The sequence below is a fragment of the Schistocerca serialis genome, chromosome 1 (assembly GCF_023864345.2).
Source record: "Schistocerca serialis cubense isolate TAMUIC-IGC-003099 chromosome 1, iqSchSeri2.2, whole genome shotgun sequence".
Lineage (NCBI taxonomy): Eukaryota > Metazoa > Arthropoda > Insecta > Orthoptera > Acrididae > Schistocerca > Schistocerca serialis.
Window position 1 is genome coordinate 795,213,010 of NC_064638.1, and position 288,358 is coordinate 795,501,367.

Below are 288,358 nucleotides of genomic sequence, written 5' to 3' on the forward strand. Positions count from 1 at the left end.
TGGATAAGCATGGAATTAGATTTTCCCATGTGCGAAGAAACGTCAAGGACACCAGACATCCCACCCACTACCGACATAAATCGTCTGGGTTTCCCTTGCAACTCACGAATAATTCGCGGAGGTATGTAATTTAGAGCAACTGAGGGAACGACGAAAAACAGATAAAAATGACGATCACAAATAATTGATCATAGCGCCCGTCACCACAGCCGCATGATCGATTTAGGATCGCTCCTTCGATATGTATCATTTGGGCCCCGCGACTTCGATACGCAATCATTCTTGGAAATTATCTTTTGTTCTAATCGTTATATAGCTGCCATGTCTAATATGGTTGCAAACTGTGATCGAAGTGCAAATAAAACTACATACAACAAATACGTCTCTTCCTCGTTATATATTTGATTGTCATCTTATTATCTTTGAATCTTCAACTACATAATGCACATGTTATGTAGTTTAATCTTTGATCTTTACATTATTTACATCTTTGCAGGCCGGGTTCTAGCAGTGTTGTTTCATGTTTGCATGTGTGTATGTATCTTGGGAGAGTGTTAAGTGTGAACATGGTTTTTGGAATGACATCAAGTTATATATGCTCAAGTCCTTGTAAAATTTTGTTCTGCTTGGTTGTGACTGCTGTGTTTGGACCTTCTTCATGTCTTTATGAAGATCAGATTGGAAAGTTCGACTGGTAAATAAATTACATAACCAAACCTGGACAGGTGGATGTATTGTTTGACTCATATTACTCAACATGCATAGTGCTTTTCGGCCGAATTTTCCTCGTATAATATTGCATAAAGCTTATTAAACAAGATGAAGTTCCCGAATATAGAATAAAAGCTCACAGCACTATTGACAGCTCTGTTTCAGACGACTTCTTCAATAGTAACATTACATTTTAGTTACTAGTAATGTGGAGCTAGGCTAACTCACGAATTTTGCCTTTTGATGTGTTTTATGTGGTAATTGTGTGACGGTTGTCGTATTCTTGTACGCTGAAGACATGCAATTCACTATGTAGGGAGTGGGACAAAACACCTTATCATGCCGTTATAGTAGGTTATTTCAGTTGCTCTATTATTGCATGTAATGTGGAATCACAGATAGTTTTATATTACCGCTTAATTTGTAGTAAATGGCCATATATTTGGTAACGTACGTGTAAAAACCTATACTTAATATTTTAAATCTTTCTTAAGCGTTTGTGTATCGTACTTTACAAAACATTTGTGTGGTAATGTATACAGTTCCGCTGTATTTTTTAATGTACAATCCATCAACAGTGCGCGCAGTCTTTGTCTGCGCATCTCTAGTGTTACCTGTGAACACCATATTTAAGACATACTATGTTTGTATAGTCATTATGCAAGACAAATTGGCACTTACGCGGTTTTGGGGGTACATGCGCTGATTACAAGAAAAGTACCTAATTTTGAAGGAAACGCGTATTTCTGAAGATATAAGCACATATATGCACGGAATGCCAAAAAAGTACTTATTTTCATATGGATGAAAAAAAATAAAAACTGCCTGCTTCCACCAACTTATTCATGTTGTTCTGCCAATATGCTGCAGACACCTTAATATATTTTTTCACAGGGTCATTCCATCTCAAATCAACTAACAGTCTGAACCTTGATATATCAGATTTGGATGAATTCTTTTTTCAGGTAATGTACCCACTAACACTAGTTTAAAGTTGAGATCTCAAATTTTTCTGACCTTTGGTTTTTGAGTTTCGAGGGTTTAAAAATAAAAATAAAAATAAAAAAAAAAAAAAAACTCCGTTCTTGATCAATCGATGATTGTTTTAAAATGCTTTAGCTCAAAAACTATACAAGCTAAAGAGCTCAAACTTGCACCGTTGTTTTCCTCTATAAATTCCCTTCAATTTGATATGTAAAGTGACTATGCTACCTAAATTTGAAAATTTTAAACTATTCCAGAAAAACGATTTTTGAGATTTCCAAAATACATACCTTCGGATTTCTTTATAAAAATAGTGTGTTGTCCAGTCTGACTGACTGCACGCATGCAAAATTTCAAGATGGGATCTCAATGGGTTCTTGTATAAAATAATATTTTACTACTGCAATACAGGCTAGTGAGGTGAAAAGCAGACTATTTCTAAGCTACGAATACTAAGGTAGGCCTATGTAATTCTAACAAACTTAAATTATTATGTTAGCCTTTTTATCACGTGAGGCAATACTGACCTTGCGACTTATCTTAGAAGAAAGATTAAGGAAAGGCAAACCTATGTTTCTAGCATTTGTAGACTTTGATAAAGCTTTTGACAGTGTTGACTGGAATACTCTTTCAAATTCTAAAGGTGGCAGGGGTAAAATACAGGGTGCGAAAGGCTATTTACAATTTGTACAGAAACCAGATGGCAGTTATAAGAGTCGAGGGGCGTGAAAGGGAAACAGTGGTTGGGAAGGGAGTGAGACAGGGTTGTAGCCTCTCCCCGGTGTTATTCAATCTGTATATTGAGCAAGCAGTAAAGGAAACAAAAGAAAAATTTGGAGCAGGTATTAAAGTCCAGGGAAAAGAAATAAAAACTTTGAGGTTCGCCGATGACATTGTAATTCTGTCAGAGACAGCAAAGGACTTGGATGAGCAGTTGAACGGAATGGACAGTGTCTTGAAAGGAGGATATAAGATGAACATCAACAAAAGTAAAACAAGGATAATGAAATGTAGTCAAATTAAGTTGGGTGATGCTGAGGGAATTAGATTAGGAAATGAGACAAAGTAGTAAAGAGTTTTGCTATTTGGGGAGCAAAATAACTGATGATGGTCGAAGTAGAGAGGATATAAAATGTAGACTGGCAATTGCAAGGAAAGCGTTTCTGAAGAAGAGAAATTTGTTAACATCGAGTATAGATTTAAGTGTCAGGAAGTCGTTTCTGAAAGTATTTGTTTGGAGTGTAGACATGTATGGAAGTGAAACATGGATGATAAATCATTTGGACAAGAAGAGAATAGAAGCTTTCGAAACGTGGTGCTACAGAAGAATGTTGAAGATTAGATGGGTAGATCACGTAACTTATGAGAAGGTATTGAATAGGATTGGGGAGAAGAGAAGTTTGTGGCACAACTTGACTAGAAGGAGGGATTGGTTGGTAGGACATGTCCTGAGGCATCATGGGATCACAAATTTAGCATTTGAGGGCAGCGTGGAGGGTACAAATTGTAGAGAGAGACCAAGAGATGAATACACTAAGCAGATTCAGAAGGATGTAGGTTGCAGTAGGTACTGGGAGGTGAAGGAGCTTGCACAGGATAGATTAGCATGGAGAGCTGCATCAAACCAGTCTCAGAACTGAAGACCACAACAACAACAACAGCCTTTTTATGCAACATTACCTTCTTATTGTTTGTTAATTCACTAAATGATATTTTAATGAGAGAATAAAATATTTAAAAAAATAATAACTTAAGACTCTTACAATTTTGTATGACATTCACTTTTTATTATAAAAAAACGTGAGATTTTCATATAGGGTCAAGGCTCTAGTTTTGGCCACTACCCCACTTATGGCCACCTTGATGTAATGGGGAAGCTACACTGCATCCTTTCATCATATATTATAAATGGGAGGGAAAACTAAAATATCTGCAGTATGTCTTCATATCAGATTGCCTAAAACATAATGCAGTCGCTTTCTAAGTATTCCAGAAAAAACTGCTAGAAATCATAAATCAAAACTTGCCTGCTGCACTTAAAAAGATTACTTACTTTTCTGATGGCAGCGCTGCACAATATAAAAATAAGAAAAACTTCCTTAATATGTGTTTGCATAAAACTGATTTTGGAGTTGAGGCAGAGTGGCAAGAGTGCATGCGATGGCCTTGGCGGAACTGTTAAGCGGCTAGCTGCTAATGCCAGCTTACAAAACCCATGTGACCAACAAATCTTAACACCCAACTCACTTCATGTATTTGCCATGGAAAACATAATAAACTTTGACTTTGAACATTGCACAACAGAGGACTATGAACTGACCAAAGAATACTTACTTTCTCGGTTCAGTGACTCAAAAGCGATTGTGGGAACACAGAAGTTTTATTCATATAAACCCTGCACAGAGAGTCAAATTACTGTCAAGCTTTATCATTTTAGTCTTGATGAATCGCTTGTATATGTGACAACACTGAACCAAATATCACCCTCACATGTGGAAAATATTACTGATGGTGGCTAGGATGCTATGAAGAAAAATACAATGATATGTACCGAATAAATTTTTTACACCCAAAGGGTCCAGCCCAGTCTTTTTACTATCCACAACCAAGAGATATATTAGATGTCCCAGCAAATACTCTTTTACAAACAGCGAATCCAACAACAGCTATGGGAAGAACCTACACTTTAAGTGCTAAAGAAATGAAATTGTCTTCTCTTGCTTTGGAAAAATATCTTAAAAGATCATAAAAGAAGCACGTTTAAATTATGTTACACCTACCCTCACTAAACACTAAGTTCTATAGATACCATGTGTATTAACTTTGTAAATACCAATTGGTATTAGAAATACAGTTCTATCCATGCAGATATCTACAAGTTAATCTTTTTCCCAAGTGAAATTACTTATATGCCAATTTCTAATATAAGGAACTTGTTGTAAATGATTACAAATAACACTGGAAAACCAAGCAAAAGATTTACAACTAAGGATGAAGGTGAGTGGCTTTATTCAAAATTTTAACTTCCTTCTGATGCATAGTTAAAAGAATCATGAACATGAAATTAAAACAACACTATATCATTTAATGAATTAACAAACAATAAGACGGTAATGTTGCATAAAAAGGCTAACAAAATAATTTAAGTTTGTTAGAATTACATAGGCCTACCTTAGTATTCGTAGCCTAGAAATAGTCTGCTTTTCACCTCACTAGTGTGTATTGCAGTAGTGAAATATTATTTTATACAAGAACCCATTGAGATCCCATCTTGAAATTTTGCATGCATGTAGTCATTTAGACTGCACAACACATATAATTTTTATAAAGAAATCTGAGGGTACGTATTTTGGAAATTTCAACACTTTTTTTTCAGATTTAGGTAGCATGCTCATGTTACATACCAAACTGAATGGAATTTTTAGAGGAAAACAATGGTGCAATTTTGAGCTCTCTAGGTTGTATAGTATTTGAGGTACAGCATTTTAAAACAATCATCAATTGATCAAAAACAGAGGTTTTTTTTATTTTTAAACCCTTGAAACTCAAAAACCAAAGATCAGAAAAATTTGAAATCTCAAATTTAAACTAGTGTTAGTAGGTACATTACCTGAAAAAAAATATTCTTCCAAATCTGAGAGGTCATGGTTCAAATCATGTGGTACAATTGGTTGATTGGACATGGAATGACCCCACAGTGTTCTTTATCCATAGGTAATGCTTACAGTTTCATACATCTTAACCATGATAGCTATTGTTGGCTTTGCATATTGTTGCTCACAGTTATGTATCTTGATCAGTGCGCTCAATGACCTATATTTTTCTGTTGAGGCTGTCTGTTTTGAAGTATCGTATATTACCGAGTGTGCCAAAATGCCGAGAAATATTCCAGATTTGAGTGACTTTGTAATGGAAGATTTATACCATGTTACGGAGAACACCCAAAGCTCTATGCAGTGGGCTAGGCAACAAGGTCTTTTGAAGAACGATCTGGTGTGTGAAAATGGGAATTGTGTTGGATACAACAAAATGAAGCCGGAGAAAATGTCATTTTTTGCTGGCAGTCATTTAGACATTTCTAAAATTTTGCGACTGTGGGCTTTCGGACTCAATAAGCAAAAGTTTTTAATGAGGGAGCTCAAAATTGGCAGTGAGTACCTTGTGGTCGATTGGTGCCAATTTTGTAGGGATATCTGCCAATAGTTTTGGGCGGCCCTGGCCATACTGTTGAAATGGACGAGAGCTGCTTCGTCAGGAGAAAGTACCATCGAGGTCATACAGTGCGGGAGCAATGGGTCTTTGGTGGCTATGACATTGAGACAAAGCAAAGTGTTATGGTTGCTGTGCCAGAACGTGATGCAACCCATTTGCTGCCAATTTTGCAACAGTATGTTTTGCCTTGAACCACAGTAGTTTCTGATTTGTGGCAAGCTTACACCACCATAGGTAACTTGCGCTACAATCATCTGACTGTTAATCATTCGCTTTATTTTGTCGATCCCTTTATAAACGCAACCACAAATCACGTGGAATCAGTCTGGCAAAATGCTAAAGGAAAAAAAATAAAAGGCGTTTTGGAACTCACCGTGCTATACTGAATTACTACCTGGCGGAATTTCTCCGGCATCAACGTTTTGGGGAAAATCCGTTCCACAATTTCATTGAGCATATTCAAAAAATCTATCCTAATACTACAAATTAACTTGATGTAGCTGTTTTTATCTAATCTGTGATTCGAGCTTTAATGTATATCTGTGCCAAATAAACAAATATGGTTTTTGAGAAAATTTTGTTAATAATTCCATCTTTTTTGTAAAAAAAAATAGTTTTTAAAATTCTTTGCATACATATGCAATACATCATTTTTGATAAAAAAAATTTTGAGGCAGTTAATTCATCTTTTTTTCATCCATATGAAAATAAGTACTTTTTTGGTGACGGGCACATCAGATATGACTGTAACACACAATTTTTGAAATAAATTTTTTTTTTTTTTTTTTTTTTGGTATTCCGAGCATATATGTGCTTATATCTTCAGAAATACATGTTTCCTTCAAAAATAGGTACTTTTCTCGTGATTAGCCCATGTACCCTCTAAACTGCATAAGTGCCGACAAATTAAGCATTTAAAAAGTCATTGTGACTAATTATCATTATAATGAATGCCTGCTGTGTGTATATCATTTTTTCTGTGTTGCTTTACTATTCTAGGGAACTATAGAAATCAAGCACAAATACAAATGTTTTATTCCACCTTTAAGCATATTTAAATGCAATTGGTGTCATCAGTGTTAAAACAATAATAATAACAATATCAGTAGTGTGGTGTAATTTAGTACCCTTTATTTTACTGTCATACCTTGTCTTGGTGTTGCTTTTAATGCTAAGCTTTCTGCATTTCTTTTGTTCAGTGCTTTGACAATAGGTAGCACCATATATAACATGTATCGGGTCGACAGAAGCGTCCGATCCCACGCGTCGACTTTGACCCGTGACGTAAGGGTGTTGTCGTGTGTGACGTCATGACGGCGCGGAGTTTGGTTTGAGTGTGGCTGTCTCCAGTTCTGTTTTATCTTATTTTATTTACTTTTCTGATCTGTTCGTTCTATCTCGTGAGGGTTTTTTTTTTAAAACACTTATTACTTATTTTAATTATCTGTTTCCTCGAATTTCTGTTTTAGTTTATTATATTTATCTTTCTGATCTGTTCGTTCTATCCCGTGAGATTTTTTTTTTTTTAAAGACAAAAAACACTAATCAGCTACTGAATCATCTTTATCTTCTATGGGTTGCAGGGGTTACGACCCCTGGGGAGGTGGGTGGGTATTCATGCATGGCTGTCTTCACTTACACGTTGTAGCTACACAAGGCGTCTAAATTTGTTTATATTTAGTTTGCCCCCCCACCCAAAACACCCCATTTCCCGCGCTTGTCCCGTTAGTGTCATTAGGCTTCTTGTGGAAAGTGTGTGTGTTTGTTTTTGTTTCCGCCATATTTGTGACGTCATGGGTCAGAGCAGACGGGTGGGATCGGACGCTTCCGTATTTCCCATGTATCTACCAAAGATGAGTTTGAATAGTTCTTGGGATACTTCAGCATACATTTTTATATGCTTGCTACTATCTACAGTTTAATGTTTTGAATGTACGTAATACATAAATGGCCTGTACCTTACGTATTTTTAAAACTTTCTTTATCTAGCAGTGCAGTAGTAATTAGTGATCGTAAGTATTGTTCACACAGCCAGATGCAATTCAACCAGTCTTAGGTTTGTAATTTGGTTCTAATTTGTTAAGTGCTGATGTTAAAGTGCTCTTTCTTAAACCATTTAAGAGAACTGAATTAGAATTTATCTCCTTTGTAAGAGTATCCACATTTCTTGTTTGTTGATATGCGATATCAGCAGATTGCTAGTCTTATCCTATAATTATAAGGATAATAAGACAAATTGCAACAGTCTCTGCAGCAGGAGAACTGAAGATGCTTGTGGTTTCCTATTTGATCCACAAAATATTCATCATAAGTTCTTATGCTATATTGTCCCAAAGACAAAAATTGTTAATTAAATTGCATACAGCTGCCTGTTAAGAACTTTCAAGTAATGAAAGTGGTGACTTCAGGAGGGCCAGTTGTATGTAATATCCTATGTTGATACGGTGTTACTGTTGCCAAGTTTTGTATTACTTTTGGCTTTACTGGGTGTACTGATTTAGTACGCATTGAGAAATAGATCTGTCCAGTGACCTAAAACTTGTCCATTCTTTCTAGCTACCAAAGCTCAATTTTGCATGGAATGCACCAGAGATACATTTGGAGAAGTGGTGTGTTGCAAAAGACACAGATGGTCTCCTTGCTGATCAGGACAGTGGACTCCGCTCAGTCTCAGGCATTATTTTCATGCACTCATTTGGGCAATATTCCTGTTCCTTTTACATCCCATACAAGTTTAAGCTGTTGTGCCTTCCACTTGTACATACCACCATCTACATGCTGCTTTAAGGACCTTCATTTCAAACATGTGTCCTCGGAGTTTTTGTGTGGCAGTGTGATTGGATAAAACCTTCTCATTTTTTAAGCCATTTCAATTTCAATAAAATTCTCGACCTTTCGATGTCTAGCTCTGCCATCATCATCATCATCATCATCATCATCATCATCAGGAGTAAAACTACTGGCTGCCGGGGCTGGCATTATTTCCCACTTATATACCTAAGGCCGCTGGCACCAATCAGAGAGGGCCAAAACGACACTGCACGGAAGGCGAGTTGGGTAACTCACAGCAGCTACGGCACACCGCTGGACCGAGTGACGTCAAGTGGCGCAAGGGGTCGACGCCACGTTTGAATCTGATGCTCCCATCTCCCTACAAGCATGACGCATCCGCTATTGCTTCCTTTTGATGTCGAAAGTCCGCCTCTGCACCCTACGCATTAGGTAGTCCTGGTCTGTTGAAATTGTTGCTGTTCTTTCTAATCTCTGCTGCTTCTTTTATAATGGAGTCCAAGTATGTTGACACATGAGCCAAGACTCTTGTATTGAAAATACAGTCTGAGAACACAAGGGTCTTGGCTCATGCGTCAACATACTGGGAATCCGTTATAAAAGAGGCGGCTGAGATTAGAATGAACGGCAACAATTTCAACAGAGACCAGGGCTACACACTGAGTAAGGCATAGAAGCAGCCTTTGGATATCAAAAGGAAGCAACAGCAGATGCTTAACGCTTGGCAGGAGCAGCAGTTTCAAATGTGTTGCAGTCACCTCGCGCCACCTGCCATCACTCGGTCTTGCTGTGGGCCGGAGCTGCTGTGAGATGCCCAACTCGCCTTTTGCACACGAGTCATGTTGGCCCTCTGTGGGTGGTACCAGTGACCAAGCCCATAGATATATAAGCGGGAAATAGTGCCAAACAGCAGTCATTAGTTTTACTCCTGACAACGATGGCGGAGCTAGCCATCAAAAGCTCGAGAATTTTATTGGATATGACCCAGCTTTAAAACAGAGAAGATTTTATTCATATGTCGTATTGATGTCCCAGTGAACTCACCTGTCTGTGTACTCAATACGGTGAACAACTGATATCTGTCCCATAACTTGCATCAGTTGTCAGGACCAGCATGTCTATAGCTCACCACTGTGTCTCATTTACAAGAAGCAAAGGACAATTGAAGACCTATGATTGTAGTGCTGTGATGTTGCAAAGAAATAGGAATGCCTTTACAGTGCTATTATGGTGACCAGTTTCTTGACAACTGTGGGAGAACCCTTCCGCACCTCCAGATGGCTTTAATCCCTTGTCACACTGCAATGAAACCCCCTTGATCTGATGCAGAGTCAACCCTTTTATAATCCTTTCTCTTGCCAGAAAGAGAGATCCCTAACCACCATTTTTGACTGGAGAGGTATTTGTCTGCCCAGCATCTCAGTACACATACCTCCCCTGGGGAACCCTTTTCTCAGAACTGTGTGGACTTGCAGCTCAACACTGGTAATGAACCGCATGCCATTGGACTGCTCATTTTTCTGTTCCCAGTCTTAAGTGGGCAAATCTTTGCACTCTCAAAAAGTTTAAAAGATGAAATCCAAAACAGTAGTGGTAATGGCAGCTTCCATCCTTCCAGATTACACCATAGTGATTAAACGGTGGAATTGTAATGGATGTAACTGCCACCTTCTTGAATTATGACAGCTGCTGTAATTTTATCCTGTGATGTGTACCAGCCTGCAACAAACACAGCTTTGTAATAATCACTATTCTAACCTTAAATTATACTGCAGTTACTGTTGGAACCTTGCCAACCCTGAGAAGTCATCCAGTTGTCCATTTCTATTGGGAAAGTGTTCCCCTTCAAACACTGTTCGATGTAGTGGCTTTACAGATTCCATTGACATTTGATGTTACTTTTTGGAACATTTACCTGTCGCCAGAGAGCAAAACATGGTATCCTAAGGTGTTTAACCTGGTACAGTAACTCCCATCACCTTCCCTCCTGGGGAATTTTAATGTGCATAACCCATTGTGATGGGAGTTCTTGACAGTCTAGTAGCACTTTCCTTATCGAAAAGTTGATTGATGATTTTCAGTTTCGCTGATGGATCCCATACCCATGTCAGTACAGCATGTGTCGAATTCAACTTATTACAATGTGACAGTGACCAACTCCCAGTGAACCTGTTGTTCCCATTCCATGCCCCCTCCAAACCAACCAGCCTGTTGGTCATTCCAGTGGACAAACTGGCAGACCTACATTTCTGACGTCACTTTGCTGTATTCACATCTGAACCTACTGTCAAGATGTAACAGCTGTAATTGAGGAGGAGGGGATGTAGCAGTTCCATTATCCAGGAATCCTTGTCACTAATGACCAGTCTTGAGAGGGAACAAGGAAAAGTATTGTCAGACCATGGCAAGCCTTCAATGATTCAAATTACTCCCCCAACTGACAGTCTCATAATCTTCAAATAGCTGTAAGCAAGAGCCCGTTATTTAATGAAACACCAAAAGAAAGAATTGAAATTGGACTGGAAATCTCTGTAGAGGTTTACTATCTACCCATTTAACTGTACTCATCAAATCACTTCCTGTACTATTTTTCTACTGGAGGAATTGAGTGTCTTCACAGCAGATCAGGTTGCTGTTGCCATGACAAGTTTCTAATATCCAGTGAACAATCTGCAGACTATTAGTCTATACTACCGTCATGACCCAACGGAGTTCTTTTACACAATTTTAGCTACACTGGCTACCCATGGGCCTCACATCATACAGAGAAACCACAGGAGTGACAAGACTGATTACCTAGCGAGCAATGTGACAGCAAAATTGATTTGGGGAATGGCACTCACTAAAATTGACATTTTTAATATAAGAGTTAATCAGTTTTGAGGCACGTTATGTTATAAGAACTAAATTTTATACGTGACACTAAAGACTTATTATAATCCAAAAAATTAATGTTCATCTACTCAGTATATGAATAAAAACTCTACTCCATTTTCTGTTTCTGGGAGGACAGGGTGCAGGGTGGCAAGTGCTCCCACCCTTCCCATCTGCCCTCTTCTGCAGATGCCTGTGATCTCAAGTTGCTGGACAGTCAAAAGGTGCTCATTGACCAGCCCAAGGTGTGTGGGCCTGGGCTGGTGAACCACTGATCCAAACACAGCAGTACCTCTTCATGGCAAGCCAAGCTAGGAAGTACTAGCATTGCTATAATCACTACGATGTAATCTGCTCTCAACCTCAGATTATGGGCATGTGTTCAGAAATCACTGTTGTACAACCAAGCCTTTTGAAATCTTTTCTAAGGAATGTTTTGTAGAAACTGTATCTATCAGACCTCAAGATAATGATCAAGGAATTGAATAAACTGTTGCTGTGAATACTTCAGAGGCACAGAGTGATTTGAAACTTACTAGGGAACAAGAAATCTTTTGTTCCAGGCTAGGTTTTTAGGTATTCTTTTTCTTCAACTTGAAGAGTGCTGCTGTACCCTCCAGTGACTCAGCCACCAGTCCTACAGTCATGTACTGTGGGTTGCCAAAACTCCAGCCCGCTAATGTGGCTACTTCCAGCGACCAAATGAAAACAATATTACATCAACTAAAATAAACAGGTTGTTTCCAACCAAACCTCCAGCAGCGACCACAGTACTTTGTTATGCCAGCCTTACCACCAGAGGCATAAGCATCGCTGCAAATGGTGTTCTGCCAGACAGGTATTCAGGTTGCTGCCGAACCACTGTGCAGCCAGTTCACACTCCAGGATTATGCCCGCTGCTCCTAGCAGCTCAACATTTGGGAGTTCACATCGCTGAGCCAGAGAGGAGTATCTCGCCAAAGTGTTCGCACACTTCATCCATCCTTAAGTCCTTAAGACTGCCAACTTCAACCACAGAGGCTTCGGCCTACATCCATTATTGAGCACTGCCAACTCCAACCTTAAGCAATTTTCCCATACTTGAGCCCACTACTAGTACATCTGATCATGGCCTCTTGGACTTCACCTATCCTCATGCACCTACTGCACACTGCCAGCCACAGCCTCTCATATGTTGTCTATGTAAGAACATTCTGGCATACCCTTAGTGATTGGCTTTTCAGCATGAACGAGTTAGTGCCAACTCGTGTCCCAAGGAACTGTGCTATTGTAATATGTTCATTAAACTTAATAAATTTTAGTTGTTCCTAGCTACTTGTGTACTGAAATTTGTAATGTGTTGTTCCTCTTGCTCACGGACAGGCAGGTGTTGCACAATTTTATTGTTTTGTATGGTAATTAGCGTAAACAGGTTGATATCCTCAGCTAATCCACAATTCTTCCTGACTATCTCTTCAGATATTACTTTTCTGAATAACTAGCTAACTGTCAAAAAAATACACAGTCATTAATGCACCAGAATGGGCGAGACAACGTTTTAGTAGAAAACTTCTTATCTGCTTTGGCTCTCCCCATATCCTGAGAGTAATCCTGCAGATTTACATAATGTGAAAAAATTGTTCACAATTTGGCAGATACAATACAACAGATATAAACTCAAGATGACATTTTGCTTTGCAGTGGAGTACACAATGCAGCAGATGAAGCAGCCAATATGTCTAAGGAGAAATAGATGTTATGTGAGCTTCAGCACATTGTCGAGTAAAAGGATCATGTGATTTTACAAGAGATTAGAAGTAGCAAACTAGAAGCTGTGGGTAGTCAAATCAATAACCTGACCATGATTAATCTCTCGTCAATTACTCAAATGGAAGAAACTGTTGCTTATAAGGTTAAGAATATACATACCATTTTTGAGAAAACATGTTTTAATCAACTGTTTATATTTCATTTCACAACCACTATGAACTTATTATAGTTTCCTCTGGGGCTGAAACTATAAACTTTTGTCTAAAAATAAAATAATCACTATATCATAATCTGATCGGACTCTATTGTGGAACTGTCAATGTACCTGAGTACCATATAAGAAGAACCTGGATTCAATTTCTGATACTGCCAGGGATTATTTCTTATTGGGAGGACTGGGATGGGGTATACTCAGCCTCTTGAGACCAATCTGGGATCTATTCAAATTATAAGTAGTTTCTCCAAGGTGTGGAAAACAGACAACAGCTGGGAGAGCCACCTCCTTACTTGGCATCGAGATGACACCATATGGCAGATGATGACATGTCTTTCCTGCACAACTGACCATTTTTTACTTCGAAGACAAATTTAAAATTATGCTGATACATCAGTCATCTTAATAATAGCAAGGTTGAAACAGGGGATTGGTGTCTCCTCATGAATTGTCTTTTAAAATTCACTGTTTTTCCTATCACTGTGAACAGCGTGATACCTATGATTACGGTAGCCAGTTCTGACCTGTGTGTTCGTGGATGGCCTTGGTGGATGCTACTACTCCAACAGGAACACACAAGGTGCAGCTGATGAAGTTGGAGGGGTGGATGGTATTTTTGGTTTCAAATTTTCACTAGAAGGAAACATATTGTTTAATTTTCAATGTTTAAGGGACACTTATATTTCATCAACACTAGCTTTGACAATTGTGAATAACTTAGTGAGGTTTTTGACAATTACATTGGGTGAGCTGTGTTTGTTACCTCATTTGAGTGAAGGAAGACAAAGATTGCTCGAGGCCTGTGCTATCTGAAAGTGTGTCAGTCACAAATCTTGGACAGCAGAGAGAGCTTATTTGCTCTAATATTATTTAACATTCAAAAAGTCCCTTCTGAAATGTGGTATAAAGTGTACAGATCATGATACCTTATACACCTGAATATGACTGATACAAACAATCCACTGTGGGGGTATTAGGGCTAGCAACAAGTGTGGAACCAAGAGGAAATGCAAAGAATGGAAGACCAAGAGAAAAGAGTGTAAAGCAAGAATGAAGTCTCTCTTCTTCTGTTCAGCCCATGTATCAAAGAAGCAATGAAGGAAACTAAAGGAAGGTTTGGAAGTTGGGTTAATATTCAGGGTTGAAAGATTCACTGATGACATTGCTGTCTGCTCTGCGAGTGAAGAATTACTGGTCTTGGGAGTTAAAATAAACAAACTACTGAGCACAAAATATGGTTGAGAGTGAGCCAAAGAAAGATGAAAGCAATGAGAAGTAACAGAAATGAGATTAGTGATAAACTTAACATCAGTATTGGAGACCAAGTATATGGAGTGAAGGAGTTTATTATTTTTTAAACAACATGCCAGACAGAGCAAGGTAGACATCAAAAGCAGACTATCACATATAAAGAGAGCAGACTATCACGTGTAAAGAGAGCACTTCTGGCCAAAAGAAGTCTACTAGTATCAAACATAGGCCTCAGCCCTGATATAGGAAATTCTGGGAGAGAAGAGAATTGAGGCATTTGAGATGTGGCACTACAGAAGGATATTGAAAATTAAGTGGAGTTGTAAGGTAAGAAATAAGGTGGTTTCCTGGAGAATTGAGGAGGAGAGGAACATGGGGAAAACAGAGAACAAGATGAAGGGACAGGATCATATGGTGTATTAAGACATCAGGGAATATCTTCAGTGGTGTTAAGAGTGGCTGCAGAACCATTCCAAAATATGTCCTTTATGTTGAGATTGCTAAGTCCCCACGTCTCAATGAGTGAAGTGATTACAAACCATCAAGTGCTACGAAGTCTCTGGCATTCCATCATGGATCTATTCCAGTATGGAAATGACTTTCATAAATTGCCCACATGCTACCACGTGGCTTATAAGCTGGATGAAGCATGATGTTACAGCTCTTGATGTGAACCGAATTTCAGGCCTTACCCAAAGATGGAGGTACAGTGGGAAATACTATCTACTATGTGCTATACAGTGTAAATGTTGGTGTAGGCTGAGCAGATCATCACCTCGAATGAAATTTTCACTCTACAGCGGAGTGTGCGCTGATATGAAACTTCCTGGCAGATTAAAACTGTGTGCCAGACCGAGACGCGAACTCAGGACCTTTGCCTTTCGCGGGCAAGTGCTCTACCGAGACGAGGTACTGGCGGAATTAGAGCTGTGAGGACGGGGCGTGAGTGGTGCTTGGGTTGCTCAGTCGGTAGAGCACTTGCCTGCGAAAGGCAAAGGTCCCGAGTTTGAGTCTCGGTCCGGCACACAGTTTTAATCTGCCAGGAAGTTTCAGATCATCACCTGTTAGACTCTCAGAGCTGTATTGATCCTGTGGGTTAGAAGAGGAACCATATATTGCATTATTAAAGATAATTTTGTGCAATAAATGCTAGCAATTCATGTTGTAACTTAATAGCCGGTAAAGACATTAGAGGTTTCTAGAATGAGGAGAAGGCTACTTACAGGAATTTTCAGTGCTTTTAACTCAGAAGAAAACAGTGTTCATTTTGAAGCATTTGGTAATATTTTTATTGTGTGGTTGATACAACCAACTCATTTGCCATTTTGGAAAAAGCATTTTAAGAGAAAAATATGTGGGATTTTCTCTCTTCCCACAAGCCATCCAATTTTTTCCATTTCCCCTTTCAGAATCTCCTCTTCTTATATAATTGTCATTTTTGTTGTTACAAAACATATTCCTATTATGAGTCTGGCCCCAGACACCTACTGTCATCAGGAGAGAGCCGGGTGGGATTCAGTGATGAGGACCTAGCTATGGTCAAGAGCATCAGGAAAACATAATTGGCAACACCACATTTATTAAGCAATAATACAGTATTGTCTTTCAAAGCACCACGTCACAGCCGGGCCGGCAGAGCAGCGCCCTCATCAGCAAAAGAGGGTCAGTATGCACTCAGCTTGCAGTTCTGCCCATACAGCGAAGCATTGGGTGGCAGCTGTTATGTTATGTAGCAGCCGTCAACCCGTGGACACCAGTGGCCTCCGGCTCTGTGTACTGATTCCAAAGTGCTCTCATTGACTTCGAAGATTTGCACTCAGGAGTCATGCCTCCAGATCTGCATGAAGTGCTCACTGGCTTGTAGGGATCAGCTTCAGCCCCCATTTAGGAGACAGGAGTTGGCAGCATCAGTGTCAGCGTCAAAAACAGAATGAGCAGCACCAGCATACCTGCAGGGTTATGGCAGCCTCCACGCTCCATCAATGTCGCCTTGGAAGTTGGCCCTGCAGCAGGCAGCAACCTTTCAGCTGGACTCGTGGCTCCATAGATGATCGAAGGCAGCTAGTTGTGCTGAGAGTCAACCCCCATAGCCCCCCTTATCACTGGATAGCTGCAACTTACTCAAGGGGTGAGAATACACTCTGAGCAGTCTGCAATTAGCACTCAGTAATTGGACATTTGTTAAGGAGGGTGGCGTATTTTTGCTGGCACTTTCTGTGCACCCTACGGAGGTGAGGATGGGTATGACATCATGTCATGATTTTCTTTCTCTGTCAGCTCTCCTAGTGACTTCAGACTTTCCCAACTTCACCTTTCACACACTCTTTTCTAATGGTTTGGCACATGAACAGTTATTGTTGCATTGTATCTATGTCTTCTTACAACACTCTAGTGGGACGGTATATCTCGGCTTCAATCATGTCTTTATGACCGAGCGAGGTGGCGCAGTGGTTAGCACACTGGACTCGCTTTCGGGAGGACGACGGTTCTATCCCGTCTCCGGCCATCCTGATTTAGGTTTTCCGTGATTTTCGTAAATCGCTTCAGGCAAATGCCGGGATGGTTCCTTTGAAAGGGCACGGCCGATTTCCTTCCCCATCCTTCCCTCACCCGAGCTTGCGCTCCGTCTCTAATGACCTCGTTGTCGACGGGATGTTAAACACTAATGCCTCCTCCTCCATGTCTTTATGTCTACCGTAAATCGCTCAGCATTTCTGTCTAGCTGGCAGTCTAAAGCTCACAGGTGGTTTGGCTTCCAGGAGCTGTGAAGGTAGAACTTGGACAAATTTTTAGTGTCCTTTGGGGATACTACCCTGGGGTAAAACTTACTACCAACCTGCCAAGTGCCCAACAGTATTGACACAAGTTTGTTCTTTTTAATGCCAAGAATTCTGATCTTATTGCTGAAACGTGTGATTTCAATAAAAGGCGTTAAATCTTTCTGCATAAGTGTGGAAATAAACCTTGAAAGCTGTTGTTTTAATCAGCCGAGCAATACAAGAGCTTTGTCTCAAAAGATTCATCTTTAGCACTTGTCTGTTAATGTTCAATTTGGGTAATAAAAAATTGCTCTAAGGAGAGCCTTGGAATTCACAATTTTTCATCACCTTTGGCACTGAAGCCAGTGATTTTTATTTTGAGTATATTACAAAATTATTGTTGAACTTACAGTAGAAATTAGCTTTCTGGCAAGATTCAAAGATATAAATATGTGATGAAGTGACACACAACATTAAATAAGCACTTTTACCTCTCAGATGATGAGTTACTTTTCTCTATGCCTCTTCTTTAAGAAAACGTTCCTGTAATTGGAAGAATATTAATTAATAGTGAAAAAAGTATAGTTTGCCAGGAATTATCTTTGCCTAAATTTCATGCAGTACGTGTTCCACCAATGTATCGATGGTTTCTGTGTGGATCCAACAGCTTTTCTGAAAATTATCTGAGCTGTTAGTGTCTTGACCTCTTAGGAACTAGCTTCATTGTAATTCAGATTAGTTTTTTTGCTAGTGGCACAGTTTCAGAATTTGTTTGCTTGGAGGCTGAAATTGTAAAAGAAATAAGAGGGAATGGGCTGAAGTGTGAATCAAAGACATTGTTGAACATTTATCTAGATGAAACAATAAATAACTATCTTTAAAATGAAGGGAGAATATCAACAGATGGTTTTCTGATGATAGAGCATTTTTATCTGAAGGTGAGAAGAGAATTGGTACCAGTAGGAAGGAATTGAAGAACAGCCGTGAACAATGTGTTATGAAAATGAATGTAAAAAAGCCAAGAACAATTGTAACTGAGAAAATAAGTGTTTTAATTTGGAGGTAAAATGTGTAGGAGGACAACAAGTGTAAGTATTAGAGTGCAAAATAAATAGTTCCGAGACGTGAAGATGATTTGGATGGACAGTCATCTTCAGATATAGAAGTAATTTCGGGCATGCACCAGGGAAGCGCATTGGGACCCTTGCTGTTCATGCATATTAATGAGCTTGCAGACAATATTAATAGTAAAACCAGGCTTTCTGCACATGATATAGTTATCTATAATGAAGTACTATCTGAAAGAAGCTGCATAAATATTCAGTGAGATCTTGAGAAGATTTCAAAGTAGTGCAGATATTGGAAACTCAGTCTAAATGTTCAGAAATGCAAAACTTTGCACCTCACAAAATGTAAAAACATAGCATTGTATGACTACAATATCAATGAGTCACTGTTGTAATCGGCCAATTGGTACAAATATCGGCATGTAACACTTGGTAGGGGTATGAAATTGAATGATCACATAGGCTCTGTCATAGTAAAGCAAGTGGTAAACTTCAGTTTATTGGTAGAATACTGGAGAAGTGCAATCGACCTACAAAGGAGATTGCGTACAAATTACTCATGCAACCACTTTTAGAATATTGCTCAAGTGTGCAGAGCCCATGCCAGATAGGAGTAACAGGATTTTGAACTATACAGAGAAGGGCTGCACGAATGGTCAGAGGTTTGCTTAATCTGTGGGAGAGAGTCATAGCTCTACTGAATGAACTGACCTGGCAGACTCTTGAAGACAGAGATAAACTATCCTGAGATAAAGTTGCAGGAACCAGCTTTAAATGATAATTCCAGGAATATACTACAATGTCCTCTATATCACTCACATAGAGATCATGAGGATGAGATCAGAATAATTACTGCATGCCCATAGGCATTCAGGCAGCAAAACGTGAAAACCGGAATAGTAGTTGTAAATTTTTCTATGTACAAAATAAATTTTGTGAGTTTTTGGATGAAATGAAATGGGCATGTGGCTATGGCCTCCCATCGGGGATGCTGGTCATCTGGTGCAAGTGTTTTTAGTTAAAGCCACTTGGGCAACATATGTTTGAATGAAGATGAAGTGATGATGAAGACAATGCAACACCCAGTCCCCAAGAGGAGAAAATCCCTGACCATGCCGTGATTTGAATCTGGGTCCATCACTTGGCATTCTGGCGTGCTGATCACTCAGCTTTAGAGGTGGTCAGTTTTTGGATAAGAAGGTAAGAAAGATATCACGGCTCACCATCGACGCTGCATAGAGCAGCATTCAGAAACCCTCAAATGTGGCTCCAGAGGAAGATATACAAGTATATGTGGACCAGACTGGAAACACAAGGAATAGAAAGGTATAAAAAATGGAAAAAATGAGAAAAGCTAGTAATTAAGGACAGTCATGAGTAATAAAAGAAATAGTCTGAGTCATTTGATGGTTATGGTCTGCATAATGAATTATGCTTCAGAATCAATAACGACTGGATGTAAGGTCAAGTGTTTGAGAAGAACTATTAGACAACATCAGCAGAAACTCATCATACAGAAAAAAATGTTGGAGAAAGGCAAGGAATGGAAAGTGCTGCAGCTTGCATTAATAGGTCTGCGTGTGTGAGAGAAAAAGTAGTGATTGTGATACATTCCAAATTCTTAGTGTTTCTCCCTAAAGATTAGTTGTACCAGTATTGAATGTTGTGTATTATTTGACTATTTTTCTTTTCCTTCAGTATCTTTGAGGTAATTGGGCATGGTTCAGAGATTTTAGTTGTCATGTCCCTTACACAGCACTCCCGTTGTAGGTACATTAGTCTTAGCTATAGAAGGTTTTTCGCTTGTGTCAAGGATAAGACTTGGCAGTCACTAATTATTTAGACAGTAAGCTTCGGTTGAAATAACATTATTAATTGATGATGATTCAGTTAGGTATTTTACACCTTCAGGCTGATTAAGAGGCAGTGTGCTATGTCATTCAACTAATTGTATGTTGCAGGAAACAGTCATACGTTGGAAAGCTGAAGTTTGCAGAATTTGATGTGAATTTGTCTCTTAGGAGAATATTTGTAGCTACAGAGGAAAATGTTGTTGCTGCATTGAACTCAAAATCAGGTTTGTTCACTTACGTGTGTCATGATAAACTATAATCAGTGGTAAATGTGCTTTTTAGTACATTAATATGCATTGGTCCTCTTTTTTAGGTCAAATTTTATGGCGACAAGTTCTGGAGAAGGGTGGACAAGGTGATATCCACTTTTTGGGTGTGGATGGGTCTGCTGTGGTGACAGTAAGTGGAGACAAGGTTTTGACTTTAAGAGGCTGGGATCAAAATGCTGGTTACCTCCTGTGGGAATGGCCATTACCTTTGCAACTCTCTCTGGACAGGTAGTGACAATTTCTACTGTGGGCACTATTTGTAATGAAAATATTTTGTTAGTGTTGTTGTTCACGTCATATCACATCTTAAGCTGCATAACCATTAAAATGGAAAACTTGGATTTGATGGAGGTCATGTGACAAATGATAAAGGTGAACATTATCATCGTCAGTACTGAAAAAAAATTGATGTGATTTCTTTCTAGTATTTATTGTTAATGGATGATACGGGTTCTATCTTATCTGTCAGTTGTTCAGTTACATAATAATGAAAATGAAGACACTGTGTGCATGTTAAACATAGTAGTATGTTTCGTCTTATTATTATTATGTTTGGAAGGATTGGGGTGTGTCACTAACAAAACTGCTGCGCTTCTCAAGAATAAAAGGGGGGGGGGGGGCAAATAGAGCTGCTGAAGTTAAAATAAATATTCTAAATGTTGGTCACCATTAAGTGATTTATGCAATCACACTATAGTACTTAATGAAATATTACAAGTTTATGGTGGACAATATTAAACTATTTGCTCTTCCCATCTCAGCAGCTGAATTCTTGTTGTTAAACAGAAATTTTACTGCCATGACTTGAATGGAGGATCATCACACATCTCCATTGCTTTGCCACCTTGAGCAGTCCACCTTGGAAGCAAAATGTAGAGTATGAAGCCTATGAGCATGTGTTATAATGTAGACTAATAAAGTAGACAACACACACACACACGACCACTATCTCTGTCTGCCAAAGCTGGACCATGAGCCACTGTGCTTGATGATAGGAAAAGCATTCTGGGTGGTGGTGTAAGGAAGAGGGTGGGTCAGGGAGGGGGAAGGATAGCGGTGGAGAACAAGAGAGTCCTGCTTGTGAGAGCGTACAGGGACTGGTGGGAACAGGGCAGGGCAGCTAGGTCCAGTCGCAGTTGGGAGGCACCTAGCTGCCTTACCTTGTCCCCACCATGTCCCTGTATGCTTCCACAAGCAGCACTTTACTGTCCCCAACCCCTACCCTCCTATCCCCCTCCCTTCCCCAGCTGCCTCCTTACCCCCACCATCCAGAATGCTTTTCCCATCAAGCACAGTAGTTGCTCGTGGTCCAGCTTTGGCAGCCAGAGACTGTGTGTGTGTGTGTGTGTGTGGGAGGGGGGGGGGGGGGCACGCTGTCTACTTTAGAAGAAGCCCTTTTCGCCAAAAGCCCACTTGCTTAGCTGTCTTTTTGTTCTGCCTGTCTGTGACTTAACCTCTCCACTATAAGGTGAATAGCAATCTATCCATTTCGTAATATTGTGTCATTATTCTGTCCTGGATTTTCCATTGTTTAATTTTATCTTAACACGCACTTATGAGGTGTGATCAAAAAGTAATGGGATCTTTTTTATTTTGTAGGCTTTATACATCTGATTTTAATTTTTTTTATCTTGCTGGTACATGTGCCGCAGTTATATATTTACATTTTCAGATGCTTGGACTATTTAGTTTATTGTTGACAGTTGAAAAGATTGTGTGTGTTTTCAAGTGCTCAACGAAATTTTACTTTTGAAAAAGATGGATCAAAGAATTCACATTAAATTTTGTTTGAAGAATTTAATAAAGTGCAGCACCACATTGTAAATGTTGACTATAGCTTTTGGCAGATCTAAAAGAGTTTACATTGAGAAGACATTGAAGATGATGACCATCCTGGATGTCCTAGCACATCAATTATTGTCAACAGTGTGGAAAAATAAAGAAAATGGTTCTGGAAACCACAGAATCTCCGTCAGAGAGACTGATGATGTCGGCATATCCTTTGGCTCATGACAAGCAAATTATTATTATTATTATTTTGCATGAAATGTGTAGCAGCAAAGTTTGTTCCAAATAGTTGAATTTTGACCAAAAATTATGTCACTTAGAAATCACACAGGAATTGCTGGATGAAGTCAACAATAATCCAGAACATTCTTTAGAATGTTATAGCAGGTGACAATTTATGGCTTTGACATCAAAACCAAGGCCAAATGGAAACTGCCAGAAGAGCCAAGACTGAAAACTTCAACAAGTTCGGTCACATGTGAAGGTTCTCCTCACAGTTTTCTTCGATTACAATGGCATAGTGCGTCATGAGTTTCTACCTTATTGGTGTATAGTCAATAAGGAATGCTCCGTGGAATTTATGTACCATTTGTGTAAAGCAATCTGAAGAAAATGACAAGAATTGAGACAAAACTGCTCATGAAAATTGCATCACACCTCAATGCTTGTTCATGATTTTTTAGCAAAAAGCAAAACTGTTATGTTGCCTCAGCCACTGTATTCGCCAGACCCTGCAACTTCTTTCTATTCCTGAGACTGAAGAGAGCCATGAATATATGTTGTTTTTCCACCATTGATGAGATAAAAACAGAATCACTGAAGGAGCTGTACACCATAATGAAAAGCGAGTTCCAGAAGTGCTTCGAAGAGTTGAAAAAGCTTTGGAACAAGTGTATTAAATCTGATGGGGTTACTTTGAAGCGGACAAAATTGATGCTGATGAAAAAATAAAGAATCTTTAAGAAAAAGAAATATTCACGTTACTTTTTGATCACACTTCGTATTGTTGTAAACGCTACTATTGACTCATTGTCTTTTTTTCTGTATAAGTTATTTTACAAACATTTTTTATCCCAAAAGTAACTGTCACATCCTATCCATTTTCTTTGTGGTCGAAGAATACAATTCTCAGTTGTTGGTTGTGCACCTATGATCATTGTTTTAGTGTATACACATTTTAGTGTATACACATATGAACTTATAAACTGCTCAGCATATTTGTTTGTTTCATTAATTATCATTGTTAACAACCTGTTATCAAAAAATGATGTGAAAATGCCAGTGATTTGGAAGACATGAAAAATGAATTCTTACACATGATCTCTGACTTGTTGAACAGTTGTCAGCACCTCCTTTGCCTCTTGATGTTTCTGTATCACTGTCATTAAAGTCCTGATGATCACCGTCTTCTCCAAACAACAGACACACCAGCAATATCTGTTAGATGATGCTTACAGCAGGCAGTGTGACTCTTGCAGCTGATATAAAACTTTAAATACATTTTGTAGATCCTTCCAAATGTTGCCAAGTGTGGGAGCAAGCACAGTTTGGAGAATGCGCAATGCAGTGCCACCAGACAGCGTGGACACAATTTTGAGAGCACACGGTGGGTAGGCAACAGGCCTGCCGGAGTCCACTTCATAGAGCATGGTCTAGGGGCTAATATTCTGGTTTTGAATTTAAATTCGGCTTTCATTTTTAAAATATTGAGAAACTTGGGGTATTAATCCAAAGTTTGTGATTAACATATAAACATTCATCAGCGACTGTTATTTGTTTGTAAGAAGACCATCTGTTGTATAGTTGATAATTAGCACAAACAATCTGTACAAATATGCCAGTTTTGTTACATAAAATGAAGTCGGTTAATTTTCTCCAGATTTTTGATCAAACGGCCTATATGTGGTGGAACACTGACTTGCAATAACACAGTGGCCTTTCAGCTTCATGTTCTTTGTTGAACTACACTTGCAGCTCAGTTTTTTTTATGGCATCTTGATCAGGATGCATTTATATTTGACATTCATGTCTCCAAAAATTAACATCTGTCTCTATGTATAATTTCGTGGGAAAGAAATGTTATACTATTTGCTTCCTTAAGGAGGGTAGGATATCAAATGGGCCGAGTTGGAGCAGGATAGGCACCACAGGACATTTTAATTTCCACTGTCTATACTTTTACAAGTAAATTCATAAAACTTTGTCAGCATGACCAGGAAGGATTCAGGATTCACACTCGTAGCAGCGGAAGTTCAAAAACATAAATAAATAATTTTTTTTACGCGTGAAATTTTATCATTTTTTCACTTACTATTGGCTGCATTTGTTTCTATAGGTATACTTTTCTTCATAAGTAAGAGAGACTGTTCAATGAATTTTGTACAGCATACAAACCATACTTACAGGTGTCTGAAACTCTAGAATCAATTTATGAAAAAATGAATGAGCTGTTACGTTTTAAACTTTATATTTAGAAAAAAATCAAATTTTGTAGTTAATTATCTCAATTTTTACCACAGTTTTTAATAGATTTGGAAAATTTTATAATTTCATACACCTGTAAGTATGGTTTGTATGCTGTGCAAAATTCATCAAAGAAGCTCTCTTACTTGTGAAGAAAAATGTACCTATAGCAACAAACTCAGCCAACAGTAAGTGAAAAAATGATGAAATTTCGTATCTAAAAAAAATTTATTTTGTTATGTTTTTGCACTTCCACTGCTATGAGTGTGAATCCTGAATCCTTCCTGGTCATGCCAACAAAGTTTTATGACTTTATTTGTAAAAGTATATACGTAGAAAATAAAATGTCCTGTGGTGCCTCTCCTGCTCCAAGTTGGCCCGTTTGACATCCTACCCCCCTTAAAAAAGCTTTCTCAGGCCCTTTGTCAACTTGATCTTGACAGTAAAACCCTCTTTTCTTCATTGACAAGGAAGGGATTGCAGAATACTAAGCATTTGTTAAAGCAGTTCCTAAGAGGAACTAACCCTCTTCATAAAACTCAAATAGTTGAATTTTTAGTGTTGTTGAAGTGCAGCTTTCTCCTTATTGACTCATTCATAATTAAACTGTAATCTAGTCTTTGTTTTCTGTTTCTTGTTTTGTATTTATTTCTACCATTTCCCCCTGTTTGTTCTTTAGATAATTTATGTCTTCTTTTTTTTCTACGTTTTCAAGACCCCTTTGAAATGTTTTCTCCGGTGCCCTTATTTATTTATTTACATAGTTTACACCCACATTAGAGCACTAAAATGAAACTTTATGTAACAGTGTCTATGGTGAACAAGTTAAAATCTTGGCAGTCAACAATTTTTTCCTTTCCCAAAACTTTTTCATTTGGAGTGATCTGGCAGCTTGTTCTTCTGCAGATATGACAGTCTATACTTCTTTAAACCAATGCTGCTGTTGTATTATTTTTGTAGAAGCACAGATAATTTTTATATTAGAAGATGATTTATTTCAATATTCATATAAAATTTCTTGTTTTCTGCTAATCTTTTTAGGATATTTGATTTTCCTCAGACTGTTATTCTCCCCCCTGACCTCTCCACATCCTACCATGATCTCCAGTAATGTTTCATGTTGAGTGGGTTTCATTTGGGGGCATACAGTCTTTGTAGTTCATAGCAGTAGATGAGTTTTACATTATTTGAAGTGCAATTTTTGTTGTAGATATTTTATATAATTGATAAACTGTTCCCAACTCTCTTTCCCTTTTCTGTAATGCTATTTATTACTGGTGGCCGTGTTGTAATTTATTCCCTTTGTACAGTGCAGACACTGTAATGTGGCAGTCACCATGATAGTAAACAAACAAGAATGTGTACCACAGTGAGGAGAGAAGAGGTGCAGGGAAACAAGTTCAGCCTTGTTCCCTCAGAACTGGCTGTTTACACTCAAGTTTTGTTGTTCTGCTAAAGCAGAACTGTCATTATGGTCATAGAGAATGCCGATCCTTTCTTGTGTTATGATTCATGCTCAAATCCTATGATAGACCAAGTCTCTTCAGTCACTTCAAAATAAGAAAAGATAACAACAGGCAACGCACAATTCAAAGCAATGCGTAGTACTCAAAGCATTCATTTACAGCTACCACACAGTTTCCACCTGATGTTGACACTGTCGTAGATGAGGTAGTATATGCCAGGTCACTGCTGGTTTCTTATGCAACCACAGTCCAAAAAACCCCACCCAGTATGGCCACATTAAAGTGTCTGCAGTATATTTAAATTTCTACACTGTTAATTGTTATTTATTTGTTTTTTGCAGACTGTGTTGTTGTGCTTCGTTTCATATCAACAATTCTGTCTCTTCATATGTTCTGTATAATTCTACTTTTTTAATAGTCTAAAAGTTTTTCCAGCTTTGCCACAGCTGCCGGCATTTGTATAGCATTAGCGAATGCCAGTCAGTCAGTTTAACTGAGCTTGTGATGTTTGTTGAATAGTGGTACTTTTATCATTACCAAAATGACAACATTATTTCAGAAATATATTTTTGATGGTTTCAGATTAAAAGTAATATATTTTTGATGGTTTCAGATTAAAAGTTAGCAAATGGTTTGTAAACTCTGGGAATCTATACCATGTGGAACCAGAGGCTCAAAAACAAGTAACGGTAACAGTGTTCAAACTTGTAACAGGGGCAAAGTTTGGTGGTAGTAAACTTCAATCACCATGGCTTGGGGACGACTCTAGGTAAGAATAATGTATATAAACCATTTTTCTTGTTCAGATGCAACATATTTTTCATTTGATTACTGTAAAATACACCCTTTTGTTCCAGCACATTTCTTGGCAATTTTAATACCTAATATATTGGAATGTAAATAATTCTAGGAGTAGAGGCAGTGAGTCATTGATAGGCACAAAAACCAAGACAGAATGCTTCTATCATTTTGAAAAATACTTTGACAGGGCTATAGAGCACTTGCATTTGCGCTCTCTCTCTCTCTCTCTCTCTCTCTCACTCCCTCACTCACACACACACACACACACACACACACACACACACACACACACACACACACACACACACACACACCTGTATGGCTACATTGTTAAGTCTGACAACATTTTGTCGATTTAGGGGGCACTTTGACTGGTGTGAGGGGTTGTATTGAGTGAAGTGCATAAATGGAGGAGGTGGGGAGTAGAGTGATAGTTGGGGAAAGCACAGGTGAGCTCATTCAGGCTGCTGGCAAAGGACGTTGTGCACAGCACATCATGAAGTGGAGAAGTGGGCTGGGAGGGTGAGGGAGAACAGAGGAAGAGGTAAGAAGGTATGGATGCAGGATGAAATGAAGTTCAGGTCCTGGACCACAGGTGGAAGTCACTATTGGGCTATTGGAGATTCCTGCCAGGAGTATTACTTGATTAAAGTCTGTGTTGTAATGACAACTCCCCTCTATCTGATTCATAGAAGCTGGTGTTGTGGGAAGGATCCATATGGCACAGGTTGTGAAGCAGCTGTTAATCAAACATTTTGTGCTCTGCAGCGTGTTCTGCCACGGGGTGATCAATTCTGTTCTTGGGCACAGTTTGCTGGTGGCCATTCATTCAAGTGAACAGCTGGTTGATGGTGATGCCTGTCATGAACCAACCAGCAAAACACCACCATAAAGAGGATGAGGATTAACAGTTGCCTAGTAAGTTCAATAAAGTTCTCTCTTTGCAGTGGCAAGTCTGATACAATTAAATGGCAGCTAGCATTGACCAGCAAAAAAATGTCTGAAGTAATGGAAATGCTCTGCTTACAAATAAGCACCCAGCCAGCCAGTATGACAATGGCCATTTTGTAAGTCTTTATGGAGAGGCTAGATCAAAAATAGCTGATGGACTGATTAAAAATATCAACCAGTAAACCAGAAAAATCATACATGCACTGTATCAATTTTCATTAGGCCTACTATAGTCACTAAAGATGATGATGATGATGATGATGATGATGATGATAAAACCCTCAGAGCTATGAAAAATTCTTATTCGATTCCCATTGATGGAGTTCTGGCAACTGTTGTCAGGAACTGAACACACACTCTTGCTGAACCACAAACTCACCTCTGTGACTGTTCTTTCCAGGCAGTTATACTCCCAGAGTCACTGAAAATGTTGAAAGTAATTCCTATTTTCAAAAAAGCAGATAGTAAAGACATGAACAACTCTATGCTTATCACAATTTCATCCTCTTTCTCTACAGTATTTGAAAAAAATATGTAAAAAGTTATACAAAAACTGATTCTAAAATGTAGACTTTCACGGCCGGAAATATCATGTCCATTATAATTATCCTGGCTGTTATGCCGTGGTCAGTTGATGAATTTTGTCTCAATTCCCAACGTTTCGTCTCCGACTGCGGGAGACATCTTCAAGGGGGTCCGTTGGTCGATGGAAGGTCCAACATACCCACTGGCTCGCTACTACACATCAGATATGTGATATTGTGGGGAAATTCTACAGCTGCCCTTGACAAGAGCCACGAGGCTCGTTAATGGAAGGTAAACTAGAGACTCTTGAAGACCCATTTTCAGAAAGCTGTAAATCCTAACACTGCCTTGCTTATATGTTCTTGATACTTTAAAATTCTTAAGGAAAGAAAAATAAATGCGTAATGTCAATCAAATGCTGACCTAAGAAGAACAGTGATTTACAAACATAATACTAGAAGAAACTCAAACCTGCATACTAAAACAACTCTTGTCAAAAGGGAGCATTCCGCATTGGCCTCCAGCTATTCAATAAGCTCCCATCAAATCTAAAATCTATGGAAGGCAGTACACAATTTTGTAAAGCCTTGAACTAATATTTGCTGTGTCGTCATTTTTACTCTATAAAATAATATGTAAGCTAGTAAATTTGCTGTTTATGTGCAAGGGTAATGCTTGAACTATTCAGTGAAGTAAACCTTATACAGTGGAACCTCACTTAAAGAGTACCACCCATAATGAGCAAATCCCATAACGAGCAAAACAAATTGTAAAAAAATGACTCACTTAACGAGCGATGTTTCGCATAATGAGTGACGATGATTTAATGTGACGTCACCAGTCATTTGTGTGCGGGGGGGGGGGGGGATGTTCTACTATATGAACACCTTTCATTATTGGTAGCGGCATATTTAGTATGTTCTGCAGTCTGTGATTAGCACTCTTTCTGCTACCATCTTAGTGCAGCTTGTGATCACACCTTTTTTTTTTTTTTTTAACCTGTGATCTCTCAGTTTTTTTGTGTGAAGATTTTAATAACCTTCGTTGCTGATTTAGCATGCACATACAATTGGTCTACATCAAATATTTGCACTAGCCTCAAGAACATGGACAATATTAAGGAGATAGACGCTTCAAAGGGAGTGGCAATAGTATCTAAACAACTGTTTCGTATTCTGGACGATGTCGAAGGTTGCTCCTTATATGGACAAACAGGGTGTATACGACCTGGGAAAAACCCAGAAATTTTTCGGAATTCGGGAATTTTTCCTTGTTTTAGTTTTCAGTTAAACTTTTATAATTTTGACTGGTGAGAACTGATACTCTAGCAAAGGTTGTTACTGTATCCTGCTACTTGAGAATAATACTGCAGCAGTAAAACATAAACAAGGGAAAACAATCTTTCGTTGGAAAGGAAATGTGCCATTTACAACAACAAAACATCGTGCTTGCACAAGCATTTGCAAACAGCAAAAATATGTCAAAGGCCTTAGGGCAAAGACTATGCAGTACTTTGTAACAATAAACTGCTCTCTACGAGCATGACGTCACAGCTGTTTTCATTAGGTTCGATTGAGCGATTGCAAGCAGGCTCATGGCATGCGCAGTTGACTCACGTATGAGCTGTACCTTCGCCTGCTTCTGGCTAGTTGAATGTGGCTACTAGCAGTAGCAGCAAGCGGCCAGGTGCTAATGAGAAAAATTTGTCTCATGCACCCTAGCTGCCAGATCCAGCATGATACCTGTTTCCTACACAAAATGATCCATATGGGCACCTGGAAGTATGAAGTCAATGGAGTAGTCAACCAGATTGACCATATTTTAGCGATTGCATGCCACTCCATGTCAGTTATGGGTGTACGGAGCTCCAGAGGACCAAACTGTAATTCAGACCACTTTGTGATAAAATCAGTCTTGAGAGAGGAACTCTCACTTACAAATGGCAACAGAATAGGAAAGATGATGAAATGGAACCCAGATAAACTGAAAATTCCTGATGAAGTAAAAAAATACCAAGTAACACTAAGCAGAAAGTTGAGCAATGAATAGACTGCAGTAGGAGTAGATGAAAGGTGGAACAGGATTGAAAAAGCCATTAAAGATGCTGCAGAGGAAATAATAGGCATAAGAAGGAACAGAAGAGCCCAGGAATGGTTTGATGAAGATTGCAGGTAAGAAATAGAGGAAAAGAACAGGGCAAGGACAAAAGTTCTATAGAGAGAAATCAGAAATAAAATGTAATGATGTAGAGGATTCAGGAGAAGAGCTAACAGACTGTGCAAGAGAAAGAAAAGAGAGTGGACTAAGAAGAAATGTCAAGAACTAGAAGAGTTAAAGGAACAGAGTGAAGTAAGAAAGTTCTGTCATGCTGTAGGCAAATTGAAAAATATATTCCAGCTAAAAACAGTGGCCTCTTCCAGTGAAGATAGGAAAATGATAAGGGATGAAGAAAAGTTAGTGGGAAGATGGGTAAAGTATTTCAAAGATACACTAAGCACCAGCCTAGAAGATGAAGAGACAGCTGTGCAGGAGGAAAGAGTGGAGCTGGAAGTAGATGATGATACCAATGAGGCAAGAAAGACAACACTACTAGAGGTTTCCCAGGCTGTGCACAAGTCAAAAAACAATCGAGCCCTTGGGGAAGGCAGCATAATCCCTGAATTAATAAAAACTGGTGGTGACGCTGTAATAAAGGAACTGCACACATTAATATCAAATATTCGGGAAACAGAAACTATGCCAGACAATTGGAAAACTGAAATAATAAACCCCATTTATAAGAAGGGGACAGAACAGCCAGTAAAAATTATAGGGTTATAACACTCCTAAGCACAATTTATAAGATTTTCTCAATTACATTAAACAAAAGGATACAGAATTGTGCAGAAGGCATACTAGGGGAATATCAGTGTGGCTTTCGACCAGACAGAGGAACAACTGATCAAATATTTGTGATATAACAAAGGATGGAAAAGTTCTATGAATATGATATAGAGCTTACTTTGCAAACATGCAACTTTTCAGAAGTAGCCTTGTTACAAGAAAAACAAAACTGCTAATATATAATTCCCTAGGCTGCCCAGTTATCACTTAAGGGTCAGAGGTATGGACATTGACAGAACATGATAAAAATGCACTAAGAACCTTTGAGCGGAAAATACTACGCAAAATCTATGGGCCAATAAGGGAGGAGGAAGGTTGGAGAATACGCTACAGTGCCGAATTACAAGAGTTAATACAAGGTAGGGACATAGTAAAATTTGTAAAATCACAGCAAATGTGATGGCTAGGACACTTGGAGGGAATGGCAGGGGACAGAATTCCAAAGAAAATGATGAAAGGTGTGATCGATCCATTCAGAAAGGCAAAAAGGGAGGCCTAGAAGAAGATGGATTGTCAACGTAATAGTGGATCTCACCAGTATGCGAGTCCAGAGGTGGAAAAGAGCAGCAAATAACCAAGAAGTGTGGAGGAAGATCGTTGAAGAAACCAAGGCTCACCAAGGGCTGTAGTGCTACTGAAGAAGAAGAAGAAGAAGAAGAAGAAGAAGGGGGTAGTCTCCACATGACCCATATTTACGTTAAGGGATTTTACTGTTTCCTCTTCATTTACAGCTCCCACGTCAAACGAAAACAAAATGGATTTCTGTGGCCGGGAGCTATCAAGTGAATTAAAATGCATTCACATGATTATGGAAGCCAAAAATATATTATTATGATTTTATTTTATTTCCACATTTTTGGCAGTCAAGCTAAATCGCCTTGCAGTACAATGAAGCTTTTTGCTTTGTTGAAGAAATTCAGCTTTATTAATCTTTTCTGCTGAGGCAATCAATTTATTTGAAATGAAGTGTTTCATTCCAATTATTTGCTGAATTTCAAGTGCACGTTTTCATCTTCTACCATGAATGGCATTATGCAGTAATAAAGAACCAAACATGAGATAGTACATTACTGGTACTCCAAGAAAATTTACAGCCCGAAAACCACACTGGAAAGCTTAATATCAGGTGGGGCCTACTTCATTGTGAATCTGGACAAACCAATGTGCACGTCAAGCTGAATTATACATTTTTGTGTGGTTTCGAAATTCTGCTGCTCTTGGAGTATCCTCCGATGTCCTGTTTCTTTTATGGCGTAATGTAAGATCTCTTAATGCTTTGTACATACGAACTTGCAGGCTTCCTATATCACCGTAGCTGCACTTGCGAAATAATGCCTGTTTTCTGGCACTCCCTGGCAACTGACAAAACAAACATATTTCTAACAGTCTCGGAGAAAGGGTTGTGAATACTGGTTTGAAAAGTGTTAATTTCAAAGTAAATTTCCTTTTATGCAAAATGAATTATGTGTGAGAATGTAGGATGAATTTATTCTTAGAAGAATTTCAGAGTCAGAAGACCAGACATTTATGTCATTATTTTAAGTTTACTGGAAAATTTGTGTGATGATATGTCTTAAAGAGTATAACACATGCAAAAAAAAGACCAATATTACATGTAAAAGCTTAGCTTTTCTTGTAGCTACACTGTGTATATTAATGTCAACCATTAACTATTCCTCTTTGTGTGTTCGCGCTACTTAACAGTGATCTTGCTATTGGCTGACTACAACACGTGTCCTATGCTCTGAATACCTGCTGTTATCAGCTGGCGAGATCACGTGGCATGAGATATGATTGGTTTACAAAAGGGCATTGCAATCTTGATTTTTAACTCTCTGGAAACTAACGTGTTGTGTTTGGTGGAATTCGAATTTATACTTTCATAATACAAAAATATGCAGCGTATATGTTTCTGCACATCAAAGATCTTTCCAAAACTTTGCTCCCTATCGAAAACTTACCGTCACTTAGCATGGATAAAGTGTATTTTTGCTTGGGAAAAAGTATATTTTTTAATCGGAATATCCGGGAAAACTCTCCGGGAATTTTTTTCCCTTGCCTGCGTATACTCCCTGACAAATGAAAATCAATTGCAAAGCGACACTGTTAATGAGATCATCATTTGTGAGGAGGTGAGAATTATTTTTGCTGACCTCTTTAAGATGACATCGGGATCATCAGCGTCCAAAGAAGTGTTTAAGGCAAGCCGTGGGTGGTTCAAGAAGTTTAAGAGAAGAACCAACACAAAGGGAGCAGACAACTTCATCAGCAACTTCAAGATGTTCATAGATTCTGGTGATGGTTATCTGCCACAACAGATTTTCAGTTTCAGTGAGATGTGCCTATTCTGGATAAAGGTGTCGAAGCATACCTTTATAGGCTTGAGTGACACGTGATCTTTTTTGTGATTGAATCAATGAAGTTTTTGGTCATTTGGTGAAAAATATTTGTTTGAGATGAATCTGCCACTCCATGTCCTGCTTTCAATGGCCTTTGCTCCTGTCCATTCTCCAGCCCTACAAAACCACCCCCTAGAAGAACTTCAATTCGTCAAGATCCAATTTCTGCCCCCCGACCATTCTGTTACTCCAGCGTATGGACCAGCAGATTATTTCTAACTTTAAGATGATCTGCTCTGAAGCACTCTTCAAACTTTGCTTTGAGTTGACTGAAGCTGCCAATCTCACTCTCATAGAGTTTTGGAAATATCATTTCAACATCATTGTGTGTGTCAAGATGATATAAAAAGGCATGGGAAGGGGTTACCAAGAGAACTCTTACATATGGCTCGATGAAGCTTTGGTTGGAGTGCATTGTTGAATGTGGCTCTGAGGCACTTAAGTCAGTACCTGTGGATCCCATAGTCAACGAGATTGTGTCTTGGGCCAAGAGCATGGGACTAAAAGTGGATAACAGTGATATCAATGAACTTTTGGAAGATCACACCCAAGAAATTATCACCAAAGATCTTATGGATTTAGAGTGTGTTTCACAGCAGGCAGTTGTGGAGAGGAGTTATTCAGAGGAGGAGGAGTAATCTTCTGGTGCAATAGAAGAAATGCTGAAAGTGTGGGAATCAGTTGCCTCATACAGTGATAATCATAACCCCATAAAAGCAGTGGCTATGTGCACTACAAATTTATTTGACAATAATTCTATGTTGCATTTCTGTCAAGTGTTGAAAGGTTGTCAGAAACAAATGACTAAATACAGGGTGTGATCAATAAATAGTAGGACTGAATTTCTGTAGTGTGAATGGAGTGGTGGTGGGAGCTTGGACCACCTGGTCATGAAAGTGGGGAGCCTTTCGGAGAGTCAGATATTTTTTACAGTCACCTGCAGGGAAACGGAGAGTGAGTATGTCAATTTTTGTGGTCTTCTGTTCGGTAGTGCGGTCATGTTTCAATACGTAGAAAAATCTTGAGCAGCACTATGCTATTAAATTCTGCGTGAAACTCACGAAAACCATGATGGAGCCCCTCGGAATGATTAAGGATGCCTACAGGATGCTGCCCTGAGCCTCTCAACAGTGTTGGAGTGGCACAAGGTGTTCAGAGAGGAGCAGGCGCTGGTTGAAGATGACCAGCACGCAGGTCACTAATCAACTTCAAGGATTGATGAAAATGTGGCCAAAGTGAAGGCACTTCTGGACTCTGATCGGTGCTTAAACATTCGTCTGATGGTTGACGAATTGGGGATTTTGTATGGTACCATCCAAGAAATAGTTACTGAGGATTTGATCATGCGAAAGGTGTGCGCCAAGCTTGTTCAAAAAATCCTGAGTGAGAAACAAAAACTGAATCATGTGCAAATTTCCCAGGAAATTCTGAACTGTGTCCAAGAAAACTCAAATTTTCTTCAGTGTGATTACCAGTGACTAATCGTGGTGTTCTGAGTATGCCCTGAAGACCAAATGCCAAAGCGTTGAGTGGCACACTGCCAATTCCCCGCATCAGTAGGAAGCCAAAATGAGCAAGCCAAGGGTCAAAACCATACTCATCTGCATTTTGACCATTGTGGTGTGGTTCACCAGGAGTTTGTGCTCCCTGGACAAACTCTCAATTCTAAATTTTACATGGAAGTGCTTGAAAGATTGCACAAATGAATCCTCCAAGTGCGGCCAGATGTCGCTGCTTGTTGGCAGTCGCACCATGAGAACGTGCTGTGCCACTGTGCCCTGCGGGTGTTGGAATACCTGGCCAATCATAGGTTTGCTGGCCAAGCATAGGGTTGCCACATTACCTCCGACTCCATACAGTCCAGATCTGTTACTGGCAGACTACTTCTTTTTCCCCAGTTCAAGCGGGACCTCAAGGGTCACTGATTCAACTCTGTAGATGTCCAAAACACCATGATGGTGTCTCTAAAGAGGATCAAGGAAAGCAAGTTCCAGAAGGCGTACGTGCAGTGGGAATCGTGTTATACACGTTGTGTTGAAGCAGAAGGGCACCACTTCAAGTAATACTAAGGATTTGTAGTTCAATAAAAAAGTTTAAAAGACCTACTACTTATTGATGACACCTTCTAGCTTCCTAGTGAAAAAGAATTAGTACATAACATTGCATGTATAATTTTCGTTGAATAAAAGTTGTGCATAAAATAAAACTTTCAGTACTTTTTCTGCATGGAATGCATATTGTATTTTACATTAATTTATAAGGGATAAATTATTTCACTTAATGAGTGTTCCGCACTATGAGTAAGATTCTGGATTGAATTATGCTCACTATGCAAGGTTCCACTGTACAGTGCAATCCATATAAATGTGAACTCTTTTAATGAGTCGCAACATGTGAACCAGTTATGGGACACATTTGCAATTTTGGTAGATGATGGTACACATTTAGGACACGACATACATACATACATACATACATACATACATACATACATACAGAGATACAGAGTCCTCATTGGAAATGGTGAAAGCACCCTCCACCAGCATGCACAACTGTACCCATTTTACCGTGTTCCGTGACATTCTGTGAAGTGTGTCCTCACCAATGTTGCTTACTTTGTGTGTTGGCCTCATTCAGTTCTGCAGCTGTCCTTAGTCTGTTCTTGTACACTCGGCTTTCGGGGTATCTCCACTAGTGAAAAGCCATGCCAGGTGGGGGGGGGGGGGCATAGATCAGGTGGTTGGATACCCACAAAATTTTTGAAGTTATTCTATCACAAAAGAAACTGGTTTCAAGTTGCATGGAAGTGTTAGATGTGTGACATGTTGCTCCATCTTGTTGGAAATAACCTTCTGTACGTTCGACGTCATCCAGCTGCTCTACAAATGTATTGAAGATGAAGATGCTCGTATTAACTGTAATGTCTACAGTTGTATCAAAGAAAATGGGGCCAACAATCAAGCAAGCTGACACTGTGTTCCACACTCCATCCTTTTCATCATGCAGTGGTGTTTAATGGATGATATGGTGGCTTACAACAGCCTAGTATCTGCTGTTTTGTGTGTTGATGTTACCTGACAGATGGAACCATGCGTCATTTCTAAACCAAGTCATGGAGAGAATGGCTGGATGTTAAATTAGAAATCTCTGAAACCATCGACAATAACACATTCTTTTCACTTGGTCTGTTTCTTACAGTGCTTGCATCTTACGCACTCTGTATGGTCCCAGTGCCAAATTTTTTGCAGCTCTCTGGCATGTGCCATATGAAAGGCCTGTCTTCTGCCTCAGTCGATGCTATAGTTTCTTCTGAATTTATCAGTAACCTCTGCCCTCATTGGTGGACTTTGTTTACCACTGTCACTGTTTAGTACGCCAGTTCCTTAAGATTGGTAACATTGTTGCCTTTGTTGGAACATCGTGCGCATTGAATTGTCTCTGTAATGCCCATTGTGCTATAACCAATGAGTCTCTCTTCCACTATGGCTCCACAACAAAAACCCAATCCCGAAGTGTGTATTGCATGTTTCTGCCAACTAAGGACTGTGAAAAAATGACTAATTTACTTGTTCTTGTCACGCCGCCTGAACTACACACACTCAGACTCCACAAACCGCGGCCAACAAGGCTGCGAATGAACTAACACAAGCCAAGCAATGTGGCATTATGCTGGGAAAAGGACGTCATGCACAGAAACAACAAGCAACTTGCCAACAACAGACAGTACTTCTGATTATTCGCAGAGCTACTGAGATCAATGAATTAATTTAGTGTATGGTTGGGCAAGAAAAAGGATGTTGGTAGATGTCCTAAATGATGTTGGTAGATGTCCTAAACTCATATGATCAGATGCAGATTGTGTTTTTTCCAACTAGGGTGCAGGGGAACAGTAGCACAGCTGTAGACAATATTGTTATTCATTCTTCATTACTAGATGGGCCTTCATTACTAGAGTGGCCTTTCAGACCATGAAGTACAAGTTTTAACACTAAAAGGCTTTTGTACTCAAACAAGTGTCACATATAATTACAAACTATGTAGGAAAGCTAATCCAATGGCAATAGAGAGTTTTTTAAATCTCGTTAAGGAACAAGAGTGATAGATTGTTTATAGTTCCGATCACATAGATGGCCAATATAATGCTTTCCTTAACATATTTCTCATGCTCTTTGAGAGTTGCATTCCATTAGAATGTTGTAAACAGGATATTAGCAGTAAAAGGCAACCTAGGTGGCTGATTAGTGGGATAAGGATATCATGTAGAACAAAGTTGTAATTATATCAAAATGTTAGGAGTAGTCACAGTCAGCCTACAGTAGCTCATTACAAACACTATTGTGAGATGCTTAAAAATGTTATTAAGAAGGCAAAGAGTATGTGGTACGCAAATAGAATAGCTAATTCACAGGATAAAATTAAAACCATATGGTCAGTTGTGAAGGAAGTGTCTGCCCAGAAGCACAAGGTCGACAATATAAAGTCAGTTCGCAGTAAAGATATTTCTGTTACTGATAAATCAGATATACATACAGTATTTAACAATCTTTTCTGAGCATTGCTGGTGAATTAAATAAAAATTTAGTTTGTACAGGGAATCTTATAACTCTCTTGGCAAGTGCCTTTCTGAGATTGATGTCCGAAATACTTCTCCGTGATACTGACAAGGGGGAGATCGAGTCAATAATTAAATCACTGAAGACAAAGGACTCTCATGGATATGATGGAGTGCCTAGCAGAATATTAAAATACTGTGCTGCACAGGTTAGCCCTGTATTTAGCCGTATTTCTAATTTTTCCTTTAGGAATGGTCAGTTTCCTGAACGATTAAAGTACTCAGCTGCTTTGTAAAAAGGAATAATGTAGACAATTTTAGACCTGTTTCTATGCCATTAGTGTTTGCAAAAGTTATTGAAAAGGTTATGTAAGGATAATTGATCATTTTATATCACACAATTTGCTATCAGATGTACTGTTCGGCTTTAGAAGTCGTTTAACAACTGAAAATGCTATATCCTCTTTTCTCTGTGAGGTACTGGATGGATTAAACTAAAGGCTTTGAATGCTAAGGATACTTTTTGATTTAACTAAGGCGTTTGATTGTGTTGATCACAAAATATTGCTCCAGTTGTTGGACCATTATGGAATACGGGGAGTAGCTCACAATTGGTTCACCTCGTACTATAACAACAGATGGCAAAAGGTCATTATTCACAGTGTTGAGAATGGCTGTGATGTGGGTTCTGAGTGGGATACAGTCAAGTGGGGGGTGCCTCAGTGATCAGTGTTGGGACCATTCTTTCCTTACTTATATAAATGACATACCCTCTAATATTATGGGTATCTCTAAAATACTTATGTTTGCTGATGACACTAGCTACGTAGTAAAGGATGTGGTGTGCAGCATTGGCTCGGTTTCAGATAGTCCAGTTCACAACATAAGTGCATGGCTTGTAGAAAATAAACTAACACTAAATCAAAGTAAGACTCAGTTTTTACTGTTTCTAACACACAATTTTCAAAAACCCTATGTTTTAATTTCAAAAAATGGGCATATGATTAGTGAAACTAAACAGTTCAAATTTCTGGGTGTTCAGATAGATAGTAAACTGTCTTGGAAAGCCCATGTTCAGGATGGAAAGCCCATGTTCAGGATCTTGTTCAAAGACTTAATGCTGCCATTTTTACTATTTGAACAGTATGTGAAGTAAGAAATCGTTCGACACAAAAATTAGTCCACTTCGCTTATATCATATGGTGTAACTCTTTTCATTCTAAAAGGAATTTTTGGCCCAGAAACGGGCAGTAAGTGGTGTAAATTCACTAACCTCTTGTTGACCCCTCTTCACTAGTCTGGGCATTTTGACATTGGTCTCTCAATGTATATAATCTTTACTGTCATTTCTTGTTAACAATATCAGCTTATTCCCCAAAATTAGCAGCTTTCTCTTAGTTGATACTGGGCAGAAATCCCATTTCCTTTACTCTTGTGCAGAATGGTGTGCAGTATACTGCTGCATCCATTTTCAATAAGCTACCACAATAATTCAAAAATCTTAGCAGTAATCCATGCACTTTCAAATCAAAACTGAAGAGTTTCCTCATAGCTCACTCCTTCTACTCTGTTAAGGAGTTCCTTGAAAAATTAAGCTGATTGTTGTGTTATATTGTTGATTGCATTCACTTAAAATTATGGCTTGACTTTTTTGGGTCTATAAACATTTTATTTTTATCTGTTATTACTTTTATGTTGTAATTTCATGTACTGACCCGTTCCATGACCTTGGAGATTTGCTCCTCAATTTGTTCCTATAGAACTAGACATGCAAATAAATAAATAAATCATTAAAACAACTTACCCATTTCTGTGAGCTTCTGGAGGGAAATTATAGCCCATTGAAGTAGTTCAGGTTTATATGTATCACCCTGTGCAAACCTGTTGCAATATATTGTTGGTAAATCATAATCTGCTCATTGTGTATATTAATGTATTCTGCTCGAGGGCTGTAGCACACTGTGTAATATCAGATCACATGGACCAAATAAATAAATAATCAGCAAGTCACAGCTAACACCACAAACCAAAAAAATAAATCAGACAGCATGATAGTATCACAGGAAATAATATTTTGAACAGTTTGACTCCAGGAAGACCCAAAATTAAGGACACTGCAGTTCCAAATGCCCTGATTAGTATTGAAGTAATGACTTGAAATAACCTAGAAGCATACATACCCGTGTCTTTATAATGAATCAAGCGATGATTCGTAATGTTGAGACATCTGTGCCAGAGTATAAATACCGTGCTCTGGATCTTTGCCTGTAGTGTCGACCTTTTTAAATCTCCTCCTGGTATGAATGGGCTTGAAAGAAAATACACAATGCTGCAGGAAATTATTTTCTGTTTTTTCCTGTTTATATTCCCTTTCTGATGATCAGCTTTGTAATAGACAGGAGTCTCAATGTTTGAAGCAATCAGTAAGTTGCATTAATTAACTAACATTCACTAATGACACTCATGGCTGACTTAAATATTCATTTACATGACTTCAACATATTGGTTTCATATTTTAGCAGCTTGGCAGTAACTGACTGAGAAATGCATAATGTCTGCAAGTTCACTAGTAGACCCAGATTACATAATACAGTCTGAACTAACAATTTATGTAATGAGATCTAACTCATAAGTACATGATCTACCAAAATCCTACCCACATCGTCCAAAGATGTGTTCTGCTTGTAGTGTTTTTGGATATTTGTAAACATCCCCACACACCACTGGAAAACTGTCGACAAGAGATGCTTTTGAGTAAGTTGAATAAGGATAAATGTAGTAGGAAAGGGAAACTGTGTTCTCCTTTCTTGTATGCAGTGAATGTGGAGCAGTGGTGGAGCCAGCGAGGAGACCAGTAAAAATGGTATTATAACCACCGATCGTCCAGGTGTCATTTGTGCCATGGTGCAGCAAGTACCTGAATTCGAGAGCCATGGAGTAAACAACGAACCAACAAGGGCGTAATGAACAATTGAAGAGTGGTAGTTGTTTGTGTATTTTTCTCTCAAATCCTACAGTATGCATATCTAAACGTTTTGAATTTACTCAAGAGAGTGCTATTACTGTAGCAATTGTTAATTGTGTTGTTAAAAGTAATAGTGAAAATAGTGGGCAAAATATACCCCAGTTTGTGAGAAGTGTGGCTATTTATTTAGTAGCACAGTCGAGAGAACTTGCAGAAGGATCCAGACCACCAAAAAACTACTCTGAGAATAGAGGATAAAGGTTATACTACTTTCATCTGGCAGTGTATTGGGGGTCGGCAAAATATTGCCCTGTTATATCGGTCAGGGATGCAACTTCCTGCTGATGCTGGTATGAGACCCACCACAAATCTTACAAAATAAACAGACAAGGTCGATAGTAATCCTAAGGATTGCATAACTGCAAGTAACACAGAAATCGAAAGAGAAGTAAATCCTTTGGATTCCAATCACTTAGCAATCAATACTTGCTGGGAGATTAAAAATGTGTCTTTGGGCTTGAACTTGGGACCTTCACCTGGCATGGCACACAGGTTTAATCTTCCAGGGAGCTTCAAATTGGTGCACACCCTGCTGCAGAGTGAAAATCCATTCTGGGAACACTTGCCAATATTCTTTACTTTTCTTGACAATATGGAAGACTCATTCTGATAACCTATTACACAGAGGGAAGATGAAGAAAAGTGATTGGAAAAGTATTTTGACGCATTAAAAGTGAGCTGCTCTCAAATGGAGACATCTATCCAGTCTCCAATCAATCCAAACCAAGTTGCAGTACTGTGTTAGTGAGACCACCGCAGAAACAATTGTGCAACAACAGTCTGCTTCAAAAATAGTAGTAGTTGTGTATGATGGAATAGTGGGTGTTGGAGTGTTTTCAGTGAACGAAGGAAACTGTGAGGAACTATAAGCAACATAGCACCCAGCAAAATTACAACTTGCTAGAAATATTTTTGAATACTAACAGAATGTCAGGTGAATACAGGGTAATGTCAGGTGAATACAGGGTTATAAACACAAAATCGAATAGGGGTAATGCAGGAGTAGGTTTAATAATGAATAGGAAAATAGGAATGCGGGTAAGCTACTACAAACAGCATAGTGAACACGTTATTGTGGCCAAGATAGATCCAAAGCCCACGCCTACCACAGTAGTACAAGTTTATATGCCAACTAGCTCCGCAGATGATGAAGAAATTGAAGAAATGTATGATGAAATAACAGAAATTATTCAGATAGTGAAGGGAGATGAAAATTTAATAGTCATGGGTGACTGGAATTCGTCAGTAGGAAAAGGGAGAGAAGGAAACATACTAGGTGAAAATGGATTGGGGGTAAGAAACGAAAGAGGAAGCTGCCTGGTAGAATTTTGCACAGAGCACAACCTAATCATAGCTAACACTTGGTTCAAGAATCATAAAAGAAGATTGTATACATGGAAGAAGCCTGGAGATACTGACAGGTTTTAGATAGTTTATATAATGGTAAGACAGAGATTTAGGAAGACATTTCCTGGGGCAGATGAGGACTCTGACCACAATCTATTGGTTATGAACTGTAGATTAAAACTGAAGAAGCTGCAAAAAGGTGGGAATTTAAGGAGATGGGACCTGGATAAACTGAAAGAACCAGAGGTTGTACAGTGTTTCAGGGAGAGCGTAAGGGAACAATTGACAGGAATGGGGGAAAGAAATACAGTAGAAGAAGAATGGGTAACTTTGAGGGATTAAGTGGTGAAGGCAGCAGAGGAGCAAGTAGGTAAAAAGACGAAGCCTAGTGGAAATCCTTGGGTAACAGAAGAAATATTGAATTTAATTGATGAAAGGAGAAAATATAAAAATGCAGTAAATGAAGCAGGCAAAAAGGAATGCAAATCTCTCAAAAATGAGATCGACAGGAAGTGCAAAATGGCTAAGCAGGGATGGCTAGAGGACAAATGTATGGATGCAGAGGCTTATCTCACTAGGGGTAAGATAGATACTGCCTACAGGAAAATTAAAGAGTCCTTTGGAGATAAGAGAACGACTTGTATGAATATCAAGAGCTCAGATGGAAACCCAGTTCTAAGCAAAGAAGGGAAAGCAGAAAGGTGGAAGAAGTATATAGAGGGTCTATACAAGGGCGATGTTCTTGAGGACAATATTATGGAAATGGAGGAGGATGTAGATGAACATGAAATGGGAGATATGATACTGCGTGAAGAGTTTGACAGAGCACTGAAAGACCTGAGTCGCAACAAAGCTCCAGTAGAAGACAACATTCCATTAGAACTACTGACAGCCTTGGGAGAGCCAGTCCTGACAAAACTCTACCATCTGGTGAGCAAGCTGTATGAGACAGGCGAAATACCCTCCGACTTCAAGAAGAATATAATAATTCCAATCCCAAAGAAAGCAGGTGTTGACAGATGTGACAATTACCGAACTATCAGTTTAATAAGTCACAGCTGCAAAATACTAACACAAATTCTTTACAGACGAATGGAAAAACTAGTGGAAGCCGACCTCGGGGAAGATCAGTTTGGATTCCGTAGAAATATTGGAACACGTGAGGCAATACTGACCCTATGACTTATCTTAGAAGGAAGATTAAGGAAAGGCAAACCTACATTCCTAGCATTTGTAGACTTAGAGAAAGCTTTTGACAATGTTGACTGGAATACTCTCTTTCAAATTCTGAAGGTGGCAGAGGTAAAATACAGGGAGCGAAAAGCTATTTACAATTTGTACAGAAACCAGATGGCAGTTATAAGAGTCGAGGGACATGAAAGGGAAGCAGTGGTTGGGAAGGGAGTGAGACAGAGTTGTAGCCTATCCCCAATGTTGTTCAATCTGTATATTGAGCAAGCAGTAAAGGAAACAAAAGAAAAATTCGGAGTATGTATTAAAATCCATGGAGAAGAAATAAAAACTTTAAGGTTCACCGATGACATTGTAATTCTGTCAGAGACAGCAAAGGACTTGGAAGAGCAGTTGAAAGGAGTGGATAGTGTCTTGAAAGGAAGATATAAGGTGAACATCAACAAAAGCAAAACAAGGATAATGGAATGTAGTCGAATCAAGTCAGGTGATGCTGAGGGAATTAGATTAGGAAATGAGACACTTAAAGTAGTAAAGGAGTTCTGCTATTTGGGGAGCAAAATAACTGATGATTGTCGAAGTAGAGAGGATATAAAATGTAGACTGGCAATGGCAAGGAAAGCATTTCTGAAGAAGAGAAATTTGTTAACATCGAGTATAGGTTTAAGTGTCAGGAAGTCGTTTCTGAAAGTATTTGTATGGGGTGTAGCCATGTATGGAAGTGAAACATGGACGATAAATAGTTTGGACAAGAAAAGAATAGAAGGTTTCGAAATGTGGTGCTACAGAAGAATGCTGAAGAATAGATGGGTAGATCACATAACTAATGAGGAAGCATTGAATAGGATTGGGGAGAAGAGAAGTTTGTGGCACAACTTGACTAGAAGAAGGGATCGGTTCGTAGGACATGTTCTGAGGCATCAAGGGATCACCAGTTTAGTATTGGAGGGCAGCGTGGAGCGTAAAAATCGTAGAGGGAGAACAGAGATGAATACACTAAGCAGATTCAGAAGGATGTAGGTTGCAGTAGGTACTGGGAGATGAAGAAGCTTGCACAGGATAGAGTAGCATGGAGAGCTGCATCAAACCAATCTCAGGACTGAAGACCACAACAACAACTAAGAGACTGCATAAGGATGAGGAGGAGGAAAAAACAACATGTTGGCAGATTTTTCTGTGTACTACTAATATCCATTACCTATAATTTTCAGTACTGAACAGATGTTAGAGAAGCAGACACCACCCACAGTCAAAAATCCTACAAGCACAGACATTCCGACAAGAGTCATCCAAACTTTGTGGCAGATTGAAACTGGGTGCTCGTCCAGGACCTCAGCTTTACTTCCACCGGCACCTCATATCCTACCTTCTAAACGTCACGGAAGTTGTTTTGTATACCTTGCAGAACTGACACTCCAAGGAGAAAGAATATTGCAGAGTTATGATTTAGCCACATTTCTGGGGGATTGTTCCCTGGAAAAATTTTCGCCCTGCAGCTGAGTGTGCACTGATTTGAAACTTCTTGGCAGCTTAAAACTGTGTGGCGGACCAGGAATCGAACCTGGGGACCTTTGCCTTTTGAGGCAAACACTCTTTGTGGCAGATTGTGAGTCATACTTGGACGCCTTGTTCAGTAGAGCACTTGCCCGCAAAAGGTAGAGGTTGTGAGTTCGAGTCTCCATCTGGCACAGAGTTTTAATCTGCCAGGAAGTGATCAAGTTGTAGAGCACTCTCAACTTTGATATAATACTCCACCTGATCCAGAAAGTGTCCACTACAATTTGGTTTTGGTTTTATCGTGTGAAGGATAGCAATATGTTCTAGATGTTTATAGTAGCACATGAAGTAAACATAATAACATTATGCTTCAGAAAATGGGCAGGAAGGGGGGAAGAATTGATCTGATGTCATTGTACTGTCCAGTAATACTACTAAAATGTGTTTACAGAATGTAGGAGCAGATGATCAAATGCTAGTTAGAATAGTATTTTGAATATTCTGATCTTTTCCCAAGTAATCAGATGTGTTTTCAAAATGGGAAAGATACTGAAGAAACTCTCATCAATCAGGTCAGGAACTTAAATCTATTTTAGCAGAAATGTGCACCTTCTAGTGGTGCACACAATACCCCTGCCTCCTGGCATTAGTCTTGAAAATAAAGGAACAAAACATAACATTCAGTTATGCAGAACAATTGTTATTTTTATCTTTGATCAACTGCTGTTTTGTTATAGAGAAATGATTTCAGTTTTAGCACCCCTACTCTACAACATTTACACTAACACATAGCAGTGTACAATATTTTCAAAGGAGGTAGAAGTTCTGCATTGTTCAGATGATCAACATATATGTTTAGAGTATCAACACATCTATTTACAGTATGCCTTTAGAAGGCTGTGTGGTGCATTTGATGTAAAAGAAATGGCTTGGAAATATCCGTAGCTTTATCATCTTCATTCATGTTTTATTGTGCATGAAGTGTCAAAGGTAATTGTGCTACTTCCCCATCAAGACAATTGTGATACTTCCCCATCAAGACAGTTTGAGCTCCTCATTGGGGGAGGGGGGGGGGGGAGAATGCACATGAAATATTTAGCAGAAATGTGAGATGACTATCAGCATAACCTCAGCGATGATGGGAATTAGTTGGAAATTGAGTATCCACTTTGTTCTAACAGAGAAAGTGATCCAGGATCTTCAGGCTGTGATCAAATACTGTCTGAGGCACGGAACGCCTTAGGGAATGATGCCATAACTAGAATCACATATCTGATCAATAGAATATATGACTCAGGTGTCTTGCTTGAAGATCTCCTTAAGACCATAATTGTTCCCTTACCAAAGAAATGCACTATCAATCTACATAAATTTTATAGGGGAATTGGTTTTATATGCTGTGTTACCAAGGCAGTGACCATAATAATGCAGAGAAGAATAAAAAGAAAAATATAGGATATCAGTTCGGATTTTGAAAAGAAAGAGAAATCAGATATGCAATTGGATGTCTGAGGATGATGTGAGAAAGATTTTTGTAAGTGAATAAAGGCATTTGTGCTTGTTCTGTCACTTTGATAAAAGCATTTGACAGAATTGACTGGTACATGCTGCTGAATATTCTGAAAAATGTTGGTACAGATGGTTAAATTAGTTGCAAAACATGTCACAGTCATGAATGGCCAACAAGCTGCAGATTATAAATGACTAGCGATGATTTGGGTGAACGGAAGGTACCAGGCCATGGCAAACTTTAATTTAAAAAAAGTCAAAATCTTTACTTCTATTTTTAATTAGCAAACTTCACAAGTCATAGCAAAGATCATTAACCATTTGCACAAGTTGAACCAGTTTGACCAAGCTGTCTTGAAAACATGAAATCAATAAGGGCATTAATTTGAGTTGTTGCACGATGTTGAATTTAACAATTACAAAAGACTTTCATAATAGCAGTTCGGAAGCCAGTTCAGCTTACGCCTCCACAACTGTTCAAATGTTTACATACAGGTTGATAATACAACTAAAGCAGGGAAAAGTTTACACTGTTAAATAGTCACAAGATACAACTTATTAGTGCAAATGAACATGGAGCAAAAATATCCTGACGCTAAATTAATCAGTGAAAATCGGTATGATTACCCAAGTACAGAGGTGATTTCATTTTTATGTACCTCCTCTGATCAGCTTGTGAATAAGCATAAACCAGTAACTTAAAACATTAAAATAATTCTAGACATGTAGCAGAAATGTTAAATGCATTTATCTTATTATAATAAGAGTAGTAAAACTTTAACTGACTGGCTAATGCAAATAGTTCAGCGCACATAACTGTTTTCTAAATCTTGTCTTGTTTTAATAGCACAGTGGAGAGTGCAACAGATAGTGTCAAAGCTAGTGACTATACAGTACAATATTTACATAAAATTGTGATTTCTTACAATCACTTGCAAGAGAAACCGTGATAATATGACTGAAGATATAAATAAAAAAACTAAATAGTTTTATCTAGTAGAATCTGGTTCAGCTAAAGAATTAACCTTTAGTTGTACTATTAATATGCCAATGCATCAAACATGTGCAACGTTCACCTTTATAAATGCAGCTGAGTGTTTTCTCCAAGCTTTAATTAGTACCAAAACCTGTCCCAATCATTAACAGGCACATTCTGCAGATTCTAAATGGCATCAAATCTCTGCACACAGTCAGGTACACCCCGTGCTGGCTGGAACTTGCTTCACTCCACTACACTTCAGTTGTATCATATTAATCATCAAATGATGCTGGATGTGCGGATCTGTAGAACAGATTAACCCTCTAAAGGTCGAAGTCTGCAGAACTCGACCACAATATCTGACAGGCTTGTGGCAATTCAGATCAGAATTATCACTGCAGAACTTGCAGAAATGCGATTTAACTGCACCAGCACTAAGCACACGATTATATTCAGCATGTCAGTCTTAAGTCACTGGGGCTTAGGTAGCTAACTGCCAGCCAAAACTGCGAGAGAGCCCCACACCGCCGCCAGCACAGAATCTATCTTCGTAGTGCCACTGCTACGCCACGTAGATGGGCACTACAATACATGTGTTCACTCTCAATAATGTCCAGGGATGATTACAATCACTCTGTCGCACTCGAGGCATTACCAGTCTGGCTCAGCTAAAACAACTTTTTATGGCACAGGAAGTATTGTTTAGAGCAGAAGAAGATGGAACTGAAGAGGTGGGTATTGAAAGAAGTGTGATACAGGGTTGCTGTATGTCACCAGCGCTTTTCACTACATACGCTGAAAAGCTAATCAATAAGACCTTGGAAAAATCCAAAGGACTTGAAGTGGGGCTAGAAGAAAAAAACCATCAAGCACACTGATGATAGGACTGTGCTAGCAGAAATGGGGGAAGAGCTCCAGGTAATGGTGGAGAATATTAGTGTGGGTAAAGAGTTTGGAATGAAACTGAACATTGGCAAGACCACAGTGATGAGGAACCAGAGCAGATGACGACATGATTAATTTATCACTAGTTGGAATGGTAGGAGAACAGGTGTAGTCATTCCAGTATTTGGGAAGCTTGATAACTTCCAGCGGAAGCTGTACGTAGGAAGTGAGATGCAGAATCTCGGGGGGAAAGAGACATTTGGGGAGAGTGAAAGCTTTGCTGACAGCCAGAAGGATCTCCATCACACTTGGGAAGATATTTGCCAAATATTTAGTGTGGAGTGTGGTGTCTTATGGTTTTGCACTGTGAGCAATCAGGCAGAAGGAATAAAAATATTTCAAAACTTTTGAAATGTGTTTGTGTAGAAGAATGGAGAAAGTGAAATGGATCAACACAATGAGAAATGAAGAGATACTGAGCAGAATATTTGAGGAGAGGAACTTCACAAGGATGATACAGAAGAGGAAAACATCTTGGATGGGACACAAATTACGTAAGAATTGTCTACTACTGATAAACATAGAGGGAAAAGTAGAAGGTGAAAAAGAAGGAAGTTGGAAATACTAATAGATATGAGGAGAGGAAGAAGTTCTCAAGCAAATGGAGTAGGATGCTCAAGACAGAGAGATGTAAAGGAAGGCCAGTTGATACCTGTCTGAGGACAGATTTATTGAAAGAAAATTGTTCTAATATTATGCTTTGTGATGGCATGCTCAGTCATTGATGGAAATGGTTGTTATGGATCTGGCAGTGACAGCTTACATAGTTACTCTCCTGGCCCCACAAACCACACTCAGTTTATGGCCTCATCAGATAGCCTTCTCCATGGTGTTCTGACCTTGGCATCTTCTTCCTTTGCTCCAAGTAGCTAAGATCCTTGGCCAACTGGTCTGTCCATTTTTACTTTTTTCTGCCTAAATATCTTTTATAGTTTTTGACATTGTCCATTGTGGACAAATCGTAGTTCCTTTTATTCTGAAGAAGGTTGCGTTATCCCAACTGAAATCTAGGTAAATCTAGTTAAACATTGCAACTGAGGCTGTTGTTAATTTAAAATTTGTATCAAATTCCTTATAGTAGTTCCTGAGATTAGCCTACACATACAGACAGAAAAACTCAACATCAGACTTTCTTCATCTACATCTGAAAATTACCATGAAGTGGTTATATAGTGTTATCAGTAGAGGTGAGTATCATGACAGCGGAACTTGTTGCATATTAGAAGCACTACACCTATGGCCATAGGTAAAAATTACGTAATAAATTACAGTGAATGACTACTTGATCTAACAATTCTGAAGAATTAACACATCAGTGAGATGAATAAATCTGTATGTCATATAAGAAAAGACATCTGGAAACATTAATAACTAAACTCAAACAAAAGCACAAGTGATTTTGCAAACATCTGCTAACTGAGGCGGTAATGTTCTTTAGTTGTGAATGATAAGATGATACAGACAATCTGGGTAACCCAGGTTAAGATGTTTCCTGCCCACATTGTTCATTTATTTGTAACATTTATTTACCACAATTTATTTTGCGATCAGGAACACATATTTGTTCACACAATTATTAGGTGGATAGGAGAATACCCATCAGATATGAGAGGTACTGAGGAAATGAAATACTCAAGTTGGACCAAAAGCAGCACTGCTGCCTTGTGGCAGGTAGAGGAATTTTCAAATACTAATGGAGGGAGACTCCTACAGAAAAAGACCGAGTCCTCCAGGGTGGGTTTTATATGCTGGGGTAATAACACAGCTGCAGAAAAACTTAAAGATAACAAATACCTCAAATATGTCTCAGGCGAAATGTGGACCTCAAATTATTATGACATTTAGCTGGAAAATGGACATGAGACGGGGAACATAGAATGTACAAAGTACGTTTAAAACAGGATCCTTCAGAAGGCTCAGTAAACAGCTAAACCTACTTCAACAGTAGCAGCAATACAAGAACAAAACTGCTGGTCAGGAGTACCCAAGATATGGATAAATAGACAGTTTTTAATAGTCATAAAGAAAATGTCTCATGATTTTGAAACAGCCTTCTGCACACAAAATGATTTCCTATGCCAGTAATATCTTTGAAATAACTGATGAAAGATAATGCTGTCTTGGAAATGTCCAAATCTGTCAACTTGTCACTAATAAACTGTCATGCACTGACAAATAACAAAGATGATGATGTAAAGAATAACCTATGAAAACCTGTCAGTCTTATAGAACAAAATAACAAAACTAATTTTCCTACAACATTGGACATGATTATTAGCAGCATTACATTCCCTCATCAATGTATACATAAACAAACATTGAATTCAAGTGATAAAAAAATGGTAATTCATATGGACCATGTATTCATAGATAACAGACATAGAAAGACAATTAGAGATGTACAATCCTTCCGAGGAGTAGAAATAAGGTCAGACCACAATCTAGTAATGAGTATTGTGAGAATCAGGTTGAAGGTAGCATGTAAAACAAACGTTAAATCTGGAAACATGACCAAATTCAATCTGTAAAATGTAATAGGAACAGATGGCTTCAGTTGCCAGAGAAGGCAGTCTCTTTTTGTTGTGCCTATCTGCGACTCAACATCTCCGCTATATGGTGAGTATCAACTTTCTTTTTCATAATATTGTTAATAGGAACAGAAGAAATACTGAAATACTAAGTTGAAATTTCAAACTGATTTGAGGTTCTAAGTGGCATGGAAGAAAGTCATGAAATGACCAGTAATGAGTGCAGGAATAGAATAAAAGAAATCATGCTTGCAGTTACAAGTAATAACCTGCAGAGAGTAAAAAAAGGACAGGAAGAAATAATTTTAAGACTGTGAGTAAGCTGAAGACAAGGTTTTGAAATTACACAGTAAATGGCTACAAGCATATAAGAATCCTGAGATAGAACTTCCTTATCAGCAGGTGCAGAAGCAGACTAATAAAATAAATTGTAAGAAAAAGATCCAATACCTTAAACAGCAGATTGAATTTATTCATGAATATCGTAAAAATAATAATGTTTGGAAAATGTGGCACAGTCAGTAAAATTAAAGGAAGTTTTAATTACAAATCTAAGATGATGAAGGGCAAGGATGGCAATGTTGTTGTTGTTGTTGTGGTGGTGGTCTTCAGTCCAGAGACTGGTTTGATACAGCTCTCGGTGCTACTCTATCCTGTGCAAGCTTCTTCGTCTCCAGTACCTACTGCAACCTACATCCTTCTGAATCTGTTTAGTGTATTCATCTCTTGGTCTCCCTCTACGATTTTTACCCTCATCGCTGCCCTCCAATACTAAATTGGTGATCCCTTGATGTCTCAGAATATGTCCTATCAACTGATCCCTTCTTCTAGGCAAGTTGTGTCACAAATTTCTCTTCTTCCCAATTCTATTCAATACATCCTCATTAGTTATGTGATCTACCCATCTAATCTTCAGCATTCTTCTGTAGCACCACATTTCGAAAGCTTCTTTTCTCTTCTTGTCTAAACTATTTAATATCCACGTTTCACTTCCATACGTGGCTACACTCCATACAAATACTTTCAGAAGCGACTTCCTGACACTTAAATTTATACTCGATATTAACAAATTTCTATTCTTCAGGAACGCTTTCCTTGCCATTGCCAGTCTACATTTTATATCCTCTCTACTTAGACCATCATCCCCAAATAGCAAAACTCCTTTACTACTTTAAGTGTCTCATTTCCTAATCTAATTCCCTCAGCATCACCTGATTTAATTCCACTACATTCCATTATCTTCGTTTTGCTTTTGTTGATGTTCATCTTCATCTTATATCCTCCTTTCAAGCCACTGTCCATTTCATTCAGCTGCTCTTCCAGGTCCTTTGCTGTCTCTGACAGAATTAAAATGTCATTGGCGAACCTCGGAAGTTTTTATTTCTTCTCCATGGATTTTAATTCCTACGCCAAATTTTTTTGTTTCCTTTACTGCTTGCTCAGTATACAGACTGAATAACAGTGGAGATGTTTCTGTACAAATTGTAAATAGCCTTTTGCTCCCTGCATTTTACCCCTGCCACCTACAGAATATGAAAGAGATTATTCCAGTCAACATTGTCAAAAGATGTCTCTAAGTCTACAAATGCTAGAAACGTATGTTTGCCTTTCCTTAATCTATTTTGTAAGATAAGTTGTAGAGTCAGTATTGCCTCACATGTTCCACATTTCTACAGAATCCAAACTGATCTTCCCCAAGGTCAACTTCTAATAGTTTTTCCATTCGTCTGTAAAGAATTTGTGTTAGTATTTTGCAGATGTGGCTTATTAAACTAGTAGTTCGGTAATTTTCACATCTGTCAACGCGTGCTTTCTTTGGGATTGGAATTATTATATTCATCTTGAAGTCTGAGGGTATTTCGCCTGTCTCATACATCTTGCTCACCAAATGGTAGAATTTTGTAAGGGCTGGCTGTCCCAAGGCTATCAGCAGTTCTAATGGAATGTTGTCTACTCCCAGGGCCTTGTTTCAACTTAGGTCCTTTGGTGCTCTGTCAAGCTCTTCACACAGTATAATATCTCCCATTTCATCTTCATCTACATCTTCTTCCATTTCCATAATATTGTACTCAAGAACATCACCCTTATGTAGACCCTCTATATACTCCTTCCACCTTTCTGCTTTCCCTTCTTTGCTTAGAACTGTGTTTCCCTCTGAGCTCTTGATATTCATGCAAGTGGTTCTCTTTTCTCCAAAGCTCTCTTTAATTTTTCTGTAGACAGTATCTATCTTACCCCCTAGTGATATACGCCTCTACATCCTTACATTTGTCCTCCAGCCATCCCTGCTTAGCCATTTGCACTTCTTGTCAATCTCATTTTTGAGACGTTTGTATTCCTTTCTGCCTGCTTCATTCACTGCATTTTTGTATTTTCTCCTTTCATCAATTACATTCAATAGCCCTTCTGTTACTCAAGGATTTCTATTAGCCCTTGTCTGTTAACCTACTTGATCCTCTGCTGCGTTCACTATTTCATACTATTTCATCTCTCAAAGCTGCCCATTCTTCTTGTGTACTCTTTCTTTCACCCTTTCTTGTCACTTGTTCCCTAATGCTCTCCCTGAAACTCTCTACAACCTCTGGTTCTGTCAGTTTACCCAGGTCCGATCTCCTTAAATTCCCACCTTTTTGCAGTTTCTTCAGTTTTAATCTACAGCTCATAACAAAGGATGGGAATTTGGCCATTAAACCATTTAAAATTTTATCATCAGGCAAGGAATATTTTGATAGTCTGCTGAACTGTTCTGATCCAGAAATTCCAGCAACACCCTAATAATGACCAGATTCCAGAACCAACATATGAAGAGGTGGCAGGAAGTATCAAACAGCTAAAAATGCTGAGGCAGCCCGAAGCAATGGAATTCCAGCTGAGACCCTGAAGTATACGGAAGAGAAGCACTGTATAGATGTTTGTTTCACCTGATACAGGTTATCTGGAAAACTGACACCACACCAACATAATGGAAAGTATAATTGATAGTCCCAGTATATAAAAAGGAGAGAGAAGACTTCAGAAACTATAGGGAAATATCATTAGTTAGCACAGGATATAAGATATCATTCTGTCTGTTGTAAAATTGCTTGTAACAATACACAGAATATGTAATCTAGGATTATTAACATGATTTTTGCAGAAATAGATCCACTACTGACAATATATTGTAATCAAAACAATAAATGAAAAAGTATGAGAATTTAAACAAAAATTATTTGCTCATCGGTTTTATTAAAGTTTATGATTCCACACACAGGCAAACCCTGTGGAATGTAAACAAAAATACATTACTCGTTCATTGATTTTATGAAAACTAATGACTCCATACATAGGCAAATCTTGCAGAATGTAACGAAGGACTTTGGATTTCCAATTAAACTTATGAATCTTTGTAAAATGTACGTGGTTGATAATACAAGCAGAGTTTTGCTAAATGAAATAAAATGTGGCCACTTCAAAAACAAAACTGGACTAAGACAGAGAGATGCTCTGTCCACTCTTCTCTTTAACGTGGCTTTGGAGAGAGTTGTGGGGAAACTCAAAGTAGTACCTACCGGGATCCTCCAAAAAAAAAAAAGAAGTGAAATAGAGATTGAGCAGTTATTCATGGAACTCTCAGAAGAAGCATCCGACTTGCCTTAAAAGTAAATGATCACAAAACAAATTATGTTATAGTTCAGACATGTAGGGATGAACAAGATGGCCAGTCACAAATAATAATTGGCAAACATAAATTCGAATACATTGAACATTTCACGTATCTTATCACAATGATAAACAAACGAAATCAGAGACAAGTAGAAGTGAAAATGAGACTGCAAGATGGTAATAGAGCCTACTACTCAAACACAAAAACTTCTAGTGTCTAAATTACTGACAAGGAAAACTAAACAGACCAGTACTAACACATGGAGCAGAAACAAAGAAACATGGAGTTTAACTAAAAGGGAAGAACACCAATTACTAGTATTTGAAAACAAGGTTCATTGGAAAATCTTTGGCCCTCACTATGATAATGGAATTGCAAAGCTGAAAAAGAAGACATGACACAGAAATACACATGCTGTTATAATAATCAGGAGTAATCAGCATAATAAATTCCAGGAGACTTCAATGGACATGCTATCTGATGAGAATGAAAGAGGTCAAGTGGTTTCAAGAATATTCATGGAGAAGTCATTAGGTAAGATGGTGGGGGGGGGGGGGGGGGGCGGGACCTGAGAGTACATGTGTAAATTATATTAAAACAGTGTGGAACAGAATGAGCATAAATAATTGGCAGGAAGCACAAGGTAGAAGCATTTAGAGGCAACATGTGAAATCAACATGGGGGCATCAAGTCCCTCAGAAGCCAAGAATAAGAATTATAAGGCATATAGCAAGCAGTGCTGAGTGCTGCTTGCACCACATTTGTGTCTGATAGAGTGAGATAGTGAGAGGTGGTCCATCTTGTGTGAAAGCCATTTGGTGGCAAGGCAGTATCACTGTAGAATATCAGAATGAGTTCAAAGACTGTGTGGCAAGCAGTTCATATAGTTCATAATTATTTTGTATTGTACCATATTTGGATGACTGAGTATCAGATGATGTATTTTGCAGAGTAAATAGCATCTTAGTTTGTAAAACAAATAAGAGACTAAATATTTATTGAGACAAGTCAGCTGTGGCCAAACGTGCAAAAACATTCATCACTCTTAACTGCTGTTAAAGCAGCATGCCTTAATTCAGTACCAACTCAGTGGTAATTTATATAAGTAGAGAATGTAACAGCCTTCCCATAAATGTGAATTTTCATGTGTAAGTAGAACTGTAAGAATCCACAACTGTGACACAAGAATTAACTATTAAAACATCGACAACCCAAGATTACAGTTACAGGCCACATTTATCCACAATGTGTGTTGCATCAACAAGCTTCATGTGACTGTGTATCCAAAGGTACACTTTTCAGTCCTCAGTTGGTATTGATTTTTTCTCTGTCAGTTAGGACTTGTTTAATCTCTGGCAATGATTTGCTTGTATGAAAAATGCCAAATTTGCATGATGTTTCAGAGAAAGACAATGGCATACCTGCTGCAATAGGACTGACCCACCTCCTCAACCAAGGTTGCTGATGGACACCTGTGCGGTGGCACTCAACTCAGAGGTAGCCGGTACAAATCCTGGTGGTGGAAGAAATTTTCACCATCATTATTTTGCTGGCAAGGGGTGGTGTACAGTCCCCAATCACCAATCTTTGTGCCAATGTTCCCAGCTCTGTGCTGTGGCTCATGGAGTGAGGGCAGCCTCTTGGTGCTATTCAAGAGTAGTAGGCTATGTGTCAGCACTCTAGGGTACAGCCTCTCCATTCTCTCGTCATCATACAATACCAACAAGGTTTTTTTTTTTAAGAGGGGGGGGGGGGGGGGGGGTTGGGAGAAATGGACTGCCTTAGGTCATCTGTCCAACAAGTAGGCTCATTTGAAACACAGAAGGTGCACACTATAGCAACATTCTGTTGTTCATTAGTGCTTCATTCCAGATTTTGTAATTTATAATTCTACACTACACTACTGTCTAAAACAAAACTTGTTTTTCCCCATCCTTTCTGGATTGCTAGTCCCTCATATATTGAGGTAGAGCTCACAAGGGAACCTCCCGATCGCACCCCCCTCAGATTTATTTATAAGATGGCACAGTGGATAGGCCTTGAAAAACTGAACACAGATCAATCGAGAAAACAAGAAGAAGTTGTGTCGAGCTATGAAAAAATAAGCAAAATATACAAACTGAGTAGTCCATGCGCAAGATAAGCAACATCAAGGAGAATGTAACCTTAGGAGCGCTGTGGTCCCATGGTTAGATTGAGCACCTGCGGGACGGGGGTCCTGGGTTCAAGTCTTCCCTCCAGTGGAGAGTTTAATTTTTTATTTTCAATTTATGTGACAAACTCTTATGTTTTCATCACTTTTTTGGGAGTGATTATCACATCCACAAGAAAACCTAAATCGGGCAAGGTAGAAGAATCTTTTTACCCACTCGCCAAGTGTACAAGTTAGGTGGGTCGACAACATATTCCTGTCATGTGACGCACATGCCATCACCAGTGTCGTATAGAATATATTAGACGTGTTTTCCTTTGGAGGAATCGGTTGACATTTGACATTGCATCCAAATCTTTTCGGTTCCCAATGGAGAGGCAAGTCCTTTCGTCTACTAATCGCACGGTTTTGCGGTTCGGTTGCAAAACACAGACACTAAAGTTATTACAGTGAACAGAGATGTCAATGAACGAACGAATTGATCATAACTTTGCGAAAATAAAGAAAGTAAAATTTTCACTCGAGGAAGACTTGAACGAAGGACCTCTCGTTCCACACCTGCTCACGCAAACCACGGGACCATGGTGCTCCCGAACTCACACTGTCCTTGATGTTGCCTATCTTGCGCATGGACTACTCAGTTTGTATATTTTGCTTATTTTTTCATAGTTCCACACAACTTCTTCCTGTTTTCTCGATTGATCTGTGTTCAGTTTCTCAAGGCCTACCCACTGTGCCAACTTATAACTAAATCTGAGGGGGATGCGATGGGGAGGTTCCCTTGTCAGAATAGAGGGGCTCTGCTGCTGTGCTACCAAAGGCAAATTTTGGGAGGTGACTCTCAGTTTCTTAGAAAATCCTTCCTAGTTCTTTCATAGATTCCATCTCCTCACTGCTTCTCGGAAGACGTGGTTGTGGGCTTTGTTTTAGAGCATCTTGTTTTCTTGTGTGTCTCCTTCTAGTCTCTTACGCTGAGTTTTTAAGCTGATATTTATCCTTTATAGCCAGCATCACTTCCTGATGGGCATATGGAATCACAATCTAATTATTCACATGCTGTTGCAATTCAGAGCTAAAGTGTTTGTGGTATTTTGTCTTTCACCATTGTGTCATCTGGCAGCAAAGTGCATTGTAAGTATTGTGCTGATGTCTCCGAATCTGTAGTCATTGTGCCATCAGGTTTTTTGAAGGTATACAACACTGTGGTTGATCAAACATTGTTTGTTGGAAGTTTGTGTGGAAAACCCACATACTGGTTACCATTTGATTTTTTACAAATGTCTCCCACTTTTCTACTCTTGTTTGATGTAATAGCCCATCATATTGTTGTTCAATGAAGATTAGCCTTCTTTCTCATTCTTTTTCATATATTTGCCTTGAATTCTGTCTGAAAAAAGTTCCCAATTCACTTTACATGGATTGGACATATTCCCTAATTGTATGTTTACATGTGTCACCTTCTGCATCTGTTATTGTGAAGTGTAAAATATTATTATCATTTGTTGCAAGTCCATCACAAGTGTTTCAGTTTGCACTACAAGCCAGTTAAGAGGCCTATTCATGAAATGAACCCCGAACTCTTGTGTAGCATCCTGAAGGCACAGTCCTCTTTTGATAGTTGCTATGCTGTGTCACAATACTGACTTTGCATTAACATACAATTCATATATATGCCTGTTGTGTTGTTCTAGTATTTCTGCTATTTTTAACCTTTACATATGAGGTTGTATCTCCCGGCTGTGCTGAAAATAATGCTTGAATAACAATAATGGAAATTCCTGTATTGAGTAATACATAAAATAAGGGAAAGGCAAGCACACACCTATAACACACTGACGCGTGGAGCACAGAGACACACATAACAGGGAAAACATGCAAGTGCCATGCACATTCCCATGGCCATTTGGGTGTCTGTGTGGTAGTGAATATAATGACTGGTTATATAGAATGTTCCCATGCTATTTCGTATTTCAGTTCTTAGCAGTTATTCGTTGATTATTTGATGTTTGTTGTCATTGTTATATTTTTATCTGGCACCTCCATGGACGATGACCTGATATTGTGATCTGAGTCACTACACTGTATACACATCCATTAATGTCACATACATTCAACAGATAAATTAAAGAGTCAAGACACACAAAGTGAAGGAAGGGGATTATTTTGTGCAGAGGAAGGGGAGCTTTTCTGATATGATTTGCTAAATCTACCCATCACTCTCACCCAACTTATAATGCCATAGGACTTTATTCTTTCCTTCCAATAGGATCCTACAGTTGCTCAAACTATTGTTTGGGTTAAGGATAGCTTAAAAAAAAAAATGGGACTTGCCGATACGTATTGCGAGATAACTGATGTGCAGCCACTTTCCTAATACCGTCTCTCTCTCTCTCTCTCTCTCTCTCTCTCTCTCTCTCTCTCTCTCTCTCTCCCCCCTCTCATTTAGTGTGAACACATTCCAGACATATTGTAATGATTTGTCATTAGTAGTCCAGTCCTGTAATCTGACCACATACATATCAGCATTGTAGTCTTTGTCAATGTTGGAATGTAGGATGACAACATATCCATTGGGGTCAGACAAGTGCTCTGCAGGAGAATAATTTAATGTTTCAGGTCATTCAGACAATGCTGAACTCCTTGAATCATTCCCATACAATGTTTGTGTTTGCGTAGTGCCTTCTGAAATTTATGGTTGCTGTGCGGTCATAAAGGTAACATTATTTAGTACACTCAGTCCACAACAAAATCACAATCGTAGAAAGACTTCATTGGTCTTCTGCTCCCCAGAGATTGAAATTCTTGCATGTAAAGCTGCCTGACACTTTATGGATATTATCAATTGCATTTCTGTGTGTAAAGTTTCACATGGGCGGTGTTTAAAAACATCTAAATAGCAGATGTAATTCAGTGCTTATTGAACCTGTAGATTATTCCAGTCTTCAGTTGGGTTGTTCTCTTTTTTTTCTGTTCTCAACAGTTTATCACATTCTTAACTGCTGTTCATTTCACATATGCACTTTTGCTGTGCCAGTTTTTAAACTCTGCAGCTTTCTGCACCTTTACAACCACCCTTTATGAAAAAGTAATAAAACCTTAAGTCTCTCCCCTATGCCAAAATATTCATAACTACTGATGTACTGGTTGAATCACTATGCACTATCTTTTTCCATTATGGTTCAGTGTAATATCATTTAATCCTTGATGTAGAACTCTGACTTGTGTGTGCAAGACTCGTTTTACTAGATTGATGCATGTAGAATATGATGTTTGTCTCCATGCGAAAGGCAGATGGATAGCATGGCTACTGGTCACCCATGACAATATGGAGGAAATATTTGTCTGTTTACATGTGTGTGTCACCCTGCTAGCAAGTGATTTTGTTGTCTTAATCACTGTTTTGTCCACAGGTGTGCAGTGACTTCAACGTACCTGGCTTGTGTGGGTGCTGTTGATGGAAGAGTTTATTCATCAAATCTTATGCTGTCTGAGGCAGCTGATGAAGTTGCTGCTGGGCCTATAGCGCAAATGACGATGCTAACATCTCTTGGAGAACTAAGAGACCTGCGTGCAGTGCCTGGAGTGAGACCAATGTTGTTGGCTGTGGACAAGCTGGGTACTACTGCCGTGATTGCAGTGGGACCTAAAGGTTTATCTGTCCTTGATTACAAACTCACTCAGCCAGTAGAATTTGTTGCAACTGCTGTGGGAGATGATGGCGATGTTTTGCTGCATCTTCTTCCTCAAAGTAATGAAGTGAGTATAGGTATATTCTTGCGTCATTATGGAGACTACATCTTAAGTACTGGAAATAGTTACATCAATTTTCTTTTTTCAAATCTACCTGTGTTAAATTCTGGTGCTGCAATATCTGCTAGACATGTGGCAGTTTTCTTCTCCTTTCCTACTAACTTAGAAAGTATTCACGTCCGTGAGTTCATCAGAAACATTACTTTCCATGAAATGACATATAATGTTTCTTATCTGAGAAAAAATGTAAAAAATTTGCTCCACTTATGTCAACAAGGTTCACAGATATATTTAACAGAACTGTAATGTTGAAGTGAGATAATTTTACCAGATCTGCTGCAACAACTAAATGAAGAAAAGTCCTCGCATTGATGGACTTGTTCTGTATTGTGTCTTTGTGAATGTACATTTGCTGTCAATCTATCATAACATACAGTTCCAGAAATGAGAGAACTAAACTAAGCACAGCTTTTTTTCTAATTGTATCACTCTTATGGCACACAAAAAACACACACACACACACACACACTATTCAGCAGCCAGTTCAAGGTTTTAATTCATACCAGTTATTCAAATAATCACACTTTTATCAGTTAATAAACAATTTGTATAAACGCTAGGTGTTGTAGTTTTGAAAGCTCATTGAATGCTGTAGAGATCATCACTGGCGGACTGAAAGTTCATGGTTATGACTGTACAGAATAACATGCAGAATTTATACCCCCAGAAACAAAGTCTAAATGTCACTAAAAAAGTCCAGAATTTTTGTAGACATCATCTTCAAGTGATCAAATAACTCAGATCCTCCAAAAGACCACTATAACTCAATTTTAAAGAAAATGCCTAAAGTTCTGCACTACATGAGCTCAGATCACAAGAGCTGACCACAGAATCCCCATGACTTACATGTGTAGCTCCTCTCCCCAGTACCAAGGCATGTAAAAGATCTCTTCTTCAATTTGCTAGCTTCATATTCCCATTTACATAACCTGTTAGTCACCTTCTTTGGCCCAGTCCCCATTATTTCATTTATTTACACAAAATTACAAAATAACACACTCCCAAAAAGCAAATATAAACAAATTAACTCCATCTTTAATCATCTGAAGGACTGAAGTGTAAGTTTTACATTTCTAAAATACCGCTGCTTTTCATTTATTCCCCCCCCCCCCCCTTTCCCTTGCATGTGGCTCACATCGAGGCTGCACAATACACTTAGTTATTCACAGTTTCAATGATTCATACATCACGTAAATGCCGAATTCATTCCTTCACTCACTCAGACAAGAAAACAAATGAAAATAATATTGTTCAGTAAATAGAATAATATTGGCACTCTAACATTGAAACTGTTACAAGAAATTGTTAGTCTTTTTATCAAAATGTTGTGAACTCCATCATTAAAAAAATTGTGTATTTAGTCAACATTCTTCACTGGCTCGTACCCATATCATAGTAATGTGTCAAGAGGTTATTTCTCAAGGAAAGTCATAAATTCCATTTCTAGATCATTTTTATCATACCAAAAATTAGTTAACATAAAAAGCTGAAATTCATACTTGACTATTTACTTTACAAAAGGTTATACAAAGTTTCACAATAATTGGGTTATTAGAACTGTCTTTAACAGTTGATAACAATGTATATAGTATTTGATAGCTGTATCATGCACAAGTATGGTTTAAAGAGCCTGCTTATTCGCACAAAAATATATGTCACTCTCAGAATTAGAAAGCATTCTCTGAGGTCATGACTCACTGTATATGGCAAAAAAGCTGTCAGATTCCCTACAGGCAATGTATATTGCTACATCTCAACAAATACTGTGCCCAGTTCAGTCGAACACTATGATTTTCATTGAAGATACCATTGATTGGTTTACTTTCAGTGACTCCATCTGAACGAGCCTCGGAAGGCCCAGCAGTGCTGATCGACTGCCATGTCATCCTCGGCTAATAAGCATAATTGGATGCGAATTATAGGGACATGTGGTGAACAGATTGCTCTGCCAGCTGTTGTCAGTTTTCGTGACCGGAGCTGCTATTTCTCAGTCAGGTAGCTCCTCAGTTGGCCTCACCAGGGCTGAGTGCACCGTGCGTGCTCGGCAGATCTGGACGGTCAGCCATCCAAATGTTAGCCAAGACTGACAGCACTTATTTTGTTGATATGATGGGAACCGGTCTTACTACAGTGGCAAGGCAATTGGCTTACTTTCAGTGGTTTTTTGATTACTAAGCCAGAGTTATTATTTTATTATCTTTAAGTGCACCATCAAACATTTTCTTACGCAGTAATTTTTTGGGAGAGTGAGTTTCTGGTGACCATTGTGAAACCGCCACTGAATTGTCTGACAATACTTAGGACAAATAACCAAATAGCTTATGGAATAAAATCTTCAAAGAAACTATTGACATTAAATTTGTATGTAATTTGTTCAACAAAACTGGCTGGAATCAACTAACAAGAAGGCTTTACGGACTGCTCTGTCCTCCTTACTCTTCCTCATACTTGTAGAATTTGAAGTTTAATTTTATAAAGTAGTATGATGCACTTCTTAAAAGAAACTGAAAACATTGGCTATAAAGATTTCCAGATGCACTTAAGTATAAAAATATCTCTTAATTTATCACCAAGACAGTCTGTAGCTGTGTTGTAGTGTTCTAGACTTGTTATCGCAAGGTTACTGATTCGATTCTCCACAGAAGCAGTTTTTTTTTTTTTCATTTGTTTGTATTTATTATCAAACTGAAATGTTAATGTATTAATGAAAATAACCAATTTTTGAAAATGTAATGTAACTGGATCGATAAAAAAATCTACTCACCAAGTGGAGGCAGAAGAACACACTTAAAAAAAGTTATTACATAGGCAAGAAGCTTTCAGGGTCTGTGGCTCCATCTTCTGGCAGAAAGGTTGAAGAGGAAGGAAGAGAAGTGAAGGAAAGGGACTGGTAAGGTTTAGGAAAAGGGGTAGAGTTTGTAAAAGTCACCCAGAATCCTGAGTAAGGGGAGACTTAGCAGGTGAGATGTGAAGATCCCTCTTTCCTTCTCGTAGCAACCAGTAAGCCTCCTCTGACCCAGGGTTCTGGGTGACTTTTATGAATTCTACCCCTTTTCCTAAATCCCATCAGCTCTTTTCCTTCACCCCTCTTCCTTCTCCTTCAGCCCTTCTTCCTCTTCAGCCCTTCTCTCCAGAGGAAGAGCCGTTGACTCTGAAAGCTTGCATTTGTAATACCTTTTTTATGTGTGCTCTACTGCTGCCCCTTGGTGAGTAGATTTTTTATCTATCCAGTTACACAAAATGTTAATTTTTGATTTCAATGAAACTTTGTTGACTTGTGTGTCCTTAACCAACCCAACTTATCGAACCTGGGAAAGGACACCTACAGTTTTACATGGAATCCAAACCCTGTGTTGTTTCTGGTGACTCCTCACATCATTGAGAGATGAGGCTATGTTAAAACAAAGACTGAAAAATCCATGTTGAGATCAGGATTTGACACACGCCTCTTGTTTTCCAAGCATGTGCTTCACCAGTACACCACCAGGCCCGACGTGTGTGTAGATAGTTAATGAAAACAATCAATTATTGATAAAATTATTTAATTGGATAGATAAAAAATCTACTCACCAAGCATCAGCAGAACACACACATAAAAGACAGTTATAATTGGCAAGCTTTTGGAGCCAGGGGAAGGAAGAAGGGCGAAGGAAAAGGACTACAAGGTCTAGGGAAAGGGGTAGATTTTGGGAAAGTCACCCAGAACTGTGAGTCAGGGGAGACTTACTGTACAGGGCGAGAAGGGAAGAAGTCAGGGGAGACTTACCATACAGGATGAGAAGGGAAGAGGTAAGTCTCCCCTGACCCACGGTTCTGAGTACTTTCCCAAAACCTACCCCTTTTCCTAGACCTCTCCAGTCCTTTTCCTTCACCCTTCTTCCTTCCCCTTCAACCCTTGTGCCTGAAGGAGGACCCACTGGCTCCAAAAGCTTGCCAATCCCAGTAGTCTTTTATGTGTGTGTTCTGCTGCTGCTTGGTGAGTAGATTTCTTATCCATCCAATTAAATAATTTTAGATAGTTTATGAGGTAGTTTAGGGGTTACAGATTGGCACAACAAAATGACTGTCACAAAATGAGCTTTAAACCAACAAGGCCTTTGTCAAAAAAAAAAAAAAAAAAAAAAAAAAACCCCACACACACACACACACACACACACACACACACACACACACACACGGCCACAGTTTCTTTCAGTTTGGAGTCAGACCATTCATTCAATAATGTCATATGGAATAATGTTCTGGGGTTGTACATTTTCAAGAAAGACTTCTTTGTCAAAAATGTGCTGTGAGAATGATACAGGATGCTCACACACAATCATCTTGTAGACAAGTGTTTAAGGACTGGAGCAATTTGATTGGTGCTTCAGAGTCTGTTTATTCCTTTATAAAATCTATTGTAGATAATAAACCACAGTTCAGAAGAAACAATGATGTACACAAAAACAAGGAGAAAAAAATAATATTCATTACTCCTCATTTTTTTTGTCTTTAGCACAAAAAGGGGTGCTGCAACCAAAAAATTTTGATCCCTTACCAAATGGTATAAAATGTCTGTCAGACAGCTAAACAAGCTCAAATTATACTTGACAACTCCTCGTATTCCACATTAGAATTCGATTATTGTAGTATGTAAAAGGCGGTGGTTCAGATGTAGCCATACAGTTAATAGTGAAAATGATCCATGGAATGTAAAACTAATAACTACTTCAGTCTCAAAACATACTATTTTTTCCACACCACATTTTAGAAATAAATGTTCCACACCAATTGTATTCTAACATTCAATATATTTTCATATCCATCAAATACATGGGCAATTCATTCAAGTCTGATATGTTAATATTTGTGAAGAGAAGATCAATCTCATTCTTAACCCGTTGACTGCTTTGGGCGCTGAGGCGCCACAGCCAGCGGTGTAATCCGTCCACCTGCGCTGCGTGCCTGTTTCTCGTTTATCAAAGGCGTTTAAATCAGTTATGGAAAACATGTTTTGTACAAGTATACGGAGTGTGATCTACATTTGTACTACTGAGGATAAAAGAATATAACTGTCCATGTTATGTGTTAATAATTTTAATGTATCATATGCATTATGTATGGGCTTTGTTATACTGGCGCAATGTACTCGGCGTAATTGCATTTGCCACAGTACAGATATTGCACCATCTCAGTCACCAAGTCCGTTCATTTGCCAGTAAACTGCTACATATGAAGAAGTCAGGCTTCGTTTGAATAATTTTGCACCTGCTCTCTTGAGGCATGTCAATGTTCCTTTGGTTTCTGTAGAACATTGTCCAGTATTACATTGTGGATTCTATTAGTCACATATTTGTGAAGAAACTCTGTAACATAATATCTTTGTTGTTACCTGACTATGTCGTACATTGTTGCAATGCCTTTCATAAATGTGGGCAAATGGAAGTCATGTGTTCCCTTTAAACTAATACGTGCAAGGAGAAAATACATGAAAAAATCTGTCAGTATATCGTATGACTGGTGTTTTCTAAGCCCATGCTAGTTCTTGTAGAAATACTTCTTTACCTCCAAAATAGTGTTCAAGCATACAGTTTGCTCTAAGATCCAGCTGCAGACAGATGTCACCAGTCTTCTGACTGGATTGCTGCAGCCAAGCACAACTTCTTGTGTGACCTCTTCATTTCGCAAGGGAACAGCCCAATCTGACATATCAAAACGTGCCCTGAAAGTTTTTATACGGAAAGAATACACTGAAAGAAACATTGTGTCAGAATTTTAGCTGCTAAGACATACTGTAAGTAATTTCTTTTTTTTTAAATGTAGAAAATCGCCAAATTTGTAGCTCATCAGTCAGCTGGAGAAATGTACACCCCTACAATAGCTGTAGGAGACAGCGTACATACAGTATGAAAGATGTATAGCCTTGAGTGATGGCTTTTCTTTAAATTGATAGCATGGTACAATGTGATCATAATGTATAAAGGGAATTTCAGTTTTCGTTTATTCATTCTAATTTGCAACTCATGTAATATCCATAGGAGTTAGCAGTTGCATTTGCAATGTTGCCAGTGTTAACAGTGGAGGTAAAACAATTAATTTTCTTTGTGTTTTCGTCATATATGCTTGCTAATAGCATCTACCTGTTTAATGTCTTCGGCCTTGCAATGATGAAATATGAAGAATGCCATTAGCAGTAGAAATCACCTACTTTTCATAAAGTCCTACATTTGTGTTCATTCAAATAATGGTGAGTTTTGTTAGAAATCGTGGAAACTTTAGGAGAAACAGAAAATGACTCTTGACAATTTCATGAATTGTGGTTCGAATGATATTTGTTGTGCTAAGTCCAGAACAAAAATACAATATCTTCCTAGCCCAAAGAAAACATTGCAGTGATAGGTTTCAGTGGGGGCAAAATAAATAAAAATGCTGTAAATTTTTTGGGTTAAACAAAGGAAGGAGAAAACACTTAAAGTTAAGCAATGTGCAAAGCCAGTTTTTTTTTATGTGAGTTTTATAAATAAAAGAAAGATTTACATGAACTATGAAATATATGCCAAAATGAAACTTGCAAAAGTGTGAAAGAAAAATAATTCTAAAGATTTAGAACTGCTCCTGAGAGTCAGTGCACCGTTACCAAGGGAGATATATGAATTGCAGACGAGATGAACATTCCTGATTTCAATGCTTCTTTAACGTAGTTAAACAGGAAAAGGAAGTCACAGAATGATGAAGTGTACTCCAAGTAGATGTGTGCAGGAGATATCATTAAAAGGTAGTAATACAGAGAAATTTGTAGCTGTTTGTTATACCCTAAAATGCTGCATGTAAAACCAGTGTGTCAGATTTCATGCAAACCTCACTTTACAATTTCAAGTGAAAATGACAGAATCGCTTTGCAGTCGATGAATGCTACGAAACATTCTTGTGCAATAGTTCCATTGATAAATATTGATAGATTATTGTTTCCAGAGCTTTAGAGCTTTACTTCTCTCTAAAAGAACCTCAAGGTGAATGAGGACCAAACATTTACCAGCTGCTTAGTTGTGGAAATCTTGTAATCAACATAGCAAAATGTGGAAATAAAAGTTTCAATTTAAAGATTAAAAACAGTCTTGATCGCAACTTATTTATTTTTATTGGAGTGACAGGTATTTAAGACTCATCTTCAGACTTTGAAAAAACATATTACCAGATAGAGGGATTCATTTGGCCAGTAGCCTAAGAGACATCAAGGAGAAAGTTTGCAAAATTAAGTGAAGCTGTTTGGAAATTGTGTCAAAGCAGTTGGACAGCAGCCATAAATGACTGGCACCTAAGAGATGGGAAGCAAAGAAAAAGCTACCCAATGACATCCTATCAAATACCCTAAGGTAGGCAGTGTGGTCAGAAATGTAGAAGACAGATGATGGTAGAGAGAAATGGTGAAGGATCACAAGTTGTTGTTACTAACAGTGCAATGGTTACAAAAAGGTAAATAAACAATACTGACATCATTGCTGAACTTTTGGACAATATTCTTCTTCAAAGAGAAAAACAAAAAATAGTTCACTCTGAAGTAAAGTGTTGTCTGAAAGTCCAGCTTTGATTTTAAAACTTCTTGATGTTCCTGCTGACCCTTCAACACAGCTACACTGTAGTGGTTGCATGTGCCCCTACCATTATTTCTATTCCAACAAGGGCTTTCCAACATCATACAAATCTCGAAGAAAGCATAACAGTTAATAAAAACTAGATGTGAGTTTGCTCATTGTATCAACTTTTGCAAATATATGTCCATGAACCTTGGAAGTACCTGAAATTATTGAAGAATTGTAGTTGCATGTAATCAAGACTTCACAGCAAAATGAAGTAACTGTTGGTGATGTGATATGGCAGACAACTCTCAAAATATTTTCTTTGTGCATGCAGAAAAGTCCAAGCAAGTCGGTTGACAACTACTGAAAATACTTCCATACCATCTGTACTAAAAAAAGAAATTATACTTTTGATAGTATTCCTTTTTTATAATCAAGCATTAATAATAGTAGATCCTCTTATTTCTTGAACAATGTGTGCTCATGAATGGCTACAGAGGGCAAGAACTCCCAACTTAATATTCCACACTGGTATGGGCTGTCAGTAGATCTACAGCAATTCATTCTGGTGCAACTTATACAAATCATTGTTTCTTGATTGTTGATACAATGAGCAAACTCACATCTAGTTTTTATTAACTGTTATGCTTTCTTCGAGATTTGTATGATGTTGGAAAGCCCTTGTTGGAATAGAAATAATGGTAGGGGCACATGCAACCACTACAGTGTAGCTGTGTTGAAGGGTCAGCAGGAACATCTTCAGTCATAAAACCTTAATAAAGTTATGAGATATTCTTCATTTTTGTTGAGTGTGCATGCCCTTTACAAAAATAGATATAGTGTGGCTTCCAACAAAGTTTTATAATTATTTTGTTCATTATTGTTAGATAACTCCACAGCTGTTTTTGTAAATTATACTGTAGGAAATGCTGCAACCAGCCACAAGTTTTTTAGAAATGATGTTACTGTACTGTCGCTAGTTTTGGATCTGAGCCCATGCTTACACAGTAGTGTTGGTTTCTTGGCAAGTTCTACATTTGTGTCTTAAAATATAAGTGTTTTTTGATTACATAGCTTACAAAAGGTTTTACATTGTATATACGCTCAGTATGTTGTACTTACTTTAAGGAAAGCCCTTCTTTGCATATACAAAGAGAGAGGTTTGATTCCCTTATTATATGTAAAAGAGATATTTTCATGAAGTACTATGTATAGAGCTTACATGCAATGTAAAACCTTTTATAACTATGTAACTGACAAAACTTTGTTATAGTTTAGGACACAAATGTTCAGCTTGTCAAGAAATAAATACTACAGTCTGATAATGGGCTCAGCCTCAAAACTAGTAATGGTACAATAAAACCATTTCTAAAAAGCTTGTGGCTGGTTGCAGTAGTTCCTACAGTGTAAAGTTCTATAAAATTTATTTTGAGAGCCTTGCTTCAAATAGCTTTAAATCTCAACTTTGTTTTGAAAAATTTTGTACATATGCAAACTTGTTTGCTAGCTATGCCTTTTGAAAAGAGAAGTAGATAGTTGGCATTTACAATGATATTTAAACTCAACATGTATGCCATTGATGTTTTAGATAATTCCAGTAACAGTTCCCTCCTGTTATGTATAGTGATGAATCAGCTCATGACCATGCCTTTTTATTTTGCTTCAAATACGTGTTGTACACTGACATAGTGTGCTTTCTGCACAGCTTCATTATAATTTTGTTAGCAGTCTTGTGTTGCAGAGTCAACAGTGTTATTACCATCTTTGATATGAGGATAATGATCTGTTTCAGATTTTGGCAGTAACTGCATTGAATATTGATAATGGAAAGCAAGTGGCAGACTTAACGTCCCAGTTAAAATATCCAATTGGAGTTGGTAAACCTGCAATGGTTCAAGCTGCATGTGCTCCTCGGAGAGAGAGAGGAGTTGGATGCCGCTTTCTGATTCAGACAGAAGACAACGCAGTCATTCTTCTCCACCATCCTGGTAAATTATATATCTGTTTAATTTTAATGCCCGCATCTCGTGGTCGTGCGGTAGCGTTCTCGCTTCCCACGCCCGGGTTCCCGGGTTCGATTCCCGGCGGGGACAGGGATTTTCTCTGCCTCGTGATGGCTGGGTGTTGTGTGCTGTCCTTAGGTTAGTTAGGTTTAAGTAGTTCTAAGTTCTAGGGGACTGATGACCATAGATGTTAAGTCCCATAGTGCTCAGAGCCATTTTTTAATTTTAATGTGTAAATTTCTCAATAGCATAATTACAGAGGAAGCTGTAAGGCAGTAGAAGTTAACAGTATTTTTACTGTGTTTGTAAGGTGTTGGTAGTCCAGTCAGTAAGAATAAGATGACAGTTCCAAAGGTTTGGTCTTCAATCCCCATTCACTCTCAAGATTTTTTCTGTTGGTTACTGCTACTGCCACCTCCGGCATTGATTTATGTGCGTAAAAAATGCTAAGTTCCACCACAGTTCGGAGTTGACGTTAAACTAATGGCTCCCCTGTTACTGCCTGGATAAGTCAGTTCAAAGTCAGAAGGCGGCAAGGGCATATATTTACCAATATAACCATACATATCAAAGAATTGCATTTTTCAAAGTCTAGGGGCAACTTCATCATTTTCGTATAAAGAAAAAGAACTCCTGTTAAAAAACTGCATTTTCATTTATTATTTTGATCAGTTCATTAGGAGGGATGCATTATTACTAGAGCTATGTGAATCGGCAAATAAATGTTAAAAATGTAGCACTTTGAAATTTGAATTTGGCATTATATTTTTTGGTGTCTTTATGCATCATATAAATATAAAATTCTTACCTTAAAAATGGATTTTTTTTCACTATCCAGTTTTCTTTTTAAAAAATTGAGAAAATTGATTATCTCTCTAATGCAACACCACAGCATTAGTTCTCATTCAAATTAACATATATTATAGGCGTATATACAAATTTTTATGTATTCAATGCAATAATTGAAGTTGTTTCCAAACTGTCTGGCTTTATTGACCACCTCCTGTCATGTATAACTAAATTGTACATTGAGATGTAGCTCTCTGTCTCCACACTTTTGGCAGGTTTACACATTCCAGATAAAGCAGCTCTTCCAAATTCATCATGTTTAAGCTTTTCACAGAGTAGAGGTTGCACTGTATTAGGCTTTTCATCATGTTTCAGACAGTGTGTTGATGAATTGATGAAAATGCGTCAAAAAATGTCAGATGGAATGGTTTCAACTTTCGGACTTTTTTCTGCTGTATTAACAACAGCAGAATCATTCAAATATAGCTTTGCACCGCAAACTACAGTATTGAAGAGCTTGCCACCAATGTTCTTTTAAAAAATAATAGCTTTGTGTGGTATAGTGTGTTCACATAGCTTTTGTAAACTTTTCATAGCAGCAGATTTGAGACAATTTTTTGCAGATGCTTTCTGTGCCTCGATTTGGAGTGTGTCAAAATAATTAATAGTGTTTGTTGAAAAACAACATTCAGAATTTCTTTTCAGTAGTAATTTGTTACTTCCAGTCTCTACCCACAGCAAATGTGCAAATGGGTAAATCATGCCTTCTAGTGTTGTAATTAAACTGACAATGCTAGCACATGGGTCACTTACAAATTTGTATTGTAAAAAGACTTAATCTGACACAGCTTCATTTTTGAAATGATCAAGAATGAGCTCAATGGTAGCATTTTTGTTTTCGAATTATCTGAAAAATTCAGTGATTACCGATAAGTGTGTGTCCAAGTACTGCACTGCATGGAACTGAGAATTCCATCTTATTATTGGACCAGGAAAACATCTTGTTGATGGGTGAGGAAATTTCTATTGAAGAAAGTGAATATATGCACTTTTCATTTTGTGGGAGTGCGGAAATGTCATTTCCATTTTACTGTCAATAAAATTTAGCTCCTTTAGATCTTTCACGAGGATGTCACCTACTTAATTCATTTTGTGTTCCCAACATTTGAAATGTATTAAATGGTTGCCAGTCAATTTTTTAAATGCATCAGAACTTAGTTCAGTGTTTGATACTGAAAGCAAAACATTTTCATTTTTAATGCTGAAGTCTTTTAGGGTGTTTACTATGGCCTGGGTACAAGTAAATCTGTTAGCAACTTCTAAAAAGTTACAGGAAGCCAGATGCAGTTTCTATTCTGTAACACCAGTAGTCTGAAAAAACAGCAAATACACACCTTCCATTTTTGTCACAAGTTTTGTCAGCAGTAATGACAATAGGAACATCTTTCACAGCGTCTTTGATTTCTTCTTGCATTTAGTCACTACACCGACACATTCTCATCAAGTCTACCTGAACCGAATGTACAACAAACACTGAGTACATATTATTTTTAAAAAAGACGTAACTTAAACATTATCTAGTTCTGAAACTTCCTGGCAGATTAAAACTGTGTGCTCGACCGAGACTCGAACTCGGGACTTTTGCCTTTCGTGGGCAAGTGCTCTACCATCTGAGCTACCGAAGCACGACTCACGCCCGGTACTCACAGCTTTACTTCTGCCAGTATCTCGTCTCCTACCTTCCAAATTTTACAGAAGCTCCCCTTGCCCCGTACCTCCCCTCGCCCCGTACCTCCCCTCGCCCCGTACCTCCCCTCGCCCCGTACCTCCCCTCGCGACGGACCTCCCCTCGCCCCGTACCTCCCCTCGCCCCGTACCTCCCCTCGCCCCGTACCTCCCCTCGCCCCGTACCTCCCCTCGCCCCGTACCTCCCCTCGCCCCGTACCTCCCCTCGCCCTGTACCTCCCCTCGCCCCGTACCTCCCCTCGCCCCGTACCTCCCCTCGCCCCGTACCTCCCCTCGCCACGTACCTCCCCTCGCCACGTACCTCCCCTCGCCACGTACCTCCCCTCGCCACGTACCTCCCCTCGCCACGTACCTCCCCTCGCCACGTACCTCCCCTCGCCACGTACCTCCCCTCGCCACGTACCTCCCCTCGCCACGTACCTCCCCTCGCCCCGTACCTCCCCTCGCCCCGTACCTCCCCTCGCCCCGTACCTCCCCTCGCCCCGTACCTCCCCTCGCCCCGTACCTCCCCTCGCCCCGTACCTCCCCTCGCCCCGTACCTCCCCTCGCCCCGTACCTCCCCTCGCCCCGTACCTCCCCTCGCCCCGTACCTCCCCTCGCCCCGTACCTCCCCTCGCCCCGTTACCTCCCCTCGCCCCGTACCTCCCCTCGCCCCGTACCTCCCCTCGCCCCGTACCTCCCCTCGCCCCGTACCTCCCCTCGCCCCGTACCTCCCCTCGCCCCGTACCTCCCCTCGCCCCGTACCTCCCCTCGCCCCGTACCTCCCCTCGCCCCGTACCTCCCCTCGCCCCGTACCTCCCCTCGCCCCGTACCTCCCCTCGCCCCGTACCTCCCCTCGCCCCGTACCTCCCCTCGCCCCGTACCTCCCCTCGCCCCGTACCTCCCCTCGCCCCGTACCTCCCCTCGCCCCGTACCTCCCCTCGCCCCGTACCTCCCCTCGCCCCGTACCTCCCCTCGACCCGTACCTCCCCTCGACCCGTACCTCCCCTCGACCCGGACCTCCCCTCGACCCGGACCTCCCCTCGACCCGGACCTCCCCTCGACCCGGACCTCCCCTCGACCCGGACCTCCCCTCGACCCGGACCTCCCCTCGACCCGGACCTCCCCTCGACCCGGACCTCCCCTCGACCCGGACCTCCCCTCGACCCGGACCTCCCCTCGACCCGGACCTCCCCTCGACCCGGACCTCCCCTCGACCCGGACCTCCCCTCGACCCGGACCTCCCCTCGACCCGGACCTCCCCTCGACCCGGACCTCCCCTCGACCCGGACCTCCCCTCGACCCGGACCTCCCCTCGACCCGGACCTCCCCTCGACCCGGACCTCCCCTCGACCCGGACCTCCCCTCGACCCGGACCTCCCCTCGACCCGGACCTCCCCTCGACCCGGACCTCCCCTCGACCCGGACCTCCCCTCGACCCGGACCTCCCCTCGACCCGGACCTCCCCTCGACCCGGACCTCCCCTCGACCCGGACCTCCCCTCGACCCGGACCTCCCCTCGACCCGGACCTCCCCTCGACCCGGACCTCCCCTCGACCCGGACCTCCCCTCGACCCGGACCTCCCCTCGACCCGGACCTCCCCTCGACCCGGACCTCCCCTCGACCCGGACCTCCCCTCGACCCGGACCTCCCCTCGACCCGGACCTCCCCTCGACCCGGACCTCCCCTCGACCCGGACCTCCCCTCGACCCGGACCTCCCCTCGACCCGGACCTCCCCTCGACCCGGACCTCCCCTCGACCCGGACCTCCCCTCGACCCGGACCTCCCCTCGACCCGGACCTCCCCTCGACCCGGACCTCCCCTCGACCCGGACCTCCCCTCGACCCGGACCTCCCCTCGCCCCGTACCTCCCCTCGCCCCGTACCTCCCCTCGCCCCGTACCTCCCCTCGCCCCGTACCTCCCCTCGCCCCTCTCCCCCCCTCGCCCCCTCTCCCCCCCTCGCCCCCTCTCCCCCCTCGCCCCCCACGCCCCCCTCGCCCCCTCTCCCCCCTCTCACACCTCGCCCCCCTCTCACACCTCGCCCTCCTCTCACCCCTCGCCAGCATCTCACCCATCGCCCCCCTCTCACACCTCGCCCCCCTCTCACCCCTCGCCAGCATCTCACCCCCCCCTCGCCCCACTCTCACCCCCCCCTCGCCCCACTCTCTCCCCTCGCCCCACTCTCCCCTCGCCCCACTCTCCCCCCCACTCCCCCCCTCGCCCCACTCTCCCCCCCTCGCCCCACTCCCCCCCCTCGCCCCACTCTCCACCCTCTAACCCCCCCTCTCCCCCCCTCGCCCCACCCTCCTCCCCTCTCCCCCCCCTCGCTCCACTCTCCCCCCCCTCGCCCCACTCTCCCCCCTCGACCCACTCTCCCCCCTCGCCCCACTCCCCCCTTCCTCGCCCCAGTCTCCCCCCCTCGCCCCAGTCTCCCCCCCTCGCCCTACCGTCACCCCCCTCGCCCCACTCTCCCCCCCTCTCCCCCCTCTCCCCACTCTCCTCTCCCCCCTCTCCCCACTCTCCTCTCCCCCCTCTCCCCACTCTCCCCCCCTCGCCCCACTCTCCCCCCCACCTCGCCCCACTCTCCCCCCCACCTCGCCCCACTCTCCCCCCACCTCGCCCCACTCTCCCCCCACCTCGCCCCACTCTCCCCCCACCTCGCCCCACTCTCCCCCCCCCTCGCCCCACTCTCCCCCCCCCTCGCCCCACTCCCCCCCCCTCGCCCCACTCTCCCCCCCTCGCCCCACTCTCCCCCCCCCCTCGCCCCGCTCCCGCCCCCCTCGCCCCACTCCCCCCCCTCGCCCCACTCCCCCCCCCCTCGCCCCACTCTCCTCCCCCCGCCCATGGTCTCCCCTCGCCCCCACTCTCCCCCACTCTCTCCTCCACTATCTCCCCCACTCTCCCCCACTATCTCCCCCACTCTCCCCCACTCTCTCCTCCACTATCTCCCCCACTCTCCCCCATTCTCCCCACTCTCCCCCATTCTCCCCACTCTTCCCCACTCTCTCCCCCTCTCCCCCCACTCTCTCCCCTCTCTCCCCACTCTTCCCACTCCACACTCTCCCCACTCTCCCCTCTCCCCACTCTCCCCTCTCTCCCCACTCTCCCCTCTCTCCCCTCTCTCCCCACTCTCCCCTCTCTCCCCACTCTCCCCTCTCTCCCCACTCTCCCCTCTCTCCCCACTCTCCCCTCTCTCCCCACTCTCCCGTCTCCCCCCCTCTCCCCACTCTCCCGTCTCCCCTCCACCCACTCTATTGCAGGCTCTACAAATTACTAAATAATCTTTTATTCAGTATTTGGGTTGAGAAATTTTGTAACCAGTGACATTTTCTGTTGAGACCAGATAACAGTTTTTTTTCTCAGCTGTAAATGTGTTTATTAATTTTCATTGATAGCCAGATACAGATATCAGTACATTTCAAATAGATTAATGGTCATAGATATTTCAAACATTAATTTTGATTAAGAATTATTCAGAAGTTGGAATCATCTTCAGCAGCACATATAAACTCCTTATTTAAGATTGATAACTCCCACTTTTGGATGGAAAATAAAAATCGGTGATGGGAAAAATACATACAAAGTTTCATCATTCTATTCTTGATGCTTTTATTTATTTCTTTTACAGCTTATTTCACTTTGTGTATGGACTACAATATTTATACGCAACACTGGACTACAATATTTGTCTGTAACACTAGACGTCTCCGATATTTTCACATTTACTTATCATTGAAAAATGGCAATATGAATAACTTTTGTTAATGAAGAGAGAGTCAGTCCGGGTTGTACAGTGTTCCATACGTTTTTTGTTGCTGATTAAGGCACAGTTTATCAGGATCAAATTGCACACAATATTTTTGCACCTACTCTTTTTGATTCATTACTACCTGTTACCCACTCATGATGCTTACAATTAGATTGTGTATGCACTTCTGTGATTCCTCTGTGTTTAAAGACATGTACATACAATCTTATATTCTCATCCGATGCCTGTGTGTTATATAAGGAGTATGTTCACTTTTTATTAGTATGGAAAATATAACTATTGTGCATTATTCCTAATTGTGCATAATTGGTCTGTGTAATTGTAGGAAAAATGCTTTGGGTGCGTGAAGAAGCATTAACATCTGTTGTGGCTGTGGAAATGTTGGATTTGCCTGTTTCTGACACTGATGCTGCAATAGAAAAGGAATTTGATAATAAAGAATGTAAGTTTTTAAAATCGGGCATAGCATCTGTATCTAAATTGATGCTAAGGTAAATGTAATTTCCAATTTCTTCTCATTTCACTTTTTTTTCTGCTTCTATGTGTAGAAATACATTGAGAACATTTAACTATCGCTTGGTAAGAGATTTGCCTACGACATTTTGTACAGAAATTAATGTATTGTAAATCACATTCGACCATAATTCATAACTGACTGTGACGTTGCTGACACAAGAGCGTGCTTGTAAGCTGGAAGAGGAGGCGGAAGATTCTTAAAACTGAGAGCTGGGATAGAACTTAGCATGAGAATAAGAAAGCATGTCAATAGCCCAAGAACTAAATTTTAGGGGGGATACAGTAAACTCATTGTATGTCAGGCAATAAACAATTATCTACTCATTAATTTTTATTGGTACATTACTTTGATACCTAAAAGGTAAACATTGTTTCATTAACATGTACTAGTAACATTTTATAAAAATAAGTTTGAGTATTCAACTTGCGTGTTTTGATGCTGTTACACCATTATCTGTGAGTATCTCTTTGTTTTATTGAGATATTGGCTGAACAAGAGTAATTGTGTACATGTCGACAAGCTCTCTAACTAGTTTGTTTACATATTCACCAGAATGAAAAATGTTCCTATCGCAGCACAAAGAAAGGTAAATATGGCCTAGACATACGATGTAAAAGAAGGGATCTAGCTTTTCAATGTATCTGGCAGCCTCAGAGATAATTAAATCAAAACGTGTTGACATATTTGTGCTAGTTTTACTTGTAGTATTATTTCCCATTTCCTTCAATATAATGTGTCGTGCCAGGTAAACTAACATGATACGTGATGTCAAGTCATATGATATGACACATGCCATCTTGTCATCCAACATGTCATTTGTCATGTCTTGCAGTACTACAGAATGTGTCATTAAAATTTAGGTTGCGAGCACCTTCACTCTGCGATACTTCCTGTTATAGATGTGGCCCACTCTCAGATACTTCCTATTATAGATGCGTCCTATACTCTAGAAGCACCCAAATTTGAGTCTATTTGTTGTTACATTCCTAACTATCCATGTAACAAAGGGCGAGTTTCGGGAAGAGATGGTACCTTCCAGGGAAAAAAGCAGCCCCTTACACCCAGAAATCAAAAAATTGTTTAGTGTCAATCTCCCTTCTCCCTCCCAGGAATAAATCCACCACCACAAAATTTTATCTCCTCCAAGAAAAACTTTTTTAGCTATTACATGCATGCTATTTAGCAATATGATATTATACAGGATGAACACTAATAAAAGCGATGAGCTGCAGGACCGGATTTCTGACTGGGAATGAGGGGAAAAGGTCCTATGAACATGTGACTGGAAATGCATTGTCATGGTAGGGGGTACTGACGAATGGAAGTTCCTCTATGTGTCATGTATTCCATGTGTGTTGCAGGCTGTGTAATTGACACAGCATACTGTAAAAAGCGGTACGGTCTGGTGTTCATGTCAGGAAGAAACAGAGATCGTTGTTTGTGTACAGCCAAGTGGATGAAAACAGTTGAGAGGCAGTATGACTGTACCAAAATAATAAGTACCCTCGTAGATGCCAACCACATCACACAAGCCCCTTTTGGACATTTGTGTGATCATGGATCCTTTCAGACAGGCAAACTTGCATGGAGGCAGCAGACTGTGCCTGCACCAGATTTGGAGGGCCAAGTTCTACAGGATATAGAGACAAACTCTACTACAATTCCAAGCAACTGGCCTGCCAACATGGTATAAGCCAAAGCATGAGTCTGCGTATTCATTCTGCTGCTTTCAGTATGCTGTGTCAGTCACACAGCCAGCAACATACAAGGAGCACTCGGCACATATTCAGAGGAACTCTCATTCGTCAGCGGCATCTACTGTGGCGATGATGCGTTCTGGACACATGTTCATAGTACCTTTCCTCCTCCCATTTCCACACAGGAATCCGTCGTTCGTCAGTTTTGCTAATGTTCATATTGTATATGGCGAAACTTACAGATTTTGGACACAGGAATGGGGATTTGAGGCAATAAATTGCAAGATGGAGGTGTGCCAACACATTGCAGCTTAGACAGCTGACTGCACTAGAGAAATAGGTTTAACATGTAAAAAAAAACACAAATATGTGAAGATGTTCTCATTTAAATGTCTTTGAAGCTGCCAGATAAGTCAAAAAGCTAATTGCCGTCTTTTATGTCCCTAACTATGCCCATGACATAATCACCTTTTTTTACGCTATGATAGCATTTTCCATTCTGGTTCCCAGCTTTCAGTCTACCACAGTTTTGGCGTTAGAAAGACATAGATTGGCAACCAATTAAATTTTGGTTGACTTGGGCAATGAACGGTCTGGTACGGGTTTTTTCTTATTGGCGTTCATGATTTAAATAATGAATGCATGAGGGGTTCTCTGCCTATGTTGCGTCTTTTTGAGAGTATAGGGTCTTGTGTGTCCTCCATAATACAGAATATCACACACATGAAAATAATTGCTTACACTGTTTGTTTACAAAATATGCAACGCATACCTTATAGCCTCAAAATGACGCAAGGGAGGCAGAAAAGCACACATGCAAACATCACCAAAACTATTCATGTAGACAAATGCACTTGAAAATAAGCAAAAACTCTCGAAACACAATGTGCTAAGCATGAAAAAATGAGTAACTGGTGCAGTTTTCATCATTTAGATCATGAATGAAACAGTTACAGGCTTTCCTAAAACAGTGAATATGATGAACAAAATTGTGTTGCTTAAGGACTAAAGCTTCCACAAAACAACAGGATGACCATTAATTACATGTATTTATCCACATTCCTACAAAATTTGGACTGATTTGCACAAGTTTGAAACATAGAAGTAGCACAATTAAAAAAACTCATAAAAACATGTTCAGTGCTTAATATATAGCAGATGAAAATGTAGTTGTGTTACATCCACCTGAGAATTTCCAGGGAAAAAGGTGGCTGAGGTGAATTGTTATTTCATTTCATAAGCATGTTACTAACATGTGGTAAACATAACTAACATTTTTTAAAAATTTCATTTATAATTGTATAGAAAAATAAACCATCTTACTTTTTTATTGTATAATAGTAGTTCAATACTTAGACAATAATAATTATTTTTATTTTCTGTTATGCTCCCAGTGGACTTTGGTGTCTCATGTAAGTAATAATATTGGTGCGTACCTTCACCTGCATTCACTTTGTTGTTGGAATGCAATGGCTTTTTATGCAGCATGGCTTTTTTTGTGCATGCTGTGTTATTGCAATCATTTGATAGAATTCTCTCTCTCTCTCTCTCTCTCTCTCTCTCTCTCTCTCTCTCTCTCTCTCTCTCTCTCTGTGATTTGTGATTAAAAAATTTCTTGCTTCAGCTTGTTCCATAGTACAATAGTAAATCTTCTGTAAGGACTATGAGAACAAGATAAGAAAGATCAGTGCGTGCATTGAAGCATGTGGTCACTCAGTCGGTAGGCAGAATGGTATACTCTGAAGCCCACTTTGATACATGGGAATGCTTCAGGAAAATACTTTACGCGTTTTTAAAATTTGATTTTCTGAAATTTTTATATGATTCTTGTGATGATCAGGTATCTAAGGCTTTAAATACTAGGATTACAGAAGTGGTGTGCATGACATCACTTTTATACCAGTGATATTAAGTCTGAAAAATTGTCTTTCAAATGTTTATTCGCCTCCAAATTATATTACACACACACACACACACACACGCACACGCACACGCACACGCACACACACACACACACACACACACACACAGATATATAGATGATGTGACTTACCAAACAAAAGTGCTGGCAGGTCGATAGACACACAAACGTACACACAAAATTCAAGCTTTCGCAACCAACGGTTGCTTCATCAGGAAAGAGGGAAGGAGAGGGAAAGACTAAAGGATGTGGGTTTTAAGGGAGAGGGTAAGGAGTCATTCCAATCCCGGGAGTGGAAAGACTTACCTTAGGGGGAAAAAAGGACAGGTATACACACACACACACACACACACACACACACACACACACACACACACACACATCCATCTGCGCATATACAGACACAAGCAGACATTTCTTTCCGCTCCCGGGATTGGAATGACTCCTTACCCTCTCCCATAAAACCCACATCCTTTCGTCTTTCCCTCTCCTTCCCTCTTTCCTGATGAAGCAACCGTTGGTTGCGAAAGCTTAAATTTTGTGTGTATGTTTGTGTTTGTTTGTGTGTCTATTGACCTGCCAGCGCTTTCGTTTGGTAAGTCACATCATCTTTGTTTTTAGATATATTTTTCCCACGTGGAATGTTTCCCTCTAACTGGCAAGTAACATAGCTCGATACAGAAGGTAACTGAAACAAATATGCCATAAGACAAACAAAACTGATACTTTCATTGAAAGACAGTAATTACACTGAAGTCACCACGGTTTATGATAGTCTCCAGACATTACAAAAGACTGGATGTGGCTGTTAGCAGAGTATGTGATCACCACCAACAACAATGGATGTTCTACAATGTGCTCACATGCTAGCCACGAGGTTGGTAAGGAGTTGTTCTTCTATTCCTCTGCCAGCACATTTACAACTGCTGGATGGTTGTTGGTCCTTGTGTATGTGTCAGCCCATTGTATCCAAGTATCCAACATGTGCTTAATGAGATTTACACTGGGGAAATGGGCCAGTCAGACCAGTTGCCGAATGTCTTCTCATTCCAAAAGCTCCTCCACCCGTACCGTTTGATGGGGTTACGCATTTTTATCCATAAAAATGAAGTAAAGGCTGAATGAATCCCTGTAGAGATGCATGTTGGGAAGGAATAGAGTCACAATAATTTTGACTGGAGAATGGAAGTCACTACATCCACGCAACATTATGCCTCCCCACACTGTAAAACACCTGTACCATAAAAATGATTATGTTTGACTTCATTCCTGTCCTGGCTGCAATATGTGTTCCCTCTTCTCACCATAGGAGTGTAGAGCACACATTACCATTTGTGGTGATCATGTACCCTGTTAAGAACCATGTCTCACTTTATTGTAATGTCCAAGGGCCCATCATGAATCGCAGTGCCATCAGTGTAATTATAGTCTTTCAATAAAAGTGTCTTTTCTGTTCATCTCATTGTGTGTTTCTTTCAGCTACCTTCATTGCTATACAGCAGCAGTTCTTTTTATGTATGTCCAAGTTTCACCGAGCTACACACTTGGTAGTGACATGTCATGTGAAAGTTAATTTTGGTGCACACCAATGTGTGTGTGTGTGGGGGGGGGGGGGGGGGGGGGGGGGGGGGGGGGGGGGGGGGGGGGGGGGGGGGGGGGGGGGGGGGGGTAGGCAAATGTTAAATTTAATGTACATGGTAACTTGTTTTTTGCATCATGTTGGTTGTGCCTTTACAGTCAGTTGAGTTGCAGAACAGTAAAAGAAATCACTGAACCACAATTTATTGAAAAGTGTGGTCCCAAAGGGACCAAGAATTCTTTGTGTGGTAAAGATGTGATAATATGAGGAACTGAGTGCATATTGAAACATCACATTATAATAATAATGGCTGAATAACATTCTAGAAACAAGTCCTTCCATTGAGTCACATATTATTGAAAATAAAATATTGTAAATCCACCACTGTGTCAGTCCAGGTTTTGCACTGTTGTGTAATGTTTTGCAGGAACTTTAAAGAGAGAAAGATGTAAACATAACACTATTAAAAACAAAGAAGTGACCCCCCCCCCCCCCCACACACACACACACACACACACACACACACACACACACACACACACTCCCTCCCTCCCCCCCCCCCCCCCCCTCCTAAAAAAATAGTGACAGATACCATTCAATCTGTAAAATGCATAAAGCTACTTAAACACTATATTTACCTTACTATAAGATGAGATTTTCCCAACCAAATACATCTTTTAAAAAATACAAGTTTGTCTGATATTCACAGGTTAGCTACTGTTGCTTAGTTTAACATTTTTGCATTGCATATTAGCTTAATACAGTAGTAGCCATAAGGTGCTCACCAGAATGGCCCAGCAGTGATGAAACAAGCCCACTAAGTTTAGTCCTCGCTAGGCAATGATATTAAGCTAGTTTGTATTTCGCGCCTCAACCATTGTGACAGGTCCTGAAACTTGAGCTATGATTGGCTGCCTCAAGGTTGCTCTTAGTAAAGCCGTTCCTTATTGTGCGGTTTCTCACACAGCCTACATCTACATCCTCGCTCTCAAAACTACTGTGAAGTACATGACAAAGGGTGCTTCCCATTGTACCTTATATTGTAAAAAGGTATGGAACACAGGAAAAATGACTCCTTAAATATGACTGTGCAAGATGTAATTAAATTAATCTTATCTTCCTCATCATTGTGAGATTGTTATGTAGATAGCTGTAATATATTGCTGCATTCCTCTGGTACTTGGAATGTTGTAAGCACTCAATCAAGAGATAGTTTGCATGTAACTTCCAGCATCTACCAGCTCAGGTTTTTCTGCAATTCTGTGTGATGCTTTCTCATGATCAAACAACCTCATGACCATTGGTGCTCCCCTTCTTTTCATACATTCAGTGTCTGCTAATACTCGTATTTGTGATATGGATCGCACACAGCTATATTCCAGAATGGATACCATGAGTGTTTTCTGAGCAATCTTCTTTGTAGATTGATTGCATTTTCCCAGTACCCTACTAGTGAAACCACCATACCATGTTGTGAGAACTACAAGTGACGATATTAAACAGGCATTTACTTCAGCTGTGTTTGGATGCAAAGCTGTCTGAGACCAAAGGCACACAGATCATCATAATTGCTACATAATGGATAAAATTAGATGTAATAATTTTTATAAATTAGTTCCTCTGTTTTAAATAATTTATCATTTTCTTTTCTCCATTAGAATATCAGCATGAAAATCTACATAATTTTGTATCAAATCTTCACATCTTAAGCTATTCTAGTTCTAGTTCAGTAATTAGACTAAACTAAAACAGTTTTTACAAAATTTGTAACTGTCTGAAAATGTTCTGTGGGTAATTTGTGAGCTGCTGTGAGAACTTGTGAAAATATGTCATGAGGGCAGTCTGCATTCAAAGGATGCATTCATACCTCTTTCTCCTTTTTAATAACCGCATTTTCGGCATGAACACACCACAATTACGTCAGATTGTCCTCAGAATACCATACACTTCAAGTAATCCACTCAACTAATGTTACAAACAGACATACAGTAAACATCCCGGCAAGAAGTGAGATTCCTGCACAATCAGCAATGTGCCATTTGTGAGAACTGAGGTGGCAGCACCATGGCTTCAGCACAAATGTACCCTCAAATTTACAATTGAAGCTTCGGTAATAGGGGTCATCTACAACTTTAATTTGACATTTTAGAAAGGTGTGAGGAGGAGCAGTGGCATAAACTTAACCAAACACTAGGAGAAGGTGAGGAGGAGAATGTATACAATGTAGCTTGCTTTTTATTAACATCCATCACACTTAAACTGCAGTTCCCCTGAATCCAGTTGTATTCGATATTGAACTGATCTTGCAAATGAACAAATACTCAAAAATATAAAACATTTCGAGAGGAGACACATTAATTCTATCATAAATATGCTCTCGCAGAACACTTGAATTGCAGAACAACAAATGAAATATGATCTTCAATTATACCTCTAAAGTTATTACTGCTCCATAACACTGTTGAGTTTCAAGTTAGGCAACGAAAGATCAAACATGCTGTTAGCCCAAAGTAGTCCCAATTTCTGTCGATTAATCAGTAGAGAGCTGAGAGGACAATAAATTCTTATCATTCTGTTTGCTTAGACTGCCAGTGGTGTAAGAGCATTAAATTGTAGCAATTTAAAATGGATGCAGATCACAATTGTGACGAGAGAAATGCAGATCTGCGAATTTGTGGTTCACGTAGACAATTCAATACAGATTTTTAGTTAATGGTGAGTCATGAAGCAGAGACCATAAACAACTGTGCAGCGGAAATAAATTATGGAAACATGGTGTTACACCAATGAATGCTAGCAGAATACTTGGTTACAGAACACCAGTTCTACATGCCACACTTTTGGGGGACCAAAGCAGGTAAGATTTCAGGAACTGGAGAAGCAGGTTGTTAAGTACATGTGAGAGAAATGTAGTGAAGACTGCCTGATTACTTAAGAAGTTATCCAAATGAAGATTCTGCATGCATTGCGGAATTAAAAGCAAGACTAGATTGGTGTGTGAGGATAGTGAAGAGGCTGGGGCCTATGGAAAAATGATAGCTCTTGACTTCCCCCTGTTTTTGATGAAAAATTACTTCTGTATTCATTTCATGATATCAGTTTAAGAAAATGGCACAACTATTTGCCTAGGCCTTATAGACAACGATCAGATGCCTGTTTATTTTGATATGCCATCAATAGTTACTGCTGCTCTCAATGGCAATAAAAGTGTTCCTATAAGAAGTTCTCGCAGTGAAAAAGGCCAGAAGAACAGTAATACTGGCTATAGTGACAGAGGGAAGGAAAGTGCCCTGATATTGGATCTTTCCAGGGAAACCATGCCAGAAGAGAAACTGTGTGTGGGTCTTGTCTTTAGATGTCAAGAAAAGGGATGGAAGACAAATAACTTGAAGCTTGTTTGGAGCAGACTATCGGGCTCTTTATTATTCAAAAGGAAAATGTTGATGCAGGATTATTTTAGGGTACATCTCACCCAGTAAGTTACAAATCCGATATCAAAGAACAAATAGTGCTGGTAAATAATTCCTTGTGGCTTGATGTCACAACTTCAAGTAATTTATGTTGTGACTGATCACAAGAATTCACAAGACTCACCTGCGACAACTTTACAGTGAGAGACATTGAAGGAGACCATACCCTCACTCCAGTGGGGACAGGGGGCGGTGTTTAGAGGAACTCTTGGTATAGTGTGTCAGTTAACTTATGAGCAAGCAGAGTCCCCACTCTGCCAACCAAGCTACATAGCAAGGCACTTCTACAAGCTGTTTCTCAATGTTGTACTGGCCCTTCTGTGGCATGTGCTTTAAATCAGTGCTGATGCTGTGTGCAGATACATCTGGGCAATGTTTGTGTTTCGATAAACGACTTAACACTGTTCGGGCTACATAAGACAACTGCTTTCTTCCAGAACACAACATTATAGAATAAATAACATTAACATAGAAATGGAAGTCATAAGTCCTGATTCACATATCTACTACAGATATTGAATCCAAATGCCTTTTATCTGAATGCATATTTGTTTACTATCTCCTAAAATGATGAATGTATTCCATTAGGGTGTTGAACATAATGTAGTGCAATTATTACGTAGAATTGAAGGCTTCTTCTTAAGTTATGTTTCAGCTAATAAGTAGAAGTTTTCTTCGATGAACTGTGCTGAACCACAGGAATATTCAAAAAGTAACGGTGATTTGTAATTTTGCATGTTGTATTAGTCTGATTTGCGTGACTTTTTCTTATTATGTTGGTAAACCTGTCTGGAAAGTACATGCACAGTGTTAGCCATATCGGATGTCTACCAGTTGTCAGCTGTCAAAAAGGTTGCAGGTGTTTTGGTAGTATCGGCAATCATTTTGTGTAAAAAATAGAGCAGGGAATTTGTATTAAATTTTATTGTAAGAACAGAATAAGGTGCATCTAAGTTTTATAAATGTTAAATATTGCTTCTGGTGAATCTGCTAAGAGTAAAACAAGGGTTTACAAGTGATGTAAGCATTTTGGAGGAGGTTGTGAAAATGCTGAAGATGATGAATGCTGTGGATGCCCCAGCACATCGTGGGTGAAATCATGGGAAAAGTGAAATACAACTACTATGAACGATCACCAAACCACTGTCTGAGAAGCCATTGATTTTGGTGTATCACCTGGCTTATACCATTAAATTCTTTTGTAAGTTTCAGGAAAACTTTTTTCCAGAATGGTTGCATTTTGAACAAGAACAGTAGCAAATACAAGTTGCTCAGGATTCGCTAGATGAAGTCAGCAATGATATGTATCTACTGAAACAGATCACAATAGGTGATGAAACGTGTTGACAGATATGACATTGATTCTAAAGCTCAGTCATTCAAGTGGAAGCATTCTGGATCGCCGAGACCGGAAAAACCTCGAGTGTGCTCAAATGTGAAGGTTATGCTCACCGTGTACTTCGATTTCAGCAACATAATGCACTATGAGCTCTTATCACAAAGTGCAATGAACAATAAGGAGAACTACTTACAAGTTCAGCACCATTTGTGTGAAGCAGTTTAAAAGAAGACAGCCAGATTTGTGGCAGAGCAATTCATGGTTTTTGCACGACGATAATGCACCTACAACCATTTAGTTGTGTTTTGTGAATTTTTGGCCATAATGATGCCCTGGGCTCTGTGTTCTCTCCATGTAGCTTTCTTTTGTTCCCAAACACAGATGACATATGAAAAGGTTGTCTTTTACAAGCATAGATGAGATTAAAAATGCGTCACTGGGAGAGCTAAAAGCCATCCCAAAGATAGAGTTCCAGAAGTATTTTGCAAAATGAGAAAAGTGCTGGCATCACTATATAATATAGAGTGGCAAATATTTAGAAAACAGTAACATTATTGTAGACTAATAAGTAAACCCAGCATTAGATGCAATACTGGTTTTACTTCCACTAACATTGTCTAATATGGTATCAACAGCAGGACCCTTTCAAAATTTTCTGAAAATAGTGTTGTTGTCAACCAAAGCTCTTTGGTATAAAAGAACTTTCTGCCTTACTCTCAATTTCCTTACTTGTACCGAGTTTTTCTGTCACCAGTCAATTACATAACTTCTCTCCACCAGAACCTTTCTTTTAGTTACAGATCACTTCCAGACGAATCCCATTTGACACAGGGGCTTGTGCTATACATGTTTCAGCTAAAGAAAATTGATATTTGGCTATACACCAATAAGTAATTTGTGTAAAGTCGCACTGTTTCCTGATTTATGTAGAAGTCCCCAGTCATCTGTCAAATTACCAGTTTTGTGAAGCTGTACATAACAATGGGTTTCCTTCCTAAAATTCTTATTGCTTTTTCTTGATAATTCCAGTAAACCACGTTGCTTGTTTTCTCATTTGTTTCCAGTGTATCCTTCTATTACAATGCTGATTTTAGTATAAATTGCAGCCCTTGATCGGGGGTCCCAATATTAGCCAACAGTTCATTTTGTGTCATCTCTTTACTAAAAACTGTTATTACATTTGAGACGATGAAACACTCTTTACTCAGAATATAACTGTCCTTTGTATTGTGCACATTTTCTTGTGATGTAGTGTGCGTACCCATCACTTCTGAATAACTAAGATATTACAGAACATATAAACTGAATTGATTTGATGCTGATAACTAGAATGACACAAATAGAATCAACTCAAATCACCAAATGTTGCTCTACACTGCTGGACAGGAAATGGACAGCTGATTTTTTGTGTGCCTGTAGTGCAGTTGGAGGGTTCTTCTGGGAAAGGCCACTTGCCCCACCAAGAACGTTGCTTGAACATGTGTTTACCAATGGGCTATATCCATGTGCAATTTTGTCATACATAGACATGGTTGGAGATTGTGGCTTTTGTTATGCAAAATCAATTGTTGATGGTGTACAGCAACCAGCCAGAAAATGGCTTCAGGTTACTTTATTGGGAAAGTACTATTGCCAGTTTTGAATTCTTTTACAATTCATCATCAGATGGTTTCTTAATGCTTTCATCAGTACGTATTATACATTGGTTTCCTGTGAGTTGCCTTAGGATAAACAATAATTTACAAATTACAAACGTTTAACCAGAATGGCTGTGCAACACATTTGTATTGTAGTGCAACTTACATGAAATGTCCATCTGGCGCATTTGTATTGGCAGTTTTCTTGCAATGAAATAATTCTCAATGATGTTTTTGTTTCCACAGTGAAAAATGTTGCACTGCATTGTAAACCACTTTCGTTCCATCCCAAATGAATTTTCAATGTGCACCTTATGTTTTGATTTATCATGAAAACAGATACACAGTGGGCCAGTGCATCCTTACTGCACGGAATAGAATCTAGTGATTCTCTAATGAAAGAATTCAAAAAGTTGTGCATTTCCATTGTTATGGATGGCTTAGAAAATGAGATAATATGGGTAGAGTGCCAGCAAGCAAGAAATGACAATTGGCTTAGAAATGAAAATGATTATACCAGTCATGGTGATATTATGATGGTGGTGATGATGATGATGATGATTGATGATGATGATGATTAAAAAATAGTTATACCACAGACTATTGACTTAGATTGTAAGCAAACAAGGGTTGTAAAGATAAAAATTCATGTAAACTATTTCTTTCTTTATATATACCAAAATATGGATAATCAGTGAGTGGCGTAAGTTTAGAAGAGACATAGTGTTTAATTTGTAGACATAGCTTAAGATGCTTTGTATCAATAAAACAGTTTGTAATTTTGTTTAATCAGAATATGTTTAAAATGAAAGTTTCGTTTGTCTTATATTCAGTGTCATCTTAGCCAGGTAAATTTGGTAGACTTCCGTTTTCTTCCAAGGAAATGTTATCTCTTGTTCACAGTCCATTGAAAATGGTGGTTGAATGCAATTCATATGTGCTATAACTTCAGAAGCAGCAGTAGGCTGCAGACTCTCATGGAAGAGAAGATATGAAATGAAATAACGTTTTGTTTGTGATGTTGTATCAGACCCAACAACAGTTGTGGTTTACATCTAGAGACGACAATGAAGACACAAGAACTTCATATTAGTGCAGCGGCATGTTAGTGGAGCAGTTTGATGGCTCGAGGTATTAGTGGAAAGATTCCTGACCTTTTGTTCTGTTTGTCAGTTATTTCCTATCTGTGAATGATAGAAATCATGTGGAGAAATGTGTGCTTCAGTGTGAGTTTTAGCTCTTCAGTACTATGGCCATTGTGCTTTCTGGGCTTCAATCACATTATTGTCATTCAGGATTTGCTTAAATATGTATGTAAGCTAGTCTACCATGTCTCTTCACTGTTTCAGATATTACTGCATTTCATTCTGTCCAACTACATTCTCTGTATTATACATGAATGGACTTTCTCTTCAATGTCTGTAAGGATTTTACCCAAATCTCACAAGGGTGTCCTCTGTGTTATCCATATTAGATTCCCTTTGAAATATTCTCTTGTGCTCCCAGTCAGAACTGCAGTTTTCAAATCAATTTTCTCTCCTATATTCTAATTGGTTTATTTGATATTTTTTTGGTTTCTAAAGATAAGAGCAGATGAACTATAATTAGTTGCCTTGAAGCAACTACCCGTGGTTTGAATCAGTGTTGCTGCTTATAATCCGTATGTCAATATTATAACAATACGTGTTTTATATAAGGTCATATTTGGAGGAGGGGAAGAGTTTCATCCTACAGTATGTGTGATGAACAGAGTGGAAATACTTGGTAGCTGCTTGTATTCTCTTGCAATTTTTTCTATTTTGTGGCTCATTCCAAAGAAACAGTAGCCCTTACACATCATTTTCAATTATGGTCAGTTGATTTGTTTGAAATTATGTTTGCAAATATGTACTTTGATGTGCTTTGCGTTGGATTTTCATTTTTGCCCCTCTTCGCCCTCCAAAAGCGCACACACACACACACACACACACACACACACACACACACACACCACTGGCTCAGTGGCCACAAACAGTGGTCATGTCTTTGTGAGGTGGGCTTGTGTTAATTTGTGTATGTTGTCTTAATTCAGAAGGAGGCCATTGGTTGGAAGATCACGTGTCTAGCAGTCTTTGTGTTGTGCTTGTCTGCAACTCAACATCTCTATATGATGAGTAGCAATCTCTCCTTTTCATAATATATGCATTATATTAGTTGTTCTAGCAAAACTTGGTAAATCACATTGATCCTTTCTTGCTTTCATACTACATTGTTCTGCTTCCCAGAATCTGACACAGTTCTCAGTGTACTACTTGTGCCAGAATGAATATCATAAGGGAAATTACGCCAGACAACGTCATTTTGATCAAATATCAGCAAGACGGATCACCCATTCATGCCTATAAATGTACTGTTTTCAGCTTTTCTGAACAGCCTGAAATACAGAGGTTATCAATTGGCGTGCTAAGATACCACTTAAATCTGAGCAGTTTGTGACGTACATTTGCCCACCTGATCCCCGTGGACATCCATTGCATTTTGAGATTCTATTCTGTAAACACTTCTGAGTAATTAGTACTGAATGAGTCTATTTTGCTAACCTGGTCATATCAGTGCTAGTTTGGTTACATAACATAAATTTGTCAGTAGTATTTTGACTATACTCTTGCCCACAGTCCAAAATGTCAAGCACTAATAATACTAATCCAGATGTGTGTAATTAAACTCATTTATTGTATCAATATTGCAAAATGTAACTGATATACTTAGAGGAAAAATTTTCTTGTAGTTGTTTGTTGTTGTTTGAGGTACAATAATTTGCTTTTTCCTCAAAATGAGAATCAGAATACCAGTCCGTACACCACTGCTCTAGTTCGAAGTGCATTTTCTTCCATTATCAATATATCTTTTACTGTATGTGTATCCTTTATTATCAACAAGAAAAACCTTACAAACCTGCAGCTTGGAGTCTATTTTAGTAACAGTTCTGTATTTATTGGCACGAAACCCAAAATCCTCAAAAAGAACCAGATTATTTGCCAACAGTTGTAAACATTTACAGAATACCCAAACAGAGACATCTTTTGGTTTTTATGGAAGAGAACTTTTTTCCTTTTTACGGAATACCCAAACAGAGACATCTTTTATTTTTTATGGAAGAGAACTTTTTTCCTTTAAGCTTTCATTATTTCTTTTGTAGTCTGTCCTACAGAAACTTTCAGTTTGTATTTGTATCATGTTTCGTGATTTTGTCTTCAAAATAAATTATGTTTTAACTCTGCTTCACATATTCCAGTTTTCTATTTTAACATTGCTTTTCTTTGATTTTCATCTCCAGGTATCCAAAATTATCTTTTCAACTTTGATCATATATATTTCATAATTGTGGATAGATAGAAAAGTGCAGTTTGCAGCAAAATGCTCATGCACACCTAAAGTTCCAGTACCCGTTTAACAGAATTCAGTGTGTGTGTCGTCTGTAGCACACAGGATATCTAAGCAATATTCCAGTTCCTCCCTCGTCTGGCCTAGCATGTCCTTAGAAACATGAGTAGTTAGTACTCCAACATGAGTTTGCAGAACACTGGGGTCTGGTAGGCAGAATCCTTCTCAAAGCCCTGAAAAAAAAACTAGTGAGGTTGTGTGGTTGTGTCTGGAGACCTGGGGGGCTACTAAACTGGTTCTCTGCCAGTCCTGCAACCTGGAAATGTCGTCCAAATCTTTCTTAACAATAGGGTCGAATGAGGAGGAGTGCTATCCTGCTGCAACATGATGTCAAGATGCAGATTTATTGACCTGTGGAAATGCAAGCTGTTCCAAGGTAAAAGGTTGAGCTTATAGACACCTCTGCATAAAAAATGGTTCCACCACATGGTCATGAAGAAGAGCACATGACGTTTACCTGTAGACTGTTATGCACAATTTCCATGATAAAGTGAAATTTCTTCTATAGTAATGTGTAAAAGACTGTGGGTAGGAATTACTAACTGACATCTGTATATTTTTTAAAAAAGTTAGAATGTTCAGTATGTAACCATATTTACGAAGTAATTTGAGATGTGAATGTAAAATTACTTGTGCACATCACTACAATATATCGTACAACATGAAACTAACTAGTAAACTAAGTAACTAGCTCATAGCCCTGTATCCTCCATTGTTTTGTTTTACCTTCCTGAACACATGAAAGCAATCTTGATTCATGAATGTCACCTTTTTCAGAGAGTCTGGGTCATCATCGAAACAACTCAGAATATCAGTTTCAAATGCTTTACGGTTTGGCCTGTCATCTGATTGAATCATAGCAGCTGCACCTTGTGGACATGAAGCTTCAGTACCTTGCGCAGCACTTTTGTGGTTGGTGGTTGTTGCAGCTGTCAAGATGCTCGACTGATAAATTGGGCTTGAATAAATGCCTGTTGCACCCTTTCCAGATCTGCATCACTCATGCTTGGATGTCCAAAACTCATCCTCTTTGACATTTCTGTATCCCTTAAACCTTGTGTACCACTGTCCGATAGTCAGACGTGATGGTCGTGTGCTTCTTTAATGTGTCCAGAAGTTCTGCTGGATGTGAGTATGAGATATGGTCTCTCTTACACATTGTACCATCTGCTGTGGGCTGGGCATGTTCATCAGCAACTAGCCTTTGTGGATATTATACCACAAACTGCACCTTTTTACCTATCCGCATTTCTGAAATACACATGATCAAAGCTGCCAAGATCATTTTGGAATACCCTGTAATTCAGTTATCAATACAGGATCAAGAATATCTTGAGCAGGGTTGTTGCTCAGTAATTGCAGATTACGATTTTAGCTGATCAAGCATCAGATACAGTGAAGCCTGAACTTTCCTATAGAAACTGGTGCAACATACTCCTTGAGGAGGGGGGGGGGGGGGGGGGGAAGAGAGAGAGAGAGAGAGAGAGAGAGTAATTATTTTACGACAACTGTGGCATATTCCTCTATCTCACAATGTTGTTATCCCATTATACCTAGGTTGGAACTTAAATAGTGACAATTATTTATTCACAGCCGATACAAAAGAGTTATATGTTGGCACCTGTTACTGTCCTTCAAAATAGTCACCAGCATTGTGTAGAACCCATTGCCAGCAATGTGGAAGGCTTAGTATACCATTAGCAGAGCCTGTTCTGTTGTTATTTGTGCGAATGGAGCGGTCTACTGCCTGTCGAATCACTGGAACTGTTCTGAAGCGAATGGCACGAAGTGGTTCCTTCATCTTTGGAATCAAATCAAAGTCACAATTACTTAAGTCTGGGGAGTATGGTGGATGGTACAATACTTCCCAGTCCCATCGAACGAACAGAGCAGCTACAGCTTGCATTGTATGCACCCGCACATTGTCATCCAAAATGATGGGTGGGTTGCGCAGAAAGTGTCGCCGCTTCCTTTGCGAAGCTGGTCGTTTTTGGAGCATCACCTGTGACCAGCTTTGCGCAAGAAGCAACGACACTTTCTGATTTTTGGCATCCTTTCTCAGGAGAATGTCTCTGTTCTTTAGCTTTGCTGTCCACCTCCCCACATGGTGCCTCTGAAGGGCACCCATAAGGATCTGCATTCTTTCCAGAAACCTTTTCCTGGATCACAGGGAATTCCCAATGCGCTGAGATCCGTTCATTGACTGGTGGACTTGGTTTCCATCTCTGTTCTTTCCGCATTGGATGCAGTGTCTCAGCTCATTTGGATGCAGTGACAATGAGCAGGTAGAGTTTGTGCACTAGTGTCAACTTCAGGTTTCCCATTGCAATCCACACTGGTATTGTTTACTTTGACTGCCTTCCTCACATGTGGAGATGCCTTCCGCAGTGAAACAGCATACTCAGTATCAGGCATATCCAGTGTCATATGCCTGCAGTAGTCGGAGATTGCACTAAGTGTCCTGCTCATCAGGACCTGATACCTGATATGCTGTTTAAATGTTGGGGTGTAATCCAGGGTCACACCTAGATATATTTCTGCTTTGAGTTCTTGCTGTGCTTCTCTGTTACTGAGGTGAAAGATGCAAATATGCATCTTGCTGTGTGTGTGTGTGTGTGTGTGTGTGTGTGTGTGTGTGTGTGTGTGTGTGTGTGTGTGTGTGTGTGTTTGTTTTTACTTCGGGTGGTTAACAATATAACATAGAGTGTATTTGGAGCTTGTGTCAGTTTCTCTTGTACTCTGAGAAGATCATGCCTTGAGCTGCCACTGCCGCATTGTCGGGTCATATTGTGTGATGCGGTTTGGTATTGGCTTGTCACTTGTCATTTTTGTATATTTTGTACAGCATGGTGTTGGGACACCTTGTTATGGTAAGGCATCTTTCGATTCCTCTGCGTATTATTCTTCCTATGGAGGCTGACACAGAATCTCATACTGGGAGAGTGGTGCCAACCCAGGATGTCAGACAGTAGTCTCCCGCCATGTCATACAGTTCAGTCAATAGCTTTCAGTTGCTGACAGTGGCATATTCAGCTGTGAGGTCAATGAAGACCACTCCAGTAGTGTTCTTTCTCTCAAATCTTTCCTTATTGCATCGTGTCAGGTTTAGTAATGTGCCAGAACATGATTTCCCAGGTCTGGAGCCTACTTGCTAGTGCATGAATTTCTTTTCTAGGATGTTTGTGATCTGATGGAATATCAAAGATTCCATGATCTTAAAGGCATGGAAGAACAATGACACAGGTCAGAAACTTTTTGGGTAATTTGGTTCCTTCATTAGTTTCAATAGTGTGACCACCTTGGCCTCCCTCCACTCTCTGGGATGTGCAGTTTTGACACACAAGTGTTAATCATGTCCAGGAGCTATTTCCATGTTTTTGGTCCAAATTTCCACTTCGTTCAACCCACAGTTCATCAACAGCAGCTGCTTTGTTGAACTTCATGTTCCTAGGAAAGTGGGAACTGAAGGGCAGCAAAAATAAGAGCTGCAGTGGTAAAGTGAGTAGGCAAAGAGAGATACTATTAATGTTTCTTTGTAAATCATAATGAGCGTACAGCTACATGATAAATTATGAAAAAGCTGTGAAATGGTTTATTACAGATTATGAAAACAAGTCAGTAAAACATTTTATTTTTCACCACTGGAAAGATAGAGGATACAGTAAACCTCTTTTCCAAGTAGATAATAATCATAAACATCTGAATTATAGTTAATTGACTCTTCTCATATTAAATGAGTATTAATATTATAGTGATTTAATACAAGCCAGAAGGCATAAAACCATATTTTAGATTATTTATGATATTACTGGCAGTGGATCACCATTTGTTTCACTGTGCTGCTTACTATGAAAATTATTAGAGAATCATTAGTGTTTCTTACATGTGATGTTATGTTAATGGATGAATTAATTATAATTACCTGTCTTTTTAAAAGTGCGCAATGTAAATATAGTTTAACTGATGAAATGGTTATCACATTTGTTTTGGTGGAGGTTTTCCAAATCTGTTTTAAATACTTAGCAATCAAATGGGATGCAATGGTGTTAATAACATTGGTTGTAAAGCTTGACTGCTGGTATATCTTTATATTGAAAACTACAAATGTGAGTATAAAAACCTGAAAAAAATGTCATACTAAAAATCTAATCAGTCTTCTGCTTTTATTTAACTGGTGGTGTTTTCTGTACCATCCACAAAATAGAGGATGTGATTATATATCCATATCAAAATTGCTTCCCTGAGTCACTTTTGCTCAATACTCATGAATTTTGTTGACTTTCTGCTGTATGTAACTTCTAGAATGACTTCATCAGTGGATTCTTCATTGGTTCAGATTTAATTTCCTGAGTTTTAAGAATTGTAGAACAGTTGTTTCATTATTTTTGCAGTTGAACAAATGTTTCACTATAAAAACTTTTATTATATGGCACTATTGTAGTGTTGCAAATTGAACCTCGATCATGTCATGAGCTGAGAGGTCAGTACAACTCTTCCTAGTTCGACTCTTCCCAGTTCTGTATGGCATCAGTCTACGTTGACATTTATCAGTTGCTGCAGTCTTGATTTGTATATGCATGGTTTGAGACACTCTCTGCTGATAGTGTTGTAATGTTGTACAGACACGTTATCAGAAGTAAATAAGTAAGTAAACATAAGTGAGGCCGAGGGCCTGGCGCACCGGGCTTGGCGTACCCGGATTATATTTGGCCATTGGGTACACCATCTGTTTAGGTTGCGAGGTGACCCCTCTAGGCTGGCTGTAGAGGCACTTGTATTGCTCACTGTTTGATTACATGTGCTCATACTAAAGGGCTGTAACATTTAGCATAAGATTGTTGATGTTAATACATCTGCCTTAATGATAAGAATTGCATATTTCAAATTTAAATCACTAATGTGACTGTTACCTGCAACTAACAATGTGGTCCTGTATTGTTGTGTTGAATAAAGTCATGCCAATGATATTATCATTTCCTAATGCAGAACTGCATGCTCTGCATAATACATTGACTAGTTAGTTTTGCACGATTCTCAGGAAAATCTGGTGAATGATTGTAAAATTTCATCCTTAAAATTTTCAAGTTCTTGTTGTTGTGTTCTTAACTCATCTGAATGCATCTATGTGTGAAAGAGAACAAGTTTTGCTGCATTCATTTTATGTCTCATGCTTCAGCGCAGGTTGAAGGTCACTTGAATGAGCCTGTGGCAAACAAAATTTTTGTTGGAAGAGTGACATGTTATGCATTAACATTTTTGTTTTATTGCTTTTGAGAATATCTTTTTAGAACCAAAATAACAGAGGTAAAATGGATTCAATACAACTTGGTCTGTAATTGGCACAGATTAGTTGTTTGGGAAAGCAGAGGAGTAATGGTGGAAGTATCAGGTCTGATGGTCTAATGGTAAAAGAATGTACCTAGAAATGACCTAACTGAGAGAAAAGAGAGGTCATGGAATTGAATCCCAGGCATCCCACAGAAATTTTCAGTCTGTCTTTAATGAAACCTTCACCTCGCAGTGGTGTTAGGATTCGCTGGGAATGAATGACATGTTGTTGGGGTTCCACGTTAAACTGTGGGTTTCCTAATCCTTATTGGATAACTTAGGTAGATTCAGGACACACAAGTATCTGAAGTGGCATACAATTGACGGTCTAGCACCCAGCCATTGGGTCACATGCAATAATAATTATTTTAGTGGTGGAGGTTCCTTTGGAGGCAGTCACTTTTAGGAAGATGAAGTGTTCGGTTTAGTCATTCGACATAAATTGAATGACATTTAACATGGTCTCGTGTGCCTGATATAACAGGAATGGCTCTGATAGCTTAGTGTTGGCTAGGCTTCTCTGCTGAGTGCAGATGTTGGGCAGTTGAAGAAAGCCCAATGATAGTTACGACGACTTCTTCATTGAGGCTCGATTTCAATCAACAGTGGCTTGATTACAATCAATAGTGGGTGGTGTGGAGTACATGATTGCATCTCCCCAGAGGCAATGGCATGCTGAGTGCATGTTCCGTTGCTGGGTGGCTGGTGCTGCATCACCAAGTTCCCACGTTTCCTGGCTGTAGTGAGTGTTGCTGGTGTCGGTGACCCCAAGGACGTTGCGCTCTCAGGCTGGGAGTATAGTAGTCTTCTGTAAGCTCTCCAGCATGGCAGAGATAATTGGAACCTCCCCTCATACTCCTGGATGGTGGCCAAGTGCAGAGCTGATCCTGGCACCACAGAAGCTTAGACAGTAGGCAGCAGTTTGTGTCCTGGGTGTGGCAGAAGCAACTGCATCATTGGTGCAGAGTAGCATAAGCTCAACATCACATCACTGCCCAGCTATTCAACGATGACGGGCTGTCCTTAAATACTACTTTTCTGTGCTGGTTTCTGTTGTTTACTGTGACTAGTGTGCTACACCAAACTATATGGAATGTATCACTGACCTCCCAACTGTTATAACTGGATTGTGATGCTCCTACAGGCTTGTCACAGGTTGGCAGCAGTGTGGCCTGTTGCGAAGTTGCTGACCACACAGCCCCTTCACCAGCTGCAGCTGACTTTATCGTCCACTGGTTTTGTCAGGATGTTCTTCTGCTGGCTCCAAGACTCTAAAACTTTACACCTTAACACTGACTACTGAACACTTTCTGCGCCCATTTTAGCTCAGGTATTGCAGTGCGGTACTGTATATGAGAGAAGAAGCAGCTGTAGTTGCTAAAGAAATATAAAGTCATCCAGTGCCCAGTATCAGAATACATCTTAAATATGCTCACTATTTTTATATACTGTATTGAGCATATTTCATGACAGTACCTTTTCCGTGAAATGTTTACAAGACAATATTTGTCTTTTTCTGTTGGCTTCAGTCGTCTAGTGAAAGTATGATTCCACACTGCAGTTTCGTCGGCTGCAGAAATGACCTGGTTCAATGTGTTTGCCTCATTTTTGGTGCTTCAAATACCATTTCTTTGAATGTGGTTTCTTCTTGATGTTTATATAAAAAAAGTAGTAATTTATTTTTCCTGTTCACTAGCAAATATTTATAACGGCGACCTGCACATTGTTCCAGTGTCACACACACCAAGAGTTCACTGCCGACTGACTACGGTCAAAGACGGCTCCAGTGTCAAAGACATTTTACACAACACACAAGCTTCCACTTGTGACTAGTCTTCTCTTTGATATTCTTCGTCATATCTACTAATATTAATCAATATGCTGCCACTCTCAAAAACTATAAGTAAATTAGCATAAAATAAGGCAAATTACAATTCACAAAAAAAAAAAATATTCTGACAAAAATATAAAAAAACATTTACAACTTCCCTCATTCGGTATCGACAAATCCGGTAGAAAATAACACATCTCCCAGATCCATTACAGTACCACACATTAGGTACTTGATGGAGAGCATGTCCAACAATTCTTTTGTTTCTTTTTGTTTGATTTTTAGTTATATGTTTATGAATTTCATTTCATTTCAATGTTATTTGCTATTGTTTATTATCTTTTTTAATTACAGATTTTCCATGTTTATTATGTAGACCAGTGGCACGTGCACTTACTTTCCAAAAATTCGTGGTTTATGTTGTCGTTCTTTATTAAGTTAATTGTGGAGGTAGTAGGGAATAAATTGAATCCTCAATGATATTAAACTGTACCCTCAGTTACATGTTATTGGATCAGGAATAGCGATAGTGCCTTTGGTTTTTTGCTTAAACATTAAACCTCAATCATTCTTCGTTCTTTCCTTCCATACTGAGTAGGACATTATTTTCTAACCTATCGCTTCCCATGAGTGTTGATTAGAGTCCTAGAGATTGTAATGCTGCCTGGACATAAATGTTACAAAGATGAATTGTCAGAAAAGGATCTCATTGGTATCTTTGTTAATAGATTTCAGTTAGGTCATTATTTGAAGTGAGACATATCTAACCAGCATTATGCTTCTATTAGTGATTTAGCCATTGCAGCAGATTTAAGTAAGCTTTTGTGCAAAAAGTGTGAATGGCTTTCTCAGAGTAACCCATGTTTGCTTTTTGTGTGGGCTCTGAAGAGAGAGGGAGGAAGTAAACCTGTAAGACATCTGGCCTGTTATATGATCACATGCTAGTGTCCTGTATCAATGCAGCAACTAGGCTCTCTTCTGCAAATACAGCATTAGGGGGGAATCAGTTTGTTATGGGCATTTTGAACATCTAAGCTGCAATTTAGTGTTGATAATTCAATATTGTGGCCAGCTGTGCTGCATACAATAAGGTGTAGTGATTAGCATCTCTGGCAGGCATGCTAGTTCAGATCCAGCCACCTGCAGTTATTTGTTATGCAGTATTTATCATTTCTGGAAGGTTCTTGAAATTTCTTGTGCTGGTAATGGTTGCGTATTCTGGAATATTCGATGTTTATATAAATAGCAGCACTCTATGTTCAGGAGTTCAGCTTTGTTCTATCTGTAATTTCGTGTTCAGGTAGCATTATCACTTTTGAAACCTTTGACAGAAGATTAATGTCTTTACTGACAGGGATCCAGTAAATTACAAGAAGTAGAGGAAGGGTCTGTTTCATAAATCGTTCGCTGTCTTATTTTATTTATTTTTGTTAGTATCACATTTACACTAAAATCTTTACTGGATTGATACAAAAACATATTGAAAATGTGCAAAGAAAAATTATATGGATTTATTGTGTGAGCAAAGAAATTTTACTGAGATGTTGAATGACTGTGAATTAAACACACCAGAATACTGTAGTGCATCATATTTAAAATTCCCATCAAAATTCTGGAAATCTTTCTATAAAAAAGCAGAACCCATTTTGTCTATGTACGTATTGGGAAAGAGATTGCAATGTAAACAAGTAATGACAACATACTGTCTGATAATGTAATGTAATTCTAAATTCTAATGTAATTCTAAATGTAATTCTAAAAACAGTTCCTGACATAACTTTATCTGTAAGTACTCAATTTTTAAGAATTCATTGATTCGAAGTTGTAAATTCCATATTCTGTATCACAGGAGAACATGTTTTTTAGTATCTTGTGAGTGTTCAGTTGTAATGTCACTATCAATGTAAGTAAATGTTATACTTCTTTTTCTGTAACACTTCAAGCTGGCTCACTGGGGATGTTTGTGCATCGTCTCATAAGTCAAACACTTCAACTGCGGAGTTTCATTATGACCCTTCTGGGATTTGGATCACCACCATCAGCTGGACAAAGGGCAGGACTTGTGAGAGATGAATTCAACCTGCATAAAATAATTGTTGTCGTCACATCTGTTGGAAAGGTTTGTTTTTGTTTAGGTATCAAAATCTGATTCTATTCTTTTCTCTGGCGGCTTTGATCTCATAGTTGATTAGAAAAGAAGTTTCAGTTAAGACACATCTTTGAACAAAATTAATAAATGTGAGAATTTTTATGATTCATAGTATCCATTTGGCAATTAACTTATATTTTAATGTAAAGCTACATAAAATGTTCACATTTGTTAAAAGATATATAAAATATCCCAAGCCTTTTGCTGATATTTTATAATTTTCATTTTGAATATATGATAGTAACCCATGAAAGCTATATGGTAATAAATGCTTGGTATTTTGTAAACATAGTACTAATTCTCCTGGAAATATTGCTGTATATTTTGTTATAATTTCTACTGTCTAAAGATAAAAGTAAAATGAAATTACGTGTAATATGTGGACCTATTTACCAGAACTGAAATTATGATAGTTCTACCACTACCATTAACTAAAGAGGAGGAGGAGGGAGAGTAGAGGGAAATGTAATTTAGCATTGGCATGAGAAAGCAAAGAATGTGTTAAACAGAGCATGTGCTCATGTGAAATAGACATGACAGGTATTACTGGAAGTACTAACTACATTGCATGTTTAAAGGAATTCCTTCAAGGGCCTCATCAATGATTACACAGTATTATCAACTGGTGTATATTTTTTGCAATCTAGAAAATAGTATTCATATACCACACCTACACACCTAACATTATACAAGAATGAGCTTTCATGCCTACTGTATTGAAAGACAAGACGCTGTGTAAGAGGGGAGGAAGGGGGGGGGGATGGAAAAGGAAAGAAGCAGTCTTGGAGGAAAGGAAAAGACCAGTAGATGTTTTAGCAGAGAGCTGTGCACAGTGAAAGTAATGGGGCCTGAATTGGGTGGAGAAGTGGTAGAACGGGGGGGGGGGGGGGGGGGGGGGGGGCTGGTAGCGGTTGGGTGGAGGTCATCGAGGCAATAGGTTATTGTAGGTTGAGGCCAGGGTAATTTCAGGGGCTGACAACGTGTTGTAAGAATAACTCCCACCTTTGCAAGTAAGAAAAGCTAGTGATGGAGAGGAGGATCCAGATGGCTCTGATATTGAAGCAGCTATTGAAATTGAGCATGTTGTGCTGAACTGCATGTTTTGCCACTAAGTGGTCAATTTTTCTGTTGGCTACAGTTTGGTAGTGACCAGACATCCTGATGGACAGCTGTTTGGTTGTCATACCAGTATAAAAAGCTGTGCAGCAGAGTTGGTATATGACATGGCTGCTTTCACAGGTGGACTGGCCCATGAGGGGATAGGACAAGCCTGTGACAGGACTGCAAAGGAAGTTCTGGGTGAGTGGATTGGGCAGCTCTTGCATCTGGGTCATCTATAGGGATATTATTCCTGTGGCAAGGAGTTGGGGATGGGAGTGACATAGGGATGGACAAGGATATTGCGGAGGTTGGGTGGACAACGGAACACCGCTTTAGGAGAGATGGGAAGGACCTTGGGTTGGATGAAAGATAATCTAACCCCTGACAGAGGATGTGGTTCATATATTCCAGTACAGGGTGGTATTGGGTGATAAAAGGGACACTTCTTTGTAGCTAAATCTTGGGGATGATTTGAGGATTCCGTGTGTGTGTGTGTGTGTGTGTGTGTGTGTGTGTGTGTGTGTGTGTGTGTGTGTGTGTGTGCGTGTGTCTTTAATTCAAAAATATTTAAATTCTACCAAAGCTTTCCTGCAACATTGGTAAAAATAATCATCATCTCCAAACTGTTCCTCTGCTATATGCGGTACACAATGCTGCAAAATGTGCTTCTACATTAAGTGTTTCCTTGTGCGCAAAACCAGGACCACAACTAACCATGAAAAACACATCTATACCACATCATCCTATCCTCCTTACTTCACTGTTGGCACTACACATGCTGGTAGGTAATATTCTTCAGGCTTTTGCCAAATCTAAATCTTCCCATTGGGTTGCCACAGGTATAGCTTGATTCCCATTCTACATAATTCTTTTTCAGTCATCCATTATCCAGTGGTTCTTTACGGTATTGTTAAGTATTCTACATCTACATCTACATCTACATTGATACTCCGCAAGCCACCCAACGGTGTGTGGCGGAGGGCACTTTACGTGCCACTGTCATTACCTCCCTTTCCTGTTCCAGTCGCGTATGGTTCGCGGGAAGAACGACTGTCTGAAAGCCTCCGTGCGCGCTCTAATCTCTCTAATTTTACATTCGTGATCTCCTCGGGAGGTATAAGTAGGGGGAAGCAATATATTCGATACCTCATCCAGAAACGCACCCTCTCGAAACCTGGCGAGCAAGTTACACCGCGATGCAGAGCGCCTCTCTTGCAGAGTCTGCCACTTGAGTTTATTAAACATCTCCGTAACGCTATCACGGTTACCAAATAACCCGGTAACGAAAAGCGCCGCTCTTCTTTGGATCTTCTCTATCTCTTCCGTCAACCCGACCTGGTACGGATCCCACACTGATGAGCAATACTCAAGTATAGGTCGAACGAGTGTTTTGTAAGCCACCTCCTTTGTTGATGGACTACATTTTCTAAGCACTCTCCCAATGAATCTCAACCTGGTACCCGTCTTACCAACAATTAATTTTATATGATCATTCCACTTCAAATCATTCCGCACGCATACTCCCAGATATTTTACAGACGTAACTGCTACCAGTGTTTGTTCCGCTATCATATAATCATACAATAAAGGATCCTTCTTTCTATGTATTCGCAATACATTACATTTGTCTATGTTAAGGGTCAGTTGCCACTCCCTGCACCAAGTGCCTATCCGCTGCAGATCTTCCTGCATTTCGCTACAATTTTCTAATGCTGCAACTTCTCTGTATACTACAGCATCATCCGCGAAAAGCCGCATGGAACTTCCGACACTATCTACTAAGTCATTTATATATATTGTGAAAAGCAATGGTCCCATAACACTCCCCTGTGGCACGCCAGAGGTTACTTTAACGTCTGTAGACGTCTCTCCATTGATAACAACATGCTGTGTTCTGTTTGCTAAAAACTCTTCAATCCAGCCACACAGCTGGTCTGATATTCCGTAGGCTCTTACTTTGTTTATCAGGCGACAGTGCGGAACTGTATAGAACGCCTTCCGGAAGTCAAGAAAAATAGCATCTACCTGGGAGCCTGTATCTAATATTTTCTGGGTCGCATGAACAAATAAGGCGAGTTGGGTCTCACACGATTGCTGTTTCCGGAATCCATGTTGATTCCTACATAGTAGATTCTGGGTTTCCAGAAATGACATGATACGCGAGCAAAGAACATGTTCTAAAATTCTACAAGAGATCGACGTAAGAGATATAGGTCTATAGTTTTGCGCATCTGCTCGACGACCCTTCTTGAAGACTGGGACTATCTGTGCTCTTTTCCAATCATTTAGAACCCTCCGTTCCTCTAGAGACTTGCGGTACACGGCTGTTAGAAGGGGGGCAAGTTCTTTTGCGTACTCTGTGTAGAATCAAATTGGAATCCCGTCAGGTCCAGTGGACTTTCCTCTATTGAGTGATTCCAGTTGCTTTTCTATTCCTTGGACACTTATTTCGATGTCAGCCATTTTTTCATTTGTGCGAGGATTTAGAGAAGGAACTGCAGTGCGGTCTTCCTCTGTGAAACAGCTTTGGAAAAAGGTGTTTAGTATTTCAGCTTTACGCGTGTCATCCTCTGTTTCAATGCCATCATCATCCCGTAGTGTCTGCATATGCTGTTTCGAGCCACTTACTGATTTAACGTAAGACCAGAACTTCCTACGATTTTCTGTCAAGTTGGTACATAGAATTTTACTTTCGAATTCAATGAACGCTTCACGCATAGCCCTCCTTACGCTAACTTTGACATCGTTTAGCTTCTGTTTGTCTGAGAGGTTTTGGCTGCGTTTAAACTTGGAGTGGAGCTCTCTTTGCTTTCACAGTAGTTTCCTAACTTTGTTGTTGTACCACGGTGGGTTTTTCCCGTCCCTCACAGTTTTACTCGGCACGTACCTGTCTAAAACGCATTTTACGATTGCCTTGAACTTTTTCCATAAACACTCAACATTGTCAGTGTCGGAACAGAAATTTTCGTTTTGATCTGTTAGGTAGTCTGAAATCTGCCTTCTATTACTCTTGCTAAACAGATAAACCTTCCTCCCTTTTTTTATATTCCTATTAACTTCCATATTCAGGGATGCTGCAACGGCCTTATGATCACTGATTCCCTGTTCTGTACATACAGAGTCGAAAAGTTCGGGTCTGTTTGTTATCAGTAGGTCCAAGATGTTATCTCCACGAGTCGGTTCTCTGTTTAATTGCTCGAGGTAATTTTCGGATAGTGCACTCAGTATAATGTCACTCGATGCTCTGTCCCTACCACCCGTCCTAAACATCTGAGTGTCCCAGTCTGTATCTGGTAAATTGAAATCTCCACCTAAGACTATAACATGCTGAGAAAATTTATGTGAAATGTATTCCAAATTTTCTCTCAGTTGCTCTGCCACTAATGCTGCTGAGTCGGGAGGTCGGTAAAAGGAGCCAATTATTAACCTAGTTCGGCTGTTTAGTGTAACCTCCACCCATAATAATTCACAGGAACTATCCACTTCTACTTCACTACAGGATAAACTACTACTAACAGCGACGAACACTCCACCACCAGTTGCATGCAATCTATCCTTTCTAAACACCGTCTGTACCTTTGTAAAAATTTCAGCAGAATTTATCTCTGGCTTAAGCCAGCTTTCTGTACCTATAACGATTTCAGCTTCGGTGCTTTCTATCAGCGCTTGAAGTTCCGGTACTTTACCAACGCAGCTTCGACATACTCAAATATATAGCGAAGTATGAATACAATAACATGAATTGCATCATTTTCAAAAAAGCAGGAGACATTTGTCTGACATTGTCTTATCATTCTGCTTGGTAGAGGATACATAATTTCCATGTAAAACCCACAGTGGCGTTTCTGTGTGTTTCGTGGCAGTGGTGCAGATTTCATTACAAAGCTAAGAAAGTATACAGTGACCCTTCTCACAAAATGAAATCCAGGAAAATGATCGCTTATAAAGTAGTCCGACAGCTATCTCTAGGCTTGGACCAAATAAATAAGGCTTACCACAAAATACATTAAACCAAGAGAATAAACCATTACCTCTGTAAATACCAGAAGTAGAGAAAGAAAATGTCTTGATAAGTGCACAGTGCATCAGTACCTAGGTGGACCTAGTCCTTGTATCAAACGGAATGGGTGTATTATATCTGATAAGGAATTAATCAGCATCTCCATTATCAAATACACTGATGGGAAAACAGATCACAACAACAAAAACTAATTAATGCAAATGAAAGTTAAGAAATATGTTTGTCTAGGTAACATATTTAAGTGATTAACTTTAGGAGATAACAAGTTGACGTAACCGTGAGATAAGCCATTGCAAATGTGAAATGGTGGTACATTAGTAACCGGTGTAACCACCAGAATTTTGAATGCAAGCATACAAATGTGCATGCATTGTGTTGCACAGGTAGTGGATGTCAGTTTGTTTGGATGAAGTTCCATGCTTGCTGCACTTGGTAGGTCAATGCAGTTAATGCTCTTTGTGGATGATGCTGATGTTGTCTGATAATGCTTCGTATGTGTTCAATTGGAGCCTGATCTGTTGGTTGAATACGCCAAGGCAACATGTTAACACTTTGTAGAGCGTGTTGGGTTATGACAGCAGTGTGTGGCCAAGTGGTATCCTGTTAGAAAACATGTCATGGAATAATGCTGTTCATGAATGGGAGCACAACAGATTGAATCACCAGACTGACATACAATTTTGCTGTCAGGGACTACAGAGAGGATTTTCTTCAAAATATATTATCAAAGTAACAAAATTAATTCTTACACACTTAATAACTTCCTTGTTACACATAGAAGAATATTTAAAACTTTGTTTTTTGATGAAAATGTTGAACAATGGAAGAGAGAGGGGGAAATGGATAAAGCTATGAAGATCTTTCCAGTACCTGACAATCATTTTTCATTACTTTTAACACTGTTTTTATGTTCTTGTGCAGTAATGACAATACAAATGGAAGTTTTTTTATACATATCCAGAAATAATGTTGAATCAAAGATCAGTACTAATTTGCAGGTAAACCACAAGAATTTATGCTAAAAGATATAATATCCATTCATTTCTGCTGGGCAGTTATAAATTTTAGTACAGAAATCTGTAAATAATACAGTGTATGAACTGAGTGAGGTGACTTTTCAACAGGTGTTTGGAATTGATAATTTAAGTGGTGAAATCATTTGGAAGCGATACCTAGAAGATGTGACTACTTTCACATCTCCAAGCCAGCCCATGCTGCTGTTTGTCCAGAGAACAACACGACATTTCCCTTATCCTGCACAGTGCGCTCTTGTTGCAAAACATAAGGTTTGTTACTGTTATAACAATACAAATACAATGATAACAGTCTTAGTTGTTTTAGAATAATTATAAAAACTGAGACTTTTTTATGTGCATGCAGGTTACAGGAGAAGGTGTACTGTTCACCTTCAACCCATTCAGTGGTCAAGGAATGGTTAGTAATGATGGCATACAACTGCTTGGCTACCGTGTGCGTCAGGCACTCTTGCTTCCAGTTAATGATGAAAACTTTCTTCGAGCATTGTTACTGTTTGATGAGAAGGAGAAATTACATTCGTATCCTGACACTGGAAAACAAGTGGCAGCCCAGATTGCGCACACAACTTTCTTATTCACAGCGGAGCCTAACACTGGCACTCTGACAGGATATTCTCTTGGATTCAGCACAGCTGAGGTATGTTGTCATTTAGTATTGGGTAAAGTTCAGAAGTAAATTTTATATTATTTTATTAAACATTTTGAATTACTTAGGCTAGTATTGCTTAATGCAACAATCTACAAAAATCCTTCCAGTTTGTGACTAATAAAACCATCTCAGTACCATGGTCAACTACAATTTTTAGGCACCTTTATTAGACAATATTGTAAATCAGGAAATGAAAACTGAGTACAAGTAACTTCCTGATTCTACCATTCTTTTTATCAGGTAATGTGGGACAGAAATTTTCTATTGTGTTAAAAATCACACTTAACAATAAATACCTTATCCCTGTTTTGTCATACAGTTTTGGAAACAGTGTCAGTGATTGCATATGTCTTCAGGCAGATGAAATGTATTGCAGGTAGAACCAAACAAAAACTGAGTCATATGACTACATCATGATATGGAAAGGAGCCTCATTGATATAATGAAACTTTACTGACAGCTGTGATATTGTCTTATGAAAAGATTGCATTTAAATACAATCCTGAGACAATATTTTGAAAGAATTATGCCAAGCAAAAGGCCTAGAGGAGCCTGTCATGAAAACAATGTGAAAATATTAACAGCAGTGTATAAGCCAACTTTAAATGGGTAGTGGCTGTTGAGGAGCCAAACAGATGCAACTGATGCTGTAGCAAAAATTTCTATTTCACACGCAGATTTACTTTAGTACCTGTTTTTTGTGTAGATCTGTGAAGAAGTAATTGTATCAGTGTATTTTACTGTATGGACTAGTCTTTACTAACTTCCTCTAAGTTTTTGAAGTTTTTCTGCTGATCGAATAGTTCATCATTTTTTGGGAGTGCATCTAGAGTATTACAGACTCTTGTACTGATATTTCGGCTGACAACCTTTCAGCCATTCTTAAAGTTAGTCATTTGCAAAATTGTTAATCTACTTTGCACTGTGGAGTAAACACACATGCATCATAAATAAAACTGTTGGAAACAAGAGCATCAGTCATAGGTGAAACTTTACACCTCTAATAGTAAAACAAAACAAGAACAGAATCAGTGAATCCATAGTGCCAGGCAGAGAGGAATTATAACAATATTTCCTTTGAGAATGCAGGGATGAAATGGGGGGGTTCCATGATTTGTTGAGCCTGATATCCCCACCTCAGTTGAGCAAATTGTCTGCTAATTGTATTTCCACAGCTCCTACAACCACTGAATCCAGGCAAGAAGAGGCTGTGGCTAGTAACTTAACTTCCCCATATTCTCTGGAGATTTTGTTGTGCTGTTGTAGGTGAGTGTTTCGCTGGAGTTCAATGCCGTGTTCTTTTACAGTGCTTGGTGTCTATTACAAAACATCGAATTAAGGGAGTTCTGCAAACAAAAAACCAACTGAAAGAAGAGCAAGAAGAAAGAGATGTAACATCTATGGATTTTCTACTGTATGTGGCAAATACTTCATCAAAATTAGCAAGCATAATGAAGAAACATAAATTGGATTCCACTGGCCAAGACAGCAGCTCTTCTGGGATCTTTGGAGGACGATCTGATTTTGCAAAAGATGGCTGTATATGAAATTCCTTGTGAGAGTGCAAAAGGTAGATAGGACGAACAGTACACTATAAAAGAATGTTGTATTGAACTCCAGCAATACACTCACCTACTACAGCCCAAGAAATATGCAGTGGCTGAAGATTGTATTTCCACTGGCCACTCCGTGTAGATTATGAGATAGTTAAGATACTGGCCAAAGTCTCATCCAACTGGTATTCAGCAGTCAAGGAAGCTGTGGAAATACAATTAGGAGGCAGCCTGCTCAACTGAGATGAGGGTTTCCAGTCTCGAGCATTTCTGTCCCTGCACATTGGGAATCCTGCATTCATAACAATTTTCATATTTCATAAACAGTTCAAGATGTTGAAACGAGGTATTTTGTAAATGCGAGCACACAAAGAGGCATATATATATTTTATGGTTTTTATAATAAATACGTGAAACTTTTTTATTTGCTGAGATGTGAAAGTAATACATCTGCAGCAGTGACAAAGTCAATGGAGCAGGCACTTAAACATGCCAATTAAGTTGACTAAGAGTAGAGTATGATGAATCATGGACCTTGCCGTTGGAGGGGAGGCTTGCGTGCCTCAGCGATACAGATAGCCGTACCGTAGGTGCAACCACAACGGAGAGGTATCTGTTTAGAGGCCAGACAAACGTGTGGTTCCTGAAGAGGGGCAGCAGCCTTTTCACTAGTTGCAAGGGCAACAGTCTGGATGATTGACTGATCTGGCCTTGTAACACTAATCAAAACGGCATTGCTGTGCTGGTACTGCGAACGGCTGAAAGCAAGGGGAAACTACAGCCGTAATTTTTCCCGAGGGCATGCAGCTTTACTGTATGACTAATGATGATGGCGTCCTCTTGGGTAAAATATTCCAGAGGTAAAATAGTCCCCCATTCGGATCTCCGGGAGGGGACTACTCAAGAGGATGTCGTTATCAGGAGAAAGAAAACTGGCGTTCTACGGAACGGAGCGTGGAATGTCAGATCCCTTAATCGGGTAGGTAGGTTAGAAAATTTAAAAAGGGAAATGGATAGGTTGAAGTTAGATATAGTGGGAATTAGTGAAGTTCGGTGGCAGGAGGAACAAGACTTCTGGTCAGGTGACTACAGGGTTATAAACACAAAATCAAATAGGGGTAATGCAGGAGTAGGTTTAATAATGAATAGGAAAATAGGAATGCGGGTAAGCTACTACAAACAGCATAGTGAACGCATTATTGTGGCCAAGATAGACACGAAGCCCACACCTACTAGTGTAGTACAAGTTTATATGCCAACTAGCTCAGCAGATGACGAAGAAATTGAAGAAATGTATGATGAAATAAAAGAAATTATTCAGATTGTGAAGGGAGACGAAAATTTAATAGTCATGGGTGACTGGAATTCGAGTGTAGGAAAAGGGAGAGAAGGAAACATAGTAGGTTAATATGGATTGGGGGAAAGAAATGAAAGAGGAAGCCGTCTGGTAGAATTTTGCACAGAGCACAACATAATCATAGCTAACACTTGGTTTAAGAATCATGAAAGAAGGTTGTATACATGGAAGAACCCTGGAGATACTAAAAGGTATCAGATAGATTATATAATGGTAAGACAGAGATTTATGAACCAGGTTTTAAATTGTAAGACATTTCCAGAGGCAGATGTGGACTCTGACCACAATCTATTGAAGATTAAAACTGAAGAAACTGCAAAAAGGTGGGAATTTAAGGAGATGGGACCTCGATAAACTGAAAGATCCAGAGGTTGTACAGAGTTTCAGGGAGAGCATAAGGGAACAATTGACAGGAATGGGGGAAAGAAATACAGTAGAAGAAGAATGGGTAGCTTTGAGGGAAGAAGTAGCGAAGGCAGCAGAGGATCAAGTAGGTAAAAAGACGAGGTCTAGTAGAAATCCTTGGGTAACAGAAGAAATATTGAATTTAATTGATGAAAGAAGAAAATATAAAAATGCAGTAAATGAAGCAGGCGAAAAGGAATACAAACGTCTCAAAAATGAGATCGACAGAAAGTGCAAAATGCCTAAGCAGGGATGGCTAGAGGACAAATGTAAGGATGTAGAGGCCTATCTCACTAGGGGTAAGATAGATACTGCCTACAGGAAAATTAAAGAGTCCTTTGGAGATAAGAGAACGACTTGTATGAATATCAAGAGCTCAGATGGAAACCCAGTTCTAAGCAAAGAAGGGAAAGCAGAAAGGTGGAAGGAGTATATAGAAGGTCTATACAAGAGCGATGTACTTGAGGACAATATTCTGGAAATGGAAGAGGATGTAGATGAAGATGAAATGGGAGATGTGATACTGCGTGAAGAGTTTGACAGAGCACTGAAAACCTGAGTCGAAACAAGGCCCCCGGAGTAGACAACATTCCATTGGAACTACTGACGGCCTTGGGAGAGCCAGTCCTGACAAAACTCTACCATCTGGTGAGCAAGATGTATGAAACAGGCGAAATACCCTCAGACTTCAAGAAGAATATAATAATTCCAATCCCAAAGACAGCAGGTGTTGACAGATGTGAAAATTACCGAACTATCAGTTTAATAAGTCACAGCTGCAAAATACTAACACGAATTCTTTACAGACAAATGGAAAAACTAGTAGAAGCCAACCTCGGGGAAGATCAGTTTGGATTCCGTAGAAACACTGGAACACATGAGGCAATACTGACCTTACGACTTACCTTTGAAGAAAGATTAAGGAAAGGCAAACCTACATTTCTAGCATTTGTAGACTTAGAGAAAGCTTTTGACAATGTTGACTGGAATACTCTCTTTCAAATTCTAAAGGTGGCAGGGGTAAAATACAGGGAGCGAAAGGCTATTTACAATTCGTACAGAAACCAGATGGCAGTTATAAGAGTCAAGGGACATGAAAGGGAAGCAGTGGTTGGGAAGGGAGTAAGACAGGGTTGTAGCCTCTCCCCGATGTTGTTCAATCTGTATATTGAGCAAGCAGTAAAGGAAACAAAAGAAAAATTCGGAGTAGGTATTAAAATTCATGGAGAAGAAATAAAAACTTTGAGGTTCGCCGATGACATTGTAATTCTGTCAGAGGCAGCAAAGGACTTGGAAGAGCAGTTGAATGGAATGGACAGTGTCTTGAAAGGAGGATATAAGATGAACATCAACAAAAGCAAAACAAAGATAATGGAATGTAGTCTAATTAAGTCGGGTGATGCTGAGGGAATTAGATTAGGAAATGAGACACTTAAAGTAGTAAAGGAGTTTTGCTATTTGGGGAGCAAAATAACTGATGATGGTCGAAGTAGACAGAATATAAAATGTAGACTGGCAATGGCAAGGAAAGCTTTTCTGAAGAAGAGAAATTTGTTAACATCGAGTATAGATTTAAGTGTCAGGAAGTCGTTTCTGAAAGTATTTGTATGGAGTGTAGCCATGTATGGAAGTGAAACATGGACGATAAATAGTTTGGACAAGAAGAGAATAGAAGCTTTCGAAATGTGGTGCTACAGAAGAATGCTGAAGATTAGATGGGTAGATCACATAACTAATGAGGAAGTATTGAATAGGATTGGGGAGAAGAGAAGTTTGTGGCACAACTTGACCAGAAGAAGGGATCGGTTGGTAGAACATGTTCTGAGGCATCAAGGGATCACCAATTTAGTATTGGAGGGCAGTGTGGAGGGTAAAAATCGTAGAGGGAGACCAAGAGATGAATACACTAAGCAGATTCAGAAGGATGTAGGTTGCAGTAGTTACTGGGAGATGAAGAAGCTTGCACAGGATAGAGTAGCATGGAGAGCTGCATCAAACCAGTCTCAGGACTGAAGACCACAACAACAACATGATGGATTTTCGAGCAACAGTACACACATCACTTCTGTAGCCTATTGGCTTGGACTGACAATTTTTCTTCACAGTGTCAAAATGCTAACTATAAAATTTAAATATATTTAAACAGTTCAGTTGACATGCTTAAAATTAATATATTCAAGTCAGTTACAAGTATTAACCTTGTAAGTCAATAGGCTATAGGCCACCACATTGTAGCATACTGGTAAAATTTTGCTCAAGCCACTACTGCCTAATGGTGGATATACATCTGAGACAGTGTGAGACATTTTGCCTATTAAACCTGTGGCCAATCTTGCTGAAAGTTCTAGGCAAACACAGAGTGTGGAACTGCTTGTCATTGGGAGCTCCTATGTTAGGCAGGTGACAGATTGTCTCAGGCAGGCAGGTTGGGAAAGAAAGGCCAATGTCAACTCATTTTCTCACTCGGAAATCTTGCCCAAGATGTGGAGGCGGCTCTGCTGGCAGTGACCAAGCATGCTGGGTGCAACCATCTGTAAATTATGGCTCGTGTTGATGCATATGGTGCCTGCTGTCTGGGTTCAGACACCATCTTCAATTTCTACAGGCAGCTAATCTCGTCTGTGGCAGTGAAAGTATAACTATCACTTTGCAGTGTCATTTCCACAACTGATTGTGGTCCACTGATTTGGAGCTGTGTGGAAGACTTAAAGCAGAGGCCCAGACGATTCTGTGACTGATTAACTTTTTATACCTGGGATTCACAGTCATGTAGAACGTTATAAAAGACATCATATTTATGCTAGTGACTGTAACACTTTCTTTATTTCACGAGTGCAATTACGGCCTTAGGCCATTCTCAAGTGCACTTGATAATGGCCTAAGGCCGAAATTGCACTCGTGAAATAAAGAAAGCGTTACAGCCACTGGTGTAAATATGATGTCTTTTATAAGATTTTGTGACTATTTTGGACGCAGATTTCTCAACCTCCTCTCTTTGGTAGAGACTTCTAGGAGCCAACTTAATAGGTCAGGTGTACACTACATGCATGAAGCAGTTACTGGGACAGAGTATGTGTGGCATGCACGTGTCTGTTTTTTAGGATAGAGAAATCCCTCCACAGGCCTGATAAGACACCGTTTTATGCCATGCAGGATAGCATTCTCATAGCAGTTCAGAGAAAGAAATTTTAAATAAAGTATTAGTTAACAGTAGGAATGTGTATGGAAAGTTCCTGTAACTAGCCTCATTCATAAACAGTAACTTCACTGAAAACAGCTGTAAATAGGAATAAAAGAGTAAGGTAGGCAGATCTTTCTGCATAGTAAGAGAGACAAGAAACAGATTACAGAATACTTGAGTGGTCAGTGTGAAAATTTCATCTACAGTGCTAACAAGGCTGAGTTTCAATGAATAAAATTTAAGAGCATTGTACAATACACTTTAGACAGATACATGCCAAGCAACCCTGTGAGGGCTGGAAAACACCCGTGTAGCTGTACAAAACTGCTACAGAAGCAAAGCAGACTTCACAGCAAATATAAACATAGTCGTAGCGTTACAGAAAAACAAAAGCTAAACAAAGCCAAAATTAGCATAAGAAGTCCTGTCTGTGAAGCGTCCAACAAATTCAAATGTAAAATTCTATCTACCGAACTTAGAGGAAATCCTAAGAAGCCATTGTCTTATTTTAAAACAGTAAATGGAACAAAGCCACCTGTCAAACACTCTTAAGACCAAATGGCATTGAAGCAGAGGATGAGATAGAAATGGTCAAAATACTGAACCCCTTTTTCCAAAGCTGTTTCACAGATAAAGATAACACACAAATGACTAAGTGACAGATGTCAAAATAAAGTGACCATGGAATAGAAAAACAACTGAAATTGCTCAACAGAGGAAAGGCCTCTGGACCTGAAAGGATACCAGTTCAATTCCACACAGAGATGCGAAAGAGCTTGCCCCTCTTGTAGCAGCTGTGTACTGTAGATCTCTGAAAGACTAGTGTGTTTTTAATAATCAGAAAAAAGCACAGGAGGACTGAAGTGTTCCTAATGATCAGGAAAAAAGCCCAGGTCACTTTATTTTCAAGAAAGGTTGTTGAACAGGCATAAAAATGTAGGTTACATCTCTGATGTGAGTATATTACAGAATTTTAAGACATGTTTCATGGTCGTGTATTGTAAGATTTATGGACATCAGAAACCTCCTCTGTTGGAATCAATGTGGGATCCAAAAATGATGATCGTGTGGAACCCAGCTCACACTATTTGTCCATGAGACCAAGAAAGCAGTAGATACTGGTGCCATGCTTGTTGACTTCCGTAAGGCATTCGATACTGTTCTTCAGCACTGCCTAATGAGCAACCTTTGAGCTTACAGATTATCAGATCAATTGTGTAACAGAACTGAAGTTTTCTCACAAATGGAACGTAGCATGTCATTCTGAATGGAGAGAACTCTTCAGACCTAAAAGAAACTTTGAGCCTACCCCAAGGGAGTCTATTGCAGCAAGACCTGCACAGTGCTTGGCAGAGGGAGTGGCAGTTGACCCTCCACATAAACAAATTGTATTTATTTCAGATACATAGACAAAAAGACACTTTATTGTATGATTACTTGTTTGCAGACCAATCACTGGAAGCAATTAATTCCATAACATACATAGGAGTATGCATACAGATCAATTTAGAGTGGAACAACTGCATAAAACTAATCACAAGAAAGGCAGATGCCAGACAGATTTATTGAAAGAATCCTCGGAAAATGTTGTCCACCAGAAATGAAGGTAGCTTACAAAACTCATGCTCAGCCAATACTTCAGTATTGCCCATCAGTATGGGATACAAAGCAGATTTGGTAGAGCCTCCATTTCCACAGAAACCATCCTTTCCATTACAAAAACTGTCTGCTGCCGCAGCAGTAGCAGCAGCCAGTCCCACACCCAACAGACTGAAGGTTATTGAAGCCTTCGCAGACAGAAGCTACCCTCCAGATCTTTTCCAGAAACAGATCACTTTGTGCCTTTTATCCACATAACCAGCTCTCCTTGCACACTAGATGACTGGCCACAAAGGAGTGGCTTCTTCTTCATTCCATATAACCTAGAACTGGCTTTCCACTAGGCTTAGGACTAACTCATTTCAAACTCTGAAATGAAGAATACCCTCCATACCACATTGACTGCTGTTCCACTGCTCACTCAGCCTGCACAATGTCCTTGTTTGTCCCTACGACTCTCTTCTCCCGACTCCTTTTGATCATGTTCCTGTCAATGTTTCAGGTCCAAGATCTTTCTTACACATCCACCCACCACTACCTATTCTAGCTCTGCCACTGAAATTTCCTATGCCATTAAAGACAGGACCACCTTTGACAACATCCACATCATCTACAAAATATACTGCAACCTCCGCACAGCATAAACAACAAGCAACATGGATGTATGCTCAGTGATAAACTGTATCAAAGAGCAATGCAAAGCAAAGAGTAGAGAGGAATGCAATGTCATTTTCTTCAACTCCTGCTTCATAGCACATACCATTTGGTCCGTCCCCCTCTCCAGTTTTCATCTTGTTTCACTCTCTTGCTCCCTCACCTCCCCTGCACACCACCAGTTACTTTTTACTCCGGCCTAGCTCACCCATTTAGCCTTTCCTTAGTTCTTTCCTCTACTCTGGACTTCCACCTTCTGCTTTACTTAATTTTCCTGTGTGCATTCTTGTAGCCAACCATGTACCTTTCTGCTTAGGGAGCACACCAGCATGATCTTTCCTTATCCACTGCCATTTTGTTCTTTCCGTACAGTTCCTTCTGCATCAGCATCAAACATTATACTGTATTGTGGATTTTCTATAGATGGATCAGAATCTCATTCACTGTGGAGAGCATAGGTTTCTTGCAGAACTGATTTACATGAGAAGGTAGATGATCGGTCATTTATTGACAAATGGCAAAGAAATCAAAGCAGTAGTTGTCACTAACATGTTGGGAATTACCTTGCCACGCTCCCATGTTTTGTACTACAGGGAAGTTTGGTACATCGTATATTCACCATATACTTACATAGGGAGACTGGAAATTTGGCAGATTTGGATGAAATTTTGCTCAGATTGTTCTTAATTGGGAAAACAGACATTTATTAGTTGGGTTTTGGTGTGACACACTATAGTTTATTGAAAAATGACAGAAGTTTTTTGTCACTCAAGTCCTAATGACTATACAGGTTGGTAGTGCCCTCAAGTGGGCAAGTGATGAAATCAGTGTACTCTGGATTTGTGGACTCGACTTTGCGTTCACATCCTTACTCGGAATAAATATTTTTTATAAAAAATCGGTATTTCATAATCATACATAGATTGCATATATATCTCGATTATATACATTTTCTTGAAATTGTGCAACACTAAAGCATTCTTTGAATATATTCTCTCTTAGGTGAAAAACTGTTTATTTGTCTTTAACAGTGCAAATGGTGTTACAGTTATACTATCTATGTGAAGGGGCTCCTCTGTTATAGGAATAGTGACATTTTATATAGTCACAAGGCAAGGCTTCGTGTTCATGTTTCATCAGTCAAGAAATTACAGTAATCGCTTGATGTCACTTTCCATTAATTTGAACAAGTGTGCCTATGAAGCACCAAAATGTCCCAAAACCCTCCACATTCAACAGACTAAAAATGCTTAATACCGCAAACTGTGAGTACATCATTTTCAGAAAAATCTCATTGAATTGGTGAATAATTTTGAAGGTTTTTGATTTTGTGTATTGAAACAAGTTCAACAAAAATTTGAAAAATTCATAAAAATGAGAATGGTGTTCCTCCAGATTTTATCAAAATTTCTGAAATCATGGATGAACAGACAATTCATACGTATACTACTCGATGAACAGACAATTCATACGTATACTACTCCAGCACAAATGGAATCCGAATAAGAGAATGAAGATCTGACACATTCATAAGCGACAAGTCTAGAGCATGGTCACCCATTTCCAGTATCAGGTTGGCTATCTAGAGGCTCCTCAGCACTACAGCCCATGAAGGGCCTTGGCCTGTATCTCAGTATCCTGCCACTCTATCTGGTCCATGGGTTTCTGTCTCTGTTCTCTGATACCCAGCTTTTTCATGTCTCTTTCAATTCCATCCACTCATCTCTTTCTGGGATGTCCTTTCCATCATCTGCCTCCAGCTTTGCCATTAAAAATCCTCTTACATGTTCTGTCTTCCTCCATACTGACCCCATGTCCTGCCCTCCACAGTCTTCTTATTTTAATGGTGATGACAGAGTCAGACTTTTCAAAAAGTTGTCCTAGTTCAGGTTTCATACGGATGTGCCAACCTTCTTGCTCGTATATCTGGCCATACATCTTAGGCAAAACCTTTCTCTTCCAAATGCTAAGGAGTTTTTTCTCATTTGCAATCACATCCCACGCGTCAGCACCGTACATAACAACCAGTCATTTGTTTTGTAAATGAGGATTTCAGATTTTCATGATAGAAGCGAGCTCCTAAGCATGGGTAGTGCGGCAAAGTAGCTTATGTTGCCACTGCTATTCTAGCTTGCGCCCCACTGCCAATGTCTAACGGGTTCCAGGGGCAACAAAAATTTGATTTTCAATATTTCATACAGTTATTGACCAAATTTAAGACTTTAGTATTCTGTCATAATCTATTTGTGTTACATTAAAGGTTTAACTCAACAAGTCAAATATTACAGTTAGAAACTGTGTGTATGACTAGAAGCAGTATAAGGTATAACTCATTGTGCACGAATATCCAGACCATATTCAACCAGAACTTTACGGTGAGAGTGCTTAATGACTTCCAAGAAACTTTATACATAATTTCAGACATTAACAAAAACTTTTTCATTGTGATGCCCCCCCACAAAATGGTGAATGGAAAAACGTTCATTGCTCCCTGTATTATTGCAGTTTGCACAGTAAAACAGTAGCATCAGGCATAGCATTTTAGTTTATCACTTCTTTACAACTAACTCTATTCACAACATACTTTTCAGACACTATCCACATATATCATTGAAAATACCTGCAAAAATATATCATATGGCATGTAGTTCTGGAGATGTGATGTTTTAAATATGGGAGTTTGATTCCTTAAAGAATCGGTGGGGGGTTTACTGGTGACTCAGAAGTAGAATAGGAAATTCTTGGATGCAAAAATGTATACTTTTGTGTGGACGACAACTATTGATAACAGTGTATCAGTGTTGGGTGGGGGGGGGGGGGGGGGGTAACAGATTTATTGAAACAAGAGACTGCACAGAGCATGGTAAAACGAGAACAACCACTCAGCATTGGCTTATGATAGTGAGCATACAATTACATTAAACAATCTCAGTTTCTTGCATAAACATGGAAACACCAGTGTCATGTTTCGAAATATGTTCCCTTCAAGAAAGTTGTATCATCCTAAAAAGATATTGAAGTTGCTCAGCACTATGTATGTCATATTATACTGTTAACTAAACTGCAGCATTGTGAAACACGGAAAATTGCAACAGGTTTCATCATTCCTTAGGTGGTGGGAAACAGGGTATTGCTTTCCACCATAACATAATAGAAAATGAACTTCCACGTAATTGGGCCACTAATTTGAGTTGTTCCTCAAGCTTCCATTCATAGACCATTTATATTGTATTATATATCATTGACTTAACCATTGTGTGTACCGGAAGGTATTGTATTTGCTGTTGACATAATCATCGTCAGATTAGTATCAGAAAATAAATATCGAAACAAATAAAGTATTAGAAGACATCAAATCCTAGGTCACAACTAATAGGCTTTACTGAAACTGCGGTAAAACAATACAGTCCTTTACTTCGATCACAACTTTAATGTTTTATGCATTTTCAAATAGATTTTTTTTAATAGATTGTCATCCATAGTAGTAAGTTATTGCAGATTTTGCACTTTGTTAGTTACTGAATTTACAATTATATTACTTACAGGGTCTTGTGGCTACTGCAGTGTGGGAGGTCAAGCTTTGCATTGACAGTCCACAGAAAGTGATAGCCGTCGTAGGTAAGAATCCTGGGGAGAGAGTTCACTCACAAGGTCGTGTCCTTGCTGATCGCAGTGTGCTGTACAAATACATCAATCCCAATCTTGTTGCTGTTGCTACACAGGGCTTTGATCCTGTGCAGAAGTGTGAGTTTCAATGAAATACATTTATTTGTAGCTAGGTCTGACTTAATGATTTAAGACTTATTTATATTCTTATTTCTTATAGATATACTGAACATCTACTTAGTAGATGCTGTATCAGGTGCAGTTGTTTTTTCTGCATCCCATAAAAGAGCGCGTGAACCAGTGTACGTAGTACATTCAGAGAACTGGGTACTTTACAGTTACTTCAGTGAAAAGTCTCGACGGACTGAGATTGTCACCCTTGAATTGTATGAAGGAAAGGTGCAAAGCAATACAACAGGTATTGTATTGAAACTTCATTATTATATTGCCATTTATGTTGTTCTAATTGTTATCCAGTTTTGTAAACTTTTTTTTTCCCTCCATAATGGCATGGGGGTGTCCAGTCATGTTTAGATAGTCAAAGTTCAAGGGTACTCAACCTATGAATGGGCTTCTGGCCTGACTGCAGGTAGAGAGCAGCCTTTTGTCTCCCTTGGCACTATGAAGAGGAGAGCGACGAGCCCATCACGCCAACTGCCTCTTACCCACAGAAAAGATCCCTGGCACCCAATTTCATAGTAGACAGAATGGAAATTGGTCCTACTGGAGGGATTGGAATCGATAAAAATTCACACTCCTTCGTGGGCTTGAACCCAGTACCTTCAGTGCCACAGTGTACCAATGTACCCCCTAGAGCACCACAGTCACGTCTACAAATAAGCTAAGCTAATAAATGAAGGAACTGTCGAATGTTTTGGGTCAGTCCACTTTTTTATTGTCTTGTAGTAAGTAATGACCTCGTTTCCACCAGGATGTTATTTTAAATGAGTATTTCATTCAGCATTACTAGCCTGTTTCGAATGTGTACTAATTCTCAAGTGCACCTACAAAATATAACAACACACCAGAATTGAATGAAAATAAAAATATGAAGTCTCTACAACTGGATTGAAGTACATTTTCTCAAGAACATATAGTGATTACTTACAATGAATGTGGATACATATCATTGTAAGTAGCATAAATCATGTGCCACATACAATTATATATGGCTTGGTCGTGAATAGACATGGTATAAAGTATAATCTGCATGCAGTAATAGTTGGTGCAAAAACAACAGCAATAATAGGAAATAGAAAAACCACATCTAAGCACAAACAACATGTAGGACAGACAAAGGATTAACTGTGTATGTACGACTGTTTGCAGATCTGACATAGGCATAAGTGTCAAGCGTATAACGTTGGTATAGGGGGAGGCACTACACTCTGGATGAACTTAAAATTTTTCAAATCCATCTTTGTGATTGCTAAAACTCCGTATTTATTCTAATGTACACATTTCATTTTACTCGTTTACAGTGTTGTAAATCTTGTTTTGAAATCGCACAGATTTACAATTTTGATTTGTTTCTAGATCAGAAAGCAGTTCATGTCAGAGGTAATTGAAGTGCGATTTTTTTACTACTGCATTTTTGTCTGATGTGTGCTTGCATCTGAAAGTGTCATTTGAATGCACATGTTTCAAGTATTCTTTGCTTGGCCCTGATGTTTTGGCCTTGTTTCATTTTGGCTAATAGCACTACACATTTCCTAATGTGGAACATGACTAAATGTTGCACCATTGATGTTTATTTACATTATCTTAAATTGGGCCAAAATACAACAGTTACAGATTGTACATACAGTATGTGAGAACTTTAAACGTACAGTTAAAGGAGAACAAGGAAAAAAACTCAACTATCTGAATATAATTTATAAGAAAGCACATTCACAACCAAACCTTTGTCACAGCTCACAATAACAGACCCCACAAAAATAAATGTGACTTCAAATGACCTAAAGGATCATAGAGAAGTTGCAGTTAGGCATTTGTTGAACAGACTCAGTAAAATCCCCCTTCCTCACAAACCCCAAATACCTTTGATATAGCCACTATAAAAAGATAGCATTAAAAATGGGGACAAAGAAACCCTATTAGATAAACTTCATACAAAAATGAAGTAGAAAAGAATTCAAGATTAAACAAACTGAACCACACCAGCATAAACATGTAGACACACTGAGAATACAGGAACACACTGATTATCCAGAACATTGTGACCATTGACCTACTATCAATATAAAGCCATCCAGACGATGGCAGCATCACCTGGCAGGGAATGACTGCTAGTCAGACACATGCACTGTGCGTGTAGTACCAGTAAACGTGCTGTCCGCATGTGGAATGGGGAAGGCACGATCTATCTGAGTTTGAACAAGAGCAAATTGTGATGGTCCAGAGGCTTGCGTGGCACGAGCATTTCTGAAATGGCACGGCTTATCACACATTCGAGGACTGCTGTGATGAGTGTCTTCTACACATGTCAAACCAAGATAAACCACATACAGATGACATGTGGGTGGGCAGCAATTCCTCATTAGGGTTTCAAATGTCATAGGCTGGGCAATTGAGTAAAATGGGACAGGCAGCAAACTGTGGTGGAATGAACATCAGACTTAAATGTTGGGCAGAGTACAAGTGTGTCTGAACACACAGTGCAGCAACACACATAACGATGGGCCTCTGCAACCAATGTCCCATGCATGTGCCAATGTTAATATCACAACATTGGCAACCATGACTGAAATGGGCATGTGACCATTGGCACTGGACATTGGCACTGTGGCAGAACATTGAATGGTCTGATGAATCCCAAAGCCTTCATCATTTGCTGAAGGGAGGGCGTGAGTCCCTCGTCTTCCAGGGGAACAGGTCCTTGGCACCTGTAACCTGTACTGGTGGCAATCCCATTATGCTCTAGGGAACATACAAACATGTGTGAGTTCCTAAGGGACCAAACTGCTGTGGTCATCGGTCCCAGGGAACATACACATGGGCATCCATGGGTCTAATGGAGCTCATGCAAGGCACCGTCACAGCCAAGGTTGTGGTAGCTGACCACATACACCCTTTCATGACAATCATGTTTCCCAATGGCAGTGGCACTTTTCAGCAAGATAATGCGCCTTCTCACAAGGCCAGAAGTGTGATGGAGTGGTTCGAGAAACACAGTGGTGAGTTCCAATTGATGTGCTGGCCCTGCAACTCACCAGATCTGAACCCGAAACTTCCTGGCAGATTAAAACTGTGTACCAGACCGAGACTCGAACTCAGGACCTTTGCCTTTTGTGGGCAAGTGCTCTACCGTCTGAGCTACCCAAGCACGACTCACGACCCATTCTCACAGCTTTAATTCCACCAGTATCTCATCTCCTACCTTCCAAACTTCACAAAGCTCTCCTGCAGACCTAGCAGAACTAGCACTTCTGGATGAAAGGATAGTGCAGAGACATGGCTTAGCCACTGCCTGGGGTATGTTTCCAAAATGAAATTTTCACTCTGCAGCGGAGCTTGTGTTGATATGAAACTTCCTGGCAGATTAAAACTGTGTGCTGGACCGAGACTCAAACTCAGGATGTTTGCCTTATGCAGGCAAGTGCTCTACCACCTGTGAGGATGGGTCGTGAGTCATGCTTGGATAGCTCAGCTGGTAGAGCACTTGCCCGCATAAGGCAAACATCCTGAGTTTGAGTCTTGGTCTGGCACACAGTTTTAATATGCCAGGAAGTTTCATTTCAGCACACACTCCGCTGCAGAGTGAAAATTTCATTCCGATCTTAACCTGATCGAACACACCTGGGATGTGATTGAACGTGGCGTCATAGCTCATTGCCCCACTCCTTGGAATATGCATGAATTAGATGATGTGTGCATGCAGATGTGGTGCCAAGTCCCTACAGCAACCTACCAACACCTCATTGCTTTCCAGCCACGACACGTCGCCACTGTAATCCACGCCAAAGGTGGCTGATCAGCGTAAGTACTAAACAAAACTGGTTGTGAGGGCATAAATATTTAACTTCTTTTACATTTTAGAGTGATGGGCTACGACATTCAACTCACATGCAGAATAGGTTATAAATCCAATAAGCAGGTTATGATTATTTGCATAAAAATCATGAACGCAATACAGAAACACATTCATAAAACCAAAATCAAAACCAGACAGTCACCAACAATCTTGTATCTACCAGATCAGTTGCAGAGACTGATAAAGAATTTACTTTGATATGACTGGCAAAGCATTTGACACAAGGTATACAGACCACAACAGGGCGTGGAAACGCAGTACAAACCACTCAAAATTTGCAGGTCTCCTTGAACTGTAATATTGCAGACCAAGCACAATAGATAATCAATAGAAAGACACATTGTCTTGCATTTCAAGAAGATTACCATATGTACCAAAGTACTATCACACAGTAAACAATTGCTTAACGGCCAAATAAATATTGAGAATGAAACACTATACAAAATCATTGAACACACAACTCCCATCCCTACCTCCTCAAACCTATTCTATCTAAATGATTAACTCCTACAGTACCTCTTCATACCATTTACGTAATTATATAAACACAAATAAAAATAATGTGTCTGAGATAAAGTATAAACAAATCTAGCAGATAAGTTGGCAACCCTACACATGCTAAGTACAAAGAAATACCTTTAGTCAGATTACTATACAAGGTGCATTCAAGTTCTAAGGCCTCCAATTTTTTTTCTCCGGGCTGGAAAGAGATAGAAACATGCGCATTGTTTTAAAATGAGGCCGCGTTCATTGTCAATACGTCCCGGAGATGGCAGCACCGTATGGCAGATGGATTTTTACCGCCAGTGGCGAGAATGAGAACTGTTTTAAATACTTAAAATGGCTACGTTTTCCATACTTAAACAGTGTGCAATCATTCATTTTCTGAATTTGCGTGGTGTGAAACCAACTGAAATTCATCGACGGTTGAAGGAGACATGTGGTGATGGAGTTATGGATGTGTCGAAAGTGAGTTCGTGGGTGCGACAGTTTAATGAAGGCAGAACATCGTGTGACAACAAACCGAAACAACCTCGGGCTCGCACAAGCCGGTCTGACGACATGATCGAGAAAGTGGAGAGAATTGTTTTGGGGGATCGCAAAATGACTGTTGAACAGATCGCCTCCAGAGTTGACATTTCTGTGGGTTCTGTGCACACAATCTTGCATGACGACCTGAAAATGCGAAAAGTGTCATCCAGGTGGGTGCCACGAATGCTGACGGACGACCACATGGCTGCCCGTGTGGCATGTTGCCAAGCAATGTTGACGCGCAACGACAGCATGAATGGGACTTTCTTTTCGTCGGTTGTGACAATGGATGAGATGTGGATGCCATTTTTCAATCCAGAAACAAAGTGCCAGTCAGCTCAATGAAAGCACACAGATTCACCGCCACCAAAAATATTTCGGGTAACCGCCAGTGCTGAAAAAATGATGGTGTCCATGTTCTGGGACAGCGAGGGCGTAATCCTTACCCATTGCGTTCCAAAGGGCACTACAGTAACAGGTGCATCCTACGAAAATGTTTTGAAGAACAAATTCCTTCCTGCACTGCAACAAAAACGTCCGGGAAGGGCTGCGCGTGTGCTGTTTCACCAAGACAACGCACCCGCACATCGAGCTAACGTTACGCAACAGTTTCTTCGTGATAACAACTTTGAAGTGATTCCTCATGCTCCCTACTCACCTGACCTGGCTCCTAGTGACTTTTGGCTTTTTCCAACAATGAAAGACACTCTCCATGGCCCGACATTGACCAGCCGTGCTGCTATTGCCTCAGCGATTTTCCAGTGGTCAAAACAGACTCCTAAAGAAGCCTTCGCCGCTGCCATGGAATCATGGCGTCAGCATTGTGAAAAATGTGTACGTCTGCAGGGCGATTACGTTGAGAAGTAATGCCAGTTTCATCAATTTCGGGTGAGTAGTTAATTAGAAAAAAAATTGGAGGCCTTAGAACTTGAATGCACCTCGAACATTAGTGATGCAATGTTTTATGTCAGGAATATGTAGTGATACAAGCCAGAGTGAAACTAGACCAAAATAACCACTGAAGTGCATTTGTAGATGTAAGCATAAATCAAACAAAAGTGCAGTAAGTAAAATAGTCGCACTTCATTCGCTTTTGGAAAGGAAAAAGAGAGAGAGATTGTAAATGTGGTTGATTCCAGACCACTGGCAATGTTTTAAAATGAATAAATGATATTTGTGTGGTAAAGTAAATGCACTTTTTAGTGCCTGTAGTCACAAAGGCAGGTTTGTAAAACCTCTGTATGATTGTTGTCTATTTCCATTCCATTTGTTATTAATTTGCCACTTTTCAGTTTGTTACACAGCTTTGTATAATTAGTGAAAATCTGATAAAAAGACTTGCTGTGTTAAGTATACATTGAGTGACAAAAGTCACGGAATATGTCCTAATATTGTGCATACCTGCTTTTATCCAGTGTAGTGCAGCAACCTGATATGAATTGGACTCAAAAATCATTGGAAGTCCGCTGCAGAAATATTGAGCCACACTGCCTTTATAGCCATGCGTAAATGCTAAAATGTTGCTGGTGCAGGATGTTGTGCACAGAATGACTTCTGTTATGTCCGATAAATGTTCGGTGGGGTTCGTGTTAGGCCATCTTGGAGGCCACATTATTTTCTCAATTGCTCAGAATGTTCTTCAAACCAGTCACAAAAATTGTGGCCCGTGACAATTCCATCACTGTTTGAGAACAAGAAATCCATGATTGGCTGCAAGTGGTCTCCAAGCAGCCTTGTTGACAACTTGGATCCATGGCTTTGTGGGATCTGTGCCACACTCAAACCTAACCATCAGCTCTTACCAACTGAAATTGGGGCTCATTGAACCAGGCCGTACTTTTCCGTTCATCTAAAGTCCAACCGATATTGTGCGTGCCTGCTTTTATCCAGTGTAGTGCAGCAACCTGATATGAATTGGACTCAAAAATCATTGGAAGTCCGCTGCAGAAATATTGAGCCACACTGCCAACGAGCCAAAGAGGGGTGCTGCAGATGATGATGATGCACTGTTAGCGAAAGCACTCACATTGTTCATCTGCTGTCGTAGCCCATTAATGCCAAATTTCACTACACAGCCTAGCTTACAGTTTGATTTTTGTCATATTATGCATCATTATCAGAAAATTTGTTCCTTCTTAAGTTACAAGAACAAAATGATTTCATTTTTATTGTGACAGTAGATTCTGTTGGCATAGACACTATCAACTAATTTGTTAGTCACTTATTTAATGATGAGTGGAAACTGTTTCAAATTGGTTTGTTGTTATGTGTTTATTTAGAGGATTTAAAAAGTGCTAATCATAATTTTCAGCATTCTCATCTCTGTCTGCTCCAATTCAACCAATTGTGGACAGGCAAGCATATATTTTACCGGGTAATATTGAAGCACTGAAAGAGACAATAACTGAAAAAGGCATCACCAGCAAACATATTCTAGGTTAGTCATTTTATTTTATATGTGTAAACCTAATTTACTCAACAAATAAAGGAAGCTCATGTATTGTGTATAAAATTTACTCACTGAAAGTTATTTCACTCAGTTGCTTTAGCTACTGGTGGAATTCTGGAACTGCCATGGTTGTTTGTTGATCCTCGCCGACCTGTCACTGTTACTTCAGAAATGAGGGAAGAAGGCGTCATTCCATATATGCCCGAACTACCTATTCCACCAGATGCTATCATCAATTATAATCAAACACTCCAAAGAATAAGGGGCATCCACACTGCTCCAAGTGGCCTTGAATCAACTTGCCTTATATTAGCATATGGGCTAGGTATGCACTAATTAGCAAATTACACTTGAACAAAGTATAAATATGTTAAATAATGAAATCTTTTGATAGTAAATGTAGCTGGTATTTTTTGTTTATGAAATTATTTTATTATTTCAGATTTGTTTTACACTCGTGTTGCTCCTTCGAAAACATTTGATCTTCTGAAGGAAGATTTTGATCATTTACTTATCACTGCAGTTCTGTTAGGGCTGGCTGTAGCGTCATATGTGACAAAGAAGCTGGCATCAAGAAAGGCTCTGAAGCTGGCGTGGAAATAATAATTAAAAACACAATGAACTGGTGTTTCAGTAAACTGTTTAACTGTAATGAACTGAATTAATTGATTACCTCCATACAAATGACATACAAATATGGACTTAATGTTGTTGTGCAACTTCTGTGATTTCATTGATCAACATCTCAGTATTTCTTCATAAGATTACTTACTGTACTTCACTGTTATCAATGGTGTACATAATGTAAGATATTTATATTGAATATTTTAATTTATTCAAGTTGTGGAATTAATGTGCATCAGCCATCACATGTTTGTGTACACAACTGTAGCTACACCTTGTTTTGTTATGTTTGTGAATATATGTTTTTTTATGTGGTATGTGTTGTCTTTATTTTTTCTGTTCATCACATTGCGCCACTTCAGAAGTTGAAAACAAAATATTTACCAAGATTCTGCATTCAGTGTGTAAAATAATGTGGTTATGATGCAGGCAGGATTGACTTCTACAATTTCTGACTCCATTATACAGACTGAAGTGTACATATCTTGTCAATTAAATTTCTTATGTAATGCATCTGCTTTTTAGTAAATATCCCCCCCATCTCTCTCTCTCTCTCTCTCTCTCTCTCTCTCTCTCTCTCTCTCTCTCTCGCCCCCATCCCTCTCCCCCCCCTCTCTCCCTCTACCCCCCTCTCTCCCTCTACCCCCCCTCTCTCCCTCTCCTCTCTTGTGTGTGTGTGTGTGTGTGTGTGTGTGTGTGTGTGTGTGTGTGTGTGTGTGGGCGCGCGCGCGCACGCGTTCCATTTAAAGTCAAAAGTTTGATCAACATGTGGTTCACTGTAATATAATTTTAATCAAAGATGTGAAGAAATTGAAAATTAGGAATTACATCTTTATTTTCTATTCACATTGTATTGGTGTTTGAATTTCAAAATGTGATTTATGCCTGGACAAGGGCAGTGAGAATGATATACATTAAATATTTGTGGCATATGGAAATGAGTTGTATGAAATGTTTCTACGAAAGATCAGACCTTAATGTAGAGAATTTTTAACAATTAGATGCTGAGCTATAAGTGGTGTTACAACAGTGCCACATAAATTTTCTGACATTATTAAAACATTTTTTATTTCTCTTTGCATTTGCTGCCTTTAACAATTCCATTGAACACAACAGTTATCATTGTACTACAGCTACAGTGAATTTCTGTGAAGTATTAACACCCAACTGTCAACCAAAATGGCATTACTCTGTGGTAAGGAGCAACAAGAGCGTGTGACAACAGTTGCGGTGTGGTACTTAGTAAAATGTTCCACAAATCTCCCACCCAGGGCACAATATGTATATCTGGCTGGCAAGTACTTCAGCTGATATTACTAATATAAACCAAGATACGCCATTCAGTTTTTCCATTGCCACAGTGTGATAGTAAAGTAGTTTTCCTGTGACTTCTGTTTCAATAATGATCAAGTTTACAGCTGACCATTTTCCATGAATAAGCTACACTGTGTTGCTGTGTCTGGCAAAGTAGCACAAGGGCTAAGGACTACCACCGTGGATATATATATATATATATATATATATATATATATATATATATATATATATATATATATATATATATATATATATATATATATATATATATATATAATGGAGGAAACATTCCACGTGGGAAAAATTATATATAAAAACAAAGATGAGGTGACTTACCGAACAAAAACGCTGGCAGGTCGATAGACACACAAACAAACACAAACATACACACAAAATTCAAGCTTTCGCAACAAATTGTTGCCTCATCAGGAAAGAGGGAAGGAGAGGGGAAGACGAAAGGAAGTGGGTTTTAAAGGAGAGGGTAAGGAGTCATTCCAATCCCGGGAGCGGAAAGACTTACCTTAGGGGGAAAAAAGGACAGGCGAGTGTATACCTGTCCTTTTTTCCCCCTAAGGTAAGTCTTTCCGCTCCCGGGATTGGAATGACTCCTTACCCTCTCCTTTAAAACCCACTTCCTTTCGTCTTCCCCTCTCCTTCCCTCTTTCCTGATGAGGCAACAATTTGTTGCGAAAGCTTGAATTTTGTGTGTATGTTTGTGTTTGTTTGTGTGTCTATCGACCTGCCAGCGTTTTTGTTCGGTAAGTCACCTCATCTTTGTTTTTATATATATATATATATATATATATATATATATATATATAAACAAAGATGAGGTGACTTACCGAACAAAAGCGCTGGCAGGTCGATAGACACACAAACATACACACAAAATTCAAGCTTTCACAACAAACTGTTGCCTCATCAGGAAAGAGGGAAGGAAAGGGGAAGACGAAAGGAAGTGGGTTTTAAGGGAGAGGGTAAGGAGTCATTCCAATCCCGGGAGCGGAAAGACTTACCTTAGGGGGAAAAAAGGACAGGTATACACTCGCACACACGCACATATCCATCCACACATACAGACACAAGCAGACATATTTAAAGACCAATATATGGTTATAATAGAGGGAAACAGTCCACGTAGGAAAAATATATCTAAAAACAAAGATGATGTGTAATGGTTCAGGGATTCCGGGCTGGAGCAGATTCGTTTGCCACGAGAAAAATCCTCTCTTCCCGTTTGCCACAGAAGCAAATAACCAGAGCTACTTCCTCATCCCCTCAAACCCAGAACCTCCCACAGAAGAACCACAAAAGTGCCCCACTTGTGACAGGATACTTTCCGGGACTGGACCAGACTTTGAATGTGGCTCTCCAGCAGGGATACGACTTCCTCAAATCCTGCCCTGAAATGAGATCGATCCTTCATGAAATCCTCCCCACTCCACCAAGAGTGTCTTTCGGCCGTCCACCTAACCTTCGTAACCTGTTAGTTCATCCCTATGAAATCCCCAAACCACCTTCCCTACCCTCTGGCTCCTATCCTTGTAACTGCCCCCGGTGTAAAACCTGTCCCATGCACCCTCCCACCACCACCTACTCCAGTCCTGTAACGCAGGAGGTGTACACGATCAAAGGCAGAGCCACGTGTGAAAGCACCCACGTGGTTTACCAACTGACCTGCCTACACTGTGATGCATTCTACGTGGGAATGACCAGCAACAAACTGTCCATTCGCATGAATGGACACAAGCAGACAGTGTTTGTTGTTAATGAGGATCACCCTGTGGCTAAACATGCCTTGGTGCACGGCCAGCACATCTTGGCACAATGTTACACCGTCCGGGTTATCTGGATACTTCCCACCAACACCAACCTATCCGAACTCCAAGAGATGGGAACTTGCTCTTCAATATATCCTCTCTTCCCGTTACCCACCAGGCCTCAATCTCCGCTAATTTCAAGTTGCCGCCACTCATACCTCACCTGTCATTCAACAACATCTTTGCTTCTGCACTTCCGCCTCGACTGACATCTCTGCCCAAACTATTTGTCTTCAAATATGTCTGCTTGTGTCTGTATATGTGTGGATGGATATGTGTGTGTGTGCGAGTGTATACCCGTCCTTTTTTAAGACGAAAACCCACATCCTTTCGTCTTTCCCTCTCTTTCTCTCTTTCCTGATGAAGCAACCGTGGGTTCCGAAAGCTTGAATTTTGTGTGTGTGTGTTTGTGTTTGTCAGTGTCTCTGTCAACATACCAACACTTTCGTGATATATTTTGGGACTTGAGTTTAGGCTTTAAATGCTGGAGAACCAGTGGGCCAGTCACAAAATGAGTTACATTAATGTTTTCCTTTTCGTTCTGTGTTGAGCTATATGGAGAAATTTGGTTTTAAAATTAAACATATATTTTTTTAAGAGAGGTACTGACATCAGTCGCCACTGATCATTGAAATAATTCAGTGGAGAAAGTTGAAAATTTGTGCTGAACCAGGACTCAAACCTGAATTACGTTGCACAAGTAGTCACATTTAACTGCTTTAGGTATCTCAGTGTGTGTTCCATACAATAAAAATTCTCAAATTATCGCACACTAAAAAGTAGTGTACCAGTCCATTTGCCTCATTTGTCCACAGCATTTCATATACTTCCACAAGAAGTTCAGACCCTATTGTGCAGCCACACTGAGGGCATCGTAGCAGCCAAGCTTACATATACGCTACATATGTGGTCTCCATTCTGTCAGACATGTACGACAGAACAGACACTACACATATATAGTGTGTATATTTTTTATTTTAAATGGTAATAAAGATTGTTCGATTGTGGGTGCCTTCACAAGGAACTATTCACTTCAGATCTATATCGCTAGAAATATATTTTCTAATGTTAATGAAATTTTAATAGTCAGAGGCACATATGTTGGTAGTAGAAATCAAAATTTTTCAACTGCCCCCCAAAAAAAGAAAAAAAAAATCTTGATTTTTCTAAAGTAATTTTTTCTCAGCCCTGGATAAATGTATAACAGAAAGTGTGGGTTTGTTTTAGAGGTCTCTCTTGTGATTGTAAGAAGCTACAACCACTTTGACCTTACAAAGTAGTATTGAAGAGTGATTGTGTGCATGTTGGACCATGTGTTTATTAGTAGGCACAGTAGTGGAATCAGGTGCTATAATCAGATATAAGATGACTGATGACCTCAGATATTAAGTCCCATAGTGCTTAGAGCAATTTGAACCATCAGTATAAGAGTTTTAGCATTGGGGGAATCAAGCATTATTTTTCTTTCAGACTGTTTTGTTGTACAAAAATCCATTTTCATGAGGGCTTTGGACATCCAATGGCAGCTTTCAGAATAGTTTATTTCCATTTAGAAATACCATACTGTACAATTTTTCATCAGAAAAATCGAATGTTCCAATGAATTCGAACTCCTTTCATTTGTGTTTATTATGATTGGCTCCCTATGAGGGTCATTTTCAGATAGTTTACTTTTCTCCCATTAGTTGTCTTCAACTTTCCTTGCATATTTAATACACTTTTTTCAGAGTTATGGAGTTACAGCAGGTCTCAGCATAAAGCGTTAAATGCTTTCATACTTCTACCATTTCCAAATGTGTTAGACTTATTTGTTTTTTGTACTTTTCTCTTTACATGAGCCCAAATGAGCTCAATTGGATTTAGCTCGCAGTGAGCCACTTGCAACCAAACAAGGTTTATGACTGATCGAAGTTGTTTAGTTGCTTGTTCCAGTTTCTTTTCTGACATTTGATAGTAAGGCCTGGCTAAGAGTGTCAGCCTTGGCAAGTCTGCTAAAATCAACAACTCCAGGTGGCAGTGAAATATTCTTTGATGCTATCCAAGATATTGGCAGTTACATGCTCAGGTTCGTAGTTGAAGGATTGGCCATTGTATGATATGGTGCTTGATCTGTAACAGTGGCTGACCTGAGGACTTTCTTGAGTCATTTTTCCTAATGAGATGAATTCATTTCATTGTGGTAATCTCTGGTTCCTTTCTTCCCAATAAAATAAAGTTTTGTCCCGTCTAGAAATTCTTCATTCATGAGGTGTAAAATTATGAAGTGTTTCTCAGCTCCAGGAGGCATCTTGAACCCTCCATGCCATCCATAAATTTGCTGAATGTATCCTCGTATTGATTATAGTTGTCAAAACTATTTTCTAAAGAATCAACCACATTTTCTTGCAACCCTTACTTCATTGTTCTGCACTAGGTCATGTCTGTAAAGATGATCTTGTAGCACTGTATTTGTAGCTCTCTCATTATTCTAAGCGAGGTGCCAGGATGCAGAAGCTGTCACAGACCCCATTAGCACCGGTTTTCTGTTAAATTTTGTGAAACAGAATCCCAGGCTTTTAATTACTTTCAGAAGACTAGAGATTGAAATATTGGGAAAATATGCCATATTTTCTATCAGTTTCAGGTGGAGGTTTCTAATTGTGGGGAATACCTTATTCATGTAAAAATTATGAGTTGTTCTTCATATTGTGCACAAAGTAAAATTATTGAGTTGGATTTACAGGTGACCTGGACAAACATAGTTTTTTCTTGACCAAAGTGACATATTTTCATCATTGTTCTTTGAAGCAGCTCCTACTCTGTTCACTGACAACAACATTGTTCCAAGATGATGTGCTACTTTCTGATAAGCAGGGAAACTGTTGTCCCGTACTTTCTCCCCTCACTTCAAAATAAAGAAATAGCAGTTAACCTGCTAACAACAGTGGTCTCAGAGGAAGTGTGATATGATGTAGCTCCCACAATGGGTACAATCAGATAGTAACAAAGCTCATAAAGTGACACACACACACACACACACACACACACACACACACACACAAAATGACTTTTAAATATTACTCTTTATAAAATCTGTATCACACTGTACAGTCACAGTGGTTGTAGCTTCTTACAACCACAAAAAAGACATTCAAAACAAACCCATGCTATTGTTATATGTTTATCCTGGGCTGAGAAAAAGTTACTTAAGACAAATTGTAAGGACCATTTTTGGGTGATTGAACAATTCTGTAACTTCATATTTCCACTACTAAAATACTGAGTGGTTATAATTAAATTGACGTCTCAAGTTCTGCAGTGCTGGCTGCATACATCGTAAGACACTGAAACCTCATAGGTACATTCATAAATCAGTGCACTTGTAAAGCATCGTGAAAAAATAATAGTCCCACTTTTTGCCATTGGGTGAAAAGATGGTGCAGTAAGCAGTCAGAATGTGGTATGGGTGCAGGAAAAGGGGAGAAAAGATGAAACACACAATAACAGTGGTTCTGACACGTTTGTTAGGACAGGGTCACAAGTTGCCATGTTTGTTCAGTATGATCTCCTGATTCAGCAACATGTTGCATCTGTAACGCATCATGGTTGACAGTTGATTGCATCATATCCAGTGTAATCAGAGCGATATGTCACACTCTATCCGTCAGATGAGAAAGTGTCTGTATACATCTGTGATAGATGATCTTTCAGATAACTGCACTGCCAGAAGTAATATGGATTTATGTCAGGTGATCTGCAAGGTCACAAATCTTGAAATTGCCTGGGGATGATGGGCATTACTGAAGATGTCTCGAAGAAAATCTTTCACCTGACAATGACTTGGTGTCACACCATCTTGAGTGAAAATAGTGGTGTGATCACACTTGCATTCTTGCAAAGCTAGAATCATGGTGCGCAGGGAGGTCTTTATAACCTGGTGATGTCACTCTGTACGTTTAACCAGTGAGGTGTCATCTCCTCGAAGAAAATGGACCATGAATGAAGGAGCTTGTGAAACCACACCACACAATTATATAATCTGAGTGCAGTGGATGTTCCTGCACAATGTGACAGTTCAGTGCCGCGTGGCACTGTGCAGAGTAAAATTTTCCTTGCCTGTCCAAAGACTATTCCCCTGCCACAAGTCATTCGTATCCATGCATGCCAAAAAACGAGTGACAAAGTCATGGTTTTGTAGCTTATCTTGGGACTTCATGGGTGCACATTCAGAATCTTGTAGGCATATCAGTGTAAAAAGTTTTTAACTGTTGACCAAGGGAGAAACAATTTCCATAACACAGCTCAAGCACTGACTGTAGAATCTGAGGCATGTTCTGCGCAGTCAGCTATAGGTACAGCAGCTTCATCAACTGCTGCCATGGGAAGGGTCTGCCTCCCTGTCATATTGCACCACCTAATTCGCATGTTTTTTCAAAGTTCTTGATAATATTCTTTACCCCATTTATCAATGTGGAACCTCTTCACAGCCTTTTCGGTCTAGCGGTGTTCCCACAATGCAGTGCTACTATTGCTGCCATTCTGATAAAACATCTTTGTCAGTAATGAAACTGTGTGTTGTAAAAAAAGCTTCAACCTTCTTAACCATTTACACTAATAATCTTTTAACAAAAGAAATCAGCTTGCATCACAAAGAGATGAATAGCACAACTGACATCCAAATGGGAAACATTTCACATTCTGACTGTTTACAGCGCCACATTTTCACCTGTAGGCAGAAACTGGAACACTTTTTCAGCATATTCCATGAGCGCACGATTGATGGATGTATGTACAATGTTTCAGAGTTCTGCGATGTATCACCCTACACTGCAGCACTCAGAACATGGTCAGTTTAGTTATAACCACCTGGTTTGTGCTTGTGACTCATTAAAATTTAATTATCATCAGGTAAATACATTTCGAGCTACTGCTTCTGGAAATATTACATATCCTAGTGATGTCAGAACACTGTCAGCATATCTTTTCAAAAGCAGAACAAACATGCACCAGTAAAAGAAACTGATTCACTTCGAGTAAAAATAGATCAAATTTTATTTATAACTCAAAATAGTGATTTATTTTTGCTTCTTGGATACATATATTGTTATACTGATTGTACATGACTGATGTGGGTACTTCAGTTAATTACAGTTATCTTGTTATTGTGGTCTCCAGTTTGAAGACTAGTTTGATGCAGCTCTGTATGCCACTATATCCTGTGCGAGCCTGTTCACCTATGAATAGCTACCGCAACCTACATCTTATGAATCTGCTTACAGTATTCGTCCCTTGGTCTCCCTATATGAATTTTACCCCCCACCCTTCCATCCAACACTAAATCAATTATCCCACAATGTCTCAGTATGTGTCCTATCAAGCAGTCATTTCTTTTGGTCAAGTTCTGCCACAAATGTTTTGTCTCATAAGTTACTTGATCTCCCCATCTAATCTTCAACATTCTTTTGTAACATCACATTTCAAAAGCTTCTATTTGCTTTTTACCTAAACTGTTTATTGTTAACATTTCACTTCCATACATGGCTATACTCTAAATACCTTCAGAAAAGACTTCCTTACACTTACATCTATATTTGATGTTAACAGATTTCTCTGCCGGCCAGTGTGGCCGAGCAGTTCTAGCGGTCCAGACTGAAGTCAGTCTGGAACCACGCGACCGCTATGGTCGCAGGTTCGAATCCTGCCTCGGGCATGGATGTGTGTAACGTCCTTGGGTTAGTTAGATTTAAGTAGTTCTAAGTTCTAGGGGGCTGATGACCTCAGATGTTAAGTCCCATAGTGCTCAGAGCCATTTCTGAACAAATTTCTGTTCTTCACAAATGCTTTTCTAGCCATTGCCAGCCTACATTTTATGTCCTGTCTGCTTTGGCCATCATCAATTATTTTGCTGCCCAAATGGCAAAACTCATATACTAATTTTAGTGGTTTGTTTCTTAATCTAATTCCCTTAGCATAACCTGATTTAATTTTACCACATTCCATTACCCTTGTTTTGCTCTTTTTGTTGTTCATCTTGTGTCCTCCTTTCAAGAGACTGTCCCACTTCATTCAACTGCTCTCCCAAGTTCTTTGCTGTCTCTGATAGAATTGCAATGTCATCAGTAAACCTGAAAGTTTTTATTTCTTCTCTCTGCAATTTAATTCCTACTCCAAATTTTTCTTTGGTTTTTCTTATTGCTTGTTCAATGTAAAGATTGAACATTGGGGATAGACTACAACCCTGTCTCACTCCCTTCTCACCCACTGCTTCCCTTTCATACCCCTCAGCTCTTATACCTGCTGCGTAGTTTCTGCACAAGTTGTAAATGGCCCTTTTTCCCCTGTATTTTTATCCCTGCTATCTTCAGAATTTGAAAGAGAGTAATTTAGTCAGTATTGTCAAAAGCTTTGTCTAAGTCTACAAATGCTATGAACCTAGGTTTGCCTTTCCTTAATCCACCTTCTAAGTCGTAGGGTCAGTATTGCCTTGTGTGTTCCCACATTTCTCCAGAATCCAAACAGATCTTCCCTGAGGTCGGCCTCCACCAGTTTTTCCATTCATCTGTAAAGAAGTTGTGTTAATATTTTGCAACAGTGACTTATTGAACCGATAGTTTGGTAATTTTCACACATGTCAGCAATTGCTTGCTTTGAAATTGGAATTATTACATTGTTTTTGAAGTCTGAAGGTATTTCGTCTGTCTCACATCATGCACACCAGATGGAAGAGTTTTGTCATAGCTCGCTCTCCCAAGGCTATCAGTAGTTCTGGCGGAATATTATCTACCGCTTTGGCCTTGTTTAAACATTCGATGCTCTGTCAAATTATTCTCACAGTATTGTATCTCCCATCTCATCTTCATTTATGTCCACTTCCCTTTCTATAATATTGCATTCAAGTTAATCTTCCTTGTATAGACCCTCTATACACTCCCACCTTTCTACTTTCCCTTCTCTGCATGGATCTGGTTTTCCATCTGAGCTCTTGATATTCATACAGATGGTTTTCTTTTCCCCAAAGGCCTCTTTAATTTTCTTGTAGGTGTTATCTATGTCTCCCCAAGTGAAATATGCTTCTAAATCCATACATTTGTCCTCTAACCATTCCTTCCTAGCCCTTTTGCACTTTCTGTCAGTTTGCTTTTTTAAATGTTTGTATTCCCTTTCACCTGCTTCATTTGCTGCATTTTTATATTTTCTCCTTTCATCAGTTAAATTCAATATCTCTTGTGTTATAATTCTGATATTGTACTTTGTGTCCAGTAAAAGTATCAAAACATTATTTTTTAAAATTTTCCACTTGATATAAAATATTTAGGATTTTGTTGTAATATTTTTAATTTTTGCTGCAGGCGAAATGAACTTCTAAGTCCCAAAACTAGTAGGGACATAACATAAACTTAATACTCATCTTTCTTTGTTCTTTCAAAATAGGTGCCAGATCAAATAGAAATCCAGCTGTAGTGACCTGAGTTAAAGAGGGGCCGGCCGGAGTGGCCAAGCGGTTCTAGGCGCTACAGTCTGGAACCGCGCGACCACTATGGTCGCAGGTTCGAATCCTGCCTCGGGCATGGATATGTGTGATGTCCTTAGGTTAGTTAGGTTTAAGTAGTTCTAAGTTCTAGGGGACTGATGACCTTAGATGTTAAGTCCCATAGTGCTCAGAGTCATTTGAACCAGCCATTTGAGTCAATGGTGACTCATGAGAAAGAACAACTGTTTCATTCTGGTGAGTGAGCAGTTGTGAAAGAATGGTTTTGTCCATCTCTGCTCTGAGCTACTGTCTAGGTGCTGTATTCTCTGGATTATTTTCATTTTTTTTTACCCACTGCTGATTACCAAAAATAACTTTTGGCATCAATTTCGACTTATTCATTTCTCAGCTCTTCATTGAGACACTGCTTAAAGCTGACAACTTTCCTGTAACTCCTCTGTATTCAATCTATGTATTTATTCTGGCAGAACACTGTGAAGCTGCTTTCACAGAACATTTTCCACCCATGTGATCCAGTACATCCACTCTCTGTTTCATAGGAATAGTGCCATAAGCTTCATGACAACATATTCTGGTTGATAATCATCATTTTCCAAGCACAGAAATCTGTTTGAACAGATATTTTGCTTCTACTTTCACTGTTAATCAATATTTGATACTACATTTACCTGAATTACTAGTTGTTATTTTGTAAATTGTGTCTGACCTTACTGGGAAGAGCTGTTAATCAGTTGTGATGATTTTTCCCTGACAGTAAGTGTAAAGCAGGAAAAACTTTTAAAACTAAAGCAAACATACGTGTTTCGATTATTACTGACCCATGTTCCCTGATAACAAGGTGTAAATATTTCATAAGTATCTAAATCTGTCTAAGCACTATGACTTAAATACGAGGTGTGGCTAGAAAAAAACCGGACTAGTACTGGTGAAACAATAAAACGAATGCAATAAGGCTGAAAGTCGCGTGGCCTGTCGCGTGACTCTCGCTCCGCCTACTACTCGAGTTTCATCTGCCTCCTGCACTCAGTCTGCCCGTGGCGTCTGTTTTAAGTAGTTGACGTTTTGTCTGTGCGTCGGAAAATGTTGAGTGTACAGAAGGAACAGCGTGTTAACATCAAATTTTGTTTCAAACTAGGAAAATCTGCAAGTGAAACGTTTGTAATGTTACAACAAGTGTACGGCGATGATTGTTTATCGCGAACACAAGTGTTTGAGTGGTTTAAACGATTTAAAGGTGGCCGCGAAGACACCAGTGATGACACTCGCACTGGCAGACCATTGTCAGCAAAAATTGATGCAAACATTGAAAAAATCGGTAAGCTTGTTCGACAAGATCGCCGTTTAACAATCAGAGCAGTGTCTGAGTTAACAGGAGTTGACAAGGAAAGTGTTAGGCAGATTCTTCATGAAAGTTTCAACATGAACAAAGTGTGTTCAAAAATGGTTCCAAAGTGTCTCACAATTGAACAGAAGGAACGCCGAAGAATGATTTGTTCTGACATCCTGGAAAACATTGAAAGTGATCCCACCTTCTTACAAAATGTTATTACTTGCGATGAATCGTGGTTTTTTACTTACGATCCCGAAACTAAACGCCAATCGATGCATTGGAAAACTCCTGGTTCTCCACGACAAAAAAAAGCACGAATGTCAAAATCGAAATTCAAGGCAATGATGATTGTTTTTTTTGACATCAAAGGGATTGTGCACATTGATTGGGTACCAGAGGGACAAACAGTGAATAAGCATTACTACATTAGTGTCCTGGCTACCCTACGTGAGCGAGTACGGAGAAAACGGAACGATTTGTGGAGAAAAAAGTCATGGATCCTTCACCAAGACAATGCCCCAGCTCACAGTGCGTTGTCTGTGAAGACGTTTTTGGCAAAACACAAAATTCCCATCTTAGATCATCCACCCTACTCACCCGATTTGGCCCCCTGTGACTTTTTTCTTTTCCCTAAAGTCAAGTCAGGAACTAGATTTGAGACTGTTGAAGCAGTAAAAGAAAAAGCGACGGAAGTAATGTATGGACTTACCGAAAATGATCTGCAGCATTGCTATGAACAGTGGAAAATTCGTATGGAGCGGTGTAGAGACCGAGGAGGACAGTACATTGAAGGAGATAACATGAAATTGTACATAATTGTAAATAAATGTTTTTTCCAGCATCAGTCCGGTTTTTTTCTAGCCGCACCTCGTATACCAATGTAGAGGGCTAAATAGTGCTTACATAAGAGCTGGTAAAAGACATGTCATTTCACTGATGGATCTCCATTTGGTATTTTATGTTTGGCCAGTTATAGTGCCAGTGTAGGTGGTAGTAGTAGGGTGTATAGAGCACATCTGGCAAATGGGACAGCCATGGGGTACAGAAATGGGTGCAAAAGGAATGTAGAGTCTGATCAGGATGTTATGGTGATGGTCGGGGGAAAAGGGGGGGGGGGGGCATGAAAAGCTATACTACATGTGGCATGCAGAATATTGAGCAGAATGGACCTTATTTCAGGGCATGATTTTAGGAAGTCATAGCCTTGGCAAAGTGGCTGATTGATACATTCAAGACCAGGATAATACTGAGTGAGGAGAGATGTACTCCTAACCTGTTTTTTGCAGAGGGATCAACAGTACTAGGATTATATGTTATGGCCTGGAAAATCTGCTTTTGAACTAGGCTAGAGGGATAATTAAGTCCAGTGGAACCTGAGAATAGTGGTGTATTGCTGTTAAGAATCTGCATCTGAACAGATATATTTGTCTCAAATGCCAGGGTCATACTGGAGGCATCATTTGACATGAAAAGAATAGCAACTGTGAAAATGTAAGTACTGTTGTTTGTTAGTAGGTCTAATATGAATGGAAGTATGTAGCTGATCCTCATTGAGGATGAGGTAAAAATCAAGGAAAGTCCATGTTATAAGGAACAAACCATGTGAAATGTAATTGGGTGAATGAATGTATTGAGAGATTCCAAAAAGGTTAACAGGTCAACCTCACCAAGAGTCCATAATGGCAAAGATGTCATCAACACATCTAACTCAATACAGGGCTGAAGGTTTATGGGTCCCAGGAAAGCTCCCTCCAAGTGAACCATGAAAATGTTGGCGTCAGAAGGAGCCATCCTGGTTCCAATGGCTGTGCCCCTGGTCTCTTCATATTTTTGCCCCACAGGAGTCTTTGTAGGCTGGTTAACTAAGGCAGATATACATTCTGTGGGTGCTTTGAAGCCAGCAACTAAGGGATGCCCAGTGTGTTTGGGTTTGTGGATCTTAGGAAGAAGATGAAAGGTAGGAATGCATGGTTTGGTTGGGGTAAGAAATTGTAGGTGATAGACTTTGTGAGGATCTGAGGTTTTAAGGAAAAACTGTAGGTCAGTTTGTATTAAAGGGATGAGACGTTAATACTCCTGTCAGTCAAGTAACACCATGATAGATCCCTTGTCTGCTAGGAGGGTAATTATGGAGTCATCATTTTTTAGGGAACAAAGAGCCTAGAGTTGTGCAGAAGACAGGTTAGAGGTATGTTGTAAGGACCTAAGAAATGGTTGTGAACAATGCTTAATTTTAGGAATTTGTGGAAGGTTTGTAAGGGGTGATTTTGAGGTTGTGGTGGTGGATCAAGATGGGATCATGGTCGGAACTGTTCAAGACGAGACTCAGTGTCCGGTTTGCTGGTGGGAAGTTTTGTTATTGGTGTTGGAAAGTGATGCTTCCGGTCAACATTGTGTGTGAAGGAAAATTGGTCCTGCATGAAAGCAGCATGATTAAGTGCAGGTTTATGGCTGAAATTGAGATCCTTGGATATACAGATACGATTCAGAAGGCAAGAGTACCCTAGATGAAAGTTTGAGATCACTGCATTATTGTGGATGGTTCTTGTGGTCTTGAGTTTCAATGCTCTGGGAAACAGTGGTGAAGGCTGGGGGATGTTAAGAAAGTTGGCCAAGCTCAGTATGTAGGAGAGGAGTGGTAGTAGATGGTGTGTATATTTAGGGAGCTGGAGAGGGACGGAAAGGAAACACCACTGTTGAAGTAGTTTAGGAGAAGGTAGGATAGTGTTTTGAGATGAAGTCTGGCCCGTTATTGCAGTTGGCTTGACAGATGATACCATCCAAGGACACATTAGGGACAGATAACTGCAGAATTTAGTAGGAGGAGAGAAGTCTGGTGGAGTGGAAATTGGCAGGTGAGGCATTATAGCTCACAGTTAGCTGGATAAGTGCCAGGTATTGCTGTATTTGAAATTGTAAAAGGGATTGGTGTAGAGTAGAATTAAATCCGTGAACAGGGACTTTCAGTATTAGGCTTTTGGGGTAACTCCCATGGGCAAGCAAGTTGCAAGAAACAGAAAGTAAGACCGTAGTTTTGATAAGCAAAAGCATGTTTTCAAAAGGACCGAATATAATATGTCATGGGATTCATCATCAGAAGAGATGAGGGTTTGCAGCATTAGAGATGCTGGGGGTGGCAAAAAAGAAGCAGAGAGGAGAAAATGAGAGCAAAGAAAGGCAAGCAGGAAAAAGTGTAAAAAAATTGTAGGAAAATTCAGAGAACTGACAAGGATTAGCAAAAGGTAATGAGTGGGTGAGAATTTCTTGCTAGAAAAGTGAACTATATGATACAAAAAAAACTATTATAGGAAAAAATTACAACAATAAATTGTGATTGGGAAAAACGTGAAAACAGAACATGTTTAAAAACAGGGCAAACATAAAGAAAAAATCATTGGAGGGAACGGAAATCTGTGTTTGGCAGATAAAATAATGTAGGAGATGGCAGTAACACTTGATCATTGCAATTTGGCGAAAAACAGACGCGCAAAACATGAACAAATCACATAGAAGCAAGGTAAGTTGTGGGTGGGGAAATAAAATGTGTGCAAATAAATCGGCAAAAGAAGATTGGGTGTAGTGAACTGTAAACAAACATTATGACCATTGTCCACTGCGACTTTGGATGCCGCCTGGTGGCATTTATGGGCACCTGATGCTGTAGCAAAGTTATATAAGCACAGCAGACACGGATGGGGGATCACTCTAGTGAAGATGTGGGCTGCAAATGGGGAAATCCATTGAGGTAAGTGACTTTGATAAAGGGCATATTATTATTATGCAGAGCCTGTGAATGAGTATTGCAAAAACATCAAAGCTTGTTGAATGTTCACATGCTACTTGTCGTGGGCATCAGCGGAAAGAGGTAAGACAGTGAAACTACCACTAAGAGCTAAATGGTTGGATCTCCACAACTCTTCACAGGGTTCAGAGACTTGTCTGTTCTGAAAAGTAAGATAGATGGTAATCTGTGGTATCTCTGCCTAAAAAGCACTTGCTGGTGCACGCACAAGTGTTTCAGAGCACATTGTACATTGTTGAAAATGGAGCTCTGCAACAGACTGCCCGTATGTCTTCACATGTGACCCAACGACATCGTCAATTACCATTACAGTCAGCACTTGATCATCGAGACTCGACCATCAATCAGTGGAAATATGTTGATCCTTCAGGTGAATAACATTTTTGTTACACTAAGTCAATGGCTGTCTCCACAAACACCATCATCATGGTGAACCGCAGCTCAAAACTTACAGAGAGCCACAGCCACAGGCTGATGGCAGCAGTATTATGCTATGGGAGATATTCTCTGTGCTTGCATGGGATCTGTGGTTGTAATGGAAGACACGCTGACAGCTGCAAACCACCTGCATCCCTTCATGCTTGATGTCTTCCCTGAGAGTGACCCCAGCTTTCAGCAGTATAATAGTTCATGTCTCGGAGCAAGAACCTGGCTACATTGGTTTGAGGAGCATTATAGTGAACTCATGTTAATGTCTCAGCGACCAATTTCGTCTGATGTAAATCCTATGGAACCTATCTGCGTCATTATCAGGTGCCATCACAGCTTACGTATATCAGCAGCCCATTATTTACACAAATTGCATGACCTTTGCATAGACATCTTCATGCTACATACCTCCACAAACCTACCAACAAGCTGTCGGATCCCTGATATGCAGAATAAGTGATGTATTTTGTTCCAAAGTTATTGAGCAGTTGGTCATAATCTTTGGATCACCAGTGTATGCAAATAAATAACAATGGACCCCTCTAAGTGCACAGAAGTCAGCACCTGAAAAGACATAAGGGCAAAATGTTGGTAATTAAGCATGCTGCAGATAAAGAAACAGGTGAACTAGGAGTTAATGTTGAAAACTGACAACCGTTTGAACAAGATAGAAGACGACAAAGAGAGACATGGAGGACATATAAGAAGAAATGATGGCCAAAAGTGCTAATATACCAACAAAAATAATAATTATTATTTAATTATCTTTGTTGATAATGTGAATACAGCTGTTTAGTGTTCCATGGATAGGGTTATTGGAGGCTGTCTACTGACATTTGGTATCTCCTGAGTTGTCAGTGCTCTACCCTGGATGAAAAGATTTTTAGAAATAATGGTGTAAGGGAACTTGGGAAATGGCTTCAGACCAAAGGGCACCTCCAGTTAATATCGCACTCACACTCTGATATACAAAATCTGTCTAAAAGACTTTGCTCCTACTACTACTGTGAGGGAACAACTGGGCATTGAGGTAAGAACTTCAATGTATGAGATATCAAACTTGGCATCACAGTAACAAAAATCAGTTAAAGCCCATAGGTTTACAGTTTGCTTCAAACTGTAATAAGAATCCCCAATCATCATATAACATAATGGAATTTTATTAATTAATAGCCCTATGCCTGCTAACGTTGCTTTGGCATGATCACCCACTTATCTAAAATATTGCTGACTATTGTTCAATAGTAACTCATTACTTGTAGTATATGTATCATTAAATTATCTTCTGTGAATATTGTAGGCCTACCACAGCTGGAGGCCTTCTAGTTGTTCCACAGCAGACTGAAACTAGAGAGCAGCCTCTCACGTCTACCTTGCCCATGAGCTGACACTTCTTAAATACCCAGGGACCTCTGAAATATCACTCAAACAGTAGCTATTCTAATTCAGAATCATTTTACATTTAATTAATCAAAATAATTCTGAAAGTAATTGCTACAAGCTACACTCAGTTATACATTACTCTGATGTCATATTTGCTCCCATCTGCAACATAATTCATACACGCAAATTTATACCCTCACACTATTTATTTTGGGACAATAAACTGGAAACCTCTAGAATCTGAACATAAGTTATTGTATCACTATCTTACAGAAGTCAAGTGGCATTGGACACAGCCGTAGACTTCTACGGGCTATTAAAACAGCCAGAAATGTGAGGACAGACAGAGACAAATTAAGATGCAGATGGTCCAAAGATGAGGAAAGAACTGAAGTATGCATTGAATGGAACAAGATGATGATGATTATTAGTTTGTGGGGTGCTCAACTGCGTGGTCATCAGTGCCCAATGGGACAAGATGAAGTTGAGCTAAGGAAACAGGTTGCTCTGTAGAGAAAGCAAGAAAAGAAAAAGAGGCACTAGTGGTGGAACAAAGACCGTGAGGAAGGGGTAGAGAATCACAGGAAAGCCTGGAGAGACCGGAGCAGCAAGGATGACCCAGCAAAGTAGGACTTTCCATAGCGATTAAAAAGGAAATGGCCAGAACATTATGACATACCAGAAGACAGAGGATAAAGCAGGAACTGGAGGAGATTGAGAACAGCTTCAGTAAAGACAACTAGAGACTTCTTCTGGAAATTCAAAAGAAGCCTGACTGGATATAAAGGCAGAAAACTTTATAAGGGATTAAAAAGGGGAACTGATCGCTAGTGCAAAGGAGAACTGCAGGATACTTGGAGAGTATTTTCATGACCTGCTGAACTGTAAACCACCCGAAGACCTGAATTTCAGACAGACTTGTGGGCGGGGGAGGGAGACAGAGACATCTTCCAACCAAGGATGTAGTTGCACATGCCTTAAGCGATCTGTGGAATCAGAAGGTAATAGGAGAAGATGGGATAGCAGTCGAGATGATAAAGTGCAATGTATAACTCAACAATAATTCACCATGTCTGGCTGTATAATTCTTATAAATTGTATTTCTCTTTGTTTAAACTTTAATTGTTACACACTGCCAGGCCTAAAAGAAACCGAGTGAGGTGGCGCAGTGGTTATCACACTGGACTCACATTCGGGAGGACGATGGTTTGACCGCGCATCTGGCCATCTTGATTTAGATTTTCCATGATTTCCCTTAATCCCTCCAGGCAAATGCTGGGATGGCTCCTTTCAAAATGCACGGCCAACTTCTTTCCCTGTCCTTCCTTAATCTGGTGAGACTGATGACCTCACTCTCTGATCTCCTCCCCCAAAACAACGCAACCCAACCGAAAAGAATCATTTCATTGTTTCATTAGCTTGATGCTAAAAGAATACAGTTACATGGTCTCAGTTCTTGTTTGTACTCTGACGAGATATGAGGGAATTTCATAACATTGTTGTTGTTGTGGTCTTCAGTCCTGAGACTGGTTTGATGCAGCTCTCCATGCTACTCTATCCTGTGCAAGCTTCATCATCTCCCAGTACCTACTGCAACCTACATACTTCTGAATCTGCTTAATGTATTCATCTCTTGGTCTCTCTCTACGATTTTTACCCTCCATGCTGCCCTCCAATGCTAAATTTGTGATCCCTTGATGCCTCAGAACATGTCCTACCAACCGGTCCCTCCTTCTTGTCAAGTTGTGCCACAAACTCCTCTTCTCCCCAGTTCTATTCAATACCTCCTCATTAGTTATGTGATCTACCCATCTAATCTTCAGCATTCTTCTGTAGCACCACATTTCGAAAGCTTCTGTTCTTTTCTTGTCTAAACTATTTATCATCCATGTTTCCCTTCCATACATGGCTACACTCCATATAAATACTTTCAGAAACGACTTCCTGACACTTAAATCAATACTCGATGTTAACAAATTCTCTTCTTCAGAAACACTTTCCTTGCCATTGCCAGTCTACATTTTATATCCTCTCTACTTCGACCATCATCAGTTATTTTGCTCCCCAAATAGCAAAACTCCTTTACTACTTTAAGTGTCTCATTTCCTAAACTAATTCCCGCAGCATCACCCGACTTAATTCGACTACATTCCATTATCCTCGTTTTGCTTTTGTTGATGTTCATCTTATACCCTCCTTTCAAGACACTGTCCATTCCGTTCAACTGCTCTTCCAAGTCCTTTGCTGCCTCTGACAGAATTACAATGTCATCGGTGAACCTCAAAGTTTTTATTTGTTCTCCGTGGATTTTAATACCTACTCTGAATTTTTCTTTTGTTTCTTTTACTGCTTGCTCAATATACAGATTGAATAACATCGAGGAGAGGCTACAACCCTGTCTCACTCCCTTCCCAACCACTGCTTCCCTTTCATGTTCCTCGACTCTTATGAATGCCATCTGGTTTCTGTACAAATTGTAAATAGCCTTTCGCTCCCTGTATTTTACCCCTGCCACCTTCAGAATTTGAAAGAGAGTATTCCAGTCAACATTGTCAAAAGCTTTCTCTAAGTCTACAAATGCTAGAAATGTAGGTTTGCCTTTCCTTAATTTTTCTTCTAAGATAAGTCGTAGGGTCAGTATTGCCTCATGTGTTCCAATATTTCTATGAAATCCAAACTGATCTTCCCCAAGGTTGGCTTCTACCAGTTTTTCCAATCGTCTGTAAAGAATTCACGTTAGTATTTTGCAGCTGTGACTTATTAAACTGATTGTTCGGTAATTTTCACACCTTTCAGCACCTGCTTTCTTTGGGATTGGAATTATTATATTCTTCTTGAAGTCTGAGGGTATTTCGCCTCTCTCATACATCTTGCTCACCAGATGGTAGAGTTTTGTCAGGAGTGGTTCTCCCAACCGTCAGTAGTTCTAAAGGAACGTTGTCTACTCCCGGGGCCTTGTTTCGACTCAGGTCTTTCAGTGCTCTGTCAAACTCTTCACGCAGTATCATATCTCCCATTTCATCTTCATCTACATTCTCTTCTATTTCCAGAATATTGTCCTCAAGTACTTCGCCCTTGTATAAACCCTCTATATACTCCTTCCAACTTTCTGCTTTCCCTTCTATGCTTAGAACTGGGTTTCCATCTGAGCTCTTGATATTCATACAAGTTGCTCTCTTTTCTTCAAAGGTCTCTTTAATTTTCCTGTAGGCAGTATCTATCTTACCCCTAGTGAGATAAGCCTCTACATCCTTACATTTGTCCTCTAGCCATCCCTGCTTAGCCATTTTGGATTTCCTGTCGATCTCATTTTTGAGACGTTTGTGTTCCTTTTTGCCTGCTTCATTTACTGCATTTTTATATTTTCTCCTTTCATCAATTAAATTCAATATTTCTTCTGTTACCCAAGGATTTCTGCTAGCCCTCGTCTTTTTACCTACTTGATCCTCTGCTGCCTTCACTACTTCATCCCTCAGACCTACCCATTATTCTTCTACTGTATTTTTTCCCCCCATTTCTGTCAATTGTTCCCTTATACTCTCTGTTGGAATTGTGTGAACAATATATTTCGTGTGTGATGGCGCAAAGTGCACTGTGTAAAATAGACCTCTTTGGCATTGTCTAACACTCTTTGTGTGCGCTAATTATTCTGTTGTGTTCGCTGTAAAATTTCTTCTTGTTCTTGAATGTCCAAATATAGTTATTAGTAAAATGTCCTTTTTTTCTCCTTAATACTTATTCAGCTGCACAAATTCCAATAGGTTATGGGCCCAGGCTGCATTTGGAAAAAGTATATCAATAAAATAGTAGGGAGAAAGTATTGGAAAAGTTCCAATTTACGTGAAGTGCGAGTTATCCTTACAAGACGATCGCAATTTTTGTCCGCATTATTTTTCAGTGTTCTTTACGGCAATAAAAAGCAAGTTACCATGAAGAATGAGTGCAGCACAAATTTCACAGATTGAAAGACTTATAGGTTGCGAAAACTATGCAACCTGGAAGTTCGCAGTAGAAGCGTATTTACGTTTAGACGACCTATGGGACGTGGTAGATGGGACAATGAAATCCACAGATCAGAATTATTCAAGTAAGGATAGGAAAGCAAAATCAAAATTGATATTACTGATTGATTCGGTGAATTATGTTCACGTTGAAAAAGCTGCTACAGCGAAAGAAGTCTGGGACAATTTATGAAGTGCATTCGAGGATGGTGGTCTTACGAGAAAAGTAGGATTATTACGCGAGTTAATTACCACTCGTCTGGACAAATGTAAGAGTGTAGGCAAATACATTAACAAAATAATAACCACGTCAAACTAACTGAGAAACATCAGATTCGAGATCGCTGACAAATGGATAGGAACATTGCTGTTGGCAGGACTGCCCGAAAGGTATGCACCTATGATTATGGGACTTGAAAGCTCGGGTATACCAGTCACAGGCGACAGTGTTAAGGTGAAAATCCTGCAGGACGTAAAGAGTGCTCCAAGCTGTTGTACATTGGAGAAGGAAGGTGTGTCTGCTCTAAAAAACAAAAAGAAGAAATCGGTGAGGTGCTATAAATGTCAGAAGATGGGACATATTGTGTCTCAGTGCAAAGAAAAAGTAATCCCAATATCAAACACTCAGCAAAAGAGGTATGTTACTGATAGCCCAGAGAGAAGGACCAATAACAAAGGTAAGGCACTCTCATGTTTTTATTCTTTTGGTGGGATGAGTAATCGTGATATGGAATGGATTTTAGACTCAGGTGCATCTGTGCATATTGTTAAAGATAAATCACTTCTTTATGACATCAAAGATAAGACTCATATGGGAATATCTACTATTGATGGCAACAAGCTCCAGTGTCATCTGGCTGGGAAACTAGATCTACATGTAAGTGTAAATGGTGAATCAGATATGGTTACAGCACACAATGTTCATTATGTGAAAAATGTGGCAACTAACCTGCTGTCTGTAGGGGAAATTGTCAAGAAAGGAAATACAGTCACTTTTGACATGCAGGGTGCAAGAGTAATCAGTGAAAGTGGTGAAGTTACAGCTACAGCAAGTAACGAAAGGGGTATTTTTAAGTTGGATACCATTGACAGTAAACATAAAAATGTTAGTGATTCAGTATATTCAGCAGAAGGTTTTTTATGGCACCGGAGGCTTGGAAATCTAAATAGAAAGAGTATGTCTATAATAAAGGATATGTTAAAGGGAATACAGAATTTTAGTGTGTCCAAGGATCCTTGTGAGACATGTATAAAGGGAAAACAAGCAAGATTACCCTTCAAGACTAGTAAGAGTAAATCCACAGAAATCTTACAGTTAATCCACACAGATGTATGTGGCCCGATGGAGTGTGAATCCATAGGTGGGAATAATTATTTTCTTACGTTTATTGATGATTACTCACAATATACTCATGTTTATTTTCTTAGTTCTAAAGACCAAGTGAGAGATATCTTCGAGGAATATTGCAATATGGTTGAAAGGTGGACAGTAAAGAAGATCAAGATCATCAAGTCTGATAATGGGAGAGAATATATTAACCAGAAATTGAAGAAACTTCTGGCAGAAAAGGGAATCAGGCATCAAACTACCATAAGGTACAGCCCATCTCAAAATGGGGTTGCTGAGAGGGCTAATAGGACCATTGTTGAGAAAGCAAGGAGCATGATGACTGACGCTGAATTATCCAAAGATTTTTGGGCAGAGGCAGTGTCAACAGCTGTATATTTGAACAATAGATCACCTACAAAAGCATTAAAGAATAGAACCCCTTATGAGATATGGATAGGAAAGAAACCTGATCTAAGCAATATAAGGGTTTTTGGGTGTGATGCAATGGCACATATTCCAAAACAGCTAAGAGGAAAATGGGATCCGAAAGCTAAAAAGTATATTTTCGTTGGCTATTGTGAAAATTCAAAGGGCTACCGATTAATGGATCCATTGACTAAAAAGATTGTCACAAGTAGAGATGTAATATTCTTTGAAAATAGAAAGGATTCAAAAGAGAGCAAAACCACTAAGTCAACTGCACCTAGTTCAGAAGGTGAAACCTTGTGTGAGGAAATGGAAAGTGAAGAAGAGGAAGACGACAGCCAAGGACAAATGGATACAATTTATGATGACAATGAGTTAAAGGATGAAAAAAATGAAGAAAACAATGTAAGGCGTTCTTCTCATGTACCAAAACCAAAGGAATATCTGGATTTTGAGATGTATACAGCAAAGTCTTTTAATGAAGAGCCAAGAACAGCAGAAGAAGCAATGAGTGGCCCAAACTCTCAAGAATGGAAAGAAGGATGAAGAGAGAATTAGAATTTTTATATCAGAATGAAACCTTTGAATGGGTAGATATGCCAGGAGATAAGAAACCACTGCAGGCAAGATGCGTATTCAATTTGAAGAACGCTGAAAGCTCATCACCAAAATACAAACCAAGACTTGTGGTAAAAGGATATTCACAAAAACATGGGGTAGATTACGAAGAAACTTTTTCACCTGTAGTCAAGTATGCATCATTGAGATATCTTTTAGCCTTGGCAGTAAAACAAAATTTAATAATTCATCATATGGATGTTAAAACGGCATATTTAAATGGGAAATTGGAGGAGGAGATATATGTCATTCCACCAAGGGAAGCCATAAAAACCAGATCAGAAAGTAAAAAGATTTGGCGTTTGAGAAAAAGTATTTATGGACTTAAACAAAGTGGACATTGCTGGAATCGATGTCTACATGAAACTCTAATAAATATGAATATGAAGCAATCCAAGGCAGATCCCATCATTTACTATAAAGGGAGAAAAGAAGAAATAATAATAATGGTGATATTGGTGGACGATTTCTTTATCCTGACTGAAAGTGAAGGCCAAATGAGAATTTTCAAGAAACAGCTGCAAACCAAGTTTAAGGTGCATGATTTTGGAGAAGTCAAACGTTATTTAGGTATGCAGATTACTAAGGATGAAGAAAGACAAGAATTGAGCATAAGTCAATCATCATACACGGAAAAAATATTAAAGAAATTTGGCATGAGTGATTGCAAACCCATAAGTACTCCAATGGAAGTAAGAGTGAAGTTAAGTGTAAATGAGACTGATGTGGAATGTGACAAGAATGTTCCTTATTTAGAAGCAGTAGGGAGTCTGTTATATTTGTCTCAAACGTCACGACCCAACATTGCTTTTGCCACCAATGCAGTGAGCAGATATTGCAGAGACCCAAAAGAAAAGCACTGGAAAGCTGTAAAGAGTATATTCCGATACCTAAGAGGAACCTCAAACTATGAGTTAAAATACCATAGAGATGGTAACGCAAAACTAGAGGGATATAGCGATGCGGACTGGGGGAGTGAATTGGGAGACAGATACTCCATCACTGGCTGCTGTTTTAAATTAATGGGGGGCCTCACATCACGGTCCTGTCAAAAGCAAAAAACTGTTGCACTGAGCACCGTAGAGGCCGAGTATATGGCACTGTCTTACACCACACAGGAAGCATTATGGTTACGAACATTAATAAGTGAAATAGAACCCAATTTAATTGAGGAACCTACAACCATCTTCTGTGACAATAAGGGAGCCATAAACCCAGCTAAAAATGATGTTACTAGTGCTAGGACAAAGCATATTGATATACGGTACCATTTCATTCGGGACCACATAGAGCGACAGAACATTGCCGTGGACTATCTGCGCACAGAAGACATGTTAGCTGACCTTCTGACCAAACCCTTGGAAAGGGAGAATTTTGAGAAGATTGTGGGACTATTTGGTTTATCTTGTGGAAGCAACACACAAAATATAAGTTCAAGGAGGGGTGTTGGAATTGTGTGAACAATATATTTCGTGTGTGACGGCGCAAAGTACACTGTGTAAAATAGACCTCTTTGGCATTATCTAACACTCTTTGTGTGCGCTAATTATTCTGTTGTGTTCGCTGTAAAATTTCTTTTTGTTCTTGAATGTGCAAATATAGTTATTAGTAAAATGTCCTTTTTTTCTCCTTAATACTTATTCAGCTGCGCAAATTCCAATACTCTCCCTGAAACTCTGTACAGCCTCTGGTTTTATCAGTTTGTCCAGGTCCCATCTCCTCAAATTCCCACCTTTTTGCAGTTTCTTCAGTTTTAATCTACAGCTCATAACCAATAGAATGTGGTCAGAGTCCACATCTGCCCCTGGAAATGTCTTACAATTTAAAACCTGGTTCATAAATCTCTGTCTTACCATTATATCATCTATCTGATACCTTCTAGTATTTCCAGGATTCTTCCATGTGTACAACCTTCTTTTATGATTCTTGAACCAAGTGTTAGCTATGATTAAGTTATGCTCTGTGCAAAATTCTACCAGACGGGTTCCTCTTTCATTTCTTTCCCCCAATCCATATTCACCTACTATGTTTCCTTCTCTCCCTTTTCCTACTCTCGAATTCCAGTCACCCATGACTATCAAATTTTCATCTCCCTTCACTACCTGAATAATTTCTTTTATCTCATCATACATTTCATCAATTTCTTCATCATCTGCAGAGCTTGTTGGCATATAAACTTGTACTATTGTAGTAGGTGTGGGCTTCGTGTCTATCTTGGCCACAATAATACATTCACTATGCTGTTTCTAGTAGCTTACCCGCACTCCTATTTTTTTAATTCATTATTAAACCTACTCCTGCATTACCCCTATTTGATTTTGTAGTTATAACCCTGTATTCACCTGACCAAAAGTCTTGTTCCTCCTGCCACCGAACTTCACTAATTCCCACTATATCTAACTTTAACCTATCCATTTCCCTTTTTAAGTTTTCTAATCTACCTGCCCGATTAAGGGATCTGACATTCCACACTCCGATCTGTAGAACGCCATTTTTCTTTCTCCTGATAACGCCGTCCTCTTGAGTAGTCCCCACCCGGAGATCTGAATGGGGGACTATCTTACCTCCGGAATATTTTACCCAAGAGGACGCCATCATCATTTAACCATACAGTAAAGCTGCATGCCCTCGGGAAAAGTTACGGCTGTAGTTTCCCTTGCTTTCAGCTGTTCGCAGTACCAGCACACCAAGGCCGTTTTGGTTAGTGTTACAAGGCCATATCAGTCAACCATCCAGACTGTTGCCCCTGCAACTACTGAAAAGGCTGCTGCCCCTCTTCAGGAACCACGTTTGTCTGGCCTCTCAACAGATACCCCTCCGTTGTGGTTGCACCTACGGTACGGCCATCTGTATCGCTGAGGCACGCAAGCCTCCCCACCAACGGCAAGGTCCATGGTTCATGGGGGGGGGGGGGGGGGGGTTCATAACCTTAAGACAGTCATTTTTTGACAGAATAAATTGAAATTATTCTGTATCAGAAACCCACTGGAAAAATTTAGATACAGTCATTCTGGTGAGAATTGCTAAGTTCTCTATGAATTAATTTTGTAATTAGAAATTTCTTGATTACTCACCCTTTTTTTCAGACATTTGTTAATTAATGTGGAATGGTACCATCATCAACTCATGGTCTGACCCAGTGAGGCCTGCATCTTCGGATCAAATTTTAAGTTCTCCAACTGGCTTAAAGAAAGATTTAATTGAGTCACAAAGGAAATAATGACATTAGCTGCCCATAGACATTGATTTAATCAATGGGGAAAGTTAAAAAATTTTGCCAGATCAGGATTCAAACCCAGGTCTCGTGCTTACTGGGCAGATGCGTTGATCGCTGCACTGTCTAGACACAGTGGTCATAGCAGCTGTACAGACTAACATGTCATGCCTCCCATCAGATTCAGATATCCTCAACTGACCCACACACCACTGATGTAGTTCCCCTTGCACATTCTCATCACTCGCAGCTTTTTGCTGATTCCCATAAAAGTTTGAGTGTGGTGTGCATCCACACTGAAGTGATCATTGGCCACCCTCAGTTTAATTCAGATATGTCCAAAAGAACAAATACCATTTTGATCCTGCATCCACTATGAATCAAGACACAAAAAAAAACAAGACACCAATCAACTTGCCCCGTTGATATAAAACAATGCCCACTGGCGGCTAATATCAGTAATTCCTTCGCATCATGATTCATAGTGGCTGCAGGATCAAAGTAGCCTCTGTTCTTTCTGACATGTCAAAAAGAACAGACACCACATATATAAAGATTTAATTATTTTTATGGTGACAAAACATTGTGGCCCATTAGCTGAAAGTGATCACTATACATTGCACTACAACATACATTCCACCAGCAGTTAATGTGTTGAGAATCACCACTTGCATTGTAATATTTAACTACATTGAAAACAGCATTCAAAAAATAAAATATGAGAATTATGTCCCAATCAGAACCTTTTTTTTTTAACAAATAATGATGTCAGCTTATTAAAACTCACATATTTGGATTTATAATTTGATCCGAAATGGGAAGACAACAAGGCAGTAGACAACGTAACCACCATTATGTGACAGATTTGGAGAACAACCCCCATTATGTGACAGATTTGGGGAACAAAAATGTTACCACAAAGACAGAAGAATGTGATCATAGTGCCAGTAGATAAAAAGGGGGATGAGGCTGCAAACGACTTCAGAGAGTAATATCACTTCTCCATGTCTACAAGGTGCTGTCAAAACGTCTCCTCTAGAAATTAGAACAGGCGTATCAGTCCGTCAACAGACTGACTCTTGGAAGGATCCTGTAAAACAGTAGTCTAGGTGGTGCTACACATGAAATGATAACACACATTATGACAGACACAAAGGCACAGATGAAATTCAGAGGAGCAGTATCAGAAGAATTTGAGATCAAGACCAGCGTCAAACAGGGAGACTGATTGTCACTAATTTTGTTCAGCATAGCACTGGACGAAATGATACGGCAGTGGAGAGCAATGAACAAGAAAATGGAAATACCAAAGATGAATAAGGGGGGACAAAAATGACAATAGGGTGCAAGTGGAATGTGTAGCCTTTGTGGGCAACTTAGTGATAGTGAGTGTGATGGAAGAAAATGCTAAGAGACAACTCAACAACCTAAGCAAATGGCCAGAATTGTGGGTATGACGATCACCTACAACAAGACAAAGACATTGGATACCACTGGGGATTGAAAAACACCAGAAGGCACCATGTGAAAGGTGAAAAATTTTAAATTCCTGGGTTAATATATAATAGTAAGAAAAAGGAGCAATGAGTGAAGAACAGAGCATATAGAGATGGTGCCAGCGACATATACAATAACAATATAGCTAGAGATGGAAAGATCAGACACTACAAGGCAACAGTGAGGAATGCAGTATTATGTGCTGTTGAGACAATAAAGCCAGGAATAAATGATTCAGAACAGCTAGAGAAAGAAGAGAGAACAATACCAAGGAAAATACCATGCCCTAAAAGAGATGGCTGTGAAGACTTAGGGAAAAACGTTACTTTAACATGACAATATCAAGAGAAATCAGAATGGAAAGGGCTAGGTTATCTGGGTGTGTAATCGGGATGGATATGGACAAAGTGATGAAAACAGTATGGGAAGCAACGCAGAGTAGGAAGGACAAGAGGAAAGGCAGGAGCCAAGTGAGATGTTGAACTACAGAAAGATTGATCAGAATTGAGGATCAGGATGGAAAGAAAGAAAAACTGGAGAAGCAAGTACATAATGCCCATGGGCTCTAAAGTGCATACCTTAAGAGCTATGTGCACATCAGTAGAAGAGATGTGTTCTACATTGGTTCTTAAGGTATGCATTTTGAAGCCCATGTTTGCTATCACAGGTGAACCAAAACATTATGACTACCTGCTTAATATCTTGTTCTTCCATCTTTGAAATGAAATACATCACTGATTCTGCATATCAGGGATCCAACAGTTTGCTGGTAGATTTGTGGAGGTATGCGGTATTAGATGTCTACATACAGGTCGTGTAATTCATGTAAATAATGGCCCGCTGATTTGTGTACTTGGTGATTACACCCGATAGCGACCCAATTAAGTTCCATAGGATTTACATCAGGCAAATTTGGTTGCCAAGACATCAACATGAGTTCACAATAATGCTACTCAAACCACTGTAGCAAGGTTCTTGCTCGAGACATGGACAATTATATTGCTGAAAGATATCACCATCGGGGAAGACATTAAGCATGAAGAGGTGCAGGTGGTTCGCAGCTGTCAGTATGTCTTTCATTACTAACACATGGCAATTGATGAGTTCATGACAGAGTCAGCAAATAAAGGCCAAGCAACCTGGAAAGTAATAAAGAAAGAAGCAAATAAAGTGTTCTCTAAAATAGAAATTATTGCTCTGAACCAAGAACACAGAAATGTTACTGATCCCCAGTATACTGCTAATCTTGTCAGGTGCTACTGTGCAGGTGTCAAAAACAGTTTAATAGTCACTAACAAAAAGGATAACAGAAAAACAAATTATGCTCTTATTCCTCTTAAATTTACATTTGTGAAACAACTTCAGATGAAATGATCCATGTTGCATCAACTTTTAAGAAAATGCCATCATGGATTGATGGTGTAAGTACGAAGATTTTCCCTGCATAATAACTGTTTATTTTTATTTTATTTATTTATTTATTTTTTCAATGGGTGTGAGTTGGGTCAGAAAATCATCTGAACACAATATTTCTGTGTTCCACCTGACCACAATCATCAGATGATAACACTGCATACTAATCTCATGAGAACTGATTTATATGGATAGCAGCAGTCCTTTTATATGCCACGTAAGGCCAATTGTGCATGTCAAAATGGCAGCAATCCAGACCGTTAGAGAAGATTGAGATTTATTAATGCTACCAGTGGACAAATGTAACACAACAATTCTTCTTTCATGGTTTGATTTTGATGGCAAGATGGATCTTTTACTTAAGGACTCATTTTGTCAAAGATTACAGAATGACTCAAAGATTACAGAACAACCCACCCGAGTAGATAAATGCAGAAAGTTTTGATAGCTGGTAACATACGTCCATCATTGATAAAGTGACTCCCAAGCTCATTTGCTTCTGATACATGGCCATGCACACATCTTCGTATTTTGTTTTGAAATGGTTTTCATGGCTGATATCAGTTGGTTGTTTGTTATTTTTGTCATAAATTGTTTTGTTTTATTATTTCCTTTGTTAAAATATAATTTTATAATAAATGATGAAAGATTAATTGAAGCAGTGATGCAGCAGTCTCAATTTTATGACATGAGTGTACTAAATTATTGCCATCTGCTACATTTATGAAGTGGATTTTTATACATAATGGTACCTTATTTAATATTTTGTGATGAAATGGATCGTAATATGGCTGCAACTTGAAGTGTAAAAAGGACTGTGGGTAGAATCAGATCGATTAGTATGTGGAACTTATTTGTATATTGTCAGGCACACACACACACACACACACACACACACACACACACACACACATACATTCTCTCTCTCTCTCTCTCTCTCTCTCTCTCTCTGAAGAGCCAAAGGAACTGGTTCACCCACCTAATATCGTGTGGGACCCCTGCGAGCATGGAGAAGTGCCGCAACATGATGCCACATGGACTCAACTAATGTCTGAAGTAGTACTGGGAGGAATTGACACCATGAATTCTGCAGGGCTGTCCATAAATCTGTAAGAGTACCAGGGGTGGAGACCTCTTCTGAACATCATGATGCAAGGCATCTCAGATATGCTCAATAATGTTCACATCTGGGGAGTTTGGTGGCCAGTGGAAGTGTTTAAACTCAGAAGAGTGTTCCTGGAGTAACTCTATAGCAATTCTGGATGTGTGGGGTGCTGCATTGTCCTGCTGGAATTGCCCAAGTCCATCGCAATGCATGATGGGCATGAATGGATGCAAGTGATCAGACAGGATGCTTATGTATGTGTCATCTGTCAGAGTCATATCTAGACCTATCAGGGGTCCCATATTACCCCAACTGCACATGCCCCACACTATTACAGAGCCTCCACCAGCTTGAACAGTGGACATGCAGGTCCATGGATTCATTAGGTTGTCTCCATATCCATACATGTCCAACCAGGCAACATGCTTCCAGTCATCAACAATCCAAGGTTGGATTTGATGGACCCAGGTGAGGCATAAAGCTTTGTGTCATGCAATCATCAAGGGTACACAAGTGGGCCTTCAGCTCCAAAAACCCATATTGGTGATGCTTCATTGAATGGTTCACACACTGACGCTTATTGATGGCCCAGCATTTGAATCTGCAATAATTTGCAGAAGGGTTGCACTTCTGTCATGCTGAATGATTCTCTTCAGTTGTTATAGGCTCTGTTCTTGCAGGACCTTTTTCTGGTCGCAGTGATGTCAGAGATTTGATGCTTTACCGGATTCCTGATATTCACGGTACACTCGTGAAATGGTTGTATGGGAAAATCCCCACTTCATCATTACCTTGGAGATGCTGTGTCCCATCACTTGTGTGCCAACTATAACACCACATTCAAACTCATTTAAATCTTGATAACCTGCCATTCTCTCTCTCTCTCTCTCTCTCTCTCTCTCTCTCTCTCTCTCTCTCTCGGATCGATTACCATCAGCAAATTGTTATGGACGTTTGTAAAATCAGTAAAACTAAGGGAAACTAATATTTACTGCTGGAGGGGATGTAAAAGAAAAATGCTTGCTAGCTGAAAAGAAATCTGCTAAAGAGTGTCAACAAAAATGTACGCTTACTCGTAAAAAGTCTGGTTTTAAAGAAAATTTTTCGGAGTTCACCACAGAAAATATTCAATCAGCAACGTGCATCGACAACATTGTAACAAATTACTTCATTGACAATGTACATAAATTCTGTCTAGACGCTATCGCTCAGCCTTATTTGTCTCATTGCCAAAAACTGATAAACATAATATAAGAAAAACATATATCAAAAGTAGTTTCAATAAAACAAATATTAAAATATTCTATGGGAAACTAAGTAAAGTTAAGTGGTGTTTTGGGGATGGTGATTCAACAAATGAGAACTTAAGTACATTCTTAAACAGTTTTCTTGGAGTATTTAATGAAACTTCCCTGCCAAGGTCATATTGCAACAAAATATCAAGTAAGATAAGATGGATCACACCAGGAATAAAAATACCAAGTGAGAGGAATAGGAAGCTACACACTCAACTGAAGTACCATACAACAAAGATCCTGATTTTGTAAAATATGTTAGAAACCATAAAACTATTTTTAAAAAAAGTTGTGAAAGCTTCAAAACAAATGGCAAATAACAGATTCATTCTAGGGCAGAAAAATAAAACAAGGAGAGTATGGTCTGTAGTTAAGTCTGAATTAGGTGTCCAAAATCATAAACAAGAGATTTCAGAAATCAAACTTAATGAAAAATCAGTTGTAAATCCAGCTCAAATATCTGACTGCTTCAATGAGTATTTCATAAATGTAGCAAAATCTGATTTAGACATAGCAAATTATGAGCAGAAAGTAAATAGTTTTGGGTTAAAAGGCAATACCAGTGAATGTCTCAAACAATTCAACACAGTCTCAGCAAAATTTGTTGAAAATGCCATACTCTCCTTAAAAGACAAAAACTCTGCCAGCTGGGATGGGATACCCACCAAAATAATCAAAAAAGTTTGCAACATAATAGCCCATTCTCTCTCTCTCATAATAAACAAATCCTTTGAAGAAGGTTACTTCCCTGATCTCTTGAAATATGCAGAAGTAAAACCATTGTTTAAAAAAGGTTCAAAAGATGATTTGGGAAATTATTGCCCCATCTCTATACTCCTTACCATATCAAAAATATTTGAAAAATCACTGCTTTACAGATACAAAGCGTCATCACACAGAATGATATCATTTCACATAACCAATTTGGCTTCCAACTAGGCAAAACCACAGTAGATACAATAAATGAGTTTATCGAAACAATTACTTCATCACTGGACAGGAAAGCTAAGGCCGCAGGAATATTCTGTAATCTTATAAAAGCATTCAACTCAGTAAACCATGCCTTGGTGCTTTTCAAACTCAACAGGTATAGAATAAAGGATATTGCTTTGAAATGGTTTGAATCATATCTCTTGGAGAGGAAACAAAGAGTAGTAATCACATCTAATGGAACAGATCACTTCTCCAAGTAGAAAACTGTGACACAAGGTGTTCCTCAGGGCTCAATCCTTGGACCAATTCTATTCCTGTTCTGTGTAAATGACTTGCATCTCAATATAAATACTCATTTAACTTTGTTTGCAGATGATACTTCTGCCCTAATTGAAAATGAAAATTCTGACAATACACCACAGAGTGTCATGAATACGTTAAGTAATCTGGAAACAGGGTTCAATCAAAATGGCTTAAGACTAAACATTTGAAAAACCCACATGATAAGTTTTAAAACCAAACATTCAAAAACTGAAGAAATCTGTGTCACTCACAACAATCAAAAAATGGAAGAACTTGACTCAGTCAGGTTCCTGGGAATAAACTTAGACAGAACTTTGAGTTGGAATTCTCATATGGAATATCTAGTAAATAAATTAAACAGCCTTGCATTTGCAATGGAAATTTTAGCCTGAGCCACTGATATAGCCACCAGTAAAATAGCATATTATAGCTACTTTGAATCGGTTATTCGATATGGCACAATTTTTTGGGTAAACTTGGGAAATGTTATGCGAATTTTAAAGTTGCAAAAAAGAATCATTCGCAACATGTACTCTGCACAGCTGAGGGCATCATGTCAACCATTATTTAAGGACCTAAAAATATTAACTGTCCCCTTTTTATAAACCTTTGAAGTGGTTCTTTTCCTACGCAGCAGAGCTGATCCATTAAAAAAAAATCACTTTGAACACTCATATGACACAAGACATAAAGAGAACTTTATGCTCACCTCTCATCACTTAAAACTGCGTGCTCAGACCCCTCAGTATATAGCCATGAAAATTCACAACCCGATAAAAGGGTGTGACATAATGAATATGAAGATAAATATTTTAAAAAGCAAGGTACATGATTTTCTAATTGAACAATGCTACTACTCTGTGGAAGGATCCATGAAGGACAAAGTGATACTTTGGGCTGGATCCCTAAAATGGAATAAAAATTTATGATAGTTATAGTAGATGTAAATACTGTAAGTTTGACAAATTTCAAGACAGTAAACTCTTCACAAAGTATTATTGTAAGTGTGTGTTTGATTACATACAGGGATCAGAAAAAGAAAAAAATTCAATATGTTACCACAGTTCCAAGCTATTTAGCATTGAAGTTAGGTTTGTGGAAAGTCAAGCAGCCTGCCGGAGATTGTGTTGCCAAATATGTTCTTCGTTTGGTTTCCTCAAACTAATTGAACATAACTTTTGATCATCTAGCTTCAATTTATCACTTCTGAAAAAGGCACATTTTAACTGATAATGAACATTTCAACAAGTGGTAACTGGCGTCTGTGCATTACCGCATTTTAGCACATGAAAGTGCTTGAATTTGTGTGCACAATGACCTGGTTGGCTAATTTCAATGCTAAATAACTTAGGAATGGTGCACAGTATCAACTTTTTTTTCCTAATAATTATTTCCCCCACCCCCAAGAACCGCGGACCTTGCCGTTGGCTTGCGTGCCTCACCAATACAGATAGCCGTACCGTAGGTGCAACCGCAACGGAGGAGTATCTGTTGAGAGGCAAGACAAACGTGATTCCTGAAGAGGGGCAGCAGCCTTTCCACCAGTTGCAGGGGCAACAGTCTGGATGGTTGACTGATATGGCCTTGTAACACTAACCAAAACGGCCTTGCTATGCTGGTACTGCGAACAGCTGAAAGCAAGGGAAACTACAGCCGTAACTTTTCCCTAGGGCATGCAGCTTTACTGTATGGTTAAATGATGATGGCGTCCTCTTGGGTAAAATATTCCGGAGGTAAGATAGTCCCCCATTCAGATCTTCGAGTGGGGACTACTCAAGAGAACGGCGTTATCAGGAGAAAGAAAAATGGCGTTCTACAGATCGGAGCGTGGAATGTCAGATCCCTTAATCGGGCAGGTAGGTTAGAAAACTTAAAAAGGGAAATGGATAGGTTAAAGTTAGATATAGTGGGAATTAGTGAAGTTCAGTGGCAGGGGGAACAAGACTTTTGGTCAGGCGAAACAGGGTTATAAATACAAAATCCAATAGGGGTAATGAAGGAGTCGGTTTAATAATGAAAAAAAAAAAAAAAAATAGGTGTGCAGGTAAGTTACTACAAACAGTATAGTGAACGCCTTATTGTGGCCAAGATAAACACGAAGCCCATGCCTACTACAGTAGTACAAGTTTATATGCCAACTAGCCCTGCAGTTGATGAAGAAATTGAAGAAATGTATGATGAAATAAAAGAAATTATTCCGATAGTGAAGGGAGACAAAAATTTAATGGTCATGGGTGACTGGAATTCGGTAGTAGGAAAAGGGAGAGAAGGAAACATAGTAGGTGAATATGGATTGGGGCTAAGAAATGAAAGAGGAAGCCGCCTGGTAGAATTTTGCACAGAGTGTAACTTAATCATAGCTAACACTTGGTTCAAGAATCATAGAAGAAGGTTGTGTACATGGAAGAAGCCTGGAGATACTGACAGTTTCAGATAGATTATATAATGGTAAGACAGAGATTTAGGAACCAGGTTTTAAATTGTAAGACATTTCAAGGGACAGATGTGCACTCTGACCACAATCTATTGGTTATGAACTGTAGGTTAAAACTGAAGAAACTGCATAAAGGTGGGAATTTAAGGAGATGGGACCTGGATAAATTGACTAAACCAGAGGTTGTACGGAGTTTCAGGGAGACCATAAGAGAACAATTGACAGGAATGGTGCAAAGAAATACAGTAGAAGAAGAATGGGTAGGTCTGAGGGATGAAGTAGTGAAGGCAGCAGAGGATCAAGTAGGTAAAAAGACGAGGGCTAGTAGAAATCCTTGGGTAACAGAAGAAATATTGAATTTAATTGATGAAAGGAGAAAATATAAAAATGCAGTAAATGAAGCAGGCAAAAAGGAATACAAACGTCTCAAAAATGAGATCGACAGGAAGTGCAAAATGGCTAAGCAGGGATGGCTAGAGGACAAATGTAAGGCTGTAGAAGCTTATCTCACTAGGGGTATGATAGATACTGCCTACAGGAAAATTAAAGAGACCTTTGGAGAAAAGAGAACCACTTGTATGAATATCAAGAGCTCAGATGGAAACCAATTTCTAAGCAAGGAAGGGAAAGCAGAAAGGTGGAAGGAGTATATAGAGGGTCTATACAAGGGCAATGTACTTGAGGACAATATTATGGAAATGGAAGAGGATGTAGATGAAGATGAAATGGGAGATACGATATTGCGTGAAGAGTTTGATAGAGCACTGAAAGACCTGAGTCGAAACAAGGCCCCGGGAGTAGACAGCATTCCATTAGAACTACTGACAGCCTTGAGAGAGACAGGCCTAACAAAACTCTACCATCTGGTGAGCAAGATGTATGAGACAGGCGACATACCCTCAGACTTCAAGAAGAATATAATAATTCCAATCCCAAAGAAAGCAGGTGCTACAGATGGGAAAATTACCGAACAATCAGTTTAATAAGTCATGTATACAAAATACAAATGCAAATTCTTTACAGGCGAATGGAAAAACTGGTAGAAGCTGACCTCAGGGAAGATCAGTTTGAATTCCGTAGAAATATTGGAACACGTGAGGCAATACTGACCCTACGACTTATCTTAGAAGAAAGATTAAGGAAAGGCAAACCTACGTATCTAGCATTTGTAGACTTAGAGAAAGCTTTTGACAATTTTGACTGGAATACTCTCTTTCAAATTCTGAAGGTGGCAGGGGTAAAATACAGGGAGTGAAAGGCTATTTACAATTTGTACAGAAACCAGATGACAGTTATAAGAGTCGAGGGGCATGAAAGGGAAGCAGTGGTTGGCAAGGGAGTGAGACCGGGTTGTAGCCTCTCCCCAATGTTATTCAATCTGTATACTGAGCAAGCAGTGAAGGAAACAAAAGAAAAATTCGGAGTAGGTATTAAAATCCATGGAGAAGAAATAAAAACTTAGAGGTTCACCGATGACATTGTAATTCTGTCAGAGACAGCAAAGGACCTGGAGGAGCAGTTGAACGGAATGGACAGTATCTTGAAAGGAGGATATAAAGTGAACATCAACAAAAGCAAAACGAGGATAATGGAATGTATTCGAGTTAACTCAGGTGATGCTGAGGGAATTAGATTAGGAAATGAGACACTTAAAGTAGTAAAGGAGTTTCGCTATTTGGGGAGCAAAATAACTGATGATGGTCGAAGTAGAGAGGATATAAAATGTAGACTGGCAATGGCAAGGAAAGTGTTTCTGAAGAAGAGAAATTTGTTAACATCGAGTATAGATTTAAGTGTCAGGAAGTCATTTCTGAAAGTATTTATATGGAGTGTAGCCATGTATGGAAGGGAAACATGGATGATAAATAGTTTGGACAAGAAGAGAATAGAAGCTTTAGATTCAGAAGAACGCTGAAGATTAGATGGGTAGATCACATAACTAATGAGGAGGTATGGAACAGAATTGGGGAGAAGAGGAGTTTGTGGCACAACTTGACAAGAAGAAGGGACCGGTTGGTAGGACATGTTCTGAGGCATCAAGAGATGACCAATTTAGTGTTGCAGGGCAGCGTGGAGGGTAAAAATTGTAGAGGGAGACCAAGAGATGAATACACTAAACAGATACAGAAGGATGTAGGTTGCAGTAGGTACTGGGAGATGAAGAAGCTTACACAGGATAGAGTAGTATGGAGAACTGCATCAAACCAGTCTCAGGACTGAAGACCACAACAACAACAACAACAATTATTTCTCAGCACAACGATCTCTGCAACACACTTAAAAGCTTTTCAGATTGTTTCTGATCCACTCTGCATACTATATCCACAGTCTAGATAGATTTTTTTGGATGAATGAATAAATAATGTCCAAAAAATGTATTGTGCTTGTTAAATATAGCCAACTTTTTCATTGTTCAAAAAAGTTATTTAATGAAAATTTATTCATCAAGTTATGGTCTTATTTACACAACATGTAACCTTTCTCTCTGTCCAGGTATTGTAAAACCTATTTCATTTTTAACTTTCAGATATTTGACTCCTCCTGTAGAAGAACACCCAATGGAAAAACTATGCAAGTCACTTTGGAACATTAGTAATGTGTCACAAAAATAAAGCAAAATAATAATAAAATAAAGATGAAGAAGATGGAGAATCATTAAATTCCCTATCATAATATTTGTGATTGCTGCAAAATAGGCTAACTTCTGAAATTAGCAGATGACTACAGTATTCTCCCACTCAACTGTTAACATCAAAACATTCTTCCTCAGATATCTTGACTTTGCTGTTCTGTGTCACCATGTTCAATTGATGGCATGTGTGAATGGCGCCATTTAAATGTACTGTAGAATTCCATTCCATTCTGCCAAGTGCGAATTGACGTTTAAGGGGTCCACTTCATAGAATGTATATACAATAAGTATTAAATAATTTTTCACCAAGAAGTTCACGGGACCAGGAATTGTGATTCAGTGCATGGCAGAGAATTATACTTTAGGTGAACTGACAGTTTGGCTTGAGGCCAATTAACGCTGACTGTCAGATCAAGTCACTTCAAAAAATTCCACAATGCATTTTAAATGGCTTTAAATGGCAGGATTCACAAAGGCCCTCAACGGACCATCACATCACTCCAAGTTTAAATGCAGCCAAAACCTCTCAGACAAACAGAAGCTAAACGATGTCAAAGTTAGCGTAAGGAGGGCTATGCGTGAAGCGTTCAGTGAATTCGAAAGTAAAATTCTATGTACCGACTTGACAGAAAATCCTAGGAAATTCTGGTCTTACGTTAAATCAGTAAGTGGCTCGAAATAGAATATCCAGACACTCTGGGATGATGATGGCATTGAAACAGAGGATGACACGCGTAAAGCTGAAATACTAAACACCTTTTTCCAAAGCTGTTTCACAGAGGAAGACCGCACTGCAGTTCCATCTCTAAATCCTCGCACAAACGAAAAAATGGCTGACATCGAAATAAGTGTCCAAAGAATAGAAAAGCAACTGGAATCACTCAATAGAGGAAAGTCCACTGGACCTGACAGGATACCAATTCGATTCTACACAGAGTACGCGAAAGAACTTGCCCCCCTTCTAACAGCCATGTACCGCAAGTCTCTAGAGGAACGGAGGGTCCCAAATGATTGGAAAAGAGCACAGGTAGTCCCAGTCTTCAAGAAGGGTCGTCGAGCAGATGCGCAAAACTAAAGACCTATATCTCTGACGTCGATCTGTTGTAGAATTTTAGAACATGTTTTTTGCTCGAGTATCATGTCGTTTTTGGAAACCCAGTATCTACTATGTAGGAATCAACATGGATTCCGGAAACAGCGATCGTGTGAGACCCAACTCACTTTATTTGTTCATGAGACCCAGAAAATATTAGATACAGGCTCCCAGGTAGATGCTATTTTTCTTGACTTCTGGAAGGCGTTCAATACAGTTCCACACTGTCGCCTAACAAAGTAAGAGCCTACGGAATATCAGACCAGCTGTGTGGCTGGATTGAAGAGTTTTTAGCAAACAGAACACAGCATGTTGTTATCAATGGAGAGACGTCTACAGACGTTAAAGTAACCTCTGGCATGCCACAGGGGAGTGTTATGGGACCATTGCTTTTCACAATATATATAAATGACCTAGTAGATAGTGTCGGAAGCGCCATGCGGCTTTTCGCAGATGATGCTCTAGTATACAGAGAAGTCGCAGCATTAGAAAACTGTAGCGAAATGCAGGAAGATCTGCAGCGGATAGGCACTTGGTGCAGGGAGTGGCAACTGACCCTTAACATAGACAAATGTAATGTATTGCGAATACATAGAAAGAAGGATCCTTTATTGTATGATTGTATGATAGCGGAACAAACACTGGTAGCAGTTACTTCTGTAAAATATCTGGGAGTAAGCGTGCGGAACGATTTGAAGTGGAATGATCATACAAAATTAATTGTTGGTAAGACGGGTACCAGGTTGAGATTCATTGGGAGAGTGCTTAGAAAATGTAGTCCATCAACAAAGGAGGTGGCTTACAAAACACTCGTTCGACCTATACTTGAGTATTGCTCATCAGTGTGGGATCCGTACCAGATCGGTTTGACGGAGGAGATAGAGAAGATCCAAAGAAGAGTGGCACGTTTCGTCCCAGGGTTATTTGGTAACCGTGATAGCGTTACGGAGATGTTTAATAAACTCAAGTGGCAGACTCTGCAAGAGAGGCGCTCTGCATCGCGGTGTAGCTTGCTCGCCAGGTTTCGAGAGGGTGCGTTTCTGGATGAGGTATCGAATAAATTGCTTCCCCCTACTTATACCTCCCGAGTAGATCACGAATGTAAAATTAGAGAGATTAGAGCGCACACGGAGGCTTTCAGACAGTTGTTCTTCCCGCGAACCATACGCGACTGGAACAGGAAAGGGAGGTAATGACAGTGGCACGTAAAGTGCCCTCCGCCACACACCGTTGGGTGGCTTGCGGAGTATAAATGTAGATGTAGATGTAGATCATGCCACGTCCCATCAAGGTTCCTGGGAAGAAAGTTTTGATGGTGTCATTGTTTGCTAACATCTAACATTAACCTATACTCACTGCGATCAATTCTATTATAGTAGTGCATTTCTTGCATCAGTTTCTTCTTAATCTTTATTTTATACATAGTGTCACCACCTAGTTATAAGTGAAACTTGTAGGAATTTGTAAGAAAGGATCCATGAAGCTTTGCATTAGCTATTGCAGGGCAGTAAGCACAGCATGGCGACATATGGGTCATAGTAATACATATGCAAAAGGTCTACGAAATGGGCTTGCTGTGTTTGGGAATACCTGCTCCACACAATGGTAATAGCTGGAGATGGCAGGATGATGTTACCATACCAGGACAAGACCCATGTTGTGAGATATATGACTGGGACTGGGTAATAGTGCAATAAATGCACCTCAGAGCCATATAAATAGCTGTGAGTTTTGAGGCAGATTCATTCAGAGTCCAGTAGCACCACCACAACACCAGGGCCACATCAGACGATGAGATGACTGGACACCACCAGTTGCAGCCATGGGTTGAAGACTGGGCCACGCTAACTGTCTTCTGCACTAAGTCTCCTCATGGGACTTGGTAGCACACTGCCGCCAATCTGCCATCCATGCCTGCCATCACCAAATTGGTGCCAGGGGGCAGTGGGTTATGTCCCGTGCACGGTGGCCTTCACACACCTCCATGGTCAATATAAGCCAAGCCTGAGTCACTGAGTGTGGCTATTTGGCAGCAGAACACAGTCATAGCTGAAGAAAGAAGGTGCTGCAGATGTCAGGGTCTTGGCCCACTGTCAACCAGCAGTTGTGGCTCTGCCTGACATCAGCAATGCACAGCAGCTGCACTTGCATCTCTTCACCTTGGCAGAGGCCAATCACCTGCTAGCCATTGCTGGTCTGTTTTGGTGGACTGCAGCGTAGCTGCCTCACATTGTTAAGATATGATGTGTATTTGAAGTTTGATAAAACATTTCTCTTGACTACCAGTGTGTCACTGGGCCTCACTTCCCCTTCTCTCCACTACTCACCCCACTGAGTGCTGTCTGCACTCAGCTGAGTGGTGTCAGGAGGGCTGATGTCGCAGCCAGTTGACAGTAGTGGGTGCACCATTGTCCTCAGTGTGACATCTGAACCACAGCCTTCAGTATCTTCATTGTGGGGTGATCGAGCCTAATGTTTGTGTTTTGTTGGCAATCATGGTATCGAGAGTTAGGGGTCATCATAGCTGCAAAGTTTCTCTTGTGAGGCCAGAGGAACTGGTGGGAGTCTCTCACTTGGAAGGTAATTTTAGAGATCAGTTCCTGTGCAATATGCACATTGTAATTTACTTGGGCATTCTGCCCCTAGTGCCAAATCTGTGGCAGTAGTTTCTTTTACATGTCATTGTTTCGTCACATGGCGAAACAATGCAGGAAGTCCAAGGGAACCATGAATGGACATAAAAAATAAGTGTGTTATCTAAGGAGTTTTCTTTCCTCCACTGTTTGGTTTTTATTGTTGAATTCATAAACATGAGTAAGGGTGGCCCAATGGTGAAATCAGAGACAAAAGGTATCACTGTTGAGGAAACTATGGAATTTTTAATTGATCAGGTAGCCTAGTTAAGGGCAGAGCATATATTTGTGAATAATAAGCTAGCAGAGAAGGATGAGGAGTTGGGTTGTTGAAATTGCAGAGTCTAGTGGTAGATCCAGCTATTGGGAACCTAGTTTCTTCCTTTACCGGTAAGTCATCCAGGAATGCGTTATGATTTGTGGAGGATCTCTTTGTCATTGGCTGACTTAGCGGTTGGTAGGACAAATAACTGTTGCAAATAGCAAGGTAACACTTTGTAACATACCCCCCAGCATTACTATAATATTTGATACCCGGAATTTGTAGCCGGGTATCGGTACTTTCTGTTACACAAAGAATAAAAATCATGCCACTATGACACCTTTTCCTGTTATGTAATTGTTCTATATAATACTATGAGTGATATTTAAACAAAACTTATGAATAATTAAAAAATATGTAAATATGTAACATAATAATCATATATCTAAAAACAAAGATGATGTGACTTACCAAACGAAAGCGCTGGCAGGTCGATAGACACACAAACAAACGCAAACATACACACAAAATTCAAGCTTTTGCAACCCACGGTTGCTTCATCAAGAAAGAGGGAAGGAGAGGGAAAGACGAAAGGATGTGGGTTTTATGGGAGAGGGTAAGGAGTCATTCCAATCCCGGGAGCGGAAAGACTTACCTTAGGGGGGAAAAAAGGACAGGTATACACTCGCACACACACCCATATCCAACTGCACATACACTGACACAAGCAGACAGAATTTGTATACAATCGCACACACACCCATATCCAACAGCACATACACAGACACAAGCAGACAGAAAATGTCTGCTTGTGTATGTGTATGTACGGTTGGATATGGGTGTGTGTGCGAGTGTATACCTGTCCTTTTTTCCCCCTAAGGTAAGTCTTTCCACTCCCGGGATTGGAATGACTCCTTACCCTCTCCCTTAAAACCCATATCCTTTCGTCTTTCCCTCTCCTTCCCTCTTTCCTGATGAAGTAACCGTGGGTTGTGAAAGCTTGGATTTTGTGTGTATGTTTGTGTTTGTTTGTGTGTCTATCGACCTGACAGCGCTTTCATTTGGTAAGTCACATCATCTTTGTTTTTAGATATATTTTTCCCACGTGGAATGTTTCCTTCTATTATATCCATAACATAATAATCACTATGAACCATCAACATTTACTCAGAACTATAATAATGAGTTTGTAATTCATTTGATTAGAAGTAGTTATAAATGTCAGCATCATTATTACTTTCATTAATTAACTGCAATTAGATTCAAAAGTTCAGTTTGGAAAATGTTATTGTAAATCAATCAAAAAGCAAGAACCAAATTTAAATTCATGTAATTTCAAGTGATATGTAATTTCAAACCCAAATTTGTAAACCAGAATTAATACCACTACTAAAATAATTAATTTATCATTGTAAGCACATGTAATTAACTCCAATATTTACGTTTGGATGCATATTTCAAAGTTGTGAGCCATTAAAGAGGTTAAACAACTTGTGTATATATTACATAAATGTTGGCAATATTTTCCGATCGATAATTGATTTGTATTTATTAAATTAATGAAACACGTTATTGTAAAAAAGTCATATTTAATTTTCAATCTTAAATTGTACAATTTCTAACCTAAAACTCATCTGTAATGACCTAATATTATATGCTGTAAGTAATCTGATTGTCAATCTTTTGTATATTTGTAACTTTTAATTGTATCTATTAATTTCACGATGGTGTAATAATTGAAGTAATGAACACTCATTGTTTGGAATATATATAAGCAAACACGGCAATGCAGCATCAGTTCGCCTAGGGGTGCACTTTGTAGTCAAGTCTTTTCGATCAGTAAGTCAGTCTGTCAGCTGTTGGATTGTCAAAGAGACTATATGTGAAGTTTGATGTATTCTGCAATGACTTTAGAAAAATATTATCATCAACAAACAAACCTCCGCAAATTGTATGAAATTGTATGACCTGGAGTTTTAATTAGAAGGAACCACCACCTACCTGACTCGGACAAATTACAAGATAAGTACAACAAAAATACTTTGTTATGCATTGCCCTTACTTACATCCACTCCAGGTGCAAATATATAAGTAATTATATTAACGCACTGGTAAATAAATCATATGCATTCATAAAGTAAGGGAGATGCAATAACTTGTCAGGAGAAGCGAGGTGGAAACTTTTAAGCAGCTGAAACAAGAATTGGTACAGAGATGTAGGAAGCAGAATAGTGCACAATTCTTCCGTCAACAGTTACCTGTTAAACTTGAAAGGGAACCCCAGGACCACCGAAAGCAATTCCCAGTAAAAGCTAATGCAATAAATATGAATGTAGAGGTAAAATGTGTCATAGTGGTTGTAGTGGGTGGTGAGCAGTATAAGGTTTTGTTGGACACCAGAGAAGAGTGTGTTTGGTAGCCTCAAGAGATTTAGTAGGTAATACACTGAGACCCTTCCCCCCTCACCTAAGTTACAGTTTGCATGGGTGGCAGACAACAATATATGGCACTGGGGTCAATAATGGTGAATTTTCAAGTAGAGGCAACCAAGTTTAAGCAGTGCATAGAAGCGATGTCTCAAGGAAACTAAGACTCCAGCATGATCTGAGGGCTAGACTTCCTGCATCAGCATCATGCCATAATTGACCTTCAACAATGTGTGTTGGTACTTAGTGAGAAGAGATCCTGGATAGGGGAAACTGTCAACAATGTTGACCGGATGCAAGGAGCATTTGTTGTAGAAGATAATCCAGTTAAACTGCGGGCAATGACATTAAGGCTTAATTGACATGAATACGTATTGAGTGGCACCGGGAAGTCACTGTGAATGAGTGAGGCTACTGACTTACCAACTGATACGTTGTGTATAGAGGAACTGCTGGAGGATAGCAATGTATTATATGCAGTGTGTTGTTTAACAAGGCAGAGCATTGCATCCATACAGGAGAGTGATGGAGGCAGGGTGATATCTGTCAGTGTGAATAATTTTGGCCCCGAAGAGGTTAAGTTGTTAAACGGAACATTAATGACAACGTTAGAAATTCTAGAAAAGGAAGACTGCTGCACAGAAAATGTGGCTACCAAAGGGCACAGGATGCTGCTAAGACTGTGTTGTTTGAGAAAGTGAAGTATTTGAGGGGAACAGAGTAGGCACAGATTGAAGAACTGTTGTAAGAGTTTCAAGATTTGTTCTTTCCATGAGGACCATTCCCTGAAATGCCTGTGGCGCGAAACAGCATTCCTATGTGGAACAAAGTGCCATTGTACCAGAGGCCATACTGAATACCATGGTCTCTGCTGCCAATTTTAGAGGAGTTTATCAGTCAACTGTTTGCCGACAGCTTAATAGAAGAGAGGAGTAGCCTTTGGGGAGCAAGAACTGTAATTCTACTGAAGATGACTACAGATGGTTCGAGGAAGCATCAATTCTGACATTGTCATAGAAAAACCCCAGAAGATTTTTTTTAAAGTTGTGAGTGCTCCATATGAGCCGCCCCCCCCCCCCCCCCCCCCCAATTGATTCTGGATGCATCAAGTCTATAATTGGTTTTTCCCATGTTTGGTGCAGCATGTCCTTATGAATATCTTCAAAAGCACTGTTGATACCATCTCACAGTTCTGGTACGTTTGTTGGCAGAGGAGATGTAAACACCGAATATTTCATACAACCCCACACAAAAAAAAAATCACATAGGGTTGGGAAGCCATGACATGAATTGCTGATCGTCAAGCCCATCATGACCAATCCATCGCTTTCCCAGTTTCCTGCTTAAGAGTTCACTAACATCACAATGGAACTGGGGTGGAGAAAAATCCTTGGGGTGGATGACTTCCACACTGTCAGCCTCCAGTTGTGGCATGAGCCAATTTCCCAGCATGTCCAGATATATGTGTTCTGTAAGAGTCTTTTCACAGAAGAAATAGGGTCCATAAACTTTTAACCGTTAGACTGCACAGACACATTAAGTTTTGGTGACTCTCAAAAGTGCTGCAAGATACCATGGGGATTCTCTGACCACAGGATTATAAAATTGTGCATGTTCACTGTGGCATTCACAAAAATATTACTTCATCACTAAATGTGAGTTTTTCACAAAACCCACCCTGTTGCATAACCTGTTGCAACTGTGCCCGAAATTCAAATTGTCTGACTTTGCCATCAGGAGTTGGGGATTATAGCCATTGCAAGCGGTAAGGCTTTGGCTTCAGCTTCAGTCATTTCCTTAAGGTCTTCCAAATGGTTCATTTTGTTATGTTTAGCTCTCTGCTTACTCTGTTTGTCAACCTCTGTGGGCTGTGTGCAAAATTCTCCTGCGCTTAGTCAACCATTTTTTCATCACTGCAGCCCAACCCCTTGATTTCCCCATGCAGAGGAGTTCTGAAGCCTTAAACTGTGCATACAATCTCCGAATTGAGTTGGAAGTTGGTGGATCTTTGTTGAACTACATTCTGAGGTGTCATAGCACTGTTACTACATACTGATATGAATACATTTCAACCACTACATACACTTTATTAGCATCTTCACTATTTTGCCTAACAGTTCATTGCTGCACACTTGTGAAAGAAATCTGAAGTCAGCTGAAACGGTACAAAACTTTTTGAGTTTTTCTACGTGAGTGTTGAGTTTTGTGACAATACACCAAAGGAATGGGTGCTGTCAGCTATAAATCGCTCTGGAAGGTAGATCAAGGACTGCATTTTCAGTATCTTTGGGACATTACCAGTATAGATGAATGCTGAGTGGTTTCAGTAATGCACTGGTGACATTCCAGCATTTGCTGGATGGAATGATGAAAAAGTTAAAGCCTTTAGCATATCTGGATAACTTGTCATTTTGTGTTGGAAGAAGTAAATTACTTGAGTCACATAATTAATAAGGATGGTGTAAGGATGGATCAATATAGCTGGTGCAAGATTTTCCAGTACCAGGAACAAGCTAAGGGTTACAGCCTTTCCTGAGCCTTGCAAATTATTATAGAAGGTTCATGAGAGAGTTTGCACTTAGAGCATGACTGCTTATGCAATTACTAATGAAAGTATCAAAACTGAATGGTATGAGGAGCGTCAAGTCCAATGCTGATATTCCAAGATTTTCGGAAGTAATTTATATTATCTTGTGATGCATTGGACCATACTCTTCGTTGCATTTTGAGCCAAGAAGTTGATGAGAGAGGATCACCTCATTGCTTTTGCATGGAGATAACTGGATGGAGCTGAAAAATATTATCTACAATGGAGAGAGAGAGAGAGAGGGGAGAGAGAGAGAGAGAGAGAGAGAGAGAGAGAGAGAGAGAGAGAGAGAGAGAGAGATGCTTAGCATGGTATACAGAGTAACATTCTTCCAGTGTTATATGGATGGGAGAAAGCTTAAAATAGTGACTCACCAAGATACTTTGAAGTGGTTACTGGGTTTGGAGGACCCATCTAGTGGACTGATGAGATGGACATTAAAACTCAGTGGATTTGTGTTTGAGGTTATCTAAAAACCAGGGAAGAAACACGGAAATGTGCACACAATAAGCAGGAAGGTAGCAGTAGCACAAGCCCTAGATCAAGATCCTGTAGAGAGGCAAGCAGTACAGGGCATGATGGGCATTGTAAGCAGGTCATTAAGCAGAAGTAGTTCAGTATGTGTGACAGGTTGTTGTGTGTGAAGACGAAATTAAGAGCACTAGTGGTTACACTATCAAAACTAAGGAAAGAAGTGCTGAAAGAAATGTATGATCACATTTTGTTGGGCCATGGTGGAGAGGGGGGTTGGAGGAAAGGGGGGTGCAGAGCAACAAATCAGAGGGTGGCAGAAGAAGGAAAATTGATGTTGATCAGTATATCAGAAATAGTGTACAGTTTGGCACCATGCAGATTTGCATCAGAGACAAATACTGTTGCAGATATTGCCAGAAGCAATGGAACTGCTTCATTTTATTGGGGCAGATATGTTAGGATCAACCAACTGAACTGCAGCAGGACATCATTTTGTGCTGTCTATAACATACCATTTTTCTTGTTATGTTGAGATGGTACAATGGACCAGCAGGCAGTCACAGTCTGACAAGCATTGGTGAATAGATGTGTGTTGAAGTTTGGGGTACCAGAGACCATAATTATGCACCAATGGATGAATTTCATGTCAGACATAATGAAGGAGTTGTGCCGGTTATCAAGAGAGAAGAAATTAAGAACTAGTCCACTCCATTCTCAGCCAAATGGAAGGATGGAGCAGGTTCATCAGATGATTGGGAGGATGCTAAGTTATTATGTTAACTCCCACCATACAGATTGGGATATGTATCTATCTTTTGTGGTGAGTGCATATTACTTGAAAATACACACCAGCACTGGATTGTCACCGATTGAGGTGGTGCATTGTAAGAAGTTGCCATCGCCATTTGATATGATTAAGTAGAAAGGGAGTCAGTCTGAGAATTTGCGAGAGTGATGAGGAAAGAAGAAGGTCCAGCAAGTGAACATCAAGGCACTGAAAAGGTAAGAGGCAGTGAAGCTTACAGGAGCTGTAGCTCACTGCAAGGTGGTCCAATGGGCAATGTTGTTGGGTCCATATCCTCCAAAAGGGAAGGCAAAGAATGTTGTGAAATAGCACCAGGGTTGATTACAAGTGATTAAATCCATGTCATCTGCAAATGTGAAGCTACATTTACCAACATGATCAATGATCATACAGGTCACATGTTTACAACCATTCAAGTGTGTGTCAGAAGCAATCCCAGGGGGATATTAGTGATCCCAAGAAAGGCAGCAAAAAATAGAGAGCACAAGAATAAGCAACATGAGAAGAAGGTCCATGTACCTCACACACAGATGTATTGCATTGAGGCTGAGGAGCTAGTCAATATGTTTTATGTTATGTTACGATTCTTGCAATTTTAGTTATTTTATCTTTGTGTGTTCTGCAGATTATTAAACTAATTTTGGGTAGGATCATCAGTGTATGTTAGGGTAAGGATTATCTTCAATTATTTTGTGGGAGGTGCTGATCAGAGACAACAGGCTTCTGGGGAGATGATAATGGTCGCTGGTCTCAAGTTGCCATTCAACAAGAGCCAGGAATGAATAATAACAGTTTTGGCAGTGCTATACCTCTTTTCTTGGGGCAGAAAATGGGCACTGCAAGCTCATCTCCTGGACAAAGGGTTTTCTTTTCTAGACAGCAGGATATGGTATTATCCAGTCACAAACGGATGTTATGTTGGCGCCATGCCTTCACCTGGAATTTCAACACTGCTGATTCACAGAGCCCATAATTGGACCCAACTTCCTTACACATTATCATCTATTACCATGAACCATGGACCTTGCCATTGGTGGGGAGGCTTGTGAGCCTCAGCGATACAGATAGCCGTACCGTAGGTGCAACCACAACAGAGGGGTATTTGTTGAAAGGCCAGACAAACGTGTGGTTCCTGAAGAGGGGCAGCAGCCTTTTCAGTTGTGGCAGGGGCAACAGTCTGGATGATTGACTGCTCTGGCCTTGTAACACTAACCAAAATAGCCTTGCTGTGTTAGTACTGCGAACGGCTGAAAGCAAGGGGAAACTACAGCCATAATTTTTCCCGAGGGCATGCAGCTTTATTGTACAATGGAGAGCTGTATCAAACCAGTCTCAGGACTGAAGACCACAACAACAACAACCAGATATGGTGAATGTAAGGCTCATCAATAGCATCACTGGACTAGTGACAGCTGGCTTCTGATGCAGTGTATTGACACAAAGCGCCATACTTGTGCAAGTGGCAGAAAGCAAGTACGCCAAGTTGCTTGAAGAGTTTCCAACCATAATGTGACCACCAGGCACCCCGAGGGAAGTATGTTGCAGTACCATGTATTATAGGAAACCAACTGATGGCTCGCCAGTTTCATGTCATTCTAGGCATTTATCACCTTTCTCATTACCATAAAAGGAGAATTTGATTTGATGCTCAGGGAAGGTATTATTCACCCTTCTAACAGTCTGTGGCCATCTCCTTTCTATCAAGTCTCGAGAAGTGTGGTGCATGGGGCCCATGAAGTGTTTATCATGCACTTAATGGAATGACAATTCCAGATAAATGCCAGTACTCCTGTTAAGAAATTACAACTATGCTCTATGTGGTGCATCTGCACACAAATTCCTGTGGCAGATGAAAATATTCTGAAAACAGCCATAATCATGTCCTATCTGAGTGTCTCTTTGTGGAATTTGGTTCATGCAACGCTGCTCAATCTTGGCAAAGGTTCATTAACTCCGTGTTGCAAGGTTTGTCATTGTGTTTTGAATACCTAGCTGACATTCTTGGCTTTTCATCCACTGCGGAACAGCATCAACAACAATTAGTGAATATTTTCAAATGCTTAGAATAGCATAGCATGGTTTAGTTACTGCCAAGTGTGTTCCTGATAAACTCCAAATAATTTTCTTCTAATCTAATGTCATCAGCAGGGTCATTACCACTACCTGAGAAAGTAGATGCCATCATGAAGATTACATAACCAGAAACCATCAAAGAATTATTCTGTTCATTGGAAATGCTGAATTTATTTTGCATCATCTGCCCCATTCAGATGAGTTGCAAGAACCACTGACTGCAGCACTTCTGGACCTAACATTAAGGGGAATTCACCATTCCAATGGACAGATGTGGTGAGGTCTGCTTTTGAGGCAGTGAAGCAAAGCATAGCAAATGAAAAAAAAGGGAGCACTTACGATTATGAGCTTCTTGCTGTCTGTGAATCAATCAAGTACTTTCACAGTTGGAATCCACAGTCTAAAATATTGACAGATCACAAGCCACTTGTCATTGGCTTCAGACAGAATAACAATAAGCATTCACTATGGCAGCATAACAATCTGGAGTTCATTGGCCAGTTCAGTACTGAAATACACACATATTTCAGGTATTCACAATATTGTCGCTGTCTGTCTGTCATGAGTTAGTAGTGTAACAGGTATTATCATTTTTGTCCAACTTGCAAAGGCACAAGAATCTGATCAGGAACTCCAGAAACTACTGAACGATGCATCATCCACCTTTCATAACTGGTCCATGCTCTGGGTTCAGACACAAAATTACATTGCTGGAAAAAGAAAAAAAAAATTGTACACTCTTTTAGAGGTTTCCAGTTCACTCAAGATTTATTGTTGTGACAGTGCATATGGAGTACATGAAATTATTACATTTACAGATCAATAGCACAAGTGATTCTGAGGTACCAGTTATTGACCTACGCTGAAACACCCATATTAGTATGTAGTGTAGCCTCCACAGATGGCAATGCGGACACTAACTCTGGCATCCAGTCAATCATGCAGATTGCTAATACTGTCTTGAGTTATGTTATTCCATGCCTGCTTGACCTGTTCACATAGTTCTGTAAGCACTGTTGGTTAACAAGTCAAAAGAGTCACTTCTCATTCCATCATATCTCACATGTGCTCGATTGGAGACAAGTCCATAGATCATGCTGGCCAAGGAAGTTGCTACATGTCTTGCAGAGCACACTGAGCCTTTCTGGTAGAGTGTGTGGGAGCATTATCCTGTTGGAAGATGACCTCACCTTCCTATGGCAAAAGAATGGGCCTAACGGCATTCTGTATGTACCAAGCACTGGTTAGTATACCCTCCAAAAACACCAAAGTTGAACGAGAGTTGTAGCTTATCACACTCCAGACCGTAAGGCCAGGGCTGCAGCCAGTGTGTCTTGGATAAATGCTGTGAGCTAACATCCCAAAGATGTTCAGGATCACATGCTGTTCCTCTTCATCAAAATGTCTTGGCTCAAACTTGTCTATGAGTTGAACCTTACATGATGCATTACACAACCTAAATTAGACACTTGCGACCCTTTGGTTAAATTGTCTGGCTGATGGCAAGTTTGCGAAACTGTATAAAACATACGAAGTTAATATAACATACAATAACAGTAATAATAATATTGAGAGCTAAATTAATGATCCATAAATGATGTAGGCCACACAGTTGCAGTTTGGTTAGAATAATGTTTATTCTGAAAGCAAACAAATAGCAAAATTGGTCGTATTTAGAGTTACTGTTACACTCGAGCGCATATCCATGTGACACAGTTTGATCATTCACAATCTCATCGCGAATTACCAGTCCAATACTCCACCTCATTAACTATGCGAAAAGTTAAAGTTCACACCAGGTGCACGGCTCCTCACTGCTCAGAGACTAAGTCCCACAATATTACAGAACATGAAATCTTCTAAGTTGTTTCACTTCCTAGCTACCTAAAGACCAACCGCCCACTTTTGTGTTTCCACCAGCACTGTTCCTCTGCTCGTTATCGGCCACGTTTCCCACATGCCAAAAATTCTCACTCTACTGACTAGTGCCGTTCCCTTTCCTGAAAGAGTCCATCTGATTGGCTGCAGCTTGTTCTACATTATTTTACATGTTAACAAACTTAAATAATCAAAGCTTGACCACTTTCATGTTCTAAATAAAGTAACAATAATATCCCTTACATAATAAACGTTAAATTCTTTTACATAAAACCAATACAATTTCCTTCTTAGCTTTGAATGCCATGGCTAGTAGCCTTGCACCAATGTGCTTTCTGATAAATAAATAAAGAACAAAAGTAACTATTATCCACTAAACTTTACAACAAATATTCTGTTAACTAATGATTCAATAAGGTGTCATGCTGTCATTGTTCTATGTGTTTTGTGTGGGGGAAATGATGATCTGATGCTTAACTGAAAATAGAGATAATTTAAATTTACTATAGCTTTTAAACAAACAATGTTACAACATTTATCATTTTAATGATGCACATCTATATGAAATGTCGATCGTTAAGATTGACCAAATCATTCAGATTTAAGCATTCAGATTTTAGCATTCAAGTCTTTGTTACAGAACTTGTTAATTTCACTTTAACAGTAAATCTAAACTATTATAGATATGATCAATATTCAAGTTTTACTGGGATCACCATGCAAATTTTTGAAGGATGGCAGGTTAAAATTACTGTGGCTTCATTCCCCGAATTACTACATAATTAAATAGTTTTCATAAATGTTTCTCTTTATGGCAATCTTAGGTCTGCCATATTTAACACTATGTCTCCCTGGCCACAAACAGCTTCTACGGGGTTTCCTTATGATGTAGGATCTTGTCTGTCTCACTCACACACTATAGCGCTTAGACCTCATTCAGCACAATAGACGTTTGTGAATCTGCGCTCTTTGTGGCATACGGTCCTGGATGACAGGGTTCGTTTCACAATTCCTGAAGGCTGACTCTTTTAGCCATATACTTAAATGAGAGTGAAATGCTTGTTAACTTACAATGCACTCTACAAGACAGTGCGTATCAGGTCTATGTCGTAGGGACAAATGACCATCACTTGCATGCAGACATAATCTACTTTTGTTGCTGAAGATTCCGGCATACCTTTACGTCTTCCAAGTTATTCTCTGACCTCTGATGGCACCAGCCGAGCCTTGCACATCGATGCTGTGGTGTGAGTGGTAGGAGGGCTAGAGATTGACTGCCCATCATCCTACTGCTAATAATCAGTTTGCAGTGAATTCCTTAATTAAATTTATTATAAGTAATATGTCTCTATTTCCAACCAATAGCTCAATACATAGTATCAATACTAGGAATAAGAAGAATCTACATAAAGACCTAAAATCAATTACCTTGGTCCAAAAAGGGGTCAAATTTCAGGAACACACATTTTCAATAAATTGCCAGCAACCATTAAAGACTTGGTTTCAGGTAAAGTACGGTTCAAACAGAGTTCGAAAGACTTTTTGATAGGCACCTCCTTCTATTCTATAGATGAACATCATAACAGGGACTGTTAGACAAGCTTAAGTACAAATGTCTGTTAAATTTCAGTTTTGACAACACTTGGTTACAACAGTCAAGGTCACAACAGTGAAGATTAGATATTTTGTGTATGATAAATTTATTAAAAGTGCTTAACAATGTTTTATTCTGACAGTGTATTAACTCTGTAAATATTAGCAGTTCCAGTTTAATGTATTCACCTATTTTGACAGTCTCCTGACAAATGATCTGGGTGGTAGGTATTATATTCAGATGTTTTATGTTTTTTATGTTATACTTTCTAACATGTTCCACCCACACGAGAATCATCTCATTTTTGGGTCTCTGGAATGAAAACTTAAGCTCGTCTAATTTAATCTAAGCAACAGTTCATGTTGACATGTCTGGGCTCACAAGCCCTCTTGTCTGTGCTGTGATAACTGTAGAATCTGCCACTACTGCCCTTGAAATACGACAATGCTGTTGGGTGTCTGTGCTGTGTCGATGGCAAAACCTCATCTATGAGTGGAGGATGTTCACATGACCACTGATAGCAACATTGTTGCACAACAGACACAACATGTCCAACTTGTGTAACAGTTCCTCAAAAAGACCATCCCACCACTCGAAAGCCTGCAATTTGACTCCTTTCAGACTCGCTCATTTGGCTGTAGAAGGCACAAATGCATCTGTGTGGCATGATTGCCTGCTTGCTTCACATGTTTGCACCACACTGAACCTTCCCACTGCAAGAATTCCCTATTAGATGGTAGACTCAGATGACATTCTTGTAGCTATGCTACTACACTATCTGTTGGCAGACGATTTTGAAACCATTATCAGTACTTCTACTATCCCCCAGCTGACATATGCCTTTGTAGGATCCAAATCAACATCGTCTTTCCAGGTGTATTAAAATTTTCTGGCAATGTATATTGCAACATTTCAAATGAGAGGTCTCACCCTTTTCTGCACCCACATTCTGAAGATGTGTTTTTGATGGCCTTCCATCAGATCATCAACTTACTTGGTTTCAAAAAATTTTGTTTGGTCTGGTGTGCAAAAGGGTTGTCATAAGCAGACTTCTGCATGCCTTCAATATCAGCGCAGTAAGATATTGTATCATGTGTATGTGCCAGTGGGAGATTTTCCAGACACAACAATGTGTACATCAATGTAGTAGGTCCATTTCCACCATCAAAAGCTCATTGCTATTTATTAACTACAATTGACTGATTCCCATGTTGACCAGATGCTAGGATAGTCAAAAACGTGTTGACAGTAACCCAAGCCTTTGTCTTTGTGTTAAAATTGGTTTTTGCACTTCGATTTTTCTGCTGCAAATCACCAAGGCCCACAGCTGGAAAACTGAGAAGGAGTTATTTACTCAACTTAATAAATTACGCAGCTCTCTTCATCATAGGACAATCAGCTACCATCCAGTGAGCAATGGCACTATTCTTTAAAGGCTGCACTGCTGAATCATGACACCTCAGTAAACGTGTTGCATGCATTCACCCTTGTCAAGTGTCAAGACAAGGAACAACACCTACCCGCATGCACTGTGACTTGCAAACATGCATGTAAATCATGTTATGAGCAGATGATGATGTCAGCACAGAAAGATATCGTATCATGTGCATGCTACAATTCCCAAACAGAGGCCTATGTTGAGTTATCAAAATAGGAGCCATATTCTGGACATACTACATGAAATGGTATGGCTGCTACAGTCTCAACTGACAGAGTGAAACTTGCATGCATATTCCCAGAAGTATCACTAACACCTGTGTCACAAAAATAATCTCAGTCTCCAGCACAAGTGCAGCCATCCAAAGCATACTGACTACTCTGGGTGTTGAGTGCACATTACTCCAAGATTTGTGGATGACACTCTGCTTCCACCAAGGGGGATGATGTAGTAGTCAAGATTGTCAACTACTGTGTACATCACAGCTGTCAAAGAGTTTGTGCACCACCTCTGGAGGCACTGTTGTTCGGCATCAGCAGTTTATTTGTCCTCAGTATTCCTTGTGACATTCCCTGAAAGTGACAGTGTGTTAGATATTCCTTGCAAATAGAGACAGACCTTGACTAGCACTAATCTAGCATAGAAAACAGGTCTCAATTGCTTACAATACGTCTTCTTCTATATAAAGTTTACAGTAATAATTTTTGTGTCTTATTTTGGCTGAATTTCTCAAACATGAAAACATTAGAAGTTTGGACACTTAAATTTAGCTACCCTGACACCTTTATAACTGTTGTGTGTTTTGTTTAAATATACATATTTTTGCTAGCAAATAAACGTCCACAGTTTGGAATGTTGTTACACTTCTCTGCATTTTACCACATTTAACTGCTCAAGAATATATGCCATGAAGTTTGCTTGGGCCATTAATAAATTCTATTGCAGTTTGTTCTTCATTTCTCATCTATATTCAGACTTTTTGTATCACAGATGGTAACCCATAACCTCTCTTTCAGCATTCAGTACTGCTCTAAGCATATCATAAATTAAAACTACTGTCGGATTTTCTTAGTGACCATTATTATTGTGGTCTTCAGTCCAGAGATTGGTTTGATGCAGCTCTCCATGCTACCATATCCTGTGCAAGAGGCTTCATCTCCAAGTACCTACTGCAATCTACATCCTTCTGAATCTGCTTAGTGTATTCATCTCTTGGGCTCCTTCTATGATTTTTACCCTCCACACTGCCCTCCAATACTAAATTGGTGATCCCTTGATGCCTCAGAACATGTCCTATCAATTGATCCCTTCTTCTAGTCAAGTTGTGCCACAAATTCCTCTTCTCCCCAATTCTATTCAGTACCTTCTCATTAGTTACCTGATCTACCCATCTAATCTTCAGCATTCTTCTGTAGCACCACATTTTGAAAGCATCTATTCTCTTCTTGTCTAATCTACTGTATTTATCGTCCACGTTTCACTTCCATACATGGCTACACTCCTTACAAATACTTTCAGAAAAGACTTCCTGACACTTAAATCTGTACTCAATGTTAACAAATTTCTCTTCTTCAGAAATGCTTCCCTTGCCCCTAAAAAAACCTTCAGAGAAACAGCAAAATTCATAGCAAGTTTTCTGTTGTAGTAGATATCTCATTTTTTGCCATAAGTTGCATTTGGGAGGACAATGGTTCAAACGCACATCCAACTATTCCGATTTAGGTTTTCTGTGATTTCCTTAAGTTGCTTTACTCAAAGGTCGGGATGGTTACTTTGAAAGGGCACAGCCAATTTCTCCACCATTCTCTAATCTGAGTGTCTGCTCCATCTCTAATTACCTCATTGTCAATGGGACGTTAAACACAAAAGGCTACTGGTAATGTTTGTAGCATATCACACTCATAAACTAAAAGAGAACAGCAAGCTTAGTATACAGTAATTTGTTTACTATTCTGTAAAATACTTCACCAAGTATACATTATTTGTTTACTGTTTTGTAAAAATATTGCACCAGGCACAATGCAGCCCCACAGAGTTTGCTGTTCTCGGGCAGGGATGAGTTGTCTACTATTCTTGAGAAGCTGGAAATAGCCTCGACTAGTGTCAAGTGATTATAAGCTTGCGCAGATGGGTTTGTTGGGATGACTAGCAAGAGTCATCTTCTGTGGATACTGCCTCTCCTGTGAAAAATAATAGCTCCATCATTACCTGTCCACTCCTCATAAGAACAGTTCAAAATCAAATTCACAATCTACTTGTATAAACCAGTTTTTACAAAACTTTGCTTATACCATGCCAACCTGTAATTGGGGACATGTGGAGATAAGTGATGTAATTAAATCAGTGGCAAAGTTAAGTGACTCCAGATCAGAAGATATTTATGGCCTCTCAAATTTTGTGATTAAAAAAATAATCGACTTGATAGCATTCCCTCTCTGCACACTCATAAACTGGATATTTGACAGTGGTATTTTTCCAGAATGTCTAAAGAAGACAGTAGTAATTCCATTACACAAAAAGGGTGATAAATCGTGCATTAATAATTATCGTCCAATTTCTCTGATACCTATTTTTTCAAAAATAATCGAATATTGTATACAAAAGCAAATTAACATGCATTTGTCAAAAAACAATATATTGACTAAGTTTCAATATGGTTTTACGGCCCAGTTATCAATAATTAATACTGTTGAAAATGTTGTTTCTATTGTGCAATCTTCTTTTGAATCCAAATTATCTGCTGAAGCCACACTAGTGGACTTAATCAAAGCATATGATTCTGTAAACCACACAATACTACTGGAAAAACTATGGTATTATGGCATTAGGGATCTGGAACTCTCCCTCATTAAATCATATCTCAGTAACAGAAAGCAAACTGTAAGCTACAACGGTCAAAAGTCACGGTTACTGGATGTCCCTAGAGGTGTTCCCCAAGGATCAGTGTTTGGACCATTACTGTTTATAATATTTATAAATGACCTGCCCAGCAATATGCCATGCAAATCTGTGCTTTACACAGATGATACAACTTTCATCCATTCAGGGAAGGACATAAATAAACTGAAGGAGCAAAGTAAAGATTTTCTCAGATTATCCAATATGTGGTTCAAAGCCAATGAGTTAGCTATTAACTATGAAAAAGACTGTAAATATATCCTTCAGCTTATCAATGCTGATGTTGAGTACACTTCTACCAAACTTCTTGGCGTATACTTAGATACAAAATTAACGAGGCAGAGTCACATAGACAACATATCTCGAAAGCTTTCACAAGTTATCTGTTGTTGTTGTTGCGGTCTTCAGTCCTGAGACTGGTTTGATGCAGCTCTCCATGCTACTCTATCCTGTGCAAGCTTCTTCATCTCCCAGTACCTACTGCAACCTACATCCTTATGAATCTGCTTAGTGTATTCATCTCTTGGTCTCCCTCTACGATTTTTACCCTCCACGCTGCCCTCCAATACTGAATTGGTGATCCCTTGATGCCTCAGAATATGTCCTACCAACCGATCCCTTCTTCTGGTCAAGTACATTTCCTAATCTAACTCCCTCAGCATCACCCGACTTAATTCGACTACATTCCATTATCCTCGTTTTGCTTTTGTTGATGTTCATCTTATATACTCCTCTCAAGACACTGTCCATTCCATTCAACTACTCTTCCAAGTCCTTTGCTGTCTCTGACAGAATTACAATGTCATCAACGAACCTCAAAGTTTTTATTTTTTCTCCATGGATTTTAATACCCACTCCGAATTTTTCTTTTGTTTCCTTTACTGCTTGCTCAATATACAGATTGAATAACATCGAGGAGAGGCTACAACCCTGTCTTACTCCCTTCCCAACCACTGCTTCCCTTTCATGTCCCTCAACTCTTATAACTGCCATCTGGTTTCTGTACAAATTGTAAATAGCCTTTCGCTCCCTGTATTTTACCCCTGCCACCTTTAGAATTTGAAAGAGAGTATTCCAGTCAACATTGCCAAAAGCTTTCTCTAAGTCTACAAATGCTAGAAATGTAGGTTTGCCTTTCCTTAATCTTTCTTCTAAGATAAGTCGTACGGTCAGTATTGCCTCACATGTTCCAGTATTTCTACGGAATCCAAATTGATCTTCCCCGAGGTCGGCTTCTATCTACTGAAAAAATTATGCACCTATGTTTCTGAAAGCCTGCTGATCATTTCCTATTATACATTCTTTCATTGCCATATTAGCTATGGTATTCTTCTATGGGGTAATTCTCCATGGTCCAGGAAAATTTTTATTTGGCAGAAGAAAGCCATAAGGAGCATCTCTGGGATTATCAAAAATAACATATCATGTAGGTCATACTTCAAAGAATCACAGATAATGGCAGTCCCTTTTCTTTTTATATACAGCTGCCTTTTGTACATAAAAGAAAACTTTAACAGTTACAACCTTAGGCAGTCTGTTCACAATCATAACACTCGTCAAACATTTAAGATAGACATACTAACAACTCGACTCAAGAAAACACAAGACAGTTACGAATACATGGGAATAAGGCTTTTCAACACATTACCTGTGCAGAGACATTGTGTCTCTCTTAATATATTTAAAAGTAAGACTAAAAAATGGCTGAAAGACAAAGCTTTTTACAGTGTTAAAGAATTTGAAAACTCTTCAAAAATAGACCTGACTTACGAAACACTTGCAACTCTGTTTGTACCTCTTCCTAAGCTTGTTTTGGCTCTGTAGTTCCACATTTAACTGTTAAACATGTGGAGAAATCCTTATGTATGAAATGTATTCTTTTATTATGCTCATTCTTTAAAATGCACACTTTAGTTATGTGGGATATCTTTATGTATCAAATGTATTCCTTTATTATGTATGTTCTTTTAAAATGTATACTTCAGCTTTGTGTGATACCTCACAATAGTTATATTTCTTAATATGTAAATTGTACATTACTCATGACGACATCAATTGCATGTAAATGCTTAAAGATGGATAAATAAATAAATAAAAATAAAGTGTCGTGTCAATGTAGGATCAGGGGAGACAGGGATCAGGGTGATCTCATGATCTCATACCCATCCAGCTAACCAACAAGTTCAATGCTCTGTCTTCCACGGTAGGGTCTGTTAATCACTGGCAGTTCAAATGTATGAAAAATAATAGTATCCCTTAGCAAAACGGCAGAAAGTGTTGGGAAGTAGCACCAGGTGCACTCAGTGTGTATGCCTGGAGGCTTCAGTCAGCATTTGAAGAGGCTATTTCAACACAGATTGACGCACAGATTGGAACATCTTCTGGTCTCTGTGGTCACACTTGGATCATTCTATTGACTAGCAAAGAGAGCTGAGAATACCAGCCTTGCTCAGGGACTTTTAATGAAGCACAGAATCTGCAGCATTTTCCTCAGGACACATTGTGGCCCCTGGATTCAGAGTTGAGTGGAAGCCTTGAACTAGGGACTCCAATGGTTCTGTGGCAAACTAGGCTGTAACTTCTTGGACCTGCAGATAGAGCTGAGAGTTTTGTGGTTCCCCCCCCCAAAAAAAAAAAGCAGAAAGATTTACATGTTCAACAAACTAGACAGAGAAACATTATCATTATACCTCAGTGAGGAACTTGAAACTTTTATCTTAGGACAGGAGCATGTGGAGGAAACCGTAGATCCCTCAAACAAACAACCATCCCCAGTAACTGTGAGAAAGAACAGATCATGCCTGTCTACAAGAAGGGTATCAGAAATGATCCACAAAAGGGAGGGGGGATAAGAGTTTAATGCCCTGCTGGCAGCGAGATCATTAAATACAGAGCAGAAGCTCAGATTACAGAAGGATGGGAAAGCAAATCCACCTGTGTCCTTTTCAAAGGAACCATCCTGGCATTTAACTGGAGCAACTTAGGGAAATTATGGAAAAACTAAATCTGGATGGCCAGATTGGCATTTGAACCATTGTCCTCCTGAATGCAAGTACAATGTCAGAATCATTGTGTCTCCTTGATCTGCACAAAAGTACTGTCCAATATCTTTGACATCCATTTCTTGAAGGATCTTAGCATGTATTCTGAGCTCAAACAAAATGAGGTATCTTGAACACAACAATCTTCATCATGCTAACCAATATGGATTACAAAAACATAGATCATGTGAAAAGCTACTCACACTTTTCTCACAATACATCCAAAAGCCAAAAACCAAGGCAGTCAGACAGAAGCAGTATTTCTTACCTCTTGGAAAACATTTGCTTATCATGAAAAGTACGATTCTATGGGATATCAGAAAAAATTTGTGACTGGACAGAGGATTCCTTGGTAGGGAGGATGCTGCAGTTTATCTTGCATGTGGAGTCACCAACAAATGTAAAGTGACTTCAAAGGGAAAGGCATTGGGTCTCTTGCTGTTCATGTTAAATATTGATCAATTAATTAATTTATTTATTTTTCCATGAGACCTCATCGGCACATAGAATGTACATAAAATGTTGGGCATCATTTAACAATTAATCTCTTATGGTTACACTAGTTATTATTGGTACATAATTTGTATTTGTTCACTGGTTACAATGTTACTGTGATTTCAGTGGATAAGACTGGTACATTATTATTCATATTGGTACATTATTATTTATCAAAATACTCTTTCAGACTGTGGAGGCAGTGATCAACTACATATGTCTTTACTGCAGATTTGATCGTGCTAAATTGGTTATTGATTTTGCCTTGTGTTGTGAGTGTGCATATCTTCATTTTTGAGGAAGAGAGTGGGATTTTCAGTTGCATGCTGTTGCTGTATGAATACTATATATGAAGGCATGGAAATGGGAGGATTCTCAGTTTTCTGGAGAGTGGCTTGCAAGATTTTCTGTGTTTGGCATTCTTTGGATTCTAAATGCTTGATGGTGTTTTGAGAAGCTCCCCAGAAAATGACTCCATACTGCAGGATTGACTGGAAATTTGCATAGTATGCACATTTTAGGAAGTCTTTGCTACAGCAGCTTTCAAGGATCCTCATCATATAGCAGGATGCATTCAATTTTTTGTTGAGATTGTCAATATGAGTTCTGCACCTGACATTATCCTGAACCCAGAGCCCAAGAAACTTGATCACGTCAACTCTATTTACAGCTTTGTTTGATAACTGGGTATTTAAAGTTTGTGGAACCTTTCCCTTGACATTAAGGCAACTGACTGATACAGTTTTTCCTTCATTTATGATTAACTTCTTGCATGTGAGCCATTCTGCTATGCTATCCATTGTCTTTGTTATGTTCTCTTGTAGTAGGTTTTCTGATTTTGCTGTAACAAGGAAGTCTGCATCGTCAGCAAACTGGTAAGCTTTTTGACACTTTGTGTTTGTTTTGTAGGTCATTTACATATAAGAGGAACAGCACTTGTCCCAGCACTGATCCTTGGGGAACACCAAATTTCATGTCTTGGTAATATGAATAATGAATGTCACTAGGTGTGTATCTGATGCATAGTTGACTTAATTCCTGTAGGAATGCTTCATGATCTATAGTATTGAACGCTTTTGACAAGTCAATGCATACACCAGTAATATATTCACTGCGGCCCACTTTCTGGTAGGTATTTCTTAGGAATTCATAGACAGAACTGCTGATTGAGTGGTTCTTCCTAAAGCTGTGTTGTGCTGTGGATAGGATTTTATATTTCCCATAAATGCTGTAAGAATTTTGTGGAAGACATTCTTTAGAAGTTTTGAGAACCCAGACAGTAGAGCAATTGGCCTATAATTGCCAACTTGTTACTTTCTTTTTTGTAGATTGGTTTCAATTTTGCTATTTTGAGACAAGAAGAGAAAGTCCCTCATGCCACTGAACTATTGCATAAATATGTTAGTGGTTTTACAATGAGTTCACTGCACCTATTTATTGTTTCATCAGGTATACCATCTGCTCCTGAGAACTGTTTGGTTTTTAAGGTTTTTATGATAATCGGGATTTCTTCTTCATTCATTGCGTATAGGTAGAATGAGGTAGCAGAGCTGTTGATGTTACATGGTGATGCTGTTGTATTTTGGTCATTTGGAGTAATCTTACTGATTAGGTACCCACTTATGTTTGTAGAATAGTTGTTGAAGGTATTTGCTACTTTCCTTGGCACTTTTATTTTCTCTCCACCTTGACAATTTTCTCTCCATCTTGACATACGATGATATTGGAATTTCTGGTATTTCACAACTTTCCACATGGCTTTGGTCTTGTTTCCAGCAGACTGAATGTATAGATTATTTGCCTTCATTTTTGGTTCCTTGACAGTTTTTTTAAGTATTGTCTTGTATTTACTGTAATAAGCATGAAATTCATCACCTACCTGCCGTATCCTTAATAACATCATATATTTTTTTTTCCAAGATTTATTTCTATTATTAGACGTAAGTATATGTTTCTTTAGTGGGAATGTAGTTTCATAGTAGCTGCTAAATATTTCCATAAATCTCTTGAACTTTTCACATGTACTTCCATGCTCATATACAGCATTCCTTGTTTCCTTAGCTAACAGTTGTCTGAAGGTGTCTATATTCTGTTCACTTAGGATTTGTTGTTCTTTGCCTAATTCTGCTTGCATTGTGGGTTTTAGGTATCAATATTGTACAGAAAGCAATATACTGTCCCTTATGGTCATTAAATTCTGTTTTTATGGTTCCAGCCTGGAAGTCATTTCTTTCTGGATATATGAATATTTGGTCAATAGTGATACATGAAGTTTTGGTAATACAGTACGAGAGTTTATAATGCCGTGTAAATTATACATTGAAAGAATGGTCCTGAGATTTTGTTTTTCGTTTGAGTTTTTCTGGAAATTTATCATGAAGTCACCACACACTATTAGTTTTTTTCTTGTTAGCTTTCAGACTGCTGAGTGCACTGTGTAGTTTGTGTAGGAATATATGTAAGTCCCCATTTGGGCTTCTCTACAGGTGAATTATTATTGTTTTTAGTGATGCTATTTCTGTAGCTGAAATTTCAAAGTATTTCTCTTTTTCCCAGTATCTTTAAGGATTTTAAACAGGCATGTTTGGTGTTACTTCTAATAAAAATGCATGTCCCACCATGAGCAGAGGATATCCTACATAATAATGAGGATAATGTTGAGCCTGGTAATTTTGTGACTGCTATTATACCGGTATCACTACTCAACCAATGTTCGCCTAACAATATAACAGAAGCTTCCTTGAGACCATCTGATGAGAGTATTTCGAATTCATTGATTTTATTTGAAAAAGACTGGACTTTCTGATGAAAGACATGATTTTTGTACTTCTGTCAAGTTAAGGCATATGTAATTGATCACTTATCTTCCTTTTCACCAACTCATTTTCACCAATGGTGTCTGCTTGGTCTTCTTAATGATCTTGCAGAAAATATTAATACTAACCTGAGTCTTTTCGCAGATGATGCAGTTATCTAGAACAAAGTAGCCTACAGTCTGAACGATGCTGCACAAATATTCAGTCAGACCTTGATGACATTTCAAAGTGGTACAAAGATTGGCAACATGCTTTACTTGTTGAGAAACGTAAAACTGTGCACTTCACAAAACGAAAAAAAAAAACATAGTATTCTATGAATAAGATATCAGTGAGCCACAGCTGAAATCTGTAAACTCATACAAATACCGTAAAAAGGGATAACTTAGGGAAAGGATGTAACTTTGCGACAACGCACAATTTTCAGCATTTGAATTACGCGCCAACACTGTCTGGAATTTGATCGGAATCACAACTGCTGCTATAAAGCTAGCATATGGTGCCAACGCTTAGAAGTTATCGCGCCATTGTCGTCTGAACTGGTCGTATTTGTTTCTGACGCCTCGTTTTCTAGGTTGGTTGTTTTCCGAAATCTTTCATACACAACTAGGAAACTGTGAATATTATATTACTAACAAATATTTATTCTGATAATTACACGCTCTGACACCTCTATTCATTCATAATGTTTTTTGTTTTTTTTTTTTTTAATTTGCAATTATTGCTATAATCCTCAAGATAGTAAATACTCAGCAATGGGTAGGGTAACTTTGGCACTCTGCCAAAGTGTACCCCATGTATTATTTCAAGTCTTTTTTCACCTTTTTGAGTGTCATAACTGAACAACGATGCCCAGAAATCCATAGCATATTCATGGAAAACGACCAAGCAAGAATTACGCAGAGGGAAGCTTGAATGAAGCATTGCAAATGGAACCCACCTAGCCACATTTGAAACTATGACGAAACGAATCTTAGTGATGACTCTGGTGCTGGCAAAATTATCGCAAAAAGGACCCTATCCACACTCAGCTAAGGCAAAATTCACCAAACTGTGAGGCAAGCACATCGGAAATGGTGTGTGGAAATGCAACATTGGATATGATGCCATTTCACGTAAACTACGAGGTGGACAAAAAGTTGGACAACTCTTACGGCCGGTATTAGAGTATCATATTTCTTTGACAAAGATTTGATCAAATATTCGTCAAATTTGTTTGACAAAGATATTTTACGTTGCGCTATAAAGGGGTAATGACGCACGTTGTCGCATGATTCATGCGGCATAGACAACACCGTGCGTCATGTCGCAAGCTGCCGCAATGTGCCGCAGCTAACTCCAGAGCTGAGTGGGTTCGTGTGCGACATTTTCTGTGCGCAGCGGTAAATTCGAAAATATGGAGTGGTCGAACGAAAAGTATTTGGCATTCATAGAGGACTACAGAAAAGCTGAGGTTCTGTGGAACGTACGAGACAGTAATTATAAAAGTAATGCAATGAAAAGAGACATACGAAATCTCGCTTCAAAATATGAAATCGATGAGGACGCTGTAAGCAAGAACTTAAAAATCTGAGATGTGCGTTTCATCGCGAGCGCAAGCGTCTGACGAATAAAAATAGCGGCTCTGCGGGTGATATGGAAAGAAAATGGTTCGCATATGAATCATTAAAATTCATCTTAGAAGTGACGGAACCACGTGCAGGAATGGATAGCTCAATTGTAGGTATCTCGATTTCAATAACTACTCATATTTCTTAACTGTGAGTACTGTAGTATACCAACTCATGGCAACAAAATAACCAATAAGTATACCTGTAACATAGGAAATTTTATTCTGTTGTTAGAAAGTCCCATTTTTTGAAAGTTGTTGTAATGAATAGGCTACATATAGTACCTTCTACCAAACGCTTTAGAACAAGTATGTAATCGATAGACGTAAACAGTAGTTAAAAAAAAAAACATTTTACTACAGTAGACCACACAAACAAGTTTGTAGAAACAAAGTAACTAAACAGTTTGAGTTCATCTAGATAATTCTACTTATTTACATAAATGAACACACATTGTAGTTCGAACATAATTAATATACATTGGCGCAGGATGACAACACAAATGATACCTATCTTGCCATTCAACCTTTGCATGTAGTGTCATAAAATATTCTTTGAATTCCTCTCGTACTGCCTGTGCATCACAGAAAGGTCTTCAAGGTTTTTTTAATTAATTCTTTAAGCCTGTATAGTTGCGAGTAGCTTGTCTCCACTCTCCAAGAATAATTACACCATTTTTTACGTCTTCTGTACCCAAACTATTTGGATGTGAATAAATAGTTCTGAACGTTCCACTTTGCTTAAAAAATTATGGAGATGCGTGCAAGCTTTTGTAACTATTTCAGCGTTCTCAACTTTTACAATGGCTTCCTAAACACTCGAAAAACAGAGGACATTATTCCGAAAGCGTTTTCGACAATTCGTCGTGCGCGAGACAGTCGGTAATTAAATATTCTAGCTCTCCTCTGACTTCGGCAACTGACCAGCATACGATTTCATTATATTTGTGGTCAATGGAAATGCCTCGTCCGCTACTAAAACATATGGTGCCAAATTTTCTTTCCCTGGAAGAGTTTCTGGGGGAGGAATGTTTAATTTATTTTTCATTAATGCTTTATGAAACGAAGTGTTCTTAAAAAGTCCTCCATCTGATATGCGTCCCTGACAACCAACATGTACATACTGAAAGCAGTAATTTGCGTCTGCAGTGACCATAAGGACGATGCTAAATGTTTTTTGTAGTATATATATTAACTTCTAGTATTGGCAGGACATATAATTTGCACATGTTTGCCATCTATGGCTCCTACACAGTGAGGGAAGTTCCACTTAACTTCGTAATTTCTGGCAACATTATTCCATTCTTCTGTGTCCTTTGGAATCTGAAAAGTAAAATATTATCAGTAATTACCCTATTTTTTTCATGACGACGACACAGGGGACACAGGAACAAAAGAGGAAGATGCAAGTCAGCCTTTTGAAGACAGTGTGCCTCAAACACCAACTACGTCTCATGGGGAAACACACAAAAAGAGAAGCACTAAACCCAAAAAAGAGCAGCTCAGGAAATGTACAGAGATGCTCGAGTTGTGGTAGTTTACCAGGCGGCCGCTGTGGCCCAGTGGTTCTAGGCGCCTTAGTCGGGAACCGCGCTGGTGCTACGATCGCAGGTTCTAATGGGTGTGTGTGATGTCCTTAGGTTAGTTGGGCTTAAGTAGTTATAATTCTAGGGGATTAATAACCTCAGATGTTAAGTCCCATAGTGCTTAGAGCCATTTGAACCATTTGAAGTTTACCAGATTTTAAAAACTGTTAACAACAGAGATATATGGAGTGTGCATGGAGAGTTCATCGCCAATGAGATGAGAAAATTTCATTTCCCCCGACTACACAAACGTATGTGAAGCACATTATTGTAAATGTGGTATTCAAAGCAGTGTGTGTGTGGGGTGGGGGGGACTATGGGAAGCGAACTCCCAGCAAGACATGATTTATTAACGGTTGTCGTATCGGAAAACAGTGCAGAAATAAGCTGTCCAGAAGCTAACTGCGAAATTTTATACGTTGATAATGATACTTATGAGAGTGAAGAATTCATTGAAGTACTATGTACATCAGAAGAGCTCCATCATTTTTTGTAATTTAAAAAAAGAAGTGAAATAATACGAATTATTTAATTTTGATTATAACTTACCTAAAATGAATATAAAAAGTTATTTAAATAAAGTGAGTATTGAACTTTGCGTCCTTACCTTTACGTAATTCTTCAACACTGATGAAATAGCTTCACAAACTTCTGGCACTGTGAGGGAAATAGCAGAATATGATACTGTGAATAAATATATTAGTGACTTGTACGAATCCCCAGTGGATAAGAAACGCAGTGCGATGGCCAGTCGAATTCTAGGTGAAATACTGTCTTGGCAATTCGTATTTTTTTTTTTTTTTTAGAATAAGAGGTGTAGTCAACTGAAGTAAATAATTGAAGTCTTCACTGGACATTCTTGCAAAATTACTAAATAATTTACCATCATCTGCTGCTATATCTCCTAGTATACTCGTTCGTGGATCTTCTTCGAACATTCTTCTCTTCCACTATCGTTTCCTTTTCCGTTGATTTTGATTTCTGTTGTTAGCAGCATGTGCAATGACCAACTAAGGAGCCGCCGCAATCACTTTATCACCCACTCTCCTGCAAGACCGACACAGTGTGGTACAAATTCTGTTACTTTGATATAAATTAACTTGCCGCATGGAACATAGGCCGCAAGATATTGCCTTTTGTAGCATACTACAAGACGACGCACGCTACATTTCTGTAGTATGCCACAATGTTGCAAGATGTTGCCCCAGTGTAAACGATCCTTCATGTAGCATGTGGTACTGTTGCATGCTACAATGTTGCAAGGTGTTGCCCCAGTGTAAACGAGGCTTTACACTGCCATCATATTTTTTGTCAAAGTTCAAGATGGCTGACAAGAACTTGTTATTATGCGCAGCAGTTGCATGTGCCACATGAAATGGAGCGATCACATTGGCTCAGTCATGGGTAATGTGGGTGGTGAACTTCGCTTTATTAGAATACTATGGAAATGAAGTCAGTCTACAAAGAAGATTGCTTACAGATCACTCATGCAAACCATCCTAGAAGTGTGTGGGTCGCTTACCAAATAGGACTAATAGGAGATATTGAATGCATACAGAGAAGGACAATGTGATTGATCGAAGGTTTGTTTGACCTGCAGGAGAGTCACAGAGATGATTAAAGAACTGACCTGGCAGACTCTTGACGTCAGATTGAAACTATCCCAAGAAAGTCTGCTACAAAAAATTTCAAGAATAGGCTTTAAATGATGACTCTAGAAACATACTGCAACCCCTACATACGTTTCCCATAGCGACTGTGAGGACAAGATATATTTACTACAGCGTGCACAGAGGCATTTAAACAATCATTCCCTCCACGCGTGAACGGAACAGGAAAAAGTCCAATTAACTGGTACAGTGGGATGTACTGACTGCTATGCGCTTCCAAGTGATTCGCGGAGGTATAGCTGTCGATAGATGTAAGCGCATTTACAGGACGTGACGTGACGGACAGTGTGAATACATCCTGACATGATCGTACCACAGTCTAGCATATACAGTCGCGACTCTCACTGCTGTGAAAATTGTTACCATTGGACAGATGAGAAAGCATGCGTAAAAGTAAAAGTGGATATTAATCATTTTTCTAGTTAGTTAGCGAAGTAGTTATTAAATTTTAGCGTTTCGAGCGTTATTAAATTCTCAAGAGACACAAATGATGTGAAACAGCCGAATCTCCTTGATTCAGTAACGTAAGCTACAACTTAATGAGGGAGAAATACTTTCGAATATGTGCATGATTGCATCTTACTCCACTGAAATCACGAAAATCTAAACACTTATTTCATGCATTAGGAAAATATATTTCTTTTGTTGTCCATATTATTACAGGCACTTTCCTTGACATGTAAGAACTTTTTAGGGAGCGTAATGTTTCGCGCAATGTTAAATCTTACTCGAGTTTTTAATACATACATTTTGTGTAAATGTAATTACTTTTGTTTCTAAAGTGAATGTGTTGAACATTCTTGCCATTTCTGTCTTCGATGCAATGACAATTATAAAATTGGTTTCTTCGGTGTTGGGAACAGTTTTATGGCTTTTGTTCTTTTATTATCACGTCTGTGTCTTTTTTCCTTCATCTACAGTTGTGGTAGCTTTACTGGTACGTTAAAAACAATGTAGTTCTTTCATTCCATCTATGTTCCAAATTCACTGATTTGACTGGAATTGTTGCGAAGAAAACTTAACGTTTCTGAGTAGATGTATGACGCCTTTCAGAAAAACATCGTGTCTTCTGCTGTTTACCATCAAATTTTGTTCTTATAGAACACGACCTTCCCCAGTAAATATCTGTAAGTTACAAGAATTTTTGCAAATTATTGCGCTGCAATGGTTTGTAAAAACCATTGTACACACCAAAATAAACATTTACATTTAAGTTGCGCTTTCACAAGATCACGCCGAACTTAATGATTTAATTTCCTGGTCGCTTGGCGCGTTCCAATCGCAGCGCGTAGCAAAAACGAGACGGAGTGTCACGACTGTTATGTTAGATTGAGACAGTACTGTGACGTGATGTTACGGACTGTATGAATTAGCGCCTGTCATTTCTTGTTTGTACTAGACTTCCGACTCACTGTAAACTTATTACTAATGTAAAATTCATACCAGAAAGAAATATTAAAAATATTACGTTCTCTGGTTGAAAATCAGTCAATTTGACACAACCGAAGTTTTCGTCTGCTACCTTGTGCCCACGTATACAAACACGGATTTCTTTCGATACGGAGCACTTTGGCAACTCTGCTGAAGACGCATCTTTGAATGATTCAATACTGTGACGTGCAGCTGAGCCATGTGGTTGGTGTAAATATAAACATTAACAGTAGTGGAAGAAAACTGTTTTCGAAGAAGGACGAAAATGCCAACAATCGGTATCAAACGCGACTGGCTCTTCGAAGCTCTTGGAGAGAAATACAGTAAGTAACAGCGGACGATAAAAATTTTCTGCTTGGAAATGTCAGTACCTTGGTCAATATTTTGCTAGCCACCGGTATGTCATTGACATGAAATCGGACGGTTTGCGCCGCTCAGTATAACAGAACGGCTGTTTTTCGAAGACATTATATCTTGCTACTGCGACATCGAAGTAAGTGTGGGATTTTCAAGATGCATGAGTACTTCATACACAGAATCAGTTATTTATTATTGTTCAACATAATGATTCACTCGTACCCCACAGATTACGTGTCGCTGGTTCATATCACAAATTATTTCTGTGCAAAAATGGTTTGTGTATTCTATCGGTATTCGCCCACTAAAACCACATAAATTATAAATTGTCATAAGTCATTTGACTACCAGTGCTGAATGAAATCATACCTATCCATGCATTACGATCTTCGGCCGTATGCATCTTTGTTGTTCTTTGAAATCAACAACCCTCCAGTTTATTTACTTTCCTAGTCAGGCACTCATTGTTTTGATCTGTGTTATATACAAAACCTCATTAACTTGTTTACTTATTTCGTTGTGTATTTGTTTAATTTTCCTTTCAGTGTGTTAACTGTTCATTATTTTAATCATTCTGTCGATGATTTTCAAGTCTACTTTCAAAGTTTCCATGTTATGTTGTTCCATTAGTTGTTGAAGTTTATTAATTTGTTTGTAGTAGTAAACTGTCATAATGATTATTGTTCAGGTGCATATGTTCTATTAACACTCAGTCCTTACCCTTTGCACCAGTTTCACTTGATAAGCTACATGTGCCTTCTGGGATATGCCAAGTTGCAGAAATATAAATTTTCCTTTGGTCAGTTCCTCCTCTTTCAAGACTTCTTTGTTTTCTGCAGTGGTGTATCTTCCCCGCATTCAGCAGTAATGTCATGTAATGAAGTGATGTTTGCGATTTCATCCATTCTACTATGTTGCACCAAAGTTGGCGTCCTTGTGTTTGTGTCTGCATTTGTATGTCACTATGATGTCATACTCCTGAAGCCTCAGTGCCCATCTCACCAGTCAACCCAACATATATTTCGAGACAGTCAGCCAGCATAGGGATGATGGCCTGTCAAAAAGCTAAATGGTTTGCCAAATAAATTTTAGACTCATAGAGGATGTTTAGAGTTATGAAGGCAATTTTTTCGTAGTCTGCATTGACAACCTTGATCTGCCAATAGCCCGTGTGGGTGTCCATAGTTAAGAAACTTCGCTCCTTTCAATTAGTTCAGGCTATCGTCATTGCGCAGCAATGGATAATCTTTCTTCATGGTTTTGTTGATTTGTTGGTAGTTGATATAGAAATGCTATGTGCCATCCTGCTTCTTCATCAGGGCACAGGAGAGGACCACATACTCCCTCAAGATTCATTGATGTTATCTTCCATCATCTTCTCCTCTTCCTTCCAGATTATTCATCGTTCAGTGGGTGACACATATGAGCGGTGACTAGTTGATGGATGATCCCCAGTATAGGTAGGATGTTTTACTGTGGGTTACTTGGTCTGTCTTTTTTTCCATACTGGATCTGAAAGCATCAAAAAATTGACACAGAGTGGCTGTCTCTCACTGATGGTGTTCTTCGGCCAGGCCAGATCTTACTGACAATTTGACAGTAGCTTCCTCCCCTATGTTGTCTGTAGTGGTAGTAGAGCATGATTCTTCATAGATGATACTAAGCTGCCATTCCTGGACTGATTTGGCGATCCCTATGCACATACCCTTAGGAATGAATTGTTGATGCTCATGACAATTAGTGATTCAAAGTTATTCTTGACCATCCACAGTAATTATGATAATCACTGGTTTGTAGGTTACCTTTGTGAGCATCAGTAGTTTATTTGCAGTTGACAAAAGCATCACAGTTCAGCTGAGCACTTCAATTGGTGACTGGAATTCCTCCTGTTGATGATTCGGGAGGACGAATGTTCAATCCCGCGTCCGGCCATGCTGATTTAGGTTTTCCGTGATTTCCCTAAATCGTTCCAGGCAAATGCCAGGATGGTTCCTTTCAAAGGGCACGGCCGACTTCCTTCCCTGTCCTTCCCTAATCTGATGAGACCGATGACCCTGCTGTCTGGTCTCCTTCCCCAAACAACCCAACCCAACCCCTCCTGCTGATGGTGGGATAACAATGTCTTCAGTGGTAAAACCTAATGCAGAACAATCTTCATTATGAGTCCTTGTTGGAATAGTTTTGCCAATCTGGAGCTTAGACCTTCCTGTCTATGGCTGCTTGTGAAGCTTGCAAGAAGCGTCCCATCTAAGATAACATTATATCTACTTTCTGTTAAAATGAGAGATTCGAAGGGCTGTGTTCCGTCATCGATAGTTATTCATGCAGTACGGTTCCTGTCAGCTGGACGTATTTCTCATTTGTGGCTTTCAGTACAGTCGCTTTCACATCATGTAATACAGTCTTGTTTAGCTGATGACAATAAGCATCTGACATTACAGAAAAGGAAGCTCCTGAGTTGAGTAGCACTCATACAGGTTGGCTATTGGTGACATTTCCTGACATCTTGGTGTCTGCCATCATGAAGGGTTTGCATCTGTGCTGCCACACCGCCGTAGATGGTTACCTTGTTCAGTTTCCTGAAGTCAGTGGCTAGGTGAGCGGCTGGTACCTCTGCACGGCAACCTGTTGAAGAGCGATCTTATCCAGGGTACAGTAATAGGCTTTGTCACAGGTCGACTGTAATTGTCTGTAGATATCTGGCATTAATAAGACTGATCTCTGGTGGTATAATAGTTGTGGAAAATTCGTTTTCTTTATATGCGGTAGCATGCAGTGTTTCCTGGGGTCCATAGTGGAAACGTACCTGCTTGTTGTCCTCTGGCATCTAAATGTCTGTTCTTCTGTGGGCCATAGTATTTGGCAGAGGAGTTGGTTGCAGTTGCATTGGTTGGATGTTTGTTTGTTGTTTGATAGTTGCAGCATAAACTCAAGTAGGCAGAATCCATTCTTCATGGAACATTCGACTAATTATGAAAATTGGTGTTAACGATCAATAAGCCTATTCTTTGATGCGTCGAGTTGACATTCATGGCTGTTGGCTCGTATGTACTCAATCTGACACTTCTGGTTGCCATACAGTGCTGTATGTCTTCTCTCACTATCTGGTGTATGGGAGAGGTGAGCTCATGGACCACCAACTGCCATAGTGACCACATTCAGCAGATGGTCATACCTCTTCCATCCAGCTCTTTTCTGGTGTCTTTCTTCTGTTTAGTGGCACCACTTGATGAATTCCTCTGTTATTGACGTCCTTTGCCAAAGAGCTTAAGTACATATCTTCTGTGCCCCCTTTTAATCGGCTGTGAGATTTTGTCAGTGTCTGTCATATTCGTATTCGTGATGTGGTATAGGACCAAAACATTCTGTGTGTACAACTGTTTCATTTTCCAAAGATGGGACCTGTTCTTTAATTTCTTGTTAACTAAGGAAACTTGCTGTTGATTGTCACGAAACATTTTCTTCAGTTCAGCCCAGAATTTGTCCCAGCTGTTGAGCTTCCCTTCATTGTTTGTGAACCACTGATGGTGTGAGCCATTAAAATTAAAGGACACGTTTTCTGAACACACTGTGTTGTCTCACCAGTTGTATTTGGCAATTCAGTCGAATCCTTTCAACCATCTTGTTGGTTCCTGACCAGCCTTTCCGGAGAACACTAATGGATGCCTGATGTGCAGCTGACTTACTGCTGGTTTGGAATTCACCTGTCTCCTGAATATATAGATCTGAGGACCATGTTCTGCTTGCATTCTGTTTCTTGTCCATGTAGGTGATGGTTTTTCCATTGCCTAGTTGGAGTCACGGTGATGTAGGTGTTCTGAAGTACCCGGTATCTACACCAAACTACATCATGTCAAAACTGCAATCAAGTCTAAATCTGAAGGCAAAGTCATCATTGAAGTAGAACACTTTAGAGCTCAAAGCATGTTGATTACTGACACCATTGTACAGCCAGAACAGAACTGACCTCCTGGATGGAGAATGCTGCTGTTTATAAAAACATCGTCCAATATTCCAGAATATGTAAACAATACAACATAAGATATTTCAAGAACCTTCCAGAAGTGATAAATACTAAATAACAAATAATTGCAGTTGGTCTGGTATCAACTGGCAACCTGCAGGGTGCCAGCCAGCAGTGCTAACTAATACGCCATGCTGCATGTGTCACATCTTGCAACAATATTTTCAGTGTAATATAAGTGCTACAGAGCTTCCAGTGGCAGCAGATATTCTTCCATAATCATGAAGCCAAGTCAGGAGACAGCTCTTATGAGAGAAATGCCATACTATCAGTAGGAGGAAGGAGATAATCAGTGAGAATACCTGTATTGCAGTCGAAAGTCATCAACAACAAGACAAAGGAAGAAGGGGAAGGGGAGAGATTTCTGAAACCGATGTCAACACTTCAGCAGTATTTGAATGGTTACAGCAGTGACATAGAAGAGTGTAAGATACTAGCACAGTTGAAGTCTGTCTTCATATATTTACAGCACACACTTCGAGCCTTCAGATTCCTCGTTTGTTAGCGTGTATGAGGTTTATAGGAATGATGACCTCAATAGTGAAAAGACAAATCATAGAGTATTGTTATCTTCATGTGAATCTCACCACACTTAGCACTTGACTACAAGCTATGGCTGTATCACTACATATTTTACATCTAATAACAGTATGCTGTGTTTACTTGCCCCATCATATTGATAGTGAAGTGCACACAGACTTCATTCAAGAACTTCTCCAACAATTTCTCATATTTGGATATGTTAGAACTCAATGTACTTTGAGGCTCTTCCACCACCTACAGCCGGAGTCAAGTTTTAGAAAACCTGCTTCTGTTGGAAGACTTGTCTTCTAACTGCTGGTAAAATGAGACATTTCAGCACTGCGTGGGGATCATTCTCCAACATAGGGACTTCACAACCTACCTTTGCAGATGCTGCTTATGAGAAGTGATACTGACTTAAAGTCTAGTGACCAGTTCCTTATTCTTATTCACCCAAAACAAGGGGCAGTATCTAACTCGGAGAGCAGTGACAGCAGCAAAAATAGGTATTCGGGGAAACTAACTGGATGCTGTACAGCCAGCTGCCTGTGATAAACATCATGGCAGTATTTAGAGTGGGTCTACTGTGTGACATAGATCTTCCACAAAGCTACTGATGCAACCATCCTGAAATCAGGATCTTATTTTAGGAGACAGCCAGGTCTGTGGTGAAACAGCAATTGCCAGTGAACACTGAGTAGCAGGAGAGTGTTGCTGTGAAGACTCAGAAACAGTACATCTGCAATATTTTGAGTAAAGAGAAAGGCTAAAGCTGCCATCATGATTGGCCTTTAGTAGACATGGCTCTGTTGGAGGTGGTATGCCTTAACTTTCCTCTCATCTGTGGACTGACTTACCTAACCAGTTATAGGGGGACCTACCGCTTGACATGGATTCCGAACCACAGAGCCGGTCAGCATTTTTCACTTGAACAGACATCGATAAAGGTAAAAGAAATGATAAGTGACAAAGTAAATATCTTGGGCGTGACTGACGATTGAACACAAGACCTTTGGTTGATTAGTTAGTTCATAACTTTGTTAGTTATTTAGTTAGTGAATTACATGTTCCATAGATCGTTTGAATGTTTCTTTTATTTAAATGATGTGGAATGAGTCGGTTTACAGGTATACTTGATGCATGATTATCGTTAAGATTAAAGAACATATTAATCTGCATTAATAACTGGATCCACAGCTACCAGTTTTACTATTGAGTCAGTTTTTAGTAGCTGAGGCTAAATCCAGTAAGACTGAAGAGGCCAAAACCATATTAATTACTGGAGCCATAGTCTGCCACTATTACTACTGAGTCAGTTTTTAGTAAATCAAAGAAGATTAAAGCGACCAAAACATCAATGTATGTGGTGTATGAACCGTCCCACTTCCTCAACAAAAGCATGCTAACCATTAAGGAGGATTTCTGGGAGAGTATGATTGTCTACTCACTGCTGTACAACTTTCTATTTTGCACTACAGGAGTTATTGCCCAGACGGTGATAGAACCATCAGATCAGCTATATCAGCTGAAGTCCCAATGATACCTTATCTGGGATAGAAATGCATTTCTGCACTCAACATTACTGGTGTAGGCCTGTTCAATAGCCCTTGATGAGTAGTAATCGGCTGAAATCCAGGTGGGGGCAGGAAGTTTCACCTTGTATTTGGCCACCAAAGTGAGGAGAGGTAGTGATGTAAGATTCTTGATCAGCAGGCTTTGTTCCGGTATCTTGCATTGAAGTCCATACATCTCTGCAGTGTACAATAAAGTGCTTGACACTCTTGATGGTGGTCCATCTTTGGGATGGATATGTTAATCTTGGAGGCCCACTTGTTTCCGGCCTAGAGGAGTAGACTGTGTGTTGGCACTGGGTTTCACCCTACCCCTTCTCTTATCAATAACAACACAAACTTGACTCTACACTATATACATACACCCATTACTGTCATGTACACTCATCTGATACACATTCATTACTGTCATTTGCATTCATCTGATACTTCTAAACACAACTTTCATACTTTCATGTATGGGGAAGAAAACACTTTCCAATTAGGTGACTGAACAACTTATCATCTCTGAGCCAACAATGTTGTGTGACTCTAACTTCTTTGTGACAAATAAGATTCAATACAGCATAAAATGATTAAGAAAGAGGGGGGAAAGGCATTTACACATATAATGAAAACCTAATATTTTTTATTTATTTATTCGAGTGAACTTATGCATTGCAATAAATAAATTAAAAATTACAATAAACTTTTAAAAACCTAAAAAAAGGAACAGAATGTCTATTTTGTTCATTGCACTTTTTTTTTTTTTTAATTGCGGATGTAGGTCACCATTGGCCAGTCATGCCATGTCCATTAAGCAAAAAGAATGTGATTCATAATTAATTCTAGTTTAATGAGACTGCTACTGAGAATTGCTTCATGTGGGCAATTTTACAGTAGGCACAGTTCAGATGGAGTTTTGTACCATGCCACATGGACTGCAAGTTTGATGACATCTCACCACTTTCCTGGTGTACATGTCACCATCTGTGCTTTTCTGTGTGACAGGTATGTGCTCTGTAAGATACTTCTACTACTGAACAGATTGAATCTTATTCAAATAATATAGTGGAATGCAGATGGGTGACGTCTTCAGCAATTGCTGATATTTTGACATGTGCACATCCAGTCATTTTAAAGGCACAAATGCAGTCTCCTAAGTTATTTGAAAATTTTATACATCGGGAGATTTTCAAGTTTTTCACTGAGTGGTTCTTATCTGCAAGTCATGTGTCTTCAATGTTTTCGGGTCACATCAGTTGGCATCGGCAGAGTTTCAGACAGAATGTTCCAGTGGGTCTCAAAAGGAATCACAGTGTTGTCCAAGAAGATCTCAAAATGTCTCCTTGCTCTCTGCCCATGAGCTTATAAAAGCACGGTGCGTACCACTTTCTCCTCTCTCGGAGTGTCAAATCAGGATTGTTCATGCATTTGGGCAGAATTGTTTCGTTATTACTGTTGTTCTTTCTTCACCAGTCTTTTTCCTCTCACTATCAACATATGCAGAAAGTATTCCTAACTTCACTAAACTGCTTCCACATTCTTTATGTTTTTTTTTTTTTTTTTTTTTTTTTTTTTTTTTCTCCTGGTGAAGACTGGAAGTCAGATTCCTGTGGTAATTACTTGCTTGAAGCTAGTGATCCATTCCTTTGAAGTTTGGAAATCCTGCTGCCCAGCTTATTGCAAACGTCTGCCACCAACTGTTACACCTTGCGTCTATTTCTGAAGACTGTATTGAATTAACATGAAAATCAGCTTATAGAATTTTAAGTTGTTATATGACATTGTGGGATATGGCTAATCATGGCCAGAGTGTGGCAGACTGTTCCATTGCTTGAATCTCCTTGTTAATTGTTGGAGCATTGTACTTGTGATTGACAGTCATTGGTTGTGAGGAGAGGAATTTTAATTATGTACTGTGGCATTCACTGCACAGACCCATTCATTACAAGTATGATGCACCTCCACAGCCTGTGATCAAAAGAGCTCACCTTGCTGCTTTTAGCAGAAATTAGACTGATGCTACCCATTATTTTGACTCAAGGAAAGGAAGCCATTTTAAGAATGTGCCCTGAAATAGAGTATTTGTACTTGAAACACATTCTTCTCTACAGTCTACCACCACCCTTATAAGGAATGTTCTATGGGAATATACAGTTGTTGTAGAAATTTACAGTATTCTAAATTTCAGCAAAGGTATTGCAGCGTGCAAAGAATTTACGCACACCCCAGTGGCAGAGGAGGAGGAGGACTGGGTAGGAAGAATGGGTAGGTAGTAGTAGTACCATATGCACACATGCATTTAATGGCTCAAGTAAACAAATAGTAGGAAAGACAGCAGCTTTTACTCTTAACTTTGACTGTTCAACATTGGCAGAATACCATAAAGGAGGGTTTACCTATCAAAGTTATAACCCTCTGTCTCAGATCCCACACATTGTTGCAATTATCAGAAGTCCATACCCACAGCAATTGAATATGGAGACAAAGGAATATGTGGACAATGTGAATCAATTGCACATTAGCCGGGAACACCCCGTGTGTTTTGTGTTAATTTCTCTGATAGTTGCTCAGTGTGGAGCAAGGACTGTCTTGCATTTGCTTAGAAGCAAAAAAATTAAGGATTGAAAATCATTGAACAAATACATCACGTTAAAGCATGGAAGGCATTTAAAGCAGTTCAGTCTGTAGTGTAACCTACGTCATTTACCTTGACACTCAAGTAAATCTTCACAAAGGCATATAGTGCCACATAGACAGAAATTGATATTGCTGTAAATACTACCTGTATGACCTACAACAGAAATTCCACACTTCCCAGCAAGGAATTTAGAAACCACCATAATTAAAACAAAAGTTAACATTAAGTATAAAAAGCGTCTGGTGTGGAATCACCACCTTATGCTAGCTCAACTATTGCTATGTTAACTTGTACCTCCTCTCTCTAATAAAAGAAAGTGTTGGCCAGGAAACGTAAACATAAAAAGGGTGAGAACAAGCTAGCAGGAATCTACAGTAGACAGATGCAACTACAAAATGGAACTTGATGTACATAACATGGAATCATAAAGTGTTGAAAGCACTTTCTTCCAACACTGTAGACTCACCATCTAGACAGCTTTCATTATGCAGTAAAATGTAAATGGATTCAGAATGTGGGTGGGAGCATTGAAACTCTTTGCTTGTGGAAGACCATTATACATGTGTCTCTGGGAGGCACAATTTAAAGATACTAATCTACCAATTATATGGGGAAAAAATCTTCACAAAATGAATGAGCTGGGTGGTGATAGTGCCAAAGATGGAATTGTTGTGTTTGCTGATGACACCTACCACATCTCACCAATCTTTCTCTCTTGCTTGCACAAACACATGTCCCTCCCGTGACACCCCTCCCCCCCCCCCCCTCCCACAAACCTGTGTTAATACACTAACAACTACCCTCTTATATTATTTAGTTCCTACTTGCACTAGAGAACCAACTAGTCACTCACTACTGGAATGTGTACCGAAATAAAGAGATATTTTAGTGTGTCCCAAATTGGCTGGTCAATCCAGTATTTGTCTGTGACTAATAGACCTTTGTTATCATTTTGTTTTTATTTGAAATATTTATTTATTTGAATCAAAAGCAAATTCAGTATATCATAATTATGATTAAAAACAAAAGAGAGAAATAATTACTAAGCTACACTATTGTTACCCAAAATCTCGCATCAGTTTTACAGAACCACACAATCACTTGAGAATGGTGTAGAAGACTGAAACTAGTTGTGACCAAATAAAATTAATACAGCAAAAGTGCAAAATGTCGCAGTCTTTTAATAAATTCATTGCCTTGGTACCCACTATGAAAAAAAAGAAATGGAAAACAAAGAACCACACATCAGTTATATTTGGAGTCACGAGCAGGTCATCATCTTCTGTGCAAGACACAGGGAATAGCTGACAGACCAGTATGTTTTTCATGGTGTGTTCGTCTCCGTAGTCACTTTTGGTGGTATCCACAGAGAAGTACCATTTCTGGAGGCTAGTCCTGGATCTTACAATTCCAGACTGAAGCCAGTTGAGTGGCCTCCACATGATCCAGCTCTGTTCATATCCAGGTGGGATGGTCTCTTAAGGAGGTGGTCAGGTTCACTTATTCTGGAATCAAGAAATGCACATATTTTCCCCCTTGTTGTAGCTGCAATACTGAATTAGTCTTGATGTAACTTTTTATGGGTCTCAGATTTCAGGCTACTGGAATGTGTTTGTATAATGGATGGTTTTGTTGATAAACCTGATTGTTCTTTCCACATTAGCAGCTACTTCATTACAAATATCTGGTGGCGCTATGCCTGCGAACTTGTAAAGTTTTACAAATGGCATAGGTTCCAAACGTCCAATAGTAAGTGTACATATTTTGTTTATTGCCCTGCTGATTTGGTCAAAAGACCTTTTTTTTCTTTACTTTCCAAGCACCAATATTATCAGTGTGCTCAAATACTTGCTGATGTATGAACATTGTTTTATCTGAATTGTCCTTAATCACCTGTGTCATTCACCCCTTGCTGTGGGCTCCACATTGTGGAATGGAAAATACTGAAATTACATCCAGACATTCCTTTGGAAAAAAGTGCAGCTGGTTTATGTTCATGGATTGCAGGAATGCAGTCACATTAATGTCATCAGAAATGAAAGTGGTTGACTGAAGAAACGTTGTACCACAAAAGGCTCAGCTACAAACAACAAACCCAAAATGTAGTTGTTTTATAATGTACCTGCTAATTTCCTTTTTTAATATTGTTCTATTGTAATAGCACCTTTTGAAACAGAAGTAAATTAAATTTTCTTCTTTCAGTTGTGAAGTGGCACATTTTTATTTTTTTTCTATCTACGGTGGTGGTGAAAATTCTTGGTGGAACTGCAGAGTCAGAAATGTGAAACTGGCGTGGACCATATAGCAATGCACATAAATGTATGTGTATTCTGTAACAAAACAATGGAAATTCCAAGATAGAATAACAAAAATATTATGAAAAGGGCAGATTGCTTCTCAGAACATAAAAGAGGTGTTGGTCACAGGCAGGCACTATGAAAAGATTGCCAAACATTTAAGCTTTTGGACAAAATGTCCTTCTTCAGAAATAGAACACACAAGCACAATTAATACATATGGCTGTTGTCTGTGGCCGCTGTGGCCCAACTTCGACTGCATTTGACCATCTGACAAGAGCAGCAGTCAGGGGTATGTGGGAGGTGGGATATCAGGGGAGGGGTGGAGAAGATGTGCTGCCTGTGACGGTGTGCAGGGACATGGTGGGGACAGGACAGGACTGGGAAGTGCAGCCAGGTGGCTGTGCTGGGGAGGGGAGTGGAAAAGGAAGAGGAGAGAAGTAAAGAATTGCAAAGAATGTAGGTGCATTGGCAGAATAGAAGGCATATAATAATTGAGCAGGAACAAAGAAGGGGGTAGATAATTGGAGGACAGGGGCTAATGAATGCTGAATCCAGGGATTATGGGAACGACGGGTAACATGTACGGAGGGTTCCCATCTGCACCATTCAGAAATGGTGGCATTGGTAAGGAGGATCCAGATGGCACAGGCTATGAAGCAGTCATGGAAAGAAGTGCATCTGTTGGGCAGCATGTTCAGCAACTGGGTGGTCCAGCTGTCTCCTGGTCAATGTTTGGCAGTGGTCTTAAAATGCAGACAGACCGCTTGTTGATAGACATGACTACATAGAATACAGTACAGTGGTTGCAGCTTAGTGTGTTGATCACATGGGAGCTTTCACAGGAAGCCCTGCCTTGAATGGAATAGGAGATACCTGTGACTGAACTGGAGTAGATGATAGTGGGAGTGCGTTTGGAACAGGTCTTGCATCTAGGTATATTGCAAGGATATGAGTCATGACTCAAGGGGTTGGGAACAGGCATGGTGTAGGAGTGGATAAGTATATTGCCTAGGTTTGGTGGGTGGTGGAATACTGTTGTGGGAGGGATTGTGACAATAGTGGATAGGGTATTCCTCATTTCAAGGAAAGACAAGATATAGTTGAAATCATGGAAGAGACTGTAATTCAGGCTCTAGTTGTATATGGTACTGAGATATGAAATAAATGCTCCTCTGTGGCCAGGCAATGGGTATTTGGAAAGTGTTAAGGTTACTGGAGAGACAAGGCATGGGAGATGTGTTTCTAAACAAGGTTGGGAAGGTAATTTTGGTCTGTAGAGGCCTCAGTGAGACTATTTGCATATTTTGAGACAAACTGTTGGTCACTACAGATGCGATGATTACAAATGGCTAGGCTGTATTGAAGGCACTTGTTGGTATGGAATGGGTTCTAGTTGTCAAAGTGGAGGTATAGGTGGTGGTTCATATGTTTGATGTGGATGGAAGCACTGATGTAGCCATCCTTGAGGTTTGGGTCAACATTGAGGAAGGTAGGATGTTTGATTGAAGAGCATCAGGTTAAGTGAACTGGGGAGAAGGTTTTCAGGTTCCGCAGGAAGTGGATAGGGTGTCCTCACTGTCAGTCCAGATCACAAAAATGTCAATTGTGGATCTGAACCATGTGAGGCATTTGGGATTTTGGGCGATTAGGGAGCATTTCTGTGATAGCCCATGAATAGGTTGGTATAGGATGTTGCCATACAGGTACTCATTGCTGTATCATGGATTTGTTTGTAGGTCACCAAAAAGGAGGTTCTATGTTTTTAGTTAGTTGGTCTTTAGGAAAGGTTGTGTAAAATAGCAGCAATGCCACTGCTGTTGGGGATGCTAGTGTAGAGGAAGGTAGCATTGACAGTGACGGGCAGAGTGACATGTGGTAAAGGAACAGGAGCTGTAGAGAGTCAGTGAATGAAATGATTGGTATCTTGTATAAAGGAGAGTAGGTTACGATTCATAGGTTGAGGATGTTGGTCCACAAGAGCAGAGATTCTCTTTGTGGGGACACAGCAACTGGCCACAATGGGGTCTCTTGGGTTGTTGGCTGTATGGCTGTATGGACATTGCGAAGCACGCAGGAGGTAGGAGTATGGAGGGGGGGGGGGGCGGGGAGAGAGGGTGGGGGCGTTTCTGGAATGACCTAAGCATTTCAAGAGGGTCTGGAGAGTCTACTGGATTTCTGGAATGGGGTAGTGTGGTAGGGTTTGTAGGTGGACATATCTCTGCCAGGTAATCCATGCAGTTCATAACCACAGTTGCACAATCTTTGTTGGGAGGTAGGATTATAATGTCGGTATCAGTTTTTAGGTCGTGAATTGTGTTTTTTTTCTGCAGGTGTAAAGTTTGTTTCCACATTGAAGGATTTGGGGAATGATTATGAGGCAAGCTTTGAGGTTAGGAAATTCTGGAATGTTGAAAGGGGTAATTTGGGGGCAGTGTGAATGGATCATGGTTGGTTGGAGGAATGAACTGTCAGCCAGGGTTCAGTATTGGTTTTATTATGCTGCTTGGTCAGGTCTGTGGTGAAAAAGTGTTTTCACTGTAGAGACCTGGAGAAGGAGGGAAGGTCTTTAATAAGTCCAGCATGATTGGATTTGGGAGTGGGGTGAAAGATAAGTCCTGTGATACTTCTGTGGGACTGGGGCTTTTTGAGGACAGGTTTATGACTGTATTTTGGGTCTATTTAGGTTCTGGGTTTTGTATAGCGGTGGGAGTGAGTTTTGATGGTAAATTTAGTTGGTCTGTGTAGCAGGACTTGTTGACTATGAGCGTGTGTGGGAGAGGTTTGGTGGAGGAACCCGTAATACAGCAATGGGCACCCACATGGCGCCATCCTATGCCAACCTTTTCATGGGCCATGTATTGCACCCAGAGTCCCAAACCCCTCACCTGGTTTGATTTATTGATGGCCTCTTTGTGATTTGGACTGAGGGTGATGACGCCATATTCATTTTCCTCCAGAACTTCAACACCTGCCGAGTTCGCTTAACCTGGTTCTCATCAAACCAGCTAGACATCTTCCTTGATGTTGACCTAAACCTCAAGGGTAGCAGCATCAGTTCCTCTGTCGAAATCAAAACCATCCAACAACCAGTAGTATTCCCACTTTGGTAGCTGCCACCCATTCCATACCAAGAAGTCTCTTCCACACAGCCTAGCCACCTCTGGTTGTCACGTCTGTACTGATAAGTATTTTGTCTCCAAATAAGCCAAGGCTCGCGCTGAGGTCTTCGCAGACCAAAATTACCCTCCCAACATTGTTCAGAAATAGATCTGTTGTGTCTTGTCTCACCAATCACCTGCCACCTCCCACATATCAACTTTCCAGCCACAAAGGAGCACTCCTCGCGTGACTCAGTATGACCCAGGACTGGAGCAATTGAATCGTATATTCTGTCTGGGTTTCAACTATCTCTTATTGTATACTGAAATGAAGAACATCCTACTCACTATTATACCTGCCCCTCCTGCAGTGTTATTCCACTGCTCACCAAACCTATGCAGTATCTTTGTTCATACATACTGTAGCCCTGCTCCTAACCCCCTTGCCTCATGGCTTACATATCCACAACAGATGTAGATGCAAGACCTGTTCCTTACATCCTCACCCTATCACTTACACCAATACAGTCACAGGCACACCTATCCCATCAAAGGCAGGGCTACCTGTGCAAGCAACCATGTGATCTACGGGCTAAGCTGCAACCACTGTCCTGCTTTCTAAGTGGGCTTGACAACTGATAAGTTTTCTGTCCACATGAATGACCACTATGGTAACCAAGAGCCACCTGAACCATCCAGTTACTGAATGTACTGCCCAACTCTGCTCCTTACAGCCTCCTGACTGCATCTTGCAGCCCTATCCTTTCCCTGTGTCCCTGGATACCCTCACAGGTAGCACAGCTACTTCTCTCACTCCTATCCTGCTACCCCTCCCCCTCACTGTCCCCTTACTCATCCCTTGGCATTTCCTTACCCGTACCACCCTCTCCTGATTGGTGCTCATGTCAGCTGCAGTCACAGTCAGCAGTCGGACCATGGTGGCTGGAGACAGTGGCCATGTATGGGTGAGTTGTACTTTAGTGTTGTATTTTTGAAGAAGGACATTCTGTCTGAAAGCTTAAATGTTCAGCAGTCTTTAGAGTGTGCCTGTCTGCAACTCAATGCCTCGTCTGTGGTGAGTAGCGATTGATCTTTTTCATTATATTCTTGTATTCTGTAACTTGTTAGTTCTAAGAAGGGCATCATCCAAACTCTTCAGCAAATTTTCAGTTTTGTTTATGTGCCCATTGGCCACCCAATGCCTCAACTACACAATGAGTTGTGACCTTTACCTTTCTTTATTTTCTTGTGATATCCTAAACATAAATTAATCTAACAAGCAACCAAACAATATGGAAACAAAAGTCAATTGTCTTCATATTTTCATTTGTACATGGGTATCTACATGCACACCACATTAAATGGTAAACCTGTTTTCAATAAACCACATCTGAACAGTCTTGGAAGGCCCACCTACTGACCGACTACTGTGAAGAATGTTTGTTTGAATGCCTCTGTGCATGCAGTAATTATGCTAATCTTATCTTCACGGTTCCTAGGTAAGCGATATGTAGGGGGTTATAGTATATTCCGTAGAGTAGTCATTTAAAGCCAGTTCTTGAAACTTTGTTGATAGACTTTCTTGGGACAGTTTACATCTGTCTTCAAGAGTCGTTCAGTGCAGTTCCTTCAGTATTTCTGTGACACTCTCCCACAGATTAAACAAACCTGTGACCATTCTTGCTGCCCTTCTCTGTGTATATTCAATATTCCCAGCTAGTCCTGTTAGGTATGGGTCCCACACACTTGAACAGCATTCCAAAACCAGTTGCGTGAGTGATTTGTAAGCAATTTCCCTGAGAATAATGTAACCACCCAGCACAAGCACATTTATTTCTAATGAAATTGTATTTGAATTATAACACAAAATCATATAAATTATATTCAAATTTTAGCATAAAATGGCATAACATAGAGTAGGCCATATTCTGTTGACAGTAAACATTGTCTAATATTAAATAATACTTGTGATACATAGTGATTAAGAGTTACATTTTATTTAAACAAATTAACAGATATTGCAGTTAAGTGATTTTTGAGTTCTTATTTTAAGCAGAAATAATGAAGTTTTACATTATGTCATACACACGTCAAAAGAAGTTTTGCATCACCCTGGTTCCCAGAACTCCTGAAGATAAGCGTTGACTGTGAATATTGTATCACAGACACAGTCCCTTTGACTGTTCAGAGATGTCACTAAACCCACCCAAAGATTTAAACAACCATGCATGAGCAGCACCTTATTAGATGGAGGTGGTCCGACAGCTGATCAGTTCCAGTCATTCCACCAGGAAGGAGGTACACAGCTTCAACCATGTCTAGATTGTCAATATCTGGGTATGATTGTGTCTGCACTGTTACTTTGTGACAGGAAGGGCTCTCAACAAGGGAACTGTCCAGGTGTCTTGGAGTGAACCAAAGCGATGTTGTTCGGACGTGGGAGGTACGGAGAGACAGGAGCTGTCTGACATGCCTTGCTCAGGCTGTCCAAGGGCTACTACTCCTGAAACAGTTGAGCAGGCTCTTGCGATGTATGCAATCATAGGCCTTCTTAAAATCAACGAATAAAATATGCAAATCTTTACCATATTCACCCAGTTTCTCAGTGAGCTGCTGGAGACTGAAGATGTGATCTACTGTTGACCGTCGTGGCCAGATACCTCCCTGGTACTCCCCAATCACCGATTCTGCCACTGGCTGAATTCTGTGTGTGAGGCAATTAGACAGGATCTTATAGCAGACGTTAATCAGGGCGATTCCTTGATAGTTATCACATTTCAGTTTATCGCCCTTCTTATGTATTGAACAAATCAGAGCTGTTTTCCATTCTCCTGGTAGTTCTTCTTTGGTCCACATTGCCTGTATCAGTTGGTGTAGTTTTTCTGCAAGCTTCTCTCCTCCTGCCAGGATCATTGAAGCCTGTATTCCATTTTCACCTGGACTCTTATTCTGCTTAAGGTGTTTGATTCTGGTTTTTATCTCATCCAGGGTAGGTGGCGGATAGTCTGCATCAGCTGTAATTGGGTACTGGAAATAAAACTGCAGTTTGGGTTCATCACAATTTAGGCGCTGTCAAAAGTACTCTTTCCATCTCTCAGCTATGTCCCTATCGTTCGTCAGGATCTTATCATGGGAATCTTTGACAAATTTCTGCTTGGCCTGGTGACCTTTGCAGAGGTACTGCACCTTCAGAAACATTTCCCTAGTCTTTTGTCCTCTGAAGTCTGTTTATGCTTCAATTTTGATAACCTTTATGTATTTCCTCTTTGCTCTTCTCAGAGTTGCTTGTGTAGTCTTTCGGACCTCCTCAAATTGTGCGTTGCCCTGTGCCAGATTTGTCTCCTTCACCCACTTGCTCCTGGCTTCCGTCCTTCTTTCCAGGGCATCTGCACATTCCTTTCCAAACCTGATCTTCTTGCCCACTGTGTTTCCCATGAGTGTTTCCTTTACTGTATCCCTAACAGAGCTCTGGATGTTTCCCCACATTAGTTCAAGGTCCTGATTCGCATCCATATCACAGTGCTTCAAAGCGGTTACTAAGTTGCGACTGGTATCCAGTCTTTGTTGCTTCATCTTTAAGTTTCTCTACATGGTACCTATCCACTCTTTTTAACTTAGGTCCCGTTCTTCCTTTACACTGTATGTTTAACAGGCCTCTGACCAGGAATGATCACTCCCACCTTTGGCACCCCGTGCTGTCTTAACATCTAACACCCATCTCTTGGCTCTGAGATCAGTGGCAACATGGTCTGTTTGATTTATAGTTCTCCATCTGGTGACACCCAGGTTCCTTTATGTATGTTTTTCCGCTGGAAGTTTGTGCTGGAGATGAACAACCTTAATGATGTAGTGAAGCTGATAAACCTAACCCCATTGTCATTGCTTAGGTTGTGTAGACTGTGCCTTCCTGTTGTGTCTTGGAATATTTGTTCTTACCCAACCTTGGCATTCATATCACCATGGAGGATCCTCAGGTGTCCATTTGGTATAGCGTCCATCAGTGCCTCTAGCTGTGCATAGAACTTGTTTTTCACTTCACTTTCTCTCCTCCGCGGGAGCATGACTGTTCACAAAAGTCGCCTTAATATGCTTTACATCCAGTGTTAGAACAGATATTCTTGGGTTGACTGAAATGAACTCTGAAGCATTAGTGGCCAAAGTCTTACTGATGCAGAAACCAGTGCCTAACAGATGACCTCGTTCACAGGCTCGATACAGAATAGTACAGTTTTCAACATCAGTGCTGCCAGCATCCTCCCACCGGATTTCTTACAGTGCAACTAGGTCTAGTTCATACCTCTGAATTTCTTTGACAACACTGATTGCAGCTCCTGTCTTGTACAGACTCCTTACATTCCACATTCCAAATCGTATACCATTTCTTTGCCATTGACGACGTCTATTTTTGTCAGTAAGGTTCCGAGGCTTAATTGTAGTTTTGAAAGCATGTTTAATTTTATACAAAGAGAGGGCGCTGGCCTCCCGTCCAACCTGTGGTGTTACCCTCACAGCTTACAGGATTGCTGGCTTTTCTTAAGGGGTGGGCTCCCCTCAGGAGTTGGGTTAGAAGTAGGAATAAGAAAATTGCAAAGACACCCTCGGGCCTCAAAACCTAATACCGTTGGGGTCGAAAAAGCAAGAGTTGGCCAAGGGGGGACGACAGGGAAGGAGAAAGAAGGAGCCTGACACAAGTAAGTGGAAGCAATGTCAGACTCAGCTCGGGTCTCCGCGGACGCCACCCGCGTACTGCTAGCTGAAGTCCCCTGGGGGATGAGCAACAATAGTATCATCAGTAAATCACAGTTTGAATTTCAGAAGAGTTGCTCAACTGAGAATGTGATTTACACATTCACTCAACAAATTTTACTAACATTGAATAACAAAATAACATCAGTCGGTATCTAATGCAACCTATCTAAGGCATATGACTATGTGAATCACAATATTCTCTGAGATAAATTGAGGTTTTATGCAAATGATGCTTTCGTCAATCAGTGGACTGTGTAGTACCTAACATAAAGAGTGCAGAATGTTGTACTTAATAATCCACCCAGTGCAGTCTCTTGTATAGGAGGAAATCATGTAAAGATTTCCCCAACATTCAATCTTAGGCCCCATGTTGTTCCTCATGTACAGAAATGATGTTTCATATAATGTACAACAAACAGAATTATTTCTTTTTGCTGGTGACAGTAGTATTGTAATCAGGCCCAGCATACATACAGCACCAGAAGAAATGATAAACAGTCATTGACTCTCTTTCTGCAAATCGTCATACTCTAAATTATAAAAAAAAAAAAAAACACACCATATATTCAGTTCTGTACATCTAGAGATTCTACACCAGTGATACGTGCAACACATAATGAGGAAATAGTAAATAGGTTGGAAACGTCTTAGTTTTTAGGTGTGCATATTGATGAGAATTTAAACGGGAAAAAGTACATTTTAGAACTCCTTAAAGAACTTAGCTCAGCCACATTTGCACATAAAATCAATACCAGAAGAAAAACTGACGTTCATTACTCCATATGAAGATTGTTATTAGCACGGGAAGGGGTGTACAGTGTTGCATCCAAAGCTTTTGATCACTTATCCAGTGATATAAAATGTCTGACAGACAGCAGAGTAAAATTTGAAAACAAACTGAAGAAGTTCCTCCCTTATAACTCCTCCTGTTCTGCAGAAGTAATTCTGTTATTGTATATAGTAAAAAATTATCACGCAAATGATCCATAGAACATGAAATTAACTATCTAACCAATTTTGGCCAACATCGGCCTTCCTCAGTTAATAAAATACAGGTCGTGCTTCATTCCCAACTCGGCAGAAATTGAGAGGCAGTCTGATTATTTCCAAAACACTTACCTCTGTTTCATCAACCTGATTCTGAAATCCTGGGTAATAGTAGTTCTCCAGCATAAATTTTTATTCTGCGGTATGGTGCACATGGTTTTGAAACTTCCTGGCAGCTTAAAGCTGTGTGCCAGACTGAGACTCAAATATAGGATCTTCATCTTTTGCGGGCAAGTGCCCTACTGACTGAGCTATCCAAGAAAGACTTACGGTCTGTCCTAACAACTTTACTTCTGCCAGTACCTCATTCCTACCTTCCAAACTCCACAGAAGTTCTCTTTCATAACTTGTGGGACTAGCACATCTAGAAGAAAGAATATTGTGATGACATGGCTTAGCCACAGCCTGGGGGATTGTTTCCAGAATGAATTTTCACTGTGCAGAGGGGTGTGCACTGATTTCTGCAGAATTGCTAGTCCCGCAAGGTATGCAGGAGAATTCTCTGAATTTTGGAAGGTAGGAGATGAGGAGTGAGGGCAGTTTGAGTTGTGTTTGGATACCTCAGTCACTAGAGCAGTTTTCTGTGAGAGGCAAACGTCTCACATCCGAGTCCTGGTCTAGCACACAGTTTTAATCTGTCAGGAAGTTTCAGTATTAGTTCGGATTGATATGTACTTGTGTAATTGTGCAATTGTGTCCTGTTCATTCTTCCCTTCTTGACCTTGGAACTGAGAGATAACCGATTACGTAATTTTTTCTGTTGTGTTTCAAAGTCATTGTCGATTAACAATTAACCAAGAGCACACAAATATTCATTGTTTAATAGCAATTAATTACTAAAAATAATATCTTATCTTTCTCAGAAACCTTAATATCTGCAAGATAAGTTTGTGAAAAGTTCTTTCATTAAGGTAGTACAAAAGTCCAGTTTTAAAGACATTTGTTAAGTTTATTTTTCTGCTAAAGTGATGGCTCTCCCAGCTTCCTATTATTGCAGTTCAACTTCATTATGCTGTTAGTGAAGCTAGGATTCCATCGTTCTATCCACAAAGATTTTGTATGTTTTCTTTTGGCTCATGTTGAAGCCTTGGTGTTGTGCCAACAAGAATCCTATCACCTTCTGAGATTGATTTGATTCTTTTCTCATAATTTTTTGGTACATCTAAATCTCTGTTCATTTCCCTGTTCTGGCACATTACATCACTTATTTCACAACCCTTGGCAGCCGTATCTGAAAACAAAAACATTGGCTGGGAGAATAGCTTAAAAAAAATGTGGTTAACCTTTGACATGTAATTTCTTATGTACAAAACAGCAATTTTCACTCTAGAATCTACCACTGTGCAGCATTTGCAGAATAGCAATGCTAGAGTAACAATCCTGACTCCACAGAAGTGGTGAAGCTGCACTTACACACTAAGAATCAAAACTACTCAGGAATGTACTGGTTTTACAATACTAAGAATCAAAAGTACTTATAGCATTTACAGGATTTTACATACTTCTAAGCCAAGAAAAAGACGCAGCATAAAGATGGCTCCAGGAACAAGCTGCAACAGAAAGGGATTACTAAAGTGATGGAACAATATTGCAGTTATAGGTAAAGTTAATGTCCCCTCACTTTTCATCGACTTGAGGATTTAGCTTTTTTTTGATGTAGTGATGTCAGGTTGTGTTTGGCCTGTGTGTATCTTGTGCCCCAAGCAATGTATTCAAATTCAGATCAGCAACATTGAAGGGTTCAATGGAATAAAAGTCAGCAGTTTAAGAAACCAATTCTGAAGTCTATATCCCCCTAAATTGACAAAGCAGTTCTGAACCAATGTGTTACTAGCTGCTATTAAATCTTGTCCCAGTAATTCTGTGAAATTGCTGTCCTATCCCCCATGACAAGAAGTTATGTTTCAATAAATTGCTAACAGCTTTATGGATGGGACTCTTCCCTGTACAGCCTATATGCCATGGGCTGGTGTGTCTTATGTTTTGATAGGCTGTCCCAACCTAACAGCTGCCACTCTGCTAATGGCGTTGTCAGATGATGGCACGCTGGAGCTCATTGCCGGATGCTGAGAGGAAGGGTGGCATCCCTCTGAAGTCTCTGCTGCTGTCAGGCCACTCACCTTTTAACAAGCAGTTATCACTGTCAGCAGTATACCAGCGCCTCCACAGCAGTTCTGTTGTCATTAGTAGTGATTGATGTGTTGTACCCTCCAATCCTTCCCCCTCCAAGGGATATGCTCACTTTGATTAGTTTTATGGCGTATTGTTTCTGTAATATGCTTAACTGTTGCTAGGTTGAGAAAATCATTTACATTTTGTATGTACAATTTTAGATTAGTATCTACATTTCTCCTCTTTGTCAGCATCAAATATGACATGTGAAGCAACTCAAATCTCTTGATACGGGCAAGTCTTCAGGGCCAGATTGTATACCGATTAGGTTCCTTTCAGATTACGCTGATACAATAGCTCCCTACTTAGCAAATCATATACAACCACTCGCTCACCAATAGATCTGTACCTACAGATTGGAAAATTGCGCAGGTCCCACCAGTGTTTAAGAAGGGTAGTAGGAGTAATCCTTCGAACTACAGACCTATATCATTGACGTCGGTTTGAAGTAGGGTTTTGGAGCATATACTGTATTCAAACATTATGAATCACCTTGAAGGGAACGATCTATTGATATGTAATCAGCATGGCTTCAGAAAATATCGTTCTTGTGCAACGCAGCTAGCTCTTTATTCGCACGAAGTAATGGCCGCTATCGACAGGGGATCTCAAGTTGATTCCGTATTTCTAGATTTCCGGAAAGCTTTTGACACGGTTCCTCACAAGCGACTTCTAATCAAGCTGCGGGCCTATGGGGTATCGTCTCAGTTTGCGACTGGATTCGTGATTTCCTGTCAGTAAGGTCGCAGTTCGTAGTAATAGACAGCAAATCATCGAGTAAAACTGAAGTGATATCAGGTGTTCCCCAGGGAAGTGTCCTGGGACCTCTGCTGGTCCTGATCTATATAAATGACCTGGGTGACAATCTGAGCAGTTCTCTTAGGTTGTTCGCAGATGATGCTGTAATTTACCGTCTAGTAAGGTCATCCGAAGACCAGTATCAGTTGCAAAGCGATTTAGAAAAGATTGCTGTATGGTGTGGCAGGTGGCAGTTGACGCTAAATAACGAAAAGTGTGAGGTGATCCATATGAGTTCCAAAAGAAATCCGTTGGAATTCGATTACTCGATAAATGGTACAATTCTCAAGGCTGTCAATTCAACTAAGTACCTGGGTGTTAAAATTACGAACAACTTCAGTTGGAAAGACCACATAGATAATATTGTGGGGAAGGCGAGCCAAAGGTTGCGTTTCATTGGCAGGACACTTAGAAGATGCAACAAGTCCACTAAAGAGGCAGCTTACACTACACTCGTTCGTCCTCTGTTAGAATATTGCTGTGCGGTGTGGGATCCTTACCAGGTGGGATTGACGGAGGACATCGAAAGGGTGCAAAAAAGGGCAGCTCGTTTTGTATTATCACGTAATAGGGGAGAGAGTGTGGCAGATATGATACGCAAGTTGGGATGGAAGTCATTAAAGCAAAGACGTTTTTTGTTGCGGCGAGATCTATTTACGAAATTTCAGTCACCAACTTTCTCTTCCGAATGCAAAAATATTTTGTTGAGCCCAACCTACATAGTTAGGAATGATCATCAAAATAAAATAAGAGAAATCAGAGCTCGAACAGAAAGGTTTAGGTGTTCGTTTTTCCCGCGTGCTGTTGGGGAGTGGAATGCTAGAGAGATAGTATGATTATGGTTCGATGAACCCTCTGCCAAGCACTTAAATGTGAATTGCAGAGTAATCATGTAGATGTAGATGCAGATGTATGAGCATTTCTTAGTTTCTTTCTGCAATGACAGGCTTTCTGCTCATTGCTGGGGCTGCATGCCCCTTTTGTGCCTTTGTTCATGATGCCACAGCAACTAAGGCAACCACATTTGGCCCGTTAATGCATTATTGTACATACTTAAAAAAAACTCCGCACACTTGATCACAAAACATAACTGTAACACTGTTACAATGTCATTGCTGAAGGGATATATGTTCTAAAACTTGTGTAATATGTTGCGTGGCAGAGACAGCCTATTGGTGTATTATTTATTTATTTTCTTTTTTTTTCAGCTGATGAACAGTTTAGTGATTTGTGTTTTAAATTTGGCTTGGAACTTGATGAAGTGGTGAGTGTTATAAACTACTTATTACTTCTAAAGTAGTTTTTATTGGAAGTCTTTTTTTTGTGATTTTAGACCAGTTGTTCTATTTAAGTTGTGTGTTGAAAAGCTTATCTCACTTCTCTTTATTTACTAGTTTGATATAATTCAAAATATTGTATGAAGTTGGTGTGGTGATACAGCATGCGGAACATGCTATAAAGAGGCAGAATAAACTGGAAGACTTTTTTGTAGTACAATAATTTAGACATACAAATCATGTCAAACAGTAATGTATAAAGAAAATCTGTGTGAAAAATTGAAAAATATGAGAACCGATAGCACTTATGTCAAAGCAACATTAAAAATCTGTCAGATGCACATACACTCTTTACTTTGAGCAAGCATCCTCGTAATGTTACTTTCAAACTTTACTGCAACTTAATATAAATATTAGAACATGCATATAATTTTTAGAGGTGCGTCATGAGGAGGCAAAATAAAAATTAACAGTTGCTGCGTATTTTCCTATGGAGTCTTTAATGGAACAGATTGGTAGAGCAGTTAAACACTAGAACTCAAAACCAACGTTAGTTGTTCACAAATTTGACTTACTTTTGTATCGGGGAAAAGTGTTAATCAAATGACACATTCCTCACCCCTTGCATGTAATCACTCGTAGGAAATTTCATTTTTGTATCAACATCCATTTGTGGAGCATCAAGAGTCCAACTCAGCTGGCCACCCTGTACAGTGTCCCACTCCTACCCCAGCTAACATAATGACCAAACGTCAAACATGATGCTATGTAGCAATGGTGTGGGATAAAATTTTACTGTGGAAAAAGCGTAGAGGCATTATATTGTAACGACGAAAGTAGAAAACATTACAGTACGAGCACATTGTCAAAACTAATGTTCCAATATTTCCAAGCCTTTTGAATAAGTTGATTAAAATTCTGTCTTTACGCCAGCTTATTTTCTGTACAGATAAAAGCCATTCCTACAGGTTAAGAATGTTATGATGATGTGATGGCTATTGGATGTGTCTAATGTTAATGAATGTTACAGCCAGCCAGCTGGGCACTACTTGTCACTTCACTGGCCCTGCAGTACTTGCCACATACTGAGGTTTTGGCTGCTACACCACGTCGGCAGAGTGAAAATGTCAGACTGATATGTGCTGCTGATATGTGCTGTGAGTTGTTTACAATGCAAGCACAGTGTGATATGCACAACAACTGCAAAGTAGGAAAAGTGTATGATGCATAAATAGTAGGAGAAGGATAAGAACAAATCTGAGAGTAAACTTTCTGACTGAACATTATACCAAAATTGACCTTTGGCAGTGGGAAATTATTGCCAGTGTAGAGCCATCACAAGATGCTTCTGCCATTATGGAACAAATTGGTTAAAATCATGTACAAGTATGTAAAAGGCTTAATTCGTATGATATCGTGTCACTAGGCTCCAGGGAGTTTCTTTGAGGGAGCAGGAGTACCAGGAACCAAGCATTTTGTGAAGGTTTCAGTCTTGATGAGCACTACATTGAGGCGGATTGATGGGACAACCTGTTGAAGTATGGTGAGTGGTTGGTTGATGGGTAGGTTTGGGGAAAAGGACCAAACAGCGAGATCATTGGTCCCATCAGATGAGGGAAGAATTGGGAAGGAAATCTTCCGTGCCCTTTCAAAGGAACCATCCCAGCATTTGCGTGAAGCGATTTAGGGAAATCATGGAAAACTTAAATCAGGATGGCCGGACGCGGGTTTGAACTGTCATCCTCCCAAATGCAAGTCCAGTGTGCTAACCGGTGTGCCACCTTACTCGGTGGTACATGTGTGAGGATAGATTTGGAAATACATTTTGTAAGAAAGCATAAGAAGAACTGTTTTTGCAAGAACAAATCTCTGAATGATGTTCCAAAACAATGGGTACCAGATAGAAAAATGAGGTGCCAAGCATAAGAGTGTAATGGAGCCAGACAAAGTATTGTTAAAGTAGATAGTAGTAGGATAACTTATTAGGAGATAAGAGTTGTCCAGTGTCATTTTAGTGTGGAATGAGAATTAGAAGTTGTGTGTGCATAAGCATGCCAAGTAGTGAAATATGTTTAAAATAATGAGGAGAGCATGAGGCCCATGAGAGATGATGTGACATTAAGCAATGTGAGGAGAGATTCCAAGGTGACGAAAGCCATAGTGAATACATATGTGACATTGTAGAGTGTATGCTGAAGAGGAATGTAATCCATACACTTTGAGGATAAAAGGCCTAGGAACAGGACATAAGGGCATGGAGAGAGAGAGATGCCAAGGGCACAGGACTTGCAGGACAAAAAATAAAGGCAGGATGTTATGTGAGTCCCAAGAGAACTAATGAACTATTAAGTAAAATAGTAAATAAATAGCTTAGCAGCATAAGAGGAAGTCTAGTGATGAGTAAGCATTGTAGGTTAACTTCAGTCTCTTAACCATGTGGTTTAAGCCAACGGACACTCCTTTAGTGAAAACTGGTTCCATAAATGTGATACGACATCCAATGGACTTGGGAATCTCAGGTGTAGACTGGTTCTAGGTGGGGACCTGGAGAGGGGGGGGGGGGGGGGGGGTGGCAGATCTTCCCATAGAAGGTGGTAATGGTGCCACTTCTATTTTGTGGGTAAATCTGGGGGAAGATAGTGGTAAAGCATTGCAGCTGGCAAGCGTGACATGTAGGAATTGCGGTTATGGTAACAGGGGTAACAGGGCTGTTTATTCATTGTGAAACAGGCCAAGCATGGCTCTGCAAAACCTGCCAGCACAGTGGTAACATACGGTTCTTGCATGGGTTTCTCCACTGACAGACTTCAGTGGTGGTGTCGAGAACATGACTAGATGTGGCGCAGTAGCATAACAGATGCTCTGCTAGTCAGTATCAATAGCTATCATTTTGTAGCAGATTCATTTACAGCCCACCATTGCCACTAGGATGTGGAGGCTAAGCCTGACAGGGGGTGAAGCCATGGGGAGAGTTTAGGTCTCCGTTGTTGTTATAGCTTCCTGCACTAAATCTCCTTTTCGGACTTGTGGCACTGCATGGCAGGGCTATCCCAGGCCCTCTGCTCATGGGTGCAGTGGGTCGAGTCTCAGGCACAGTGGCCATCTTCTTCTGCTTCTGGTGCAGGTGCTGTTACGCGTCATGGCATCACCTGCCAGGATGCATGTTTCAACTGTGAAGTGGCTACCTCTGCAAGAATTCTGGCCACCTCTTGAGTGCCGATAATGCCGTGTGCTTGTGGCGCAACTCCCACAACTGGGTCATGTGCCAGTACTGGGCCAGTACCCGTGCCGGGTGCACATTTCGTAGTCAGCTGTCTGACCACTAGCTGTCATGTTGCTAGACCCAAGGTCCTTGCCATGTGCTGAGAGGGGTGTGGTTGTTGCTCTGTGTCATCAGAGTGCAAGTGTCTTAGTGAAACAAAGTATTTATTTTGATAGCTGTGTTTCTGTGGGCCACTCCCAGCCAGCAACCCTGCCACAACCCCTCACCATCAGCCATCCAACACCCCGTGGGTTGGCTTTAACGTGACTGTATGAACAGTCTTTGAATTATACTCAAGTGTGTCAAGTAAGGGGAGACTATCTGGAATAACTCAGGCATTAAAACCACTCTGAACTGTCTTTGTTTTTTTACTAACCCAGTCTCGAAACTTTTTGGCTGACGAGGTTTACCATCAAGGTCTTTGGTTGGGAATTCGCTTCTGCAGGACAATGAACCAGCGGTAAACAAATATCAGCTTTATTATGAGCAGCTTGCAGATATCCAGGCTAAAGAAAACGGTTGAAATTATGAAGCACATGAATAATCTCCCAGCATCATTATCATTAGTGACTGCAATCCAATGGGACATGTAGGTTTCCTGGCCGTACAAATCACTAGCCCACAATAGAACTACCATCCTTTGTTCTTAATCACCAACAGCTAAAGACTGGCCCGCAGTAATAGGCTGTCAGTTCACTGTTGGTTAAGAGATATCAGTGTGTGCAGAAAAGACTCTATAAACCAACTCCCTCGTCTCTTCTGTTCATGCTCATGTCCATTCCTCCTATTAAGGCTGTTGGTGCTTAAAACAGTGGCATCCCTCACTGCATGACCATCAAAATCAGAAATTCTCATTCCAGAATGGAATAGTTTGAACAGCTTAAAATAAAACCTTTGAAAATGCAATGAAACATGATCTCTCATATTCTATTTTATTTTACAGTATATTACAATATGACACAGCATTACACCCACAAGGATGTAATAAACATGCATAAGAATTAAAATATTATGTGATATTTTCTTATTATGTTATTTAAAGTGCATTACGTCTGTTTAGAGCTGAGTATGGTATGTATGAGAATATAAAATTTAATGTTACAATTTTGTCTGAAATGATAATGTTGGTAAGACATTTTAAACCTAATTTCACTATTTATCAATAATATACATAGCATTAATTTCTGGTTGGTACTAGGATATGTAAAAATAATGAGCTCTATATTGGTAGAAGCTTGAAAATTTGCTTTTTAAATGTTTTTGTCAGTGGTTGAACTACTGTAAAGCAGAAATAATATTACTTGATGCATTTGATTACAGTTAATATATTCTTCTTTCAATACAGACCACAGAGAAGCAGATGCAGGCAAAGGAACAAGGATTGGAGCATATTGAAACAGCAGCATCAGAAGATGTAATTTATAGGATTGACATACCAGCCAATCGGTATGATCTCCTTTGTTTAGAGGGCCTTGTCACAGGACTTCTTGTTTTTCTAGGAAGGTAGGTTTTTGAGTAAGCTTACATAGTCATCTTATAAATGTGAAGAAAACATTATTAGTATGCGTGACATACATTTTATGATCACTAAACTGTACATTTATGTAATAAAGGTGCTCGTAATTTCCTGTTCATACAACATATCCTTTTGAAGGATTGCTAATGATGCACACAGATGAAACTATTGTTACTGAATGTATCACTGCAGTGCAGAAGCTGCAAGGGCTGATAGGAGATGCTAAATTAGTCTTCCATAATAGATTAGAAGACATTATTACTATGCATTACACAAATTTCCCATGTTTACTAAACCGTACATTTATGTAATAAAGGAACTAGTAAGTTCCTGTTCATACAGCACATGAATTTTCAGAATTGCTAGTGATGTACACAGAAGAAACTATTATTATTGAATATACCACTACAATATGAGGCCACAATGGTTAAACCCTTAGCTTACAAAGTCATGTGAGAGACGTAGCATGCCGACCTGGCCAAACATCACGTAGACGTATCAGAGATGTGGTACGTTTACCGCACCAAACAAGCGGATGTCATGTGAGAGATGTCATCAGTCAGCCGCACCAAATGTAAACAGAATGTCTCTGACACGTTGCGGAGCTGATTGAGTACATGTGGCATACACAGTGTTCTTTGCCGCATTCGGACCTGCCGGCATTACAGAAATACTTTCACAATGTTCCCAATGTGTAGCAAACGTGTTCACAAGGAAAGGGAGACATGCGGTGGCATAGCCAACAATGATTTTGCAGGATATTTTGACAGCGGCAGTGACAGTGGTAGTGACATTTTACCTCCTATACGAAAACGGTGTAAGCGGTTGGTGATTGAAGATGATACTGATGAAGAAGAGCAAACCTACCAGCAACAATGAGAGTCGTGGATGTGGCAAAAGAAAGACAATGAACTAACAATCTGGACATATACGGAAATTCCCGGAATAAAGGAAGCAGCTTTACAGCACGTGAGTACAGGCATAAGAGAACTAGACGTTTTCTATGTAATATTTAATAGCACAGTTTGGAAAAACATCGTAACTGAGATGAATAGATATGCACAAGATGTACTCAACAGTGAACAGAATAGACAAAAAATGGACCAAAAGTGGTCACCTATTGGCTGTAATGAAATAAAAATATACATTGCACTATGTAGAATCATGGCTGAAGTAAGGAAACCGTCGATTCAGATGTATTGGTCTAGGAGGGCCGTTATAGAAATGCCAATATTTAGGAAAATTATGCTATTCAGGAGATTTCTGCACATAAATAGATTTCTGCATCTAGAGAATAACAGTTTAGCCAACAACACAGATAAGCTGTACAAACTAAGGCCAGTCATAGATAAGTTCAATCAAAAATTTAAGGAAGTGTACACAATGCAAAAGAATACTGCCATTGATGAATCATTAATGAAATTTAAGGGGTGCTTATCCTACAAACAATTTAACCTATCAAAAAGAGCGAGGTTTGGTATTAAAATTTATAAATTGTGTGAGTCAAGTTCAGGATACTGCTATGATTTTAAGATATACAAGCGTGATGCTAGTGGTAGTGCCTCTGAAAGTGTAGTTCTAAAACTATCACAGTCAGTATTACACAGAGGGCATACTCTATATTTAGATAACTGGTTTTCTTCACCGAAATTTTTCAAAACTCTCCTCACCAATAAAACTAATGTGATTGGAACAGTGTGCTCAGACAGAAAAAATATGCCCAGAGACTTCCTGAAGGCAAACTTAAAGAAGGGAGAATATACAGTGAGGAGTTGTAATGAAATATTGGCACTAAAATGGAAAGATAAACGAGACGTTTACATGCTTTCCACAAAACATTCAACAGCAGAAATGATTGCCACAGACACACCTCTCCGCAATGCGTCGTGGAAACTAAAAGGTGTCATCCAATACAATAGAGGCATGATTGGAATTGATCGCCAAGATCAGATGCTCGCATGCTTCCCTGTGATTAGAAAATGTATGAAAGGATACCGCAAGATATTATTGTACCTATTTGATGCTACTTTATTTAACACGTACATTTTGTATTACAAAATACATTGCGGCAAATGACAGAGCTACGCAGAATATAGGATTCACATTGCAGAATCATTGTTGAAAACTACACCTTTACCGGAATATAATCAGAAGGGACGATTAGCATCCGGCGATATACCACAAAGACTGCACGTGCAACATTGGGTACATTTTCCCAAACATATATTCCAACTCCATCAAATGTAAATCCTGCGAGAGCTTGTGTAGTGTGCAGAAAGCATAAACGATGCAGCGAAACAGTGTGGGAATGCAATAAGTGCAGGGTTGCATTACATGTGCCAGATTTGATTTGAACGATGTCATATAATCAAAGACTATTAAATTAGTGTACATGTCATTGTGAAGATGTTGCATTTGAAAATATGTTTGCCAATGTACTAATGTAACAGGTCCCAGGATGTTTTGAACAAAATATTATACAGTCTTAGAGCATTGCATTGTTCTGAAAATTATTATTGAGATGTATTTCATCAATGTATGTTTACTTATAAAGGGAAATAAAACGTTTGTGAATATATCGTTGCATTCGAGACAATGAGTGTCTCATTTCCAATCGGCAACTAATTGTCATTATTTATGATACCTGTAGAAATGTCACGTTACTGGTATTTCACACATGTACTTACAAGTCCCAAGGGCGTCTGCATGACTTCGTATGCCACCAGGCATAGTGCACTGCAGCCTTAGCATCGCCGGGAATCATAAGGCACATCTGTACCTTGCAGCCACTTACGGCTCACGCTAACAGAACTTAAATCGTAAGGCATAGGGTTAAAAGAGACGCTAAATTTGTCTTCAATAATAGATATGTTTTGTGTCCAATCTCAACATTCCTGCTTCCAAATTTGCAAGTAGATACTTAATTAGCAATCTACAAAGAATATTCGAAAAGTAAGGACTGTTGATGATGATTAAATGTTGGAAGTTCAGAATAAAGTTGTTCGAATGCAGTGTCATCAATTAATTGTTTGGTAAGTGACAGAAATCATTGTTTTGATTCATTAGTCATTTGTTTGTGAATGAAAGCAAACAACAGTGGCTTCAAACTCATTGTTCACATGTCGCAAAGTGCATACTGTAATTGAGTTTTATGTGTGCAGGAGGATATGCAATTCCTCCTGTTCATCAGGGACAGTACCTAGTTTATTTGGCCTACAGCATTGGGTGAAGGAAAGGTTAGACAGTGTTCAGACTGATTAAATTGTGCACGAACTGGGCAGAAAACTGCAGTTTGAACTGGTTTATGAATTTCATGATGAATGCATCACTATTTATGAAGATGTACAAATCTTGAAATTATGTGAAAAGTGGGAGCTGAAGATAGCTATCAGCCAACCAAAGTGCAAGGAATGTCAGGTGTTTAAGCATTTTTGAACTGCTGTCAGCAAGATGGAGATGATCTGTTTTCCCATAGTTCTGTGGTTGATGAGACATGGATATTCACTGCAACAGTGAATGAAAACAGCAATCAGTGAAGTGCCACCATTCAACATCACCAAAACAACATAAATTTGAGCAATTTTCTTACTTAAGTTGAGAAATTATGGATGCCATTTCTTGGGACAAAACTGGTGTATGTTTTGGTTGATTCTTATGAAAAGTGTGTCAACAGTTACATCTGATACGTGCAGTAGAATGCTCACAAGAATTAGACGTGCCATCCAAAATTCCAAGCTAACTTACATGCCTGAGGATTAAAGAAGCTAGAAGCTACTGTAAAGTTGTGAAAGAAGTGTCCGTGTAATGTTTCAGTCAAATCAGATACAAACAGCACTTCAGCTGAAATAACTTCAACTTGTTTCAAAATAAGTTTTATTTCTTTTTTATTTGAATCTAGTCTGGTAGGTTGTTGTACAGCGATTTACCACTATGTACAGCAGTTTTTGAAACGGAGAGCCGTTCTTGTTGGGGTGACATGAACTTAGTGGCAGGTTCTGGTCCTATGATAGTGCATAATCTGGTACCACGTGCCACAGAATTAGATTCCCCGCCAGACGTCATGGACATCGAAGACCCTTAGAGGTCTCTGCATCATCGCGCCATAAACAGCGGCGGTGCGCACGTACTGGCCTGCATATAGTGTGAGTGCACCACAGTGGAACACATGGTTCCAGCAGCCAATAGCGGCACCCCCGATGAGAGTATTTAAGAGCCGGCCTCTCGCTCTGCCAGAGAGTCTAATTGTTGCATGAGTCTTGACAAGACAGCATGTTTATCGTACTTTGATCTCGTTAATTGTAGATGTCTTGGAATCGTTTGGTTGTCTCTGTCACTCCGTTGCGTCTTGCGTGTTGTCGTTGTAAGGTCTTTCTCCATCGACGTCATTGTTTCGTGTCCGTCCTTTCCATTTGTTTGTTTGTGCACGGGCCGCTCTCCGTTTGGTCCCACCGCGCTTTCTCGGCCACCCCGCGACTGTTCCGGTTGCGGTCGCAACTGGTTCTAACACACAGAGATGTTTTGTCAATAAACATTAGAGGTTCTTAGACATGCTCATTGTGAAAACCATATAAGAATGGCAGATTAGGCTTTTTATGCAGAAAATAAAACCCAATATAATGCTTACTTCTTTAGTTGAAAATAATTCTGACTGATTTTTTAAAGTTTTATTTATTTATTTATTTATTTTTAAATTTGACAGCAGCTCGATTCTGGGAACTGTACACCAAAAGTTCATTCTGTACCTGTAAACTGAAAGTATGCTTGATATAATTATGAAAATCTGCCTCAATTGCACAAACTATCTGGTGTTTACCTAGGTTTCAGCGTGGGTAACCACGCCTTCTTCAGAACAAATATAAAACAGCTTGCCTAAATAGGCATAGTCAAAGGCTAAAATCAACACCTACAGCGGCAAGACCCCATGCCTATTTAGGCAAGCTGTTTTATATTTGTTCTGAAGAAGGCGTGGTTACCCACGCTGAAACCTAGGTAAACACCAGGTAGTTTGTGCAATCGAAGGAGATTTTTCATAATTATTTTGATACTTATGATTGCTGACACGCTGCAATGCTGAAAGTTCTATGCTTGATATGTCTGTAATATCATGTCCATATTACAGCTTATGTTCAGCACCCATCTTATGTAGCAAATAATTGACATATTCATCTGTGAGAATTTAGCGTAGTAATGCTGTGCTGCAGTCAGTGAGCAAGGCAAAGATCAGAAAAATAAAGGTGCAAGTGGGACTACAAATAAATGCTGTAATCCTTGTGTTTCACCACTGTGTTCGTATGGGAACTTGCTCTCCACCATATGCTTCTCTTTCATGAATCATTTGAACTTAACAGGGGAAAAAACATACACAAAAATACACATTATTTCTGTCATACAGTTGCTCTTAGCTCTGTTTCATACCTGTCCTTTCTCCTCCTTTTTTGACCACTATTCTCTCTCTATTCACCTCACTTTTTATTTAGTCATATCTGTAATTTACAATCAGTAAACAAGATTATTCCAAAGAACTAGGTAGTATGGTACAAGTGGTGCAAGAACTAAATCAGTTTCTCAAACAACTTGTTTCTGTTATCAAAGTTGAACACTGTTACTATATGTGTTATGGACCATCTATTGTTGGAAGAGAGTACTATGATCTCTTGAGTAAAAGTTTATATTGTGTCTAATAATAGATCAGGTTTACAGATAATGTTATCCTGTTCTTCTTTTGTTGCTCTCTTAGAATTAATTTTTGCAAAGTACAAGGTGCACAGATGTTATTCCCAAACAAAGACACTGCCTGCAGAATAACTGTGAACCAAAGTCTCTGATATATCCACTTTTTATGAGATGCTATTCCCATAGCACAATATATTTGAAGGAATGGGAGCAGTCTGTGAGAAATTGAAGCTTAGTTGGTTTTTGTGGTGAGCTGAAGTTGCATTGTTGTGGAATGGTTTGTTTCATCCAGGTTTATGTTTGTCTTACCGTGGGCACCTATTTCATGAAGTGATCTGCCTCCCTGATGCTGTTCGTAACATTGTTTACCTCAAATACCTTCTTATGGTCGTCGTTTCTCGGATTCTTGATGCAATGGTCCAGCGATGCAGTGCCACTACTTGTACCATGGGACTTCATTTCTGTTAGCAGAGTAATTTACTGGCAGCATCTGATTAGAACTATAAGATTTATTGCACACATTAACATATTAAACACAGTTACATGAACTGTCATATTATACAGTTTACAGAATACCAGCAATGTAAAATATATATGCACAATCAAGGCAGTTTACAGAATACCAGCAATGTAAAAGATATATGCACAATCAAGGCATATATTCTGAAGTCTCGCCCTCCCCCCCCCCCCCCCCCCCCCCCTTTCTCAACTAGAATCATGCCTACAAAAAAACTAGCAAAAGAGAAACACACACCATTCATACACACAAGCAAGCACAACTCACCAGCATCTCGGTCTGAAATGCTGGAGTTGGTGGTCATGTGTGCATGAGGTGTGCTTGCTAGTGTGTATGAATGATGTGTTTGTCTTTTGCTGACGAAGGCTGTGACCAATAGCTTAATGTAAGTGTTTTTTAATTGTGCCTGTTTGCAACGTAATGTGTCTTCTTTATGCTAAGTAGCAGTCTATCTTTTCCTACATTGTTGATATTCCTATCTGGAGTTTCCTTTGTGTGAAACACAAAAAGTACATTTTCAGTCCAAACTCTTGTAGCAGCAGATGGTGGGAAGGCTTTGCCACAAGTTTTATCATAATGTCTGCCAGCATTTGATGTGAAGAAATGTGCTCTACTGTGACTTGGGCTGACTTTTTTTCTTCTCTTATAAAGTTTGTTTTGTATCTATGTGTTTGGTTCAACTCTTGTAGCAAGTCAATTGTTGCTTTGTTGTCTCATAATAGTTTGATAGTATCCTTCTAGTAGTTTGGAGATATTTCGTTGTCTAACCTTTGAGTCCATAAAGCCTCCTGATATTGCAACGTCAGGGTCATATATTCTGTCCCAGTTGTGGATGAGGCTGTGGCTGGCTGTTTCTTACTCTACCAGGATATTATTGCACCTTATGATTTAAACAGATATCCAGTTGTTGACTTCCTGTCTTTGGAACCTCTGGCCCAGTCTGCATCACAGCAGTCCTGTGCTTTAAAAAAGAATAGCTTTGCCATTCGTTCCTTTTAGATATCTAAAGATTCTTTTGACTGCTTGCCAGTGTGGCATGCCTGGATTGTTACAAAAAGATTGATAATTCCTGTAGAATATGCTAGGTCTGGCCTTGTTCCTAACTGAGCATACATTAAACTTCCTATTGCTTCATAAAAGGGTATGTTCTTCATAGCTTCTTACTCCTGTTCTAGTTTTGGGCTTATCATGAGTGAGCATTTGGTCACTGTCCATAGATGTGCATATTGTTAAAATGTCTGAACCTTGATTTTTGTAATAGACACAAGGATCAGCTGTTGATGTCTTGAAGTTTAGATTCAGCAGTGTATTGTCTAATTTCAGGTTCTGGCAGCACCCACCTTGCTTTAATCTATACACTGTCTTTTTTAGTCTTTTATTACTAGTATCCTTCGCTGTCTTTGTAACAGTCTACTTCTGGAACTTTCACATAAATCTCTTCATGTAAGTCACAGCCGTGACAACATATAGGTGATAAATGTCAAAATCATGTTTAGCAGCCTTAATTATAAATACCTTAATGAGTTATATTTTATAACTGGTGCATATGTTTCATCATAATCCAGGCTTGCCTTCTGAGCACAAGCTGTGTACTAGTTGTACTCTATAGAGTGTGGCCTTTCAAATCTTTTTTTGTTTTAAATACCTATTTCACATTTGTTTGTTTCTTATCCAAAGATGAAACAGCGGACTTCCATGTGTGGTTCTCTTTGTGCGATTGTAACTCTTCTTGTATTGCTTTCAGCCAGTTTTCAGCATTGTCTGACATCATTGCTTCTTGCACTGAGAAAGGGTTGGTGTCGGATGTCTGTTTAGCTGATAAGCTACAAAGTCACATGGCTTCTTTGGCTTTGGTATACTGAATGACTTCCTTTTTGGCTAAAGTTCTGTGGTTGCTCATTTGCATTATCTGGGCGTGGTTCCTCATTGCAGCTAGTATTCCTCAAAGTACTGCTTGATGTGATAGTGTCAGTTTGGGCTCAGAATCTTCAGCTTTGGTCATTATTTCATTTTGCTTCTTTTCTGTCAGTGGGAGAAACAATTGAGTTGGTTCCTGTGACTTGGTTTCTTCTTTATACTGTTTAGAAGTACCTTTGTGCAAGAAAACATCCCTTGTTTTTATTTTCTATGGGTATTAGGTTCAAAAAGCCTGTATGCTTTTGATTCATTGCAGTATCCTATCAATAGTTGTTTTTGTCCCATTTTTATCGGTTGACTTTCAGAATGTGAACATAGGCCTTGCTTCCAAATATTTTGAGGTGTTGGCGATCTGGTGTTGTGTTTGTCCAAGCTTCTTCTGGCTTCTTGCTTTTTAATGCCTTAGTCGGAGAACTGTTAATTAAATAGACTGCACCAGTGACTGATTCTGCCCAGAATTTATTTGCCAAATTTGCTTTGAAGAGTAAGCACCTCGCTTTTTCTTCTACGGTTATAACACTCAGTATTCTATTTTGTCCTGGTGTATATGGCACTGTAGTCTGATGTCAGATCCCTACTTGTCTAAAAAAATTTATCAGTTCATCATACACACATTCTGTGTCATTACCTGTGTGTAGAATGCCAATCCTTTATCCATTTTGCCTTTCAGCTAGAGTTTTAAAGCATTGGATCAGCTGTGGTACTTTATTTTTATTTCTGAGAGTTGTTGTTGTTGTGGTCTTCAGTCCTGAGACTGGTTTGATGCAGCTCTCCATGCTCCTCTATCCTGTGCAAGCTTCTTCATCTCCCAGTACCTACTGCAACCTACATCCTTCTGAATCTGCTTAGTGTATTCACCTCTTGGTCTCCCTCTACGATTTTTACCCTCCACGCTGCCCTCCAATACTAAATTGGTGATCCCTTGATGCCTCAGAACATGGCCTACCAACCGATCCCTTCTTCTGGTCAAGTTGTGCCACAAACTTCTCTTCTCCCCAATCCTATTCAATACTTCCTCATTAGTTATGTGATCTACCCATCTAATCTTCAGCATTCTTCTGTAGCACCACATTTCGAAAGCTTCTATTCTCTTCTTGTCCAAACTATTTATCGTCCATGTTTCACTTCCATACATGGCTACACTCCATACGAATACTTTCAGAAATGACTTCCTGACACTTAAATCAATACTGGATGTTAACAAATTTCTCTTCTTCAGAAACGCTTTCCTTGCCATTGCCAGTCTACATTTTATATCCTCTCTACTTCGACCATCATCAGTTATTTTGCTCCCCAAATAGCAAAACTCCTTTACTACTTTAAGTGCCTCATTTCCTAATCTAATTCCCTCAGCATCACCCGACTTAATTAGACTACATTCCATTATCCTTGTTTTGCTTTTGTTGATGTTCATCTTATATCCTCCTTTCAAGACACTGTCCATTCCATTCAACTGCTCTTCCAAGTCCTTTGCTGTCTCTGACAGAATTACAATGTCATCGGCGAACCTCAAAGTTTTTATTTCTTCTCCATGAATTTTAATACCTACTCCGAATTTTTCTTTTGTTTCTTTTACTGCTTGCTCAATATACAGATTGAACAACATCGGGGAGAGGCTACAACCCTGTCTTACTCCCTTCCCAACCACTGCTTCCCTTTCATGTCCCTCGACTCTTATAACTGCCATCTGGTTTCTGTATAAATTGTAAATAGCCTTTCGCTCCCTGTATTTTACCCCTGCCACCTTTAGAATTTTAAAGAGAGTATTCCAGTCAACATTGTCAAAAGCCTTCTCTAAGTCCACAAATGCCAGAAACATAGGCTTGCCTTTCCTCAATCTTTCTTCTAAGATAAGTCGTAAGGTCAGTATTGCCTCACGTGTTCCAATGTTTCTACGGAATCCAAACTGATCTTCCCCGAGGTTGGCTTCTACTAGTTTTTCCATTCGTCTGTAAAGAATTCGTGTTAGTATTTTGCAGCTGTGACTTATTAAACTGATAGTTCGGTAATTTTCACATCTGTCAACACCTGCTTTCTTTGGGATTGGAATTATTATATTCTTCTTGAAGTCTGAGGGTATTTCGCCTGTTTCATACATCTTGCTCACCAGATGGTAGAGTTTTGTCAGGACTGGCTCTCCCATGGCCGTCAGTAGTTCCAATGGAATATTGTCTACTCCGGGGGCCTTGTTTCGACTCGGGTCTTTCAGTGCTCTGTCAAACTCTTCACGCAGTATCGTATCTCCCATTTCATCTACATCTACATCCTCTTCCATTTCCATAATATTGTCCTCAAGTACATCGCCCTTATATAGACCCTCTATATACTCCTTCCACCTTTCTGCTTTCCCTTCTTTGCTTAGAACTGGGTTTCCATCTGAGCTCTTGATATTCATACAAGTCGTTCTCTTATCTCCAAAGGTCTCTTTAATTTTCCTGCAGGCGGTATCTATCTTACCCCTAGTGAGATAGGCCTCTACATCCTTACATTTGTCCTCTAGCCATCCCTGCTTAGCCATTTTGCACTTCCTGTCGATCTCATTTTTGAGACGTTTGTATTCCTTTTTGCCTGTTTCACTTACTGCATTTTTATATTTTCTCCTTTCATCAATTAAATTCAATATTTCTTCTGTTACCCAAGGATTTCTACTAGCCCTCGTCTTTTTACCTACTTGATCCTCTGCTGCCTTCACTACTTCATCCCTCAAAGCTACCCATTCTTCTTCTACTGTATTTATTTCCCCAATTCCTGTCAATTGTTCCCTTATGCTCTCCCTGAATCTCTGTACAACCTCTGGTTCTTTTAGTTTATCCAGGTCCCATCTCCTTAAATTCCCACCTTTTTGCAGTTTCTTCAGTTTTAATCTACAGGTCATAACCAATAGATTGTGGTCAGAGTCCACATCTGCCCCTGGAAATGTCTTACAATTTAAAACCTGGTTCCTAAATCTCTGTCTTACCATTATATAATCAATCTGATACCTTTTAGTATCTCCAGGGTTCTTCCATGTATACAACCTTCTTTCATGATTCTTAAACCAAGTGTTAGTTATGATTATGTTGTGCTCTGTGCAAAATTCTACCAGGCGGCTTCCTCTTTCATTTCTGTCCCCCAATCCATATTCACCTACTATGTTTCCTTCTCTCCCTTTTCCTACACTTGAATTCCAGTCACCCATGACTATTAAATTTTCGTCTCCCTTCACAATCTGAATAATTTCTTTTATTTCATCATACATTTCTTCAATTTCTTCGTCATCTGCAGAGCTAGTTGGCATATAAACTTGTACTACTGTAGTAGGTGTGGGCTTCGTATCAATCTTGGCCACAATAATGCGTTCACTATGCTGTTTGTAGTAGCTTACCCGCATTCCTATTTTCCTATTCATTATTAAACCTACTCCTGCATTACCCCTATTTGATTTTGTGTTTATAACCCTGTAGTCACCTGACCAAAAGTCTTGTTCCTCCTGCCACCGAACTTCACTAATTCCCACTATATCTAACTTCAACCTATCCATTTCCCTTTTTAAATTTTCTAACCTACCTGCTCGATTAAGGGATCTGACATTCCACGCTCCGATCCGTAGAACGCCAGTCTTCTTTCTCCTGATAACGACATCCTCTTGAGTAGTCCCCGCCCGGAGATCCGAATGGGGGACTATTTTACCTCTGGAATATTTTACCCAAGAGGACGCCATCATCATGTAATCATACAGTAAAGCTGCATGCCCTCGGGAAAAATTACGGCTGTAGTTTCCCCTTGCTTTCAGCCGTTTGCAGTACCAGCACAGCAAGGCCGTTTTGGTTATTGTTACAAGGCCAGATCAGTCAATCATCCAGACTGTTGCCCTTGCAACTACTGAAAAGGCTGCTGTCCCTCTTCAGGAACCACACGTTTGTCTGGCCTCTCAACAGATACCCCTCCGTTGTGGTTGCACCTACGGTACGGCTATCTGTATCGCTGAGGCACGCAAGCCTCCCCACCAACGGCAAGGTCCATGGTTCATGGGGGGAGAGTATATACAAATATTTTCCTGGAATAATCAGCAATTAAAGTAACAAAGTATCTGGTTCCTTCTATTGACATACCATATTTACCTGAATGTAAGCCACACTCGAATCTAAGCCGCACCTGAAAAATGAGACTCACAATCAAGGAAAACAAATTTATCCGAATCTAAGCTGCTCCTGAAATTTGAGACTCGAAATTCAAGGTGAGAGAAAAGTTTTAGACCGCCCCTCCAAATGGAAACAAAGTTGGTCCATTGTAACGTGAAACACAATTGAGGTTGAATGGATGAAGATACAGCTACAGTAGTTTGGTCGAGTCGTAAGCTCAACAGTTAAGCTTTATGAAATAGCCATTGCTATGTGTCAGGCGCTCCGTCGGTATTTATACGGGTACCCTTCCTTTTTCACATGCTTCGTCTGGTTTGAATCGATTGCTTATTTTGCTTTGATCTGATAAGTGTCGTTCTCTTTGTTATAGGTGTTTACGTCACTCTAAGCTGAAAATGCATTATTGTACTGTGTCATGCATTGTTTATCGCATTCTGATAACGAGTGTTTACGGCCTGTCGCCACTCGCAGTGTGGCTTGCTTAGCGCGCGCTACCGCTGCTTAGAATAAAAAAAAAAAAGAGAAATTATCTCATTAGCGAAACAATGGCAAGAGACTGCTATTTGTTGTTACTTACACTGCCACTTTCTTTGATAATGATCAACAAGAACCAAATAATAGCTGCGTATAATAGAAGATGTTCAGAACGAGAGTTTAGCAAACATTTTTCTCTGTTTGAAAATCTTTGCAGACATCTCTTTAGTACATTACATTCTGCACAGAAATTAGAGTCATCTTAGATTTAAAAATGTAGTCAGTTGCCATGCTTATGACTGTAGCACTATACAGCATAAGAATAATACGAATATAAACATGACATGATATGTATATTCTTCCGCATTTGCTTTTGTCTCGGTCTAGTTTCGTAGTTTATTAGGCAGACAGGATTTAAATGAGATAGCAGCAAACACGAAAGAATACATGGCATAATGTTTACATTATTCTACCTGTTCTTTTAATTTATTTACTGACGCAGAGGTTTTGGCGCCAGTATTTAGATTTGTGCCTGCAAAGCATACCTGTGTTGCGCTACGTATATTTGACGGCAGAAGTTAGTTGTGGCGACACCTACCAACATTTATCAGAACTTCCGCTTACTTTGCACTCGATTCTAAGCCGCAGGCGGTTTTTTGGATTACAAAAACCGGAAAAAAAGTGCGGCTTAGATTCGAGTAAGTACGGTAGTTTGCATCGGCCCACACAAATCTGAAGAAAGGAAGGAAGATTGGTTTTAACGTGCCGTTGACATCGAGCTCATTAGAAACGGAGCACAAACTCATTGTGTCAGGGATAAGGAAGGAAATCAGCCATGCTCTTTCAAAGGAACCATCCTGGCATTTGCCTGGTGCGATTTAGGGAAATCACAGAAAACTTAATCTGGATGGCCGAAGGCAGCTTTGAACGGTTGTGCGCCTGACTGTGAGTCCCGGTGCTAACCACTGCACCACCTTGCTTGGTACACACGTTTAGTGAACTAGCTTGAGAATTTCTGTATCTTTTGAGTCAGATCATGAAAAAGGAAATCTTGTTTGTTTGCCCTCTAAGCAAATAGCACAAGGAATATTAACTGTTCCCTCAAATGAAATTCCCCTAGCCAGGTGTTTGTGAAGTGCATGCATAGCTTCAGAATGCAGATGACCTAGTCCTTTATGCCACAACTCTGCACTGTTTGAGAGTAATGCTGATTTTCCTTCAAACATTAGATCAGTTGCTTGGTGTAGTCAGTACATACCATTTGCTAAAGACGGACTGGCAACCACATTTTTGGATGTGTCATAGCCTTGTTTATTAGATAAAATTGAATGACCTTTTTCTACTATTTTACTAACAGGTAGTAGATATGTGCTTAGCTGAGGCACACACAGGATATCCTGTATTTTAATTTTACCTTTCTTGTTGCCTTTGTGAACATCTACAATTGAAAATCCTAAGCCTTTTACAGGAAAGTTATCATTATTTGCTATTACAACTTGCGAGCCTATCACTGTTTCACAATTATTTTTGTCGTATGGATATTTAGACATGTGTGCTGATGTGCCTGAGTCTATATACCATTCTGCTGTGCATCTTTATGTGCAGCTGTGTTTGAAAAGAATGTCTGGTAGCTAGCTGTCTTGGCTGAAGTTTTTGCTTTGTTTTTGCTGTTGCTGTTTTTGGCGGATGTCCATACTTCTTGCAGTTATAGCATCCTGGACAAGTTTTGAATGAAACATCACTCTTTTTCTTGGTGACTTGAGCAGCACTGCATGTCAATGCTTAAGTGGCATTATCATTTATTTCTTGCAGTAATTTATTTCTTGTGCAATCTTCTGTGATTGGAAAGTTTGAATTTCCTAAACTCACAATCATAGATTTACATTCGTCTGGTAGTCCTGCAAGAACACCACACCCAATCCAGTTTTCTTTAACTTCAAAGCACAAGCCATTTAATTTTTTTGAAATGGAAATTATCTTTGGCACATAGGAAGAGGCCATAATCTTTGTAGACTTGCTTTAGCTTGTCCCACACGTCTTTAGCTACAGATGTATCTTGCAAATGAACATATACTGATGGATGGACAGAGAGTATAATTTTGGCTCTTGCTACACAAAATTTGATTACGTCTGATATTTTTCCACTGACTCAATTGCACAATTGTTCGTGTTCTACACATGATCACATAGCGAACTCCCACATACTATAGTTTTCACTTCCCGTCAGTTTCTCAATAAGAGGCAGTGAATTTGTATTTACAGAACTCATTGCATTAGAAGTTATGTGGTTTCATATTCCTGCTCGCTGCTGCTAATTTCTGCTATCCAATGTTCTGGTGTTTATTTTTTAATATTACGATGAATTATATAGTCTGGGCCCATAACATGTTAACAGAGTAATTGCTGATGGTATCTGATTGGAATTATAAGATTTATTTTACACATTAACATGTTAAACACAGTTACATGAACTATTGTATTATACAGTACACAGAATAAAGAATAACAATGTTCCTAGTAACGCAAAAGATATATATGCAAACAAGGCAATAGATTCTAAATTCTCACAATTTCCAACTGGAGTGGGTCAAGGGCTGAGAGAGCAAGCTTGCATTCTATAGCAACTAGCTACAACATAATGTAACCATTTTTTAAAGAACTCTTTTGTGTTTAACATTTCTCATATGCCATAATAATATCGAGTGAACAGATATCTCATTTACTGTATGTTCCTAGCCAGTCTAGACATAAGTCACTGAATGACAGATATTTAGTTAGTTAATTAGTAAGTGATTACATAAAATAGCTTTATTTGTTCTGAGTTTAGGACTTTATCATCAAGCGTCTTCTTCTCTGGAGTCCACAGCATCCTCAAAGTGCAACTGGAATAGTAAAGTGTAAATGACTTAACCATCCCAAGTAAAGACACTTGCTAATCGTCACATCCTGTGGATGCATTATACTTACATTTCATCCTTCTCGTGTGGACATGAATCCAAAAATGCGCAGACAGTGGGTCATTCTTCCCATACTGCTGCTTCAAATCATGTTTTTCCATGAACATCCTTCATTGGTATAGCTGAAAGAAGTGAGACATATTGCTATATTAAATAACAATATATACCACTACAATTAGTAATGCACTCCCATTGAGGATTCCCTTCTGGCATACAGTCGACCATTGAAGTTGATCATATTCTGCTTAGCAATATGTTTTAAAGTGAAACTTCCTGGCAGATTAAAACTGTGTGCTGGACCGAGACTCGAACTCGGGACCTTTGCCTTTCACGGGCAAGTGCTCTACCAGCTGAGCTACCCAAGCCCAACTCACGCCCCGTCCTCACAGCTTTACTTCTGCCAATACCTCGTCTCCTACCTTCCAAATTTTACAGAAGCTCTCGTGCAATGGTAGTGCACTTGCCCACGAAAGGCAATGGTTCCGAGTTCGAGTCTCGATCCGGCACATAGTTTTAATCTGCCAGGAAGTTTCATATCAGCGCACACTCTGCTGCAGAGTGAAAAATCTCATTCTGTTTTAAAGTTGATAGTCAAGCTTTCTTCCAAGCACAGTTTGACAAGACCATTCATGTTGTCCACAGACAACTGGTTGGTTGTAATGCTCACTTACAATAATGTCATGTGGTTATTGATATAAATTTGTTATATTGGTCTGACAGATGACATTGCTGTTGATTTTACCAGTGAAAACTTTTATGAGCCACTTACTCAAACTGGAAAGGGTGCAACTGTGGTTAGCTCATGAACATGGGGTTTAAACTTAACAGAAATTGTGAAGGAACTGTAACATGGGATGATGAATTAATGCGATTATGCCACAGAGGAGAAGGAACAAAAGAAAATCTATAACGAGTTCAATGTTGTTCGTATTATCTCCTCATGTCCTCACAGCCTTAGTACTAGATGTTGTGGCTAATTAACTCTGTGATGTAGCCAATAAATAAATTTAATAATATGTTTATTTTGTTGTCTTGTTAGGGACTGTCAGTTCTGGGTGTCTGAAGTATTTCCGTTATAATGGAAGGACCTTGGAAAGTCTCCTACATTTGCAACTGTAGCATTCTTAATGTCAGTGTACCTTTACACAAAGGCCACCTTTCACATAATCAAATGATTGGTTACAACCTGTACTAGGGTTAAAAGAATTACCCAACTGTTGTTGAGAAGGTCCTGTGGACTCATGCCAAAAATTTTTACTATCATACTTTTAGTTTATATCGTGGCTGTCTACAAATGAGTGCTCATCTTGTGTGTTGTACATCTCTTTTTATTGTACTTGTTGTTGATAACACCAGCACTTTTCATACAAACGTGTGTGTGTTGTTTTAGAAAACCATTGCCGAGGTATAGAGCAGTGAAACCAGAAGGATCCAGTGTTCAGAAGATTATCATAAAACCTGATGTGAGTACATTAATTTACTTGTATATTTCTAGTTTACATTATGAATATTTTAATTTTTGTTAGGTTTTTGTTTGTTGCAGACAGGACTGATACGGCCTTACGTAGTTGCTGCTGTACTAAGAAATATAACTTTCAATAAAAACAGATATGAAAGCTTTATTGACCTACAAGACAAACTTCATCAAAACATATGTAGGAAACGTTCCTTGGTGGCAATTGGTACTCATGATCTAGATTCTGTTGAAGGTCCATTCATTTATGATGCTAGGCCACCAGCAGACATCAAATTCAAGCCTCTTAATCAGACCAAAGAATATACTGGTCTTGAAATAATGGAACTTTATTCAGTAAGTAAATGTTTATTCTTATCTTTGAATAGTTGTTCACATCTCACCGACATCATTTGCTGAATAATTCTGAATCAGCAAAGTTAAATATATATTGATAAACATTTTCTCATATATAGGTTAAAGTTACAGAAAATGAATCATGATAATCCTCATCTTTCACACATAAAAACAGTAAATTCTGAAAGGTCATTCATTTGTTTGTGTCATTAAGCATTATGTCTACATCCTTTGTTGGATGCTTGAATTTTTAACTGCAAATTGTTACCACTTCATACAAATAACAGGATTCAGTTTATATAACACTTAGCTTTTGTGACAGATCTCTTCTTCAGAAGAAACCTATGTCCATATCACTCTTACCAGTCCAAGCAATACCTCCATGTTTAAAGAACCTCTCTCACACCGGCCTGATTTAGCTTCACTGATCAGGATAGTAAAAACATGCGTATATTAAGGGAATTTTCATTGACAAAGCAGACTTATCACATTCACACAGTTCAATACTATTCTGTCCTGATATTAAATTAAGCTTAACTTAAATTCCATAAGGCAGTGAAGCAATTTCGAAGTCTCGGTGCGACAAAAATTGTCAGTCAATCTCCTGGAAACATTTGTAATAATTATTAACTTTCGGTGATCACATGGGGAAGACTGGAGATCTGCTGGTAAGACCGTGTTAGCCTATTTATTTGAAGTAACTGGATATCTTGAGCATTCAAAACGGCACGTTCGTCCAGTGTAAATCAGACGTTCCCCACTGATCCCGTGCAACACAGCGTAGTAAGCAGACACTGTCAATAATAATAATCCGTTAAATAATACGCGAACACACTTACTTTAGTTTAGTTCATGTATTAAACTCCTTCCCATACAGAATCTCATCAAGATGGCGACTCGCTCAACAATACATACATATATACCTCCTTCTTTTACGACTAATCAGCCAGAAGTTCCTATTCTTTTCATAAGAGAAAACATAGATAGCAGAGAAGCTATTCCATGGAGTAAATGGACGCTCCAAGGAATAATTGGGCTTGAAACTACTTTGCATTGATAATTGGTAAGATAAGAAGAGATATTTCGAGATATGTACTGAGTTATACCATTTCTAAAATTTCTGAAAATATCGTGGAGAGACCGCTGCAAGAGACATTACACCATGATAATCCTCATCTTTCACACATAAAAACAGTAAATTCTGAAAGGTCATTCATTTGTTTGTATCATTAAACATTATGTCTACATCCTTTGGTGGATGCTTGTATTTTTAACTGCAAATTGTTACCACTTCATACAAATAACAGGATTCAGTTTATATAACACTTAGCTTTTGTGACAGATCTCTTCTTCAGAAGAAACCTATGTCCATATCACTCTTACCAGTCCCAGCAATACCTCCATGTTGAGAGCTGCTATCCATCCCACGCCATAAAGTCACTCCCATACAGCCTAGCCATCCATGGACACAGCATTTGCAGGGGAAGTCAGCCTCATTCCCAGTACATCAAAGATCATATTGAGGTCTTTAAAAACTGAAACTAGTTTCCCAATCTTGTTCCAAAACAATCTCTTACACTCTATCTCCAAACACACTTACCATTGCTCACACAGAGTCTGACCATCCATAGGAGAGCATCTCCTTCATCACTGAGTATGACCAAGGAGTGGAACAACTAAATTACATTATGCCCTGAAATGAAGAATATTCTAAAGAAATTGTGTCAAGTGAGAGGGAATAATAAAATGTCCACTTCATTTGTGTCCTAGGATGAACTGTCCCCCGGGTGGAAGAGACCTTTCAGGAGGGGTTGAGAGCAGAGGTTGCAGTCAGCTGTAGATGGTTGCTCATGTCAGCAACAGTGATGTCTGTCACCTGGGCCAAATGAATGGATCCAAAGCGTTCATTCAGACTATTATGGATCAGTCTGATGTTGAAAGAAGGAATAAGACAGAAAGCAGAAATATTAAATTTTGCATTTAAACATGTATTGAAACACAAGGAATCTGCCATTCCAATATTTGAGTGCTGCACAGACTCAGAAATTAGAGTTAGTGTCATAAACACCCTCAGTATTGAAACACAATCAGGGCTCCTCAGCATGAACAAAGCACAATATCTGACAGGATGCCATTTAGATTTTGTGCTGGGTATGTTGTGAATTAGCCTGTTTTCTAGCCTATGTTTATTGAGAGTTTCCTGTGTAGGGAATAGTTCTTTGTGACAGGAAAACACTACAAGCTGCTCTTGCTTACAAAAAGGGTAAAAGAATGAATGCACAAAATAATACAGACCAGTGCCACTTACTTCCTTCTGCGGCAGGATCTTAGAGCATATTCTTTGCTCAAACATTATGACATTCCTTTAGGAAAACAATCTTCTCTCAAAGAATTGCTATGGATTCAGGAAGAACCATTCATGTGGAATGCATCTTGCATTATGCGTACACAGTCTTTTGCAAACAGTGAGACAGGTGAACAGATAGATTTTATCTTCCTGCATTTTCGAAAGGCGTTGAGCACTGTTGCAAATTGTCAACTAGTAATCAGCATACAATTGTACATACTTACTTTGTAGATATCTGATTGCCTTGATTAGTTTTTGATTAATAGAACCCAATATGTCGTACTCCACAGAGAAGATTCAGCAGAACTGAAATTAACATTTAGTGTGCTCCAAGGAAGAATAATAGGACCTCTAATGATCGCAGTATACATACATGATTAATCAGGTAGGATCAACAGTACTAGCAGATTGTTCACTGATAATGCTGTTGTCTGCAGGAAAGTACTGCAGTTGGACATCCAGAAACAAATGCAGTAAGATTTGAACAAAATTTTCCTGGTAGCTCTCTTTAAGTGTGGATGAATGCAATAATACCTATGACAGAGAGAGAGAGAGAGAGAGAGAGAGAGAGAGAGAGAGAGAGAGAGAGAGAGAGAGAATCTGATAGTGTATGATAACAAATTTAGAGCTTGTGACATCATGCAATCCAAGAAATGCTATGAATTTGGATGAATATTTAAAAGCACTATTGGGGGAGACCTGGAAAACATAGATTTATTGGAAGAGTTTAGGGACCCTCAGGGTATGTAGGCTGATAACCCACACCACAAAAAAAATCAAATCACATAAACTAAAAGTAGAAATAACCATATGACTCTTAAGCTTATAACCTTTGGCCTGAAAAGGAATGTAAGAATAGTGAGAGAGATGGAAAGTTTAAGACAAGTCAAAAAACGGGGTCAAGAACTAATGATTGGATATATTGAAATTAAGTGAAATAAGGTATGTAGAATGTTGGGAGGTTCAAACACAAAATGATGAAGTGCTTCAGTATGTAGGACAGTCAGTGAAGATACAGTGCACAAAAATGATAAAAACTGCAAAAGTAGTTTACTGGAGTGGAAACAAAATATCCCTGCAATTCAGTGTTATGCACCTACTAAAGTGGCTGAAGGGGCATTAAAAGATGCATTTTAAATAAGGCTAAAGGGAGTCCTCTTACAAACTAATTGCAAAGGCATAACATTTTTAATGAGAGACTTGAGTGTAAAAGTAGGTTCAGAACATGAAGGACTTGAACACAATCAAGAGTGTCCACAGCTTTGGAAACAAATGTAAATTGTGAACTGTTGGTAGATATATATACTGAACATGACCTAGTCATTAAAGACACATTGTTTCCACATCGTAACTGTTGTAAGAGAACCTGGAGGTCACCATGTCGTATTACTGTAAATCAAATAGATCACATGGCCATAAACCAACACTCTCTGTTACATGTGAGAACTAAGAGAGAAGTGCACGTTGACACTAGTGTTTGCGGAGTTCAGATTGAAGATAGTGGCAAGTAGAATCAAGCTCAATTACAGGAGCAATAAAAGTGTATGTGGGAAGGTTAGAAGACCAACACATCAAAATTAAGATTTGCCTTTGAACTACAGAACAGATTTCAGGTCCTCTCTGAAGAAAACTTTATGCAGAAAGGAAATGAAACAAGTTGGCAAAGACTTGCAGAGAGTTATCTCAATGTTGGAAAGAACATCCTAGGATTTAAGACACATGAAAGGAAAGAATGGATTTGTGATGACACGTGGACCAGAATTAATGGCAGGAAAGAACTAAAGTTAAATCTTTGTAAGACAAGAGCACAGAAGATCTAAATGCATAAAGAACACATAGAGGCAAACAAAAGAACGAAAATAGGGATACCAAGAGATAAAAGAAAATGGATAGATGAGCAGACACATTTAGCAGAAGAGGCAGCAAGACTGGGGAATATAAAAGAGCTAACAGTTATTGTTAAACACCTTTGCAATGAAGAGCTTCAGTCGTGAAGCATCAGTAAAGATTAAGGATGGGGGTGATGATTATGACTTAACAGGCACAGCTGCAAATGTGGAGGAGTGTTTCAGGAAGCTGTTAAATCTTGATGACAGTCAAGAGGAACAGTTGGGAGATGTTTCAAAGGAAGCCTAAGCTGATCAAGATGTGAATCTGCAGTGCCCTACAGTGATGAAATTATAGTTGCTTTGAGAAGCCCAAAAAATGCAAATGCTCCATGTCTAGATGACACAGCACTGGAACTCTTAAAAGTCAATATAAAAATTAGTGTTAAAATGCTCCACTACTTGTTGAAGCATATCTGCCTCGAAGATAAATCCCCACAGGAATGGAAAAATGGATTGGTGGTAAAGCTCCCAAAAAGGGAAATTTGTCAGTTCATAATAATTGGCATGGTATCATGTTGCTGTCAGTATCCAGTAAGGCCTTCATCAGAATTATTTTAAATAGGATTAAAGCTTCAGATTGAAACAGACTGCATGAAGAACAGGTCAGTTTTCAGATAAAGTCCAGTTATATTGATCTTGCTAATACTCTTAGGGTTGTTTCAGAACAAAGTAAAGAATTTTAAGCACAATCACAGAGTGTCAAATAGGTGTCTCTGGCACACAGTGAATATCTGGAGACGAGAAAAAGTAAGTAATGAGGAGCTTTGGAAGGGAACAAGACAGATATGCGTAGAAAACCATATTGTGAGAGAAAGTGGAGATGGCTGGGGCACCCATTGAGGAAGCCATACAGAACAATCGAGAAAAAGGCACTGGAATCGAATCCTCAGGGAATGAGGAAGAGACAGATTCAGATGTACATGAAGAGAATGATGGAAGGAGAAACAAGGAGAGTTGGCAATACGTGCGGCAGAATTGAAGGAAATTACAAAGATGGATGGTGAGTTCTCCGGACACACTGTGCCCCCATAGGAGCTGAAGGAATAAGTAAGTCTTTAATGAGGGAGTCTTATTATGTTGAGATGACCAAAGTGATATTGCATTTTGTGTGTTGTAACTAGATAGTCGTCAGCAGTAGCAGGTTTTTCTGATCCTCTTAGTTTTATGTTACAGTATTGTTTGTTGCATCTTTCTTTAACAGTGTGAAATGGGTGTATGGCCTATGATTTCCCAGCACTGACATGGAATTTTGCAAACTTGTGTCCACTTTAACATAAGATCTCTTGTATCGAACTCAGAATAAGTCAACATAATTTTTATCCAACAAACTATGTTTTGTCGGCTAATAGTGTTGCTATGGGTTGTCCTTTCCTCCCACAGTTGCAAACCTTTTATGAAAAATTCCAGCTATAAACATGCCAATCGGCATTCTTGAAACTTGTTTATTTTTGGAGAAATGTAGACAGTATTGGTATGTTATGGCTGTAACACTTATTTCATTATAGAAGTGGAGGAAAATAAAGGATGTACTTCTCAGGGTGTCATAATTTGTAGTAAAGAAAATGTATCCTTAGAGAGCTGTACTGCCTATCATCACTTATCTCAGTATGTGTACACACACACACACACACACACACACACACACACACACACACACACACACACACACACACATATTCACAGAGCATGAACATTGTTGGATACTGAAAGCTTGTCAGTAGAGTTATTCACTTTTACTCTGTGTTTGTTAAAAGTGAGTATTCTAAGAAGCAAATCATCTGGTAAGGATGATTTCCTTGTCTTATACCATTATCGAGGTATGACTCTCTCTTTGGAAGTCTTCTGGAATGGTTCAAGTATATTATGCAGTTAATTTTTGTTGTCTGTTTTCACTTTTGTGAGCGGATTGTCGTTCATCACCATGAAGGTGTCTGCCTCGGTGTTGATCTGAAGTTTCATTCATGTTAGCATTAACAGGAGCAGCAACATCAGCAGGAGAGCAGGTTACAATTCCTGAATCTTCCATTCCTGCATCTTTTTGCTGGCTTTCATATTCAACATCACTTTCCTTCTCAGATGCCATGTTTCTTGAAGTCCTGGAAAAATAATTCCTGCCAATAACACAGTGGAATTTGTACAGGCTAATCTCTGAGTCCTAAATACAGTGAGAGTTATAAAGAATAATGTACAGTGATATATTTATTAGTTATGTGAATTATGAAGACTAAAAACCTCTCAAATCACTTCAGAGTTATAAGCCACAACTATAAAAATGCCAGAGAATAAAGTTAACTGCAGTCACAATGCTTCCAATCAAGCAGGCTGTTACAATGGGGATACAGGATATTGCTGGTAGTGAAATCATAAGAAATTATTTAAGTAGGTTTGAGGCTAAGCCAATAATGTCAAGATGACAACTAAATGAATGAAAGGATGAGTGTGTCGCTATTAATTGTAGCTTTGACATTGACAGTACAAAGAGGGGAGGTTCTTCAGTGTCGGATCGACTTTTTGAAACCATCTATACTGTAGTGTGTGTTACGATGCCAGGTATCACACCCTAGGGCCATCCACCAGATTGTGCCCTTGTTTACGAATCTTAAAAATAACTACAATATGTGGAGTAGTGACGTAGCATAGTGGTTCAGATACATTCCTGACCTGCCGAAGCTTAAGGAATCTTGACAGTTACCTTGTTGTTTTTTATTTTAAAATATTTATCAAAGTGATTTTGATTTTTTTATTCAGTTAATTGGTTTAAATGTTTTTATCTATTTATTTCTAATTCTTTCCTGCATCATTTTGTCATCATACTGACTTTTTTTTTATTTGCTCGTAATTTTTCTGCCTTTCAACCTTTTTTCATTTGGAATCCTTATACATGTGATTGTAATTATTTTTTAGTGTCTATCATAACATTTAAATGTTTGAAAAACATGACTATCAGTTAGAAAAGGAAAAGATGAAATTATGTATCTTGGCTATGCAGTGGTATCAAAACTGTATTTTTCATTAAAAGATGTATTTTTTTTTTTTTGACGGTAATTGTGACGCAAATACTTAAAACATAAATTCATGTTGGACTATGGACCAAAGAAGGGCAGATGAAAATTTAAAAGAAAGAATAAATTATAAATAAAACAAAATTTAAGCAAAATGAGTATTAGTAATATTAAATGCAATAAAATGGAGGAAAATATAAAATGATAAAAAAGTATAAATTAAATTGAAGTTAATAAATAAATACATAAAAATAACTGAAATTGCATGACGATGGTCCCATGTAAAAAAAAAGATGATAAAGAAAGAAATGAGAGGAAATGAAACAGGGTAACATGATGATTAAAATGATGTGACAAAGTATTAGAAATAAAAAAAATGTGTAAACCAATTAATTAAATAAAAATAATAATTAGTCATTCTGATACAAATTTAAAAATTAACAAATGTCACAAGTACTTAATGGTATTTGACTCCCACAATCTTCTGCATGTCACAAATGTAGCTTAATCACCACGCTACACTGCTGCTCTGCATAATGCTTTTGTTTTTTTAGGATCTAGAGCATCATCCGAAATTCTTTTTCATCAGTTACTCAGAAATGAGGTACCAGTTTGATCAAGAGTTCCAGGCTGTGATATCTGGGACTCTGACTTACACCACCATACACAAGGCTTCAAAAAGTTGATCCCACTCCGGAAGACTCCTGAGGGAATATATGAGGGTAGTTTGAAAAGTTCTCAGAATAGAAAAGAAAGAAATGACTTACCGCAGTGAAACTTTTTTTGTTTTTCAATGTAGTCTCTCTTTACACCAATAGACTTTTTCCACTGATGCTCCAGGGCCATGGCCCCATCTCGAAAATTAGATTCTTCTAGAACTGCAAAATACCTGTTAACTTTGGCTATAATTTCTTTATTTGAAGAGAAGCTCCATCCACCAAGGAAAATTTTGTGCTTGGGTTAGAGAGAGGAAGCAGATGGAGCCAAATCAGATGAATAAACCAGGTATGGTAACAATTTGTATCTTAGTTTATGTTTTTGTGTGTGGGAATATGTTGTCTTGATAAAAAATGACTTTCTCCACTACCAAACCTAGCCTTTTTTCATGTATCTTCTTCTGTAGTTTGTCCAGAAAGTTAGTACTGTCCTATGATTGTTTGACCAGTGACAAGATGATTTGTCAGCAGAATCCCTTTTGCATCTCAGAAAATGGATGCCATGACCTTTCTGGCCAACCATATTGCTTTTGCTTTTTTTTGTGGTGGTGAATCAACATGATTCCATTGACAGTTGCTTTGTCCATGGAGTGGAGTAGTGGACTCAAGTTTCATCTGTGGTCACAAGCTTGTGCAAAACATGTTGGTTGCTCTGAAAACAGGTCAAACATTATTTGGAAATCTCCATTCTGATGTGTTTCTGATCCTGCATTAAGATTCATGACACTCATCTAGCAGGTAAGTTTCTCATATCCAATTCTGCTGTTAACATGTGATATCCCCATTCAGATGACATCCCAGCAGCTTTTTTGCTTACACTTTGTTGACAATCCTCCATGACATTTTTATGCTTTTTTGCAGTAATTTCTTGAGGTAGCTGCACATATTGGATGACTACTATGTGGATCACCATTTAAGCTGTCCTGACCAAATTTAAAGTTGTTAGTCCATTTGCCAACAGTTGAATATGAAGAAGTAGAGTCCCCAGTGTGTTCTGAAAATTGGCATGAATTTCCTTTGCTTTCATTTTCATACCTTTCTTTGTGAAGTACTTAATTGCTGCTTGAATCTCGATTTCTCCCCCCCCCCCCCCCCCCCCCCCTCATTTTCACAGATCACTACATGGGAACGACTTACTATTACACAGGAACCTTGTTGCCCTAGCATCTGGTTGTCATTCCATGAACTTTTCAAACTACCCTAGTAAAACAGCAAATGAGTTCGTACCTCCATCCTTTACATATCAGATAAGGACTGTCAGGTAACTTCACTGCAGGAACCATTGACAGCTCCAGTATAAGGTAATTTTTTGGAGTCTTGTCATTTGTATTTGCTGGCAAAAAAAACATTTCAGCACTGAAAAGGATGCTTTCTACAATCTTCAAGAATTTGTTCTCAATGCCAACACTAATGCTATCAAGTTCTTTAGATGAAACTTTGTATCAAGCAAGTAAAAAGTTTGTTTGAGAAAACAGTGCAACATAACACCCCGCTGCCAGTAGAACGTGTTTTTGTTGACCTTGAATGAGATCATGATTGTAGTTGTAATGGAAAAATATTTTCCTTGGAAAAAAATATCAGTTCAAGTTCATTTATTATACTGACTCCTGTGCTTCATTAATCTAAGTTCCTTCCAAAAGTGCTACACTGTAAGACAACAGAGGTCATCATGGGGTATCCTACAAATAGAGTTCTGGCCATCAAAATTTCAACACGAAGAAGGATAGCAAATAATGATGTTTTAAATAAACATGATTAAATCTGTAGATGATTTGGCATTATATAGGATGTGGAATTAAGTTTGCAGAGCTGCTACCCCTGCCAGTAACAGTGGCCATAATCCATTAGGGCGTCTAGATGAACTGATCTTGGGTGACAGATGTGATTACGACATTTCATGCTGCTTTACCTCTATGCTAAAGTTCATCACTTTTAGTGACTTGAAAATGCTGGAATGCCAGTCTGTCAGTAACCTGTGACTGGATGTTTTCACTGGGTGAGAGATGTGGAGGAAGTGTTGGCCAGGGCAACAGTCTAAGACCCTCTGTTTAGGGGTATGTCAGGACAGCATGGGCAGCATGTGGAATCACATTATTTTGTTGAAAGGTAACGACTTGGAAACCCAAAGACAGGGCACAGCCACTGGCCTCAACATGTCAGAAATGTAATGGCTGCTGTTCAAAACTTATCAGCTGTACAAACTTGAGGTGATTTTGTTGAGTATCCAGGCCAGGTGTCATGTCCATATGACAATGGTGAGTGCAACCTGGCAATGTCCATTATCCTCAGAGCTTACATGTATGGATATTTCTATCATGATGCTGTACTGTACTTGGAAATGGCTCTCATCTGGAAAGATTATGTGGTGCTACTCCTGTGTACTGTGTTAGTGTTGGGTGCACACTGCTGTTGTACCTGTCTCTTGTACTGCCATGTCAAGGGAAGCCACAATACTGATTGCTGTGCTAACAGCTTGTGGTGCTCCACACATTGTAACACTGTCTGTGTGGTTATTTGTCTTGCTGTGTACAAGCCTGTTTCATAACTCAAGGTATGTATCATGGCTGTACCATCCTGCACAGCCAACTGAAAATTTATACCTATTCTCTCAGGCACTAGTTGAATGGGTCCATTGAGACCCTGCATGACATTGAGTCTGGTACTTCTGAATCCAACAACTCCATACTTGCTTGACAGCATGGGATCCTGACCATTGTAAAGTAAGTATTAGTATCAGTAGTGTTGAGAAACAGGTGAAATCATTAAAGCTGGACAAAGGTCCGGGGCCCAATGGAGTCCGCATCAGATTCTGTATTGAATTTGCAGCTGAGTTGGTCCCTCTTCTAATTGTAATCTATCGTAAAGCCCTCGAACAAGAAACTGTGCCCAGCTCTTCTACAAGAAGGGTAGTAGATGTGAAGCACAAACTGCTGCCCAGTATCCTTGCCATTGATTTGTTGTATGATCTTAGAACATATTCTGAGCTCAAACATAATGAGGTATCTTGAACAGAATGCCAACCAGCCTGGATTCTGGAAATATCAATCATGCGAAACCGAACTCACCCTTTTCCTACATGACATAGTGAAAGCTTTGGATCAAGGCAGTCAAGTAGATGAGTATTTATTGATTTCTGAGAAGCATTTGACTCGGTACCACACCTACATTTATTGTTAGAAGCATGGTTATATGGGGTATTAAGTGAAATTTTTGATTGGATTGAGGAGTTTTTGATAGGGAGGACACAGCATGTTATTTTGGATGGAGAGTCATTTTCAGATGCAGAAGTAACTTTGGGTGTGCCCGAGGGAAGTGTGTTGGGATCCTTTCTGATCATGTTGTAAATTAATGACCTTGCAGGCAATTTTAATAGTAAAATCTGTAATGAAGTACCGTCTGAAAGAAGCTACATAAATATTCAGTCAGATCTTGGTAAGATTTCAAAGTGGTGCAGAGATTGTCAACTTGCTTTAAATGTTCAGATATGTAAAATTTTGCACTTCACAAAATGTAAAAAACGTGGTCCGCTATGACTATAATATCAGTGAGTCACTGTTGGAATTGGACTACTTTATACAAATACATGGGTGTAACACTTTGCAGGAATATGAAATGGAATGATCACAAAGGTTCAGTTATGGGTAAAGCAGGTGGTGGACTTCGATTTATTGGTTTAATAAATGCAGTTGATGTACAAATGAGATAGCTTAAAAATCACTCATACAACTGGTTCCAGGATATTGCTCAAGTATGTGGGACTAACAGGGGGTATTAAATGTATACAGAGAATGACAGCAGGAATGGTCACAGGTTTGTTCATTCCGTGGGAGAGTGTCAATAGGTACAGAAGAAACTGAACTGGAAGACTCTTGGAGATTGATGTGAACCATTTCGAGAAACACTATCACTTACATAGGGATCATGAGGATAAGATTAGAATAATTACTGCAGTCATAGAGGCATTTGAACAATCATTCTTCCTGCACCCGATACATGAATGGAATGGGAAGAAACTCTAATAATTTGTACAGTGGGATATACCCTCTGCCATGTACTTTGCAATGGTTTACAGAGTATAGATATATTATATGTAGATGTAGGTGTAGCAGCAACATTGTGGAATGACAAACTGCAGTCTCTCTAGGCCACGATCCTGTCACTTTTGAATCCTATCACATGCTGGTAGGCATTTGTACTTTTACATGAGGCATAACACAATCATCTCACAGACAACCAACATTCAGATGTGATTTCTGAGTTAGATACTTTCTGCATAAGCTTTGCTTATGTACAGAATATAGATCGTATTACTCCTACCTATTTTATATGGTTGCACTGAAATGCTAAGCAGTCACTTTTCCAAGCGCGTAGTATACTTCATGCCAGTTTGACCTGTATTGCATGTCGTCTTCGGTCACTGTCCAAACCAATACACAAGTTGAGGGAGTGATGTGTAACACCACAGTGAGCACAATTGTTCAGTTCAAGGCTTCCATTTACAGAGTTTTCATTAATGAGCACATTAGACATTGGTACAATGTAACCATGTTGTCTCTTGTAATGAAACCAAGTGCCTGTTTCAGCAAATTTTACCTTCATGTACTGTCAGCTGAGCCGAACACATCGGCAGTGAGGGTGTTGTAGTACACCACAGTAAACACAGGAAGTGTTGTCAGAAGGTGACACAGTGTTCAAGTCAGTTTATACCTTGCAAAGTTATCCTATATGTGACTTCTTCTTTGATGAGTTGATTTTTGCCAATGATTTGGTGGAAACAGATGACAGTGGAAGGGAAAAGTTTTTTATGTGAGTATTCTCAAGGCAGAGAGTCAAATGATAGTGAAAAGTGTCTGAAGAAGTCATGGAGTTTTACGTTAATATTGGTTTGTTGGGTATCAAAAAACTGTTGTGAGCAAGATAAAAATAATATTAAAAAGTTTTCATCATACCTGTAGACAGTTCTTTTAGTAAACTGATTGCTGTAGGAAAAGTAGCAGCAGTCAAAATGCTGATATTCCTTTTGATTGAGCAATATTTTTGACCATGATAAACTACAGATTAATACAAAGAAACATGGCAGTCAACTCAAATTAATACCAAATAAATGGAATTGGTGGAAAGACAGCGAGAAACTAGAATTTATATTTATAATCTATTCAAATAACAAAGCTGTTGTTTCGGAAGCTGAACCAAACAAGCAGTCAACATTGCTACAACGCTATGTAATTTGGTTCTCTGTTTCCTAGGAGGAGATAATGCTGAGTTCAAGAAGGAAATCTGTTAGAGATGGAATGAGTGTTCAGTTGAAGGACTGGAGAAAGGCTTAGCTACTGTTAAGATGAAGCAACCACCCCTCTATTCTCCATCTACATTTTGAGGAATTTATGGAAAATTTCAATCACGATATCATGATTGTTTGAACTGCACTCCCCCCAGTATTCTAACAGTGTTACTGTCTTCTTTGGTTTAGTCTGAGGATGATCCATCTTGATTTCTGTGGGTGGATCCTAGATCTGTTGCTATATGTGGGCTTCAGTAGTTTGGTGATTGTTAGTACAGTTGAAATTTATGAATATGATGAGAAATGAAGACACCAGACAACCATCAACCTATGGATCAGTGACTGTTATGAAAACTCAGCTACAATTAGAATAATAATTTTATCATTTTTAATTCTTTTGAGTAAATAAGAATCATAGATACCTAATTCTTCACAAAATGTTGTTTGAATATATGCACTTAGTTCAGGATGGGGAATACCCTCAATGTGTTCCACTGCAGAATGGCGTTATTGAAGTTTTATATAGGAATTAGGAATACACAATGACATCACTGTTGTGTTAGAACTGGAGGCATGTACAACTGTTTTCGCACAGTCGCTCAATTGTATTGCTTGAGGAATTCAAATAACCACTTGTTCTTCAGCAAATTTCTCATTCTTCTCCATTCCAATTTTTCTCACAATTTACTCTAACTTCTCTTTCATTATGTATCATTACTTATCTCCCACTTTCTGTCTCATGCTTTCACTACCTTCTTTTTATTCTTTGTCATTTTACTCAGTTTCACTTTTAACTAATTTAAATTGCTATTTATGTATGCTAGTTGCTTCTTACTTAACATTCATCTTGAACTTATTGATTGCTATTCTTTTTATTTATTTATTAATTAATTTGACATGTCTATGTGTCATTCAAATGTGCCTTTACCATCACATTGCAATCTTGTCCACTTCTGTTTATCTTGTCCTATACTTCTCTCCAGTGGTTGCCAAAGAATGATATTCTGATTCTGAAACAGGAAATTCCCAAAAGTTGTTTGTATCTGCTGGATAAACAAAGAACTTCTATTAACGTAATTTTTATGTTAAAATAATTTTCATTTCTTCTACAGAATCATGCACAGCTGAAACAATATTTGCCCATAATCAGAGATAGTCCAGTATATCCAGTTATTTATGACAGCAAAGGCATCGTTTTATCTTTGCCTCCTATAATTAATGGAGATCACTCAAAAATAACACTTAATACAAAGAATGTGTTTATAGAGTGCACTGCTACAGATTTGACAAAGGTAAGTAACTAAATTTATTTTATTTATTATTACTTTACTCTGCATATGCTTTATATTTGTTTTGCCCATTTTGTAATCCTAATGAATTTCATTAAACAGAACTGCTTTATGGATTGCCTCCTCACTGTAATTTCAAATAACATTTTTCTCACTGTCATTCTTCTTCCATTTTGGCATGAAAAATGACTTTGGGGGGGGGGGGGGTGTAACCAAATAACTATATTTGTTCATGTACTTCACTCATAAATTTTAGTAAAGATATACTCCTTCGGATTCACATCTGTTAATATTGATCATAATGGATTCAGTTGACAGTAATGCCCTAGTAATATCTTTCCTAGCTACAAATTAGGAAAAACTGTGAAAGAAATTAGTGGTTTACTGTGAGTGTTTAAATTCTTCTTTTTAAGCATTCAAGCTGCTGAAATTTGTGCAAATTTGATGAGTGCTAAACAAGATGTTATATGTGTATCAGCACTTCAAGGAGCATTTCTGTAATCATTTAAAATTTCCAACCACATTGAAAATCAGGAAATGACATGTGCATTCTATTTACAGTCATCAGTAGATAAGCTGCAGCTACACAATAAAACATATAATTGTAGCAGTGACCAGCAAAAGAAAAATCTGTAAATTATGTAACTGATCACAAGGGTGTTGGCATGTAAGGTTACCTAGTTACAAGTGGTTTCAGTTCCTGTAACTAACTGTTTGCATTGAAAGTGTTGTGTACATCAGATAGACATTGTGTTTCTTAACCAATCTTTATGATATGTTCGACAAAAATAATAAATTATTGACATTATAATACAAACGGATAGATAAAAAATCTACTCACCAAGTGTTGGCAGGGGAACACACACACAAAAGGATTTAACTGTTACAAGCTTTTGGAGCCAGTGACTCCTTCTTCTGGCAGAAGAGTTGAAGAGGAAGGAAGAGGGGTGAATGAAAATGACTGGAGAGGTTTAGGGAAAGGGGTCTGGCTTAGAAAAGTCACACAGAACTCCGGGTTAGGAGAGACTTATTGAACGGGATGAGGAGGAAAGACTGATTGTTGGGAACTGCACTGGATGAGATTTGAATACCTGAGAGCTTAAAGGTGGAAGATAGGGTAATATGCAATACAGAGATTACTACTAAAACATTGTGCATGACTTAACAAAAGTGAAAAGCTAAGTGCATTGTATGTAACAGAGGTGAGAGGGGAGATAGCGAAAAATATACAAGTCAGAAAATGAAAGACGCAGGAAACTAAATTGGACTGAAGAAAGGAATAGTTACTGTGAATAAATGCTGAGACGGAAGGAATTAATGTAAATTAAGGCCAGGTGGATGGCGAGAACCAAGGACATCTTATAGTGCTTCTTGTCATCTGCAGAGTTCTGAGAAACTGGTGTCTCGGGGAAGAACCCAGGTGACGCGGCTGGTGAAACATGCACTGGGGTCATGACTGTTATGTTGTACAGCATGCTCTGCAACAGGATATTGTGTGTTGCATGTGTACACTCTCTGCCTATGCCCATTCATCCATTTCTCAGAGTCCGCAGCTCGTGGTCGTGCGGTAGCGTTCTCGCTTCCCACGCCCGGGTTCCCGGGTTCGATTCCCGGCGGGGTCAGGGATTTTCTCTGCCTCATGATGACTGAGTGTTGCGTGATGTCCTTAGGTTAGTTAGGTTTAAGTAGTTCTAAGTTCTAGGGGACTGATGACCATAGATGTTAAGTCCCATAGTGCTAAGAGCCATTTGAGCCATTTCTCAGAACCCCTGACCTGGGGTTCTGCGTTACTTTTTTGAACCGTACCCCTTTCCCGAAACCTCTCCAGTCCTTTTCATCCACCCCTCTTCCTTCCCCTTCACCTCTGCTGCAAGAAGAAGGAGCCACTGGCTCCAAGAGCTTGTAAGAGTAATATCCTTTTGTGTGTGCGTGTTCCCCAGCCGCCACTTGGTGAGCGGATTTTTTATCTATGCATTTGTATTATGATATGTTCAATATTTCTTTACAGTAGAACTGTTTTGTTGGCTATCACATCCAAAGTTGTGTAATTATTCTTCTCATTCCTTTCATAATTTTTATTCTGCATTGATTTTTAATTCAAATTACAATTGTTCCATTATGGTCATGTGGAGCAATACAGTTTCGATTGTTTAAGTTGAAAGCTTAGTTATTTGCCATCAGGATTATGCATTTGCATTTCAAAGCTGAATTGTCCCAGATACTGCCTGACAAAAAACTTGAAGTGCACAGAAGAGGAGGAGAAATTAAATGAAACTTCACAAATTGAGAAGGTGTGTGATGTTATTTCAGTGACTACAAAATCAATTCAAATTTATAAAGAGCTTGGTATTATGAGCCCACTTCTCTGTATGATGTTCCACCCCCTACTGGCCTGGATGCATGAAGTGAATCGGTTGGGAAGGATGTCATAAAGCCATTGTATCCTCCATGAGGCAAGCTGGCCCATAACTTTAATAACTGGTCCTTGACATATCTTGGATACTGACACTGGGACAGAGTTGACATCAATTGTGGTCTTACATGTTCGATCGAGTACAGATCTGGGGCTCTTGCTGCCTATGGAAGTACCTTAACATCACACAGATAGTTGATAGATTAGATTTACTTTCATTCCAATTGATCTGTAGTGAGGAGGTCCTCCAGGATGTGGAACATGTCAGAAAAACAACAATACATGACAAATATTTACAACTCAAACAAATAAGCTAATGTACCATTCCACAGGTCCCTGGTGACATGCTTGTAATTTTTTAATGAACGATGTATGAAAGAATCATTTTACAAATACTAATGCACTGAATTTAAAATAAAAAAGTTTTTTTATTTATTTATAAGGTAATAAACGTGTAATACAACTACTAAATACTTATTTACAATGAACACATTACTGCACTGAACTGGTGCAGAAGTTAGATTGTACTTACACACACACACACAACACACACACACACACACACACACACACACACACACACTTATTTACAATGAATACATTACTGCATTGAAATTGTACAGAAGTTATATTGTACTTACATACATATATACACACAAATCAGTTGGTTCTACTGAGAAATTCATCAGTGGAGTAGGAGGAGTTGGCCACCAATAAATCCTTTAGGCTTCTCTTAAATTGAATTTCATTGGTTGTTAAGCTTTTTATGGCTGCTGACAAGTTATTGAAAATGTGTGTTCCTGAATAATGCACACCTTTTTGTACAAGACTAAGTGACTTTAAATCCTTGTGAAGATTATTCTTATTTCTAGTATTGATTCCATGAATTGAGCTGTTGGTTTGAAAAAGTGATATATTTTTAATGACAAATTTTGTTAAGGAATAAATATATTGGGAAGCAGTAGTTAGTATTCCTAGTTCCCTAAACAGGCTTCTGCAGGATGTTCTTGAGTTCACACCACATATAACTCTTACTGCACATTTTTGTGCCCGGAATACTTTAGCTTGGCTTGATGAATTGCCCCAAAAAATAATCCCATATGACATTATGGAATGAAAGTAAGCATAGTATGCCAGCTTTTTCATTTTTATATCCCCTATGTCTGACACAATTCTCATTGTAAATAAAGATTTGTTAAGATGCTTCAGCAGTTCTGTGGTGTGCTCCTCCCAGTTGAATTTATTATCAAGCTGTAATCCCACGAATTTAACACTGTCCACTTCTTCTATCTGCTTGTCATCGTATGTTAGACACATACTCATGGGACACCCCTTAAGTGGGACACCCCTTACACGTTCTGAACTGCATGTAGTGTGTTTTTTCAAAGTTTAGTGACAAAGAATTGGCTAGGAACCATTGATTAATGTCCACAAATATTTTATTAGCTGACCTTTCTTAGACTACATTGATTTGCTATTTATTGTGATGCGTTTATCATCGGCAAACAAAACGAAATTGGCTTCTGGTAATGTTACTGAGGAAAGGTCATTGATATACACAAGAAAAAGTAAGGGCCCTAAAATGGAACTTTGTGGGACCCCACATGTAATTAGTTCCCAGTTGGATGATGCCTGATAGCTTGATACATGTCTCTTTCCTAATAACACCCTTTGTTTCCTGCCAGAGATATGAGATTTGAACCATTTTGCAGCATTTTCTGTTACACTATAATATTCTAATTTACTTAAAGGGATATTGTGATTTACACAGTCAGATGCCTTTGACAGATCACAAAATATACCAGTTGCCTGCAATTTTTTGTCTAATTAGTTAAGCACAGTTTCACTGTAAGTGTAGATAGCCTTCTCAATACCAGAACCCTTTAGAAATCCGAACTGTGACTTTGACAGTATGTTATTTGAGATAAGATGGTTATAAAGCCAATTGTACATTGCTGCTGTGGTCTTCAGTCCTGAGACTGGTTTGATGCAGCTCTCCATGCTACTCTATCCTGTGCAAGCTTCTTCATCTCCCAGTACCTACTGCAACCTACATCCTTCTGAATCTGCTTAGTGTATTCATCTAATTGTACATTACTTTTTCTAACATTTTTGAGAATGCTGGCAAAAGTGAAATTGGACGGAAATTTGATGCTATTTCTTTATCTCCCTTCTTAAACAGTGGCTTAACTTCAGCATATTTCAACCATTCTGGAAATATTCCACTGATAAATGACTGGTTACACAGATAGCTTAATATATTATTGAACTCAGAATCACATTCTTTAATTAACTTTGTTGATATTTCATCATACCCACTAGATGTTTTTGATTTTAAAGATTTAATGATGGATATTATTTCTGCTGGGGTAGTGAGGGTCAAATTCATATTATGGAAGTTACTTGAAATGTCTGGTCTGAGGTATTCCATAGCAGCATCTACAGAACCTGACAACCCCACCTTGTCAGTAACAGTTATAAAATGTTTGTTAAAAAGTTCTGCAACACTATACATGTCTGTCACCAACGTATCATTTACTCTTAATGCTATTTGTCCCTCTTCATGTCTGGTTCTACCAGTCTCCTCCTTCACTATATCCCATATAGTCTTTATTTTGTTATCTGATATGACTATCTTTTCTTTGTAATATATTTGCTTTGATGTCTATATTACAGTCTTTAATATTTTGCAGTATTTCTTGTAATGTGCTATAGCATCAACATCGGAACTGTTTCGGGTTGACAGATACAGTTTTCTTTTTGTTTTACAAGATACCCCTATTTCTTGAGTACTCCATGGCTTCTTTGTAGACTTTACTCTAACCTTGGTAAGTTTTGGGGGAAAACAGTGTTTGAATAAGGTAAGCAGTTTATTAGCAAAAGTGTTATATTTTTCATTCATGCCATGAGCACTGTGAACATCTGTCCACTGAATGTCTCTGAGGAGTGTCATAAAGTAATCAATTTTTGGCTTATTGATTACCCTCTTGAGCTCAGATTTAACAGATTTTATATCCTGTTCAGTATTAACATTTAACAGAAGGAACTTCATGTCATGGTCTGAGAGGCCATTGACTATTGGTTTTGTAATATAATTTTGTTCATTGGACTTTTCTATAAAGATATTATCAATGGCTGTTTGTGAGCCATTGGATACCCTAGTGGGGAATTTTACAGTGGGAATTAAGTTGAATGATAGTAATACTAACTCAAATAAGTTCTTATTGGGAGAGTCTTTAAGGAAATCTACATTGAAATCACCAGCAACCACTATTTCTTTGTCTTTGGTTGTTAAATGGGCCAGTACAGCTTCAAGGTGGTTTATGAGCAGATTAAAGTTACCCACAGGTGCTCGATATACACTTAATATTATGAAGGATTTTTTGTGAAATTCTACTTCTGTTGCACATGCTTCCATATGCTGTTCTAGGCAAAATTTATGAATGTCTATGTTCTTAAATTTATGACAGTTCCTGATGAGAGACACTTGCTTGTGGGAACAAGTGTTGTCCTAGCACCACAGTACATCATGTTCTATTATACTGTCAAAGTTTCCTTGATCATTTCCACCTGTGACCTTAAGTCATACCTAATGGCTCCTTACCTCACTGGTGCCTCTCCAAAGCGTTGGAAGAATGCTACCTCTCCTCCTGCCACTGCTGTATTTCCCAGTGATAATCTCCCAGGATAGTGCAAAATGGCCATTCATCACTGAATGTAGTGCAGTGTCATCTTCCCAGTCACAGCATCACTGCAGGTGCAGACGCTTGTGTTGTGGTATTAATGGCAGCCAACAAATGCAATAGTAATTTTTTACTGTGGCCACTGCTAATTCCAACCAATGATGTGGGTTTACACAGAATGTTGCGAAAAGTCCATTATTTGTTGTCGGATTGCAGGCAAAGATGTGAACGGGTTATGATGCCCTTCATGCGCAATACTGCAATCTTCCATTATAGTTGTCAGACATGGTTGACTGGAACCTTGATAACAAGAATGCATGCCCTCATGTTCTCTTGCCACCCAACATTGGGCCAGTGTCACATCTGAAAGCCTCACAAATCTGGATATTCTGTTATTCAACCAGCCAGTCAAATGGAGACCCAAAATGAGGTCCTTTTCAAACTCTGTCAGACCCTGATAACACTCTCACACATGAGTTTGCATCAGCTCTGTCTCATCCACAGTGATTACTCAACATCTGATGCTGTTCATGTCTCTTACATACCCTATTAGGCCAATTATCAACACTAAACACAAACAGAACTAATGCACTCTGGTTACCATTCTATCTGCCAAAGAGATTGCAATTCTAATAATTTATGTACCCGTGGAGGGTGTGTAGATGTATGAAGATATGTTGACTTGTGGCCATGTCTTCTGGGAACTTAATTTTGTTTGTTGGGCAATGTATTTATTTATTATATGTGATGATGACACCTGAGGATTGAGTGGTGGTGCCCAAAATGAAAATGAGTCAACTAGTTTCACCCTGATGAAGACTGCTTTCAATGCTAGTCAAAACATCAGTAGTTTTAACACAAATGATGCAGTTACACAACCAGAAGAACTTTATTGAAATTAACTGTAAGCTCAAAAATTTATAATCCTACATTTTAACAAAATTTAGGCCGGTCTTCAGTGGCCACATGGATGGTAGCTGATGTGCCAAACATATAGACAGAGGGGCTTCAATGTCTTTTAGTGAATGCGATACTCAGACACCTTCAGTGGTCACATGTAATGTATACTGATTTTGTTTTGAGAAGAGGGAGGATTATTTCAAGAGGGGGAAAGTGATACAGCATTGAAATGAGAGGGAAAACATGAACTTCAGAAAGAATAGGTGAGGAGCATGATTTTAAGTGAAATAAATAGACAGAAAAAGTGAAAACACTTACATGCTCATGTGATTACACATAGTTATTAAGCCCAAATAAAGAATGATTACAGAATATGTAAGTTTTTTGTGTGATATAGTTCTTCTTTGTATAAGAAACAACATAGATTTTGTATCCATATCACCCTGCACATGCAAAATAAAAGAATAGAAGAGAAAGTTACCTCAGGCAATCATATGTCAGTAATAAAAATAGTGATGGAGAAATGCAATAAGGCATAGAAAAATCCTTGAAAGCAAATATTTGTGAACAAATCAGATAAACTAAACATTACTAATCCTCATTATTTAACTACCATATACATATGGTCAATGTTTGTCTTTTCTTATAATTTTATGTAGCATACGCTTTAATTTAGCTCAGAGAAAACAAAAATTGTACAACAAAAAAGACACATTTGTTTAGAGATTTTCTTTTTATATTGAATAACTGTTATTTATGTTTGGAATATCCATACGGCATCAATGTATTATGCCATTGTAAGTTGTAATGAGACTGTGTTGTGTGGAAGACAGCTAGATTGCACACCAAAGAAAATTGTCCCTTATTCTGCACAAGAAGACCACACAGGGAGATGATTTTCGCTGTTGTGGATAGTAAGGTCTGATTCCAGTGTGTATTTTGAAACAATAGATACCTCATTTACATTAATTATCTTAGAAAGGGCAGCAGAAAATGTAAAGACCTCTGCACCTTGGATGATTTACCAAGTTCCCTTCAATTAGCTCTCTTCTTTAGCATAAATAGACATTTTTGCTTGAGCACTATTTTAAGAGTGAATGACTCAAATGTTTTCTTTGCTTTTCAGTCTGCCCTAATATTGCTCATAGACAACTGATCTTGAGAAAGTGACGAGTATAATGTTCCTGTATGTGACACTGTTATAAAACAAAGCATCTTAGCGTAAGCTGAATTATTTATTTCTTGGGTGTGTGAAATGAATTCCTATCTATGTTTCAAATTACTGTAAGGTGCTATCTTTGTGTTTTCTCTTTGTGGACATGGGACAGGGAGCGGAGAGGCTGAGGAGGGAAAAATGGGGGGGGGGGGGGGGGGAGAGATCACTATATTGCAGTAGTGAGTGTCATGGCTAACACCGTAGAAGAGAGAGATATTGTGAGTTTCAGTGTCTCATGTGGTGTTGCCAGTTGCCAACAGGATAAAATGTTTTCTGCACAACACACAGCTCCCAGCAATGAATAAGACCGCCATACAGAGATAGGAATTCCTTACACTGATGCTATGAAAATAAATACTGGATATCTGGCTCAATTTTTGTAAGGAGCAAATGAAGAATTCTTATATCAGAAATATTCAGGCGTTTCTTTCTTTCTTCCTAATATGATTAACAGCACTGAATCTTGATTCCATGAGGTATGAGGTAGGGAAAGGAATCAATAAACTGAATGCCATTTTCCACATAATTGGATGTAAGACATATATTTTTTTTAGTTTGCTATAGGTTTTCATGACCAGCACTATCAAATTTGTTTACTTTCTTCACCATATATGATTTCTAACATTTCTTCTTGGCAAGCTATATTGGTCTCTTCAGCATTTGGGATAAAAGGAGTTTTATCCACTCGTACATCTTCAGTTTCAAGATATCTTCAAATCATTTTTCCATGTTCAATTTAATTGAAGTGGCTACTGAATCTGTGAATATCATATGGAATGACATGTTAATGTAGGAAAGTGATAAACTTCTCGCATCACTAGGTTAAGTAGTTCAAGTTTGACATATTTTCTGTTGGTTTCTATCTTGGGTTCTTCAGTCAATGTTTGTTTGACAATTTTTGTAAAGTTTTGCCAGCATAATGGGCTGGCATTGTCAAAGCCTCATCCTCCATTGCTGTTCATGGGTTGTAATTGAGTTTTTGGCTGTAGATTTTATGTGCCTGTTGTGCCAACATCTGAGAGATTTTCCCTTGTCATTACCACTGTGGTTCTCCACTTGTTATCTGCAACAGTTATTCTCTGCAGCATGGGAACCCAAGATCTGTTCACCTTGATGCTTTCCTCTTTCTTGTTGAAGCTATTGTCATGTTAGTGAATTTCTATGGCTTCTCTGCACAAGTGGGAGTGGTAGGTCTTCACCACAGCTAGTACTTCCATGTCGGTGAATTTTATTATGTGATTGGTCTCTCACAGTGCATGTCCTTCCATGGCTGATTTATCATCCTGTACCAACCTGCAGTATCATTTGTGTTTGGTGATCCTGTTGTTGATTGATCATCCAGTCTCTCCAATGTAGACTTTTTCACATTTACACAGTATGCCGTATATTCCTGATATTGTGAGTAGGTCCCTTTTACCCTTTGTCTATCTGAGACACTTTTTGATCATCTGAGACAGTTTGTAAATAGTCTTTATGGCATGTTTGCACAAAATATGGCCAATTCTGCCCTTCACGTCGTGGATGTTTGATGGAGAGACTACCTACCATCCCGTCTTCTGATGTAACTTTGCTAAGTGTTAGAGTTCATAGCATTTATTATGCAACTGGTGGAGTAATTATTGCTCCTCAGAATGGTTCTTAGGTGTTGAATCTCACATCTGAGGTGCTACAGCTCACATATTCATTTTGGGTGTGTTATGAGATTATTAATTACCCTCTTTTTCGATTTATATGATAGTCTGTGCAAGTATCAGTCTGTGTGTATCAGTTTTCGATACATTCTGTGTCCGAGGTTCTCACCATCCCTCATAACCAGCACATATAGAAAGGGTGCTGTTGATCATTTTTCTACCTCTATAGTAAATTTCATTTTTGCATGGAGACTGTTAAGACATCTTAGAGAGTCACCAAGCTGTTCCTTGCCATGGCTCCAAACAATGTAGGTGTCATGGATGTACCTACACTACACCTTAGTTTTGCAAGATGTGGAGTCCAGCCCCTGTGTTTTGAAATGGATCTAGAAGAAATTGGCCACCGTTGGACACTACGGTAAAGGCTTACAGCTGTTCATAGAAATCTCCATCCCATATGAAGTAACTTGGGGTAGGACATGCATGAAATAGCTTGGTCATGTCATGTGGGAAAATGGAACTGATGTGCTCCAGAGAATCACTGAGTGGCATTTAGATAAACAAAGCAACAAGATCAAAGTTGACTAGGATGATGTTTGGTCAAAGTTTCAGTTTCTTAAGCTTCTCAGTGAAAAGTCTTGAGTGCTTTATGTGTGTGTTGGTCTCTTCCATATGCAGCTGAAGCAGAGAGACCAAGTGCTTGACAAATTTATATGTCAGTGAGTCAGGAGCACAAATGATTGGTCTTAATAATACATCATTTTTATGGGTCTGTGGTAATCTATACAGCCGTGGTAGTAGGGCCCATGTGTTGCTTATGTTCTTCTGTACATCTGCCAAGAGAGAAGATACCTTTGTTTAACTGATTCATATTCCTTGTGATCCGCTGCATCGGACCTGTGTTTAGCTTTCAGTACCTTGGTGGATCTAATAGGTCCCAAATCTTTTGCTCTGATCCTTTGGTCTTCAATGTAATGATCACATTTTCCTTGTTGGCAGGCAGTACCGATATACTCTTGTTGGTGTTAAGCCTCTTGATAACTTGTAACTCTTCTCTTTTCACGTTGCAAGCTGGCGATTTTGCTCGGTGCAATATCCTGGCAGTCTCAGTGCATATTTTTGCAACTTTTTCTAAAGGAAGGGTCCAGGTGTTCACTTCATTGTTAAGCACTGATATTCTTCATAGGTTGGGATGATAGCGAAATTTCCTCCTTTTTGAAGGACAGACCATTCTTCCGAGGTCAGCAGTTGTTCACTAAGGTTAACTACTGTGTGTGGCATGTTGACAATTGACTTGTTGATCTGCTTTCCGCATCTTGAAAACTTTTTTCTTCTGTCCCTGCAGCAGTTGAGTTTGTTCTGGAAGCTCCGGTGAGTAATGCTGTCAGTCTTATCCAGTGTCTCAGTGCATGCTGCCACTTAGTTAATTAAAAAAAGTCCAAAAGCTGCTCATCAGTTCTTGCCAAGTCTCCCCATGTTACATGAATTTGCTCACAAAAATAAGCTCTTTCCATTCTGTCGTAGGTATCCTGTGAATGGGTGGCAGTTGACTAGGTGCTTACATTTCAGGAACTCTTGAGTGTATCCTTCATCCTGATACTATGACAAAAAGGTGAGAGAGCATAGCAAACAGGCTTTCTTCTTCAGTTGCTAGTCAAGGTGTCAGCACAGTCTTGAAATCTCATCCCCACAGAGGCATAGTACAAATTTTTTTGGGTTTATGAGACCTTTATTGACATATTGCCTGTTGTTTTCTGTCTTGTGTTCTTTGGCTGTCTGTTGTTTCATGAATTTTCTTATCTTTCACAAGCACGAGTGGCTGGCACCGTCAAACCCCACCTTCCACTGCTGGTGGTGGACTGGAGTTGAGGTTGCAGACATAGATTATTTAAACTTGTCGCATGAATTCTGTGGGCTTTCCCTATTCATGACCACTGTGATTCTTTTCTTGCTACCTGCAATGGTCATTCTCTGCAGTTCAGGAATCCAGGATCCATTTACCCTGAAACTTTCCTCTTTGTTGTTGAAGCTATTGTTATATTTGTGAATTTCTATAGCTTCCCTGAACAAGCAGTTGTAACTCCACAGCAAGAACCACCATGTCAGTGAATCTTACTGTGTGATCGGTCTCTCTGAGTGCATGCTGCACCATTACCAATTTCTCCGCCTGTTCCAAACCGCATTACTGTTTGTGCTCAGTGAACCTGGTGTTGATAGAGCATCCAGTCATTTCAACGTAGACTTTTACATTCGCACATGGTATATGATGTATTCTCAACATTGAGAGTGGGTCACTTTTGTAATTTGTCAGTCTGAGACACTTATTGATCTCGATTGGTTTGTAATTAGTCTTTACATTGTGTTGTGCTGTTTGTTACCCTGGGGATGTTAGCAGAAAGGCTGCATCCAACATTTAATCTTTTGACATGTAAGATTGACCACATAATAAAAATTTTCTGTCCTGGAAGTTCTTGCTCCGGGGAAGAGCTATCACCCCTGCTGGTTGAAGGAACCCGTAGAACTCCACTAACGTGACAATAGCTTCAACAAGAAAGATGAAAGCCTCAAGGTGAATGGATTTTGGATTCATGTGCTGCAGAGAATGACCATTTTTGGTAGCAAGAAGAGAAGCACTATGGTAATGACAGGGAAAAGCCCTCAGATTTTGGCACAATGTATGTATATAATCTACAGTCACGAGTTTGACCCCATACTGCCAGCAGCAGTGGCACATTACTTTGGCAAACAGTATGAGTTTGCTCTTCAAAGCTGCAGATTGAAATAATGAAATCTCTTGAAAATATCTACCAGATAAAAGACACCATTCCTTACTGTTTGCAACTGTTGTCACGGATTAGTCTCATTACCATTTTAATAAATTGTGCGACACTCTCAGGTAATGCTACAAAATGAACAAAGATTTACACTACTTCTGTATGCAAAAGTAAACTACTAAAGTCTTTATAACTGTCCTGGCCAAGCTGTAAAAACATTCTATTATTTTTTGGATTGGATTTGATTTTGTCATGACTTGAATTATTATAGCTAATAAGGAATGGAGACTTGTACTTAGATGTTCTCATGCAAGATATTGTCTGTACACCACACAAGAAAACTTAAAGTGTGTGGCACTTCTTTCTACAAATAATCAACAAATCTATGATAATTACCCACCATTTAAGGTGCTCCATCATTAATGCATGCAACAATATTATTCAAAGGAATATTATTTTTTGTAAAGTGCAATGTCACAGTATTAAATATAGATAATCCTGTCGGGTATGTAATGAGGTTTATTGTAAATAGCATTCCTTCACATAATGTATGTTTTTTCATCAGAATAATGTACATAAAACATCAATGAAGCATTATTATCTACAATGGTAGACTCATCCAGTTGCATGGAAAATGAAGAGTTCTGAAGAATACTTACAAGCTCTCTCTCTCTCTCTCTCTCTCTCTCTCTCTCTCTCTCCCTCTCTCTCTCCACCATTAAGTGCCATTTCTTCAATCCCTCATTTTAATGTGCCATTGCTTTCATTACAGGTTCTCCATTATTATAGCTTTTACCATTTTTTTGACCCCCATTGTGAAGTGTGTCGAGTGAGGTAGTGCCGCTCTTAACACTTTTATTGGGAGATGTTGGTGAAATCCCTGTTCAGCCATCCCAATTTAAGTTTTCTATGATTTCCCTAAATCACTTTAGACAAATGCCAGGATGGTTCCTTTGAAAGGACACGCCTGATTTCCTTCCCCAGACTTCCTTAATCCGAGATAGTGCTCCACTAGTGACCTCATTGTCAACAGGACATTAAACACTGATCTTGTTTCTTAAATGATGCAGTGATTGTTCAACGATTTTGAAATTTTTTATTGTTTTATTTCTTGAAAATATTCAATGGCCTTGTCCTTATTATTTGAATTGTTTTATTTCTTGAAAATATTCAATGTGCATGTCCATATCATTTGAATGCTTTGTAAAAAGATGTTCTTGCAGTCATCTTAGCTTCATTGCCCTATTGGATGATGATGTATTACACAATAAACACATTGAATGTTTTTGTTGACAAAATATTCTATGAAACCGATCTTGAGATACTCTGGCAAATAGCCACAAATGTGTAATTTTTTTTTAAGCCACAGGTGCACACTATTTCACAATATTTTGTTTGAAGCTGTAGGCTTGTGCTCACTCTCACAAATACTACTGTATACTGACTAGCGTCACTGCAATTAAAAGAGCCTGTGCCATGTATTATCATCAGCACATGCACATTGTGCACTGTGGATTGAGTTTGGGGTGGAGGCGGCACCAGCTACAAACTCTGCTGGGTGGTGTGGGGAGAGATGCACGAGCTAGTCCGGAGCGAGGCTCACAGTAGCACCATTTAGTTTCACTTACATAATATGAACTAAACTTATGCATGGGTGATACAGATAGTATATTTTATGAAGTTTAAACTGTCACAGGTGATTTTATGAAAACCTAATGAAAATGTTTTTAAAATCCATACTGTTTATTTCGTATCATGAAAGCTTGAATGGCCACAAGTGGATGATAGGTCTCTACCACTGGTTAGAGCCATAAATGAACTGCAGGTCTCTCACACCCTTCCCCCCTATAACTGTCTGGGTACGTCAGTTGAAGCACATTGCACATTATTTCATCGCCATACAGCAGTTTTTATATTTTTTCTGTTTGTTGATAACCATATTCATGTTTTTGTTTTGTTTCTCTTTCTTCATGCCCTTTCAAATGTATCTTTATTTTTGTTTTTACATATAGCTCATGATATCTGGAACTTTAAAGGGCTCTCTGATGGCATACATTGTGAAGACAGTTTGTAGGTGAGAGCTACATTCTTGTTTCGAGAGAATGCTAATATTTCAGCAAGTGTAACTCATCTCCCCCCATGCCCCCTTCTCTACCAACTTAATATATTTCTTACATTGTGTGCATTCTTAATGCTGTAAAGTTATGAAATGTAAGGCTTTGGCACAGATCTAGAATTCAGATTTACTATTTATGCAGGTAAAAAATTAAAAAATCCTTGTGCTGTTCTTACATAATTGTAGATTCACTGAGCAAACATTGGCCGTAAGACCTTGTAATAGGGCATATGTTACCAGAGGCTATGATACTTGGTCTGTTATTATTAATGAAGAAAGGAAATTAGTCAGTAGGAAGTGATACTTGTCAGTTGTCTAATCAGCAGTGCCCAATACAAATCCTGTCATAAGATATGTCAGTGGTATATTTAACTGAAACCAATCATTTGCTTTAATCACCTCATATCTTAATGTTGCTACTTTGTTGTAGAAAATGTGAATGTTTCTGTTTTGTTTAGGCAAAAGTTGTTTTGGACACCCTTGTCAGTATGTTCAGTGCATATTGTGATGACCAATATGTAGTAGAATCTTGTGAAGTAGAACAACCAGATGGTGTTACCAATTTGTACCCTGCTCTGGTCTACCGTGAAGAAGTTATTGAAGTTACAAAAGCCAATGACTATATCGGTGTGTGGTACGTACTGCTTTTATTCTGACTTTTTATATATTGTGTTGTGATTTGAAGTTGGCATAATTCCACCATTTTATATTATTATAGCACAGACACTCCGTGTAAGTATTTTTGTTGTTTTTGTTGCTCCATTGTCCAGTTAGCTGACAAATAGTGTATTCTGTGAATACCAAACAAAAGCTTGTTTCCATGAGGCAAATCCAACAAAGGAAACTCCAGGTAGCAATATCAACAATATAAAGAAAAGGATAGGTTGCGACTCACCATAATGATGGCATGTTGACGTGTAGACATGCACAACAAAAGGAATGTTACACAGTTCACTTTCTGCCAAAGCCGTCTTCAAAAAATATGTGGCCCCTTCGCCATCCGATACCACCTTGGACTGGAACAACTGAAGCACTTCCATTCTCATTACCTACCAAAGATCTTTCACATGTGTCCTGATGTGGATCATATCCCTGCAGAAGATCCAGGTGCAAGATGTGTCCAATCCACCCACCCAGCACTTCATACTCCACTTCCGTCACAGGGTTAACCTACTGCCCCATCAGAGGCTGGGCTACTGTGAAAGCAGCCATGCCATGTACCGGCTCTGCTGCAATCATTGCACAGCTTGTTATATTGGTGTGACTACCAACCAGCTGTCCACCAGAATGATTGGCCGCAGCTGTGGCGACAGCAAAGTAGACCATCCTGTGGCACAACATGCAGCTGAACTTAACATGTTTGCTTTCAATGGCTGCTTCACAGCTAATACTGCCGGGTCCTTCACTCCATCGCCAGCTTTTGTGTACTGTCGAGATGGACGTTATCCTTGCAACACATTCTCTGCTCGTAAAATTATCCTGGCCTCAACTTATAGTGACGTATTGTCCCCGCACCCTCCACCCAAGAGTTTCTTCCCCCTCTGTCCTATTACCTCCTCCCTATTCACGCCCCTGATGCTCATTGTGTGCCACCCTCTGCCAACGCACCTGCCTGCCTTTCCTCTTCCATGTTCCTCTCCTTTTCCACTCCCTTCCTCCTCCTCCTCCTTCCCCCCCCCCCCCCCCCCCTTTTCCCAACACCATGTCCCATAGCCTCCTGACATACGCCTGGTGGCTCACCATCTGCAGCATCGTCGATAGAACCGACTATGGTCCTTTGGTGCAGAGCCGAGTGGAGGGTCTGAATCAGAGGCTCAGGCAGTTCTGTGACCGTGTAGGCTGCAAATTCATCGACTTGCGCCATTGGGTGGTGGGTTTTGAAATATGCTCACTATTTTTATATACTGTATTTAGCATATTTCGTGACAGTATCTTTTCCGTGAAATGTTTACAAGACGATATTTGTCTTGGCTTCAGTCGTCTAGTGGCAGTATGATTCCACAATGCAGTTTCGTTGGCTGCAGAAATCACCTGGTTCAATGTGTTTGCCTCATTTTTGGTGCTTCAAATACCATTTCTTCGAATATGGTTTCTTCTTAAAGTTTATATAAAAAAAGTAGTAGCATAATTCATTTTTTCTGTTCACTAACAAATTATTATGACGGTGACCTGCACATTGTTCCAACGTCAACACACACCAAGCGTTCACTGCCGACTGACTATGGTCAAAGACGACTCCAGTGTCAAAGACATTTTACACAACACACAAGCTTCCACTTGTAACCAGTCTCTTTGATATTCTTCGTCACATCTACTAATATTAATCAATATGCTGTCACTCTCAAAAATATAAGTAAATTAGCATAAAATAAGGCAAATTACAATTCACAAAAAAATATTCTGACAAAAATATAGGAAAACATTTACAACTTCCCTCATTAGATTTGGTATCGACAAATCCAGTAGAAAATAACACATCTCCCAGATCCATTACAGTTTCCACTTAATAGCTCAGGAGTCCACTACACACAGGAGGTGGCTACACGGGTGGCGGGAGCTGTGTAAAAGGGACTGGGCGGTTTTATTAGGTTGGAGGGTCTCAGGGAACCACAGAAGGGACATCCGTCTAAAAGTGGGGAGGTAAAACACAGTAAGGTAGTTGTAGAAATGATTGGTATTGTAGTTGTAAATTGTCGTAGCTGTGTTGGGAAAGAACCAGAGCTCCAAGCCCTAATAGAAAGCACTGAAGCTCAAATAGTTGTAGGTACATAGAGCCGGCTAAAGCCAGAAATAAGTTCAGCTGAAATTTTTTCAAACAATCTAACAGTGTTCGGAAAGGATAGATTAAATACAGTTGGTGATGGAGTATTTATTGCTGTCAGAGGCAGTTTGCCTTGTAGCGAAATTGAAGTAGATAGTTCATGTGAAATAGTATGGGTAGAGGTTATAGCTGATAATCGGACTAAACTATTAATTGGATCATTTTACGGACACTCCCCCCCCTCCCCCCCCAACTCAGAAGATATAGTTGCTGAACAGTTCAAAGAAAACTTGAGTCTCATTTCAAATAAGCACCCTGCTTATACAATTAAAGCTGGCGGCAGGCATAAAACGTCATCCGAAATTGTACTGAATGCTTTCTCAGAAAATTATTTTGAACAATTAGTTCATGAACCCACTCGAAGCGTAAATGGTTTGCGAAAGCATACTTGACCTTTTAGCAACAAATAATCCTGGACAAATAGTGAGTATGTGACGAATACAGGGATTAGCGACTGCAAGGAAGTTGCTGCTAGGCTGAATATCGTAATACCTACAACCATCAAAAAGAAATGCAAAGTATATCTATTTAAAAAAGCTGATAAAAATGCTATTAACGCTTTTTTAAGAGACAGTCTTCACTCCTTCTGATCTGTTCATGTAAGTGTAGAAAAGTTGAGGAATGTTTCCAAAGAGATAGTATGGACAGCAATTGAGGGATATATACCACATAAATTAATAAGTGATGGTACTGATCCCACATGGTACACAAAACGGGTCAGATCGTTGTTGCAGAAGCAATGAAAACAGCATGCCAAATTTAAAAGAATGCAAAATCCCCAAGATTGGCAAAGTTGTACAGAAGTTTGAAATATAGCGCGTACTTCAGTGCGAGATACTTTTAATAATTTCCACAGTGAAACTCTGTCTTGAAATCTGGCAGAAAACCCAAAGAGATTCTTGTTATACATAAAGCACACCAAATACCTTCACTGCGCGATAACAACGGTGAAGTCACTTATGACAGTGCCACTAAATCAGGGTTATTATATGCGGTTTTCCAAAACTCCTTCACCTAAGAAGACGAAATAAATATTCCTGAATTCCAATCAAGAACAACTGCCAAGATGAGAAACATAGAAGTAGATAAACTTGGTGTAACAAAACAGCTTAAATCACTTAATAAAGGCAAGGCCTCTGGTCCAGATTGTATACCAGTCAGATACCTCTCAGAGTACGCTTATAAAATAGCTCCATATTTAGCAATTATATACAACTACTCGCTCACAGAAAGATCTGTACCTAAAGACTGTAAAATTGCTCAAGTCACACCAATACCCAAAAAGGGAAGTAGGAGTAATCTGCTGAATTACAGGCCTATATCACTAGCATCGATTTGCAGTAGGGTTTTAGAACATATACTGTATTCGAACATTATGAAGTACCTCGAAGAAAACGATTTATTGACACGTAGTCAGCACGGATTCAGAAAATATCGTTCTTGTGAAACACAACTAGCTCTTTATACTCATGAAGTAATAAGTGGTATCGACAGGGGATGTCAAATTGATTCCATATGTTTAGATTTCCAGAAGGCTTTCGACACTGTTCCTCATGCGCGTCTTCTAACCAAACTGCGTGCCTATGGAGTATCGCCTCAGTTGTACGACTGGATTCATGATTTCCTGTCAGAAAGGTCACAGTTCGTAGTAATAGATGGAAAGGCATCGAGTAAAACAGAAGTAATATCCGGCGTCCCCCAAGGAAGAGTTATAGGCCCTCTATTGTTCCAGGTCTATTTTAACGACATAGGAGACAATCTGAGTAGCTGTGTTAGATTGTTTGCAGATGATACTGTCATTTACCGTCTTGTAAAGTCATCAGATGATCAAAACGACTTGCAAAATGATTTCAATAAGATATCTGTATGGTGAGAAAAGTGGCAATTGACCCTGAATAAAGAAAAGTGTGAAGTTATTCACATGAGTACTAAAAGAAATCAGCTAAATTTCGAATTCGTGATAAGTCACACAAATCTGAAGGCTGTAAATTCAGGTAAATACTTAGGGATTAGAATTACAAATAACCTAAATTGGAATGATCACATAGATAATATTGTGGGTAGAGCAAACCAAAGACTGCGGTTCATTGGCAGAACACTTAGAAGGTGCAACAGGTCTACTAAAGAGACTGCTTACATCACGCTTGTCTGCCCTATTCTGGAGTATTGCTGTGCGGTGTGGGATCCACATCAGGTGGGACTGACGAGTGACATTGAAAAAGTACAAAAAAGGGCAGCTCATTTTGTATTGTCACGAAATAGGAGAGATAGTGTCACAGACATGATATGTGAATTGGAGTGGCAATCATTAAAACAAAGGTGTTTTTCGTTGAGGCGAGATCTTGTCATGAAATTTCAATCACCAGTTTTATCCTGTGATTGCGAAAACATTCTGTTGCCACCCACCTACATAGGGAGAAATGATCATCACGATATAATAAGAGAAATCAGGGCTCACACAGAAAAATTTAAGTGCTCATTTTTCCTGCGTGCCGTTCGAGAGTGGAACGGTAGAGAGACAGCTTGAAGGTGGTTCATTGAACCCTCTGCCAGACACTTTATTGTGAATAGCAGAGTAATCACATAGATGTAGATGTTGTCTTCTCATGCCTCCATCTAATCCCAGCATTCTCCACCAACAAACAGTGCTCTTCTCCCTTCCCCAACCCTCAATCCTCAAGGCAGGTTGCTGCTTTTGTTCCATGTGACAGCTAAATTCTTGCCCAAGCTGCCATAGATGGCAATCATTTGTGCATGTGATATGCTTGCTTGTGTGAATGGATGTGTGTGCATGTTTCCTTTTATGAAGGACGCCCGTGGCCGAAAGCTAAATATGCAACACACTTTTCATTGTACCTGTCTGCAACTCATTGTGTCATCTTTGCGATGAGCAGCACTCTATCCTTCTCGTTACTTGTTGTCATGAGTTTTTAACTATTGAGATGAATATTGTGTTTGTATTGCCTGTTAACTTCTGTCATTGATCTTCAGCTGATGTGTGTTTGATGATTTTTCCTGATGTTTCACCAGCATGAGTGCCTGGCATTGTTAAAGGCCCTGCATTGCTGAAGGTGGACTATGTGGCAGATGAACCCTTGACAGTGTCAACCGCCCTTGCTGCAAAAGTCAGAAAAATTCTTAAACAGACATCAGCTGAAGATCCCAAGTTGGAAGCCAACAGGCAATACATCAACAAATGATCATGAAAGCCTAAATTATTATGATTTTGTCTTAATTGCATCATTTTCTAAAATGGAACCAACTGCTTTGATTGTTCCCTGCTACTATATTGGAACTTATGTACCTGCCTTTACCGAATGCGCCTTTGCACTGGAGATGCTCTCTCACTTTTTTTTTATGTATATTTCTCATAACATGCTCCCATCAATAAAATTTGCAAATACACAAATACTTTTTGTTTTTTGTGAGAAGATTGATGGTTTATGCTTTTGAAAGGAAGTGGGTACCGATATATTAGGATAAAATCTTCGGACATATTTTGTATTTCACTGTGCATGAGACAAGTATATTAACAATAAAAGGAAAAGGATAGAATGCTACAAAAGGATAGAATGCTACAAAAGGATAGAATGCTACAAAAGGATAGAATGCTATTCAACATAATGATGACACATTGAGTTGCAGTAGGCATGACAAAAAGGCTGTTACATTTTTAGCTTTCAGCCAAAGCCTTTTTCAGAAAAGGAAGCACACACGTATGCATTCACACACACTTGACCACCATCTTTGGCAGCTTGGAGCTGTTTTATTGTTGATATTCCAACCTGATGTTTCCATTGTTAGACAAGTATATTATGTGATTAAAAAGAGAGATATTTCAAAAGGAGAAAGCTTTAAAATTGCAAGGAGACACATGGCTGGCCCAGTAGGTAAAAGTTCTAGTACTCAGCCATTTACTCTATTTCTCCTTTCTCAAATTTCTCTTGTCCCCCACTTCCTTTCTTCTTTTCTGTATCATCTTATTTATCTTCACCTCCCCCCATCTCTCTCTTTAGTTATTTCTCACCTCCTTTTCTGTTTGCTTCTTAGTTGTGCTAATCTTCCTACCTCTGATTTATCTTCCTATCTTCTTTACTTGTTGCTATGTCCTACCGTCACTGGACTGCAGGTGGCTTGCTTCTGCCCCTTCATCTTTTCTCCCTTTGTCCTCAAATCAGATGGGGTCCTCTCATTCTGGGATCTGAGTGACCTGCCCCTTCTTCCCAACCTACCAAACTGTATCCCTCTTTCCTCCCTGGTAAAAGAACTGATAGTTCCAGAAGTGTGGAATTGATCTTTCCGACTGTTATTGTGTCTGTGAGCAGTACTGGAATTTTGTCTCTGGATCTAAGTACAAGCCACCTACACTGTCTTCTTTAAATTCTACACAGAAAATATTTAAACTTTGTGTTTTTGTACTGCTTGTCTAACTGTTTAGGGCTCTTAGTACACATATCATGTGAGGTGTGATCAAAAAGCAATGGAAATTTTTGTTTTTCTTAAAGAATCTTTATTTAATCACGATCATCATCATCATCATCAGCTTAGTCCACTTAAAATAAACCTGTCTGATATAATACACTTGTATCAGCACCTTTTCCAATCTTGGAAGTCCTTCTGAATCTCACTTTTCTTTATGGTGGTCAGCTCCTTCAGCAATTCTGTTTTTATCACATCAGAGGTGGTGAAACGACACCCTTTCAAGATTATCTTCAGCCTGGGGAATAGAAAGAAGTCACAGGTGCCATGCCCAACAAATATGGTGGCTATGAGGCAACATAATGGTTTTATTTTCTGTCAAGAAATCCCGTATGAGTATTGAGGAGTGAACAGGAGCATTATCATGATGGAATTTCCATGAGTGGCTTTGCCACAGCTCAGGCGATTTTCTTCAGACTGCTTCATTCAGACTGTACATAACTTCCAAGTATTATTCCTTATTGACCGTACGACCATAAGGCATGAACTCATGATGCACTATCTCAATGTAATCAAAGAAAACAGTGACCACAACTTTCACATGTGATCAAACTTGAATTTTTTTCAGTCTTATCTTTTCAGGCAGTTTCCATTGGGACAGTTGGGCCTCAGTTTCAACATCACAGCCATATACCCATGTTTCGTCACCCATCGTAACCTTCTTTAGAAGTTCTGATTCGTTGGCAACTTTATTCAGCAGTTCCTGAGTGATGTCTACACAATGTCATTTTTTGTCAAAATTCAACAATTTCGGAACAAACTTTCCTGCTACACATTTTGTGCCCAAAACATTTGAAAAAGTTGCATGGCATGAGCCAAAGAATATTTTGATATTTTCAGTAACCTCTCTGATAATAATTCAGAGATTTTCCAGAACCATTTTCTTTACTTCTTCCACAGTGTCATCAGTAATTGATGTGCTAGTATGGTCATGGAAGTGGTTGTCTTCAAAGTCATCTTACCCTCTTTGAAATGTTTCAATACTACTCATCTTACTTATAGTATATTCGCCAAAAGCCACAGTCAGCATTTTGAATGTAGTGGTGCACCATATTCCATTTTTGAAGCAAAATTAAATGCAAATTGTTTGATCCATCTTTTTCAAAAGTAAAAATTCATCAAGCAATCGAAAACACTTACAACCTTTTCAACTGTCAGTAATACACTAAATATTCAAAACAGCTGAAAATGCAAATGTAGATCAGGATCATGTGTACCAACAAGATAAAAAATAATAATAATAAAACAAATTTTTAAAATCAGATGTATAAAGCCTGCAAATTAAAAAAAAAAAATCCTGTTACTTTTCGTTCACACCTCATGTAGTGATACATATCTTTCAGTTAATGTTACCATTACATCCAAGGTGAATTTTGGGAGGAGGGAGTGAAAATTTTGAGTATGTAATTAACATAGTATTTTACAATATTATGTACTTGTCAGTGGTGATGTATTTAATATCCAAAGATATGGATTGTGTTCTTTATTTCATAGATTATATATTGTCATTTCTTAGTTTTATTGTCTGTGTTAATGAAATTTTTAAATAGAGGAATGTGTTTCAGCACTAAAGATTTATGATAATATTGCTGTAATTTTAAATAGCTAATTTTTGATTTTAGGTCAGTCTGTTTATTCAAAGTGTCAGGATATTTCATCATATACGTGAAAAATTTCTATTTCTATTTAGCCTGCTACCTTTTCCAGCGGTGTGTAAGATTGATAAGCATTGTGTTATGTTACTAGTTGTGGGGTTTCGTTCTTACAGATGTGAACTAAGTGAAAATAGGTTTATGCTTGTGAAATTAAGATGGTCTCTGAAGTTTGCTTTGAAATTTCTTCCTGTCTGTTGTATGTGCATTTTCTCATAGTTATCGTATTTTAACTTACAAACACTCAAATGAATGAATTTGCACGACTGTTCTAGGGAATGACAAATTTGTAATCAGACTGTATTGTGTTTTCTGAAGTTTCATCCTCAGATTGATTTTTTGGAAAGCAAATTTGATTTTATCTGAAATTTTTCCCCGGTGTGATATGACAGTGAATGGAGCTTTTTTATTGTTATGCAGTTTTGTTAGGGTAATGCTGTCTTTCATTTTCATTGCTTATAACTTACTACTATACGTCTTTAATGTATATGCACATATTGGGTGTCCCAGGAGGAATGGTCAGTGTTCAGGTATGTGAGAAGAAAGATCATTTGATACAAAAAAAAGTCTAGTAAATTCTCTAGAAGAGACCTGTTTTTCACAGTAGTGAAGAAGAAGTAAGAAGTAAGATATGCAGTTGGAACTCATGTTTACAGGACTTTTTTTACCAAACTATTCAATACATTGCAGAGAACCACATCTTGTAAGTTAGGGGTGCAGGCCTGAACTTCATTCATGAGTTACGTGACACTAAGACATTAAACCTAAAAAAATCACTGCAATTGTTTGTCTTTATACTGCTTAGATAATAGTATTTTTTCTTTAAGACATCTTTGAAATCCATGCTGTTTACTGTAGAGAAATGCAGCAATTCGAAATAGCCTGTTTTTGTCGTCATTCATTTCTTAATCCTGTGGAAGATATTGGTTAAAGATAAGCCATTAAATTTTTGTGGACAAGCTTGGTTGTCTCCTAAATAAATTGATGTAATTTATGGTAAAAAATTGTGAATTCATTTGCAGCTATAAGAAAATGTGTATTCTTGACTTCTCTCTCTCTCTCTCTCTCTCTCTCTCTCTCTCTCTCTCAGTTCAATTCACAAATTTTGGTTCCTATTTGACAATACTGGTAATTAATTAATTAATGTCTAACAATATATTTGGTTTTCATTGTACAACTTTTCAATCTTGGTAACTGGTCAGCATATAATCACAGCCAATTCAATAACAGTAATGAGGAGTAAGTGCAAAGTAAATTAAACATAAGTACTTGTAATGTCAAGCTAATAGTTTTTATCATAGGTACTGAATGAGTGTTACATATACTACTATTATTTATAGCCACTTGTGTTCTTTAATCAACTATCACTGATTTCTGTGTCAGCCTCCATTTTCCTTTCATGTAACATTTTGTCTTGTAATTAATTGTGTCATGATTTCTCTGCTGTTCTTAATTTTCAGTCTCATGTATAGCATATTGTATTTGTCTACTTTTCCTCATAATATATGTAAACTGGAACATTCGTTTTGGTTTGTTACTGTCCTATATTGACCAGCAGTATGTTTGAACTCAACTTATGATTGTTTATACTGTTTTCGGGGATTTGAGCAACTTTACATTTATGTGAGACTACAACTGACAAAATGTATTGATGAGAACGCTTTCTGTCTGTTGAACATGGAAGTCATCCTTATTGCATAGCATTGTGACAGAAAGTATGGTTTTTAACATGACAGCATAATGGACTTGAATTTGTTGTTTACTACCAAATGTTCCATCTTTCCATCACTTGTAAGCATTCAGGCCATCCGTTGCAGATTAGTTTCTGTTACTATCATAGTAATCTGTATTCACTATATGACAGGCTTCTCCAACACTGCCCCACTGTGCGCAGGCACTACCTGGTGCTCCTCAGCTTGCCCACAAGCATGTGCAATTAGTGTAAGCCACCCGGAAGGTGGTCCATGCGCATTCTGCACATCTGAAGGGCAAGTGGCCACCCCTGTTGGCACACATTCTGTTAGTGTTGTAGCATTATGCAGGCTGCTTGCATGGCTGGTTGCTTGATAGCAGGATTGTGTTTGATGCATCGCCGCACGAACTAAACTCTCCAACTTCGAATGACACCCTTTAAGCAGGAACACATTTACTGTCAGACATACTGGCAACCTTGTTACGATTCTGCAAACTTCTGATGCAGCTAGGCTGTGGACCAAGTCTTCCGAGCAGGACATTGCTCTCACTAGGTTCTTTTGGTATTGTGTTGAACAAACTAAGAATGGAATAGCAAATGTCAACCCTCATTGATGATTCTATAATCATGGACTATTTTGTGTTTAGTGTGAGAGACAGTGAGGAAGCTGCAATTGTTTGCTAGGAATGGGCAGAACTCTTCCTGCAAATAAGCCTTCCACTTTCCAAATGAGCAACTAATTTGAAGGATGTGTCAATATAGGCAGGGAAAATCAGCTGCTAAATAATTGTTGAAATTCTTTTTGAAAACCTTCAGCTGTCTTTTATTATACACATTGCCACTAGTTTTGGTCATAGACCATTTTCGAGCTTAGTCTAAATG

At 39.3% G+C, this 288,358-nt stretch overlaps 2 protein-coding genes across 4 annotated transcripts in view; both read left to right on the plus strand.

Annotated features, from left to right (window-relative positions):
* The first annotated feature begins 496 nt into the window (after positions 1–496).
* LOC126483753 (ER membrane protein complex subunit 1) lies at positions 497–129,740 on the plus strand. Of its 2 annotated transcripts, XM_050106900.1 has the most exons (16): positions 497–694; positions 20,573–20,688; positions 20,778–20,961; positions 27,064–27,219; positions 60,791–61,136; positions 70,539–70,734; positions 77,361–77,477; positions 80,644–80,661; positions 101,721–101,896; positions 108,173–108,334; positions 108,429–108,722; positions 121,029–121,227; positions 121,310–121,507; positions 128,466–128,591; positions 128,695–128,928; positions 129,046–129,740. In XM_050106900.1, the coding sequence occupies exons 1-16, from the start codon at positions 537–539 to the stop codon at positions 129,204–129,206; spliced, it is 2,841 nt and encodes a 946-aa protein (XP_049962857.1). In that variant the 5' UTR covers positions 497–536; the 3' UTR covers positions 129,207–129,740. The 2 variants fall into 2 exon arrangements, with proteins under 2 accessions (XP_049962857.1, XP_049962865.1); XM_050106908.1 differs by lacking the exon at positions 80,644–80,661.
* A 71,212-nt stretch (positions 129,741–200,952) lies between these two features.
* The window catches only part of LOC126483769 (phenylalanine--tRNA ligase beta subunit), a 111,974-nt gene continuing 24,568 nt past the window's right edge, over positions 200,953–288,358 (plus strand). The window contains exons 1-7 of one of the 2 annotated variants that reach the window (XM_050106921.1): positions 200,953–201,112; positions 225,259–225,314; positions 229,935–230,092; positions 247,155–247,227; positions 247,308–247,574; positions 261,922–262,101; positions 277,290–277,465. In XM_050106921.1, the coding sequence (XP_049962878.1) occupies positions 201,055–201,112; positions 225,259–225,314; positions 229,935–230,092; positions 247,155–247,227; positions 247,308–247,574; positions 261,922–262,101; positions 277,290–277,465 (968 nt within the window). In that variant the 5' untranslated portion in view covers positions 200,953–201,054. Of the gene's footprint in view, positions 201,113–225,258; positions 225,315–226,357; positions 226,485–229,934; positions 230,093–247,154; positions 247,228–247,307; positions 247,575–261,921; positions 262,102–277,289; positions 277,466–288,358 lie in introns of those variants that run through there. The other variant, XM_050106928.1, reaches the window with a different exon arrangement.

Excerpts from the sequence above, each read along its gene's own strand:
- LOC126483753 (XM_050106900.1), top strand. The coding sequence starts at position 537 with ATGTATCTTGGGAGAGTGTTAAGTGTGAACATGGTTTTTGGAATGACA. Across the intron at positions 695-20,572 it reads CAGATTGGAAAGTTCGACTG|GAAACAGTCATACGTTGGAA; the intron begins GTAAATAAATTA and ends TGTATGTTGCAG. Across the intron at positions 128,592-128,694 it reads CACCAGCAAACATATTCTAG|TTGCTTTAGCTACTGGTGGA; the intron begins GTTAGTCATTTT and ends TATTTCACTCAG.